The sequence below is a fragment of the Hypanus sabinus genome, chromosome 8, assembly GCF_030144855.1.
Source record: "Hypanus sabinus isolate sHypSab1 chromosome 8, sHypSab1.hap1, whole genome shotgun sequence".
Taxonomy (NCBI): Eukaryota; Metazoa; Chordata; class Chondrichthyes; order Myliobatiformes; family Dasyatidae; genus Hypanus; species Hypanus sabinus.
The window spans coordinates 60,774,604-61,062,961 of record NC_082713.1 but is presented as its reverse complement, the minus strand read 5'-3'; positions in this window follow the sequence as shown (position 1 = coordinate 61,062,961).

Genomic DNA, 288,358 nt, shown 5'->3' with positions numbered 1-288,358 from the left:
TTAATTGTGGCAGGATTTACAGCCTCTTATCTGACATAGTATACATTGTTGTATACAGGTGGTCCAATTAAGTTACCCTGCCTCATATTCATTTTCGTAACCTCATTCTGAACATGGCTGGTCCAGTCACATTTCTAATCTGTCATTACCCCAAATTCTGTTATCTCATTCCTGGGTATTGACAGTGGGACAGTCCACTACACCAATCTCAGCATCTACATTATGTTAATTGCAATTCAATGAGATTTTGCTTTACTCTAGCTGGAGTAGTCAATTCATTTACAAAAAAAATCCCTTTAATCCAAAAATCAGTTTACTGAAACTTTACCACTAAAGCTAAACTTTCTGTAAAATAAGAAAACTGAATAGGTGTATAGTATTCCACATGCCTTCTTACTACCTGTATAATTGCCGTAACATTTCTTGGTAGCTAAAATCAGATAAGCTCTGAAAATTGACATTATATTGAACACTCTAATTACTCATTGCCTTATGCTTTTGATGTTGGAACTCTTCATGCTGTCCATAACTTTGCAAGATTGCTACCTGCAGCAAGGACATTAGCTGCATTGCATCAGTATGAATTGAATATCCCTCTTGGCAACTTAGCTTCATGAATTAAAATCAACTTTTACTTTGAGAGGAGATATATATTAGCTGCAGCGAATTCTCCAGTTGTACAATACATAATGTGGAACATTATAGAACCTATCTGTCCTGTTTAGTATCTTTCCAACAAGTGTTTTAGGACAGAAGAAGCTTCAGGACACGCGCTGTAATCTGAGAACAATGATCTGGAATATAAGAACAATGATCCTGGTGACCTGAGTAGAGTTTGCGAGTTCTTCTTCTGACCACTTGCCTTCCTTGATGTGCTCCCAAATTTCCTTCTATGTCTCACAAATGTGCTGGTTGCTAAGCTACAGCAAAATACACCTGGTGTAAATGGATGATAAGATTATCTGAGGCACCAGTGAGTACATGTGAGAGAGCAAGCGTGGGCAAAGCGATTTGATGTGATTGATGTTAACAAAACAGAATAACCTCAAAGTGCAGAATGATCTCCTGCTCTGTAAATATGTATGAGAGTATAATAGACATGATGTAGGGGGGGAGTAAGAAATAAATAGAGCCACAAAGCATTCAAAGACTCTGTAATGTGACCATGGAAATCAAGGCCAATGGTTAAGCCCGCAGGATCTGAAATGAGAATCTAAGAAATTTTAATGACTTTGCGTGAATGTTCAAGATCATTAAATACAATTCCAGCCTCAGAAAGTACACCTGGCATTATAGACTCACTGTGGACTCCACAATGAACTTTAATCAGGCAGTACACCAGGTATTCATAAGATTATCTCACCGTCATACAAATACTTTGTTGTACACTCTCAAATCAAAATTTCATAGTTTACACACATTCAGAAACACACAGAGCTAATTATTAAATAAGGTCATGGACTTCACCTAAAAAATTAGCAATGCACTCACTGTCAATTTTTTCTCTTTAGTACAGGATAATATCCACCACATTATTCTCTGTAAATTCCGCCACCTTCAATGGAACCTCACTACTAAAAACGTCTTCCCCTCCTCTCTGCACTTTCCACAGGGATCGCTGTCTCCTCAACTCTCTTGTCTGGTTGCCCTTTCCCACAAGTCTCCTTCCAGGCATTTACTCCTGCTACCATGGTAAGTGTTAGACCTGTCGCTATCTCTCCTCCCTCAAAGGAGAAAGGCAGCAGAAAACAAATCATAGATCAGCTAGCCTGATCTCAGTGGTTAGAAAGGTGGTAGAGTCAATTGTTAAGGATGAGGCAATGCACTACTTGGTGACACAGGACAAGATAGTACAAAGTCAGCATGGTTTCCTTCAGGGAAAATCCTGCTCGATAAACCTGTTGGAATTCTTTGAGAAGATTGCAAATAGGATAGATAAAGGTGATCCAGTGGTTGTTGTATATTTGGACTTCCAGAAGGCCTTTGACAAGGTGCCACACATAAGGCTGCTTATTCAGTTAAGAACCCATGGTTCTGCAGGAAAGTTACTAACATGGCTAGAGTATTGGCTGATTGGTAGAAGGCAGTGAGTGGGAATAAGAGGATCCTTTTCTGGTTGGTTGCCAGTGACTAGTAATGTTCCACAGAGATCGGTGTTAGGACCATTTCTTTTTATGCTATATATAAATGATTTAGATGATGGAATAGATGGCTTTTTTGCCAGATGGTACAAAGATAGGTGGAGGGGCAGGTAGTTTTAAAGAAGCAGGCAGGATGCAGAAAGAATTAGATAGATTAGGAGAATGGACAAGAAAGTGACAAATGAAATGCAATGTTGGAAAATGCATGGCCATGTACTTTAGTAGTAGAAATAAATGTGTGGACTATTTTCTAAATGGGCAGAAAATCCAAAAATCTGAGATGCAAAGGGACTTGGGAGTCCTTGTGCAGAACACTTTGAAGGTTAACTTGTAGGTTGAGAGGTCTAGAATACAAAAGCAGAGATGTGATGCTGAGCCTTTATAAGGCATTGGTGAGGCCTCACCTTGAGTATTGTGAACTTTTTTGGGCCTCTCATCTTAGGAGAGATATGCTGCCATTGGAGAGGGTCCAGAGGAGGTTCACAAGGATGATTCTGGAAATGAAAGGGTTATCAGACGAGGAATGTTTGATGGCTGTGGATCTGTACTCACTGGAATTCAGAAGGATGAGGAGGATCTTATTGAAACCTTTTGAACGTTGAAAGGCCTAGACAGAGTAGATGTGAAAAGGATGTTTTCCATGGCGAGAGAGTCTAGGACAAGAGGGCACAGCCTCAGGATAGAGGGGCGCCCTTTCAAAACTGAGATGTGGAGAAATGTCTTTAGCAAAAGGATGATGAATTTGTGGAATATGTTGCCACATGCAGCTATGGAGGCCAGGTCATTGGGGTGTACTTAAGGCAGAAATTAATAGGTTCTTGATTGGACATGCCATCAAAGGTTACGGGAAGAAGGTCGAGAACTGGGGTTGAGGAGGAGGATAAAAAGGATCAGCCATGATTGAATAGCAGAGCAGACATGATGGGCCAGATGGCCTAATTCTGCTCCTATGTCTTACAGTCTAATGATCATTCAGGGTCCTAACAGTCCTTCCAGGTGAGGTAGTGCTTCACATGGCAATCCATTGGTCCTGGTAAGTCCCCCTCTATGTTGGCGAAACTCAGCGCAAGTTGGGGGATCCCTTCACTGAACCCGTTCACTCTGTCTGCTGCAACTGACAGGATTCCCAGTGGACAACTATTTTAATTACACTACCCATTCCCATATTGATACACCTCTTCATGGTCTCTTCTACTGACATGTTGAAACCAGACTCATATTGAAAGAGTAACACCTCATTATCTTTATTGGTATTCTCCAACCTGATGGCATGAACATTGATTTCTCTAACTTCCAGTAACTACTTCACTCTGTTTTCCTTCTAACCCCTTTAATATCCCTTATCCCCATTTCCGTCTCACCTTTTCCCTTTCTTCTCCCACACTTTATGACCTATTCTTCATCCACACTTCCTTCCTTTGGTTCCCCTCCTCCTTCCCTTTATTCCATGGATTAGTGCCGTCTCTTCTCAGATTTCTTCTTCTTCAGAACTTTGCCTTCCCCATCTAGCAAATCCCAGATTCTCACATTGTTCACATCTCCCTCCCTCCACCCTTCACCCTCCTGTTTTCTGCCTATCACCTGAATTCACCTACCAGTTTCTGCTCCTTCCTCATTCCCTACATGTTTACTTTGGCTTCTGCTCCCCATCCTTTCCAGTTCTGAAACCTCAACAGTTATTGATGTTGCCTGATCTGTGGGGTTCTTCCAGCAATTCTGTGTTATTGATCCATATTTCCAGCATCTGCAATCTTTCTCTTGTGTCACCGTGATAAGATTTTGTGTAACTAGCAGCAACAGCAGCAGGAAACAGGTGGTGATAACAGCATGAATCTGTGACTTCAGCCTGGATTGCTAGTTGCAAAGGCCATTGCTTGCTGTAGGATTGAAACATGGAATAAGATGGTATCTTCACATCTGCTTGCCTCCCCATCTCATTCTGATTATCTAGGTACAAATATTTTAGAGGTTCCATACAGCTACTTCATTCATCCTTGCCGTTAGTCAGAGTCTACTGTGTATCCATCTACTGCTCTCTAGAGCATTTAATAACCTTAAAGGACAGCTGTGGAATAATAACAAATCCAAAAATTATTTGGCAGAAGCTAGCCTCAAAGTAATTGACGATATCTTTAAATAGTTCTTGCAGCTTGTTTATTCTTGCTGCTGAACACACAATTGGCTCTACAGGGTTAGGAAAGCCTGTTAAATTAAATGCTAGGTGGCAGAGTATCAGACTTGGCTTCAGTTTGGTGTTCCATGTTGATTGGTATCATGATAATCATATTTCTAATAAGAGTAATCTGAGTATATATTAATACTCTCGATAATAAGATTTTTGCTCAATTTCATCTCAAATGTGTAACAATGCAATGGGTGATATTTTGCAACAAATTCAGTGCCATAAATATGAAAGGATACATAACTGTAATGTATGGAGCGATTTCTTATAGAGCCAATGCCCCCCCCCCCACACACATTTAGCACTACATATTGCTCTGTTGTCTGTGTAAGCGGATTGTTCTCTCTCTCGCTCGCTGTAATGTCAATACACCAGTTAAGGCCTTCTCCCACGTGCATGCTTTTATTTAATGTATATGTAGTTGTGCACAGACACAATAAATTGGTGACAAATTGGATCCTGAATGTCAGGAAATATCACAAACTGCTCTGACAGTTATGGGACAAATTAGCAAGAGTTGAACAGCATGAGAACGCTGAAGGTCCCATGAGTTGCTGTGAAAGACATGGTGAATTTAAAATGAAAATAACATGGCAATGGCTTCTGGTGGGAAAGTTAATGAATTCAATCGTGCTTATGAAGGCTGGGAGTTGTATGTCAAGAGGGTTGGACTGTATTGTAACGCAAACAACATGGAGGAGCTAAAGGTAGCCCTTGCACCTCTTAGCTTAATCGGTGTGAAGATGTACAGTCTCTTATGTAACCTAGTAACCCTGAAAAGACAGCAAGCAAGATGTTTAAAGGAATTGTTACAGTTTTACAAAATCACTTGAACCCTAAACTGCTGGCAATAGCTGAGAAGTTTAGATTTTACTCAAGGGACCAGTCAAAAAATGAGAGCATTTCTGAATACATTGCAGAACTGCACAAACTTTCCCAGTACTGTGTCTTTAGAAATGGACTATCTGATGCATTAAGGGACAGACTTGAATGTGTCAAGCACAGTCAAAGCACTCAAAAGTGACTACTGCCTGAAAGAGACCTAACCTTAAAATGAGCATTGACCATTGCAATATTGTTAGAGACTGCTGCAGAACTATAGAAATGATTAGAATATCCCTGAATGGTGTAAAAGCCAAAAATGTTGTCAATGTGGCAAATCCTCCCATGATAGAAATGACTGTTGGTTCAAAGAAAAACTCTGCAGAAAGTGTCACAGACAAGCTCACATGGAGAGAGCATGCTTGGCAGACAAAAAGCACAACTGAGTGAAAAGTCTCAAACACAAAACTAGACAAATGTATAAAGATACCAAATAGAAAACAGAACCAGACAACATAAAGTCTGACAAGGGTGAATAGTCATGCCTAGAGCTGCATAGTATTATTAAAGCAGATTGCAATTTATTATGTATCACCATGGATGTGTCTGGTGTAACACTGAAAATGGAGCCGGATACATGGTCAGCTTTGTCCTTAATTCCAGAGGCTGATTATAACAGACTGCTTTCTACACCTATACAGGTGAAAATGTGTCCCTCAAAAAGTGTGAAATGCCCCCCCACAAGCACCATTACACCTGTGATCATCTTCACCATGGTAAAGAATACATACTGAATTTGCTGGGCCTTTCATGGACTCCACATTTATAAGTGCTGTGGATGCTCATTCAAAGTGACCGGAGGTTGTACCAATGATGTCAACCACTTCAGCCTAGACTGACCCCTTCCCAGCAATGAATTGGATAGCTGAAAAATTTATCCAAACCTTCAAGAAGTACATTAAAGCCATGGATCAGGAGCACTTGCTTTTTGTGTATCAGAACTCTGTTCATGCAGTGTGGTGAAGTACATATACCTGTCTGGACACGCCCCCACTGCTGACTGCTCCTGTGGCTCCTTCCACAGACCCTGGTATGAAGGCGATTGAGGCCTAAGCCCTGCCCTCAGTCTCCAGGATGTAGTATGGTGGTCAATTGCTGCTTGTTCTTTCTTCCAGCCAATAAAAGCCTATATCTCCCCTCACGTTTCGGAGAGTTATTGATGGTGCATCATGTGGTAACAAATCTGAGATTTCACATAGACTTCCAATAGCCAGACCTCTGGAGGGAAGTATAGAATAAACAGTTCAGCCAGTTGCCAAGTGAAGCAGCAAGGAGCTTCGAGATTGGACAGGAAGTCCTAGTGCTTGATTACCGAGAAGACAAGTGAACACCCAGTAGGATAGCTACAAGAACTAGACCACTGATGTTGGAAATTAGTCATGGAGACATTATGAGGACCAGATACTGGATGCTCAACCGAAGAACGCAACTGATTCAATTGCATCCAACAAGATGGACACATTACATGTCACTGGGTTTACTTCTCATTGATGATCATGTCACTGACAGCAACATGATATTGGAAACCAAGAACATTATTGTTGACAAGACACCTGCCGACCCCGATGCCACTCCATAGGTCCAGAGGCGCTATTCTGAAAGAAACAGAGCACCACCCAAAAAGACTGAATTTTTAGCATTGTGAAACTACTTTTAGACTTATGAAAGCATGTTTCTTTGGATTATGGGTTTATGAAAGGGACATTGAATGTTTTGTACACATACAGTTTTATGTTACATTAATCTAAAGGGGGAGGTAGTGTAATGTATGGACCTATTTCTTTTAAAGCAATGACCCCCTCCCCCAGCACTACATATTAATCTGTTGTCTTTGCATGCACATTGTTCTCTCTCGCTGTAAAGTGAATACATCAGTTAAAGCCATTTCCCACACGTGTGCTTTTACTTAAAGCTTTTACTTGTAGTTGTACGCAGAGACAACAATAGCTGAAATCATAATTTGTTGTAAATTAATATTTATCCTCAGTTTTCATGTATAATGCTCATATACCATTTGCCATCCTGAATGCATAGGACAATTGAGTCATAGTGTAATGTGGCATGCAATCAGGTCCTTTGATCCAATAAGACTATACTGACCATCAATCATCTGCTGGCATTAATCCTACATGATTATCAAAATATTCTCACTACATTTCCATCAGCCTCTTGAGATTGTATCATTTATCTACACACTTGAAATTATATACAGTGGTCAATTAACAGATTTCTTTGAAATGTGGGATGAAACTGGAACACCAAACATAGAACATAGAACACAGCTCAGGCCCTTCAACCCAAGATGTTTTGCCAACCTTAACTCTAAGAGCAATCTAACCTTCCCTCCAATTCTTCTTTCATCCACATGCCTATCTAAGAGTCCTTAATGTATCTGCTTCTACCACCACCTCAACAGTGCATTGGATACTCCTACCAGTCTTTGTGTAAAAAACCTTCCTCTGATATCCATTCGATACTTTCCTCCAATCACCTTAAAATTATACTCTCTTATATTATCCATTGTTGTCCTGGGGCAAAAACCCCCTGGCCGTCCAGTCTATCGAGGCCACTTATCATCTGTACATATCTATTCCAAGTCATCTTCATCTTCCTTCCCTCAAAGTCCTACCTCACTCAACTTATCCTCATAAGATATGCTGTCCAATCTAGACAGCATTCTGGTAAAACTCTTCTGCACCGTCTCTAACACTTCCACACCCTTCTATAATGAGATGACCAGAATTGAATTCAATACTCAGTGTGTGGTCTTGTCAGAGTTTTATAGAGCTAGCATATTACCACACAGTTGTTGAATTAAATACCCTCGCTAATGAAAGACAACACATTGTATGCCTGCTTAACCATCTTATCAACTTGTGTGGCAATTTTGAGTGATCTATGGATGTGGGGCTCAATATTCCCCTGTTCCTCCACACTGCTAAGAATCCTACTATTAACCCTATATTACTACTTCACACTTCTATGGATTGAACTCCATCTGCCACTTTTCGGCCCAGATCTGCATCCTAACAATGCCTTATTGTAACCCACAACAACCTTCTACACTACCCACAGCATCACCAATCTTTGTGTGATTTACAAACTTACTGATCCACCTTTACACTTACACACACCTCTGGTCACAGGCCTCTAGGCAGAATATGCTCCACTTTCTGCCTTCTGCCTGGTAGTAAGAGAGCAGCTCACTCAGACACAGTGGCCTCCCCATTTCCGACCTCACGCTCTGCATTTTTTCAATGATTTCAGGTTCCCTGGCCCCCAACATCTTATTTTTACTATGGATGTCCAGTCCCTATACATCTTCATCCCCCAACAGGAAGGCCTCAAACCTCTCCATTTCTTTCTAGACACCAGACCCAACCAATTCCCCTCCACCACCACTCTCCTCTACCTAGCGGAACTTGTCCTCACTCTCAATAATTTCTCCTTCGGCTCCTCCCGCTTCCTTCAAACGAAAGGTGAAGCCAGGGGCACTTGCATGGGTTCCAGCTATGCCGGCCTTTTTGTCAGCTATGTGGAACAATCTGTGTTGCAAGCCTACACTGGTGACCGTCCCGCACTTTTCCTGTGCTACGTTGACGACTGCATTGGTGCTGTTTCTTGCACCCATGCTGAAGTTGTCAACTTCATCCACATTGCCTTCAACTTCTACCCAGCTCTCAAATTTGCCTGGTCCATTTCTGACACCTCCATCCCGTTTCTTGAACTCTCTGTCTCTATCTCTGGAGACAACTTATCTGGTGATATCTATTACAAATGCAATGACTCTCATAGCTCCCATCCTGTTACCTGTAAAAATGCCACCCCTTCTCTTAATTTCTCCATCTCCACCGCCTCTGCTCTCAGGATGAGGCTTTCCATTCCAGAACAAAGGAGATATCCTCCTCCTTCAAAGCTTCAAAGAAAAGGGCTTACTTTCCTCCACCCTCCACACTACCCTCAACTATATCTCTTCCATTTCACACACGTCTGCTGTCACCCCATCCTCCAGCCTCCCTACATAATTCTCTGAAACTTCTGCCATCTCCAACAGGATTCCACCACCAAATACATCTTTCCCTTCCCTTCCCTCCCCGAACTTCTGCTGTCTGCAGTGGTCACTCCCTACTTGTCCATTCATCCCTCCCCACTGATCTCCCTCCTGGCATTTATCCTTGCAAGCAGAACAAGTGCTACACCTGCCCCTACACCTCCTCCATTTACTATCATTCAGGGCCCCAAACAGTTCTTGCAGATGATGCAACACTTCACCTGTGAGTCTGTTGGGGTCACATACTGTGTCCGGTGCTCTCGGTGTGGCCTCCTGTATATCGGTGAGACATGACGTAGACTGGGAGATACTTTGCCAGAAAACATGGGATTTCGCAATGGCCACCCATTTTAATTTCACTTCCCATTCCCATTCTCATATGTCTATCCATGGCCTCCTCCACTGTTGTGATGAGGCTACACTTAGGTTGGAGGAACAACACCTGGTTAGCCTCCAACCTGATGGCATAGACATCAATTCTTGAGCTTCTGGTAATAATCCTCCCCCCCCATCTTCACCATTCTCCATCCCATTTTCCCTCTCTCACTTTAACTCCTTGCCTGCCCATTTCCACCCTCTGGTACTCTTCCCTGTTTTTTCTTTCTTCCATGGCCTTATGTCCTCTTCTATCAGACTCCCACTCCTCCAGCTCTGTGTCACTTTCACTAATTATCTTCCCAGATCTTTACTTCATCCCTCCCCCTCCCGGTTTTAACTATCACCTGGTGTTTCTCTCTCCCCTCCCCCCAACTTTTAAATCTGCTCCTCAGTTTTTTTTCTCCAGTCCTGCCAAAGTGTCTCAGCACGAATGTTGATTGCACTCTTCCCCATAGATGCTGCCTGATCTGCTGAGTTCATCCACTAAGTTGTGAGCGTTGCTTGGATTTCTGGCACCTGCGGATTTTCTCTTGTTTGTGAAGGTGTTATCATCTTTTCAAAATGTCATTTTTACAATTGCAAGATACTGCAGGATGTTAAGACCTTCAAGTACTGCAGGGGTACCCCATCTGCAGAGCAGATGGAAGAGCTGGACTTGGTAAGGATCATGTTGCTGCCTACTACATGAAGATGCCCGAGTCAGTGCACTATATCTAATCTCAGAGTCAGTCTAATCACGACTGATTGTCTTGGATATTTTTCTTGTAACTTCAAGACCCTGTTGGACATTAGTAATTTAGAATACTACAACTTAGTCCACTGGTTTATTGGTGAGACCGATGGCAAGGGAGCTGTGTAGACTTGATTATACCACGGACTAGGCCTCATCCCATAGGGTCGCCTACTGCACTGGCCCAGGAGAGGAGACACTGAGAGTGGTGTGGTGCAGCATCTATGCTGAGTTGGGGCCTGGTCACTCCCATTGGTGCCAGTCTCCAGTGCTCACTCAGTGGAAGATATTTGAATTGCATTTGCCTGTGGAATATATGATATGGGGAGCAAGCTGAAGGCCAGGAGCTGGGCTTGGTTTTCAGAGCTTTATTTGAGAAACACACCATTGGGAGCAGTTAATAGGTAGTGGGAACTTATCTTCACTACCACCTCCAGCTATAACAACCCTAAGAAACCATATTTATTTAATGAAGCAAACAATTGTTCTGATTTTCCAAGCAGTAGGTTTCCTTTTTTCTGAGTTGTGACTTGAGCTGTTTGTGAATTTTAAATGCTTTCCTTGTCAGGACTTTCAAACATTATTTTTCAAATTTGGTCAAACCTTTGTAGTACCTTTCTTCCTACACCTGGACTTTACTCACTTGCCAAACACTTGCATATTGTGGGCAGTTAGATTTTTAATAGGTGCATATTCTAATTACATTTGTTTCATCAGAGTCTCTAACCCACATTTTTTTTTTCCAGAGCCACTCCATCTGCTAATGTTAGTTTTAATTTTAAAATGCAATCTATACAGCTAAATTACATGGAATGTGCTGGAAAAGGTGTCAACATACCTGCAAAACCCAGAGTTGGCTGATATCACACCTAAATTGGCAAGTCCTGAACCCACAATTATGAAAGGATTTTATTCTGATAAATTGAGCAGAGACTCAGAGGTACGTCTTTATTAGCTGTCTTTTTTTATTTATTGCGGCTCCAGATGGGGAATTGCTGGGATTTAAAATGAGAAAAGGCAGCTGCATTGAGCTTGAATTGATTTTTACTTACATAAAGTAATTTTAAGAGAATTAAATTCTGATTTCAGTGCCTTCAGTTGCATTCCAGTGTATTTCAGTGCTAAAGATATTTAGTCTTCAGGCTGGCTACTTATAGTACACTCCAGAAGCAGCCTATTTGGCCTAACTGCTCTAAACCAATATTTATGATTCCCAAAAGCTTCTTTTTACCTTACTTAATCTAACCCAATCAGCATAATCCTCTCTCTTCTGCTCACCAAGCTCTCCCTTAAATACCGTAACCAGCTGTGTGCTGTAAGTTTGCAAGCATTTTATTCAGCCTTTCTCATGCACTTGTGGTGGGGGTTCAGGTCCTCAAGGGGAAACATCCGAGTCAGAAGTACAAACAACTACAGGAAAGGAGGGAAGGATGCAGTAGTAGTATCGATCCAGCAAAATGGTAGCGAGCCAAGACTGAGGTCTTTCAGTTAGATCCACCTGATAACTACTCAAAATTCAACTCTCTGTGCTAATCCCTGCAGACGTCAATCATGTGTTGGATGTGTTTATCAATGATCGCTCTGTTGTTGTTTCTTAGATTCCCGTTTAGAAAAAAAATAATTCTGATTGGAAAGCCAGCAACCTCATACCCCTGGCAGTAAACATCACTTGGGGAAAAAAAAAACACACACTTCAAAGCACCATGTTACTGTTCACATTCTCTGGCTCTGAGTGTTCCCTCTGAGTGCACGATGGCTAAATTAGTTTCAGTATGTGACCTTAGCTCACATTTAGCTTATGTCAGGTTAAACATGTAGGCATAGAGTCATAGGAAAGTACAGCACAGAAACAAACCTTTCACCCATCTAGTCCATGCTGAACCATTTAAGCTGCCTACTCCCATCGACCTGCACCAGGACCATAGCCCTCCATACTCTTACCATCCATTACCTATCCAAATTTTTCTTAAATGTTGAAATTGAACTTGCATACACCACTTTTTCTGGCAAGCCATTCAACCCTCACGATCCTCTAAGTGAAGAAGTTTCCCCTCATGTTTCCCTTAAACTTTTCACCTTTTACCAGTTACCCAAGACCTTTAGTTGTAGTTCCACTCAACCTCTATCGAAAAAGCCTGCTTGCATTTATCCTATCTACACCCCTCATAATTTTGTATGCCTCTATCAAATCTCCCCTCAATCTTCTACATTCCTAAGAATAAAGTCAAGTCAAGTCTAGTCACTTTTATTGTCATTTTGACCATAACTGCTGGTGCAGTGCATAGTGAAAATGAGACAACATTTTTCAGGACCATGGTGTTACATGACACGGTACAAAAAACTAGACTGAACTACTTAATAAAAAAAAACAGAGAAAGCTACACTAGACTACAGACCTACACAGGACTGTAAAAAATGCACAATAACAGTGCAGGCATTACAATAAATAATAAGCAGGACAATAGGGCAAGGTGTCAGTCCAGGCTTCGGGTATTGAGGAGTCTGATAGCTTGGGGGAAGAAACTGTTACATAATCTGGTTGTGAGAGCCCGAGTGCTTCGGAGCCTTTTCCCAGATGGCAGGAGGGAGGAGAGATTGTATGAGGGGTGCATGGGGTCCTTCATAATGCTGTTTCCTTTGCAGATGCAGCGTGTAGTGTAAATGTCCGTGACGGTGGGAAGAGAGACCTCGATGATCTTCTCAGCTGACCTCACTATCTGCTGCAGGGTCTTGTGATCCGAGATGGTGCAATTTCCGAATCAGGTAGAGATGCAGCTGCTCAGGATGCTCTCAATACAACCCCTGTAGAATGTGATGAGGATGGGGGGTGGGAGATGGACTTTCCTCAGCCTTCGTAGAAAGTAGAGATGCTGCTGAGCTTTCTTTGCTATGGAGCTGGTGTTGAGGGACCAGGTGAGACTCTCTGTCAGGTGAACACTAAGAAATTTGGTGCTCTTTACGATCTCTACCGAGGAGCCGTCGATGTTCAGCGGGGTGTGGTCTATCCGTGCCCTCCTGAAGTCAACAACCATCTCTTTTGTTTCATTCACATTAACAGACAGGTTGTTGGCTCTGCACCAGTCCTTTAGCCACTGTACCTCCTCTCTGTAAGCTGACTCGTCATTCTTGCTTATAAGACCCACCACGGTCGTGTCATCGGCGAACTTGATGATGTGGTTCGAGCTGTGTGTTGCAGCACAGTCATGGGTCAGCAGAGTGAACAGCAGTGGACTAAGCACGCAACCCTGGGGAGCCCCCGTACTCAGTGTGATGGTGTTGGAGATGCTGCTCCCGATCCGGACTGACTGAGGTCTCCCAGTCAGGAAGTCTAGGATCCAGTTACAGAGGGAGGTGTTCAGGCCCAGTAGGTTCAGCTTTCCAATCAGTTTCTGAGGGATGATTGTGTTGAATGCTGAACTGAAGTCTATGAACAGCATCCAAACGTATGTGTCTTTTTTGTCCAGGTGGGTTAGGGCCAGGTGGAGGGTGATGGCAATGGCGTCATCTGTTGAGCGGTTGGGATGGGTCCAGTGAGGGGGGCAGCAGAGTCTTGATATGCCTCTTGACGAACCTCTTGAAACACTTCATGATGATGGATGTAAGTGCAACGGGATGGTAGCCATTGAGGCAGGACACTGAAGACTTCTTCGGCACGGGGACGATGGTAGCAGCCTTGAAGCACGTTGGAATGGTGGTGCTGCTCAGGGAGATGTTGAAGATGTCAGTGAGAACATCTGCTAGCTGGTCTGCACATCCTCTGAGCACTCTGCCAGGGATGTTGTCTGGTCCAGCAGCCTTCCATGGGTTGACCCTGCACAGGGTTCTTCTCATGTCCGCCATGGAGAGACACAGCACCTGGTCATTTGTAGGAGGGGTGGCTTTCCTCGCTTGCACTGTCAAGTGATGTTGTCCTGTAATGGGTGATGTCCTGGATGCCCTTCCACATGCACCGCATGTCGCCACTGTCCTGGAAGTGACTGTGGATTAGCTGGGCCTGTGCACGCTTTGCCCCTCTGATGGCTCGGGACAGTTTGACCCTTGCTGTTGTTAGAGCTGCCTTGTCGCCTGCTCTAAAGGCAGAGTCGCGGGACCTCAGCAGCTCACCTATTCAATCTTTCCTTATAACTGAGGTCCTCCAGACCCAGCAAGATCCTTATAAATTTTTTCTCTACTCTTTCAACCTTATTTACATCACTCCTGTAGTAACTGCACACAATACTCCAAATTAGGCCACACCAACAGCTTATACAACTTTACAATAACATCCCACCTCCTGTACTCAATACTTTGATTTATGAAGTCCAATTGTGATAAAAGCTATCTCCACGGCCCTCATTACCTGTGATGCCACTCTCAATGAATTATGAACCTGTATTTCCATGTCACTTTGTTCTATGGCACTCTTCAGTGCCCTACCGATTACTGTGTAAGACCTACCCTGGTTGGTCCTACCAATGTGCAACACCTCACATGTATCTGCATTAAATTCCATCTGCTGTTATTTAGCCTATTTTGCCAGCTGCTCCAGATCCCATTGCAAGCTCTGAAAGTCTTCTTCGCTGTCTACTACATTCTAATATGTCAATCCATGACCTCTTCTACTGTCAAGATGAAGCCACACTCAGGTTGGAGGAACAACACCTTATATACCGGCTGGGTAGCCTTCAACCTGATGGCATGAACATTGACTTCTCTAACTTCGTTAATGTCCCTCCTCCCCTTCTTACCCCATCCCTGACATATTTAGTTGTTTGTTTTTTTCTCTCTCTCTGCCCATCACTCTGCCTGTTCTCCATCTCCCTCTGGTGCTCCCCTCCCCCTTTCTTCCTCCCTAGGCTTCCCATCCCATGATCCTTTCTCTTCTCTAGCTCTGTATCACTTTCGCCAATCACCTTTCCAGCTCTTAGCTTCATCCCAACCCCGCCGGTCTTCTCCTATCATTTCACATTTCCCACTCCCCCTCCTACTTTCAAATCTCTTAGCATCTTTCCTTTCAGTTAGTCCTGACGAAGGGTCTTGGCCTGAAACGTCAACAATGCTTCTCCTTATAGATGCTGCCTGGCCTGCTGTGTTCCACCAGCATTTTGTGTGTGTCCTTTAAACTGACGTGGGCATAACACTTAATGTGGTCCAGTTACTGTGGCAATGTCAGTGTCAACGTTTTGACTTTCACACTTTGAGAGCAGAGTGCCATAACAGTCTGTTGCTGTTATTATTATCCACAAGGCTCCTGGCATTTCCATTCCAGAATTCTGCCTTATGTAGTGGAATTTACTTAAACATAGTTTTGTTTAAGTACATTAGCTGCTACACACCAGCACTTGTTTCACAGAGCAAGGTCATGATGCAGTAACAAGAGGGACCAAAATCATGACTGTACAAGTCTGTTGCATAAGAGGGCACATGCAGACATGACACATGACGTGTGCACACTCACAAGTACTCAGACACATATACATGGCATGTATGTGCTTAGTATCACCTGCTTCTCACCCAGATAACAGCTCCAGAATTCGGTGCATACCTAATCCCATTGCTCATCCTGGCTCTTCCAAGATCAGGATAGAGGGTAGATTTGCAGCCGGTGCTAATGGTCAGCAGTGTGTGTCGGATGTGCAACTTGCGTCAAGACTTGGGAACAAGGCAGGTGCATGGCCATGACAGGTGATCAGAGTTGTACACTAGTCTGAGACCAAAGACAACAGTGGATGCTTTTCAGATCCACAGTACTTCATTGTCTGCATTGGTTCTTGGGTGATTCTCAGAAAAGCCATAACAGAAATGTAATTTTTTTTACAGAAAGAAAAAGAAAATAAAGTCTGGATTGGAAGGAGCACCAACTTACTGCCCTATTGTCTTGTTTATTAGTTAATGTAATGCCTGCACTGTTTTGTGCACTTTATGCAGTCCTGGGTAGGTCTGTAGTCTAGTATAGTTTTCTTTCTGTGTTGTTTTTTACCTAGTTCAGTCTAGTTTTTGTACTGTTTCATGTAACACCATGGTCCTGAAAAACGTCTTGTTTTTACTGTGTACTGTACCAGCAGTTATGGTCGAAATGACAATAAAAAGTAACTTGGCTTGACTTGACTTTTAAGGTAGAATGAAAAAGTGTAGTAAACAATAACTAAACATGTAGGCTTAGAAATCTCCCAGCTGGTATGGCTTGGAGGAAGAAGATGATATGATCTGGAACACACCACTGCAGATTTCCATTGCACAGAGGGGTCTGTATCTTATGGACAAGATGCAAAGTCTTCCATACAGACTTTTATTCCACTTTCTCCACCATGGTAGATCAAGTCAGCTTGGCCATGGACTACAGTTCTCAGATGGCTGGGGGCCGTACTATACAGGATGGGGAAGGAGAGTTAGGGAGCCATACTTTGGGTTGAGGTGACTTGAATGGGTTTTTGAAGGTTCAGTCAGATATTTGTGGATCACTTGCAGTGCATTAGCAAGGTTGGTTTTGTGCTTACGTGGGGGGACAAAAACAGTTGAGCTAGCTGAGGGGCAGGATATAGGGTTCACAATTAGATATTGACAGGACCCTGAAAGAATGAAAATAAACATTGTTCTACATAAGTACATTTTTATGTTACAACACAAAAAAAAGTTTTCCCAGCAATTTATTACTGATAAGAATGAGACTTCAATTTAAATTATTTCCTTCTGACCCAGCGGGATTGATAGACACTGCAGGACTATAAAGCAAGCCATTTCAAAAGGTACAGATGTTGCTAAGAAGCAATTCTCACTATGCTGAGATGATTTGGTAAACAATACACAAATGAAGTAATTTCCTTCAAGTCACGGACATCTTAAGACAGATTGCCGTTTTTGCCGGGTTACCTGATGAACTGAACAAATTATTCATCTATTTATGGCAATGCAAAATTCCACCTCACAAGCTGCTGGACAATGTGTCCATGGGTAGCACTGACACTATTAAACACACAGCTATTTTGGCAGCAAAATCTGTGCTGACGATTTAAATGCTTAAATCAATATGCATTCAATCCAGCTAATCTTCCGTCTCTGTTTGGTCTTCCTTCTATCAGCACTCATAAAGCTCATCAGAAGAGTCTCAGTCAGCATCTGCTGCAAACTGCTCTTTTAAGTATTTACATTTTCCCTGACAATAAAAATGCTGGAACGTTAATCTCACCTGCAACTTAATTTGTCACAAGCTTGTATTCCACTGAATTTTTGGCATGACAGCTTGCTCCTTTTTCCTATTTCCAGATTGTTAGGTTTTGAAAATGTATCAGTCTGTCTTTTTTTTAATTTTCATCATGAGGGTCTTAACTAGCAAGGTCACTGTTTATTGGCCATCCTTTCCTGCCCTTAAGAATCGTAGTGAGCCACGTTCTTGAGACTATTTGGTAGTGAACTAATTTCCACAGCACTGCTGGGCGGTTAGTTCCAGATTTTAGATCTGGTTACAATGCTTTGCACATTGATGGTGGCTGGTGACTGAGAGCACCTCTTCCCCTCATCTTCCTCGGTGGGAGATACCACATAATTAGGAAGCTGCTGTGGACTAAACAGGTCAAGTCATTGCAGTACATTTTGTGACTGGTATAAACTATGGCGTTGGTGCACTATAGGCAGAGGGATTAAATGCATAAGGCACTGAATTGAGTTCCAAGAAAGTGGGCAACTTTTAGTCAGTGGCTGGGAGTTCTCTTCATTAACATGGAGTTTTGAAAGAGATAGAGATTTCAAAAACTCTCAACCAACATTTTTGGAATTGTTCCTGTGGATTGTAGCATAGCAAATATAAATTCCTTATTTAAAAAAAGGGCGAGCCTCAATATTATGGACAACACTGGAATCAATAATGAAGGAGAGAATAGCAGAAAACCTTGAAATGAATACTAAGGTTGAGCAGAATTAAAATGGATTGGTGAAAAGATCATCAGGTATGACATATCTAGCATAATCCTTTGAGGATATGACCAGTAGAATAGATTAGAATGAACTAATGGATATGGTTTATCTCACATGAGAATGGTCATCAAGGTTTAAGTGTAGAATTAGGCATAATACACTGACATGATTGAGAAATGATTATCAGGCAGAAATAAAGGACATAAACATATCTTTCTCAGGTAGTGTAGTGGTGGGCACAATGCTCTCCAGTACCACTGACAAGGTTCATTTCCCATCACTGTCTGTAAGGAGTTTGTATGTTCTCCCTGTGGCCACATGGGTTTCCTCCGGGTGCTTCAGTTTCCTTCCACAGTCCACAGACATTGGTCGTTTAATTGGTCATTGTAAATTGTCCCATGATTAGGCTCAGCTTAATTTGTGGGTTGCTCAGTGGCATGGCTTGAAGGGCCAGAATGGCCTATTCTGCACCGAATCTCAATAAATAAAAAAAGGGTTGGCAGGATTTGACAAATAATGTGTTACATAGATCATAGTTTGAGTCTCAACCATTCATCACATCTTTAATGGGATATAAAAAATGACTATGTGGTTAAGAATGTGGTAGATCCTGTAAAATGTGAAAATCAAAAACATCATTTACAGCAGGTGTACCCCTCTCGTGAGTTACCAGATAGCGTTGGAGCTAAACTTATCATGCACCATGTTGCAGCCTGCCTCAGCCACTCAGGCACTGCAGAATCTAACAAATGCTGGGAATGATTGACTTGGACCTTATTCCTGTGATTGGAAGACTCTGGACATTGATAATGTCGGCTTGTCATAGGAAAAGCATTTCATGGCTCTGGGACTGTATTCATTAGAATTCAGAACAATGAAGGGAGACCTCATTGAAACTAATATAGTGTTGAAAGGCCTTAATAGAGTGGATATGTAAAGGATGTTTCCTATGATAGGAGAATCTAAGACTAGAGGACACAACCTCAGAATAGAGGGGCGTCCTTTTAGAACAGAGATGAGGAGGAATTTCTTTAGCCAGAGAGTGATGAATCTATAGAATTTGTTGCCACAGGCAGCTTTGGAGGCTGTCTTTATGTATATTTAAGCAGAGGTTGATAGATCCTTATTTGGTCAGGGCATGAAGGCATATGGTGAGAAGGCAGGAGATTGGGGTTGAGAGGAAATTGGATCAGCCATGATGAAATGGTGGAGCAGACTTGGTAGGCCAAATGACCTGTTTCCGTTCCTATGTTTTATGCTCTAATACTGTAAGTCTAATTCACAAGTTCACTGGTGAGAATGACAACTGGGGAAATATGTTGCCTCACATGTTGCACGGAGTCACGTGTTGCGGTCAACGATGAAGGAGACACCAGAGCTGGTTGTGTGCTGCTGGATTTCAGACTGGGTTGGGTGCTTATCTAAAGTGATAGCACCTGGGAAGACAAGCTAGACTGCATTCATCTGTGGTGACAATTGCACAAAATGAGGAACTGTTGCTGCCTGTTCTTGCAGAAACATGGCTCCAAGTAAATACCTGTGTATCATCAATTTATAGGCTTTGACACTCAGGGACTTGGGCTACATTATTGATATTTTTATATATATTTTGAAACTACATTTTTCTGCTGACAATTGTATATACAGTATGCTAAATGTGCAGTGTTCCGTGTCTGACTGTTGGTACCATGCTTTGTACCTTGGCCCCAGATAAACGCTGTTTCATTTGGCTGCATTCCTGTGTATGGTTGAACAATAATTAGACTTGAACCTGAATTTGAACTTGAACTTGAAAATGTGAAATGATCCTCAAATAAAAAATACGAAGTGTTTTTAAGTGGCGAGATATTGGGCAAAACTATTGCTGAAAAGGAATAAGGGGTCCTTGCACATAAGTCACAGAATGATAATGTGCAGGTGTGGTATTAAGAATGGATTGGAACACAAGAGTGAAATCATCTTACTGCAATTATATGAGGCTTTGGTCTGAACACAAATGAGTATTTTGTACACTTTTGCTTTGCTTACCTCAATAAGAACATTCTTGCTAATGAGCAAGGATCCAATCAACTAATTACAGGAAATTTCATGTTTACTGTAGAGGAGGCATGGAATAAGAAAACACCCGTATTATCTAAATCTTAGAAGAAACAATGAGATCACATTGAGATAATGAGAACTGGGGTCACAGTCTTATAATATGGGATAGGCCACAAAGGTCAGAAATAAGGAGTATATTCTTCATGCAGAATCTTTGAAAATTCTTTGCTCTGCAGAGCAGTGCAGATTCAGTCATTAGTTAACTTAAAACAAAGTCTGATGAATTAAGAGATGTGAATTTATCGCTGATAAATACATCGAGCTGATTTTAGTGAATGGAGGAACAGGCTCATAAGGTCTAATGACCTTCTCTTCCTCCTAAACCAAATGAGTATCTTTGACTTGCTGTGGTTACTGGTTGGTTTGAAAAGAGACAGAGCTGTTGAGTGAAACATTGATATCATACACAATTCATTTCCAAAGAGCAACCTGACTTTAACTGTTAATGACTTCTGTTCTACCTGCAAAATATCTACAGACAACCTAGGAACAAGAATTAGCATCTGGTGTAAGACATTTGCCCCTTGAGCCTGAACTACATTCAGTAGGATCATGGTTGATCTGCTGTTGCCTCAAATATAATGTCCTGCTTGAAATCCATAACTTCTGAAGTTACTATAAATATCTCAGTTTTGCATATAATCGATGATTTAGTCTCCACAGCTTCCCAGGGTGGAAGATTATAGATCTCTCTGTCTTTCTGGGAGAAAGAAATGTTTCCCATTTCCATATTAAAAGTACAATGTATTATTCTAGAACTATAATTTCTCTAAATTGTTCATTTAAGGTTGTGAGTTTTAAATTGCCCACATGTGGAAACATTCTCCTAGAATCTAACCTATCAAACCCTCACTGATTCTCAAAAGAAATCTTGAAGAAAAGTCACTGACCTGAGAAGGCAACTAGTTTCTCTTTCCTCATGTATAGTTTAACTGGATGAATTATTGCAGCAGTTCTGTACTTTTTTCAAATGTTTATTTTTTATATACAAAAAAGATCTGTATTCTTTTTTCTGAGTTTCAAATTCAATTTCAAGTTTGTTATCATGGGCATACATGAGTGGTGGTTGTCCACTGTATCTGCATTGACAGGAGACTTGTGCAGGAGAGTTTTTAAAGTAGAAAACCATTGCACTGGGCCAGTTCTACTCTCTTGACCTTGGAAGTCTGGGTCATCAGAAATGGGTTTTCTTTGTATGCAGTGACTAAAGAGGACTTCTACTGGGGCTCATCATGCCCTTCACTCTCCACAAAGCACTGCAGAACAGCCTCCCTGGCCATTGAATCTCACTGTTGATTTCATTTGCCCGTTCCATCAGAGCTGAATTTGCACGCTGGGACAGGCATGTCCCTGCCTCACCGTGACGTGAAGACTTTTGGCTGCCAGTTGAAGCAGTGTACCAGTGTGTGGCAGCGGTCACATGAATGCAACTACTTGGAGCGATACGTGAGAACAGAGTGCCTGGTGGGGACAAAAGGTGTTTGATCTGCCCCAGAATGGACATGACAATCCTCTTCACCAGTGGTGCTACCACTCCCTGCTCCTACTATACACAGCTATGGGCATATATGCATAGGGTGTAAATGCTGGGCAAATTTGCTTATTCCAACAGCAGCACAGTACATTGCAAGCATGACAGACATAAATTATATAAACTTAAATTAACCTTAATTATACAGTACATAGCAATCATGACAAGATAAACAAAACTAAGCTAATGACATTTGTGTAAATTGAGAGAAATATAGTTTCTGACTAGTATATAGTTGAACTAGGGCTTTTCAGATCAGTTCAAGAACTTGAATTTGGTGGGTAAGAAGCTATTCTTGAACATTGCAGCATTAGTCTTCAAGCTCCTGTATTTCCTGCTTGATGACAGCAATGAGAAAAGAGTGTGGCCAGATAGTAGAGGTCCTTAAGGATGGATGTCATCTTTCTGAGACTTCAGTCTATTGTAGATGACCTCATTGGTGGGGAGAGCTGCCCTTGCAATGGAACTGTCGAAATCCACCATTCTCTTTAGTCTAAAGAGTTTCCATGCATTCAATTTTCATAAGAGCTAATGATGGTATCTGTCAGAATATTTTAATGTTTTCATGTTTGCAGTACACCAAGTTTGATTCCTGTACATGGGGATTCAAAGACACTTTGCAAATGAATGGAACATTTCTCTAATTCTATGTGCTCAGTCTGAAATTTTAGTGTGTCCAATCTTTTGTTATTTTCAGTAGTTATTTCAAAGTAGTCAACAGTGTGATCAGAAAATAATCTAGAAGTTTGAAATACTATTGTTGACCTTTGATGCTTTACACAGCATTTATCCCTAACCTCATGCATTCTTAAAGATATCTGAAAGAATATCAATCCCAGTGAACTAAATATTTTGAAAAAGTAATATTCATAGATCAAAGAACATAGAAGAGTAAGGTGCAGGAACAAGCCCCCGGCTCACAAGATTGTGCTGTACCTATTAAATGGGCAATTAAATGGCCTACTAAATTAGTCCTGTCTGCCCACAATGTCCATATCCCTCCATTTTCTTCACATTAATGTGCCAACCACTCCCTGGACAGCACATTCCAGGCATCCACCACTCTCTGTGTAAAAAAAAAACATGCCCCTACTCCTTTGAATTTACCAATCTCACTTTAAAAAACATGCCCTCTGACATTAGACATTTCAACCCTGGGAAAAAGAATCTGTCTGTCTACTCTATCAAAGCCTCTCATAATCCTACAAACCTCCGTCAGACCTCTCCTCAACCTCCCCTGCTCCAGAGAAAATAACAGAAGTCTGTCCACATCTTGCTGCAGCACATGGCGTCTAACTAAGGCAGTTCTGTTGCAATTCTTGTACTCATGAGCCTGCTTCATCACCATACTCTTTCTATAGAAACAACTCAATTGCCCTGAACATAAAGGTATGTTCTTTATTTTAATGAACAAAAACCCTAGAGTTTCAGAAGGTTTTCAGTCTGAAATGTCAACTGTACTCTTTTCCTAGATGCTGCCTGGCCTGCTGAGTTCCTCCAGCATTTTGTGTGTGTTTCTCGGATTTCTAGCATCTGCAGATTTTGTCCTGTTCGTGACCCTGGAGTTAGACTCAGTTATCACATGTACATTGAAATATGCAGTGAAATGTGTCATTTGCATTAATGACTAACAGAACCTAAGGAAGTGCAGGGAGCTGACCACAAGTGTCACCACAAATTTTGACGCCAACATAGCATGCCCACTATGTTCAGCCCAAGAAGCGAAAACAACAACAGAACAACGGAAAAAAAAAACAAAACAGCAAAACGAGCCCCTTTCCTCCCTCCCATCCACCCACACACATAGACAGTCCTCCAATCCAGGCAGACAGCGTCAGCAGCAGTTCTCCAACAAACACAGACAGGAGAAAGGCTCATTTTAAATGAAGTAAAGCACACACTTATGTTAAAATTAATAGAGCCTGTTTATCTTTGTATATATCTCTGACATTCTACTCATTTTGTCATTCTTAACATTTTTTTACCGTTGGTTCCACTTAAAAATGTCAAAAAAAAATCAAACTGCAGAGGCATAAAAGAATAAAAACAAGCTAAGTACAAGATAAAAGGTACAAGCCGCCAATTGATACATTTAAGACATTTAAACTTCAATAAAGAGCGGCTTTGAAGGATTTTTTTGTACTCAGCATGCATCAAATATGAAAAGTCAGATTTCTGTGGTTTGTATTGACTGATAATCTGAAGACTAAAGCCATAACACTTTCAATCCAAAATGCAGTGGCATCTAGAACATGATAGCCATTTCCACATCATTACCCCTATTCTAAAGTGCCTTTCATGGGGCATCAGAATGTCTAAACGTGTTTTAAAGTGTGGAGAAGGTTGATATGCAGGGGAGCTCAGCATTTCAACAGAAAGTTCCCACAAATGCTAAAGAGAGAATAAATAGATAGATTTTAGCGATAGAACAAAAAAATCTAAAGCACATTACAGGCCTTTTGGCCCACACTGTTGTGCCGACCATGTAATCTACTCTAGAAACTGCCTACCCTACTTTATCCGCCTCCACCACCATTGCCGACAGCACATTCCATGCACCCACTACTCTGTGAGAAAAACTTACCCCTGACATCCCCTCTGTACCTACTTCCAAGAATCTTAAAACTATGCCCCCTTGTGTTAACCATTTCAGCCCTGGGCAAAAAAAAGCTTCTGGCTATCCAAATGATCAATGCTTCTCATCACCTTAGACACCACTATCATCACCTCTCATCCTCCATTGCTCCAAGGAGAAAAGGCTGTGTTCAGTCAACCTATTCTCATAAGGAACACTGTCCAATCCAGGCAACATCCTTGTAAATCTCCTCTGTGCTCTCTCTCTAGTATCAACATCCTGTAGCGAGGTGACTAGAACTGAACAGTGCTCCAAGTGGGGTCTGATCGAGGTTTCATATAGCTGTAATATTACCTCATGGCTCTTGAAATCAGTCCCATGCTTGATGAAGGCCAACACACAATATATGCCTATTTAACAACACGGTCAACCTATGCAGCAGTTTTGGGTGTCCTATGGACACAGACCCCCAAGAACTCACTGATCATTCACATTGCCTTGAATACTATATTATGTTTTCAAATTTGACTTATCAAAATGAACCACCTCACACTTGTCCGGGTTGATCTCCATCTACCACTTCTCAACCCAGCTCTGCACCCTATTGAAGTCCCACTGTAACCTCTGACAACCCTCCAGACTATCCACAACACCCATAACCTTTGTGTGTTCAGCAAACTTACTTGATCTTCATCCAAGTTATTTATAAGCTTTGTTTAAAGAATAAATATTCAAAGAGAATATCAAATCATCAAAGAGAACACCCCATTTTTCTGAACAAGGTAGATGCAGGATATCAGATTTCTGAATATATAATGAAATCATGAGCACGATCTCAGCATTTTTAAATTCTCTTTTAGTGTTACTTATTTAATTTAATTTTCTTCTTTATATATACAGTACTAAATGTAATTTACAGTTTTTATTGCCACATTTGCATGGTAACACTGTCACAAAAACTCAGTTTTCAACATAATTTGCCAGTGATATTACATCTAATTGTGATTGTGATTCTGATGTTGATTGTGTTTCTCATAGATTTGACTGTCACGTGACAGGGATCATAGGGCCTCAAAATATGGATTGGCCTGTTAAGCATTATGATGAAAATCTTTTTTGTCACACCCCTGGGTAGTTAATCTTCAGAACTTTCCACTCAAAGAGGCAGTGGAGTCTTAGTTATGGAGTATATTCAAGAACTTTGGAAATAACGTTTAAAAGAAGTTGATATTAGTATAGGAAAAAGGCTGGGTGGAAGATCAGCCCTGATCTCATTTAATGGCAGGACATGCATAGAGGAACAAATGGCATGGTCCTGTTTTTATATTGTTATAGGCTTATTTTCTTTAAAACATACCTTGGGAGCTGATACAAGTATTAGTCAAGAAATAAGTTATGTTGGTCAAGAAGATAAATGTCATCACCAATAATATTGAGCATAAATTGACCTCCCTGAGGAGTGACAATCCCATTAGTTTATTAAAATAAAACCTGAGGTGGAGCAGTATACCATAGCAGCCAGAACTTCAAAAACTGAACTTCAAATAAATCTCAATGTCAACAGCATAACACAAATGTTATGAATAAAATCAGGACAAGAGTTGTTTAAAGCTGTGGGATTTGGGTCTTTTCAGAAATTAAGGAAAGAACACTATCAAGTTCTGCTATTCTTGTTTCCTTATGCAGAAGGATTCTTGATAGTCTTAGCTACAAATGAACAAAATAAAATCCAGCATTCCTACCTGTGCCGTGTTAAGTCAAATACAATTTTATTTTCAATTCATTGATGGACGCAGCATTTTTCTGCAAGGAAGCCACAATTGATTTTGGAGGAAAGTAAACTGGATGCTCTGGGACAACTGTTTGGGCCTTTGTGTTATTATTGAGTAATGGTTCCAAGCACAGTGAGGTAGATCAAAAAATATAAGGGAAATGCCAAGGCAAGTTTTTAACCTCACAGGGAAGTACAAAGAGAAGAGTGGAGAGAGAGAAAAAAAACAAGAAAATAATTAAATGGTAAATTGCCAATACAAAAAGCAGCTTCAAAAAAGTAAATCTAAAAGGTGACTATTTTCATCTTCATAAAACAGCAGCTCATTTGGAAGAGATTATTAAAAACATGCTGTTAAAATGCTGTATTTGATTATATGTGTCTCTGCCTTCACATTTAAGAATTAGTAGAACAAATATACTGCAGAACTATATTATTTTGACACAGGTGAAATGCATCATGTTGGAAATTTTGGATGCTAATGAACTAGCTTGTCATCCATTACTAATACATTTTGAACAAGAATGATAAGGTTCAGTTTCACACCCCTGTGAATCTGGCAATTCATTAAATATAACAAAGGTCTTTTTAGTAACGAGAATGGAGCTGTTTAATAAGAGCATTCTTATCCATACAAGGAAAGGAAACTGCAAGGTGCTGAGTTGAGATTTTGCAGCCAGATGTGAAAGCGTCTAGAAGGAGACATTTTACAGCTGCAGCACATGAGATTGTTCATGTGAGAGATGCATGACAGGAGAGCAGCAGTACTACACTTCAGCATGATGAGAAAATGCATCCAACTGCCATATTATCTATCTTAAACCATCAGATTGCATCTTTAACTTTTGACAGAACATGGAAAACACAAGAAAACATAAAAGACACAAGATCTGTTAATGTGATGTCAATATTTGACAGGAAGCTCTCAAAAGCTGTGAAGATCAAAGTAGAATGTAATTATTCAGATTATGGAAATATTTGCTTGAATAATAGAACAATAAAGAGATTTCTCAAGAGTTTCAAAAGAAAAATGATCTGCAACTACTGAAAATTTGATATGAAACATAATTGTATTTTTTTCATACTTGTTTCCTGACCTTTTAAGTATTTCCTTCATTTTGAGATTTCTGCGAAATTTCAGAGCTGACTAGCCTTATTGAAAGCTGCAGGGGGTGGCAGGGAGATGTCTCTGCCACTGGTCAACCACTAGGAGATGTTTCAGGGCTATGGGACCAAAGCATCAGTGTGCAGTGGTCCCTGGATGATGACCCTGCAGTTGACCTAAGGGCATGTTTGGAGGTGCAGCAGGTAGCAATGGCAAGCAGGATGCATCTTCCTATAAATCTCATTGGTATCTTGTCGTGCTGGTATATAAAACTGAGAGATATTTAACGGATTAGATTCAGCTGGCTCATGGTCAGAGGTTCAAAGGTGAAACTCAGAATGTTAGGCAGTTGCCTTTCAATCCTGAGATTCTGCACATGTACAGCCATAGGCTGAGGTCAAAGGTCAAATGCCTACCAGTCCTGATCCTTTACTGGTTCGCATCTGATTTTACCAAACACTTGCTGAATAGATGCCTGCAAGAACCTTGCATCCATCCCTCTGTTGTAAAGCACTGACAGTCAACATTAATTAAATGGGATTGTCATCCAATAGGATGACAAAAGGTAAATGTTTCATTTATTTTCTCTTATAACCTTTAATTATGTGGTGTAAGTTTAGCATGTTGGCATCTTAATTAAATACTTATTTTATTTTTTAATTAAAAGTGGGATTACCTTAAGCAGGTGCTTGAAGGTGGATGTGAAAGGGCAATGTTCATTCTGTATGTCTCTATGACTCTACAAATTATTTTTAATTATTTTTAAATCTATGTGAATGTTTTAAGGATATATACCAGTTCAAGAACTTTTGGCAGGCAGCAAGACTGGATGTGTGTTGGGGGAATGCCTTCAGGATCTACATCCCAGCTATCATTCACAATGGCTACCTACAAGACATTAAGCAGAGATTGCTTCAGAAACTAGACCGACAGTGTTTAAAGAGCAGTCTTGTCATTTGTATGCCTGTTGCCTCCTTCCCTGCTTGTTGATTGTGATTTAATCACATTCTTAATCTTCACTCCTCATTCTCTAAAAGCAAAAAACTAGCAGCGGCTATCTGTGGTTACTCTCTGGTCAGGGGCACCAGCAAGGTAACTGTTACATGCTTACAGGCAACAGTTCACACTTTGTGCCATGACAGCAGATTGTCAGAATCTTGACAACTAGTCTCTCAGACCCTCTCATTGATGTACAGAAGGAGCTGGTGTTGGCTCTATTTGTACGACTGAAAGGACCTCACCCCAGTAGCATCCCTTTCTGAGCTGTCCATTTGATCGATGGCCCAGTTCATTTGTATGCACTCCCCGTTCCAACTGGGGTGACTGCCTTCAGACACTGGGTGTAATTTCTTCTCTTTCTGGATCTGCCACACCGCTGAAGTTGTGTCTCTGCTGTAACTCAGATCCATCTATATTCCACAATATTTTCTATTCTGACCTCTACAACTAATCATCTACCTTCAGTGAACAGACTTCATTACAGAGTACAGTGATGGTTGTAATTTAACATGCAATTCATAACTTGCTGTCACACTTTCTCGGTGTCTTCTGCCTTTGTGTTTGCTGTGGGTCTACTTCCATCGCGCTTGATGCAGTCAGGTAATGTTCATCACTTGGGTTCTCTGCAATGACACTGTTACCAGGTACACGATCTCCCACTCTGTCTGTGTGGGCCTCCAGAAGGTCAGTCATATACCTGCGTTTTGTCTTTCCACTGACTACCTCACCAGCTCTGCAGACAAACATTCTGCCAGAGCACCACCGGTGGATCTACCTTCCTGGGAGTGAAACCTGTCTTTTCAGCCAGCTCCCTTTCTATGACTTGTTCACCTGGCTGTGGGAGGACAATCTTCTCTGCCTCTGGCTCTCTCTGATCCGCAATATGTTGCTGCCTCCTTGCTTGATCCCTCAAAGTGTGACTCTGCTTACTGTGGTCCATCCCGTCTCCATGTAATCTTACTAAACTGGCATTTATAGTTTTTTCCTGGACACTTGCAATCACTGTTCCTTCATGTTCTTCTGTTGCCCTGCTCACACTGATGCCTGCCCACTCACTCTTTTTCTGTTCTTTACTATCTGCCCTTTCTAAAGGTGAGCCTTTACTTTAATCACTCTGTGGTGAACTACATATACCTGTCTGGACACGCCCCCTGCTGACTGCTCCTGTGGCTCCTCCCACAGACCCCTGTATAAAGGCGATTGAGGCCTGAGCCCAGCCTCTCAGTCTCCAGGATGTAGTATGGTGGTCACTCACTGCTTGTTCCTTCTTCCAGTCAAAAAAAGCCGATATCTCACCTTTACGTCTCAGAGTGAGTTATTGATGGTGCATCACACTCTCTCCTCAGGCAGCTGCACTCCTTCTGACTGTGCTTGGCCCTATACTCTTGGGACCTCCTGATGTGATTCCCATACATTAACCTGTCTCTCCACCTGCTTGGGGCTGCTGTGTCTCTGCGGACTTTGTGGGTTGCATATGCTCACTGTCCCTGTATTGTCCATTTTATTGTTCCTTTTCCTGAGTCTGTGATTGCACCTGCATTATTCAGTGTGTCTATCCCCAGGATAGTACCTATATTGTTTGGGCACATCAAAAAATCTACAGGAAGCTGCTCTCCCTCAATCTCAAGTACCTGCAACTCATTTCTTTCTGCCCTTATTGTTTCACCTCCTAAACGGGTAATGTAAATCACCTCACCAGTCGTGGGGAAGGGTAGATCAGTTATTGATACTGACAGCTCCGTCCACTAACATTTCACATTTCCTGACCCTAATGAATCCCGTGTACATTCATGGATGACCATTAGAGGCTGCCGCCAGCCATTTAACTGACCTCACCAGTTCGAAAAACTGGTCAAGAGACAAATCAGAAAGACGGCACTGCTCTGAATGCTGCCTGCTTTGCTGAGAGACTCTTTAACCTTCCTCTCTTTTCAGGACACTGCTTCCTAACAATACCTGAGAGGCCACAGCTGTAACAAATCATCTGTTTTTCCAATCCCACCCCACATCTACTCCAACACTTCTTTACTAAGTGTGCTGGCTGCTGGCACACAGGGCAAGTCCACTGTGATGTCACAGCAACTGCTTTACGAATTCTCTTCCCCTCCTTTGGTGTAACTCACCAAGCCATGATACTGTACTATAATGGATACTATAATGTTACTACAATGATCCCACTGCTATCCTGAAATCTAAAGCTTCCTGGTGGACTGAGGTCAGGCCTTCTTTCAGCCTTTTCAGGAAGTCTGGGTCATCCCTTTCTGGATTATCCAGCCCTGAATATTCCTCATAAGTTTGATGTTTATGTTATGCATAATCCATGGCAGGCTCATCTGCTCTCAACTACTGATGTTAGCGTTCCCCAGTTTGTCCCACCACCCCCGCTTCACTGCTCTTAAAGAAGCAATATCTCTCTTCATTGCTAGCATTCCCTGTAGTTGCCCATGTGCATCTTTGTATGCCCTGGGCCATACTGTCCCACATATTCATCGTGTACTTTGCTTTTACCAACAAGTGTATATCTTCGGGGTGCATCTGATGAACTCAATCATTCCCTTGAGCTTGCCCCAGAATTCTGCATTCCCACAGGTGACTTTAAGTGAGGGCAGCTCTGACAAAATGCACTGCTTCTCCCAGAAGTGATGGACTTATGGGAGGTCATAATTAGGGTCAAGGGCTGGCTTGGGTCATCAGGGTTACTGACCTGATGTCGCCTGACCTCGAGGTGCCATCCCAACGGATATATCTGGATATAAACTCTCCCTCAGATATTTCTTCACAAATTCCCCCACTACTCAAAATATAAATAATGCATAAAAATTAAACAGTACATATTTAAACCACTGAGTATTTAATTTGCAATATGCCGCATATGTGCATCTCAACTCAAAATGCCTTTTTGTATTACTTCTCATTAAAAAACTGCTACATCAAGGTTACAGACTTATTCTTAAAATACACTTGAAGATGAGTCAGCTACTATACAGTTCCCAAATGATCAGTAACCACCTTTTGTAAGGCTCTCCGCCGTGTTTGTAATACATTATGATTCCCCTGTTCACCAAGTGTGAGTGTTAATCTTAAAAATGCTCATCCACTTTGATCGTTGAGATGACCCACCACACGATGGGATATGAACATATCTCAGACGAGCCCCCAGATGTTGTGAGTGTGAACAAGGTCACTGGAGAGCCACTGAAGCTGGTGGATATAGAAGTCTTTGTTCAGCAAAACAAGCAGCAGGCATCATACCAGAGACACTCTTGGAAGAAGAAGCCTGCCTGACCCAATTTTAAAGTTTTATATGCTAAAGATCAATGGTAACAGCAGGACAATTCTATAGCAGGAAATTCTAGGCAGTTTCTAGAGTAGGTTACCTGGTCGGCACAACATTGTGGGCTGAAGAGCCTGTAATGTGCTGTTAATTTCTATGTTCTACGCTACAATGTATCCACAATGCTTCCTTCGAATTACATATAATTTTCAAACACATCCATCTTCACACCAACACTCCAGACACCCAAGACGATTTAAATCCCTGTTAATTATGGGCCATATGCATGCATATGGAGGCTTCTCAAGTCAAATGGAGTGTTTCTTTGTATGCAATGGACCCTTGTCTGCAGCTCCAAGAGCTCCATTGTTCTGGGTGCATCTAAGTTCAATTGCAATCCATGTTCATGTCCAGTTTGATTGCTTTTGAAATTAGTATTTGCTATATACCATAACTGCAGAATATAATCTCCATGTTAAGTAAAACAAATACTTGGATTTTCTTGGTCTTTGTATCACTTGTTGTAAACCTTTTTCAGATATCAATGATGTTTCTATGCAATAGAACACATAAAGCAATTTCTGGATGTGACAATTTTGCTGTTGAGTCAACTGTGATTGTTTAGTTTTTCTTTCGATCTCTAGCATCCCAGTTTTGGATTTACACAGGGTGAATGGTGTTCTGAATGCTTTGAAGAATGATGCATTCCTTGTCATGATTTGTAAGTGATGAAATACTGCGATTGTGGATCTTGTTGTGTTGCTCTCTTCAAATGGCTGCATGTCATATGGCTGTAAAATTGTAGATATGTATTTCATGAATTTTCCTGCATTTGCTTTCATATTTTCTTCCTTGGCTTTTCACTTTTTCATAGTTGTTAATCATCTTTTTCATGAGGTATTTCTTAAAGTTATATGTGCATCCTTTGAGCAACAATGAATGTAGTTGTTTCAGTGTCCAACATGTTCAATCAAGAGTTCTTTGAGAACTTTGTCCAGATCCATCAGTGCCTGTGCCATATCATGGATGATACATAATATATTTTATTTTTTAGGACTAAATTACTGCCATACATAGTGCTGGAGCACCTTTTACTGTATTACAGTTTTCATTTTGCTTTTCAGTTACCTCCTGTATATTGAATTACCGGGAAGATGCTTTGTGACATTTTCTTTATGAGCTGCAGATTCGATTACTGACATGAGAACATGCAATAATTATTAAACCATATAACCATATAACAACTACAGCATGGAAAAAGGCCATTTTGACCCTTCTAGTCCGTGCCAAACATAAGTTTTAATGAAGTCAGTGACAACTGGTGTATTATTGTTACATGTACCAACATACAGAGAAAAGCTTACTTTGCACATTGCTCATATGGATTAGATCAATTCATTATGCAGAATAAGGTAAAACAGTAATAAAATGCAGAATAAAGTGTAATAGCTACAGAGAAAGTACAGTTCAAGACCATAGTAAGGTAGAGTGAGATCAATAATCCACTTTAACTTACTAGGAAGCCAAAACTTTTAGAACAGCAGTGTAAAATCTATGGTGAAAATCTATGGTGGGCTTGGTGATGTCTGGGAACTTGACTAGCTGATGAGTGAATTCACATGTAGTGATGCATGCACTAGACCAGGGCTGGCCAAACTTACTTAATGTAAGAGCCACATACAATTAACTTCAGATGTTTGAGAGCTGCAAGACATGAACAAAATTTACACACCCATTTTTATTGTTACATACACATTTTGTAACAAAAATATTATCTAAATGTTAAGAAATACATGCACTGAATATATTTATTCATGCATGTAGTTTTTTAAACTGTTATTTTGTATTAGTTTCAGTAATTATAATGTACATATATACCAAATGTTTTCAAAATCTTGACTGATGATTGTTTTAACTATATTGAGCATATTTAATACAGTAATGAACTACGGGAACATCTAAAAAGAATATGCAAATTTGCATTTCAGTAACATAAGATCAGACTGCTGAAAATAAAAATAAAAGGGAAAGAAACTGAGATATTTTTAATGATATTTATTTGTCTCAGTAGACTGACATTCATCAAGAGCTAAGATGAATGCAATGGAATTCTTTACATCATTTTGCATTTTGCCTACAACTTCAGCACTGCTCTGGGAGATACGCCTCTCTGTAGTGTGATGTGAAACTGGTGTTTGTGCTATTAGTCGCTGAAGTTTTGTATTATTTGGATCTAACACTGCAACAATTTCAGCTATATTCCTCTTAACAAATTTGCCATCAGTATATGGGTGTTTAGCATGAGCAATATTGCATGACATAACGAAAGCAGCTTCAATTGTTGTATTGGCTTCCTTACTGAACGTTGTCAACAGTGTTTGCTGGCTACTTAGAGATGATTTTAACACAGTTAATTTGTTTTTCCGTAATTCGGATTTACGTGGATAATCAGCCGAAAAGTTTTTGTGATTTGTTTCATAGTAGCATTTCAAATTACTGGCTTTGTGATGACTGAATGACACATTGCAGATAAGACACAAAGGTTTACATCCTTTAACGGTGAATACTAAATCTTCCTCCCACTGTGGCTTAAAATGTCTGTTTTCATCTTCATATTTTCATTTCTTACAATTTGATGTCACCATCTTCCTTCACAAAATTTTCACAGACACTTGTAAACAAAACTTGTATCTGCAGTGTACCAACTAAGTCTGCACAATTCAACGTCCTGTGTTACACTGTGTTAATGTACATGACGTGAGTGAGGTTAGGCCTAGACTCACTAACACTTTGAGGGCCAAACAACGTAGATCTACATTTGCGCTACTTTTGTCCTCAGCACCCAACAACATAGATCTCCATCGTGTATTTTGAAACTCACTCCTCTGTCTTCAAGCTGTCTTCAGCGCCCCGTAACGATTCTCTCCAACTCTTGAGCGACGGAATTAAGTCTCAATGGATTTCCCGCTGATCTATTTATCGCCAAAATACTTTCCCATTCATTTCTGCGCAATTGCAGCACATGGTAAAAAGGAGGTCAACTAACATATTTCCATGAGCCGCACATTGAATGCCAAAGAGCCGCATGTGGCTCACGAACCGCGGTTTGGCCACCCCTGCACTAGACAGTCATTGTGGAGAACTTACTGGAGGTACAAGGTAACAATCCAGTCCTTTGCAGCCACAGCTGGCAATTCTTAAAATCCATTAACTGTCCTTAAACACACAGGAAATCTGCTCTGAGCAAATTCTAGCAACTTTAGTCAAGACAAAATCCCACGTGCAGCTTCATCCACTGAAGCAACACCTCTATGACAGAGTTTGTGAATTATGTACAACAGTTTCTAATAAACACTCTGTATCATCTATCACCCATTATATTACCCTGCAAACCTACCTATGGCAATACTTTAGTTTTGCTATGTGGTTTGTGAGTGCACTTTTTTTGTTTGGTTGCACCTATACATGTCAGGTGACAATAAACTTTCACTTGAACTTAATCAGAAAGGTCAAGGAAATATTGGCCTTTATTGCATGAAGAAATGTTGATACATTTTTGGTGCATGTAGTGTTAGTCTTGATCAAGTCAAGTTAAGTCAAGTCAAGTCTAGTCAAGTCACATTTATTGTCATTTCGACCATAACTACTATGTAGAGTACATAGTAAAAATGAGACAATGTTTTACAGGGGACAATAAAAAATAGACTGAACTACGTAAAAAACAACACAGAGAGAAAAAAAAACAAATACACTAGACTACAGACCTACATAGGACTGCATAAAGTGCACAAAACAGTGCAGCATTACAATAAATAATAAACAGGGCAATAGGGCCAGGTGTCAGTCCAGGCTCTGAGTATTGAGGAGCCTGATAGCTTGGGGGAAGAAACTGCTACATAGTCTGGTCATGAGAGCCCGAGTGCTTTGTTGCCTTTTCCCAGATGACAAGAGGTAGAAGAGTTTGAATGAGGGGTGCATGGGGTCCTTCATAATGCCATTTGCTTTGCGGATGCCCAGTGTAGTGTAATGTCTGTGATAGCGGGAAGAGAGACCCCGATGATCTTCTCAGCTGACCTCACTATCCACTGCAGAGTCTTGCGATCCGAGATGGTGCAATTTCCGAATCAGGTAGAGATGCAGCTGCTTAGGATGCTCTCAATACAACCCCTGTAGAATGTGATGAGGGTGGGGGGTGGGAGATGGACTTTCCTCAGCCTTCGCAGAAAGTAGAGTTGCTGCTGGGCTTTCTTTGCTATGGAGCTGGTGTTGAGGGACCAGGTGAGATTCTCCGTCAGGTGAACACCAAGAAATTTGGTGCTTTTAACGATCTCTACCGAGGAGCCATCGATGTTCAGCGGGGAGTGGTCGTCCCTTGTCCTCTTGAAGTCAACAACCATCTCTTTTGTTTTGTTCACATTCAGAGACAGGTTGTTGGCTCTGCACCAGTCCTTTAGCTGCAGCATGTCCTCTCTGTAATCTGACTCGTTGTTCTTGCTGATGAGACCCTCTATGGTCGTGTCATTGGCGAACATGATGATATGGTTCAAGCTGTGTGTTGCAGCACAGTCGTGGGTCAGCAGAGTGAACATCAGTGGACTGACCACACAGCCCAGGGGGGCCACCATGCTCTGTGTAATTGTGTTGGAGATGCTTCTCCTGATCCGGACTGACTGAGGTCTCCCAGTCAGGAAGTCTAGGATCCAGTTGCAGAGGGGGGTGTTCAGGCCCAGTAGGCTCAGCTTTCCAATCAGTTTCTGAGGGATGATTGTGTTGAATGCTGAACTGAAGTCTATGAACAGCATTCGAACGTACGTGTCTTTTTTGTCCAGGTGGGTTAGGGCCAGGTGGAGGGTGATGGCAATGGCGTCGTCTGTTGAACGGTTGGGATGGGTCCAGTGAGGGGGGCAGCTGGGTCTTGATATGCCTCATGATGAGCCTCTTGAAACACTTCATAATGATGGATGTGAGTGCAACGGGATGGTAGTCATTTAGGCAGGACACTGAGGATTTCTTCAGCATCGGGACGATGGTAGCGGCCTTGAAGCATGTTGGAACGGTGGCACTGCTCAGAGAGATGTTACAGTTGGCTCACCTTATCCGTGAGGGATTGGTTCCGGGACCCCTCATGGATACCAAAAAACGTGGATGCTCAAGTCCCTTATTCAATCTGTCTCAATTCTGTGGACCTTAGGGCCCTGTGGAACCCCAGACCTTACTTAACCTGTCTCAGTGCGGTGGACATTAGGACCCGGCAGCAGAGCTCTGATTGTGCAGTGTTTCTGTTCACAAAAATAATCACGATCACAATTGAAAATAAGATGGAAATAATGAATCGATCGGAAAGAGTTGAAATGCCATCGGTTATTGGAAAAGCGTTAGGCTACGTCGGTCAACGATCAGAACAATATTAAAGGATAAATTGAGAAAGGCCCTGCCCTGATGAAAGCTACAATTATTACTAAGCGACGCAGTGGTTTTATTTTTGGGTCTTAGGATTTTGGGTTTTTGATCCTCCACATCAACCCAGCATGGTGGAGAGTGCATTCGATAGTGATCTGTCATTGGATCGAACTCGGAAACTTCCGTTCCCGAGCCCAGCACTGAAACATACCCTCTTAAGTGTTTTATATGCATAGAAAGGTAAAATACATACTATATACTAAGACAAACGATTGACTAACTGATGCTAAATAATACCAGATGTATCTGTTCTGGCTTACTTAGTAAGAGCACTTACAATTTTTTTTGACCCCGATCCACACACATCCTCCTGTATACTTTAAATCATCTCTAGATTACTTATAATACCTAATACAATGTAAACGCTATGTAAAATAGTTGTTATACTGCTTTGTTTAGGGAATAATGACAAGAAATTTGGGTTTTCTCGATTCGGAGTTGGTTGAGTTTGTGCAAGCGGACGGAACTCATGGATAAGGAGGGCCGACTGTATTTGAAGAATATGTGTAGATACGAATTGGTGAGAAGGTTCGCTGTTGATTCCTATGATAAATTAATTTGCTTAGGAAATTCATCTCTCTGAGCATCACTGTTTTAGAATTCTCTACCTATTCAGCAATGGAAATAGAGTCACTGAAATAGTGCATCTGTCATGATTAAATTGAATATGTTAGGCAACAAAGATTTTGCTTCCTGAACACTTTCAATTGTATCTTTTGGACTTCGGGCTATTAATCATGAAAATCACCATGAAATTTCCCAACCACACACCATTGTTTTGAAATCACCTATATTTGTTATTTCAATTCAAAATTCAAGACAATTAAAATCTTACCAACAATGAAAGCTGAAAAGTTTTTGTTTTATCTTGTCCAGGCATGCTAGGTAATTCTTTATTATTTATCAGCTCTGCAATAGTTGCAGGCAGACTAACTCTTAATTCTTGAAAGGAAAACCAATTTTAGGTAACTCTCCCCTCCAGAGCGCTCTTTCCTCCCTTTTCAACCTCATCCCCTTCCTTCTGATCCTCTTCTGGTCCTTCAGCAACACCATCCTCTCTCTTTCAGGCATCCATTGCCCATTTTCATCCTTTTCCCTTCCTGGTTCCATCCACCTACTGCATACAGTTCTTCAATGGGTACTCCTTTCCCCTTTATCGGGTTCAGGTTCCACCTGCCAGTTGCCTCTCCCCTAATAGTTTCCATTATTACCTCCTCTACTTAACAAATTCTGTGTTCCTGCCTATCTCCCTCCAGCGGCTATCTGCAACCATCATACTACCCTCATTAACTCTTGTTTATTTTCTTGATATATGCTGCTTGATCTGCCGAAGATTTGTTGATTTTTAGTTGCAGAAGGCCAATTATGAGCATGTGACTGCCTAAAATATAAATTATTCAATGTTGTGATATGCATTTGCAAATATTTTTTATTTTTCTAAAGAGAAATGCAATAAGGACTATTTCTGGACTGTTTTGTCTCATTCCTGTAACTGAAGCAAGAATTAGCCAGCTATATGACCCTGGTTAGAACATGGCAGCGATTGGGACAACTTATCCCATTGGCAACCAAGAAAGCACAAAGGCTGATATCTTCCTGATGTCAATAATGATTATCAACTTCAAGTTCAAATTCAAATTTTTGAACTAGAATGAGACAGGAGAATGGAGAAGCAGGTCACCGGGTGAGTATCAGGAGAAGGAAAGAGAATAGGCAGCTATTGCAGAGCATCCTTATGGTTGTTCTCCTCAATAATGGGTATTCCATGTTGTATACAGTTGGAGGGGGGTGGGGGGCGTGACCTAACAAGGAAATCACAGGAAGCGAGTTTCTGGCACCGATTCTTATTCTTTTGCTCAGAAGGGAAGAGGGGAAAGAGGAATTCAGTAGTGACAGGGGATTCTATCGTCAGAGAAGCAGACAAGAAATCCTCTGGACATGAAAAAAAAAACACCCAGATGATACTTTGCCTCCCAGTTGCTGGGACTAAGGATGTCTTGGACCAGGTTTACAGCCTTACACAGGGGTAGGAATGACATGGATAAGAAATGGGAGGAGATCCTGAAGAAAGACTAAAAGGAGTTAGGTAGAAAGTTGAAAAGCCAGACCTCCAGGGTAGTAAGCTCTGGATTGCTGCTTGTGCAATGCAACAGTGAGGACACGAATATGGTGATTTGGCAAATGACTGTGTGGCTGAGGAATTGGTGCATGGGGTAGGGATTCAGATTCTGGATCATTGGGATTTCTTCTGGGGATTGTATGACCTGTACAAAAAGGATGGTACAAAAAGGCACCTGAACCTAAAGGGAGTGGTCCAATATTCCTGCATGCAGGTTCACCAGAGCTGTTGGGGAGGGTTTAAACCAATTTGGCAGTGGGGTGTGAACTGGAATGATACTGCTGAAGATGGGGTACTGTTAAATAAATAGATTGAAGTTCAAATTTCAAAGTTAATTTATTATTGAAGGACATACATGTCACCAGATACAATCTTGAGATTCCTTTTTTTGTTGGTATACAGATTAAATCCAAGAAACATAACAGAATCAATGAAAGGTCACAACCAACAGGATGGAAAAAAAGACCAATGCGCAAATCTCAACAGACCACAAATTTTCAAAATAACACTAATAAATAAATAAGCAATAAATATTGAGAACATGAGATAAAGAGTTCTTGAAATTGAGTCCAGGGGGACGTCACGTGATGACGTAGGATCGAGACGCTGGAACCCAGCCCTCCCGTAAAAAAGTTAATAAATTAATGTTTAAATGAAGAAAAGTTAATTAATACTTTTTTTAAGGTTACTTATAAATTACTCTGGATTGTTTTAAGCTATGCCTCATAAACAGAGGATGAAGAAAATTACTACCGTGAAGACCGCTCAAGTTGGAACAAAATCAAGGCCTACTTCTACTGAAGAACCACGGACTCAGGTACAACACACCACCAGTGAAACAGAAAAGGAGACCGCGGCAGCATCGGCCATTTCTAAAGGGAAAGATCAACGAGAACTGCGCAAGCGTAAAGGAACGAGCATGCGCAAAAGAGAGCAACTAGAACTACAAAACCCAGCAATGACTGAAACCGACAGTGAAAGTGAGTCTGAGAGAGAGCCGGACTCTCTGGAAAAATCAGACGAAGATGGAGAAGAAGATGAAAGTTCCTCTGAAAATACAAAAAAGATTTTGAGGCAAATAATGCATAAATTAGAAAAATTAAATGCATTAAAAGTAATTAAAAGTAACCAAAAAGTAATTAAAGAAAAAATAACAAATATGGAGGCTATGTTTGATAAAATGACAAAGAAACAGGAAAAAATGGAAAAGAAAATTACAGATTTGGACGTCAACATGGAAGAAATGGATGGAAGAATGAAGAAGATGGAAGATGATAATGATGCCTGGACATCAGAAAGAAAACAACTCGTGGGAAAAATTGATAAGCGTGAAAATTTTAGTAGACGCAACAATATTAAAATTGTTGGACTTAAAGAAGGTACCGAAGGAGAAGACTCAATAATTTTTTTTCAAAAATGGATTCCTGAAAAATTGGAAATGGGAGAAGAAACTTTAATTGAGATTGAAAGGGTGCACAGAGCCTTAAGACCAAGATCTCAAGATGATCAAAATCCGTGATCAATTTTGATAAGATGTTTAAGATACCAGGATAAAGAAAAGATTTTGAGGGCGGCTGCCCAGGGTGCTAAAAGAAGAAAAGGTCCGTTGATGATAGCAGAGAGACCAATTATTTTTTATCCTGATATAAGTTATAACCTTTTGAAGAGAAAGAAAGAACTTAATCCAGCTAAAAATGTTTTATGGGGAAAAGGTTATAAGTTTTTAATGTGTCACCCAGCAACATTGATAATTTTTTGGAGGAGGGAAAAAGATTTTTTTCTGATTATCAAGATGCGGAGGTGTTCGCACAAAAACTTCCATCTCTTCGCTAATTAAACGTAGAGATTTCTAAATGTAATGGTTAAAGACGAAGACAGAGAAAGCAAATGGAACTGATGGACATTTAAGGATGATATAAGGGAGAAAAGTAAAATTTTAGAAATATTAATTGAGAATAGTATGTTTTTTTTATATATATATACTTTTTAAGTTGCGGGGGTGCTGGGGAGCTTTGAATCGGTTACTATGGGATTCACGTGTGTAATCATGGCGATTGCCATGACCCATACAATAGAGGGGGGTAATGTTGTGTTTTTTTTTTCTTTCACAACATTAGTAGGGGGGTATTTTGTTTTTTTTCTTTATTTTCGATTTTTCTTCTATTCTTTTGCCTGGATGATTGGTGGGGACACACATAGCAACATGGAGACTTCTAAAAAGATTTCCCAGGATACAATGAAAGTTGAAAGATTAGGTATTATTATAGATTGGAGTAACATAAATAAAAATAATGACTAATTTATTGAATTTTTTAAGTTTTAATGTTAATGGGCTTAATGGACCAATAAAAAGAAAAAGAATTTTAACGTAAATTTAAAAAATGAAAATAGATATAGCTTTCTTACAAGAAACTCATTTAACGGATATAGAACATCAGAAATTAAAAAGAGACTGGTTTGGAAATGTTATTGCAGCTTCATTTAACTCAAAGGCAAGAGGAGTTGCAATTTTGGATAATAAAAATTTACCAATTAAAATACAAAATGTATTAATTGATTTGGCAGGAAGATATTTAATTATACATTGTCAATTTTTTTCAGAACTATGGACTCTTATGAATATTTATGCACCAAATGAAAATGATGTAAAATTTATACAGGAGGTCTTTTTGAATTTGGCTAATGCACATGATAAAATATTAATAGGTGGAGATTTTAATTTTTGTTTAGATCCAGTTTTAGATAGATCAACAAAGGCTATTACAAAATCAAAAGTAGCAAAATTAACTATCATTGATGAAAGATTTAAATTTGATTGATATATGGAGAAGAATCAATCCAAAAGAAAGGGATTATTCATTTTATTCAAATAGACATAAAACATACTCAAGGATAGATTGAATTTATAAAAATTGCACTGGCAGTAGCCAAAAAAGCTATTGCAGTTACTTGGAAATCGGATGCATATTTAGAAAGAAATATTTAGAAGAAAGAAATCTATGGCTGTATTCCATTAGAAAAAATTACTTATAATTTAAGAGATAAATATGAAACATTTCTGAAAATTTGGAGCCCTTATTTACAAAAGACAGGATTAAATATATAGATGCTCTGAAGATGAAACAATTGGTTATTAGGGGAAAGGAATAAATATACATATTAAAGTTATTACAAATTCCATGGAGCATGTGGAGATCTTCCAACAACCAGGCATTCTTTCTTTCTTTCTTTTTTTTCTTTCTTTCTTTTTTTTTCTATAGGGCAGTTAGGGGGGAGGGGTTAAGGGGAGGGGGTAAGGGTTATATACATTTTTTTTCATACTTTACTTTGTAACTATTTAAAAATGCAATAAAAAAAGTTTTCAAAAAAAAAAAGAAATTGAGTCCATAGATTGTGGGAACAGTTCGGCTATGGGACAATGAAGTTGAGTGATGTTACCCCTTCTGGTTGAAGGGTTATAACTGTTCCTGAAGTTGGAGATGTGGATCCTAAGGATCCTGTAATTTCTCCTGATGGCAGCAAAAAGAGAGCATGGCCTGGATGGTGGGGCTTCTTGATGATGAATCCTTCTTTCCAGTGACAACCTTCCATGTAGATGTGCTCAGTGATGGGGAGGCATTTATCCATGATGGACTGGATTGTATCCATTACTTATGATAAGATTTTCCATTCAAAGGCATTGGTGTTTCCATACCAGATTGTGATACAGCCAGTCGATATACTCTCCACCAAGCATCTGTAGAAGTTTTTCAGCTTTTTAGATGTCATTCCGAGTCTTCCATGCATTCTTCCCAATGGCAATTTCCTCTGAAATGATAACATCGAGGAAGTTGCTAACCCTCTTCACCTCTAATCCCCCAATGAGAACTGGCTCATGGACCTCTGGTTTCCTCCTCCTGAAGTCAATGATCAGCTCGTCCATCTTGATCACCTTGAGTGAGATGCTGTTGTTCTGGGAACCACTCAGCCAAATTTTTTATCTCCTATATCCATATTCATCACCACATTTGATTTGGCCAACAAAAGTGGTGTTATTAGCAAACTTAAATAAGGCATCAGAGCTGTGCATAGGCTGATAGTCATAAATATAAAGTGAGTAGAACATGGGGCTAAACACACAGTCTTGTTGTTCCCCTGTGTTAAGGGAGATTGTGGAAGAGATGTTGTTATCAATCAAAACTGAATGGAGTCTGCAAGTGAGGAAATCAATGATTCAATTGCACAAGGAGATAATGAGGCCAAGGACTTGAAGCTTGCAATGTGTAATGAGACTGTAAGGAAGGACAGGCAGATGATAGGGCAAAATTGAATTCAGTGGGATCAGTTGAAGTGTAACATGGCATCAAAGTTGAAAAGGGTGATGAATGCAGGACTGAGGGCGTTTTATCTGAATGCCTACAGTATACAGAATAAGGTAGATGATCTTGGAGCACAATTAAAGATTAAAAAGTAAAACGCTGCAGGCATCACTGAGTCATGGCTGAAGGAAGATCATGAATGGACCCTTAACATCTAAGGATACACATTTTATCAGAAGGACAGTAAGGTAGCTAGAGGATGTGGGATGGCTCTGATGGTAAAAAATTAAATCACATCCTTAGAAAGAAGTGACATAGGACTGAAAGATGCAAAACCATTGTAGGCAGAGTTCAGAAACTTCACAGGTAAAAAGACCTTGGTGAGAGTTATATAAAGACCTCCAAATAGTAGCTAGGTACTATCTCCCATTGTGTAAAAAATCACTATGGGAGATAGAAAAGGCATGTAAAAAGGGCAAAGTTGTGATAGTAATGGGATTTCAGTATGTAGATAGATTGGGGAAATCAGATTGGTGCCTGATACCAAGAGAGTGAATTTGTAGATTGCTTATCAGATGGCTTTTTTGAACAGTTTATGGTTGAGCCCACTAGTAAAAAGTATTGTATATTGTGTACTAAACCAGATTTGATCAGAAAGCTTAAGTTAAAGAACTCTTATGAGGCAGTGATCATAATAAAATAGAATTCATCCTGCAGTTTGAGAAGAAGATAATGTCAGACGTATCAGAATCACAGAGGAGTAAAGGGAATTACAGAGGCATGAAAGATGAGCTGGCCAAAGTTGATTGGAAGGAGCCACTAACAGGGATGACTGCAGAACAGCATTGGCTGGAGTTTCTGGACAATTCAGAAGGCGCAGCATAGATACATCACAAAGATAAAGATGCATTGAAAAGGGCAATGAGGCAACTGTAACTGACAAGGGATACCAAAGATAACATGAAAGAAAAAAGAAAGGGCATATAATAGAGTAAAAATTAATGGGAAGTAGGAGGATTGGGGAACTTTTAAAAACCAACAGAAGGCAACTAGAAAGATATAAGGAAAGAAAAGATGAAATATGAAGGTAAGCTAATTAATTATATAAAAGAAGATGCAAACATTATTTTCCAGATATATAAGGTGTAAAAAGAGAAGTGAGAGTGAATATCGGACAGCTGGAAAATTATGATGGAAAGTTGGTTATTGGGGATAATGAAATGGCAAAATAATTTAATCAGTATTTTGTGTCAGTGTTCACTGTGGAAGACACCAGTAGTGTGTCAGGAATTTGAGAGTGTCAAGGAGCAGAAGTAAGTGTTGTTGCTATTACTAAGTTGCTTGGGAAGCTGAAACATCTGAAGGTAGAGAAGTCACCTGGACCAGATGTACTACATCCCAGGTTTCTGAAAAAGGTAGCTGAAGAGACTGTGTAGGCATTTGTGATGATTGTTCAAGAATCACTAGTTTTTGCTATGGTTCCAGAAAACTGGAAATTGCAAATGTCACTCCACTCTGTAAGAAGGGAGGGAGGCAGAAAAGGGAAATTAGCCAGTTATCCTCACTTCAGTGGTTGGGAAGATGTTTGAGTCCATTAGTGGATGATGCTTTGGAGTACTTGGAGGCACATGATAAAATAGGCCAGTCAGCACGATTTCCTTCCTTTCCCTGACAAATCTGTTGAAATTCTTTGAGGAAATAACAGGCAAAAAAAGACAAAGGTGTATTAATGGATATTGATTACTTGGATTTTCAGTAGGCCTTTGACAAGGTGCCACACATGTGGCCGTTTATCAAGATAAGAGTCCATGGGATTTCAGAAAATATATAGCATGGATAGGAAATTGGCTGACTGGGAGGAGGCAAAGAGTGGGAATAAAGAGGGCCATTTCTCGTTGTCTACTAATGACTAGCCATGTTCCGCAGGATTCAGTGTTGGGACTGCTTTTTTTCACAATGTACAGTATACAAATGATTTGGATGACAGTATTGATGTATTTGTGGCCAAGTTTGTGGATGTTACAAAGGTAGAAAAGTTGAAGGTAGAAAGGTAGAAAAGGGGAAAGTAGCATTGAGGAAGCAGGGAGTCTGCAGAAGGACATAGGTAAATTGGGAGAATGGGCAATGAAGTGGCTGATGGAATATAATAGAGGGAACTGTTTCATTATCCACCTTGGTAGAAGGAATAAAGACATAGTCTATTTTCTAAATGGGAATAAAATTTAAAAATTAGAGAAGTAAAGGGACTTGGGAGCCCTGATGCAAAGTTCCCTACAGCTTAAGTTGCAGTTTGAATCAGTGATAAGGAAGGCGAATGCAATGTTAGCATTCATTTCGTGAGGACTAGAATTTTAGAATAAGGATGTAATGGTGAGGCTTTATAAGGTGTTGGTCAGACTGCAATTGAAGTGTTATGTGCAGCTTTGAGCCCCTTGTCTAAGAAAAGATGTACCAGCTTTGGGAAGGGTCGACAGGAGGTTCACAAGTATGATTCCAGGAATGAAAAGGTTAAGATATGAGGAACATTTGAAGGCTCTGGGACTGTCCTCACTGGACTTTAGATGAATGTGGAGGGGAGGTACCTTATTGAAAGTTATCAAATGTTGAAAGGTCTAGATTTAGTGGATGTAGAGAGGATGTTTCCTAGTTTCCTATAGCAGGTAAGTCAAGGATCAGAGGGTATAGCTTCAGAGTAGAAGAATGCACATTTAGAACAGAGATGAGGTGGAGTTTCTTTATCCAAAGGGTAGTGAATCTGTGGAATTTATTGTCACAAGCTGCTGTGGAGGCTAAGAAAATTTTTAAAGTGGAGGTTGATAGATGGTTATGGAGAGAAGCCAGGAGAGTGAGGTTGAGTTGGATAATATATCAGTTACGATGGATTGACGAAGCAGACATTTCGGCCAAATGGCCTAATTCTGCTCCTATGTATTATAGTCTTTTACTCCTATGGTCTTATTGTCGTCATTATGTACAGATATCCAACTAAATGAATCATTGTTCCTCTGGATCACAGTGCACACACAAAACATATATCACACACTGCACATAAAAGAAAATAGTACCACAAAAAATTAATGAAGTATAATTCAAAGAGAAAATCGTGCACAGAACAGGTAAACAGTATCAACTCTCTGTCCTAGTGACGAGACCTAGGTGGTGGCATGGTAGTCATTAGTCTCACACAGTGAGGGAAGAAGCTGTTACCCAGTCTGGCAGTCCTATTCCTCATTCTCCTCAATAATCTTCCTGATGGTAGTGAGTCAAAGAGATTGTGGGATGGATGGCAGATATCCTCAACAATGCTTTGAGCCATTCATATACAGCACTCCCAGTAAAAGTCACAGATAGTGGGGACGGGGACACTGGTGATCCTCTCACCCGTTTTTACTCTAGGATTTTGCAGTCCAATATCTTGCAGCTTCTGTACCACACAAAGATGCAGCCAGACAGGACACTCTCAAAGGTGCTCCTGTAGAAAGTGAGTGGAATGGGGTTAGGAAACGTTGCACTCCTCAATCTCCTCAAAAGGTGTAACTTAATGAGGAGAAACTTTGGTTGTAGGTCAGATCATCCATTATGTACACATCAAGAAATTTGTGCTCTTCCCTGTCCAAATGGCTGAGCCACTGATGTGTAATGGAGACAGGTCGACCTGCGCCTTCCTGAAGTCCATAATCATCTTTTTGTCTTGTCCATGTTGGGACTCAGTTTATTGATCTCACATGACTTGACAAGCCTCTCTCCCTACTCTCTGTATGGAACTCATCATTGTTGCTGATGAGACCAACCACTGTTGTGATTGATGATGCAACTTGAGCAGGACGAGGCAGTACCATCAGAAGTCAGCAGTGTGAACAGCAGTGGGTGAGCACACATCTGGGGTGTCTCCAGTGCTCAGCATGATAGAGCTTGAGATATTGCTGCCGACGAACTGCCTGGGAGTCCATCAAGGAGTTCAAGATCTAGTTACAGATGGGAGTGCTGGATTCCAACAAGGACAGTTTACCCACTAGCCTCTGAGGGATGACCATGTTAAACACTGGCCAGAAGTTGATCAACAACAGCCTTGTGTATGAGGTACCATTTTCTAAGTTGGGCAGGATGGAGTGGAGAGCCGGGGCTATGGCATCATCAGTGCACCAGTTTGAGCGGTAGGCAAACTGAAAGGGTCCAGTGTAGCTGGAAGGTGGGGATTTATATAATCCATTACCAGCTGCTCAAAGCTTATCATGAATGTTGAGGTTAATGCTACAAAGTGATAATCGTTTAGGTCAGTTACTGTTGCTCTGTTGGCAATTGAATGACAGCCGCTGTTTTGAAGCCTGCAAGGACAGTGGACTGTTGCAAAGGGATATTAAACACGGCCATGAAGATCTCTGTTAGCTGGGCCTTACAATCCCTTGACACCCAACCAGGTATGTTGTTTGGCTCCACTGATTTGTATGGGTTTAGTCTGGTGAGGATCTTCTTCACTTCGGCTCCAGCCAGAGAGGGTGCCTGTTCCTCTGGAGAGAGGGGCTTTCCATAGCATCACACCACTTGTTACATCAAATTGTGCATAGAAGACTCTCAGCTAATCAGGAAGGGAGGTGTCAAGGTCATTGATGCACAGGGTGGAATAATAATCTACTATGGTTTGTATACTTCACATGTCTATGAAGTTTCTGTGAGTACTTTTGTTTTGCCTTCCTGATGGTGCACGAGAGTGTGGATTTTCCTGACCTTAGAGTCGTCTTGCCCTCCATCTGAATGCAGCGTCCTAATCCCTAAGCAGTGGACAAAACCCTGCAGTCAGCCATGGCTCCTGGTTTGCCCTAGCAGTGATAATCATGTTAACGTTCTCAGTGTCACAGATCCCACATACTCTTAATGAAGATGTGATGCTGAATATGCCCCAGTTTGCGCATTCGAAACAGTCCTGCAGCACAGAGCTGGCTGGTTCTTCACCTCCCTGTAAACTGGCTTGACTCTAACCAGTGGTTTGTATGCAAGAACTAGTAAAATAGATACGTGGTCTGAGTATCTGAGGTGAGAGCAGTGGGATGGGCAGCCTCGTAGTCTCCACAAACACTTGGTGTAGATCAGGTCTAATATATTCTCTCTTCTGTTTGCAAAGTTGACCTACTGGTAGAACTTTGGCAGAACTTTTTTCAAGTTGACATGATTGAGGTCACCAGCATTGAAGAAACAATCGGGGTGAGTGGCTTGAGGTTGCAGATGGTGCCCTAGAGCCCCTGCAGCACTACACTAACACCAGCACAGGGGAGGATGTACACAGCAACAATCACAATGGCAGTGAACTTCTGTAAGTGGAAGGTCCTACTCTTCACCATTAAAAACTTCATCTGCGGTGAATAATGGGTCTTTACTACTGAGGCATTCACTCACCAGTTCTTATTGATACAGACCTCTCCTGCGGACATCTTCTGAGGTTGCAGCATTTTTGTTTGCACAAAAGGAGATGAGACCTTCTAGTTGGATGGTCGAATCTGGAGTGGTGTCCTGCAGCCATGTTTCTGTCAAGATGAGTGTGTAGCAGTCCCTTATCTCCTGCTGGTTCTGACACAGGTGCAGCTAATCCAGCTTATTTTCTAGTAATTGGGCATTAGCACAGAGAATCATCTTGAGCACGGGCCTGCAACGATCCGGTTTAATACTTGTTCATATACCGGTGAGCTTACGGTGCTTCTGCATTCTCGTGCACCACTTGCAACATCCACATCCCCAAATAGTTGTTGTAGGCCATGGTGCAAAGCTCCCATTAGGCTGTCACTGAGCAGCAACTTCATTATCCTACTCATAATTAAGGTAGACATGTAGATTTCAAAGGTTTCAAAGGTACCTTTAATGTCAGGGGAATATATACATTATACATCCTGTAATGATTTTTCTTCGCATCCATCCACAAAAACAGAGGAGAGCCCCCAAAGAATGAATGAAAGTTAAATGTTAGAACCCCAAAGTCTTCCCCAGCTCCCCTCCCTCCCACGAGTAAATGACAGCAAGCAGCTATCCCCCTTCCCCCCCCGGCAAAAGAAAGCATCGGCACCCACCACCAAGCACTGAGGCATGAGCAAAGTTACAGCAAAGACACAGACTTGCAGTTACCCCAAAGACTTCGTGATTCACCCACTATTAGATATACCACAGGCTCTCTCTCTCTCTCTCCCTAATAAGGGAGAAAAAGGTATCTCCATTTCGCAGCGAGAGAGGAGACATAATAAACAACCCACTGGTTTACGATGTTTAAAGATAGTTACATTATTTTTTTTGTGTTCTGTGCCCAAAGATCTCGAGTCTCTGGGCACACAGCTGGAGATCTTCTGACTCCCCATAACACAAGCATTACCTGCCATGACACAGACATCTGTTCCACCCGTCTCCAGAGCCTCGCTATCTTAGGCCTCCAAAGGTGAGCCAAACTGTTAGGCCGAGCCCTTGGCGTGCTGAACAACGGCCAGTTATGAAACCCCGAAAGCAGGTCTCATTCCCGCAAACAAACGTAGTCATCATGTAACTCCAGGTCATGGTCTTCAAAAGAACCCTGAAAAGGAAAAATAGAGATATATTAGCTGGAAATAGAGCTGTTTCTGAAGACGCAAGCAAAGGAGTCTCTGTTAGTGCCATTATCACTTTGCTCTGCCTCTGCCTTGAATTTAGTGTTTTATTATGAACAACAGTGTTTTCGATCATGGAAAAGATGAACAGTGTCACAACTGTGGACACGGCCGTGAAATCCAGGTGCTCTCGCAGGCTGGCAGCAGGAAGAAGTCAACATTCACACACGTGAGAGTGCACGTTCCATCCAATTTGGGTTTCTTGGTAATTGTATTTAACTCCCTTCCTTTCGTTTCAGTTTCATCAATTTTTGACCAAAGCACAGTGATGGAAATGTTCCCTGCTTATCTTAGTCCACATTCTGGGGAAGAAGATGAATAATTTAGATAGATGCTGTGAAGGAGCAATGTTAATTTAGTTTTAAGTTTCTGCTTCCGAGCCACAATGATGATGTTAGTTTTAATTTGAAAGTTTTAGCTAGCGGCCCTGTTGGCCTAGCATTTACTATTTTTCAAGTTCTGAAGTTTTCAGTGAAACTTAGTGAACTGTTCATTCTGCTTCTCTGTCTCTTCCTCTGCACCTGGGCCATCACTGACCCCGGTGTCAAGCACGTCAGCAAATTTCACCATTTAATTAGAGTCATGGTGGCCACTGCGACTGGGCACACCACTATTTTGTGACATCATTATCCTGATCACAGCACAACCTTGCCCCATGCTCTAGCCTGGTCTGCCATTCTACTGTGCTACATTCTGAGGCACAACCCTTAGCCCCAATCCACTATCCTTCCCTCTTCCCTACCAATATTGCACCATCTCCTAAACCTGATCTTTCTCAGAATTGAGATAATGTGATAACACATTATATGCCAATTCAAAATAGTTGCCTCTGCTCTATCCATAATAGTGCACTAGTCTTTCTAGATAGATTTATGTTGATTTGGTAGTGTCTTATTACTTAATCCTGCAAATTACTATCAATTTATAATGGTTGTTTCCTGTTGCATCATCTGATAATGGAATGAGATGTGTAGCTACTGATTACCGAGGATTCTTTTCAATGAAGACTGATAAAGAGAATCCAGAATGTTTGCTCTCAGGATTATTGTCTTAAATTTTGCAAAACAAATGTACAACTATGCATCTACTGATTCACTCACTGGGAATAATAAATCATTTCTGTATAAGTGATTGCATTTCCCATTCATCTTGCTTAGGTGGATATAACATCACTTCAAATAATCCTTACTTAATGTGGATTATGTTTGAAATGAAATACCATTTACATCTTGAGTTATTGTTGCACCAAAGCCATTGAATATAAATAACAATGCAATTAACCTGATAAAGGAGAATTGTTTTTAACAACATCAACAGAAATTGCTTTGAAATAATGTTTTCAATCAAGGCAATTCGTAGAAATAGAAGGGACAAAGATGAAACTTTACAACGACGGTGCCTTCTAAAGTGTATTATACTTGAATGCTACCCGATAAAGCACCTAGTCAAAGCTGTGAGCTATAAAACGTTGGGAAGCTATTAATGGGAAGAGGCGGAAGATTTGGAAATTGAAAATGTTGGAGATGAATGTCTGCACCACTCTAGGCATGCAATAGAAGGAGGGTGGGGAGATAAAGTTCTTATAGATTTACTTACATAGATATGTTGTAATTTTCAAATGATGCATTTCAAATAATGGATAAAAGCATCAATTTTGCTAATTGAATGTTACTGTCTTTCTTTTATTGAAGTGCAGAAATGTTCAAAGTTATTTTATTATCAAGGTACTATATGTCATTATATACAACCCTGACATTCATTTTCTTTCAGTTAATTATAGTAACGCAAGAGAATCAAAGAAAGATTGCACCCAACAGGGCAGACAACAAAAAACGTGCGAGAAGAAACAAAGTGTGCAAATACAATAAGAAAGAGGAAAACAATAAATAAGCAATAAATATCAAGAATCTGATATGAAGAGTCCTTGAAATTGAGTCAGGTTTAGTGGGAACAATTCAGGATGGAGCGAGTGAAGTTGAGTGAAGTTATCCTCTCTGGTTCAAGAGCCTGAAGGTTGAGGAGTAATAAGTTTTCCTGAACAGTGTGATGCAAGTCCTGAGGCTTCTGTACCTTCTATCTGATGGCAGCAGCGAGAAGAGAGCATTACCTGGATGATGCAGGTCATTGATGATTAATGCTGCTTTTATGCGACAACACTCTGTGTAGGTATGTTCAATAGTAGGGAGGGCTATTACTTTTTGTAGGCTTTCCCATTCAAGGGCATTGCTGTTTCCATACCAGGCAGTGATGCAACCAGTCAATATATTCCCCACTATGCATTTACCAGAAGTTTGTCAAAGTTTTAGATGAAGTGCCAAATCTTCATAAACCTCTAAAAAGTAGAGACACTGCCAAGCTTTCTTCATAATGACATTCATGTACTGACCCAGGACAGATCTGTTGAAAGTATAACACTGAGGAATTTAAAGTGGTTGACCTCTGATCACCTGATGAAGACAGCCTCATGGACCTCCAGCTTCCTCCTCCTGAAGTTAATAATCATCTTCTTGGCCTTGCTGACATTGAGGTAGCTGTTGTTGTCCCACTGAGCCAGATTTTCAATCCTCCTCCTATATGCGGACTTGTCATTATTCTTGATTCAGCCAACACAGTGGTGTCATCATCAAACTTCTATATGGCGTTGGAGTTCTTAGCCTCACAGTCATAAGAATAAAATAAGCAGGGCAGGTTGACTAAGCAGATATTGTACATATATTCCAGTGAAGAGCCAATAAAAATGGCACCTGCTGTTGACCTGTTGTGACAATAGGAAAACTGGAGTGGATCCATGTTGCACCTCTTCAGGCAGGAGTTGATATGGTTCATCACCAACCTCTCAAATCACTTCATCACAGTAGGTGTAAGTGCTACTGGATGATAGTCATTGAGCCAAGTTACCATGTTCTTCTTAGGCACTGGTATAGCTGAAGTCTGCTTGAAGCAGCTAGTACCTCAGACTGCAGAAGCATGAGCTTAAAGATCTCAGTGAACACTCCAGACAGTTGATCAGCACAGCTCTTTAACACTCAGCAAGGTACCCCGTCTAGGCTGGATGCTTTCTGTTGGCTCACCCTCCTGAAGGATGCTGTCATATCGGGCTCAAAGTCTGATATCACAGGGTCATCAGGGGATGTGGGAATTTTGAAGTTACCTCCATGTTTTGATGATCAAAGCAAGCATAAAAGACATTGAGCTCATCTATGAGTGAAGACTCGCTGTCACCCTAGGGACTTAGATTCACTTTGTAGGAAATAGCAGCATTCAAACCCTGCTACAGCTTCCTTCAGTGATTTAGGTTTGGTATGGAATTGCCACTTCTCATGTGAGATGGTTTTCCAGTGATCATTCTTGGATCCCTTGTGCTTAATTGTGTCATCATGCCTGAATGCCACTGATCTGGCCCTCAGCAGATTGTGGATCTCATGGTTCATCCAGGATTCTGGTTAGGGAAGACTCTGAATGATCTTGTGGGGATACACTAGTCCATGACTGTATTTATAAAGTCAGTGACAGCCATAGTGCATTCATTCAAATCCACTGATGAGTCTTGCCCAGATTACCAACTTCATGCTCCTCAGCCTCCCGCAACCACCTCTTTGTTGGTTATCTCTGGAGTCTTGACCTTTAGCCTTTGCCTGAATGCAGGTAGGAGGACAGGTAAGTGCTCAGATTTCCGAAAATGTGGTCTAAGCATTCCTAAACATAGAGTGATCGAGTATGCTGTGGCCTCTGGTGCTGCAGGTAAATGTTAAAGATAATTGGGCAAAGTTTTCTTCAAACAAGTCTGATTCAAGACCCTGACAATGATTTGAAAGGCATCAGAGTAGGCTGCCTCATGTTTGCTAATTGTATCATTCAATATGTTGAGTCCTTGTTTAACATTTGCATCAAATGGTTGGCACAACCATCAGAAGGTCCATGCTGGGAGAACAAGAGTGGACAAGACTGCTGCATCTAAACACAACAAGGAGTTTATTCGGTCATGATAATGTACCCTAATCCACTTAATGGTGCCATACCAAGACTGCTGAGTCCTTTAGAAGATTGTGAAATCACTAGTTCATTCAAACAGTTCAAATACTTTCATATAGTCAAAAAAAACTTTGATTTCACTAATCTAATATCAGTCATGTAATTGTCAGTCAGAGAGATGACCATCTCACTCTGACTTCTCTCGCTCAGCCGATCTTTGATCCATTTGGCTACTTCACTCTGAGTACCAAGTGACTTACACTTTTCGACCAGCATTCAATGTGAAACTTTTTCCATGGCATTGTGAAAAGTTTGAAAGTTTAAGTCATTTGGCAATCAGGATGCATAAATGTTTTAAAAATACAATAAAGAAAGTAGGGTTGAAAAATAATCAAGCAGCATGAGGTTTTTAAAAATGAATCATCATTGCTCTATATTGCTTCCTTTTCCACCCTTACTGACTAACCTGCTGAGTATTTCTAGTACATGTGTTTTTCTTCTATTTCAGATTTCCATCACTTCCAACATTTTGTTTTTTATCTAATTATCTTTGCTTCATAATCTCCTCTTCAAATTATAGCAAAGTTTTCAAAATAGAACACAAGTTTTATTTTACACTACAGTTTCTCTACACTTAATTGCAATGGAGAAACAATGGAATAAGAATTCAATTTACATAGAGTCAGACGTCGTATTATAGGTAACACTTGGACATTACTTATGCTTTTATAGGCATAAGGAGTGCAGCATACAACATTGCCTATTGGGAATGATAAGATAGGTTTTAACACCTTGGTGGCGTGATCACGTCAGTGGCATTTGGTGGAAGCTGGAAGGTGTTTGGTGATGGTTAGAGTGAGAAATCTGCATGAGCACCCATGTGAGAACAAATAACTGAGGGATATTTTTTAAGCATTACTTAAATATCTCATGGAGTATAGTTGCTATTATTCAAAGAAGCAGAATGTAAAACACAGCCATTTTGCATTAAATAAACTGATAGTACTATCATATAATTCCTACAGAACTGTACCCCTGTTAAAGACCTGAGAGGTTTATATGGTTGCCCCACTGCACGATGTTCCTGCATGACTGAATACAGATAATTGTATTTCATTATATTCAATGTTATAAATGACAGACATGGTTGTGTGTACCAGCTGCTAACGGGCTTCTGCATTACTGAGAGGTCTTTTGCACATCCACTTGACTTGTTAGTGAACTAGAGAGAAAAAAATCAAAACTTCTTTGGGCATTTGCTGTAAACCACCATTGCTCTCAATTTCCAGATAAAAAATGTAGAATTTTCTACCTCCTGTTATTCATATGCATGCGTTGGGTATTTTAGGGGTAACTTTAATCCTCATACATAAATATTTTGTTTAGGCTGGGCTGTGTATATTTTAAAGGCATGAAATGAAAACATGATCCTGTTTGAACTTTGCTACTTCCAGTTACATGAGATAGAACTGAAGTTAAATCATTGGCACTGTGAAGTTAAATCATTGTTATTATTTTTTTTCTAAAGAAACAGAATGATTCCATTAATTTTTCCATTTATTTCTGTCTTTAACTCATCTTGTATAGGTATAGATAAAAAAAGGCCAGGATGCAAAGGCTTTTATGATGATGCCTGTGGCCAGAGAGAATATTTCCTCCAGACTTCTATTTTAGTTATTCACTTTACTTATTTTTTATTGTGCATGAAAAATTCAGGTGCTACTGGAAAATAACAAGTTATGCCCATCTCAAATTGCCTTTGAAAAGCTGGAGGTGAACTACCTATTTGAATAATCCCAGTGCTCAGATGCAGTTTTCCCACACTTCAGAGATTTTGACTCTAAAACAAATTGATAAATGGCAATAAGCTGCCATAACACCTTTATTCTTCTTGGAACAAAATGGTTTTGGAAATGTCAGAATAGCCCAAACAAGTAATGACAGCCAGTTTTGTAAATGGGATACACTGCAACCATAGTGTCCCAGAAGTCTACTGAATTAGTTCATAATGCATGACCATTTAAGGTAGTGAATCACAAACAGAAAGATCCAAATCAACACACACAAAGTGCTGGAGGAGGGTAGGCAGCATCAATGGAAAAGAGTTAACTGTTGACATTTCAGACTGAGGCCCTTCATCAAGACTGAAAATGAAGGAGGACTATACCACAATAAAAAGGTGGGGTATGGGAAAGAGGCTAGCTGGAAGGTGATAGGTGAAGCCATGTGGGTGGGAAAGATCAAGGGCTGGAGGAGAAACAAGCTAAAAGGAAAGGAAAGTGGACAACAGGAGAAAGGGAAGGAGCACTGGACCCAGGGAGAAGTAATGGGCAGGTGAGAAGAAGTAAGTCAAATGTAGTGGAGGAGATGCCAAGCAAGTAAATTTTCCAATACACTTGCTTTGTCCTGAAGATTGCCAAGCTTTGGAGGTGTCATTTGAATTGAGCTCATCCAGGTAAGCAGGGAGTGTTCCATCACACACATGATTTGAGCCATAGAGAATATTCACAATGAAGGAAATGTAGCCTCAGCCCCATTCCTACAGCCACAATGCTTATGTGGTTGATCCAATCAATTTTCAAATCAATGGTGACTCTGAAGACATTGATGCTGGTGGACACAGCAATGATTTTGCCAATGAATGCCAAGGGTAGTTGGTTCCTATTTAATACACATCATTATGATCCCATTTCTTTTTCATTATTTCAGCATCCAGAACATTTTTTTAAATCCATCAGTGAACAGCAGTAGTTCCTGTTCCTTCCAGCTTGAAGATTAATATTAGGATCAATTTTAAAGTGTCAAAGCTCCAGTATGTTAAAGATACTAATTCAGTAGATTGCAGAAGAATTATTATTAGATTGATGGCCCTACTAACCATACTGAACTGCTTCTGCTACTTTGGCTCATAACACCTAATGATTGATAACGCAGCCAGCCACACATAAATCCATTGTAGCCTGCAGGAATGTAAATGCAGCTAAATTGACAGGACTAGTAATTATACAGATTACCCTAACAGACATCACATTACATATCACTATAGGGGAAAGAAACACCTCAGAGAACCGTCATTTGTTCAGAGTTCTAGTGCTGACAAAGGTTTGGATGTTTGTCGTTTATTTTTAGGTTTTGCTGTATGAAAGATTTATTGTAGCTCATATTTAATGATGCAAGACCGGCTCTTGAGCATGGGTGTCAGACAAGTGCCATAAAAATGCCGGAGTGTTGTGATGGAACTATTGGGCTCTTGGTCTTTCACAATGCTCCAAAGAACAGTGGAAGAGTTTTACTTCTCCTGATGGCTTAGAAACAGGCCCATTAAGTAAGTCAATGTATGAAACCATGAAGGTGTGACTTTGTAGGATCTCAAAAATATTTAGCTTGCATTGGAGAACATCTGGTTATTGAATTAGAAATACAAAGGTTTGAACTAATAAGGTGAGTTCAAATGCTAATTTGAATTATTTTTTTTTAATGTGTGAATTTAAAAAAGACACAGGCAACTGTAAAAGTGAATTGTTATTAAAAACCCAAGTGATTCACTGAAGCTTCAAATTTCACAAGCATCATCTTAAAATAGTAGCTAAACTATATCCTCATCTTTGTTCATTTAGCCCCTGCCATGTAAGTGTCTTGCTTAAAGGCTATGCTCGGTTTAGCTCCTGTTGTGAAAGACTGAATTGTAATCTATTATATAACAACCATGTAACGTAGTGCCCGTCTACCATTTCTATCATAGTAAGTGCATTACTGATATTTCCAGCATGTGTTACTTATGTACAAGGTGACATAAAATGCCCCTTATAAAACTCAAGGTGTCACAGTGACATACAATATATACTATTTTATAGTTAGAGTACATTATGTTCAATATTACACTGTATGACCATTCTTAATTACTCACTTTTTTCACTGCATTTTTCTGTCAGATTTTATTAGTCTGCTGAAAGTCAAACTAACACAAATTAGGCACTAAAAATGCTTGGAACGAACAAATCAAAAGTAGCTGAAGAAGGATTAATGAGAACGTACACAAAACTTGTAGAGGGTAAAATTGTACGGCATAGGAAATGTTGCTGGGATCATACTGTGAGACTGATTGCCTTTCAAAGATAAGCACACAGGGCACAAGCCAAATGTGTGCTCCTAACTCTCTCATTATTTCAGCATTCCGATAGTGCTGGGCTCAATATTGCCAGCAAGCAATTAGGAAAGCAAATGGCATACTGGTCTTTATCGCATGGATGTTGGAGTACAAAGGCAAGGAAGACTTGCACTAAATGATCATTCTTAATTTCTCATGGTGGTGGGGAGCTGTATTCTTGAAACATTGCACTCAATATACATACTCTCACAGTAACTTAATGGAGCTCCATCATTTTGAAAGCACAACAATAAAGATGTAAGCCTTCAAGTACAGTGGTAGACCATTCCCCTTGCTGTCTAACAGATATGACTGAATAGCAAACCACATCTATTTCCTCCTATAAATACCTTTAATTAACAAAAGACTCAATAATAGATACTAAATTAATAATTGACCCAACCATTTTTACATGATGCAGTAATCTAAAACCCTTTGCATGTGGAAATGTTTTATAACTTTGGTCTAAAGCTGTCTAGCTTCAGATTTTGAATTCATTAGCCAGCAGATATAGTTTTCCTCTACCAAAACTGAAATATCCCTTTAATTTCTTTCAAATCTCAGTATAATCACCACTTAATGTTCTAAATTCCAAGGTGTACACTTAATTTGTAATAATTTCTTCTTTGAACTTTTGGGCAACCATACAAAAATTTGACCTTAGTCTCTTGGGCAGTCAGAACATACATTGAGACCTCCTCATTAAGCTGCACTATTGAAATATGACCCATTGACTTCTGGCTCCTTTGCTGGCAACTGTTATTGACTGAAGTCTGAATGGTACAACAGTTGCATCCTACTTAAAGCCAATGCCTGCTTATTGACCAGCTCTTAACTCACATGACCTCTCTCTGAACATGAGTTAGTCAGCTCAGGATTCATATCATTTAAATGGCATGATTATCATCACTGATTCTAGGAGAGAGAGTCCACCTGTGCTAACTTCTCCCTTCTTCTTTCTCTCATCACCTTCATGCCTGCATGATCACTGGAGCCTCCAGTACTGAGATTCTCACTGAGGTGTGCACCAGTAATCAGCTCAATAAAATTACAAATAGTCTATCTCAGATTGTGAGAATTCTGATCTTCTGGGCAGAGCACGCTCTGAAGACAGAACGCTTGGCATACAAAGGATGGCCAATATTCTCATAAGACTTCTTTGGTCTAGTCTGGATGTAAAAATTAGAAAGCACAAAGTCAAGACACTGCTTAAGATGCCTTGATGACCACTATGTTATTTTATATTTAATTGCAAACCATTTGAGCAATGAATTTTCATACATTTTTCTACATTCTGAGTTGAAGTTTTTAAGATATAGAAAGTACAGTTAATTTACTGAACACAATTGGAAGACCTACTATGGTGGCAGTCTTCTAGAAATGTAGTTCACAAATGGAAGGAAGATGATTTCACCTCTCCTGATGTCATTTCCTGTTCACTGCATAGAAGGTCTTGGAATTGACATCACAAATATCGCATTAACTTAAGCATCACAAACATCACCTTAATTTAAGTATCACAACCAAATTTGACAGGTCTGGAGTCAAATCAACATTACATGAGATTGGCATCAACAAGTAATTATACCGTGTACATGTCATATGTAAACAATCATCACACTGACCAACCTCCAACACCCCTTTATTCAAACTTAAAATGCAAGCTTGTAAGTTGTGAATCCTTTTGAAGGCTGATCAGCACCAGGAAGTGGTGTAATCAGCAAATTTTGCCAAATGTCTTGGATTATCGTGTAAACTCCAGGACGATAACATCACCCCTGGCCAATGCTCCAAATACTCGGGGAGAAAGACATTGACAGTGTCATCTGTGCTATATGATCATAGGCTATTTCACAACAATACCTCTGTTGTTTGCTCCAGATTTTTAAAATATAAATTTTACCACTTCTCTCTATGAGAATGACTTCATTCCTCATGTTTTAAACTAACTTGTAGAATATACCTTGTGGTGCTACTTGGACACGTCTTCAGTGATGAACCCAGGGTTGTAGGATGCTTTCGGTCTTTAATCATCAGCCACCTTTGCCTGGGTGACCCAGCCAGGGGTGATCAGCCACCAACTTGTGTCTAAGTGGTGCACTAATCCATGGATCCCCCGCCTCTGGATCCACAGCCATTGCGAGGCCTTTTCAGCAGCCTCCAGAATGTTCTTGGTGGCTGTACTACACTGTAGTCCTGTTACTCCAAGGAGTTTAAGAGTCTGCTGTAATGAATGGCCAGCAAAGTCCCGGCACCCAGCTTTGACTGTCTCATAGCGAGCTCTCCAGCCACTGCTCCAGCATCCTGCAACATGATCTGTGTATCCAGCCCTGTTGGGCTCATTGTCCTCTTCAATCCGGTCTTCCCAGGGGACAGTAAGTTCCAGCAGGACCACTTGGTTTGTAGACTCTGATATTTTTTTTTAAACTTTTTTTATTGCATTTTTAAATGATTACAAAGTATGAAAAAACAATGTATATAACCCATACCCCCTCCCCTTAACCCCTCCCCCCTAACTGCCCTATAGAAAAAAAAAGAAAGAAAGAAAGAATGCTACACCATGTCTGGGCGGAGCGGAGTAGCTGCGATGATCTCCTGGAACTTGAGCTGCCTCCCTAGGTCGACTTTAAGCTTGAAAGGTACTTGGAGAATTCTTAAACACCAAATTCAAGTAATCATTCACATTTACATTATGAAAGGGCTTTGTTTCTTTTCTCTGAGAAACAGCATGTCAAACATCTAGGGTAGGAAACAAAGGTGGAAATAAATTGCGAATGGTAGCTATTCAGCACAGATTTCATCATGTCATTGCAATTTGTTAAACAAAAATTTATCTCAGCAAGCTTATGACTGACAAAATTTGTTTTTCAAATAAATAAATTGAGTCTTTCAAACTTTTCAGTTAAGTAGAATGGGCTCATTATTTTCTTCTGCACTCTTTACAGCATGATGGAGCTTATGAATGTTAAGCACCTCTACCGTATATGGCTGCCAAATATAAAGTCATAATTCAGACAGGTTACCCATTTCAATTTACATCAGTCAATTATCACTCTGGGGTGGTGAAACTGTCACTCATTCCTATTGAATAAATGCAGAATAATGATAGCTGCCAGTGAGTTGCAAAACTGTAATTTAATGCTGCGTTTATGATGACTTTAGCTCGCCAGATTGTCAGCAGGATATCATGATTGAATTATACCCTTAAACTCCATGTCAGCTATTTATTATGTGTAATATATACTGCGGTTTATTAGAGTGAAAGGCACAATGGTCTAATTTTTTTTTTGCAGTTTTCTGATATTCTTAGTATGGAGTTGTGTGGAAGTGCCATTCTGACATATTAAAGAAGGATTGTAGAGCCATTCCTTAAATCTGAAACTTTTGCTGTTCTGTTCCTTCTACTAGGAAAGCTCCTTTCCAAAGTCAAGAAAGAATGTGAAAAGAATCTACTTACCATTTCTTTCAACAATTTTTTTGAGCAGGGTATGTGAAGCAGCCAAAAATAATTAATGCTTCTAAACTTCCCTCCTCTTGTGAACTGCCACTTGTTTATTGATTAGTATTACATTTACACACGGGTCAGTGGGACTAGGTGAGAGTAAGCGTTCGGCATGGACTAGAAGGGCCGAGATGGCCTGTTTTCATGCTCTAATTGTTATATGATCATATGATTATATACCTACAGGTGTGCATGCACACACACACACACATACACACACACACACACACACACACACACACATACTCCTTTGAGACACTGTAGGAACAGGCATCACAGAGGTCTTCAGTGCTACATGAAAGGGGTAATTATAATTTTATGGATTTGCCCTTTGGGTAAAGAGCTGAATCTTTCACCAGGGCACATCAGTAATCTGTATACATATCTACTGCTGTTTTTCAGCTTTTAAACTTAAATCATACAGACTTTTCTCTGTTAATTGATTCCAGAGATACACAGCATCCACTTGCTAATAATATCACACCTAATTATTCAGATCAAGGCAACATACCTTTATTATCATAGAAGCAGTATTTATAGATCATGTCTCTCCAGTGGAAGATTACCTGCAGACCTGCAAAGGCAACTATTAAAAGTCATGCTGCTGTTGGTGTTTCAGTATTGACCAGTCATTCTCCAGGACACAACACCAGGAAGTACTGAACTGCTCTTTGTTTTCTCTGATAGGTATTGCATAATGATCAACATGAACTTTTCTGAATGTCTCTATTGTCTTTTTGAGATACTTCTCAAAGAAATTGCCACTATTTCCCCAATATCCATCTTATCGTCAACCTACATGCATTAGTCAGGTTAAGACAGTGTCCCATTCCTGAGAATTGTTTGTAAAACAGTCAAAAATGAATGAAAACAGTGCATGGAACAGGACACAGAAACTTAGTAAGCAGGAGCGAGAAGAGGAACAGCCATCTGTGCTAATTGTTTCAGTGAGGGAACCAGTGAGTATCCTCAAAACTCAGAGTTATGCTTGATGACCCACCCCTCAATTATCACAGTACGGGGGTGGGAGTGGGGCATGGGTTGGAGAGAAGGGAGGTGGAAGTGATCTACTCTCACATGATAGAAGACACCTGCAGCCCAGCAGCCATGAAATCTAACTCCATTCATCATGCCAGATTCCCAAATATTCTTCTTATGTGAGCCGGGAAGGATCTATACAAAGAAATTTCTGACACAAACTTCAATTATAGGACTGAAACTCATCGTCTTGCTCCTTGTACAATGACATATATTCTTCTTGATCTAGCTTTCCTCCATTGTGCATTCCCAACTGGAATGAATGAGACTTAACCTCATTCAGAGTATCTACATTCCTGCCACATCCACAGATGCTGCAGGAACTCAGCAGGTCAGGCAATATCTATGGAGGGGAATAAGTAATCTTGACTGATCGACTGTAGGCTCAGACCCTTCATCAGGATTGGAAAGGAAAGGGGCAGAAGCCAGAACAAGATGGTGGTAGGAGGGGAAGGTGTACAAGCTGGTTGATGATAGGTGAGGGTAAGATGTTTGAGTGGGGGAGTGAAGTAACAAGCTGGAGGGGTAGATGGATGAGGTAAAGGGCTGAAGAAGGAATCTAACAGCAGAGGGCAGTAGACCATGGAAGTAAAGGCTTTCCTTTAGCGTTTAGAAGAAATACTCCAAATCTATGTTTAAATGTGATGTTTTATCAGTCATCTTGGCTTCTTAACACCTTTAACAATATGTGAGCTAACCTTCCAATTTCCTTGTTTGAGGCTGTGTGACGAAAAGTAAAACTTCTGCTGAATTATTTTAGCTGTAGCACCAGCACAGATCTGTTTCTCATGCCTCTCACTTTCATATGAGCTGGTTGAATGTTGAAGCTCTCAGTATTGTACCTGCCATTAATAGTCCCTTTGTATGTACTCCTGGTAGAATCTTCCTCTTATGTTTATCTGCTTCCATCTATCGTGTCTCCAAACTCCATCTCTGCCACTCCCTACTTGCTTGATCGGCCTATAATCCTTTTAACATCTTCCCACCACAATTCCACCTATCAGCTCTGGCTTCAGTAACACCACTCTTCTTCATATTGGCTCTCTTCCCTCTCCACTTGCAGTCCTGATGCAGGGTTTTGATCCTAAATATCAACAATTCCTTTCGCCCAACAAATGTTGCTCAATGTACTGAGTTCCTCTAGCAGATTAATCTTTAAATGCAAACTATGGTCGAGGATCATCGCGACATCATTGGACTCCACTGGTGCTCAAAAATCGGTAAACGGCAGAGACACGAAGGAACACAGAATAAAACTCTTGGAGGTCCAGCAGTATACTGAGTCCTCAAGTTTCTTTCACAATTTATTTTATGAAGACAAACATTGATGACTGTGATCTAATATTTTCATTGTTTATGAACAAGGTCCGCAGTGAATTATCCAGTATCAGTATCTATTGATACACCAGTGGTAAGAGTGATTGATGATTTGTACTGATCATTGTATGTCTGGCTTCACTGAATCGAAAGTACAAAGTGATAAAGAGCAGACATGTTTTTATCAACAATATGAACAAAGAGAATTTCTCCTTCATGCAGTCCAAATGTAATTTAGTTAATTTTTTGTGTTTTCTGTGAAGCAATTTAATTCTTTACTTTTCTAACTTTATCCATGTTTGTGCTGTGCTGAGAATAGACCTGACTTGTTCTTAAATGAAAATTGTTGCTGATCTTTAATGATTACTATGAAATAAATGGATTTGACTGCTTTATTCATAGTTGTTGCTAGAGCATAAAGTTTGCTTGGATTAAGTGGTCAATTTGTCTGCATCATGAGCATTTTGCAGGGTTTGATTGATGTTGATGTCATTGTTTCTGATGTATTGGGCAACAGGCTGACTTACTGAGTAATGATAATGTCCACCAACCCAGCTCCTGTGGTTGCATGCTAGAAGCTTTAAACAACGTAAATCTTGAAATGTAAACACTTAGGACACATGTTGTAACTTTGTGGAAAGACCTGACCGATGAGTTATGTCAGCAGCTTAAGTCCTAATAATAATATCAATCTTCTGGCACAATGTAATTTATATATCAGCCCAGAATCTTGACTGCTGTCTCCAATGACCTCTATAAAATGTGAGGACTTGCAGTATGTGGTTTTTCCCCTGAGGAAGCTTATGGTTGGGATATATGGTTGGAATCTTCAAGTTTAAAGCCTGTGTAAAAGCACTTTATACATAATGATAGAATTATATTGGTGAGAGGGAAGAATGGAGGAAACCCTTCTACCAAACAGCACAATTAACTTCAACTGTAGTTGTATCAGCCTCTCTGGTTTCACTAACACTGTCATTCAAATGGTTAATATTCAGAAACATTACGATTTGAATAGCCTTGTAATATTTATTAGATGTTTAAATTATTTTAAACAATGTAAAATATTAAAATTATAAAAACAGATTTCACATAAAACATAATTAAAATATTATGTATTTTTAATCAAGCAATTAAAAATAGGCTACATGAAGATGGAAGAATGAGCCAGGGTTTTGAAACACTGAAAGGAGAGGATAAGAAAATGCATTTTGGATGATGATGCTTAAGCAAAGCATCAGAACTAATGGAGGATGATAGACTAAATGCAGAAACTGTTGTGGTAAAAAGGAAAACAAATTTAAACATAATTTTGCTTCAGCTTTTGCTAATACTTTGCAGAAATTCTGAATTAATTGAATGTGTAACAAGATAGTAGTTTAATTATTTCTGATGATGTTATAACTACTGAATAGAAATTAAGAGCCTCATGGATGCAGTTAGCCATTATATAAATCAAATGGTTCTACATCCTGTTAGTTTTTTTTCCAATACCACATATACACTGACTGCTTTTAAAAATCTACAGCTTTGCAGTAATCATTTTGGGAAGGCTGCTCTGGGACATTTTAGTGCAAGAGAAATTGCTATGCCTAATTAATACAGAATAATATTGTAGCTCAAATTCATGATAGAAATAGCACCTAAATAAATGAGATACTTCAAGACTGGATACCTCTATCAGAAAATTCAATAGTGAACAACAGAAAATCTCTTAACTACTATCAAAGTTCTTTCTCCACATTTATATGAATACAATTCAGAACTGCGTTTTCCAAAGATTTTGAAGCACTGTTACTTTAGGCAGAGTAATTTTCAGATTTTATGATTATTGTTTGTTTCATTTCCAGTCATTTAGATACCATTGTAGTAGGCCTCAATCTTTTGTACCACATGCATCATTTATGGAGTCCTCATTAATAATGAAACAATATAAAGCATGATTTGTGTATCATAGCCTTTGCTAAAACATACTTATAACAATACATCAAAAATAAGTTTTAAAGTGTGCCTTGTGTTTTAAGAATTTTATAGTTCCAGTAGGAAATTGCAGGTGAAATGATACTAAGAATATGAATAGTTCTTTTTTTGTAATTTATTTTTATTGAAGTTCATCATCAAATGAACATTTCCATAAGATGTATTTCAGATATTGTACATATATATCATATAGTCGTATTTGCCACAAATCTCCACATAATATTTATTTGAGGTAAACACTTGTAGAAAAGAGCTGAAATAAAGAGCAAGCAAAAGGAGAAAACTATGTACAAGTAGGGAGTGATCTTTTTTTCACAACATGTTCATTGATTTGTGAGAATAAAATCAGGACTATGAGGCATTATGGAATTAAACCATTTTTCCCAGTATGACTCAAATTGTTCCAACTTATGATTAACAGATTCTGCTATCTTCTCCATTTTGTAAATGTCTATTGTAATTTCCATCCATGCATTTAAAGTTAGGCTCTCCTGTAATAACCATTTCCTGGTATGAGTCTTTTTTACCAGCCACAAGCAGTATATTCATTAAACGTTTATCTGTTTTCAACCATTCTCAACCAAAATATATGGTCTTACTTTCTAAGGGTGTTTCACATTTAAAGATGTCTTGTAGGGCATTGTGTATTCCACTCCAATAGTGTTTGATAGCGGGCGTTCCCAGAAAATATGATAATGGTTTGCATTTTGATTTCCACAATTTCTCCAGCAAACAGGGAGGTTACTATCATAATAGGATTTCTGAGAGGGTGTAATAAAATATCTCATCAAGTTTTTCCATCCAAGCTCCCTCCATTTCTGTGAACTGGTACACTTCCATTGATACCTCTATATTATTGTCCATTCTTCCTCAAATATAATTATCCCTCCTTCCTTCTCCCATTTTGTTTTTTAATGTATGAAGTAGAATGTGTGTTAAGATTTCACAAACTCTTATACACGCTTGAAATTATTCTACTACCGTTATCTGAATTATATGCTTTTCTAAATAGCTCTATCAAGCAAGTACTTGCCTTGGCTACATTTTTAATCCTCCTATTAACATACAGTCATATCTGTAAATACCGATAAGTCTTGTTTTTCTAATAAGTGTTTCTCTTTAAGCATTTCAAAACTGAACAGTATTACTTCTTTCATTATATTCCAAAGAAATATTATTCCTTTAGCTGTCCCATCCTTAAATCTAGCATCCAGTTTATAATGCGTAAATTCCAAATCATGCACCATTTGAGAATTGCAATATCTAGTTTATATTCTTTTATAATAGTTTTCAATATTTTCAGAGTCCATTTCACCCATGGGTTATCAATTGTATTTATGTACCTTTGTAGGTTGTTATCAGCCAAAATTGCTTGTATGGGGATGGGAAGTATCCCTCTTTAATGTTTTTCCATTGAGCATCATATGATGGGTTGCACCAACATATCACAGCTCTCAACTGTGCTGCAAAATAATCATCTCTAAGAGAAGGTAGGCCCCATCCCCCCTTTTCCTTGGCTAATTGCAAAGTTTTGAGACAAATTCTGGGCCTTTTACCCTGCCAAATATACCTTGATAGCATCTTGTTCCATTCATTGAATTGATTCTGATTAATCTCTATTGGTAGGATCTGAAAGAGATATAATATTCTGGGCAGCATATTCATTTTAATAGATTCAATCCTTGAACTGAGACTAAAAAAAGGAATAGGTTCCATCTTATTATATCTTCTTTATTTTTTTATACATAGGCTGATAATTGCATTCTGATAATTATGCCAAATCTTTTGGCATAGTGATACCCAAATATTTGAAAGACTCTGTTTGCCATGCCCAGGGATATCTTCTTTCAATTTCTATTGGTAGGCTATAGTTATATGAAAGAAATTGGGTTTTATCTATGTTGATCTTGTATGCTGATAACTGACCATATTGTTCAAAGGATTGCATCAGCTTAGGTAAAGAGTATGTTGTTTGCCTTAGATAGATCAAAATGTCATCTGTGTAATAGGCCAATTTATGCTCTGTTCCTTTAATAGTTATTCCCCTGTTATCATTTTGTCTGATGTAATCAGTTAATGGTTCCAGATATAGTGCGAAGAGTAGAGGTGACCATGCACAACCCTGTCTCATGCCCCTTTCTAAGGTAAAACTATTTGATAAATATCCACTGATTTTAATCCAAGCAGTAGGGTTGTCATACAGTGCCTGTATAGTTTTAATAATTGGGTCATGGAAACCAAATCTATGTAAAACTCTGTGAATGAAATTCCAATTAACCAAATCAAATGCCTTTTCAGCATCCATGCTTATCACTATTGTTTCGATTTTATTTTTTGTAAATGATCCTTAATGTAAAGTGTCCTTCGTATATTGTCTCGCGTTTGGCTTTGTTGTGTAAAACCTGTTTGATCCTTCTGTATCAGTATGGGTAGAAACACTTCTAATCGTTTGACCGTGATGGAAGTAAATAATCTATCATCTACATTAAGAATGGGTATTGGTCTAAATGACCCACGTTCCATTTTATCCTTGCCTTCTTTCGGTATAGCTGAGATTATCGCTTCCTTTCAGCTGGGTGGCATTTGTACCTTTTTAGAGCCCAGTTCAGTGTGGGGAATAAAACAAAAATTAACTCATTTTTAAATTTTTTGTACCACTCTGCCCTATGCCCATCTGATCCTGGTGACTTGCTTAACTTAGGCTTACTATCTGCAGCTTTTAGTTCAACTTCAGTTATGTCCACAGTTATTGTTCTATTTTGTTCTTCGCTAAAACTGGGTAACTCTAGAGAATTCAGGAAGGTGTCAATTTGGGTTATGCTTCCCCCTGGAACCTTAGAATATAGAGTTTTGTAAAACACTTCAAAAGCTTCTTGAATTTCACTTGGCTTATTTTTTTATAATTTTTGTTCTTGGATCCCTAATTCTATGAATTGTATTTTCTGTTTTTTTTTTCAGTTTCCAAGCCAGTATTTTCAGAGACTTAGACTTTCATAATGTCTCTGTTTCAGAAACATTAATTTTTTTCTGATTTCTTGCATAACCAAACAATTTCATTCCTAATTTTAAAAATGTCCTCTAATGTATCCTGTGCCAAATTCAATTTGTGTTTTTTTTCTAGTTCCTTCAGCCTATAGAATATGAATAGTTCTAATTTGCAATTTAACTTTTGATGTAGCTGTTGCAATCATCATAAAGCCAAATACTGTATTCAAACAAAAGTACAGTATTTTCATCTTTGAGTTTTAATCTGTAACATAATTGATCTGAAGAAATAGATCATGCTTTGTTCTCAAAACAAAAAAACAGACACTAGAATAGTAATTCTAGTGCAGATGCTTATTTTGTATGAGAATTACAGAACATCTTTACTGTATATCCAAATTGTCTCTTACTGAAACTATTCTTTAAATGATTTCAGAGATACCTTGAATAGCCTATATTACAGTGTTTATATTGACTGGATGAAGGGTTATGTGAAATATTTTCCAACATTATTTATGTCCATAATACCTAAATAATACACTGATACTTAAATAATGATTTATCATCTTTAAATTTTAAGCAAGTGCTGAAGAAAAAGTATTGTTATGAGAGTGTTCCTGTTTACTTCAGAATCTTTGCTCTGTTTCTCCTTCCCTTCTATTTGTCTTTTGATCTTAATGAAGTGATTTTGAATTTGTAATATCTTCATGTTGTCAAGAAATGTAAAGGAGGTTTGACCCAAGAGCAGAACAGTAGAGATGATTCAGCGATGAACAAAAACTTTAATAATAGACTGTAAAAATAACAAGCCCCAAGGTGCCACAAAAACAAGACACCCTAGTAGGCTTTAAGAGCCACTAGTTGATGCTGGCCAGTTCGATGGGTGACCAAGGACTAAGTCCTGGTTTAAATAGGCTGCAGGTGATGAATTGGAAATGAGTGGCCTATGACTGTTAGCAGGGTGGAGACTGGGAGTGCTTGACTGTGCAGGTCTGTTGGAAACTCTCCCACCCCCTATACCATCATCTATTGGCCCAGAATCCCCGAGAACTTCTTGATAAGCGATGGAACCAAGATGAAACTGGATGGCACCTAAAACCTCTCCACCGGACCATACCCTTCCCAATCAACCAGATACTGCATACCCCTTCCATGATACATGCAGCTATCAACCGGTGAACTATGTACACTGGACACCCTTCCACCATCCTAGGTTCCAGAGGTGCAAACTCTGCTGGGTTGAGTGGTTCGTGGACAATGGACTTGAGGGGAACTTGCAGAAGGTAGGTGTTGTTCTGAGCATTGGAAGCAACTGGAAATCATAAGTGACTGGACTGAGGCAATGAGTAATCTTAAAGCGACTAATGAACCAGGGTGAGAGCTTGTTGGAGTCAATGTGTGGAGCAGATCTTGGAGTAGGCTGGATCCCAGGCTGGTGTAGTCTGGCTGGGAACAGCCAGCAGTTGGCATGGTTGTCAGGTAAGTTGGCCAGAGCAGGCTAGTCTGATGGATCTGGTTCTCAAGCCCCCAGATGATTGAGACAAAGATTTGAGAGGATAGAATGATGGGCTGAGGGTTGATCTGGATTGAACTGTTGTGACAGGACTTAGTTGTTTTAGGAGGTTGGTTGGTAGGAGATGGTGCAGTTGAACTGCTTGAAGAAGAGCACCGGCTGGTTGAGTTAGTGATTCTGTTGTATGGATATGAGGTTCTGGTGGTCAGCTGAGATCAGGAAAGGCTCACAGTTTCTCATCAGCTATTATCTCCATTCCTCAAAAGACATTTAATGACAGGTACATCCCTGTCTGCTACTCCTCAATGGCACAGTGTAAAGTTGAACTTGCATGAGAAGAAGGCAGTTGTATGTGTCTTTACATCCAATCCTTGCTGGAAGAGGGTAGCCCCCGTGGCCATGTCAGATATATCTACCTCTGATGGAGAATGGGGGCAATGATAAAACATCTCTTAAGCTCCTCAAATGCATGGTCCGTGGCAGCAGATCATGGTATCTGTGAGGTAGGTGCTTTGGTGAGGGAGGTGAGAGGAGCAGTGAATTGACTGTATTTCCTCTTGATACGGTAATAGAGGTTGGAGAAGTCCGAGAAATACTGTAGTTGTTTGAGGGAGCGTGGTCGGGGCCATTCAGTATTGATGCAGATCTTCTCTAAATCCATATTTATGCCTTGGCATGAAAGGAATAAACCCAGTGAGGAGATGTTGGTTTTTGAGGACGCACTGAAAGACTGAACTGACATGACAAATGTTGTCTTTGGGGTCATTGGAGAAGATGAGGATGTCATTGGGGTAGAGGAAAACATATCTATCTCAGAGTATCTCATTATCGAAGGTTTGAAAAATGGCTGGACTTTTGAAAAGTCCAAAAGGCATCAGCAAGTATTTGTAGTGGCCAGTGGGTTTTAGAAATGCCATCTTCCATTCTTTCCCTAGTAGATGTGGATCAGGTTGTATACACTCCATAAATCTAGTTTGATGAAGATCTGGGCCCTGTGGAGTGTCTTGAATGCATTATCCATCAAGGGGAGAGGGCAGTGTTTTATAAAAGTAATTTTATTGAGTCCATGGTAATCGATGCAGGGTTGGTGAGCCACCCACCTTTCTTTTGGACAAAGAAGAATCCAGAATTGGTTGGGGACAGGGATGACAAACTGAAGCCATGCTGTAGCACTTCGGTGATGTGGTCGTTCATGGCGTGAGTCTCACAATGGGAAAGGAAGAACAGACAACCAGGAGGGGTGGTGCCTAGGGGAGATAGATGGCACAGTCATGTGGTTTGTGAGGTGGCAGGACAAAATTCTGTCTAATTTATAATGACCACTGTGCACAAAAATCTTGTGCCATGCAAATTATTTGCCCAGTGACAACAACATGTGCACACTGAATAATTTCATTCAATAAAATCATTATAAATAGGCTAGTTCTAAAATCTGCAGACAAATCATCGCAAACTCCATGTTGTCAACACTGTCCACATCGGAAACCGGAAAAGGAAGTGTGAATCTGTATGATTGTGAAATATACTTGCCATGCCAATGAGGTGGAGGGTGACAACCTTTTGTGCACAGTTTAAATCCCTTTGTGCGCCAGTAGCGGAAGATGTGTGTGATGCACCATCAATAATTCTTGGAGACGGGAGGCAAAAGATAGGCTTTTATTAGCTGCAAACGTGACCACAACATCTTGGAGACTGAGGGAGGAGCAGTGCCTCCAATCGCCTTTATATAGGGGTCTGTGGGAAGAGCTACAGGAGCAGTCAGCAGAGGGGCGTGTCCAGACAGGTATACACATAGTTTACCACAGTGTGCACGCTCACACACACACACAGACCTTAGAGGGAACATTGTGGCAGGGAGCTGGCTTCCCTTTTACTAAAGATGCTAGATAAGTCATGATATTCCTGTGGGTGTTTGGCGAGGTCAAACGCTTCCTCCATTGCCATGGATTTACAGGGTGATGACAGCTGAGAGTGCAAGCAAGCATGTCCCCAACTCAGCAATAAACTGGATGACCGGACAAAATGAGGGTTGTGAGTGGAGAGCCGATGGTAACTGAAGATGAGAGGTATGTTGGGTGAGTCAATAGGAAGAACTTGATGGACTTACGGTGCTCTCTGGTGATCAAGTGTACAGGCCTCTTGTGTGTTCTCATTACTCCATGGGATGTCTGTAAATGGCCATAATGTAGAAGAAGAGAGAGATTGGCTTGGTAGGAAGTCCAAGCGCACACATAGAGTCTGGTCCAGAAATTTACCTACTGTGCTGGAATCCACGACAGCATCATGTGCACGTAGAGCCATAAGAATGAGAAGGAGAGTGAATCAGGCTATGTGCTGGAATAAGAGGCCGAGCAGAGCTCACTTTAGAATGCCCTCCATCTCTATCTGGGGGTGCTCTTTCCTGAACACAGTGGACATTTGGCGCATGAGAGATCAACTGTTCCGGAGTCAGCGCACAAGTTGTTCTTCCACTAATGCTCATATCCTTAGGGAGAGTTTAAGGGAGCTGTCCTTAACTACATGGATTCTGGAGACGTTGCTGACAGCCTAAAGTGGTTCTGGGAACAGAACTGCGGTCCTGGCTGGTGATCTGGAGGGTCTTTCCACAAGACGTTTGTCAATGTGCAGGGCTAGAGTGATAAGGCTTTAAAGGGGAGTGGGCATCTACGAGATAGACAGCTTATCTTTCAAGTGCTCCAAGAGGTTGTCATGGTAACAGGCCAGCAGCACTTCCTCATTTCAGCTGTACTCCGCTGCAAAGGTGTCATAAGGTGGGCATTGAGAGCGGACCCAAATGCAAGACACAAACCCTGAAGTACTAGGAGCAGGATTAGGTGTGTCAAGAAAGCAAGGGAAGTGGGGAAGAAACGACGCTGGACAAGGCACAGGCCCTGGACGAGACTAGGATACAGGGCCTGGGCTAGGACTAGACTAGGAAAGCAGGGCCTGGACAAGGAACTAGGAACTTGCAAACTGGACAAGGACTCCGAGCCAGAGACTGGACAGGGACCAAGGACCTGGGTCTTGATTTGGGCTCGGAATCTGGATCTAGACGAGGACAAGATGTGGCAAGGCAACAGGAATGGACATGGGGGCAGGACGCGGGACCAGAACTGGATGAGGACATGAAGCTCAGACTTGGACTTGGGGATGCGGAACACAGAGCCTTGGTCTTGGGAGAAAGGAAATGGAACTCAGAGCTGGGACCCCTCCTTGGGGATAGGACGTAGGGCAGGGACTCATACATAGAAAGCTGAACATGACGAGAGAGTTCCCAACACTAGGTAGCAGCAAATGGCCAGACCCACCTAACGAAGGCGTGGACACAAAGAGACAGTTCCAAACAACGAAAGACAGTTCCTTATGACACAGCAAGGGTTCGGTCTTGCTCCAGCGGTAGAACTTGATAGTAAGAACAGGTGAGGATGCAGACAAGGCTTCAGGCAAGAAGGTAGCAGGCAAGGCTGCAGCTAAGGGCTCCAGATAGAAGGTGAATGGAACAGTCCTGCCTCAGGGTAACGGCAAAGACGGCCTGACTTACCCCACAGAGGCAAGGACAGGATACTGACAAGACGAACCAGCACCTACACTCGAATCCAGGGATACTTATATTCCTAGCCCCAAGATAAGCATCAGGTGGGGGTGGAGTTTCAAGATGGCGACGTAAGCATCTGCCTTTTAGGCGCTCTTTATTTTTTTTAACTATAATCACCCTTTAATTAGATCTTTTCGAACTTAATCATATGAGTTGCTACCTTTGATTGACCCTTTTTTCCTAAAATAATAGTTGATCTAATCTTGTCAAACTTAAAATGGCTACAAGTAAGAAATCGGCTAAGGATCCTGTATCCATCGACGCAATTTCTGGTCTTTTGGACATTAAACTGGATGTTAAATTTGCGGGTATGGAAGGTAAATTGGACAATAAACTGGATGCTAAATTTGCGGGTCTGGAAGGCAGACTAGAAGGTAAATTGGACAGTAAACTGTTAAGTTTGGAAAGGAGGATTACTTCGAAAATATCCGATCTTGATGGAGTTGTTAAATCGCTTGAAACTAAGTTTCAGTCGCAGGCGTTAGAGGTTCAACAGCATGGAAATAAGATCACGACTCTTGAACAATCAATTTGTGAAAAAGCACGTACAATTGAAGTGTTAGAGAAGAAGATAGAGTCGACTGCTAAAACTTTAGATCAGTACAAGTTTAAAATTACTGATCTTGAAAATCGTTCTCGCAGACAGAATTTGCGCATCATCGGAATTCCCGAAAAAGTTGAGTCCGGTGATTTAACTGAATTTTTCTCTAAATTACTGTGGGAAATTTTCGGTGGTGAAGGTTTGAAAAATGAACCTGTTATTGACCGTGCTCATAGAGTTGCGAGGCTTTCGTCTGTGCCTGATAAACCACGAGCGGTGATTGTTCGCCTTCATTATCCTCGTGAGAAAGAGCTTCTAATTCGATTAGCTCGTAAAAAAGGTATGATCTCCTACAGAAATTACTCATTTCGAATAGTTGAGGACTATTCGTATGAAGTAATGAAAGCCAGGATCGCTTTTAAACCAGTGATGGCAGAGATTCATTCGATTGGATTTAAACAAGCTTTAATGTATCCAACGAAGCTTAGAATGGTGCTGCCCGACAACAGTCTACACTTTTTTAACACTCCTGAAGAAGCGAAGAAATTTGTTGAAGAATATCGATCCTCTAGTGCAACTTGAACTATGAGTTACATTGAAGATTTTTTTTTTTGGAGAGAGGATGTCATGTCATTTTAAGTTTTAACCCTGGAAGTTGGGTTATAACTTTTTATTTTGAACTATGGGTCTGGGTCTTTTTTTTACTACTATTATTATTGCTTATAGATGCTGTTTTAATTTTTATAATATCCTTTTTTATACACGTTTGTATTTTGTAATAATGAATTATTTTTTCAAAATGTCGTTTCTTCTTCCCATAAGTCTTTACTTTTTATAAGCGTTTATTTGCTTGCCTGTATTTAGAAATGGAACAAAGGTTTTGAATTCTTTTTTTTTAGTTTTTTTTTTATATATGTTGTAGTGTCTATTAAATCTTTTTTTTAAAAATTCTATTTTGATAACTTTTTTACTAAATTTTCTTATTAGATTGCTGAATTTATATTCATATTTTGTAATATGGCTTTCTCAAAATGTCGTTTCTTCTTCCCATAAGTCTTGGCTTGTGAAACGTCATCTTTGTATCTGAATATGGAATTTCTTTTTTAAAGATGTATTACATTTTTAAACTTTAATGTTCATTTTTTTTTATTAATGATTTTTCTGGTTTTACTATTTTAGTTTTTTTTTGATTTGTCTGATATGTGTGTGTATGTGTATGTGTATATATATATATATATATGTAGGTATATATATATATATTTTTTTTTTGCAACTCTATATTTTAATTAGGGTGTTATATAGTTTTTTCTTAAAAAATTTTCTTATGGAGCTGCCATCTTGAAATGGGGGTAATATTAGTATTAGTTTATGCGCCTGCTGCTTGGCTTTCTTTCAAAGGGTGGGGGGAGGGGGGAGGGATCTTTTTTCATGCTTTTGCTTTTTATTTTTTTGCTTTTAGTTTATGGGCTGACTTTAAATTGTTAATATTGTTGAGGTGTCAGGATCTCCGTTTGCTCCTGAATCAATTTTCCTTCTTCCTAAATTGTGGGTTATGTGTCTTTTTAACCTTTTATGATACACACAATTAATATTGGTATGATGGATAAATCTATTAACTTTATCTCGTGGAATACTAATGGTTTAAATCATCCGATTAAACGTAAAAAAATATTTAAAGTATTCCATAGATTGAACGCTAATATTATTTTTGCACAGGAGACCCATATTAGGAGGGAGGATAATCAACGTTTTTTTAGGTTCTGGAAAGGTCAACAATTTCACTCAAATTGTACCGCTAAAATTAGGGGTGTGTCTATTTTTATAGACGCCTCAATTTCGTTTACACATTATGAAATTATTTCTGATCCACAGGGTAGATTTTTGTTGATAACTGGTTCACTTTTTAATCGGAAAGTTGTTTTAGTTAATATTTATGCTCCAAACTTTGATTGTCCTGAATTTTTTAAACGTTTATTTACTTCTCTTCCTAATTTGAATGAATATATGTTGATTATGGGTGGAGACTTTAATTGTTGTTTGAATCCTTCGATGGATAGATCTAAACCTATTCGAACTCTTCCGAATAGATCAGCTTTACTTATTAATTCTTTTATGGTTGATTCTGGAATTACTGAAATATGGCGGTTTTTGAACCCTAAAGATAAAGAATTTTCATTTTTTTCACATGTATATCATAGTTATTCTGGAATTGATTACTTTCTTATTGATCATCGTTTATTAACAGATGTTATTGATTGTAAATACGATTCTATTGCTATTTCGGATCATGCGCCTTTGAAGTTATCTATCAAGATTTCGGACTCTTCTATCAATACTAGATCCTGGAGACTTAATGCTACTTTACTTCAAGATCCAGAATTTATTACCTTCATTAAGCAACAAATTGACTTATTTTTTTCAACAAACTATAATGAAGAGATTGATAAAGGAATACTTTGGGACTCTTTCAAGGCTTTTATTCGTGGACAAATTATTTCATATTCCGCTGGTAAAAGAAAACAAAGATATTCAGATATAGCTTTATTGGTGGATAAAATTAAAGAAATTGATAAGATTTATTCCGTTACTCCTACCAAAGAACTTTATAAGAAGAGAGTTGAGCTTCAAATGGAACATAGTTTATTATTATCTTCTTCAATTGAGAATCAATTAATTAAGACTAGGGCTCAATTTTATATTCATAGTGATTGAACTGGTAAATTGTTAGCTAATCAATTAAAAGCTATTTCGACTAAGCGACAAATTATTAAAATTCGTAAACAAGACGGTAATTTAACTACTGATTATAAAGAAATCAATAACACTTTTCAAGATTTTTATAAATCTTTATATCAATCAGAATTTGACGGTGACCGGTTTACGATGGATAATTTTTTTAATAATTTGAATATTCCTAAACTGATAGATGAAGATTGTAGCTTGCTTGATGCTCCTATTTCTATGGATGAAATAAGAGAGGCTATCTCATCAATGAATTCAGGGAAAGCTCCTGGTCCTGATGGTTTTATTGTAGAATTTTTTAAAACTTTTTCTTTATTGCTTTCTCCTTGGCTATGTGAAATCTTTAATGATGCGTTTGTTAAGAAGAGACTACCTCAATCGTTTTATGAAGCTACTATCTCTTTAATTCTTAAAAAAGATAAAGATCCTACTTTATGTGCATCTTATCGCCCTATATCATTATTAAATGTAGACTCTAAGATTCTTACAAAAATTTTAGCCATTAGATTAGAAAAGGTATTACCACAGATTATTTCAGAAGATCAAACTGGTTTTATTAGGAATTGATATTCCTTTTTTAATATTAGAAAATTGATTAACATAATTTATACTTCATCACCTACAACCCCAGAATGTGTTATCTCATTAGATGCTGAAAAAGCCTTTGATAGAGTTGAATGGACATATTTATTTAATGCATTGAGAAACTTTAATTTTAGTCCTAATTTTATATCATGGATTAAATTAATATATTATAAACCTGTTGCTTCTGTTCTTACAAATAATTATAGATCCTCTTTTTTTCAATTATCTCGTGGTACGAGACAAGGTTGTCCTTTAAGTCCTTTATTATTTAATATTGCATTAGAACCTTTAGCTATTGCTATTCGTGAGTCTCCTAATATTTTTGGTATTACCCGTAATGAGAAGTTATACAAATTATCGCTTTATGCTGATGATTTGTTGTTATATATTTCTAATCCTAGTAGGTCTATTCCTGCTATTTTATCCTTGTTGGCTCAATTTGGTAGCTTTTCTGGTTATAAGTTAAACTTAGATAAGAGTGAGTTATTCCCTTTAAACGCGCAAACTTTATTGAGTGATAGGATGCCATTTAAAGTTGTTACTGATAACTTTATCTATTTAGGTATAAAAATCACCAAGAAATATAAAGATTTATTTGGACTGAATTTTTTACCTATGCTTCATCAAATTCAGCAACTTACTACTAGATGGTCTCCCTTATTTTTATCATTAGTTGGTCGGATTAATGCTATTAAAATGATGATTTTACCGAAATTTTTATATTTATTCCAAGCTTTACCAATTTTTATTCCTAAATCTTTTTTTGATAATATTGATTCAAAAATTTCCTCATTTGTGTGGCAAAATAAAAATCCTAGGTTAAGCAAAAGGCAATTACAAAAGTCTAAAAAAGATGGTGGTCTAGCTTTACCTAACTTTAGATTTTATTATTGGGCGAATAATATTCGTAACCTAATGTACTGGAAACTAGATTTGGATTCACCTGTGTGCCCACAGTGGGTAAATTTAGAATGTAGTGAGGTTAAGGGATATTCTATATTTTCCGTTCTTGGTTCTTTTCTTCCTATTGATTTAGCCAAATTCAATAAACAGATATCTAACCCTGTTGTTAAACATACACTATGAATTTGGTTTCAATTTCGCAAATTCTTTAATCTGAAAAACTTTGCTCTGGACAGCCCTATTTTATGTAATTTTTTTTTTAAACCTTCATTGACAGATCAAGCTTTTAGTATATGGAAAAGGAAAGGTATAAAATGTTTTCGTGATCTTTTTTTTGAAGGTACTTTGATGTCTTTTGATCAACTATCCAACAAATTTGAATTACCTAAATCTAATTTTTTTAGATACTTACAAATTAGAAATTTCTTACATAAAATTCTTCCATCTTTTCCTAACTCAACTCCATCGGATTTTTCAGATTTGATTTTTACTTTTAATCCTTGTCAGAAGGGATTAGTAGCTTTTATTTATAACATGATTATGAAGATACAGCCAGAAATATCGGATAGAATTAGACAAGAATGGGAAAAAGAACTTCGATGTAATATATCAATAGATAAATGGGAAAAAATTTTACAAATGGTTAATTCCTCCTCTATTTGTGCTAAACATGCTTTAATACAATTTAAAATTGTACATAGAGCTTATATGTCTAAAGATAAGCTTGCCCGATTTTATTCGCATATTAATCCTCAATGTGACAGATGTCACTTAGAAGTGGCTTCATTGACTCACATGTTTTGGACATGTCCCACTTTACATAACTATTGGAAGGACATTTTTGATGTCATTTCCTCAGTATGGAATATCGATTTACAACCCCATTTTATTACTGCAATTTTCGGTATACCAAATGATGATGGCAATCAGCTTTCCCCTTCAATCAGACGAATGATTGCCTTTGTAACATTAATTGCCAGAAGGTCTATATTACAAAACTGGAAAGAAGTAAATCCTCCTACTACATTTCAGTGGTTCTCCCAAACTATTTCTTATTTGAGTTTGGAAAAAATCAGAAGCACTATCTTTGATTCTTCAATTAAATTTGAAGAAACCTGGGGACCATTTATTCGACACTTTCATATGAATTAATTTGGCCTATTTCAGATCCTTTTCTCTACTTATACTTGTTCAGGTATGGAGTTCCGGAGTTCTTTTCTTGACACCTTTATATATTTATAAAGTGCTATTATTGCCCATGTTGGTTTTAGTTTAGTATTTTTTTCAATATATATTTTTTCTCATATATAATTTCAATTTTTTTTTCTTCTTTTTTCGACGATTATTTTTGTTTTTTTTTCATACATATTTATATAGACTTGATTGATTTATGTACCTTTTGTTGATGGATGTTTTAATAGGATATTATTATCCTATTACTAATGTAATCTCAAGTTTATTGAATCTGTAATCTATTCATTATTATGTGCTGTTTTTTTTTATATATGAAATTTAATAAAAAGATTGAAAAAGAAAGAAAGATAAGCATCAGGTGCCTACAATTAAGCACAAATGAAACAAACGACAGCTGGAAGACCCAGAGTCTGGAGTCCATGGACCGTACCGTGAACCGGAACGTGGACCTCATGGACCGGATCATGACAAAAGGTCCTGAATTCCATGGTGTAATCCAGCACCAAGCAGAATCTTGATGCATATGAAGTGTCCAATCAGCTGCCTCCTTTCCACTTCCTGAATGGTTGAAAACATGGCACGTCTCAGTGGTGAATTCTTCATATTTATTGCAAATGGTGGTTTTATTGTCCCAATTAGTGATAGCCCAGGGCAGAGCTTGCCCAGTACGACGACAATCTTTGCTCAGTCTGTAGAGAACATAGATGGCTGGAGCAAGACATTGGTTGGGGATACATCGAAGCGTTCAGACACTGGAGTCCAGGGCTCAGAGGGAGGAGGTTGACTGATGTTAACTGTATCGAGACAGCGAGTGGCGAGCAGATGGTCAACGTTTCCTTGCTGTTTCTGGATTATGCACTTGTGTTTACAGATGACTTACTCCAGTTTAACTAACTTTGCTGGGTCAATTGCTGATCACCCATGCTGTCAGGGAATATACAGGAGGCTTGACCCAAAAACAAGAGCAATGGAGACAATTCTGTGATAAACAATAACTTTAATAATACATTCCAAAAAATAACAAGCCACAAGGGGCCACCAAACGAGTGAGAACAGATACTACATACACAGGCAAAATTGTAACTGAAGGCTAGGGGTAACTGGTTAAAGCTGGCAGGTTCGATAGGTGAAGAAGGACTCTGGATGAAAGATGAGTTTAAATAGGTTGCAGGTGATGAGTTGGAAATGAAAGGTAGCTAACTCCTGTTAGCTGGGTGGAGACTAGGAGGTGCCTGTCTGTGCTGACCTGACAAATGACTATTAAAATATAAGTTTCAATTACTATTGCTTCCACATTTTAATCTATGCTATTTGTAATGTATGAAATGCATGAAAAAGGATGTCAATACAAGATGTTAAGTAAAATACAGAACATATGTTGGTTTCTCTAATACTGTTTTGACAGTAATTCTAATTTTAAAGTATAAATTTTGGCAGTTGGCAAAATACATATTTTCTTTGCAAGCCTTATGCAGAGATGTGATGACACAAATTTAGTTTTCAGTTTGTGCATTTTTTACCCAGAGCGAATATTACTTAAGAGGGAAATTGAGAATTTTTCTAGTGTAGGTGAAAATCTGGAAATTAAGAATTTTCACATTGGAGACAAATGAATCAGGATATGTGTATCACACAAAAAATAAAATCAAAGCTAAATTCTATGAGGATTCAAAGATTGTTAACAAAAAGCAAAGGACATTAACTGTAGCTGCAGCTAACACAGATATATAAAACATTAAAAAATAGGAACTGAGTAGAATGAGCCTGTTCTCTTCATTCAAATAAGGCTGTAGATGATCGGCCTTATTTTCAAACTCTGGCTTATTCCCCTAAGTCTTATCACCCCATAAGTGAGTTAGTAATGATTCAGTCTCTATAACTCTCTGGGTTAGACAATTCAAAGTGTTCATAACCACCTGAGAGAAGAAATTCCTTATCATATCTGTCTTCAGTGAGCGATCCTCTATTCTGAAACTATTTCCCCTTGCTTTAAATTCATTCACAAGGAGAGAAGTCCCCAGTATCTAGCCTTCCAAGCCCAATAAAATTTTTATACACTTCAGTGAATATGCCCCAACCTGTTCAGGCTTATTTCATCAGTCAACACCTTCATCCCAGGAATGAAACTGGTAGACTTTTTTTTTGAGCATCCTCTAATTAAGGTATAGCCTTTCTTAAATAAGGAGAATAGAGCTGCAATATTTGAAGATGTGGTCTTAGCAAGTGCAATTGTACAAAGGCGCCCTAAACTTACATTACATCCACTGCAATAAAGTGACAGATTTCAAATGAACCAATGAGATAAAGACTAGCATTTGATGCAGTAAAATAACGGTTGTTTAGTTACACTTGAAAATTTTGCTTCTTTTTCAGCATTTCCCCAAATTAACCTACTCTTCTGAGAAGACAAGTAGAATGTCTACAGTAAAGGTTTTGATAATAGAGATCAGATCTGATGATAAAATTTACAATATTGAGCAGAGGATAATGTGGAGGGAAGTCAAGAGGTAAAGCTGGTCTCACCATCAGGCAAAGCGTCCCAGTAATGATGTGGACCAAAGGTAAACAGTTAATGTTAAGATATTGAAGAAATAAAGCCCCAATCAATACTTTCTGCCTGGTTCATCATTCAAAAGTTCAGCATAATGTTCCTGCTTCTTTATTATCTGTATGGTCACAAGTTAAAACTTACAACTCACCACCACAAACAAACGTTCCGAACTATACCATGGTACCAAAGAAAGACAACTAATATCAGGAATATTAGGATCATAGTTTAATAATAATATCACTGATATTTAAATGAGAAGCTGATATTCTTTGAGACAATTATTAATGATGACTCAGGAAATAAAGAGCTAGCATTAGTCTGCTCTCCTTTCCTCTGATTATGCTCTCCATCTTTCAGTTCTCATGCAATGGCTGTGGACTAATGATAACTTGCTGCTTTTACTTTCAGGGCATACCTGCCCTTCACAATGCCCAGTTGATGGTTTCACCCTGCTGAATTTCTGTGGAAGAGACTGCAGTTGAACTTCAAGAAGAATCTAAAGCAGGTACTGGCTTAGAAAGCTGCAAAACTGGGCACTAGAGGATACAACAAAGATTAGTCCCTAATATGCAAAAGGAGCTGGTCTCCAATCCCATAATTAAAAGTAGACATCTGCAGCCAATCCTTAAACTAGGCTCCAGGATATTTAACACTTGCCATCTAAATGGCGTTCCAATGGTATGATCATTTCATTCTGCATTCAGGAAAATTGTCATCCAGGTACCTACAGCCAATCTCACTTGAAACCCTGCTGTCTAATATTCTGGCACCTCGAGCCTTCTTGCTCCCCACACTACAAGGTGATGCCACACCACATGCAGAATGTAATTCTAAATTGCACACTGTCTCCATGCTGAGCTGCTGACTGTGTGAGTGTAAATTAAATAATAGTGTGACTCCTTCAGCAATGGTTGCCCACCAATTTGCAATTCTTGCATGTTCAAAACGCACAGTGCAAGGCTTGTGTGAAGTGAGGATGGGGGAAAAATGCAAATAAAAAAATTGGTGGGCTGAAGTGGGCAAGACATATGAAATAAAGGATTAGCTTTGAACACAGTATCCAGCATCCCAATTTACCACTGATTGTTATCTCTGAAAGACTATTCCAACAATATCCACTGCTGGGAGTGGACTGACATGAGTTTATACATCTAGCATGAAAGTGTGTAGATGTCATGCAATCTAGTTGGGTGAGATGCAAGGTGAAAGCTTCATACCAGTGAGTGAGGATGCAGTGGAACTGAAGAATTTAAGTTATGGATGTTACCTGTAAGTAAATATTCTTGGACATTTTTTATTTATTGAGATACAGCGAGGTGGGGGAATAGGCCCCTCTGGACCTTTGAGCCATGGCTCCCAGTAATCCCCCAATTTAAGCTTAGCCTAATCATGGAAAAATTTACAGTGATGAACGCTAAGTCTTTGGAATGTGAGGGGAAACCGGAGCACAGAGAGGAAACTCACGTGGTCACCGGGAAAATGTATAGCCAGCAGTGGGAATTGAACCCAGGCCACCAATACTGTCAAGTCTTGTGCTAACTACTATGCCACTGTGCCACCCCCGTTTTTTTGTGGATAAAGATGGAAGTGTAGTGAAGTAAATAATGCCCGAGTGTATAATGAAGTGTATGATGTCAGCTGTTAGTTGAAAATTACATTGCAGCATACATTCACTGACCTTGATCGCTGAGCTACCTGCATTATTGCATCCAGGTTTGATGAATCTTGATGCCTGACATTGAGCTCCATAGCTTCTAATCATAAGTATTGAGTCCTGACTCCTGTGGGTAGTTTATCTTCCATATTGTGCATCCATCGCTGAAGCCATCATGTAATGTCTACAAAACGTTAATCCATTCTCCCCTATTGGTCATTATTTCCAGATTACATTATCTTTCTACGTACTCTTTTCCAACCTAAAGACACACCTTCAAGTTGAACATATAGGCTTCAAGTGGAGCAGATAAGCTTTAGCAAGCATTAGCTGAAAGAAACTGCAGATGCTGGAATCTGGAGCAACAAACACTCTTCAGGAAGAAACAAAAGAACCAGGGTGTCTAAACTCCAGAGGCTGGTGAGGTCGGGTGTGTACAGTAACGCATGCGTCAATGAAATGTCCCTAAGACAATGTTCAAGGCTGCTCCATTTCTGATGGTAGTTCCAGAAACATCACCAGAACTAATGTTAGATTTACAGGTTAGATTGACATGAGTAATTCCACAACTTAAAAACATATATGTGCATACCAGCAGATACGTTGGTCAGAACGGGGGAGGGGAGGAGCTTCTTGATCCACCGCATAAACTGGTCTGCAAATTCAAAGAAGGCAAATGGTGGGGGCTTGTGTTTTATGATAAACACTCTTGCAGCTTGAATGTAATGGCCTTATTGTAATAATGATTAAGTGTCGAGAGTTCTCCTCCATGATCCTGACCATAGTTTACATTCGGCCAAAAGTTGATGTTAAGCAAGCACTCAATGCATTGAGTTCTGTGATTAGCAAACAAGAAACAACCGACCTTGATGCCTTTCAGATTGTTGCCGGGGATTTCAATCACGGATGCATGAAGAAATCAGGGTGGCAGGTGGAGGTATAAGGTGCTCCTTCCCTCTGGTAGCCTGCATGTCACGCTCAGGCAAGGTGTAACACCTGCTTTGCCCCCCAACAGGGTTAAGTGAAGCCATGGGTGCAGGTGGTGGATGGTTGTATGAGCAGCTGGTTATGACATAGTCACAAGTCCTGGTTATGTGACACCAGGCAGACAATCTCTGAAGAGCGGATGAGCTTAGAGCATGGATGAATACTTGGAGCAATGATGTTATGGCCATTACAGAGACCTGGATGGCTCAGGGACAGTAATGGCTAGTTAGAGTGCCAGGCTTTAGATGTTTTATGAAAGGAGAGGGAGGTGGGTGCAGAAGTGGTGGGGGCGTGGCACTGCTGATCAGAGATAGTGTCAGGGCTGCAGAAAAGGAGGAATTCACAGAGGGATTATCTACTTAGTCTCTGTGGGTAGAAGTTAGAAACAGGAAGGGGTCAATAATTCTACTGGGTGTATTTATAGACCATGCAATAGTAACAGGGACATCGAGGAGCAGATAGGGAGACAGATTCTGGAAAGGTGTAATAACAGGATTGTCGTGGTAGGAGATTTTAATTTCTCAAATATTGACTGGCATCTCCTTTGAGCAAGGGGTTTAGATGGGGTGAGTTTGTTAGGTGTGTTCAGGAAGGTTTCTTTACACAATATGTAGGTAAGTCTACAAGAGAAGAAGCTGTACTTGATCTGGTATTGGGAAATTAACCTGATCAAGTGTCAGCTCTCTCAGTGGGAGAGCATTTTGCAGATAGTGATCACAATCCTATCTCCTTTACCATAGCATTGTAGAAGGAGAGCAACAGACAAGTTAGGAAAGGGTTTTATTGGATTAAGGGGAAATATCAAGCTATCAGGCAGGAACTTGGAAACGAATGTTCTCAGGGAAACGTGGCAAACGTTCAGGTGATACTTGCATGGCTTTCTAAATAGATACGTTCCAATGAAGCAGGGAAAAAATGGTAGAGTACAAGAACCGTGGTGTACAAAGGTTGTTGAAAATCTAATCAAGAAGAAAAGAAAAGCTTGCAAAAGTTCCAAAAAACTAGGTAATGATAGTGATCCAGAAGATTATAAGGCTAGCAGGAAGGAGTTTAAGAATGAAATTAGGAGAGCCAGAAGGAGCCATGAGAAGTCATTGGCGAGCAGGATTAAAGAAAACCCTAAGGCGTTCTACAAGTATGTGAAGAGCAGGAGGATAAGACATGAGAGAATAGGGCCAATTAAATGTGACAGTTGAAAAGTGTATACAGAACTGGAGGAGACAGCAGAGATTCTTGATGAATACGTTGTTTCAGTATTCACTACGGAAAAGGATCTTAAACAGATTGAAAAGCTTGAGCATATAGACATTAGGAAAAAGGATGTGCTGGAACTTTTGGAAAGCATCAAGTTGGATAAATCACCAGGACTGGATGAGATGTACCCCAGGCTACTGCAGGAGGTGAGGGAGGAGATTGCTCAGCGTCTGGCAATGATCTTTGCATCATCAATGGGGATGTGAGAGGTTCCAGACAATTGGAGGGTTTCAGATTTGTTCCATTTTTCAAGAAAGGGAATAGGGATAGCCCAGGAAATTATAGACCAGTGAGTCTTACTTCAGTGCATTGTAAATTGATGGAAAAGATCCTGAGAGGTCCTGAACATTTGAAGAGGCATAATATGATTAAGAATATTCAGCATGACTTTGTCAAAGGTATGTCGTGCTTTAGGAACCTGACTGAATTTTTTGAGGGTGTGACTAAACACGTTGATGAAGAAAAAGCAGTGGATGGAGTGTATATGGATTTTAGCAAAGAATTTGATAAGGTAGCCCATGCAAGGCTTATTGAGAAAGTAAGGAGGCATGGGATCCAAGGGGACCTTGCTTTGTCGATCCAGAATTGACTTGCTGACAGAGTCAGAGTGGTTGTAGATGGGTCATATTCTGTATGGAGGTCAGTCACCAGTGGGGTGCCTCAGGGATCTGTTCTGGGGCCTTTACTCTTTGTGATTTTTATAAATGATCTGGATGAGCAAGTGGAGGGATGGGTTAATAAATTTGTTGATGACACAAAGGATGGGGGTGTTGTGGATAGTGTGGAGGGCTGTCAGAGGTTACAGCAGGACATTGATAGGATACAAAACTGGACTGAGAAATGGCAGATGGAGTTCAACCCAGATAACTGTGAGGTGTTTCATTTTGGTAGGTCAAATATGATGGCAGAACATAGTATTAATGGTAAGACTTAGCAGTGTGGAGGATCAGAGGGATCTTGGGGTCCGAATCCTTAGGACAGTCAAATCTGCTACACAGGTTGACTGTGTGGTTAAGAAGGTATTTGCTGCATTGTCCTTCATCAACTGTGGGATTGAGTTCAAGAGCCAAGAGATAATGCTACAGCTAGTCTGGTCAGACCCCACTTGGAGTACTAGGCCAGTTCTAGTCACCTCTCTACAAGAAGGATGTGGCAACTATAGAAAGGGTGCAGAGGAGATTTACAAGGATGTTATCTGGATTGGAGAGCATGCCTTATGAGAATAGATTGAGTGAACTTGGCTTTTTCTCCTTGGAGCGGCGGAGGATGAGAGGTGACCTGACAGAGGTGTATAAGATATGAGAGGCATTGATCATGTGGATAGTCAAAGGCTTTTTTCCCAGAGCTGAAATGGCTAACGCAAGAGGACACAGTTTTAAAATGCTTGGAAGTAGGTATAGAGGACATGTCAGGGGTAGGATTTTTACGCAGAAAGTGGTTTCTGTGTGGAATGGGCTGCTGGCACCAGTGGTGGAGGCAGATATGATAGGGTCTTTTAAGAGACTCCTGGATAGGTGCAGGGAGCTTAGAAAAATAGAGGGCTATGGGTAATTCCAGGTAATTTCTAAAGTAAGTATATGTTTGGCACAGCATTGTGGGCCAAAGGGCCTGTATAGTGCTGTAAGCTTTCTATGTTTCTATGCTACTAGTATTGAAAATGCCTGGGGTCACCAGTCTTATAAAGGCACCGCCCAGAAGAAGGCAATAGTAAATCACTTCTGTAAGACGATGTGCCATAAACAATCATGGTCAAAGAGCATGATCACTCACGTTTTTTGACACAGCATATAATGATGACAATGATTAGATAATCTCTGTCTAATTATCTTCAACATATCACCATGGGTTCCATCACACTTGACCACTGCTACATTACCACAACTTTGACAAGCTTCTATAGATGCACAGTAGAGAGTATACTGACTGGTTGCATCACAGCCTGGTATGGAAACACCAACACCCTTGAATAGAAAAGCTACAAAATGTAGTGGATACAGCTCTGTCCATTACGGGAAAAGCCCTCCCCACCATCAAACACATCTACAAACAGCATCCATCATCAGGACCCCAGCTATCCAGGCCATGCTTTCTTCTCAATGCTGTCATCAGGAAGGAAGTACAGATGCCTCAGATGCCACACCACTAGATTTAGGAACAGTTATTACCCCCCCCCCCCAACCATCAGGCATTTGAACCAGAGGGGATAACTTCACTCAACTGCACTCAACCCATTATTGAACTGTTCCCATATCCTGTAGACTCACCTTCAAGAGTTCTTCACCTCATATTCTCAACATCTGTTGCTTATTTATTGATCTCTTTTTTGTCTTTTAGAATTTTCTATTTGCACCATTTGTCATCTTCTGCACATTGCTTGTTTGTCCATCTTGTATACTGTTTCTCCATTGTGTTTCTCCTATGTATTTACTGTGAATTTCCACAAGAAATTAAATCTCAGGGTAGTATACAGTGACATATATACGTATGTATTCAAATAATAAATTTATTTTGAACTTTGAATTTTTTACTCTTAAACTTAGAAAAATTTGGCAAGTTATGACCAAAGCTTTGGCATTTCATTCGCTATTTATTTTAAAAGCCTGGAGTGGAAAGCAGGGGAATTTTCTAAATGAAATTGTATCCACTCAGCTCCATGACTTATCTTAGCTTCCTCATGCCTGAAGAAGGGTCTCAGCCGGAAACTTCAACCGTTTATTCATTTCCACAGGGGCTGCCTGACCTGCTGCATTCCTCCAGTATTTTGTGTGTGTGTTGCACTGGATTTCCAGCATCTGCAGAATCTCTTGTGTTCATGCCTGCAGTATTTTGTTCTCTTTCTCCATTGTTAAAACAGAAATAGAATATTAATTAGGAAAATGTCTGTAATTTTCTTAATATAAAAGCAGAGCAATGTAGATGCTAGGAAGGTGAAATACAAGCAGTAAAATTTATCCGCACGTATCCTTACTGCTTTGCTTATTTCTGCCTTTGAAATGCAGAGTTTTCTCTGACGTTTTAACAGGTTTTTGGAGTGTTGCTTTGCTATCAATTTTTCACCCATTTTTAGGATTTGTAATGCTTTTGTAGCTATTTATAATCTCTGGAGTTGCAGCATCTTTTGGATGACTATGAATTCTTTAGCATGGTGGCTGGAAAATATAGCATATGCAGAAATATTTAGTGAGAACAATTTATGTTGAAGTTGGAGTTTTCATGAATGATCTGAAGAGGTCAGATTGTAATGTGCAGTTTAAACTTCTCCTGTTGTTTTCAATGTTAACCTGCTTGGTTAATGACGTAGTTGAGACATCTCCCCGAAGAATCTCAGAGTCTTATGAAATGTAGTACTTATTACATCAATTGTTTCAAATAGGCATTTTATGTGACTTAAGGTGGGAAATCATCAGGTCAAGAAAGTTAGAAACTGGGTGAGAAAAATACATCCTTCTAGAACAGGTGTGTTCCTTGAAGCCCCTCAAGAAATATCAGTTTCTCCTCCTCTGAAATCCATCTTCACCTTTCCCTGTCCCATTCCCAACACCCTCAAAGTTAGAAACATGCAAACATAGAAAACCTACAGCACAATACAGGCCCTTCGGCCCACAAAGTTGTGCTGAACATAACCCTACCTTAGAAATTACTAGGGTTACCCATAGCCCTCTGTTTTTCTAAGCTCCATGTACCTATCCAAAGACTTTTAAAAGATCCTATTGTATCTGCCTCCACCACCATTGCTGGCAGCCCATTCCATGCACTCACCAGTCTCTGTGCAAAAACTTACCCCTGACATCTGCTCTGTACCTACTCCCAAGCACCTTAAACCTGTGTCCTCTTGTGACAGTCATTTCAGCCCTGGCAAAAAGCCTCTGACTATCCACACGATCAATGCCCCTAATCATCTTAAACACCTCAATTAGGTCACCTCTTAACCTCCCTTGCTCCAAGGAGAAAAGGCTGAGTTCACTCAACCTATCCTCATAAGGCATGCTCCCCAATCCAGGCAACATCCTTGTAAATCTCTTCATGCACCCTTTCTATGGCTTCCACATTCATCCTGTAGTGAGATGACCAAAACTGAGCACAGTACTCCAAGTGGGGTCTGAACAGGGTCCTATATAGCTGCAACATTACCTCTCGGCTCCTAAATTCAATTCCATGATTGATGAAGGCCAATAAACTGTATGCCTTCTTAACCACAGAGTCAACATGCACAGCTGCTTTGAGCATCCTATGGACTCAGACCCCAAGACCTCTCTGATCCTCCACACTGCCAAGAGTCTTACCATTAATACTATATTCTGCCATCATATTTGACCTACCAAAATGAACCATTTAACTGGGTTGAACTCCATCTTCCATATCTCAGCCCAGTTTTGCATCCTGTCAATGTCCCACTGTAAGCTCTGACAGCCCTTCACATATCCACATCACACCCAACCTTTGTGTCATCTGCAAACTTACTAACCCATCCCTCCACTTCCTCATCCAGGTTACTTATAAAAATCACGAAGAGTAAAGGTCCCAGAACAGATCCCTGAGGCACACCACTGGTCACCAACCCCCATGCAGAATATGACACATCTACAACTACACTTTGCCTTTTGTTGGCAAGCCAGTTCTGGATCCACAAGGCAATGTCTGCTTGGATCTCATGCCTCCTTACTTTCTCAATAAGTCTTGCATGGGATACCTTATCAAATGCCTTGCTGAAATCCATATACACTACTTCTACTGCTCGTCCTTCATCAATGTTCTTCTAGAACTTCTCAAATGACCATTTACATGAATGGGACCAAACTTTTATCCATTCTTGCATCATTCCATTTAAGTCAGGACAGGCAGTTCAACATATGGAGAATTAACTCACCGGAAACTGTTGTTCACTGAAATACCGATCAAAGTGGAATTCCACCTACTGCCTTTCCCTACCTGATCTTTAGTAAAATTATACACCTGTTCTTTGTAAGAATCCTTAAGATTTTACAACACAAAGAATGCAGAAACTAATTTTCTCCTGCTTCTGCAGTTACTAATAATTCAGAGACACAATTTTGAGTCTTGTCATGATAGCTGTAGGGTTTAAATTCTGTTAATTAACTGTGTTGGATTATTGTAAGAACTTCTCAGGTTCACTAAATCCTTGAGGGAAAGAAGTCTACTTCCCTGGTTTGACCTTTAAGTGACTCTCAACTTACAGCAATATGGTTGACTGAACTGCATTTCATTACACTAGTAAACCACAAAACTCATGGATAATTAGCAGTAGACAATGAATGCCCGCATTGGTAGCAAAGTTTGCATGTTGTCAGTGAATAAGGATGTACAAGAAACTCAGGAGATAAGTTATTCCAAAACCTTTCACTTGCAGTGCATTTAGGATCCATATTTTAACCTGGATGGATGTCATTTTTAAATATCTCCTTGCAAAATAAGGCTACCACATTCCCAAGTAAACTCAACAAGTGCATTTCTCCTTAAAAGGACAAAATTAAGCACCAGGTAAGTGGAATTGTCAGCAGTAAGGTCTTCAGGGAAACAATGTGATACGTTTTAATGGGACAAGTCTCTTCTCTTACCATTGACGATAGCAAAAGATGGAGCAGAATCTAAAATAGGAAAAGGGAATTGCATGATAAATATAAGTATTCATCTTACCTTTCTGCACTTTCAAATATGTACTGTTGGCAGATTATTTGACACAAAATGATTTTGGCTTTTGGTATATATAAAATTGCTGTCCTCTGTGAACTGAAATGGCCCAGCAAACATAATAACATACTGCTATTTTTAAATTTGAAATTAAATTAGTACCCAGTCACAGAAAAATTGTTTTAATAATTCTCTATCACTGCTCTTGCGAAAAACTGAGACAAAACACTTCGGCAAATTTGTTCCCTGGAGTATGAAGGCTTATGTAGCTTCCTTTCATATTATAATTGTTCCTGGTACATAGCAAAGTGCGAGACAAAGGAAGGCTATCTGAAAAAGAGATCAGCTGGATATTAAAAAATTTAAATTTCATATCAGGAAGAGGGAAAATTGAATCTTTACACCAATTTACAAGGAATATGTCAAGCATTCCCAAAGTTCATGTAAAGCCACTCCTAGCTCCCCACGGGTCATTATAGAGACTCCATATATCCCAGCCAAGACCATGGAGTGAAACAGGGACCTATACTGGTTGTTATTTCAGAGTTTCATTCCTATCTATAGACCAACTTGTAAGTCTGAAACATCCATTTTCTATAGTGGCACATATCATAATGCTTTACAAACATTCTCCTATAACTACCTCAGTTCATATTGCTTTATGAACATCAGTTCTTTCATTCCATCAAATATTCACACTAACACCATCCATTATATATACTGTATCCAGTCATTAATGAAAATACAAAGTATCTGATTATCACTATGACTTTCTTTATTATTTTTATTAATGTTTTAAAAATATACTGGAGAATTTGCTTAAAGTCGGTTTTGTGTAAGTTAGGTCATCCCAAATCTGGGGACCTCCTGCCATTCCTAGATCTATAAATTTCTGTCAAGCTTCACATATGGATGCCATGTATAATACATTCAATGTCTTCATATTTTTCATTTTATCTCACAACACAGAAGGCCCTTCAGAGTAATCCTAAACCCACAATTTATTTCTATGTAGCCCAGTCTCTCTCATATCCCTGTTGTGGCTGCGATCAAAGTTACTGGAGAGACAATGAAGCTGATGATAAAGTATAAAGATTTATTTGCAAGCTGGCTTCATTCTGGAGGTATTCTTGGTAGAGGTTCACTTTTATCTGTGGGTCTATTCCAACTGGGTGTGGTCAGATGTGATACAGTAGGCTGATATTAATCTCTTAGATTTTCTGTAATGACGCTGTTAAATGGTGGACTGGATCCCTTGTTCTGTCTGAAGGGGACAGGAAAGTGAGTATTATGGTTTTAACTTGAGACCAGTGTTTCCACTGGCTGCCTTGCCATGTCTGTGCTCAAACACAAGTATCATTTGTCAGAAGCAGCACTTGTGATTCCATTCACCTGGGAGAGAAACCTGTCTTTTCAACCAGTTTCCTTACCCATGACTTGGTCTCCCAGCTGAAGGAGGATTGTTTTCTCTCTTTCTGGCTGTCTCTGATCAACAATGTTTTACTGTTGTTTTGCTCAGGCATTCAGCACTTTAAGATGGTTACTGAGGTCCTTTACAGATAGGGTTACTTTATAAGTTCCAGATACACCAGAACACATAATTGCGCCATAAGGAACTCCCAGTGCTTGCCCCTTCAGTAATTCATAGGGCCTAAATCCCAGCTTGGGGCTTGGGGTTGCTCTCAATCATAGCAGGATTCCTGGCAATATATCAACCCATGCCTTTTCCATCTCTGTTATATTGTAGCTTCAGATATTGTAGTTTTGATTATTAGGTTTATCCTTTCTACCATTCCTGAGCTCTGAGGGTTGTAGGGTACGCTGAATCATTGTCAAATCCCAACAGCTTATCACTTTCCCTGTGAAATGTGCTCCCTGATCCAAGTCCACCTGGGCTGCGGTTCCCCACATGGGGAGGATTTCTTGAGCTAAAATCTGTGCTGCTATGCTGGTGGTACACTCTCTCATTGGGAAAGCTTCTACCCACTGGGTGAAGTGATACATGATCACTTTCTTTTCCCTTTGGATTTTGGCAGGGGTCCCATGAAGTCTATTTGGATTTTCCCCAAGGCTCCTTGAGCTGTAGCCACTGCTAGCCACACCTTTATTCCTCCATCAGGGTTACATTGGGTACAAATGATAAATGTCTGACAAAATTTCTCATCTCTGCCCATCCCTTGTCATCTCCAAGACAGCTGGAGGGGCATGATCATATTGTACCTTTTCCTGATGCATCATCCCATGATATACAGTAACTTTAGCAATATCTGCCTAACATATGCTAGGACTACAACTACTCCTTCACCCTGTGTCCAACTACCATCTGGCCCCTCCTTTGCTCCTCCACATCTCCACTTATTCTCCACTGTCTCAATATAGTTTCACTAGATTGACTTCATTCGGTTTTCCTTCTCTGCTGGCAATTTCTGTTGGCCTGTGTTCTACTGCTCTTGTTGCCCTGAGGTCTTCGTGTTCATTTCTTCCCTTCATGCTCCTTACTTTCCCATCTCTGTTGTGCCTTTACTTTAATCATTGCTACCTCTGCAATCAGCTTAACTGTGTCTTGCAGGTCTTGTATTCAGTGTCCATGCTCAATACCTGCCACCATTGAGGTAATGAACCCCAGGTAATCATGCACCACCCCAAACGCATATCTAATGTCTGTGTAGATGTTTATTTTCCTCCCTGGCTGTAGTGTAGTACTCGCATTAAAACCACAAGTTCTACCACCTGAGCTGAGCTTCCTCCTGGCAGTGCCCTGAATCTAATGCCTCATCAGTCACGGTCACCGTAGCCCATCCAGTCCATAGCTTCCCATTCATGTTCCTTCAGGACCCATCTATAAAATTCTTCTCTACCTCCCCTTCCAGCAGTATTTCCTTTACACCAGTATCATCTTCCTTCTCTATTTCCAGTTGGCACTCATGTACTCTATGCCCTCTGTTAGGTTGGTGCTTGTGAGATTATCGCCAGTGTCATTCACTGTTGCTACTGATTTGTCTTTAGGCATGAGAACTTCCTCCCAAACTGTCCTCTGGTGTGTGAAGTGTGTCGTAGGAAAGCAGCATCCAGCATCAGAGATCCCCACCACCCAGACCATGCTCTTTTATTGCTGTTGTCATCAGACAGAAGATACAAGAGCTTTAGGACTCGCACTACCAGGTCCAAGATCAGTTACTACCCCTCAACCATCAGGCTCTTGAACAAAAGGAGAGAGCTACAGTCACTTGTCCATCCATTGGAACGTTCTCACAACCAATGATCTTAAGGACTTCTTATCTTGTTATTTCATGTTCTCATTTTTATTGCTATTTATTTATATTTGCATTTGCACAGTTTGTTGTCTTCTGCACTCAACTTGATCTTTCATTGATCCTGTTATAGTTACTATTCTATAGATTTGCTGAGTTTGCCAACAGGAAAATGAATTTGGTGACATGCAGTATATGTGCTCTGATAGTGGATTTACTTTGAACTTTAGTGTCGCCTCCGGGCCACTTCTACAGGCTTAGAAATTTGCACAGTCCAAGGATGTAACACACTTGGGAAATCTGGCTACTACATGAGTCTGTTTTGTTGAATAGTATGCTACTGGTCTTTTTGTGTACCCATGGTCCTGTGCTAATGCTGCATTGTAATACTCTCCTTCATTGCTGCAGTGAAGGTAAAAGGGATGAGTCACATCTGGTAATCCTAAAGTAGATGCAGAAACTAGAGATTTCTTAACATTCAGAGGCTTGTCTTTTACAAACCTCCCACTCTACATCCTCCAAAAGAGGCTTCACTCCTTTGACAAAAGCCTGTACTGGGGCTACGAGTGCTGCAAGTCCTGATATGAAATTGCGGCAATAATTTAACAGTCCCTTTACCTTCCTCAACCCCCTCGCATTGACTGGACAGGGTATGGAACTAACTGCTGTCCTTCAGTCAACTTTCTGTACCATTCATGACTCCTGAGATGGTGAAGAAGTTCATACCTAAATGCAGCAGGACCTGGACAATATCCAAGCTTGAGCTGACAATTGGCAAGTAACATTCGAGCCACGCAAGTGTCGGGCAATGACTACCTCTGACAAGAGAGACTCTAACCATCATCCCTTGACATTCGGTAGCATCACCATCACTGAATCCCCAACTATCAACATCCTGAGAGTTACCATTGACAGGAAACTGAACTGGTCTAGCCATATAAACACTGTGGCTACCAGAGCAGGTCAAAGGCTAGGAACCCTGTGGCGTTTAACTCACCTCTTGACTCCCCAAAGCCTGTCCACCATTTACAAGGCTCAGATCAGGAGTGTAATGGAATACTCACCACTTGCCTGGATGAGTGCAGCTCCATCAACACTCAAGAAACTTGACACCATCCAGTACAAGACACCCCATTTGATTGGTACCCCTTCGACAAGCATCCAATCCCTCCACCATCGATGAACAGTTACAGCAGTGTGTACTATCTACATGATACATTTCAACAACACACGACAAATCCTAAGGCAGCACCTTCCAGACCCATGACCACTACCATCTAGAAGGATGAAAATAGCAGATACCTGGAACACCACCACTTGGAAATCCCTCTCCAAGTCATTCACTTTCCTCACTTGGAACATTTTGCCGTTCCTTCATTGTCACTGGATCAAAATCATAGAATTCCCTCCCTAACAGCACTGTGTGTGTACCTACACGTCAGGGACTGCAGTGGTTCAAGAAAGCAGCTCATCACCGCCTTCTCAAGGGCAACTAAGGATGGGCAACAAATGCTGGCTGAGCTGGCGATATGCACATCCAGAAAATGAATAAATAAAATTAAGAAGTCATCTGACATGCCCTTTCTGTCCTGTGAGATAATATGTCCCAGGTGTTGCACTGTCTGTTTTCCTATTTGGGCATTGTGTGGCCTGGATTTAAATCTCTGATGCTGTAATACTTCCAAAACACTTGCTATTGTTCCAGAATGTCCTACTTCATCATCTGAAGAGATTAACAAATCATTTATATACTGCAGAATTGCACTATGGTATATCAAGTCAAGCTTGCCCAAGGTTGGTAACATGACTTCGTAGGAGATGGCAGGGCTATATAGAAACCCTGAGGTACGCAAGTCCATGTATACTGTTGTCCCTCTAAGGTGAAGGCAAATCAATCCTGAAACTTGGGGACTAATGACCACCCCCCAGAATCCATTAGTAATATGTAGGACTGTGAATATTCTATATGCTGGGAAAATGGATCTACATTCTACATAACTCCAGAGTGCTCCCTAACAATCCCCATCACCTCTACTTCATTTTCTCAGCCAAGTAACACAATAGCCAGTGTGTGTCTTTGGACATGGGAAGAAACTGCAGCACCTGAGCAAACTTTTCAGACAGAGCCACAGATCAGGATCAAACCCAGTTCCCTGGAGATACGAGGCATCAACACTTCTTGCTGAGACATTTCTCCAGCGTTATATGACTACAGGCTAAAAATAGTCCTTACCAACATTGTTCCCTAAATGAGATACTACCACAGCCACAAGGAGAGTGATAATATCTTGCTTAATATCTCCAAAACAGTGTCCAGAGATGCAAGTTCCCATGGCAAAGGTTTACATCTTAGCCAAACAACTGACGAGGTATCCTGTAAATACATATTTTCAAATTCCATTTTGGGAGTCACCACACAAAATTTTGGTACTTGGGTATTTAATAATGGAACTATATTTAGGTGGTTTTCATCAACTGTACTACTGTGACAACTAAGCCTTCAAAATCATCTCATGTGTAAATGTGATCTTAATCAATAAATTAAGCATTTAGTTGACATTGAAATTGGCTACATTAAACATATGTTAAAACATCAGTCAAAATGATCAAATAAGAGAAGTCAAATTCTCAACGAAGAATGAATTGTCAACAAAGAGCAAACAAGTCAAAGACCTCCTGTTTTAGGAATCTACATGCCAGAATGCCTTGTGTTTTCTTAGGGTGTTTTGCGTTCGGTCTTGGTTATGAAGTATAATTTTCTGCATAGCTTTGTAGAGTCAATATCTCCACCCACTCGTGAGAGGACAAAATATTCTGGAGGTTTGAATTCCAGAGTTGACATACTTCATAATTGTGCTTTGGGGATGTGAAGAGCATTTTTGTCCTTGACTCATAAAGAAGTTTAAAAAAATTTGAACTAACGTTGAATGAAACAAATATTAAGGCATTATGGGCCTCATTTGTGAGAACTGTATACAAAAGATCAGGTCTGTACTGCAGAGTTGAAGCAAACAATAACTAACAATATTTTATTGTTTAACTGTGAGATATTCTTTTACAATGATTCAGTAGCTCTCAATTTATTTCTGCTCTTCTTGCTTATGACTGCATGCAGCTTTTTCATGATTGTTCACAATAGCTTCCAAGTAAAGGCATTTATCAGCAAATGTTTTGCGGAATGTGTATCAAGCAGAATTTGGGTGTTTCCAATCCAGAAACGATGGATGAATCAGGCAATTTACTTCCTTCTGAAATATAGGATGCAGTATTCAAACAGGTGACCTTGATCTTTATAAGAAATCAAAATATGACCCCTGTAAAACTATCAAAGATGCTAAAAGACAATACCAGTCCGTCATCGAATCCCAGACCAGTCATCAGTCATAGAAGGGCTTGTATGCTGTAACAGACTAAAAAATTGAGTTGGCAACATCACTGATAACATGAGTTCCCAATGAGCTCACAGTATTCTACCAGTGTTTTGAACAGAAGGGGATGGGTCTGCAATGACCTATTCCAAAAGCTTCCAGTGCCACTGAATCCACAGCCACCATTGCAAATGTAAAATCAGTGTTCTGAGAATGAATCTCAGGAAAACATTTGACCCAAATAATGTCCCTGGACACGTATTTGCATCTTGTGTGGGTCAGCTGGTGGGAATATCCCTTTGACCACACAGGCACCTAATGGTAGCCCATAACTAAGTCAACTTTAGAAAAAATGAACTTTCAGGCTATTCATGCTGAGAAATGTTGGATGTGTGGGTTTGGATAATGATTGGGGGATGGTGACTTTGTTAAAGTTTTGGAAATCACCACAAGGGAAGTGACCACCATCAGATTTAGGGACCACGTGGAGGGGTAAAGCCTAGGGGCTGTTCGACCTGCATACATTCCTAAACCTGTCCATGTTGGCAAACTCAGCCTTCACAGTTGCCAGCTTTTCTAGGTCCAGTTTAAATGTGTAGACATGGATCAGTGAGCCAGTTGTGGAAATGTCATGCTTGACACCACATTTTGTGACTATAGTTGATAATGTCAGCTTAGTGAAGTTTGGGAATTTGCCTAGCAGTCGAGTGAACTCCCATACAGTGGTGCATGTGCCTGACAGAGTCACTGTGGGGAACTTACTGGGGGAGAAGAGTAACGACCCAAAGTTCTTGACATCGACAAGCCGGCAGTTCTTAAATTTGACTAACAGTCTTTGGGTGCACAGGAAATCTGCACTGAGCAGAGGTCTGTGTAGGCCTCCGTTAGTCTCGATAGACCATAGATTTGCACCTTGGAAAGTTTCCAGGACACAAGCCTGGTCAAGGTTTTATATGGAAGACTGGCAGTTGCCTAAGCTGTAAGTCTCCCCTCTCCACGCCACCAATGTTGTCCAAGGAAAGGGCACTAGAGGCCTATCCACTTCAGACAGGACAAAGCCCCATGTGTAACATTGTCCTTTCAAGTAGAGCAACACTTGTTGTGTCCTGTAGTCTGGGTCCTGCTGCCATTGGCACCCTTAAAGAGGTTTTGTCACTCTTTGCTTTCTGATTGCAGCGTAAAACTTGAGCACCTGTGTCACATGGAAAGCATTGCTCTGAAAGAGTATCCATAATGAACTGTAGACCACCATGGGAGCTGGAACCCATGATGTTCACGGACCTCTGATGTCCCAGTGTGCTGGTACTGTTGAAGCTATAAGATGGTTGACATTTCCTGTTGTTTGTATCAAAACAAGCATGGTAAAAATACAGACATGGTGTTTTTCTGTTTTGCAGCCTCAGTGGTTCATGTGTTGGAAGCCTTTGTGATTGAACTTATTGAGGCAGGGAAAGGAGGAGAAATTATGCACTTCTGCTTGGTTGAGTGTAGACTACCAGCCATTTTAGCAAGCTCCCTATAGTTTCTTACAGGTGCATTAGTGGGGGCAATGCAAACTTGATCAGGCATTTTCTGCATGAAGAATCCTTTAAAAATAAAACAAGGATGGTAATTTTCCAGGAGAGACAGCATGTGGTCCATTAGCCCTGAAGGCCCAGGGTCTCCCAGGCCGGCATGGAGAACACCTGTTTGGTGCGTTCAGACTCCGATAGTCCAAAAATTGTAATAGGGAAGTTTTCAGTGTGCCATATTTATCTCATTTAGACAGGTAGTCAAGCAGACTCACCTCTCTCGCTTCCACAGAACTACTGAGTGACGCTATTATGTAGTGATATCTGGTATCATCCACACAGATTTCTCACTGCACAAATTGGGCCTTGGCTTGACCAAACCAAGAGATACCATTTTGCTCCCAAACTTCAGGCAGTTTCAAAGTAACTGTACTGGCCAACATGCTGAATAATTCTGGAATTGTCCTAGAGCATCAGGGTCACCATTGCAGGTTTCGTAAATAAAACGGCACAGGCGTTTTAAGTTTAAGAAAAACTACAACAGCTCCTTTATTGTCAATCAAACACAGAATATGAGGTGCAGTAAAAACTCCATGTTATTATGTCATCATGTCCAACCAGCCTTTTAAAGTGAACCCCAATTCAATGTTGGTATTTGTGAATTATGCATGTGTTTCCACCCATTACATTACCCTACAGTATCATGAAAACAACCTTTCTCTCAATGTCATCAAAACAATAGGGCTGGTCGTTGGCTTCAGGCAAGGGGGTTAGTGCCAATGCTCTTGACTACACCAATGGTGTTGAGGCTAAGGGAGTTGAGTTGCTGGGAGAGAACATTATCCATAGCCTATGCTGGTTCAACCACAGTGGATGGCATGGTCAAGACAGGTCACCGACACCTCTATAAAGTGATAAGAGACATAGCTTGAGTGGACAGCCAGCACATTTTTGCCAGGCAGCCAGTGGCTAATACAAGAGTGCATATTGTTAGGGTGATTGCAGGGAAGTAAAGAGGAGAATGTCAGAGGTAGATTTTTTTTTATCTACAGAGAGTGGTCTGTGCTGGGGTGATGTTAGTGGCAGATATAATGGGTACATTTAAGAGACTCTTAGCTGGGCAGAAGGGTGAACAAAATATGAAGGACTATGTGGGAAAGAAGGGTTATATTGATCTTGGAGTGGGTTAAAAGGTCAGCAGAACATCAAGCAACAAATGGTCTGTACTGTGTTGCATAGTTCTAAATTCTATGTACTTCATTAGGAGGCTAAAGAAAATTGGCATGTCCCCATCAACCCTTACTAATTTTTATCAGTGCATAATGGAAAGCATCAGAAAGTTTCAGTACTTATACCAGAAAACAAGATCAATAAAATTGCCACATTGTAAAGACATTTGGTTCATTCATGTACTTCCAGGAATGTAACCTGCTACCTTTATATAATCCAAGAAGGATAGAATTCTAGGGTGACTGGATATGGTTAGATCCTGATGCTCTCTGAAGCTATGCAGTTTTTAAACAATTTTTTGTTACTGGTTTGTAATAAAGTGGCTTGTTTATGTACTATTACTGAATCAAATTATTAACAATAACTGATATATTAGCCATGAGAAAACAAAGACTATATACATCCAATTGACCATTGGAATCTACCCTGTTAAAAATGGGGACAAATACCACATTGATATAGCTATTCCATCCATCATCAAAAACTCTCCTGGAAGCTCTATTTATTAATTGATCGATTTTCTACATTCTTTCCTCACTCAGTGTGCTTTGTCCCACCAATAGGACAGGTCCACCAGTCATGAGGTGGTGTTCCTGCTGACTCTATTTTCCAGATCCAGGAGCTATAACTTAGAAATTGTAACCTGAAGAAATTGTGGCTACGTACAGCATAAATTATTTAACAAAATGTATGTGTACATTTCAGAGTGCCTTGAAATTTAGTCCCAGAAGATACTTACTTTGAAGATGCCATGGGATCCTTGACAAAGGATGTATTATATTAACAGATTGTGTGAAACAATGAAACGTTACTCCAAATGGCACTAATGTTCCATCAGAATGTCTCACTGTGTACATAACTTGAAAGTGATGGATGATTATAAGGCATAACCCCCCTGCAGTTTTAATGATGAATGCACCAATAAAGCCCTGAAAGCATTTGCCACCAAAAAATCAATATCGTCACATGTTGTTTGTTATAGCTCTGCATTCTTTTGAAGTCCTTGTCTCACCCTTTTTATTATTGTTGTCTAATTGTTGTTTCAGAATCTTATGAAAATTGCTGAATAAATATTGCCAGATGCTATTAAACTTCCCTCTCTAGGCATTTCTGAGAATTTTTCCCTACAGCTTCCAGTGTAAGTAAAAATAGACATTTTTACTGAATGCCAATAACCTTGCTACCAACCACAATACTGTTTTCTTCATGAAACTGCAAAGTATGTTTTCATCATTAGTGTCCAAAAATAAACTTAGGAGCAGGTAACAAAAAAAGGAAATAATTGAATTAATATCTGTAATTTACATAATATTAAAGATAATTTAACCCATATTTTTTGCTTTCATTATCTAGTTTGCAAGAGAATATATCCCAGTTTCTGTATGCCTACTGCTGCTGTATCTGAAAGGTATTACATTAGAAATACCTAACATACTTCCTACATCTACCCAAGTTAAATGGCAGCTGGAACTATCATTTAGATAAATAACCTGAATCCAGGTCTTATTTAACTCAATCAAATTATTCAACATTGTTGAGGTAGAATGACTGCTCTTGTGGTTTTGTCCTGAGTGATGCACACAAGGAGCTCATTTGCCTGATCTGAAAGGAACACCCAATCTCAGCAGGACTATTTTTTAGATGTATTTTTCCAATCACTTCAACAATGGTAAAATACTTCTGACATAAGCTCTCTGATTTCTATCTATATATACTCTCTACCAATGTAAAATCTTAAAAACATTCATTTTACTTTGCAATTGAGAAATCTAAGTTTGGTCTGCATTGAACAGTTTGTGAGAGCAGGATGTGGTATCCACTGGAAGTTAAAGCTAAAAAGTGCCTCTAGTGGCATAGTGATACAAAGCAATTACCAAACCAAATTGCTTTCCTGGACTTCAAGCCTTCAACAGGCAGAACAGATCAGTAAGGTTAAATTTCTCATCAACATTTTTATTGCCATTCATTCTTTTGAATTTGTCTTTATTTTATATCCTTGTGCCTCTCTTTCATGAGTCCAAACATTGTCCATAATGGCTGCCATAAAAGTGGAGTGGAAATAAAGACATGCAAAAATGCATGCAGCTTCATTTTGACTGAAATGCTACATTGATGGGTTCTTCCATGTTCACTAATACAAACTTTTTTTTTGCACACCAAGTAAACACTTTGCTCCTGAGGTAAGTGAACCATTGACTTGGTGCTAACAATAGTAATGCTTGATTTGTATTGTGATTTCTTGAGTTGCCTTACACATGACCTCTATCTTTTTCTTTACATGCACCTGATGGATCCTTAATTATTTGCTGCTGTATTTTATTTGTTTATGTTTTTGTGCTCTGTGCAGTGTGAAAATAACAGGAACTGAGATGATTTAAACAGTGTACCCATGCAAGAATTTCAAATGCTGAAAGCTTTCATGCAGATTTGTCATGCTGTGCACAGTGAGAAAAGCCAACATCTAACATTAAGCTTTCATTTAATGATACTGTTAGTTGAGTTTTCTTTATTGCATCTTTTCTCAAGTTGGAATTTTTTTCCTGGTACTTTCTTAGAAATACTGTCCTTGAATTGATAGGCTCAATTTAAATTAGAATACTATACAATTCAGAGATCTATGACTTTGCATATTAATTGTTGTCCCTTTTGTGGTCATGAGCTTCATACACCTCCCCACAAAATATGGTTGGCTGAATGTGTAGGTTTTTATTCCAATTGCATATAGAGATAAACAATAATAATATTAATAAGTAACTGTTAAAACACATTCAGTTGCTTATTCCACTCTCTCTAAATGCAGTCATTGAAAACCCTCCATACATACCATTGCTTTCTCCTTTCCCAAAAGATTCATTCACTCATTTTCAATATCACAATATTAACCTCTCCACAGATTTGTTGACTTATTTTGATTTTGTCAAAGAATTTTCATCTTTTACTTTGTGTTTATTTCTTGTCCTGAGAAGTCAGTAGAATTTGGTATCATTTTTTCCTCAGCCTCCACTTAATTCTGGCAATATATTCATGAAAACATACCCCCTCAATAATCTCTTGTATATTTCATAATATGATTAAATGATTGATGTTTACACTTAAGATCTTATCTCCTCCTTTCACAAAGTATTATCTGTGAATTGCATGCTCCATCTGTCATTCTAATATTCTGTTTGTAAATGTCAGATTTTTGCCTTGGTGTAAAAATACTAGTTTATTCTTGTTGTTTAAATTTACTGTTCCTGAGTCAAGGTTTTGTTTCTGCCTCAAATGCTTCTCCTTCGCTGAGCTTACTTAAATTCCATTTCATTTGAGCTTGTTTTCTCATCTAATTTCTTGATGCATATGGCATTGCTGAGGCTTGTAATATGTTGTTTTTGCATGTGGCTGCATATGTAAATGGGAACTATGATCTATGATTCTCGTGTATTTAACCTGGAACTTTTCTGCTTACTTTATCAATAGTTTAGTCAGCATCCAATTTTGAAGCAAGTATGCTGATCATTTCACTCCAATCTAGCTTCAGTTCTCTGAAACAACCATTGTCCTTCAAGATTAGTGACTTGGCTAACTATTGTGACTGATTAATCATTTCACCTGGTCTCAGGTCTTTAATACTTTGTCTGAATTATTATCAAGAATGTTATGTTCTTCATTAGTGGAACATATGTAGCTGGATTTATTCAGGAATTAGTTACTTCTATGATTATCCAATCTGCTGTTGTGTTGAGCAACCAACACTTAATATACCTTCGCTTTTAAATCATCCTGATTTCCAACATTTCTGCTGGCGACGTAACTGCTACAAAAGTAAACCCCCATTATTCTCTCTGGTTTCAGTTTTATATGCATGTGCTCTGTTGCTCTTCACAATGAAAACTTTGTGAAGAAGTCACATCATTGGAATTCTTTTGCTTACCTTTGTGTTAGACAAAGTCATCAGGGATATATGGCCTTTTTTGATATACTGAATTGGCATAAATATGATGGATGGCTCCTGTTATATCTATAATAGTAATCCATGCCTCTTTCACCCATGTGCTTTGTACTTTCTTCCACACACTAGCACTTTCACAGTAAATTGCATTTATGTTTGTACCTTGCACTGGATAAAATCCTTTATCAATCCATGATGCAATTTTCAGGAATGGAGTGATTTTTATGTAAAATCAAAGGTGAGATTCTGTATGTAAGTTTTTGTTAAGTAAACCGCAATTATAACATTTCATACAGTGCAGAGTATATAAATATGCCAGGACTGTAGAGTGGAACTACTATAATGCAATGGCCTCCCTGACAGCCGCAGATAACTTTTAGTTCCAAGATCCATATTCATTGCTCTCCATAATTGCTCAAGGATTTGGATTAAAATGATCTCATAGCATACAGTACTGAAAAAGTGTTAACATAGGTACGTGGAGGATTTGGATTAAAATAATCCTATATCTTGTGCACTACCTTACTAAATAAACATTAACATAGGTAGGTAGATGCATTCTCATCCTTACCATCAGTCACTATTTCTATGTATATGCAGAATGTCTCAAGCACCGGATCGTACAAAAGAAGGCTGCAATCTAACAATTTCTTGTCAGGGCAGCCATTTAGTAATTTATTTTTAGATGGTGTCACACCCTGAGAGGGTGAGATTTCCAAACATTTCCCAAAGTCAGTCATGGAGGCAAGCAATGGAATTAGTCCCTTTCCCTCACTGATTCTGTGATAACAATCAAGCACCCAGATACACTAAACCTACACTAGTTCTGCTTCTTCTCACATTCCCATTAACTCTCATAGAATAGATTAAAATAGAATATTATTATCATTACTCAAGACAATAAGATTGTGATTGCAATGCTACTCCAGTCCATGCAAAATGGCTTAACTAAAAAAAAAATATTTCTGTATATACATGCAAGAAGTGACTTTGATAGTTCATATCACTCAAAGGTCATTGGCAAGCTGGGATGTAGCATTGTTCAGCTGCACAACAGCCCTCGGGACGATGCTGTTTTTCAGTCTAACCGTCTTGGCCAGATGGCAGGAAATTGAATAGACAGTGTCCAGGATGGGATGGGTATTTAATGATGTTACCAGCATACCGTAGGCATCGACAGTTGTAGATTGACTCCAGGCCCGTAGTTAGTTCTTTGCCAACTTAAAGGCTGTACATCCTGATCTGTTAGATTAATTGAAATGCCTTTATTAATGCAATTCATGCTCTGCTAGATCTGTCAGCACAAACACACACACTGACACACAGTGTTTGCACACATACACATGCAAAACTTACATTGCCTGCACGTACACACATGCATACATGGAATTTTGTTTGCCATTTTCTACTGTGCCCAACACTGATAGCACTCACTAAGGATTAACTGATACCATGTCCAGAAATATTGATGGCACTGTAGTCTCCAATGCAGTAGGCTTTCATACAATTGTGCTTTCCTGCCTCAAGTTTGTTTTCTTTTCACGAACTTTCCAATAATTTTACTTCACAAGTTCCATTCTTTCCATTCTCATTGCCAGATTTTTAATGTGAGCTCTTATTCAGACAAAATACAGTGCCAGGAATACAATGAGGCACAATGTTGTCTCCTTGTTTTCTGTCATAAATATTTGTTTTGTCCCTATGCTATTTAAGCTTTTCTTTTGACTTTTGAATCATCTTCAGACCCTCACAATATGGAATTCAGCTTTGTAGAGGCTATTTCTCTTCTATGTGCTGAACTTATATTTCAATTAAACAATACAAATAAGTGCAAACCAGCTAGATTGACATTTGCAGTAGTAAAATACATTCCATCCTTAATAAAGTGCTAATAGGCCACTTGGAAATTGATTGCAGGGTTGAGCAGAGTCAACATGAATTGAAAAATAAATCCTTCAGAAATTTTTGTTGCTTATCTGAATATATAAATAAGGATAAACTTGTTGATGTGGTGTATTTGGACCCTCAGAAGGCTTTTAAAAATGCCAAACAAGAGATCATTAAACAAAATAAGAGTGCAAGTTGTTGAGGGAACATCATGTCCATGTTCACATACACTGAGTGTTGGCATGCAGGAGTAGAGAGCAATTAGAAACAGCATACACTGCAAGCGGATTTTAGTACAAAGGAACAAACATCTTCCTCCAAATCTTAAGACCCTCTATCTGCATTAATGAGCGGAGACTTGGATTCTTATCTACAAAAGAATATATTGTAATTGAGGAAGTGAAGCAAAGATTCTTCAGATTGATTCTGTGGATAATAAGTTTGTCAGATGAAAAAAGATTAAGGAAAATGTGCCACTACTCTTGAATTTAGAAGAGCGCTAGGTGACCTGAATAAAATATACAGAAGAGGCCAGTATCTGTAGATTTTCTCTTGTTAGAGATGCTAAGCCTGTTTTTTCCCCTGCAGACAAGCGGGGATTGTGGTATATACAGTTCTGATAGGTAGTAGGCAACCGTCAATCTCAGGGGATCACGGGTTTGCACCTCTGGTGGACTGTGTCCTCCTCTGGGTACAATACTGTTGGGAGGATTTGCAGCGGGTTCCTCCTCTCCACGTCACTGATGTAGTCCAAGGGAAGGGCAAGTGCCGATACAGCTTGGCACCAGTGTCGTCATAGAGGTTGCCAGAGTGAAGCTGTCAACATCAAACTGACTTAGGGACCTCGGCTCCAGATTTCTTTCTCAGGGTTTACTCCTGAAGCCTTTCTTACGAGTGGGTGTGGCCGCAAGGCAGCAGCGGTTTAAAATCAGTTTTCCTTCTCCTAGGCGAGCTGCTGTCCAAAGCTGAGGAGCCCTACCTGTCTGATGGGTATGGAAATCTGCAGGAGCCTGCTCCCCATATCAGAGATAGATTAATCTAGAGATCATAGTTTTAGGGTAAGAGGTAAGCAACTTAGATGTGATATGAGGGTGGGGAGAACTTGGATTACACTGCCTGAGAGAGTGGTGGGAGCAGGTTTGCTGACAGATTTCCAAAGTGTTTGTATGAACATTTGAACTGCTCAGGCATAGAAGACAATGGGCAAGTGCTGGACAATGTGTTTAATACAGATGGGTGTCCACTGGACATCCTGGATGTGAAGGGCTAAATGGCCTGTTTCCAGGTTGTATAACTACGAGTTCATTACATTAGTGTACTTCACTTATTTTCTGAAAGATAGATCATGTCTTTGTTTTGACAACATTTACCATCTGCAAATTCTCCTTCATTTTCACAATATATCTTCTTTTGCAGATCGGTCTGGTTGTAAGTTTTTGTTTATGTATCTTATTTTGGAAAATTCTGCTGTATTTCCTCGCTTTTCCTGTAGATGCAACAAAATGAATCTCAAGGTAATATGTGGTCACATAAACAGCCTGTACTTTGATAATAAATTAATTCTGAACATAACATATCATTGTCTAATGGTGAGTTTCATTCAACTAACTGAAATAAAACCCTGATCTGGTGGAAATGTAAACCATTATCAGTAATCCTATTTTGATATTGTTAAAGGCTGTTTAAGCTATCTAACAGATTGTATGAAAAAAAATAAATTAAATATAATTTTGTAATTAAATATATTTAGAAAATCACATTTTATGAAAATTCTGTGCTATAGTTTGCATAATCTACAATACCAGGGCTGGTAATAGACTAGTACTATGATTGGTGGAAGCTAAAATTGTTCAAAAAGACGATCCCATGCAAGTCCATTACATGATGTCCCTTTTGCCATTAATAGCATCCGTCAGGTTTGATTGACTGGCAGTCAAAACATACAATACTGGCAGAGCAAAAAAATTAATGAGTGAATGTTCCTTTTTTGAGAGAGAACTCCAGTCCGTGATTGTTGAATCTGCTGACAAAGCTGCAGGACAACACATCAGAAATCTTTTTGAAGACAAATTTCTGATCGAAGTCAAATGTTCAAAGACCTGTCAATGCTGATGTCTGAATCCATAACACCACCAGTGTGAATTCACTGATGAACTCATATTTTAGCATTAAACTAAAAGCTGTAGATGCTGGAAGTGTGAATTAATAGCAGAAAATGCTAAAATTCCTTGAGATGTTGTCCCCTTTTTCTCACTGGAGCTGCTGTCTAATCCATTGAGTATTTACAGTATTCTCTCATCAGAACAATAGCAGATGGGACACAATCTTGACAAGAGTGAGGAGATGTGCTTTGAGAGGATAAAGAAGGCCAGTATACATAAAAAAAGTGATGATGAACAGAGGGACCATGGGATATTTCTGAAATATCCCAAAAATCCATATAGCCATATAACCATATAACAATTACAGCACAGAAACAAACCATCTCGGCCCTTCTAGTCCATGCCGAACGCTTACTCTCACCTAGTCCCGCCGACCTGCACTCAGCCCATAACCCTCCATTCCTTTCCTGTCCATATACCTATCCAATTTTACTTTAAATGACAATATCAAACCTGCCTCTACCACTTCTACTTGAATCTCATTCCACACAGCTACCACTTTCTGAGGAAAGAAGTTCCCCCTCATGTTATCCCTAAACTTTTGCCCCCTAACTCTCAACTCATGTCCTCTTGTTTGAATCTCCCCTACTCTTAATGGAAAAAGCCTATCCATGTCAACTCTACCAATCCCCCTCATAATTTTAAATACCTCTATCAAGTCTGCCCTCAACCTTCTACGTTCCAAAGAATAAAGACCTAACTTGTTCAACCTTTCTCTGTAACTTAGGTGCTGAAACCCTGGTAACATTCTGGTAAATCTTCTCTGTACTCTTTCTATTTTGTTGCCATCTTTCCAATAATTCTGTGACCAGAACAGTACACAATACTCCAAACTTGGCCTTACCAATGTTGTGTACAATTTTAACATTACCCCACAACTCCTATACTCAATGCTCTGGTTTATAAAGGCCAGCATACCAAAAGCTTTCTTCACCACCCTATCCTCAAGAAATTCCACCTTCAGGTAACTGTGCACCATTATTCCTAGATCACTCTGCTCTACTGCATTCTTCAAGGCCCTACTATTTACCATGTATGTCCTATTTTGATTAGCCCTACCAAAATGTAGCACCTCACACTTAAAATCCATCTGCCATCTTTCAGACTATTCTTCTAACTGGCCTAAATCTCTCTGCAAGCTTTGAAAATCTACTTTATTATCCACAACACCACCTATCTTAGTATCATCGATATACTTACTAAACCAATTTACCACCCCATCATCCAGATCATTAATGTATATGACAAACAACACTGGACCCAGTACAGATCCCTGAGGCACACCACTAGTCACCGGTCTCCAACCTGACAAACAGTTATCCACCACTACTCTCTGGCATCTTCCATCCAGCCACTGTTGAATCCATTTTAATACTTCAATATTATTACCTAAAGATTGAACCTTCTTAACTAACCTTCTGTGTGGAACCTTGTCAAAGGCCTTACTGAGGTCCATATAGACAACATCCACTACTTTCCCTCATCAACTTTCCTCGTAATCTCTTCAAAAAATTTAATAAAGTTTGTCAAACATGACCTTCCACGCAGAAATCCATGTTGACTTCCTAATCAGACCCTATCTATCCAGATAATTATATATATAATCTCTAAGAATACTTTCCATTAATTTACCCACCACTGATGTCAAACTGACAGGCCTATAATTGCTAGGTTTACTCTTAGAACCCTTTTTTAAACAATGGAACAACATGAGAAATACGCCAATCCTCCAGCATCATTGCCGTTTCTAATGACATTTGATATATTTCTGTCAGATCCCCTGCTATTTCTACTCTAACTTCACACAGGGTCCTAGGGAATATCCTATCAGGATCTGGAGATTTATCCACTTTTATATTCCTTAAAAATGCCAGTACTTCCTCCTCTTTAATCATCATAGATTCCATAACTTCCCTAATTGTTTCCCTTACCTTACACAATTCAATATCCTTCTCCTTAGTGAATACCGAATAAAAGAAATTGTTCAAAATCTCCCCCATCTCTTTTGGCTCCACACATAGCTGTCCACTCTAAGGGACCAATTTTATCCCTCACTATCCTTTTGCTATTAATATAACTGTAGTAACCTTTTGGATTTATTTTCACCTTACTTGCCAAAGCAACCTCAATACTTCTTCTAGCTTTTCTAATTTCTTTCTTAAGATTCTTTTTATATTCTTTATATTCCTTGAGCACCTCATTTACTCCATGCTGCCTACATATATTGTAGACATCTCTCTTTTTCCGAACCAAGTTTCCAATATCCCTTGAAGACCATGGCTCTCTCAAACTTTTAACCTTTCCTTTCAATTTTAACAGGAACATAAAGATTCTGTATCCTCAAAATTTCACCTTTAAATGACCCCCATTTCTCTATTACATCCTTTCTATAAAACAAATTGATCCAATCCACTCCTTGTAAATCCTTCCGCATCTCACAAAGTTAGGCTTTCTCCAATCAAAAATTTCAACCCTGAGTCCAGTCCTGTCCTTCGCCATAATTATATTGAAACTAATGGCATTGTGATCACTGGACCTGACGTGCACCCCAACACATACCTCCGTCACCTGACCTGTCTCATTCCCTAACAGGAGATCCAACACTGCCCCTTCTCCAGTTGGTACCTCTATGTATTGTTGCAAAAAAAAAAACTATGCTGCACACATTTTACAAACTCCAAACCATCCAATCCTTTTACAGTATAGGTTTCCCAGTCTATGTGTGGAAAATTAAAATCTCCCTCAATTACAACCCTGTGCTTACTACAAATATCTGCTATCTTCATACAAATTTGCTTCTCCAATTCTTGCTCCCCATTAAGTGGTCTATAATACACCCTTGTAAGTGTTACTACACCTTCCCCATTCCTCAATTCCACCCAAATAGTCTCCCTAGACAAGCCCTCTAATCTATCCTGCCGAAGAACCGCTGTAATATTTTCTCTGACAAGCAATGCATCACCTCCCCCTCCTGCCCCTCCAATTCTGTCACACCTGAAGTAATGAAATTCAGGAATAATGCCTCCTGCAACCATTTTTCACTAATAGCTACAACATCATATTTCCAGGTATCAATCCATGCTCTAAGCTCGTCCACCTTTCTTACAATGCTCCTAGCAGTAAAATGAATGCATTTAAGAAATTCTCCACCTCTTCCTCTCTGTTTATCTCTAACAGTACAAAGAACTTTCCTTGTCTTTCAGTTCTTCCTTCTCCCATACATCTGTTCCTACACTCTGGTTCTCCTCCCCCCTCATATCTAGTTTAAATCCACTGAAGCCTCTCTAGCAAACCTACCTGTAACAATATTTGTCCTCCTCTAGTTCAGATGTAAACCATCCCGCCGGAACAGGTCCCACCTTCCCTGGAAAACTGCCTAACTATCTATAAATCTGAAGCCCTCTTTCCTGCACCATGTCCTCAGCCACTTGTTGATCTGCGCCATTTTACTATTTCTAAACCCGCCTGCATGTGGCACTGGTAGTAATCCTGAAATTGCTATCCTGGAGGTCCTGTCCTTTAACTTGGTGTCTGACTCCTTAAGCTCACCTTTCAGGACCTCCTCACTCTTCCTACCCACTTCATTGGTCCCTACATGGACAACGACATCTGGCTGCTCACCCTCCCTCTTGAGAATACTGAGAACTCGATCCAGGATATTGCGGACCCTGGTACCAGGGAGGCAACAGACCATCTGGGATTCTCGATCTCTTCCACAGAACCTCTTATCTATCCCCCTAACTATCGAATCCCCTATCAGTACTGCTCTCCTCTTTTCCCTCCTTCCCTTCTGAGTTGAGGGTCCAGTCTCAGTGCCAGAGACGCAACTACTGCAACTTGTCCCTCGTACGTCATCCCCATCAACAGTATCCAAAACGGTATACTTATTATTGATGGTAACGGCCACAGGGGTGCTCTGCTCATTCCCTCTTCTGATAGTCACTGAGCTACCTGTCTCCTGACTCTTAGAGGTGACTACCTCCCTGTAACTCCTGTTTATTTCTGCCTCTTCCTCCCGAATGATCCAAAGTTCATCCATCTCCAGCTCCAGTTCTCTAAAACGGTTTGTCAGGAGCTGCAGTTGGATGCACCTTTTACAGGTGTAGTCATCAGGGACAATTGTGTTCGCCCTGACTTCCCACATACTGCAAAAGGAACACTCAACTGCCCTAACTGCTACCTCCATTACCTACTCCTAAGGCTTACCTAATTCAATATGGCTTCTTCACAGGAGAGTGATGAAGAAGGAAATGGGGTGTTTGCCTTCTTTAGTTGTGTCATAGAATATATGACACAATATATGATGTCATGTTACAATATTATTTAACATTTGTTAGGCCACACTTGGAATGTTGTGTGCATTCTAACAATAATTACATTACAAAAGCCAGAGAGGTCATTCACCAGGATAGTAACTAGATTGGAACATTTTAGTTAAAGGAGGGACTAGTTTGTTTTTGTGAACTGAAGGATACTGAAAGGTTCCCATATAAATGTAAAACATTATGAGAGAGATTGATAGACTAGATAATAAGTACCTTCTTCCAATGATGGGAGTACCTAAAACAATAGTTTTGAGGCATGATGTTTAGAGGAAACTGAAAGGAATGCTTTCTCACAATAACTCTCCTGGTTTCTAAGTTAAATAAAGTCTATTTGAGCTGGTTCAATTTGTGAGCCTGGTCAATTTGATATTATACCACCTCGTCTGAAAAGAAGGAGAATGTATCAAATTTAAGCAACCATCCATTTAATGGATAGGAACAGCTATTAAAGGAAAGAAATGCATTTCTGATAATGTACATTTTCTTTCCAGTGTAAATGGACAATATATTGCTCCAAAGATGTTATAGACTGTTCATTATTTTCTTTCATAGTGCAAATAGTTTTAGTTATCTGTTCTTCAGCTGCTCCAGATCCAAATCCTTCTGAATGATCTCATGAACGGCTATTGACCTGAAACCTTAAATGTTGCTCTTTATAATGCTACTTTATTTATGATGTATTTCCAGCATTTATGTTTTTATCTCTGGTTTCTGGCATTAGCAACACTGCAAAATTTGCATTTTTGAATGTTACTATTGCCATTTATTATTTGTCCGGAGTTCTTGAAATCATAAAAAATTGTACTATTTTGACAAATGTGTCCACTTTCTTACAATTTATCAGAAGTATTAAATTGTATTATGACAATTTATCATCTTACAAATAGATTATATTTCAATTTCATTCAGTTTTAGTTTCATTGCCTTACTTGGCTTTGTCCCATTCAATAAGATTCCTTCTGTGATGTTTCTTGAAATTGTCTACAGTTTTCAATTCTGATACTTTTCAAAGTAAACTGAATTACACATCAAATAAGTTTTTCTAAAACTTTTCTTTGTTCAGTCTAATTCACATTGTGCCCTTGACTTTTTCTGTATGTTTCTCCCTTATGGTGCTCTCCATTGTGGTTTCTCAGGAACAAGCACTGATTCTTGGTAATGATATCTTTTACAGTCCCTGTTACATTGTCGTAAGGAAATTCTCCTAACCTAAAAACAGGATGGGTAGGTTAAGTCCAAATCTAAGTTCAAGTTTATTATAGTATGATTAATTCCTGCCATATATATTTTTGCAAATTGCCCACTTATAAATTCACAGTGATCTCAGTTTTGCTCTTCAACATTAACCCTAATTTGTGAAAAGCAACCTATTTTTCATTGGCTGACATTTCCATTCCCTGCATTTGCAAACCACTTCCTGTGGAACTAAAAATAAGAGACAGTTTTGCTAAGGAATAGACAGAGATGAATTAGATAATTTTCCACTAATGAGCCACCAGTGTTTGCACCCAATGGAGCATATTTCTGAAAATATTTCTTTTGTATGTGAAATAAACTAGTCTAACTTCAACCTAATGCTTGGAGGCTTTATAAAGTGGGCATTTCTTCCAATAGAGGTATAGATATTATTCTAATCTTGTCTCCTAATGACCTTGTCAGTGGACTATTATAACATCGACATTACAAATACAATATATTGTCATTGCTAAAAATAAGAGTGACTCACCTCCATGTTTCACTTGTGTTATTAAATGACCACCAATAAAGAGATTTTTTTATCATTCATCTCTGTCTGATATAGATGTCAAAATTGTATGATTGCAACTTCTATAAATGAAAAATAGTTGACCTGATCTTTCCAAATACTAGGTTCATGCAATAAAAGTAATGTTTGCCTAAAATTTACGTTACTGAGTCACTCTTAAAAAGACTTCTACAATACAAATATTCCATACACACTCTTTGGTGAGTGCAGATCTATTCATACTAATTGCACTCGATTAATGATGTTTTAATTATTTTGGATTGAAGTACAGAACATGGGAAATAGTTGCAAGCCACATATTTTGTGAAGCCTGTTCCACTATTCAGTTAATTACTAATCCTTTATCTCATCCACTTTCCTACTCAGTCACCAAACTCCTTTGATTTCCACTGTGTGCACTGTAATATGATCATTAAAGAAAATATAGTGTGTTTTGTGTGTGAGTGAGTGTGTGTGTGTGTGTGTGTGTGTGTGTGTGTTTGTGTATGTGTGTGTGTAACATGGATTCCGGTTAATTGGGCTATCGGATAATCAGGGCAGCTATTTATTTGGGACAACTTAAAGAGCAAAAGCAAATTGAGAAAATAGCTGAGATTCCTTTCTCAAACATGAGAAAATCTGTAGATGCTGGAAATCCGAGAAACACACACAAAATGCTGGAAGAACTCAGCAGGCCAGGTAGCATCTAAGAAAAGAGCACTGTCGATATTTCTGGCTGACACCATTCAGCAGGACTGGAGAAAAAAGCTGAGAAGTTGATTTAAAAGTTGAGGAGAGCAGAGAGAGAAACAGAAGTTATTAGGTGAAACCTTGAGATTCCCTTCATTTATTTGGGGCACTATGCTGCATAAATGGGACAGGAGACTGAGGTCAAAGTTTATAACAAGCATATGTCACATGCACTGTGGAGCTGTTGAAAATACACTTTGCTTACAGCAACTAACTTTTAAATATCATTGTCATGTGTATTTGTGTTAAAAAGCAGTGATTCGTGTCCTTAATAGCTGGTTAGAAATAAGCAGTAAGGCAAATCAGAACTGTTCCCTGTTCAAGCATTCAGGTTCAGAGATTCTGGGGAGATTATGGAAGTGGCCGGAATGAAAATTAAATGATTTCACTACTTCAAAAAGTTAGGAATATGGAACATTTGAAGGTATCGACAATCATCTTGAAAGTTACAATGAAAATGAAGATTTGGAGGATGCAGTCATCAAAAGCAGTGTATAAAGGCCGTCAATTATCTGCACTAGGTATCCGCACTGATTTTGTTCATTTACAGTCAATCAAAAGAACATAACAGCATGCACTGGATGAATTCCTCTGTCGATAACTATTAGGTTCAAAGGTTCAGTTTATTGAAAAAATTGTGCATGTACAATACAACTCTCATATTCATCTTCTCCAGATCGCTATGAAATACAGAAAAACAATGGGAGTTGTTGAAAATCTGTCATTCTCCCACCTCAACATGAAGAAAAACACAAAAGTCGCAAAACCCCAAAGCCCCTACCCCCACACAAAAAAACTAACAGACTTTTCACACCCCCAAAATCACAACTCCCCAACCTGCTCCCTCACAAAATAATAGCGACAATAACATTAAATCCCCAGCCCCACCCTCATAGAAAATAAAGTGACAATAGAATCAAAATCCAAAATTCCCAACTTCTCTCCTGCACAAAAAGTAACATGTTATCTACCTGTCAATGAGCAACAAGAAAGATAAACACCGAAAATTGAACGAGAGCAATAGAACATACAGTCTAATAATCACATAAATCTCAGAATATTGAAAACATCCTTCCATCAGCTATTGAGGACAGTAGCTGCACGCAGTCCTTCCATGAAGGGCAACTGCCACCTGGGTCCAATCAAGAATGCTGCTGACCTGGGTCCTGCTCCCATGGCCTCCACTGACAGCGACCACTGACCTCCTCCACATTCACATCGATGCTTCAATTTTCCCTCAGCACTTTGAAATGGAGTCATTCATGGCCCCATGCCTCATCTCTGGTCTTTTCCATGAGCCTGCTCATGTTCTCTATCCTCTTCAGGTCTCTGCCTCTGATCTTATTTTTATGAGGCAGCTCTCTGGACGCAGCTGAGCACTAGATCATTCAAACGCATTCCAAACTGCATGTCACAGGCTCCAACTGTTTTCATAACATAATCAAGACAAAAAGAACAAGCAGAAGATAGAGAGAAAGTGAAATAATTGAAAAAATTGGCTACCTAAAAGATCAAACACGAGGAAATTTGCAGATGCTGGAAATTCAAACAACACACACAAAATGCTGGTGGAACACAGCAGACCAGGCAGCTCCTGACGAAGGGTCTCGGCCCAAAACATTGACAGTACTTCTCCCTATAGATGCTGCCTGGCCTGCTGCGTTCCACCGCATTTTGTGTGTGTTGCTACCTAAAAGATGTCGCCTGAGGAATCATTGTTCATTGGCACCATCTTGACTAGGAACAAATACTCAGTTTTAAGATACTGCAGTGGTATTGGCATTTTTTCAATTTGTTCTGTATTTCATTTAAATACACAATTTGATACTCAATTAAATGATAGCTTGTCTTAATACCATTTAAATATTTCCAAAAAACTTTGGCTAATTGCAACAGCCACTTAATTAGGCCAAAATTTACTGGGACTGATGGGTCCCAATTAACCAGAATGCACTGTGTGTATATATATATATATTTATATATACACGCGTATTCAGTACATAAATGCAATTTTGTCAGCTACAATAACATTACTTGTATTCCTTAAATTATCACTGATGCTTTGAACGTATGCCAGATTACTTTTATGCATGCTCACTATTTCTTTCTTTCTAAATCTTTTTATTAATATTAGTAATATGGACAGAATACAAATGATATATTGATAAAGAAATTACCAACATATAAATTCCATTACATGTGAAAAAAAACATACATAATAGTTACAATATAAATGAGTTTACCAAGACATAAGCCATAAAATATATGTATGAACATAGTAAGTCTAAATATTTCATAATATATGATATAAAGAAAACAGAAAAAAGAAAGAAAAAAAACAAAAAAATATATATAATGCAAAATTAGCTAATCTAATCTAATAACTAATAACTAATATAGAAGAAAAAAGAAGCAAAAAAAAGAGAGAAAAAAAAGGGGGCTGTTTATAATATCTCACAAAAATAAGTATTCATCAATGCCGTCACTTCTGGTCCTCTCAAAATACATAAGCTAAAAGCTGGGAAATCAAATGAACTTGGCACAGGGTCATATTACATCATATGAAAATGTTGAATAAATGGTCTCCATAACTTTTCAAATTTAATAGAAGTCTCAAAAGTACCACTTTTATTTTATTCTAAATTTAAACATAGCATAGTTTGAGAGAACCAATTAAATACAGTGGGAGGATTAATTTCTTTCCAATTCAACAATATAGATCTTCTAGCCATCAGAGTTAGATTTTTTCTAAGTTACTGGCATCTAGATTGGAGAAGGTATTACCCAAAATTATTTCAGATGATCAAACTGGTTTTATTAAAAATTGTTATTCTTTTTTTAACATTAAGAGATTGTTGAATATTGTTTATACTCCCTCACATGACACTTCAGAATGTGTGATTTCATTAGATGCGGAGAAAGCATTGGATAGAGTTGAATGGCCTTACTTATTTAATGTGTTGGAGAAGTTTAATTTTAGTCCGATATTTATATCATGGATTAAATTGATTTATCATACTCCAGTAGCCTCAGTGTTTACCATGCTCACTATTTGATAGCAATGAAGCATTTTTCTTCATTGTAAAATGTAAATAGAGACTCTTCACGGATTTCAAGGCTCATGGGCAATTCAGGAATGAACTGTATAGGCACTGCCAATGATGGCCATATCCTATGAAGAAATGAATTAGTTAAGTTCCTACAACAAAAATAGTGGCAGCATACGCCTTCCTGAATATGGTACAATATATACCTGGCAATAATTCTGCTTAAGTAACCTTAGTAAGACTGTGCTATAAAACTAATTTGTTTACTAACCTTTCTTGTTGTAGTTGCTATATTAATATAGAAATATATGTTACACTGATTACATGCTTGAAAATAACAAGCCCCCTGAGACCTTTTCATAACACCAATTAATCTTCTGCAAACAGCATAGTTTATTTCAGTACAATTTACTTGTGCATATGCTGTACAAGGTTTTATTTAATTTGAAACCATTTCTAAAAAATATAAAGATCCCTAGTTCAAACTGAACTAGATTTTGAACAATTCCAGTAACTTAACATATGTGCTCTGATCATTTTCTACAAATAACTTTTTCAATGATGATTTACAGGCTGGTTTAATCATTAACTTATTGAAAAGAAAATTAAATAACATTTACACTTGCTTATTAATTCCACTATCTGAGAAGTATGATATGATGTAATTGAGCAGTTGTACCCCAGTCCCCATTACTTTTCTCTTGCATATGTGCAGAATGATCCTTAAGGAAGAGACTGTTGTTCAGACTCAGCTAAGGTAAAACAGGAGACATAAGAGATTGCAGATGCTGAATATCTGAAGAAATGCACAAAGGATCTGGAGGATCTCAATGTGTTCAACATTGACTCTCTATTCCCCCCCCCCCCCATAACTGCTGACTAACAAGATAAAATAGTAAAATAGGACCATGAGGATCTGCAGATGCTGGAAATCTTGAGCAGAACACAAAAATCCCGGAGGAACTCAGCAAGACAGGCAGCATCTATAGAAAGAAATAAACAGTCAGTGTTTCAGGCCAAGGCCCTGCATCAAGACTGGAAGGGAAAGGGGAATAATATTTTGTTGCAATTAATCTTTGAAGACTTTTGAGAAAGCATGATTTTCTTTGACTTCTCACAACCAATATGAGTTCTACTGGCTTTGCTCCAACTCACAAATACAAAGCTAATGATAATGCAATTTGCTTATCACATCATTAATAACTCAAAGCAAATATCTTAAATTGTGGCTAGACCGCATATACATGGGGACTATAAAAAACTAATGCAGGTCAAAGAGCATTTATAACATGTATTACACTCTTCTACGCCTGCATGTTGTGGGAGAAATTCACCTTACGCCATTAATTAGTATGATTGAGAAAACATCTTCCAATAGTTCTATTGATTTTTATTTATTCTTTTTTTAATCAATGGAACCAAATGTCAAATGTCAAAATAAACCAGATGACAAATAAAACCATTTAACATTGAAAAATGTCTCCTCTGATTTTTCTGGTTTTCTGAACCAGCTTCAGTCTTCAATGCAGAATTTTGGTCATCTACCTTTATCAGTTTTATTTTTGTGATAAACTCTGAAACGTAACATGCTCTATTTTGTTTCCACCTGAGTCAATAATAAGATTGTCATAAACTCAGAAGGCCAGGCAGCATCTGTGGAAAGAGAGGCAGCCAAGAGACCACGTCTTAATAAGGACAGAAATGTAATTAGAGAGGGATCACTGGAAATAAAGATGAGGGAGCAGCCTTGGAACTTGTAAGGTGGAGCGGCATTCCAGCCATCTATAGTATTGAACGTTCACATGAAATGCATATAAAAGAGTGTTGTAGAATAATTTCAACATGTTCAAAACACTTTGTAATAATTCAGCTACTTGTTCATAGTTCAAAACAACTCACAGTGTCGTTCAGTCTGCATTACACAGATAAGCTCTGACTGCACTATAAAGACATTGACTTGAAATTACAGTGGTTTCCTCTTTGATACACCGCATAAGTGAATTAAATGGATGGAACCTTAATGCTATATTTCAGAGAAAGTATTTACATCAAACCATCTAATCCTATGTGTTTGGAAGAAATGTTCATTAGTAAAACATCAGAAGCATCAGCCATCCTATTCAAATGAAACTGGAGAGATGACCCAGAAACAGGAAAGGCTTAGTCAACCATTTGAATGTGGAGCCAATAATTTCTGAGCCACCTTGTGACTCCTTCAGAGTCTCACTGTTCTACAATTTCTGAAAAGCACTGAGCCATAGTGTTAGCCACTTTTTTTTTCTCTTACTAACATATAAGGTGGCAGAAGCAGCAGATGAGATCCAAAATACATTTTTTTTCGCAGTCTTCTAAATGCACTCTAATGATGTTTTGACATCATTTATAATTAACCAAATAAAGGTACCAGAAAACTAATACTGAAATTGATATAGATAGCTGAATACCAATGTCGACAATGTATTTGATGCACTAATCAGAATCAGAAACAGGTTTATTATCACCGGCGTGTGATGTGAAATTTGTTCACTTAGCAACAGCAATTCAATGCAATACATAATATAGAAGAGAAATAAAATAAAATAAAAATAAGAATAATAATAAATAAATAAATACATCTATTACAGTGTACATATATATAGATTAAAACACGCAAAAAAGCAGAAAATACTGCATATTAAAAAAAGTGAGGTAGTGTCCAAGGGTTCAATATCCCTTTAGGAATTGGATGGCAAAGGGGAAGAAGCTGTTCCTGAATCACTGAGAGTGTGCCTTCAGGCTTCTGTGCCTCCTACCTGATGGTAACAGTGGGAAAAGGGCATGCCCTGCATGCTGGAGGTCCTAAATAATGGGGCACTGCCTTTCTGAGACACCACTTCCTGATGATGTCCTGGGTACATAGTAGGCTAGTGCCCAAGATGCAGCTGACTAGATTTACAGCCCTCTGCAGCTTCTTTCAGTCCTGTGCAATAGTGCCCCCCCCCGCCCCTCCATACCAGACAGTGATGCAGCCTGTCAGAATGCTCTCCGTGGTACATCTATAGAAGTTTTTGAGTGTATTTTTTGACACGCCAAATCTCTTCAAACTCCTAATGAAGTATAGCCACTGTCTTGCCTTCTTTATAACTACATCAATTTGTTGGGACCAGATTAGATCCTTAGAGATCTTGACACCCAGAAACTTGAAATTGCTCACTCTCTCCACTTCTGATCACTCCACTAATTGGCATATCTTACTCTTGTACTCCCTCTCATCACCACCTGAGATTCTACCAATGATGGTTGTATCGTCAGCAAATTTATAGATTTTATTTGAGCTATGCCTAGGCAGACAGTCATGTGCATATAGACAATAGATCAGTGGGCTAAGCATACACCCCTGAGGTGCGTCAGTGTTGATCGTCAAAGAGGAGGATATGTTGTCACCAATCTGCACAGATTGTGCTCTTCCAATTAGGAAGTTGAGGATCCAATTGAAGAGGGAGGTATAGAGGCCCAGGGTCTTCAACTTCTCAATCAGGATTGTAGGAATTATGGTATTAAATGCTGGGCTTTCATCCATGAACAGTATCCTGACATAGGTACTTGTGTTGTCCAGGTGGTCTAAAGCCGTGTGGAATCACTGGGAAAGTTTGAACAGTAATGCTTATCTAAAGACACCAATGCACCTTGACTTAACATGGAATTAAAGTCTAAAATAACATTGTGAATTTTCATAAATTCTTTAAATATTCACAAATCCGCTGAATATTATATCTGTTCTCATTTCTGATGCAGTTTGATTGCCAAAAAGCTGGGAAAATAACTTGGTTGAATGCACCCTACTGCAGACTCTGGAATTGATGGAATTTGTTCATGTCGATGCCTGAGTGTATTTATTGGTGCTTATAAAACTCTGCATTGTAACAGTAATAAAATCACATTGAATATATTACAAAAGTCAAAGGTTACAATGGAAAATTAATACCATATATAAAAGTTTGGACTTAATTAAAGGCTAAATGGTTGAGGTGCTCCAATATTTTTAAGAAAATGTTCTGATTTGCTTCCAAGATCAATTTTTGAAAATGGGATTTTTAGTTGTCATGGCTTGCATAACTTTGCAAACTGAGTAATATGGTAGCACTAATGTTTGAATGTATACCTGAGATGTGCAGAATAAACTGCTGATGACATAATTATTCAGGCCTGCTAGATTGGATAAAGATAATTCAGTTTTTAATACGTCACTTTATGCTCCAAAGCTGTATTTATACCTCCATTATTGGCCGAATCGAAGGTGGTGCCCTCTCGTCATACAGGAGGAAGATAGAAAATTTGTTCGAATAGTGCTACAACAACAACCTCCCACTCAATGTCAACAAAACTAAAGAGCTGATTATTGATTAAAGGATGAGGAAACTGGAGGTCCATGAGCCAGTGCTTATTAGAGGATTGGAGGTGGAGTGGGTCAGTAACTTTAAATTCCTTGGTTTTATCATTTCAGAGAATATTTTTTAGGAACTGTATTTAATTGTCATTACAACGAAGGCACAGCAGCACTCTTAGGAGTCTGTAAATTTCGGCATGCCACCTAAAACTTTGACAACCTTCCATAGGTGCACAATGGAGTGTATCATGACTGGTTGTATTATGGCCTGGTATTAATACACCGATATCCAACAATGGAAAAGCCCACATGAAGTAATGGATACAGCCCAGTCCATAATAGGAAAAGCCCTTGCTACCATTGAGCACATCTACAAGAAAGCAGCACCCATTATCAAAGATCCCACCATCCAGGCCATGCTCTCTTCTCACTGCCGCCATCAGGAAGGAGGTACAGAGGTACTAGTTCCTATACTACCAGGTTTTAAGTACAGTTATTAACTTTGAACCATCAGGCTCCTGAATCAGCATGGATAATGTCACTCACCTCAATACTGAACTGAGTCCTTAACCTATTGATTCACTCTATGGTCTCTACACCTCATGTTCTCAGTGTTATTTATTCCCAAAGTTCAAAGTTCAAAGTAAATTTACTCCCAAAGTACAACAGTGAGATTCATTTTCTTGTGAGCATACTCATTAAATCGATAAGGAGTGTTCAACCATTGTGCAAAGGACAACAAACTGTTCAAATACAAGACGAAAGAAATAATAATAATAAATAAATTAGCTATAACATCGAGAACATGAAATAAAGAGTCCTTGAAAGTGAGCTCATAAGTTGTGGGAACAGTTCAATGATGGAGCAAATGAAGTTGAGTGAAGATGAACCCTTTGGTTCAAGGTTTACTGTTTATTTATTGTTGTTATTGCTTTGTTTTTGTTGCATGGTTTGTCTTCTTTTGCACATTGGGTTGTTTGCTAGTTTTGCTTGTGTATAATTTTTCATTGATCTTATTGTATTTCTTTGTTCTACTGTGAATGCCCACAAGAAAATGAATCTGAGGGTACTAAATAATGAAATTTCCATACTTTGATAATAAATTGATGATGAACTTTGATCTCGGAGCATGACATATAACTGCAGCATCAATTGATCACCCACACTATCCATACCTCCATCTGTGCTATATAAAGTCATCCTGATTGAATTCCTAATGTTTATTGGTGATTGAATATGAGGTAAAAATATTCATTAAAACGCTGCTGAGAGAAGTGCTTGAAGACATACAATGAGCTGCAGCTGTAACTGCAGCTCATGTAGCATCTTCTCTCTTCAAATAAATGATGCTTGATCCACTGAGTTCGTCCAGCAGATTATTTGTCGCTCTAAAACCTCCAGTGACCCAACTGTTCCATACAAGATGCTTAGAGTGACATTTCTGCTGGGCTGATTAATGCGAACTGAGAAAATTTGAAAGTCAGAGAAAGGGGTGGGGAAAGAAAAGGAGAACGATGAGGAGATTGTGTCCTGTCATACACTCATTTCAGAACACATGTAGGTGATATTTACCAGATTCTGGTTCTGATTCATCTCCCAGAACCAGCTTACACAGAATCCAGATCTGCAAGTAATTAGATTCAGATTCATTGATATATAACAGGTGTAAAAAAATCCTACAGTGAAATGCATCATTTGCTTTAACAACCAATACAAGGATGTGCTGGGGCAGCTGAAAGTGTTGCCATGCATTCATGTGCACAATATTCAGCAGAACAATACAAGCAACAATAACAAAAAGTACAACAGCAAAACAAAGCAAAAAAACAAGGATGGGAGGGGTTTTACCATGTTGCACAGGCAATGCTTAATGAGCTCTAAATGTCACAGCTGTCTTGTTCAGTTACTTTTCTTTATTTTTGCCTCTTCTAGGAGCCAGACTATTGATGATGGGAAGGCAAATTCACTTCTTCTCAGAAGGTATTATGTGTGCAGACTTCTCTGATATTGCAAGCATTCCCCATAGTCTTTGAATTGATATTACCTTGAGGGGTCCAGCATAAAATGTGGAGATCTGCTGGCTTTCATCACATTCTTAGTTTGTGCCTTATAAACAGTGTCAAAAGGTGAATTACTTGCTGCAGGATATCAAATTTGTGTATTTCTTCTGTAGCCATGGTGCTCTGGAGGCTAGTCCAGTTGAGTTTGTATACATGGTGAATCCAAGGACATTACTGGTAGACTGATACAGTCAGAGATTCCCACCTGTTTCAAAGGGAAATAATCATACCTGCGCCCAAGAAGAGCAGGGTGAGCGGTCTCAATGACTATCACTCAGTTGCACTCACATATACTGTGATGAAGTGCATTGAGAGATGGGTCATGGCTAGCAGCAACTTCTGTCCAAGCAAGGACCTGGACACACTGCTATTTGCTAATTGCCAAAATATGTCTACTGTGAATGCAATACAGTTGACATTTTCGGCCGAAACCCTTCAGCAGGATACAGGGTTTCAGCCTGAAACATTGACATTACTCTTTCCCATAGATGCTGCTTGGCCTGCTGAGTTCCTCTAGCATTTTGTGTGTGTTGCTTGGATTTCCAGCACCTACAGGTTTTCTTTTGTTTCTGTTTGTTGATTGCAGCTCAGCATTCAACACACTCAAATTCTCAGCACGATCAGCAAGCTCAAAATCCTGGACCTCTATACCTCTCTCTGCAACTGGATTCTTGACTTCCTCATTGGGAGTTCACTATCAGTGGAGATCTAGAAATAATATCTCCTTCTCGCTGACAATAAACACCAACACACCTCAAGGATGTCTGCTTATCCATTGTTCTGCTATCTCTACAATCTGTGAAGATCTATCTTGGGACCAACATATTGAAGCAATTACAAAGACATGATAGTGCCAATATTTCATGAGGAGTTTGAGAGGATTAGGTATGTCAGCAAATTTCTACAGATGTGTCATAGACAGCATTCTGACTGCTTGCCTCACTGTTTGTTGTAGAGTGATAACTGCACAGGATTGGGCAAAGCTGAAAAATGTTACAAATTCCACCATGGGCACGAGCCTCCCCAACATCAAGGTCATCTTCAAAAGGCAATGTCAGAAAAGGTGACATTCATTATTAAGGATCCCCATCAGGCAGAAAATGTCCTCTTCTCATTACTACCTTCAAGGAGGAGGTAAGGAAGCATGAAGACATACACCCTGCATTTTAGGAACAATTTCTTTCCCTCCACCATCAGACTTATGAACGGACACTGAACACACGTGCTGATGTGTACCCCACTATTTGGACTCTCATTTTGCTTTAATTATTTCATTTAATTTACATAGATTTCTTATAAAATGTTTAGCTTTTTTAAGTTATTTATTGCACTGTACTGCTGCTGCAAAGCAACAAATTTCATGACATATATTAGTAATATTAAACCTGATTCTGATTCTGGGTGCCATACGTGGTTCCATTCTTTTGTTGAAGATGGTCATTGTCTTGTAAATCAGTGATACAACTAGTATTTACCCTTTCCTCAAAGTCATTTAAGGTTTGTTGCATGCAGGCATTACTGCTTTGAAAACGGAATTAACTATTATATAAGCATCAGTAAACATCCCCACTTCTGAATGCAAAATGGGGCAAAGGTCCTTGTTGAACCAACCATAAGTGTACTGGTGCTGCCAACATCGCAGCCTCTCTTCTAGGTGAGCTCAATTGCTTTCACGCTCAGTTCGATGACGCTAACTCTGAGCCTCCGAGGAAAGCCCCTGCTACAACCTGCAAGCTGGTCATCTCTGAGGTTGAGGTACGCAGATGTTTCCAATGACTGGACAGTCGCAAGGCTGCGGGACCAGAGGACATCCCAGGGCAAGTTCTCAGGATGAGTGCGCTGACATTTTTAACCTCTCCCTCTTCCTGTGTAGAGTGCCCTCCTGCTTCAGATTATCCACCATTGTCCATCTACCTAGAAAGACCAAGGTAACATGCTTGAACAACTGGCGTCCTGTCACACACACCTCAATAATAAGCAAATGCTTTGAGAGGCTTGTTAAGGATCACATTTACAGCTTGCTACCACCCAAAATGGACCCTCTACAATTTGCTGACCAACATAACTGATTGACAGACAATGCAATACATTGTGTCTACAGACTGCTGTACATATTGTGCCCTTAGTCATCTGGAGAAGGAGGATGCTTATGTGAGAATGCTATCCTTGGACTACAGTTCAGCATTCAACACCATAGTTCCAGCCAGGCTCGACAGGAAGCTCAGAGACTTTGGCCTTGACCCTGCCTTGTACAACTGGATCTTGGACTTCCTGTCAGATCGCCGGCTGGTAGTAAGAGTGGGCTCCCTCATCTCCACCGGGCCTGTGCACTAAGTCCCCTCCTTTACTCTCTCTGTTGCCACCCACAGCTTCAATCTACTAATTATGTTTGCTGATGACACTACATTGATTGGCCTAGTCTCAAATAATAATGAGGCAGCCTACAGAGAGGAAGTTGTCACCCTGACACAGTGGGGTCAAGAAAACAACCTCTCCCTCAACATCGCAAAAACAAAGGAACAAAGGAACAAAGCTTATGGACTACAGGAGGAATGGAGACAGGCTAACCCCTATAGACATCAATGGACCTGGGGTTGAGAAGGTGAAAAGCTTTAAGTTCCTCAGCATAAACATCACCGAGAATCTCACATGGTCTGTACATACCAGCTGTGTGGTGAAAAAGGCAAAACAGCCCATCTCTCACCTCAGATGGTTGAAGAAGTTTGGTATGGCCCCCCAAATTCTAAGAACTTTCTATAGGGGCAAGATTGACTATCATGGTGCCTTCTGGCTATATGCCTCAGGAACTGGGCTTCACTCTCCTTGGAATGTTCCCAATCGTTCCCAGGTTCCACTAACTACAAACACCTGCTTTCCATCAACAAATGCAGTACAAAAACCCTGTGACCACAACAAGGAGCTGCCAGTTCGTTGGTCGACTTCAGTGTGAGTAACCTTGTTTCATGGTTCTTAGGACTACCAGTTCAAGGTCTAGCATCGCTCCTAGATACCGACTCCATGCTCGCTACGTAAATAACGCCTCCTGACTCTGCCTCCACGTCCATGTTCTGCACTTGGGTTTGTCCATTGCCATGCTCATGTAACACAGAGAGCATCCTGAATGGCTGCATAACTGCCGGGAATGGGAACTGTACTCCTCTCAATCACAGGACTCTGCAGAGAGTGGTGTGGACAGCCCAATGCATCTGTAGATGTGAACTTCCCACTATTCAGGACACTTACAAAGAGAGGTGTGTAAAAAGGGCCCGAAGTATCATTGAAGACCTGAGTTACCTCACCCATAAACTGTTCCAGCTGCTACTATCTGGGAAATGATACCACAGCATAAAAGCCAGGACCAACAGTGTCGGGATAGCTTCAGATTGCTTAATTCATGCTGACACAACTGTATTTCTATGTTATATTGACTGTCTGGCTGTACACAATATTTATTATGAATTACTATAACTGCACATTGCACATTTGGAGACGTAACGTAAAGATTTTTACTCCATGTATTTGAAGGATGTAAGTAATAAAGTCAATTCAATTCAATTTGGATTGCCACAGGGTACTGGCACTGGCTCCTTAAATCCTTTCTCCATCCAGACTGTCACCCAGTTTGCTGTGTCCTGCACCTTGGTGTAACTACCTCTCTGTATTTCCTATCTATCACCCCTTCAGCCTCCAGAATGATCCAGAGTTCATCCAGTTGCAGCTCCAACTCCTCTGGATGCGCTTCTCACAGTTGTAGTTGTCAGGGACACTAGAGGTCTCCCTGCCTTCCCACATCCTGCAAGAGAAGCATTCCACTATCCTCCCTGTCATCTCAACTGTCCCAGCTGAGCAGATATAATGAAGAAAAGGCAAAAACTTGATCTTTTCTTTCCTTTGCTTTCTCTATGCTGAAGCCTTGAAAGCCTTAAGATCACAAATCTGACGATGTTCACTCAGATGAAAGCCACTGCAATGATGGCATTCCTCTAACTTGCTCTAACAAATTCATCCCAGATGCCAGTTGACCACTGGTCAAAGCTCTGTTACTCTATCGCGAACTGTTCCTGCCTTTTATACTCTGGCGGTGGACCTAATTGAAGTTTCCCCCTCTCCAAACTTACAATGTCCAGATTGCCCACTGGTCAAAAGTCTGTGAGACAGGCCTTCGTGAGTAAAGCTGGGATGTTGTCTAGTTCCACAGGCTTTACTTACTCCAGCATCTCAACCAGTTTTTCATCATCCTTGAAGGCATTGAATTGATTGATTTCTGTGATGATAGAAAACTTGGGAGGGAACTGAAACTGCTTGTCCATTGGATACTTCTGGCTTAGCATATTTACAAACGTTTAAGCCCTGTCTTTCACGGTGACTTGCCGGATCTTTGCTATTGCTGGAGTCAGAGAACAATTTCCTACAGCGAGCTGTTGAATTGTCCACCACCATTCATGACCATGTGATAGATTTGCAAGGCTTTGATTGGATCCATTGGCTGTGACATGACTTGTTTCTATGAATTGCACACCCTCACTTCTGTTTAACATGTTTGTTAAACTTTGTTACAACTTTTTGTTTACACATCTTTGTTACAACTTCTTCAAATTTGGCAATGTCACACAGATCCTTAAAAAAATGCATAACTTGAAACAAAATGATTTATACCGGTGTTTTATGCCAGGTTTTGGAGAAGGAAGTCGGAGGATCAGAACGGGAGTGCAGCTACGCCAGGCAGTGAAGTGGGGAAGATTTAAAAAGGACATAGCCTTATACAGCGGGCAGTGTCATAGTGCAGGCTGTGGAGGGGGCCGGGAGCAGAGTGAGGGCTTAAGGGCTTGGGCTCAATGGGCTTAGGCAGAAGTGGGCAAGTCAAAGTAGGTTTAGGTTTCAGTTTTTCCTGTTATTTGAGGAAAGGGGGAATTATGAGTGTGAGGGCAGCTTGTGGTTCTCGGTGTCGGATGTGGGAGGTCCTGGAGTCTCCTAGCCTCCCGGAAGTCCATATCTGCGCCAGGTGCGCCAATCTGCAGCTCCTAAAGTTCCATATTAGGGAACTGCAGCTGCAGCTCAATAACCTTCATCTGATCAGAGTGAGGAGTTGATAGAGAGGAGTTACAGGCAGGTGGTCACGCCGGGGCAATGGGAGGCAGGCAGGTGGGTCACGGTTAGGAGGGGGAAGGGGAAGAGTCTGGTACTAGAGAGTACCCCAGTGGCTGTACCCCTTTACAATAAGTACTCCTGTTTGAGTACTGTTGGGGAGGACAGCCTACCTGGGGGAAGCAACAGTGGCCGTGCCTCCGGCACAGAGTCCAGCCCTGTAGCTCGGAACGGTAGGGAAAGGAAGAGGAGGGCAGTAGTAATAGGGGACTCGATAGTTAGGGAGTCAGATAGGTGATTCTGTGGACGCGATCAGGAGACCCGGATGGCAGTTTGCCTCCCTGGTGCCAGAACTCAGGATGTTTCTGATCACGTCCAAGATATCCTGAAGTGGGAGGGTGAGGAGCCAGAGGTCGTGGTACATATAGGTGCCAATGACATAGGTAGGAAAAGGGAAGAGGTCCAGAAAGGAGAATATGGGGAGTTAGGAAGGGGAGAAGAAGAACCACAAAGGTAGTAATCTCGAAATTACTGCCTGTGCCACGTGACAGTGAGAGCAGGAATAGAATGAGGTGGAGGATAAATGCATGGCTGAGGGATTGGAGCAGGGGGCAAGGATACAAGTTTCTGGATCATTGGGACCTCTTTTGGGGCAGGTGTGACCTGTACAAAAAGGACGAGTTACACTTGAATCCTAGGGGGACCAATATCCTGGCGGGGAGATTTGCTAAGGCTACTGGGGAGACTTTAAACTAGAATGGTTGGGGGGTGGGAATCAATTTGAAGAGACTAGGGGAGAGGAGGTTAGTTCACAAATAGAGAAAGCTTGTAGACAGTGTGTGAGGGAGGATAGGCAGGTAATAGAGAAGAGGAGTGCTCAGACCGAAGATGTAGGGGAGAATGAAGAAAAAGAAGATAGTAAAGTTGTTTACACCATTAGGGATAAACAGAGAGGAAGAGGTGGAAAGTTTCTTAACTGCATCTACTTTAATGCTAGGAGCATTGTAAGAAAGGTGGATGAGCTTAGAGCATGGATTGATACCTGGAAAAATGATGATGTAGCTATTAGTGAAATATGGTTGTGGGAGGGGTGTGATTGGCAACTAAATATTCCTAGATTTTGTTGCTTCAGGTGTGATAGAATTGGAGGGGCAAGAGGAGGAGGTGTTGCATTGCTTGTCCGAGAAAATATTACAGCAGTACTTTGACAGGATAGATTAGAAGGTTCATCTACGGAGACTATTTGGATAGAATTGAGAAATGGGAAAGGTGTAGTAACACTTACACGGGTGTATTATAGACTACCTAATGGGGAACGAGAATTGGAAGAGCAAATTTGTATAAAGATAGCAGATATTTGTAGTAAGTACAAGGTTGTGATTGTGGGAGATTTTATTTTCTCACACATAGACTGGGAAGCCCATTCTGTAAAAGGGCTGGATGGTTTAGAGTTTGTAAAATGTGTTCAGAATAGTTTTTTGCAGCAATGCATAGAGGTACAGACTAGTGAAGGGGCAGTGTCAGATCTCCTGTTAGGGAATGAGATAGGTCAGGTGACGGACGTATGTGTTGGGGAGCACTTCGGGTCCAGTGATCACAATACCATTAGTTTCAATATAATTATGGAGAAGGATTAGACTGGACCCAGGGTTGAGATTTTTGATTGTAGAAAGGTTAACTTTGAGGAGATGCGAATGGACTTAGAAGGAGTGGATTGGGACAATTTGTTTTATGGGAAGGATGTAATAGAGAAATGGAGGTCATTTAAAGGTGAAATTTTGAGGGTACAGAATATTTATGTTCCTGTGAGGTTGAAAGGGAAGGCTAAAAGTTTGAGAGTGCCATGGTTTTCAAAGGATATTGGAAACTTGGTTTGGAAAAACAGGGAGATCTATAATAAACAAAGGCAGCATGGAGTAAATGAGGTGCTCCAGGAATATAAAGAATGTAAAAAGAATCTTAAAGAAATTAGAAAAGCTAAAAGAAGATATGAGGTTGCTTTGGCAAGTAAAGTGAAAATAAATCTGAAGGGTTTTTACAGTTATATTAATAGCAAAAGTATAGTGAGGGATAAAATTGGTCCCTTACTGAATCAGAGTGGACAGCTATGTGTGCAGCCGAAAGAGAGGGAGGAGATTTTGAACAATTTCTTTTCTTCGGTATTCACTAAGGAGAAGGATATTGAATTAAGGTAAGGGAAACAAGTAGGGAAGTTATGGAAACTATGACAATTAAAGAGAAGGAAGTACTGGTGCTTTTAAGGAATATAAAAGTGGATAAATCTCCAGATCCTGACAGGATATTCCCTAGGACCTTGAGGGAAGTTGGTGTAGAAATAGCAGGGGCTCTGACAGAAATATTTCAAATGTCATTAGAAACAGGGATGGTGCCGGAGGATTGGCATATTGCTCATGTGGTTCCATTGCTTAAAAAAGGGTTCTAAGAGTAAACCTAGCAATTATAGGCCTGTCAGTTTGACATCAGTGGTGGGTAAATTAATGGAAAGTATTCTTAGAGATGGTATATATAATTATCTGGATAGACAGTGTCTGATTAGGAATACTCAGCATGGATTTGTGCGTTGAAGGTCATGTTTGACAAACTTTATTGAATTTTTTGAAGAGGTTATGAGGAAAGTTGATGAGGGTAAAGCAGTGGATGTTGTCTATATGGACTTCAGTAAGGCCTTTGACAAGGTTCCACACGGAAGGTTAGTTAGGAAGGTTCAATCGTTAGGTTTTAATATTGAAGTAGTAAAATGGATTCAACAGTGGCTGGATGGGAGATGCCAGAGAGTAGTGGTGGATAACTGTTTGTCAGGTTGGAGGCCGGTGACTAGTGGTGTGCCTCAGGGATCTGTATTGGGTCCAATATTGTTTGTCATATACATTATTGATCTGGATGATGGTGTAGTAAATTGGATTAGTAAGTATGCACATGAAACTAAGGTAGGTGGCGTTGTGGATAATAAAGTAGGTTTTCAAAACTTGCAGAGAGATTTAGGCCAGTTAGAAGAGTGGGCTGAACGATGGCAGATGGAGTTTAAAGCTGATAAGTGTGAGGTGCTACATTTTGATAGGAATAATCCAAATAGGACATATTTGGTAAATGGTAGGGCATTAAAGAATGCAGTAGAACAGAGTGATCTAGGAATAATGGTGCATAGTTCCCTGAAGGTGAAATCTCATGTGGATAGGGTGGTGAAGAAAGCTTTTGGTATGCTGGCCTTTATAAATCAGAGCATTGAGTATAGGAGTTGGGATGTAATGTTAAAATTGTACAAGGCATTGTTAATTTGGAGTATTGTGCAAACACGAGGAAATCTGCAGATGCTGGAAATTCAAACAACAACACACACAAAATGTTGGTGGAACACAGCAGGCCAGGCAGCATCTATAGGGAGAAGCGCTGTCGACGTTTCATGCTGAGATCCTTCGTCAGGACTATCCAAAAGGAAAGATGGGATGGGAGGCCTCAGGAGAAAGAAAGGAAGGGGGGAAGCACCAGAGGGAGATGGAGAACAGACAAACAACTAAATATATCAGGGATGGGGTAAGAAGGGGAGGAGGGGCATTAACGGAAGTTAGAGAAGTCAATGTTCATGTCATCAGGTTGGAGGCTACCCAGCCAGTATATAAGCTGTTGTTCCTCCAACCTGAGTTTGGATTCAATCTATCCATGGCCTCCTCTATTGTCAAAAACTATTCATAGCCTCCTCTATTGCCAAAATGAATCCAAACTCAGGTTGGAGGAACAACACCTTATATACCGGTTGGGTAGCCTCCAACCTGATGGCATGAATATTGACTTCTCTAACTTCCGTTAATGCCCCTCCTCCCCTTCTTACCCCATCCCTGACATATTTAGTTGTTTACCTGTTCTCCATCTCCCTCTGGTGCTCCCCCTCCCCCCCCCTTTCTTTCTCCTGAGGCCTCCTGTCCCATGATCCTTTCCCTTCTCCAGCTCTGTATCACTTTCGCCAATCACCTTTCCAGCTCTTAGCTTCATCCCACCCTCTCCGGTCTTCTCCTATCATTTCACATTTCCCCCTCCCCCCACTACTTTCAAATCTCTTACTATCTTTCCTTTTGGTTAGTCCTGACGGAGGGTCTCAGCCCGAAACGTCAACAGTGCTTCTCCCTATAGATGCTGCCTGGCCTGCTGTGTTCCACCAGCATTTTGTGTTTGGAGTATTGTGTACAGAGAGAGTACAGAGAAGATTTACCAGAACGTTACCTGGGTTTCAGCACCTAAGTTACAGTGAAAGGCTGAACAAGTTAGGTCTTTATTCTTTGGAGCATAGAAGGTTGAGGGGGAACTTGATCGAAGTATTTAAAATAATAAGGGGGCTAAATCAAGTTGACGTGGATGGGATTTTCCATTGAGAGTGGGGGAAATTCAAACAAGCGGACATGATTTGAGAGTTAGGGGGCAAAAGTTTAAGGGTAACATGAGGGGGAACTTTTTTACTCAGAGGGTGGTAGCTGTGTGGAATGTGCTTCCAGTAGCAGTGGTAGAGGCAGGTTCAGTATTATCATTTAAAGTAAAATTGGTTAGGTACATGGACAGGAAAGGAATGAAGGGTTATGGGCTGAGTGCGGGCCAGTGGGACTAGGTGAGTGTAAGCGTCAGCATGGACTAGAAGGGCCGAGATGGCCTGTTTCTGTGCTGTAATTGTTATATGGTTATATGTTAATAGACACCTCAAGATACCACCTTAATAGGAGATATATTTCCCCATTAACAAATCTAATTTGTCTTTAACACCTATTCTTGTGATAACTTCAAAAATGTGACTTACAGTGTTCAATGATTATGAGTAATTTAATCATGTAACTAATTATTATTGCAGGAAGTGAAAGCAGGCATTTTTTGGGCAGAATTATAATTTGGAATTGTATACTATCTCCAATTTTTTCACATGGCCCAGAGTATATCACTGGATTAAAATGAAACAAAAAACTTTGTCATTGAGCCATGTAAAATCATCTTAGTGAAGTTATCTGAAAGCTCTATAAAAATTTAGAAATATTTTAAAAGGAATGTGTCAATATTCAGGGAGGGAATTCTAGATTGAACTCCCTTCTGTTTCCTCCCCTACCTTCTTGTTTTCCCTCCGGTCCCAGTACCCCTTCTCTTTCTCTTTCCCCACCATCATCTACGTACACTTTCTTTGCACTGGTTTGCACCTCCTTCCTCGGATTCCATTGTCTGCTGCCCTCTTTAATGGATGTCATCTGCTTCAGTCTTTTAACCCCTAGCTTCACACATCATTTCTACTTCACCCCTCCCCCACTCGCCTGGATTTACCTATCACCCAGCAGATGATGCTCCTCCCCTTCCCTCAACACTTTTATTCTATCTTATTGCCTATTTCTTTCCAGTCTTGATTAAGTCTTGGCCCGAAACATAGACTATTTTGCTCCGTAGATACTGCCTGACTTGCTGAGTTCCTCCATCACTTGTGTGTGTTGTTCCAGATTTCCAGTATCTGCATAGAAATGTGAAATATATACTATATACTAAGAAAAACGTTTTACTAACTGACGCTAAATAATACCGTATGTACCTGTTCTGACTTCAAATCCGACTTAAAGACGGACTCAGGAACAGAACTCATTCATAACCCGGGGTCTGCCTGTACTTTTAAATCACTTTCACCATGAGGAGGTATCTGGTATCCCTATACCAGTCACTTCCACAAGTCCATGATTCTCTCTCCATCGCCTGTAATGGACCTGTATGATTCTTTATCCTCCACCGGATCCATGCTTTCATTCTCCTGTTCCTTGACTTTCTCACATCCTGCAAGGATTGGAAGATCATCTACCTACAGACCACAGAACCTGCTGACTCCAACTTGGGCAGGTCTGGATGTCTCCAGAATGCAATCCCTGCTGCCAAGCTCAACGGCTCTAACAATCCAGAGCAGACTGAAACCCGGACTCCACCGCCATCAATGCAGGTTCTAGTGACCTCGGATACCTTCAAAGTGCTGATTGCATAACCTCCCAATCCAACTCTGGCCTTGAACTCCAGGCCAGGTCTTCAAGCACCGCTGCTGGAATCTCCGTCTCCCCTTCCCCCACTGCCACTCAACAATTCTGTCTCTCTCAGGGCCCAACACCAGCTTTGAGGCCCTCGGAGATTCCATCTTCCTCTCACCCCACCATCCCTGAACACCCCAAACCTCCCTTCCCCTCAGACACTACCAAACATCTTCCCTCCTCCAATATAAGCTCTCATCCGTGCCGATTTACTCCCATTCCCCCGACCTTCCCCTCTCTGAGGCAGAACATTCCATCCTCAGTAAGGGTCTCAATTCTGTCCCCCTGCACCCACACCTCTATGAGATCCACACCCACCATGACCCTGATCCCTTCTTCTGCCACCTCTGTCTCTGAGCCTATTTCTTTAGAAAGGAGTCCTCACCCTGACCATTGATCATTTCTCCCTCCCATCTTCAAACCTCCTCCTCTTCCTGGACACCCAGCTCTGGTCTTCTTCATGCTCTGGATCTTTTAGTTGATAACGGCCAACTGGACATCAGCTAAATGGTCATTAATGCTCCTTTCTCCTATTCTAACCTCACTTGAGTCCTGCAGAAGGGCTTCAGTCTGAAATGCTGACTGTACTTTTTCCATAGATGCTGCCTGGCCTGTTGAGTTCCTCCAGCATTTTGTGTGTGTTGCTCAGATTTCCAGCATCTGCAGATTCTCTCTTGTTTGTGTCTTGGTTATCAGAGCCTATTTGAGATGCATGTCATTGGAAGCAATTAATAGATAGTGGGAGCTTACCACCCCTCAACTAGAACAGTCTTAAGGAACCTATAAAAAATAAAGCTCTTAGTAAATTCTGTTCTTATAATAAATTAGATTTTTGGGAAAGAAAAGTACCCTGAGTGTTTTAAAAACTTTACAAAAGAATGTTTCATTTCACTTAATTTTGAATAATTTGTGCTTTACCTGAAATAAAATGACTAGTTAATAGTTGTTATATATGACTGGTTGTTATATATACAACAATAGTTGTATAACAATATTGTATAATAGTTGTTACATATGACTGGTTGTTATATATACAACAATATACAGTACTGTATTAGTATCAGCAGTATCAGTATTAAATGAAATAATTTTAAGGAGCAACCCAACAGGGCAAATTATTAAAACTGCTATGCTACAAAATACAGGGCTAAGAAGGAAGTGAAACCAGGCACAAATATGAGATTTTCTTGGGCCTGCTAATAGATAAGCCCAAGCAGAAGCATTGGTATAGTTATTGACATTGGCATAGTCTTCTCCTATCAAAATGATAGAATGAAACATATCTCTAGCTCCAATTGAACCCGATGTTTGCACAGTGCAGTGCAGTGTGTGTGTGTATTTCCTCTTCTGGCTCTCATGGATCATTGTAATTTTTAAGTTTATTTTAAATTTTGTTACAAAAGTTTTATATGCTTGCAAAACCCTTTTGGTTAACAAAACCATTCCAGGATTGTAGCCAACACTTGCACTGGGAGAAGTCCTCTGCTGGAATAGACAATCCAATAATAGGTAACAGCCAAATCCAAAATTGTTGAACATCATTTTATCAAACAATAACATATTGCAGAAAACAGTGAAAGAAAAACCCCTAACATAGGGAAATCAAAATATATCTGCAGATTTTGAAAATCTGAAATAAAATCCACTGTAAGCCTTCAGTAGCCCAGACAGCATCTGTGAAAAAGAAAAAAATATATACCATTCAGGTCAAAGACTCTTTGTTAAAACTTAGGACAGAGAAGTCAACACATAATTTATGAATTGAAAAGAGGAATATGGACTATACACAGGCAAATTGGACTTGGTTAAATGGGAACCTTGGGCCAGAAGACCAGTTTCCCTGCTTTATGTCTCCTTAACTATTATTTATAAGCAAGGTTGTACCAAATTCTGGAATTGTCCCTCAGTTAGTGGAACCCCTGATCATCAGCACCACAAAGCCCTTTTGTCACTCCTTCAGAAACTCACACTTTGTCTCATCAATACATTCTTGTTCTGATATTGTCAAATTTATGATGCGGGCTTTCTTAACTCAGTAGAATTTCGATAAACAAGAGTCAGAAGATTGGTTGCATGCAGTCACCTCAGATACTTTATGATATGAAATTTACTCCAATTGTAAGTCCCTTATCTACTGAAGTTGTAACTATAAAGCTGACACAAGATATCAGACTGATAAAGAGGACAGAGTGAAATTAGGTTCAATGGTTCAATGGCTCAATAGCTCCATGGCTCCATTTAATATGGAGCCAATGGATATAGTATTTAAAACTGAAATTCTTACTCTTCCATGAAAACAGAAAAGAATCCCCAAAGAATGAATGACAAAAAAAAGCTTTAGAACCCCAAAGACTCCTCTCCCCCGCCCATGCACAAGTAGCAGCAGAGCATCGACCCTTCCCCTCTTATTTCAGAAGGAAGCATCAGCACCAACCGCCACCAAGGAAGCAATAACAAAGCCCCCAAAGAGAGACCATGATGTGTGGTCCAACAAAAACCACCCCCAATTGTTCATCTGACAATTCAATGTGCCACAGGCTCTCACTCTCACTAACAAGGGACAGAGAGGTGTCACCACACCTAGAGGGGAGACTAACAAAAACAGTCCTGTTACGATGTTACAGTCTGCTAAGCCACTTTTATTCCAAGTTTTTCCGACTCGAGGATCAACAGCAGGCCCTCTCCTACCAATGAGAGAAATTAGAGAGAATGTGATTGCCCGAGCACAGAGGCCTCTTACTGCTGATCCACTGTTCGCAATGTTCTGTTTCTCCTGTGAGCTTGTGAGGCCTACTGACGCGGAATTGGCCCATCCACAGGTCTGCAAGACCTCACCCTGAAGGCATGTATCTTCCAGACCACCTCCTTGGGATATTATAAAATTGTGGATTGAAGAGCTCCAGGAGTGGAAACCACTGCTGTAAAGAGCTGCAGTTTGAGTGCAGCTGTAGATCACAGACTCCAACAGAGCCCCATCCACTTTGAAAAGGGTAAAAGAGAGACATTAGAAGAGAACAAATTAAAGTCATTTCACAGATGAAATCAAAGAAGCCACCCTCTGGTGTTATCTTAGTTTCAAAGGAGTTCAGGCTGGATTCCTGTATGTTGAAACTGTAATTGCAGCTGATAAAAACTAGTAGGCTTTTACTGTAAAAAAAAACACCTTTCAATTTAGTGTGAGGTGAAGTCAGGGAGGAATGGGTGACTTCATCAGTCCCCATAGTCATCCAGTCTTCTCTAGATTGATATCCATGTGGTTTCCTCATAACAGATTGATTAAGTGGAAAGCTTTTGTAGAGTCAGTTGCTATATCAGGGCTATTATAATATTCTCAAGAAACTTACATCACCAAGGAATGTTTACATCACCAAGCAAGGGTTGTTGGGCTATTGTAACTCTTCAAATCTTTGGTTTAGTCTCATGCACAATCAACAAGGGTTCATTCCCAACCTATTGTAAATGTGGATATCTGGAGGGAGCCCTTATCCCATAGAAATAAATTAATAAAATGAGGCTGGGAATAAAATTGCTTTCAAGAAGGAGCTGGATAGATATCTGATGGATAGGGGAATCAAGGGATATGGGGACAAGGCAGGGACTGGGTATTGATAGTGAATGATCAGCCATGATCTCAGAATGGCGGTGCAGACTCGAGGGGCCGAATGGTCTACTTTTGCACCTATTGTCTATTGTCTATTGTCTATTGTCTAAAACATTTTCCTTGAGGCTACATTCTGTTCCAAGTTGCAAAGAAGACTTTCGGCAATTTTTCTCCTTGGCAGCCAGGACTAACAAAATCAGAAAATTTGGAAACATTCAGCAGGTCATGCAGTATACATGGTGGGAGGAATAACTCATATCTTGGTTTTGGGAGTTATAACTTTTTGTTTTGCATTTCTAGCATCTGACAGTTGTTTGCTTTTCTTTTATTGATAAAAGATCTGTGGAAACAAAGTTCCTTGACTATCCAGTAAACTATCCAAAACTTTTGTAGAATAAGACTTGAACCAATACTGCTATAAACAAAATATTGCAGATGGTGTAAATGTGGAATTAAAGCAACTTATAATGGAAACCTCTCCTTTACTTAACCTAAACAAGATGCATTCATATAAAGTGCCTTATTGATATTTCATGGAAGATCAGTCTGTTGGCAATGCTAAGGAATAGTTGTTATATTCCAAAGCCTTATTTTTTCAGGTTACAATAAATTTCAAAAGTACTTCTGTTTCAGTCTATGTAGTTCTTCCAGGATATCACACGCTTCTCTGGATTTTTGTTATTTAAATATTTATCCCACTAAGAGAAAACTTCATTTTCTTGGACAGTTTCTTTTTTAGTATTAATTTTTTTTTTGAGTTTCAACAATACAACAACTAAAAAAATCAACAAAATGGAGATTTATATAGTGCAAAACAAATGTGTCTAATATATAATTCATAACAATAAGGAATAAAGCACCCAAAATAAAATCATATAAAGTTATTGTCCTCCCCATTCTCCCACTACAAAACTCCAGGCCAACCATTTTAAAGTGTAAAAAAAAAATTAATCAGAGCGTTCAACCCCACAGAGCTGTAAATATATATAAAAAAGAAAATATAATACCTACTACCAAAACTATAATGTAATTCACATCAAAAAAAAATATAAAACTTACAGGAAAAAAAGCTGAAAGTAAATGATTAAAGGAAAATCTTAATCTAAAGAGGAGTTATGAAAGTATTCAAGAAAAGGTTCCCACACCTTATGAAACTTTATGTCCATGTTGAGAAGTGAATAATGAATATTTTCAAGGTCTAAGCAAGGCATTATATCACTAAGCCATTGAGTGGGTGGGGCAGCATTTCTCTTCCTAACTAACCGTCTAGCCAAAAGAGAGGCAAAAGATAATGTTCAATGTTTAGTCGGACTCCAATGCATGTCTACTTCACCCAAGGCGCCAAAAAGAGCAATCAGAGGGTGAGGTTCTAACTGGCAATTAAGAATATGGGTTAAAATTAAAAAAAGTCTCCCCAGAATTTCTCTAGACTAGGACAAGCCCAGTGCATATGAATAAGAGAAGCCTCGCCCCCTTTACACTTGTCACAAATGGGACTAATGTCAGGATAAAACTGAGGTAATTTAGTTTTAGACATATGAGCCCAATGTACAACCTTAAACTGCAAAAGGCAATGGCAAACACATAAAGAGGCTGAGTTCACTGACATAAGAATTGAATCCCAAACCGCATCAGATAAAGAAATATTTAAAACATGCTCCCAGGCAGTTCTAATTTTAACGAAGGGGGCATGCCTCAAGATCACTAACTTATCACAAATAGTAGATATTAAACCTTTAACCAATGGAAAGAAAATGGAAATGAAACGTCTATTTTGAAGATAGCTAAAGAAATGAGTATTAGATAGGTTAAGATTTATAGACAGTTCTTGAAAAGTTTCAAAACGATTATCTATGAAAAGATCTTCAAAGCACCTAATGCCCTTTCTGTACCAATCATGAAATGCTGAGTCTTGCATAGAAGGTAGGAAAAGATAATTGTGTAAAATGGGACTAGAGAGAGAGAGAAGCTATGAAGGCCACTGTATTTTCTGAACTGAGTCCATATTCTCAGAGTATGTCTAATAAGAGGATTAACAATTAGTCTAAGCAAGTGACAAAGAAGTGCGGATGCAAGAAGTGCAGAAATGGAGAGATCCTTACAAGAGTTCAACTCCATTGCCATCCATTTTGGGCAGTCATACTGATTATGAAAGAAAGGCCAAAAAGTCAGACAATGAATATCGGCTGCCCAATAATATAAATGAAAACCACCTTCCTTTTTAGATTTTTGAAGGTGAGCTTTATTAATTCGGGAACATTTGCCCTTCCATAGATCAGATGAATTAACAGAGCCTAACGGATCAAAAAAAGCTTTAGAAATAAAAATTGGTGAAGATTGAAATAAGTATAAAAATTTAGGAAAGGTATACATTTTAATAACATAAATTTGACCTACCAGAGACAAGCACAAGGGTAACCACTGTATCAAACTCTGTTTTTTAGAATTTAAAAGGTTAGCAAAATTTTCTTGAAAAAGATTCTTTACGTTCCTTGTTACTGTAATAGCAAGGTTGTGGCGACCCATTTCCTGGCACATCCGATCCGACTCACAATTAGATAGCCTACGGGGGTTTGCGAGCACAGAGCTTTGGAGCCTCTGCGCCACGGGGGGCAGGTTGAGGGAGGCTTAAAAGTGAGGCTGAAGATTTCGAATAAAGTTTTTTCCTTCGACTGCAGTTACCGACTCCGTATCGTAATTTTAGCGCTGCATGTAGCACACCGCTACAATTGGTGACCCCGACGGTCCAAACGATTTTTGGACCAGAAATGACCGACGCCGCCTCTGTTCATGCGGTTTCGTTGAAACTGCCGGGTTTCTGGACACAGCGCCCGAACCTATGGTTCCAGCAAGCCGAAGCCCAATTCCACGTTCGCCGGATCACCTCAGAAGACACCCGCTACTACTACGTGGTGAGCTCCCTCGACCAGGACACAGCGGCCCAGGTCGCGGAGTTCGTACAGTCGCCCCTGGCAGACGGCAAGTACACGGAATTCAAAGCCCTGCTCCTCAGGACTTTCGGACTCTCACGGCGCGAGTGGGCTGCCCGTTTACTGCACCTGGATGGCTTGGGCGACAGACCTCCTTCGGCTTTAATGAATGAGATGTTGTCTCTGGCCGATGGACACACATGCCTCATGTTTGAGCAAGCATTCCTGGAGCAGCTGCCCGAGGACATACGCCTGCTGCTGTCCGACGCGGATTTCAGCGACCCCCGGAAGGTGGCAGCCCGGGCGGACTTGCTGTGGAACGCCAAAAAGGTGAGCGGGGCGTCCATCGCACAGATCTCCCAGCCACGCTCCCGGCAGCAAACCAGTCCAGGCCCGGCCGCAGAGCCCGCCAACCCCTGGCCCAATAAACACTGGTGCTTCTACCACCAGCGGTGGGGCACAGAAGCCCGCCGGTGTCACCCGCCCCGCAAGTTGCCGGGAAACGCCAGGGCCAGCCGCCGCTGATGGCTACGGCGGCTGGCCATCGGGATAGCCTCCTGTATGTGTGGGATAGAAGGTCGGGACGCCGGTTTTTTGTCGATACTGGGGCTGAGATCAGCGTTTTACCTCCGACGAGTTATGACACCCGCAGCAGGGCACCGGGTCCCCCCCGAGGGCCGTGAATGGCAGCACAGTAAGGACCTATGGCACCCATCAGGTGCAGCTACAGTTCGGCTCCAGCCAGTTCACGTGGGACTTCACACTAGCCGCAGTAGCCCAACCGCTTCTGGGTGCGGATTTTTTGCGGGCTCACAGCCTACTGGTCGACCTGCCCAGGAAGAGACTGGTCCACGCCGAGACCTTTCAGACGTTCTCCCTGGGTGCAGCCCAGTTGCCAGCCCCTCACCTCGGCTCCATCATGCTGTCTGACAACGACTTCACCAGGGTCCTGGCGGATTTCCCATCGGTTCTGGTATCGCAGTTCACAGCGGCCATGCCCAGGCACGGTGTACAGCACCACATCCCGACCCAGGGACCACCCCTCCACGCCCGCGCTCGGCGGCTTCCCCCGGACAAGCTCCGACTGGCGAAGGAGGAGTTCCAGAGGATGGAGGAATTGGGGATCATCCGGCGGTCCGACAGCCCATGGGCCTCCCCCCTGCACATGGTGCCCAAAGCGACGGGGGGGCTGGAGACCGTGCGGCGACTATCGCAGGCTGAACGAGGCTACCACCGGACCGCTACCCTGTGCCGCACATTCAGGACTTTGCAGCAAACCTGCACGGCGCACGGATCTTCTCCAAGGTAGACCTCGTCCGAGGGTACCATCAAATCCCAATGCATCCTGACGACGTCCCCAAAATGGCTCTCATCACCCCGTTTGGCCTTTTCGAGTTCCTCCGCATGCCATTCGGCCTGAAGAATGCCGCACAGACGTTCCAGCGGTTAATGGACGCGGTGGGACGGGACCTGGACTTCGCGTTCATCTATTTGGATGATATCCTCATAGCCAGCAGCAGTCATCAGGAGCATCTGTCCCACCTCCGTCAACTCTGCGCCCGACTGAGTGAGTACGGTCTTACAATCAACCCCGCCAAATGCCAGTTCGGACTCGATACCATTGACTTCCTGGGCCACAGGATTACTAAAGACGGGGCAACCCCTCTGCCCGCTAAGGTAGATGCGGTCCGCCTCTTTCCCCGACCCACCACGATCAAAGGCCTTCAGGAATTCGTAGGTATGGTCAATTTCTACCGCCGCTTCCTCCCTTCAGCTGCCCGGATCATGTGCCCCCTGTTCGCCCTGATGTCAGGTCCGAGCAAGGACATTACCTGAGACGAGGAGTCCGCCGCCGCTTTCGTTCAAATGAAGGAAGCTTTGGCGAATGCCGCAATGCTAGTACATCCCAGAATGGACGCCCCTACCGCCCTCACAGTGGACGCATCCAACACGGCAGTCGGTGGGGTGCTGGAGCAACTCATCGCAGGTCGCTGGCAACCCCTGGCGTTTTTCAGCAAACACCTGCGACCACCCGAGCTCAAATACAGTGCTTTCGACCGGGAACTGTTGGTGCTCTACCTGGCAATCCGGCATTTCAGGTACTTCCTAGAAGGTCGACCCTTCACCGCGTTCACGGACCACAAACCGCTTACCTTTGCATTTACGAAAGCGTCCGACCCCTGGTCGTCCCGCCAGCAACGCCACCTGTCCTACATCTCTGAATACACGACGGATGTCCGGCACGTCTCGGGTAAGGACAATGTCGTGGCGGATGCGTTCTCTCGCCCTACCGTTCATGCCCTTTCCCAAGGGGTAGACTTTGAGGCACTGGCAGAGGCGCAGCAGGCGGATGAGGAGATTCCGAGTTACAGAACCGCAGTCTCCGGTTTGCAGCTCCAGGACCTCCCCGTGGGCCCGGGTGAGAGGACCCTACTCTGTGACGTCGCCACCGGCCAGCCCCGTCCCGTCGTCCCGACAGCCTGGCGGCGCCGCGTTTTCGACTCCATTCATAACTTGGTGCATCCCTCCATCCGGACAACTGTCCGGATGGTTTCCAGCAGGTTCGTTTGGCACGGACTCTGCAAACAGGTCAGTGAATGGGCCAAAACGTGCATGCACTGCCAGACGGCCAAGGTGCAGCGGCACACCAAAGCCCCACCGCAGCAGTTCCATCCCGCCCACCGGCGTTTCGACCACATTCATGTGGATATCGTGGGCCCCCTGCCAGTGTCGCGTGGAGCGCGGCACCTCCTGACTATTGTGGACCGGTTCACAAGATGGCCAGAGGCGGTCCCGCTCACTGACACCACCTCCGAATCTTGTGCCCGAGCCCTGATCGCCACCTGGATATCTCGCTTTGGTGTACCAGCCCACATTACCTCTGACAGAGGCGCCCAGTTCACCTCCAGCCTGTGGTCAGCTATGGCCAGCCTTTTGGGGACTCATCTGCACCACACCACTGCCTACCACCCACAGTCGAACGGGCTAGTGGAGCGTTTCCACCGTCACCTGAAGTCGGCCCTCATGGCCCGCCTGCGAGGAGCCAACTGGGCGGACGAGCTTCCCTGGGTCCTACTCGGCATCTGCACAGCGCCCAAAGACGACCTGCATGCCTCATCGGCCGAGTTGGTATACGGCGCGCCCCTGGTCATCCCCGGGGAGTTCCTACCAGCCCCAAGGGGGCAAGAGGAAGATCCCGCAGCAGTCCTGGGCAGACTACGCGAGAAGCTCGGTAACCTGGCCCCCATACCCACTTCACAGCATGGGCGGCACCCGACCTGCGTACCCAAAGACCTACAGAACTGTAAGTTTGTGTTTGTACGAAGGGGCGAGCATCGGCCATCGCTGCAGCGGCCATACGAGGGGCCGTTTATGGTGCTCCGGAACAACGGGTCCACGTTCGTGCTGGACGTTGGGGGGAAAGAGGAGGTTTTCACGGTGGACCGCCTCAAACCGGCCCATGTGGACCTGGCGCAACCGGCCGAGTTTCTGGCACCTCGGCGCAGAGGCCGACCTCCCAAGCAGGTTCTGGCTCAGACTGTGGACATTGGGGGGTGTATTGCCGGTTCTGGGGGGGGGGGGTTATGTGGCGACCCATTTCCTGGCACATCTGAACCGACTCACAATTAGATAGCCTATGGGTGTTTGCGAGCACAGAGCTTAGGAGCCTCTGCGCCATGGGGGGCAGGTTGAGGGAGGCTTAAAAGTGAGGCTGAAGATTTCGAATAAAGTTTTTTCCTTCGACTGCAGTTACTGACTGCGTGTTGTAATTTTAGCGCTGCGTGTAGCACACCGCTACAAGGTAAGTGTATTGATTATTAACTACTTTGAAAGGGAGGTCATGAAATACTAATGCTTGTGCTTCTCTATTTTTTGGAAAGAGTTCAATCTTGCATAAATTAAGTTTGTAACCAGAAAGTGGACTAAATTTATTAAGAAGTAAAAACATCGGGGGTAAGGAAGTAGTCAGATTTGATATAAAAAAGTAAAAGATCATGGGCATAAAGAGAGAGTTTATGCTCAACAGCTCCCCTCCAAATCTCCAAAAATTCAGCACAGCTACAAAACGCAATTGATAGTGGCTCTATGGTCAAATCAAAAAGTAAGGGACTTAAAGGGCATCCTTGTTGGGTGCCATGTTTAAGGCTAAAAGACTGTGATTGCTGACAGTTGGTCAAAACAGAAGCAGTGGGACACGAATATAACAATTTAATACCTGCAATAAAACTTTGACCAAAATCAAATTTTTCTAAAACCACTCCACACAATCGAACGCTTTCTCCATATCAAGAGAAATGACACATTCAGGAGTCCCAATTCAGTGTGAATATAAGGTATTAAATAAATACCATATATTAAAAAAGGGAAGGTGATTTTTAATAAAACCAGTTTAATATTCAGAAATAATAGAAGGTACAATGTTCTCCAGTCTATGAGCCAAAATTTATCCAAAATTTTAACATTGAGATTTAACAAAGAAATCAGCCTATACGAAAACACTCTGTTGGATCTTTACCCTTTTTGGCTAAAAGAATGATACATGCCTCATTAAATGATGCAGGCAATTTACCATGTTTAAATGAATCAGATAGAACTAAGAATAATTGAGACGAAAGCAGTGAGAAAAATGATTTATAAAATTCTGCAGAAAACTCATCAGGTCCAGCAGATTTACCCAACTGCAGTGCAGAAATGGCAGAGGATATTTCCACTAGTGATAATGGCTCATTAAGTTTTGCTTTAAGATTGGAAGAAAGCGAAGGAATATTTAAACTGTTTAAAAAATACTCAACAGAGATAAGATCCAGAGGTATAAAGTCGAGCATAATAAATCTTAAATATGTCATTAATTTCAGAATGATTCAAAGTAATCTTCCCATGTCCCATTCGAATTTTTGTAATTTGTTGTTTAGCTTTAGAGTGTCTTAGTTGTTTGACTAAACACTTGCCGGATTTATCACCATGTATATAAGATCGGCTCTTACTTTCAAGAAGTTGCCGTTCAACTGGTTGAGTGGAAATAAGTCAAATTTAGTTTGAAGTTCTACTTGCTTATTGTACAGTTCTGGATTTTTGGTCTGGGCATATAGTTGATCTGTTGTTTTAATTTGACTAATTAAATCTAATCGCTCTAACTAGGGCTTTCTTTACAGATTCGCAGTTTATGAAATTTTTTGACCACCTCAGAGATGCTTTCATGTCATCCCAGACAACCTGGAATGAGATTTCAGATGACATGTTAGTGTTTAAAAAAAAAGTTATCTGGTCCTTCATAATTTTTACAAAATCATTATCTGACAACAAGGTCGGGTTAAAATGCCAATGTTCATTCATTTGAGGGAAACCCGGAAAATTTATAGACAGGGTAACACGGGCATGATCCAAAGTCAATGTACTCTGATAATCACAAGAGCGAACAAATGGAATCAGCTGCTTATCCATTAAAAATAATCGATTCTAGTACAAGTATGACGGACATGTGAAAAAAAGGAATAATATCTCTCAGTAGGATGGAAAAAAATGCCACATATCATAGATACCATAATCAAAAAGAAAAGAGTGGATAGATAAAGCAGATATACTAGGTAGTCTAGGAACAGAGGAAAATTGATCCAAAACTGGATCTAATCAACAATTAAAATCAGGCAATAAAGAGAAAAAACAATCAAAAAATTCCACATCATACGAATTGGGAGCATAAAGGTTAGCCAAGACTATCCTAGTATTGTACAATTTCCCAGAGACAATAATAAAACAAGTATCAGATACTTTTTTGTGAAGCTCAAAGGGAGCATCTTGATTAACAAGGATTGAAACCCCCCCTGGCTTTAGCCAGGAAGGTAGAATGAAAGTGCTGTCCTACCCACCTTGATATAACATGAGAGTTATCAAAACTACGAATATGTGTTTCTTGCAAAACAGCAATGTCAGCTTTGAGCTGTTTAAGATGTAAAAACACCTTCCTTCTTTTAACAGGGTGGTTCAGCCCCCTTAACATTCCAGCTTATAAGATTCAATGGGCTAACCATTGTCATTTAAAATAACATAAAGGATAGTAGGCATAAACAAGATCAAACATTCAAATAATAGCTCTGGGGCAAAAGTATAAAACAAGAAAATCAGGACAAAAAAGTGTCCTGAGTAACAAAGAATAACTGAAGGTTCTATAAATGGTGTTGGCACTGGAGAGCCCTCCCCCCCCCAAAATCTCAGAACAAGAAAGCTACCAAAAAACAGCAGCAAGCTCTTCAGAAAAATAATCACCCTAAAAACCAACTTCCAATTTCTTAACATCATTGTAAGCTCCGTTTAATTAACAATTCAAAAACCAGAGAATTTATACAAATTAAAATTATACATAAAGAAAAGAGAAACAGCTTCCACCAAAAAATACTAAACTTAACTCAAAGCAATAATCCAGAGTATCCTACCCACAAGAAAATATGAAAAAAAATCAGTAATTTAAAAAGAAAACAGGAAAAAAACAGAGAGAAATAATAAGTATTTATTGGCTATTTTAAATAATCAGACTGAGGCTGAAGGAGTCGAAATGGTAGGGAGACTTCTGAAAAATTTCTGAGCTTCTGTAACAGAGTTAAGCCATCTTTTATCCCCAGTACGAAGAGTTATTCGGAGATGAGCTGGATAACGCAGAGAAGGCCTGAATCCACGATTGTAAAACTCTTTCATAATTTCATTATCCTTGTCGTACAGCCTCAAAACTTGAGGAGCATAATCCTCAACAATACGGATAGAATGACCAATTTACCTCTCCGATGTGCTTCCATGAATCAAAAGATTTTTCACCTGATATCGATGAAAGCAAAGTATAAGTGACATCTACTCCGGACTAGAGCCCAAATCTGGCTTGGTCAGAAATGTATGGTGAGCTCTATCTAACTCGGGTGGAGTTGGAAGAATACCCTTCCCAAAAATCTCACAGAGTAAAGAAGAAAAAAATTCAACAGGAGATCCACTTTCGATTGCCTCTGGCAGATCGAAGATTCGTAGATTATGACGTCTACTCCGGCCTTCGAGATCAGTTATTTTGGATGTTAACTTGGTGTTATGCTCTCTCAAATTGGAACAAATGGCTTCCAGCTGCTGAACACAACATTTTAAATCTTCAGTCGCTGACTCAAGATGAAAGAGACATACGGCATGATCCTCCACTTCGGAATTAATTTGATCCAATTTTGACTCCAATGAACTGAAAGAAGATTATATTCAGATTTAAGTTCAGATATAATCTGGTATGTATAAACCTCCTAATCTTGTTCAGTACAGGAGATAGATATTGATACAACTTACCTGGAAGTTCTGCAGAGGTAGCATGGTATTTTGCTTTCTGTAGGTGTCCATGTCTGCAAAACAAATAGAAGAAGGAAGTAATTTCATTGATTGTTTTTCTTTGCATTTAGTTGAAAGTAACTTTGTTTCCACTGTATGTCTGCTATTTTTTTTAAACTTGGAAATAAAAGCCATGAAAGATTTGTCAAAAAGATTTGAATTCTTTTGTCAGGCTTGCAAATTACATTAATGAGAACATATTGGATAAATCTGGGAGTCAATCAGACTACCAGCAAAATAATAATGGGTGACATCACATGGCTGGAAAAGTTTTGAAAAGGCCAGAGATATAATATGTGAGTGAACAGTTCAGATATACAGTACCTACATTAATGTCTTATTATACTGCCTAATTCTCATTTAATTCTCTGGAAATAACTTCAAAATTTCAAAATTTACATCTAACTGAAAACAAACCATTTACATTGAAACATTGAAAACATCATAAACTTCTTCATTTTCATCTTCTTCATTTTCTTCTTCTCATGCTATGTGATTAAGCAAAAATCTCAGACATGAATACTGATATCTTGTCTAATAATCCTTTCTTAAGTTATCAGAAATTTTGGAACATAAACAGAATGCCGTGCCACTGGATCTTTTGGACCATCCGTATGGATATATAAGAAGCAATAATATCTGCCTTGCATATAGTATTGAATTGAATTGATTTTATTTCTTACATCCTTCACATACATGGGGAGTAAAAGTCTTTACATTACATCTCCATCTAAATGTGCAATTTGTAATAAACAGTATGTACAACTGGACAGTTAATATAGTACAGAAATACAATTATATCATTGTATCAGTGTGAACTAATCAGTCTGATAGCCTGTCGGAAGAAGCTGTCCCGGAGCCTGTGGCCCTGGCTTTTACGTTGTGGTAATGTTTCCCGGATGGTAGCAACTGGAACAGTTTGTGGTTGGGGTGACACTGGATCTCCAATGATCCTTCAGGCCCTTTTTACACACCTGTCTCTGTAAACGTCCTGAATAGTGGGAAGTTCACACCTACAGGTGTGCTGGCCTGTCCGCACTACATCCAGTGAGGACGCTCTCAAATTTGCCCCTGTAGAAAACCCTTAGGATGCGGGGACTCATACCAAACTTCGACAACTGTCTAAGGTGAAAGAGGCACTGGTGTGCTTTTTGCAGAACAAAACCGGTATGTACAAACTACATGAAATCCTCGGTGATGTTTATACTGAAGAACTTAAAGTTGTTCATCCTCTCAAGCCTAGATCCATTGAAGTCAATAGGGCCTAACTTGTCTCCATTCCTCCTGTAGTCTAGAGCCAGCTCCTTTGATTTTGCAACTTTGAGGGAGAGGTTGTTTTCTTAACACCACTGTGTCAGGGTGATGACTTCTATGTTGGCTGCCTCATTATTATTTGAGGTAAAGCCCATCAGTGTAGTACTGTCAGCAAATTTAATTAACAGATTGTAGCTGTGGGTGGCAACTGTCTTGGGTGTACACAGCCCTGAGTAGCACCTCTGTTGAGAGTCAGAGGGGCAGAGTTGAGGGAGCCCACTCTTACCATCTGCCAGTGATCTGATAGGATATTACCTGTGTCACTGATATACAATCAAGTTTCATCTTGATCTTTTCTTTAAGGCCTAAATTAACCACAGGCAATGGGAAAGATCATAGAGAAGTTACAGAAAGGGGTACACTGGGACCACATTAAACAACCCAAGAGCTTGTGCACATTCATTTCTCATCCACTCAAAACTGAAGAGCTTATGAATGTAGTGCTCCCAACACTCAATTAAAGTTCTTAATATTGGATGACTGATATTATTTTCTCTTACATTAACCCTATAAATCAATGCTAACTGTAACCTGAGAAGGTGTAGGGGTACTTCATCCATTTCTAACATTAATGCCAAAGCTGGGATGATTTAATAGCACCTCAACATAATCTCAGTGCTTGAGCTTGAACTTTATCTAGTGGTTTTATGACCGTTGGTGAGGCTCACCCATAAGCAACACATCCATAATCAAACTGATTAAAGGAATATACATTTGTTTAAGCAACCTCCTGCCTGCACCCCAATTACACACAACTAAGCACCTGAGCACATTAGGGGCTTTTTAAACTCCTCTCTAGAATTTTATTCACATGCACCTTCCATATTAGTCTTGAGTCCATCCACGCACCTAGAAACTTTACCACTGATTCTTGTTTAAGAAAATTACTATGTGACTTGACATCAATGGTGGGTGTAATGTTCTGTTTAGAAAAACAAGCAAGTTGAGTCTTTAAAATGGAAAATTTAACCACCTCCCCCCAACCACCAATGTCCTAATTCTTCTACTTCATTAATAGCTGCCTGAATTTTCCTAACAGTATAATTCATATTGTTGCCTCTCTTCCACACTACACCATCATAAATGATAGTCTCCTTTAAAAGCTTGACTTATACACACAGGGTTGTTGATGCTTGGTTACCATCGAGACTGGCCTTTAAGGACAGTCAACCCTATGTAATTACTATTTGATAAATTGGTAGCAGCTATTTTAATTGTCTTGAATAATTAATGGCAATTTAAATCTCCTGGAGAATGACCCCTCTGTTACTGGAGGCTATACCAATTCTCCTTGGCTTTCTGCTGCAGGATCACTCTCTCACCTTCATGATCATTTGTAAGCAGTGACTAGAAACTAACCTGAGGTTGTGCAGGCGTTTTATGGTGTGAGTAGGCACTACCTTGCTGAGAAGTTAAGGTGTTTGTCTTAAGGGATTCCAGCAGTGCTGTTGTGGTGAATGCAGGATTGATTCAATTCAGTGATACTCACAAATACATGAAAATAGTCTGTATTTGCATGGCAAACTGAACTTGATCAGCAAGTCAGAGTTAACCTGCACCACTCAATTGCAGCGGGGGTGGGGGTCTTGGCCTTTGCTGCCACAGGTGCAGTAGTCTGTCAGATCTGATGATCTGTAATTAAGTCACAGAGTGATAAAACAATACAACACTAGAACAGGCCCTTCAGCCCATTTAGTTCCTGCCAAACTATTATTCTGCCCAGTCCCAATGACCTGCAACTGGACCATAGCACTCCATACCCCTTCCATTCATGCAGTTATCCAAGCTTCTCTAATGTTTACATTGAACCTTCATCCACTACTTACGCTTTTAGCTCATTTCACACTCTCACCACCCTCTGAGTGAAAAAGTTCCTCCTCATGTTTCTCTTAAATATTCCAGTTTTCATCCTTAACTCATGAGCTTTAATTCCAGTCTCACCCAACCTCAGTGGAAAAGACTCTTTATATTTACCCTGTCGGTACCCCTCATCATTGTGTATACCTCTATCAAATCACTGCATTCTCCCATGCACTAGGGGATAAAGTATTACCTATTCAACTTTTCCCGATAACTCTGGTCCTCAAGTCCTGGCAACATCCTTGTAAATTTTCACTACACTTTTTCAAGTTAATTGATATACTTCTGGTAGATAGGTAACCAGAACACCATACAATACTCCAATTTAGGCCTCACCAACATCTTATCCAACTTCAATATAACATCACAATTCCTGCACTCAATAATTTGATTAATGAAAGTCAAAGTGCCAAATATCTCTTTAGAACATAGAACATATGTAACCCCCTGGGTCGCCTCAGGCTGGCTCAGCTCGTTTCGTCTAGGGGAGCAGCCTTCGGCCCCACCAAACTGGGTAATCAGCTGGTGTGGATGCTGTGTGATGTCCCCGCCTCGCCCACAAACAGACAGTACACCATATGCGATTAAATGAGTACAATTTATAAAGGTTACTATAACTAAGCGATTAATAATGATACAGTATATATGAAGAGAAAATTAAAGAAAAGGCGCCAAACTTATCAAAGTCCAAACCACTTCGTGCACAGCCGTTGGAGCTCAATTACTGAAGTCTTCTGGCCACCATTCGATCCCCTCTGAACTCCTCGACTCGCAGCTCAGGACCCTCAGAACTCCTCGACTCTCCAAACAGCTCAGGACCCTCCGAACTCCTCGACTCGCAGCTCAGGACCCTCCGAACTCCTCGACTCTCCAAACAGCTCAGGACCCTCCGAGTGGTCAACCAAGCACATCTAGCTACATTCCCCCCCCCAGAGAATCTCCCGGCCTCGGACCCCCCCTTTGGGGTCCGATCCTCGCCCAGCTTAGAGCATTGCGTCCTCTCTCTCGACCCCCTCGCGCCTATCTCCCCAAAAGCCCGTCAACAAAAGCTTACAGACTCAGAAGAAAGAACATTAATCTCCATTTGTTTTACAAAGGAATACCATTCTCGTTATCAGTAAATTAGCATTCCTGCTAGTTAACAAAAGGAAACCCTTTCCCAACAGTAACAAAGAAAAAAAAGAAACCCCCTTTACACACTTCCTCAACCAAATAAAAGTCATGTCCTCATGACTACTAAATAACTCGCCACCTTTCCTGCCAACACACCGTAACCCAAGCACAAACAGTGACATCTCCTCCCCACACAGTAACCCTCACGCCCTGTTCCTCAGGCGCTACTTAGGCCAACTATCTGGGAGTTCCCTAACCCTTCTGAGGCCTCCGTACCCCCTCACCTAAACCCTTCAGGCTCGGACACAACTGGGGATACCTTGGGCCCGCTACCAACTCCTCTCTCAACCTCTCACTCATGCCCCACACTGCACACAGCTAACCCTCCCTGCTACACCTGACTCAATGGGAGAAGGGCCAAAGGTCTCTTCCTCAATCGAGGGAAAGTCAGCAAAAGGCAGCATGTACCACACATTCAGCACGTCATCCATCGAATCTGTATTCTTCCTCATTTCTGTGTTCGGTAGCTGCTGTTTGATCTTCTCCAAACGGAAACACATGGCCTGCACTGCTCCCGCAGTCTCTTCAGCCTCCTGTTCAGTATTCACTGAACTTCTCTCCAGCTTTTTCTTCCTCATGACTTCTTCCAGATCAACTTTCAGGTTTTGCACTTCATTTGAACTGTCGATGGTCATCTTCAGGTTCCCTTCAAGCTTCCGCTTCTCTCTTCTGAGATTCGTCTGTAATTTCTTCACCTCCGCAAACTCCCCTCTCCGGGTTCTCAGTTTGCTATTACCCTCAGTCAGACAACTTTCTTCATTCTCTCCAACTTGTAAGTCTTCCGACTGGTTCCAGATCGCTTTCTCCAGTCTCTCCGTCTTCATTTCAAACTTGATTCCGTAGAGACAGTCACTCACGAGCTGCGACCTTCGCCAGCCCTGGCACGTGTCCAGAAAACACTTTAACTCGGTAGTTCTCAGCTGCTCCTGCAACGACCTCACTTCATATTCTCCTGAGGCAAATCCAAATACCAAGAGATCATCCACATACACCAAAACTCCAAACGCCTCCATATCCCCTATGGTCTTCCACCTGCCCCGCAGGAAGGTTGCAAGGGCTCCAGATATGCCCTGTTGTATCTTTTCAAACCCGAAGACTCCTAGGGAATTTATAACGGCCATCTTGTCCTTGTCGGCCCCACTCATCGGGATCTGGCAACATCCACTCCTCAGATCGAGCACCTTAAACCATATCGCACCATTCAGAAAGGCCATCGCCTCTCCGGCCCTCAGGGCCATATTCTGGTCACTGACAGTGCGCCTCTTCAACGCAATACAATCCACACACACGCTGCCTACATCTTCCACGGCTTCAGGGGCCAGTCGTTGCAACCTCTCTCTCTCCGAGGTGTCTTCAGCAGTCAACTCCCCTCTCTCGTGGTATTTCGCAGCGTCCACTAAGAGGGTCTCACCCTCAGATACTTCCCCCAGGCCGTACCACCACTGGCTCTTGTTTGAATTCGGTATCAGCCCAATGCTGCTACACACGTCCGCACAAGCAGCTCGAAACTCTGGGTGCATCAACAATGCCTCCAAACAACGCTCACCCGCCTCCTCCGGGCAGGCCCCCAAGCGCACCAGCAGGATATTGGTTCTCTCTAGAACAGAAACGCTGCCCGTCTCAACAGGGTCTGGACACATCAGCATTAACGATTCATGAACCTCAGTCTCCTCCACATTTGCCTCTAAGAACTCCATTTTCACTGACCAACAACCGTTGTCTGGATAATCACCGGCACTGGTACCCCAAATCTCCAGTGTCCTCCATGCCGTCAAGGGTAAATGCTTCCAATAACGGTTATGAAACAAACTGTACAGCAACTTAACCGGCGCCCCGGTGCCGAGGATGGCTTTAACTTGACTTCCATCCATCCGTAACAACACCTGTGCGCGTGGCCCCTCTAAGCCTTCAGGAATAGAGTCTGTTCCTTTCGGGAGTTCCTTGGTACATTGCTGGGAATGTGCTCCCCCAGAGACCCCAAGCCGTTCCCCCACTGGGCCTCCTCTAAGTTTCCCGACACCTCTCGAATCAACGGAACAACTGATCCCCTTGACAGATCCCCTTGGCACCACAAGCAATTTATCTGCCCCCCTAGGCAAAAAGGGATACCCTAAAAACTTCCCACCAATCTCCTGCCACGGATATGATAAGCCCCCCAGCTGCGGCATTTGACTTCCAGTCGAACCACACGCATTTTCCCACACTTTCCCAGAACTGGCAGCGGTCACTTCGAGGTAATTGTGCCCGACAGTTCTAACAAAGTCACCAGCCCGCCTACTCAAACTTTCAACCCGTCCCTGTCGCTTTTCCTCAGCCAAGTACTGCCACTCACCCAATAACTGAGGGGTCCGCTCCGCCCACGCATCCGCCCCTTTAGGGCTGGACGTTATTCCAACAACCGGGCGGAGCCCACCACTGCTGAAACATCCCAACCTGTCACTCCTCACTCTCCAAACAGTACGGACAGCCCATGGTCCCACCACCATTTCGTCAGCACTAGTCGGAATTCGAACAACGACCTCCAGGCTACCAACAGCAACCACCCCACCCAACACACACACAGCAATAACCAGCAATCGCACACCCACAAAGGCACACCAGCTCTAAGCCGCAGACACAATTTAAAGAGGGTGATCACACAGCTTCCACAGAAATCAACCCCGGACGAGCACCCCACAATGTTACCCCTTGGGTCGCCTCAGGCTGGCTCAGCTCGTTTCGTCTAGGGGAGCAGCCTTCGGCCCCGCCAAACTGGGTAATCAGCTGGTGTGGATGCTGTGTGATGTCCCCGCCTCGCCCACAAACAGACAGTACACCATATGCGATTAAATGAGTACAATTTATAAAGGTTACTATACCTAAGTGATTAATAACGATACAATATATATGAAGAGAAAATTAAAGAAAAGGCGCCAAACTTATCAAAGTCCAAACCACTTCGTGCACAGCCGTTGGAGCTCAATTACTGAAGTCTTCTGGCCACTATTCGATCCCCTCCGAACTCCTCAACTCTCCAAACAGCTCAGGAACCTCCGAGTGGTCAACCAAGCACATCTAGCTTCATCCCCCCCCCCCCCGCCCGGAGAATCTCCCGGCTTCGGACCCCCCTTTGGGGTCCGATCCTCGCCCAGCTTAGAGCATTGCGTCCTCTCTCTCGACCCCCTAGCGCCGATCTCCCCAAAAGCCCGTCAACAAAAGCTTACAGACTCAGAAAAAAGAACATTAATCCCCATTTGGTTTACAAAGGAATACCATTCTCGTTATCAGTAAATTAGCATTCCTGCTAGTTAACAAAAGGAAACCCTTTCCCAACAGTAACAAAGAAAAAAAAGAAACCCCCTTTACACATAGAACAACACAGCACCATACAGGCCCTTTGACCCATAATGTTGTACCAACCCTTAAACCCTGCCTCTCATGTAACCCTCCACTCTCTGAGTAAAAAATCTTCCTCTAATATCCCCCTTGAACTTTCCACCTCTTACCTTAAAGCCATGTCCTCTTGTATTGAGCAGTGGTGTCTTGGGGAAGAGGAGCTGGCTGTCCACTCTATCTATTCCTCTTAACATCTTGTATACCTCTATCATGTCTCCTCTCATCCTCCTTCTCTCCAGAGCGTAAAGCCCTAGCTCCTAGGATTTACAACCCTATCAACATGTGAATTTACTTCAAAGAATATACAGCTGCATTCCCAGATCTTTCTTTTCTACCACACTCTTTAATGCCTTGCTGTTCATTGTGTAAGCCTAACCTGAGATTGTCCTTCCAAAGTGCAACACTTCATACTTGTCTGTATGAAATTATATCTGCCATTTTCAGCCTATTTTTCCAACTGATCCAGATCCCACTGCAGGCTTTGATAACCTTCTTTGTTGTCCAATACCACCCCACCCCCAATCCTGGTGTCATCCACAAACTTGCTGATCCATTTTATCACATTATCATCCAGATTATTGGTATAGATGGCAAGCAACACAGACCTAGTACTGAATCCTGTGGCACATCACTAGTGTCACACCTCCATTCACAGAGACAACCATCCATTTTCTGTCTTCTCCTCTGAAGCTGATGTTGAATCCAACTTACTACCTCATCTTGAATGTTATGTGAATGAACCTTCTTGACTAGCTTGCCATGCTGAACTTCGTCAAAGGCCTTGCTAAAGTCCACGTAGACAACATCCACTGCTATTTCTTCATTAACTTTCCTTGCAGCCTCCTCACAAAGCTCTCTAAGTCTGGTTAGACATGATCTTCCATGCACAAAGTCATGCTGACAATCCCTAATCAATCCCTGTCTTTTCACATTACTAGGTACACTAGTATACTTGCTTGTCAATGCTAATATCTAAGCAATCAGTCATGTGGAAGCAACTCAGTGCATAAAATATGCAAACATAATTAACAGTTATTGTTCAGTTATTGTTCAGCTCAAACATAAGAATGAAGAATAAATATGATGTAAATTAATTTGACTGTGGAATGATTGTTGGTGCCAGATGCAATGGTTTCAGGATCTCAGAAACTGCTGATCTGGGATTTTCACACATAAACAAACTCTAGATTTAGAGAATGCTGCATTAAATGCTGAAATATGGAGTGAATGGCAGTTCTGTGGGTGAAAATATGTTGTTAATGAGAGGTTAGATGAGAGTGGCCAAACTTCAAGCTGCTGGAATAGCCGACTATAATATCTACACTAGTCTCCTACAAGGTCCAAAGAAGCAGCTTGTTAGTCTTTGCCTGCTACTTTACATATTATATGTTAATGAATCAGATGCTGGAATTGATAGCTATGTGGCCAAGTGGTGGTGTTTGTTCATTCAATGTTCAATGTACATTTATTATCAAAGTATAAATACTATATACAACCTTGAAATTCGTCTCCTTACAGACAGGCACAAAACAAAGAAACTCAATAAAATCCATTAGAAAAAGACAATAGTCAAACACCCAATGTATCAGAAAAAAAGACAAATTGTGCAAACAATAAAAGTAAGCAAATTCTGAACTGAAGCTCATGAAAGTGAAACCACAACCACGTAGACTGTCATCGCTGCAGCATTATAGCAGGCCGCATTCTAAGTTCTGCGCAGAGATGAGTAAACATTGTGGAGCAGTAAACTGAACACTGGCCTGTCCCTTGCCTTCAGTCCTGTCACTCCGAACTTTTCAATCTGGCCCAGCACATGACTTGTCAAAATCATTCCTCACTCTGAGACCTATTCCCAGGCCCTGTTGCCTCACCTTGGTTCAAGTCTGCTGCAGCAATGGCAAAATATTGGCTCATTTCTTGTTCTCAGGCCCAGGCCCTGATGCTTCGATTTGGCCAGTACCAGCCACACCGCAACCACCCTGTACCATTGAGACTTCAGTTCACACTGCAAAAATATCAAGTCATAAAGTTGTTTCAAAAGTTCAACTTTGAAAGGCAAGTTATTGAATGGGGAGAGTGGGTTTAGATGGAAAATATTTCAGCCATGGTCGAATGGCCGAGGAGACTTGATGGACCAAATGGCGTAATCCTGCCAATGAATGCAGTGATCATATCAGAGAAAAAACGTGATAGTTTAGTTGTTTTCTTCGTTTTGCTTGATATCAACAATTTTTTGCTGTGCTTCACCAGTGCCATCTTAAACCAGAAAGATAGGTATACAAAGATAGGTGGAGGGGCAAGTAATGTTGAGAAAGCAAAGAGTCTGTAGAAAGACTTGGATAGCTTGGGCGAAGAGGCAGATGAAATATAGCATAGGGAAGGGTCATGCACTTTGGTAGAAGGAATAAAGGCAGAGACCATTTTCTAAGCAGGGAACAAATTTGGAAATTGGAGGTGCAAAATTATTTGGGATAGCACAGAATTCCATAAATGTTAACCTGCAGCATGGGTCATATGTAAGGAAGGCAAATGCAATGTTAGCATTCATTTTGAGAGGACTAGAATATAAAGCAGGGATGTAATGCTGAGGCTTTACAATGCATTGGTCAGACTGCATTTGGAGTATTGGTGAGCAGTTTTCAGCTCCACTTCTAAGAAAGCTTTGGAGAGGATCAAGAGGAATTTTATGATAAGAATCCTGGGAATTAAGGAGTTAACATATGAAGAGCATTTGACGGTGCTGGGCCTTACTGGAGCTTAGAAGATTGAGGGGAGATCTCATTGAATCATACAAATATTGAAGGGCCTAGATAGAATAACTTGGAGAACATGTTTCCAGTAGTGGGACCAGTGGGTACAGCCTCATTAGTAGGATGACCCTTTAGAACAGATATAAGCAGGAATTTCTATAGCCAAAGTGTGGTAAATTTGTGGAATTTATTCCCACACTTTGCTGTCATTGGGCATTCTTAAAGAGGAGGTTGCTTGTAGTTGCTGGGTAGTTTCTGGCTTAGTAAGGGTGTCAAAAGTTATGGAGAGAATGGGTTTAAATGGAAACTATTTCAGCCATGATTGAATGGCAGAGCAGACTTTATGGGCCAAATGGCCGAATCCTGCTCCTGTAACTGATGAGTTTTTACACAGACACATTTTATTGAAGCTTTATTGTGAGTAAATTTTAATTGTTATTAGTCATGATTTGTTGAAATCATCTGCATATATTGATGCCATTGTATGTGCAAGATTGTGGATTCTCAGCTTTTCATCCAATATTTCAATAAGTGGGACTTCACACACTACAACAAAAATGGAATACACTATTTAAAAACTAAACTTACACAAAGGTGCAAATGTTTCCAGATGTCCATGTCTACTGCTGTTGAGAATTTAATGCAGCTGCATAGAAAGTTTATTTACTGTGACAAAGATATAAATCATTTAATTGAGTAAATTCTCTATTAAAATTGTGGAGAGGAATTTCATGGCAACGTCACGCTTGCAATCTATATATTGCCATGAGCAGAAAAGCTTGTCAAGGTGTTGAAAGTTGCATTATGCTTGGGTCATTCTGGAAATATTTGCACAGAACACATTTCTGTAAATCATTATCCAGTCAGAAATATCAATACTAATTTGTTCTATTGTAATTGCTTGATTCAAGCAGTTTAAATTAGTAATTGAAAATATTCTCGCAATACTTAGGTGCTTATTTCACTTAATGTGTTTGTATGCTGTTTAGAAAATTATGTTTGGATGGTGAAGGTAGTTATTTTCCTAACATTCAAGTATCTGAATTTAAAACTTGAATGGCTACGGCAGCAGAGGAAATGCAGTAAAATGAATTAGCAGGGATGGGCACTTAACAGTCAACATGAAAGTTGAAGGGCCTGGTTCTGTGCTATCTGACTCCATGATTCTAAATCTACAGAGTGCTGTGACTTATACACTTTGAATTATTATAAAATTGCTACTTCATTAATAAGGAAGACAGTATAAACAGTTTATTACATTTCCATTATTTTACAGTGCTATGTAGCTCCTCTGTTACTGCCAGATAATGGTACAACATAACCAAGTGAATAACTTGTGACCACATCTCTTGCTTTGAATGTGCAGTGAACTGCAATGCTGGATATTTTCATAAAGTATGATATATGCACTTTAAGGAATCATCTTGAATGCAATGAAATTTGCACCAGGAAAAACTGACAGATTTAAAAGGTCAATAAAATGAATAATTCTAAATTTTTCAATGACAGCGAATATTTAAAGTACTTTCTAGAAGTGTAGTTGCACAAAAAGAGAAACTTGATTGAAAAAAAATGTGAAATTTGGAAATAGAAATAAAAACTGCAAATATAGCTCTATTATAATATATTCCATCAATCAATGAGTGGTTAAAGTTTTTGATGGAAACCTTTCACCAGCGGTGTAAGTAAGAAAATGCAAATACTTTGCATGAATGCTATTTTGGCTACCAAAGTTTCATTTATTCTTTATTATAACACCTCCCAAAAGTAAGGGCTTATTATACCTAAGGCATTCAAAGTTTTGTGAAAGTTAGTTTCAAAGTTGCAAAATAGTTACCCTTATTACACTGGCAAGATTCATTTCTCCAAAATATGCCTTTTACTTGGTGACACTAAAATGAAATAAACACGTTACCTCCCAGATTTCCCTGGATGTCTTTTTTGCTCTTACTATTGATACAGAGTTGTTAATTAGATAAGGAGATATGAAATAGGAGCAGGAGTAGGCCATCCAGCCGTCATGCCGGCTCCACCATTCGATAAAATCATGGCTGATCTGGCAATGGACTCATCTCCACATACCTACCTTTTCCCCATAGCCCTTAATTCCCCTACTACAAAAATCTATTCAACCTTGTCTCAAATATATTAACTTATCAACCCTTTTCATAATTTTATATGTTTCCCTAAGATCTCTTCACATTCTTCTGAATTCCAGTGAGTACAGTCCCAAGCGACTCAATCTCTCGTCATAGCCTAAACCCCTCATCTCAGGAATCAACCTGGTGAACCTACTCTGCACCACCTCCAAGGCCAGTATATCCTTCCTCAAGACAGGAGAGCAGAACAGCCCGCATGCTCTAGATGTGTCCTCAACAGTACCCTGTATAGTTTCATCATAACCTCCTGTAACGTTCTCCTTCGAGTGTAACGATAACGTCGAATTTAACGTCGAGATAAACCACAGTCAATGAAACCAGGTCGCAGTAAGATTAACCACTTACTGTTCACTCTTCACATTAACATATGGTGAAAACTGTTGATAAAACAATACAAGATTGATACAGTATTTGTTCCTTCCTTAATATCACATTTCAAGTGTAAATACTTGCAAAGGTGACTATAACTACATTACACTAAGGTGCAGTATACAGGGAGAGTTTACCTGCTCCATTGACTACTTTAAATACACTTCCATGCAAACTATCCGCGACTCTTTAACTAACGAAAGCATAAACATTATCTACCGTCGTTACTTCTAACAGGATCGGCATTAACATCTTAGTTCAATATATCGATTATCTATTAACTTACAGCGTTGCTCTCACTGTGATTTCTCATGCCTGCAAACAACTTCTGCTCTGGTGAGCCTCGTGGAAAGCCCCCACCCTCGCGCTAATTTCAAACCGGTGTTTTCCCACAAGACGCGGCGAAACTGGATGTGACGTCATCGCATGCCGATATATTTTACATGCAATGAATATACTTTAAACACTTCTAATTCTAACTAGAAAATACTATTGAATGAATTACTAAGCGAAAATATTATAAACTAAATAACTGTCGTAAAGACAGCACACCTCCCTACTCTTAAATTCGATCCCTCTAGCAATGAAGGCCAACATTCCATTTGGCTTCATGATGGCCTGCAGCACCTACAAACCAATCTTTTATGATTCATGCACAAGCACTCCCAAATCCAGTTGCACAGCTGCATGCTGCAATTTTTTACCATTTAAATAATAATCTTCTCTTTCATTTTTCCTTCCAAACTGGATGACCTCACATTCACCAACATTGTATTCCACCTCCCAGACCTTTGCCCACTCACTTAACCTATCTATATCTGTCTGCCGACTCTCTGGATCTTCTGCACAATTAGCTTTTCCACTCAAATTAGTATCATCAGCAAACTAAAAAAAATGCAACTTGTATGAATTATTCCAATTGTTAACATATCTGTAACTATTGATCCTCAATCAAAAAGCACCAAGATCTACCTCTAAGGTGGGATTTAGCAAGATTGTGAGAGTTGGTACATTATGGTGTGAAAGACTATTTCCCTCAGTAGGTAACCCCTCTCAAATTTCTTTGCGCAGAATTTTTTTTAAATTGCTTCTTTTTTTTAGCAAAAAACTGGTCATTGCATGATGGAAGAATGAAGGAAGGATGTTTAGACACCCTAATCCAAGTTGCTGCTGCTGCTGATGATGGCATCCCTCTATCTCGAAGGATAATGGAGTAAATTTTTGCAAGTCTGGGTGAAAAAATTGAGATTCTGGCATGCTCAGTTGTCAGATCCACTTCTGGTGAGTGTAGGAAAGCCTAGCAATGTGTTTGTCGGCAGATCGGTGGCAGGAACTGCCAGCAGGATGTTCAGTGATGATCTGCTGCCATAGGGGCTCCACTCCAGCTTTTCTGTCTGGGTTTACTCCCAAAGGCTTAGTCTCTCCCAAGGCTGCCCATAGTAGGCTCTTTGCCCATAGTAGGCTCTTTACCCATAGCTGGGGATCTGGAATCTAACCTAGGCCATTAACAATTCATAGGATTTACACCGATTTTAAGTAATATATTTCAGTGAACATGGTCTCCAAAGAACCCGACTACATAAATTAAAAAAAATGTTTTGGATATGATTGGACTGAACTATGCAGACACATTCTCATGTTTGTTAATGACATCAAGCTTGAAAAGTTGCAAATAAATGTTTCAGGAAGGCAGAGAAAACTTAGTGTAATTGGGAAATATGCAACAGATAGCATTTAAGATAATGAAATTTTCACTATTTCACCTGGTAGGAAAAACGAGAAGAGAAAAAAATAAACTGAGAGATGCAGGAACAGAACAACCAGCAAATCCTCAAAGGGGAAGAAATGATGAGAAAAGTGTCAAGGGCCATTTGTGACATTATAAGTAGAAACACAATGCCTAAAAGCAAATAAGTTAAACCTTTCGAACAGATTGACTAGACCCCAGCTGGAACGTTGCATCTTATTCTATCAGCACAAAAGCCTTGGAGAATGTACCATCTTGATTGAATAGAATGTTACCCTGGATGAAGCCATCAGTTGCATTCAATTAAATTAAAATTACTCTCCTTGGAGCAGAGAAGCTTAAGGGCAGAATTTAAAAGAAACATTTAAATTGGAGGATGGTTTTGAATGAGTAAATAATAGATTGTTTTTAGTGGCAGTGGAATTGGTAATTAGAGCAGGCGAATTTAAGATAACAGGCAAATGAACCGGGGGCAACAATGAGGTAAAATATACTCTTCAAACGATTTTAATATGGTATATTCTGCCTGATTGGGTAGGGGAATTTTAATGTGTAAGGAGCTGAAATAATTTTCAAAGGTATTTGGCAAAATCAAGGAGGAGAAGAGGGAATGGGGCAAATTGAGAGACAGAATTACAATGTACACTTTGGATCAGTTGTAAAGACAAAAATTGTTCAGACATAATTGACACAGCTTTATCAAAGGCAGATCTTGTCTGACCAATCTAACTTTCTTGAGGAAGTAGCAAAGTTTATTGATAAGGGCAGCGTGATAGATACGGTTAAATATGAACTTCAGCCAGGCTTTCGTCAATATTCACATGGGAGACAGGTTCAAAAAGTTGCAGCTTATAGGAACTGGAGCAAATTGAATCCAGAATTGTCATGACAATTGGAGATAGAGGGTAATAATAGGGTGTGTTTTTGTGATTGGATGCCTGTGATTAGTGGTCTTCCACAGATCTGTGCTGGGAATCCTTGCCATTCGTGATTTATATGAATAATTTGGATGTGCATGTGGAGGTATGACTCGTTTTCAGATGGTATGAAGGCTGATGGTGTTTCATAGTCTGGAAGGTAGTTTCAACTGATGTAGACTGATATTGGTGAAAAGGCCTGAGAAATGGCAGATGGAGTTTAATCCTGATACATATGATATGAAAGGTTTTGGGATACTCATGATGCTAGAATGAAAGAATGGTGTTACAGCGTATTGAGAAATTGATGGATCTTGGTAGGAAAGTCTGAAAATTCTTTAAGGTGGTAGATAAGAAAGCACATACTAGTAGTAAAGGGAAAAGAGTTATATACTTTTAAGGGATGTTTAGAAAGGCACGTGAATGTGAAAAAACTGGAAGGCGTTATATAGGTAGAAGAGATTGGTTTAGTTGGCCATTTGATCAATTTAATTGTTTTGGCATTATATTGTGGACCAAAAGTCCTGTTCCTGTGCTGTACTGTTCTCTGTTCTACAAAGCTGGCCTTCAATACTTGTCTCCGAATACAGATCAAGGAAGCAGCACTCCAACTTTAGAAAACTTTGGTCTAGAGTACTGTTTGTAAAGCAGGTCATCATACAGAAGGAAAGATGTGATAGTGCTGGAAAGTTTGTAGAAGACATTCACCAGAATGTTGTTTGAGATGGAGAAATTCAGATCAGAAAAGACTTGAGTAGCTACAGTTGAAGTCAGAAGTTTACATTCACTTAGGTTGAAGTCATTAAAACTCATTGTTTAACCACTCCACAGATTTAATATTAGCAAATTATAGTTTTGGCAAGACGTTGAGGACATCTACTTTGTGCATGACATGAGTAATTTTTCCAACAATTGTTTACAGACAGATTATTTCACCTTTAATTCACTATCACAATTCCAGTGGAACCGAAGTTTACAAACAAAATCAAAAGAAACCAGCCAAGACCCCAGAAGAAAAAATTGTGGACTTCCACAAGTCTGGTTCATCCTTGGGAGTAATTTCCAAATGCCTGAAAGTAACACATTCATCTGTACAAACAATAGAACACAAGTATTAACACCATTGGACCATACAGCCATCATACTGCTCAGGAAGGAGACACATTCTGTCTCCTAGTGATGAATGTACTTTGGCGGGAGATGTACAAATTAATCCCAGAACAACAGCAAAGGACCTTCTGAAGATGCTGGAGGAAACAGGTAGACAAGTATCTATATCCACAGTAAAACAACTCCTATATCGACATAACCTGAAAGGCTGCTCATCAAGGAAGAAGCCACTGCTCCAAAACCACCATAAAAAAAAACAGACTACAGTTTGTAAGTGCACATGGGGACAAAGATCTTACGTTTTAGAGAAATATCCTCTGGTCTGATGAAATAAAAGTTGAACTGATTGGCCATAATGACCATCGTCATGTTTGGAGGAAAATAGATGGGCTTGCAAGCCCAAGAACACCATCCCAACTGTGAAGCATGGGGGTGGCAGCAACATGTTGTGGGGGTGCTTTGCTGCAGGAGGGACTGGTACACTTCACAAAATAGATGGCATCATGAGGAAGGAAAATTATGTGGATATATTGAAGCCACATCTCAAGACATCAGCTAGGAAGTTAAAGCTTGGTCTCAAATGGGTCTTCTGAATGTACAATGACCCCAAGCATACCTCCAAAGTTGTGGCAAAATTGCTTAAGGACAACAAAGTCAAGGTATTGGAGTGGCCATCACAAAGCCCTGACCTCAATCCGATAGAAAATCTGTGGGCAGAACTGAAAAAGCGTGTGCGAGCAAGGAGGCCTAGAAACCCGACTCAGTTACACCAGTTCTATCTGGAGGAATGGGACAAACTTGCAGCAACTTATTGTGAGAAGCTTGTGGAACACTACCCAAAATGTTTGACCCAAGTTAAACAATTTAAAGGCAATGATACCAAATATTAACAAAGTATATGTAAACTTCTAACCCACTGGGAATGTGATGAAAAAAATAAAAGCTGAAATAAATCATTCTCTCTACTATTATTCTGACATTTCACATTCTTAAAATAAAATTGTGATCCTAACTGACCTAAGACAGGGAATGCTGTCTAGGATTAAGCATCAGCAATTGTGAAAAACTAAGTTTAAATGTATTTGGCTAAGGTGTATGTAAACTTCTGACTTCAACTGTATATCTGTTTTGCTGAGAGTGGTGAAAGGACATAATCAAAGTAAATAAAAATGAGGGTTATATTTCAGGATAGATTGCAAGAATCAGTTTTTCGCTTTTATCAGAGGTGAATAAAACCAGAGGACATGCAATTGCAGCAACGGGAACAATGGGGAGGGGGCCGATCTTTTCCACTTGGAGAGTGATAAATAACTGGAATGCACTGATGGGGAGTGTGGTGAAAGCAGAGATGTTGACAAAATTTAAGACTTGCCTAAATAAGAACTTGAATTATGTAGGGATCAAAAGTTGCATGACAAGCACCAATGAGATCAATACCAATGGGTGCCAACTATTGTCGTGGATGTGGTGGGGCAAATGGCTTGATTTTATGCTATATGATAATAGATGCAAGAGACTGCAGATGCTGGAAACTGGTGCAAGAAACAACCTGCTGGAGGACCTCAACAGGTCAAGCAGCATCTGTGGGAGTCTGAAAGGAATTATCGATGTTTCAGATCAAACTGATGCACTGGACAGGTTCTCAAATTGGGTTTTGATGCAAAATGTTAACCATTTCTCCCCCATATGGCCCATTCAACCTGGTGAAACTGACTGTTCGTGCCACTTTATCTACCATTTGACATTACTGAGTCTAATTAGTAGTTACAGAGAACAATTGTGTATTTGTTTGCTGTCTGTGCAACATTCTTATAAATAAAACACCAAGTGTGTGTGGTTACAAAATAACATCTGTAGTATTTTAGTTATGAACTACTTTCAAATAATACTAAGAGGTATTGTGACACAACATGCTAATAATTCTTCAGATGTACCACCCCTTTTTGCTTTTTTCCAACAAATGAACACTTTTGGACAAATGTCATTGTGAAATAATTTCATAGGCTCTCCTTTTTTACCTCCCTAATGAGAACAAACCAATCTGCAAATACATTTGATAACACCCTTAAGCTATTATTTTGCTTTTTTGATTTCCAGGAATAAATAGTAGTTAGTCTCTAAGGTCATAAGACATAGGAACAGAATCAGGCCATTCATCTCATTGTATCTGCGCTGTCATACCATCAATGCTGATCCCGGATGCCACTCAACCCCATACACCTGCCTTCTCACCATATCCTTTGATGCCCTTACCAATCAGGAAACTATCAACTTCCACTTTAAGTATACCCAGAGACGTGGCCTCCCGCCGTAGTCTGTGACAGAGCATTCCACAGATTCATTACTGTCTGGCTAAAAAAGTTCCTCCTTACCTCTGTTCTAAAAGGTCGCCCCTCAGTTTTGAGGCTGTGCCCGCTAGTTCTGGATACCCCCACCATAGGAAACATCCTCTCCACATCCACCCTATCTAGCCGTTTCAACATTCACCAGGTTTCAATGAGATTCCCATGTATACTTCTAAATTTCAGTGAGTAGAAACCCAAAGCTGCCAAATGCTCCTCATATTTTAAACCCTTCATTCTGGGAGTCATCTTCGTGAACCTCCTCTGGACTCTCTCCAATGACAACACATCACCAAATCAACATAGCACCAAATTACATGGTGTTCACCTGGCAGAGAATCTCACCTGGTCCCTCAACACCAGCTCCATAGCAAAAAAAGCTCAGTAGTGTCTCTACTTTCTGCGAAGGCTGAAGGAAGTCCATCTCCCACCCCACAAACTCATCACATTCTACAAGGGTTGTATTGAGAGTATCCTGAGCAGCTGCATCACTGCCTGGTTTGGAAATTGCACCATCTCGGATTGCAAGACCCTGCAGCGGATAGTGAGGTCAGCTGGGAAGATCATCGGGGTCTCTCTTCTCGCCATTACGTACATGTACACTACACGCTGCATCCGCAAAGCAAATAGCATTATGAAGGACCCCGCACACTCCTTATACAAACTCTTCTCCCTCCTGCCATCTGGGAAAAGGCACCAAGGCATTCGGGGTCTCACGACCAGACTATGTAACAGTTTCTTTCCCCAAGCTATCAGACTCCTCAATACCCAGAGCCTGGACTGACACCTTACTGCCCTATTGTCCTGTTTATTATTCATTGGAATGCCTGCACTGTTTTGTGCACTTTATGCAGTCCTGGGTAGGTCTGTAGTCTAGTGTAGTATTTTCTCTGTGTCGTTTTTTACGTAGTTCAGTCTAGTTTTTGTACTGTGTCATGTAACACCATGGTCCTGAAAAAAATGTTCTGATTTTTACTACGTATTGTACCAGCAGTTATGGTCGAAATGACAATAAAAGTGATTTGACTGGACTTGATCCTTAGATATATAGGGCCCAAAACTGTTGACAATACTCCAAGTGCAGCCAGACTAGTGTCTTTTAAAAGTTCAGCATTATCTCCTTGCTTTTATCAGCTATTCCACTTGAAATAAATGTCAACATTGCATTTGCTTTTTTTTTAACCACAGACTCAACCTGTAACTTAACCTTCTGGCTCCCTTTTAAAATTTCCCCCTATACCTTTCAATCAATATTCTCTAGTTTTAGAGTACTCCTATCCTGAGGACAAAGAAATGTGACTATCAACTCCCGTCATGAATTTATATCCTTCAGGAAGTTTCCACCCAACATCTCCAACAAGGAATAAAGTCCAGGTCTATTGAGATTTTCTTTCAAATTCAATCTGTTCAATCCTGGTAATATTCATAAGACCATAAGATATAGGAGTAGAAATAAGCCATTTGGCCTATTGAGTTTGCTCCACCATTCAATCACGGGCTGATACATTTCTTCCAGTCATCCCCACTCTCCTGCCTTCTCCATCAAGTCCAGGAGACTTATCCAACCTCAGACCATTAAGCTTCCTGAGCACCTTCTCAGTCGTAAATTTCACTACACATACTTCACTCTTGAATGTCCAGTATACTGCAGAAGTCTTCCACCATGAAGACTGATGCAAACTACACATTCAGTTCCTCTTCTATCTCTGCATCTCTCATTACAATATCTCCAGTGTCATTTTCTATTGGTCCTAGATCTACTCTCAACTCTCTTTTACCCTTTATGTACTTAAAAATGCTTTTAGCATCTTCTTTGATATTAGTCATCAACTTCCTTTCATAATTCATCTTATCCTTGCTAATGATCTTCTTAGTTCCCTTCTGCAAGTTTTTAAAAGCTTCCCAATCCTCTATCTCTCCACTGGCTTTAGTGTCCTTACATGCACTCTCTTTTGTTTTTCCTTTGGCTCTGACTTCACTTGTCAGCCACAGTAGTGTTCTTCTTCCATTTGAAAATTTCTTCTTATTTGGAATATATCTGTCTTGCACTTCACTCATTTTTCACAGAAACTCCATCCATTGCTGCTCTGCTGTCCTTCCTGCTAGTGTCCCTTTCTAGTCAATCTTGACCACACATTGCAAGGGTGGTGTGCAGAAAAATGTATTTGAATGCATAACATGTCAGACCTTGAAGTGGATGGGCTAAAGCTACAGAAGACTACAAACACACACATAGTAGTCACTTTATTAGGTATAGGAGGTACCTATATCTAAAGCAGCCTCTGAGTGCACGTTCTAAGTAAATCTGTATTTTGGATTAGGCTTTACTAATTTCTTATAGTACTACTGTATGTTGCATAACATTCAAACCCAGACGCACAAAGTGGTTATGCATGATACTCAAACACTATATCAGATTGCACAAACAATGGAAGTTTGCATTTCTGATCTGACTAAAACAGGCACTTTAAATTGGCAAATCGTACGGGCAGTGCTGCATCAACCAGTGGGTTTCATATTGAATAATTGATCTAGTAATGATAGGTTAGAGATAGGAGCAGGGCCCCATATTCCTCTATGGGACTGGACAATGTGACAGATTTCCAAAAAGCTGATCAGGTATTTTATACATGAACAAATCTTCAATTTCCTTCTAAGGACCAGTCTAGTGTTAGAGATACAGACGGCTTTTTCACTCTGTAACAAAGCTTACAGTTCACAGTAATCTTGCCAGACAAGAATTTCACACTGATTGACTGATGTCCTTGCTGTACACCCTGTGGCCTTCATGCATGGATGTGTCAAGTGCTTGGAGACCAGTGATTCAAATTAACATTGCTATTCAAGTGTGGAACTGCTGAGCCCATTTTTCTTTTGCTACTAGTTTTGCAGGAAATAAATTCCATCATAGAGAAAACAGGACACTTCTATATTATTGAATTTCTAGTTTATTGTCCTTGATGTAGAAATTGTCCATGAGTATACCATTAGCTAAATACAGAATATAATATGCAAATTAAAAGGAACTGATTTTCGGAAGAAGAGAGAAGTCCATAAATCAAAGACATGAGATTTGGTAGAGGCTGGAAGCCCTGAGCAACCCATACAAAATGCTGGAGCAACTCAGCAGATTATGCAGCATCTATGGAGGGAAATGAAAAGTTGATGGTTCAAGCTGAGATTCGTCATCAGAACCAGAAATGAGTGGAGCAGATGTCAGAATTAGAAAGTGGAGGCAAGGGTAAGCATACAAGCAGGCAGATGATAATGAAACCAGCTGAGTGGATGAGGGAAGACAATGATATGAGAAGCTGGGAGGTGTTAGGTGGAACAGATAAAGAGCAGATGAAGAAGGAATCTAAGGAATCCGATAGAGAGGACAGTAGACCATGGAATAAAGGGAAAGAGGTGGGGAACCAAAGGGATGTGATGAGTATGTGATAAGGGTAGGAGTGGGGAAGAGAAGTGTGAAATGATGACCAGAATAAGAGGAAATAAAAAGGGTGTGGGGGAGAAAACAGAGGGGATGATTACTGGAAGATAGGGAAATCAATGTTCATGTCATCAGGATGTAATGTTGCTCCTATTATCCACTCATCCCTCCACACAAATCTCCCTCCTGTCACCTACCCCTGTGACACCGGCCTCTACACCAGTTCCTTTCTACCATTCAGGGCCCTACACAGCCCTTCCAGGTGAAGTGGTGCCTTGCCTCTTAGAATTTTGGAGTCATTTGTTGTATCCCCTGATCCAGATGCATTGGTGAGACTCAATACATATTAAGGGCTTCTTTAGTGAGCACCTCTGCTCTGTCTATCACAGCAGCCAGGATCTCCCTGTGGTTACCCATTTTAGTTCTATTCCTCTCTTATACACCAGCACTTCGGTACACAGGCTCCTTTACTCTCATGAGGAGACCAAATGCAGGTTGGTGGGGAACCAGAGGAAGATGATGGGCAGACGGTGACAAACTACCTCACCACCACACTCTAGTGCTCCAGCTCCTTCCCTTTATTGCATGGTCCACTGTCCTCTCCAGTCAGATTCTTCCTTCAGTCTTTTACCTCGTTCACCTATTACCTCCCAGCTTCCCACCTTGTCCCCCTCTTCCATCCACTTACATTTGCCCTCCCCTGTCCAGCTTGTACTCCTCCCTCTCCCCTACCTTCTTATTGTGGCTTCTGCCTCTTCCTTTCAGTCCTGATAAAGGGTATTAGCTTGAAACGTTGACTGTTGTTTTCCTTCCATCGATGGAGCCTTACCTGTTGAGTTCCTCAAGCAGATTTTATGTGTTGCTTAAACCAGCAAATGCTACATTGAATATAAACAGATGATGAAAGATGCATTTCTTTCTTAATCTAAGTGCTTTAAATTTCTGTCAAAATAAGTTCTAATTCTACCATCATATAAAATTCAATAGAGTTTTGTTTGTGATGTTAGAAAGCAACAACAGCTGGGTGTCCTCTTGAATATAAAGCAGATAATTTGCCCAATTTTATAGGCTGCGTTTCTCTGGAGTAGGGAGTCAGCAACAGAGAACACCTTCTCCAACACTTCTCTCGAAGATATCTAATAATAGGGATCACTTCTTGCATGAGCGAACTGTTTCTGAATTAAAACATGAAGTGGGCTTTTACCAGACTGAACAATGCAATTTATGCATCTTCCACAGAATGTATTATTTTACATTCAAGCATATCCTAGAGTGGTTCAACACACTTTGAATCATATCACCATGTCAACTTTTAATCAATACCTGGATTGCTGAAGAATCAGCACAACAAAACATTAGCATTGCATTAAAATTATCAACATACTGTTAAGTCACTGTTAGAGTGATTGAGTTACTCCACTGGTGCAGATTAGCAACATTTAAAATTTAGTTTGTAAGCTCTTTCTTCAGAGTTACTTTATCATTATCTTGTATCTTAAACCAATAAAGTGCTGAAAATTTTTAAAGAATTATTCATGCACAACCATAGTTACTTGATGTAACCACACAATATTCTGGACTGCACAATTTTGGAGGCTGCTGTCAATGACAGTTCACTCTTTCACAATATTCCTGGTTTGTTCTTCATTGTTTTTCCACAGAAGGAAGCTTCAGTGAAGAATAAAACAAAGGGGTAAAGTTTTAGGGTTCAAATCTGATGAAAAGCCTTTGACCCTGAACATTATCTATCATGCACTTTCCACAGATGTTTCCTCACTTGAATGTTCCTAGCATTTTCTTTTTGTATTTTAGATATCCAACATTTGGCGTTGTAAGTTGCACTTGCATTGTGTAGCACCTTATCACCAATTAAAACATTACATTGTTCAAATGAGTCCTTACTTCAGTTAATTTTATTATTTTCCACCTTTTACAGAAGAAGATGTTCCATATGTACCATAAGTCACAGGAGCAGAATTAGGCTACTTGACTCATTGAATCTGCTCTGCTGTTTGATCATGGTTGATTTTATTTTTCCCTCTTAATCCCATTCAACTGCCTTCACTCCATAACTTTGAATGCCTTACTATTCAGGAATCTGTAGCGGTGTGCTACACGCAGCGCTAAAATTACGACACGGAGTCGGTAACTGCAGTCAAAGGAAAAAACTTTATTCGAAAACTTCAGCCTCACTTTTAAGCCTCCCTCAACCAGCCCCCCATGGCGCAGAGGCTCCAAAGCTCTGTGCTCGCAAACCCCCGTAGGCTATCTAATTGTGAGTCGGTTCGGATGCGCCAGGAAATGGGTCGCCACATAACCCCCCCCCCAGAACCGGCGATACACCCCCCAATGTCCACAGTCTGGGCCAGAACCTGCTTGGGAGGTCGACCTCTGCGCCGAGGCGCTGGAAACTCGGCCGGTTGCGCTAGGTCCACATGGGCCGGTTTGAGGCGGTCCACCGTGAAAACCTCCTCTTTCCCCCCAACGTCCAGCACGAACGTGGACCCGTTGTTCCGGAGCACCATAAACGGCCCCTCGTATGGCCACTGTAGCGGCGGCCGATGCCCGCCCCTTCGTACAAACACAAACTTACAGTTCTGTAGGTCTTTGGGTACGCAGGTCGGGTGCCGCCCGTGCTGTGAAGTGGGTATGGGGGCCAGGTTACCGAGCTTCTCGCGTAGTCTGCCCAGGACTGCTGCGGGTTCTTCCTCTTGCCCCCTTGGGGCTGGTAGGAACTCCCCGGGGACGACCAGGGGCGCGCCGTATACCAACTCGGCCGACGAGGCATGCAGGTCGTCCTTGGGCGCTGTGCGGATGCCGAGTAGGACCCAGGGAAGCTCGTCCGCCCAGTTGGCTCCTCGCAGGCGGGCCATGAGGGCCGACTTCAGGTGACGGTGGAAACGCTCCACTAGCCCGTTCGACTGTGGGTGGTAGGCAGTTGTGTGGTGCAGCTGAGTCCCCAAAAGGCTGGCCATAGCTGACCACAGGCTGGAGGTGAACTGGGCGCCTCTGTCAGAGGTAATGTGGGCTGGTACACCAAAGCGAGATATCCAGGTGGCGATCAGGGCTCGGGCGCAAGATTCGGAGGTGGTGTCGGTGAGCGGGACCGCCTCTGGCCATCTTGTGAACCAGTCCACGATAGTCAGGAGGTACCGCGCTCCGCGTGACACTGGCAGGGGGCCCACGATATCCACATGAATGTGGTCGAAACGCCGGTGGGCGGGATGGAACTGCTGCGGTGGGGCTTTGGTGTGCCGCTGCACCTTGGCCGTCTGGCAGTGCATGCACGTTTTGGCCCATTCACTGACCTGTTTGCAGAGTCCGTGCCAAACGAACCTGCTGGAAACCATCCGGACAGTTGTCCGGATGGAGGGATGTGCCAAGTTATGAATGGAGTCGAAAACGCGGCGCCGCCATGCTGTCTGGACGGGGCTGGCCGGTGGCGACGTCACAGAATAGGGTCCTCTCACCTGGGCCTACGGGGAGGTCCTGGAGCTGCAAACCGGAGACTGCGGTTCTGTAACTCGGAATCTCCTCATCCGCCTGCTGCGCCTCTGCCAGTGCCTCAAAGTCTACCCCTTGGGAAAGGGCATGAACGGTAGGGCGAGAGAGCGCATCCACCACGACATTGTCCTTACCCGAGACGTGCCGGACATCCGTCGTGTATTCAGAGATGTAGGACAGGTGGCGTTGCTGGCGGGACGACCAGGGGTCAGACGCTTTCGTAAACGCAAAGGTAAGCGGTTTGTGGTCCGTGAACGCGGTGAAGGGCCGACCTTCTAGGAAGTACCTGAAATGCCGGATTGCCAGGTAGAGCGCCAACAGTTCCTGGTCAAAAGCACTGCACTTGAGCTCGGGTGGCCGCAGGTGTTTGCTGAAAAACGCCAGGGGTTGCCAGTGACCTGCGATGAGTTGCTCCAGCACCCCACCGACTGCCGTGTTTGATACATCCACTGTGAGGGCGGTAGGGGCGTCCATTCTGGGATGTACTAGCATTGCGGCGTCCGCCAAAGCTTCCTTCATTTGAACGAAAGCGGCGGCGGACTCCTCGTCCCAGTTAATGTCCTTGCTCGGACTCGACATCAGGGCAAACAGGGGGCGTATGATCCGGGCAGCTGAAGGGAGGAAGCGGCGGTAGAAATTGACCATACCTACGAATTCCTGAAGGCCTTTGATCGTGGTGGGTCGGGGAAAGAGGCGGACCGCATCTACCTTAGCGGGCAGAGGGGTTGCCCCGTCTTTAGTAATCCTGTGGCCCAGGAAGTCAATGGTATCGAGTCCGAACTGGCATTTGGCGGGGTTGATTGTAAGACCGTACTCACTCAGTCGGGCGCAGAGTTGATGGAGGTGGGACAGATGCTCCTGACGACTGCCGCTGGCTATGAGGATGTCATCCAAATAGATGAACGCGAAGTCCAGGTCCCGTCCCACCGTGTCCATTAACCGCTGGAACGTCTGTGCGGCATTCTTCAGGCCGAACGGCATGCGGAGGAACTCGAAAAGGCCGAAAGGGGTGATGAGAGCCGTTTTGGGGACGTCGTCAGGATGCATCGGGATTTGATGGTACCCTCGGACGAGGTCTACCTTGGAGAAGATCCGTGCGCCGTGCAGGTTTGCTGCAAAGTCCTGAATGTGCGGCACAGGGTAGCGGTCCGGTGTGGTAGCCTCGTTCAGCCTGCGGTAGTCGCCGCACGGTCTCCAGCCCCCTGTCGCTTTGGGCACCATGTGCAGGGGGGAGGCCCATGGGCTGTCGGACCGCCGGATGATCCCCAATTCCTCCATCCTCTGGAACTCCTCCTTCGCCAGTCGGAGCTTGTCCGGGGGAAGCCGCCGAGCGCGGGCATGGAGAAATGGTCCCTGGGTCGGGATGTGGTGCTGTACGCCATGCCTGGGCATTGCCGCTGTGAACTGCGGTGCCAGAACCGATGGGAACTCCGCCAAGACCCTGGTGAAATCGTTGTCGGACAGCGTGATGGAGCCGAGGTGAGGGGCTGGCAACTGGGCTGCACCCAGGGAGAACGTCTGAAAGGTCTTGGTGTGTACCAGTCTCTTCCTGGGCAGGTCGACCAGTAGGCTGTGAGCCCGCAAAAAATCCGCACCCAGAAGCGGTTGGGCTACGGCGGCCAGTGTGAAGTCCCACGTGAACTGGCTGGAGCCGAACTGTAGCTGCACCTGACGGGTGCCATAGGTCCTTACTGTGCTGCCATTCACGGCCCTCAGGGGGGGACCCGGTGCCCTGCTGCGGGTGTCGTAACTCGTCGGAGGTAAATCGCTGATCTCAGCCCCAGTATCGACCAAAAACCGGCGTCCCGACCTTCTATCCCACACATACAGGAGGCTATCCCGATGGCCAGCCGCCGTAGCCATCAGTGGCGGCTGGCCCTGGCGTTTCCCGGGAACTTGCAGGGCGGGCAACAATGGTGGGCTTCTGCGCCCCACCGCTGGTGGTAGAAGCACCAGTGTTCATTGGGCCGGGGGTTGGCGGGCTCTGCGGCCGGGCCTGGACTGGTTTGCTGCCGGGAGCGTGGCTGGGAGATCTGTGCGATGGACGCCCCGCTCACCTTTTTGGCGTTCCACAGCAAGTCCGCCCGGGCTGCCACCTTCCGGGGGTCACTGAAATCCGCGTCGGATAGCAGCAGGCGTATGTCCTCGGGCAGCTGCTCCAGGAATGCCTGCTCAAACATGAGGCATGTGTGTCCGTCGGCCAGGGACAACATCTCATTCATTAAAGCCGATGGAGGTCTGTCACCCAAGCCATCCAGGTGCAGTAAACGGGCAGCTCGCTCGCGCCGTGAGAGTCCGAAAGTCCTGAGGAGCAGGGCTTTGAATTCCATGTACTTGCCGTCTGCCGGGGGCGACTGTACGAACTCCACGACCTGGGCCGTTGTGTCCTGGTCGAGGGAGCTCACCACGTAGTAGTAGCTGGTGTCTTCTGAGGTGATCTGGCGAACGTGGAATTGGGCTTCGGCTTGCTGGAACCATAGGTCTGGGCGCTGTGTCCAGAAACCCGGCAGTTTCAACGAAACCGCATGAACAGAGGCTGCGTCGGTCATTTCTGGTCCAAAAATCATTTGGACCGTCGGGGTCACCAATTGTAGCGGTGTGCTACATGCAGCGCTAAAATTACGACACGGAGTCGGTAACTGCAGTCGAAGGAAAAAACTTTATTCGAAAACTTCAGCCTCACTTTCAAGCCTCCCTCAACCGGCCCCCCCATGGCGCAGAGGCTCCAAAGCTCTGTGCTCGCAAACCCCCGTAGGCTATCTAATTGTGAGTCGGTTCGGATGCGCCAGGAAATGGGTCGCCACAAATCTATCAATCTCCACTTTAAGTATACACAATGACTTGGTATGGCTTCCACAGCCATCTGTGGTGATGAATTCCACACATTGGGGAAATGTGGAATCACAAACATCACCCCACTCTTTAAGAAGGGAGGGAAACTAAATATGGGAAATTATCAGCTGGTTAACCTGAATTCAGTGGTTGGTAAGATTTTATAGTCTATTATTAAGAATAAAGTTTTAAGGTACTTGGTAGCCTAAGCGGGCATTTTCATAAAGGAATCGTGCTTGACAGATCTGTTGAATTCCTTGAAGAAATAACAAGCATGATGGACAAGGGTAAGCCACTGTATATTGTTTACGTGGATTTTCTGAACACCATTGACTAGATACCACCCACAAGGCTACTAAACAATATGGGAACCCATGGCTTTAAAGGAAAGGTACTGTAGTAGCATGGATAGAAGATTTGCTGACTGGCAAAAGGCAAAGGTGAGGGTTGGTGGAATAAAGAAACCTTTCCTAGTTGGCTGCCACTGACTTGTGGTATTCTGAAGGGTCAATGTTAAATCAACCGTTTTTACATTATACTTTGTGATCTGGATGATGAAATTGATGGCATTGTCGCAAAGTTTGCAGACAATACAAAGATAGGTGGAGGGACAAATAGTTTTGAGAAAGCAAAGGGTCTGCAGAAGGGTGTAGACAGGTTGGGAAAATTGTCCAAGAAGTGGCAGATAGAATAGAACGTAAATAAGTGTATGGTCATGTACTTCATAGAAAGAATAAAGGAGCAAACTATTTTCTAAATGGGGAAAGAAATCAGAAATGGAAAGTGCAAGTGGACATGGAAATCCTAGTGCAGAATGCACTAAAAGCTTTCTTATCGGTTGAGTGGGTGGTCAATAAGGCAGATACAATGTTAGCATTCATTTTGAGTGCACTCTAATATAAAGAGAAAGATGTAATCCTGAGTTGATTGGACAGCATTTGGAATATTGTGAGTAGTTTTGGGCCCATTATCTAGGAAAGGATATGCTGACATTGTAAAGGTTCAAGCAGAGTTTTACAAGAATGATCCCAGGGATTAAAAGATTAATGTATGAATAGTGTTTGATAGCTTCAGGCCTGTAGTCACTGGAGTTTAGAAAGAATCATTTTGGTGGTGGGAGCGGGGGCAGGAAGAATCCAACTGAAATTTACGGAATATTGAAAGATTTGGACAAGTGGAAATGGAGAAGTTTCTTCCAGTAGTGTGGGGTGTCGGATCAGGGGGTGCAGCCTGAGGATATACGGATGTCCCATTAGAACAGAGATGAGGCATAAATTCTTCAGCCAGAGGGTGGAAAATCTGTGGAATTTATTGCCACAGATGGCTGTGGAGGTCAAGTTATTGGATACATTTTAGAGTAGTACAACACTTTGGGTTTTCTTGCAAAGTTTTCAACCATGCCTGTCTGATTCTCAACCAAAGCAGCTTTCCCAGGGTGTAAAATAAACATCATTTTTAATGCCGAAGACTCCACCGAATGTTATTTGTAGTGCCCTGCACAGTATACTTACAGTCATAGGCAGAGTGCTGCACAAACAAGCCTCAATTATTCTGGCTCAGACTGGGATCCCAGTCATGCTGCCCCCTCACAGTTCTTGCAATCAAGCTGAGATCCTGATCTTGGGTTTCATTTGTGCAGAGCTTCCATGCTCTTCCTGTGACTAAGTGTGTTTCCACAAGGAGCTTTGGTTCACTTGCACGCCTCAAAGTTGCTAGTAGAATATTGTCTACTTTATCTTAACCCTTGGTGTATGCTTTGTCTCAACAGCCTCTTCAGATCCAGCAAATGGTGCAAATGTTTGTGGTAAACACTCTCATGATCTCAAGACCCCGTTCGGCATCTGTAATACAAAATACTGCAAGTCCGGTTCATCGGTTCATTGGAAAAAGCAGCAGTGAGCAAGCTGCATGGCCTCGGGTTATTGCTCAGACCAGGCCCTCAAGCCACTTCATCGCTTGATGCAGCCACCGAGGGAGGGGGCACCAGACGCAGTGTGGGAAAGAACAAAGGTATGGTGTGGGTGCTGGAGTCCATGCTGGGTTAGGAGCTGGTCCCTGCAGACCAGCTGTCCCGTCAGTGCTGCTTTCCTGTGTTCACTTCCTGGAAAACAAGCTGGATTGCCTTCATCTGAGGCTGACCCAGCATGAGATGAGGAACTGCTGAGTGTCTGTTCTTGCAGCAACATGCATCCAGGACAATATCACCTGCACCATGAATCATCAGGCCACGCCATTCAGGGACCTGTGCAAATATTATTTTGTGACTGTATGCACTATCATAACTATATGTGATGAGTGTGATTGTATGTGCTGTGTTTTGTACCTTATCCCCAGAAGAACAATGTTTCATTTAGCTGTATAGATGTGTATGGATGAATGACAATTAAGCTTGAAATTGAAAATGGAATTGATGACATGTAAAAGAAAATACATTTCCCAGTATCTAAGAGGGAAGAAAGGAATTGTCACCGACAGGACTCAATGGGCTAATCGGCTTTCTTCTGTCCATAGTATATATGTAACTTCCAAATTTTTTTCAGTAGTTTCTCCAAAAAAAAATAGTGACTACACATAAACACAAGAGGTTCTGCAGATGGTGGAAATCCAGAGTGGTACACTGGAAGCAGGTCAGGCAGTATCTATAGAGATGAATAAAGAGTTAACATTTCAGGCCGAGACCCTTAATCTAGTCTACATGTGCTTAAAAAAAATCCCATATTTATCAGATCATAAATTAATGGAAAATCTTACAGAAGGAATGCCTGCCAGAGGGGTGTCTGGAAGGTCATCAATGCTCTTTACGAAAACAGGTGCTGCTGGCAGTGCTGAAATGCAGTCAAATCTCCTTCAGGGTATAAGTGCAAATGTCATATTTATCAAAATATAGAAGGCCCTCCACTTAACAAGCAGTTTTTTTTTCTCTCTTGCATTTCCACAGTTCAGTGGTGAGTAGTAATTGTTAGATGTGGTATGTTGCAGCCGAGACAGCTTCCAGATCCTGAGGCATAGCTTCTGAGATTCTGAGTATTGTTTTGAGCAGTGTCCCCTTTTGTGTTTGCTTGCTACTGAAGATTTATCTCGAAAACAAATATGCACATTGTTGCAGTGGTCACTTCTTCCAATACTCTGCTAGGTACTGTATGTTTGTGAAGGCAAGGGACAGTGGTGACTACCTTTACGAATTTGGTCTGTCCAATCAGTAGTGATAACAACAATCAGCTTATGATGAAAGATATTGCCATTCTTCAACCAATTTATCCTTATTACTCTTAGCTCGTGCCAGCTGGGGGCATAGTGGCATCAGCGCTGGACTTTGGGGCGGAAGGTCCCGAGTTCAAATCCAGCAAGCTCCTGTGCACACTTTCCATCTGTGCTGAGTTGAGTGCCAAGCTAGCAACTCAACCTCGTAAAAATGAAATTGCCTGCTACAGAAACATCAACAGCAAAGAAGTTGATGGCCTATGCTCTCTTGTGATTTGAAAGGCAATTTCTCTCTCTTTTCTCTCTCACTCTTAGCTCTCCTTAGCCATGGTAACCTTGGCAAGGGGGATACAGATTTGGCAAGAAATTTTTGTTAATGATTGATGTAGAAATTTGAAATTTCACAATTATCCATATTTCTTTGAAAAGCCAGGTTTATGTTTGGACACCCCAAGAGTTTCATGATTATCATTAATGATCCTACTTTACTTTCAGTTTAAAATAATATATTTAATTTGCCCACCAGCCAAGGATGGATTTGAACTCATATCTCAGAATCAATTGTCTTGCCTCTAGGTTGCAATACAGTAACTGGTATGCTACTGTATGACTGTTCTAATTCACAACTGATGCTGCATGGAAAGCTGTGAGATCAATCATCAGTAATGTATTTTGTGTGATGGATCTGACCACCACTCACCATAAGACTATAAGACATAGGTGCAGAATTAAGCCATTCGACCTACCATCCTGCCATGACTGATTTATTATCTTTCTCAACTCTATTTTCCTGTTTTCTCCCCATATCCGCTGACACTCTTACTAATTAAGAACATAGCAATCTCAAATTTAAATATACCCAATAACTCAGCTTTCACAGCCATCTGTAGCAATAAATCCTACAGATTCACCAGCATTTGGCTAAAAAAAACTCCTCATCTCTGTTCTAAAGGGAAATCTTTCTATTCTGAGGCTGTGCTCTCTAGTCCAAGACTCTCCTGCTATAGAAAACATCCTCACCACATCTACTTTAGATTAGCCCTTCAATATTTTATTGGTTTCAAAGAGGTTCCTCTCATCTTTTAAAACTTCAGTATTTGTTGGTCCAGAGTCAACAAATGTTAACCCTTTCTGTTCTGGGATAATTCTTATGAAATCCCAGGTGGAGTCTGACTGATGCCTTATAAAGCCGCAGCATTACGTCCTTGCTATTATATTCTAGACCCTTGAAATATATCCTACCTAATATGCATTTGCCGTCCTTACCACTGATTCAGCCTGGAAGTTAATCTTCAGGAAATCCTGCATGAGAGTTTCCATCTCCGTTTGCACAACTAATTTCATAATTTTCTCCCTTTTTAGAAAATGCTATACGCCTTTATTCCTTCTCCCAAAGTGCATGAACATAGGATTCACTAAACTCTATTCCACCTGCCACTTCTTTGCCTATTTTACTAATCTGTCCAACCCCTTCTACAGGTTCCCTTCATCTTCATCACTACCTGCCCTTGCACCTATTGTTGTATTGTCCACAAACTTATCCACAAAGCTATCAATACTATCATCCAAATCATTGACGTACAGTATAATGTGAAAAGAAGAGGTCCCAGCATCGACCTCTGCAGAACACCAATAGTCACCAGCACCTAATCAGAAAAGGCTTCCTTTACTCCCAGTCTTTGCCTCCTGCCCGTCTACCAATCTTCCTATTTATGGTAGTATCCCCTGTAAGACAATGGGCTGTTATCTTGTTTAGCAGTCTCATATACTATGTCTTGTTAAATGCCTTCTAAGAATCCACTGATGTTCCTTCATCAAGTCTGCCTGTTATTTCTTCAAAAAGATTCCAACAGATATGGCAGGCCAGATTTCTCCTTAAGGAAACCATACAGACATTGGCCTATTTGCCTCCTATTTGCTCATGTGCCTCTAGTATCCTAAAACCCCAACCTTAATAATAGACTCTAGTATTTTACTAACCACTGAAATCAAACTAAATAGCATATAATTTCCATTTTTTGCCTCCCTCGCTTTTTAAAGAATGGAGTGAAATATGCAATTTTCTAGTATTCCAGAATCTAATAATTCTTGAAAAATCTCTACTACTGCCTCCATAATCTCTTCAGCTACCTATTTAAGAACCCTGTGGCAGTTGCTGTGTTCAGAATGTGTGTTTAGTAAACAGCTGAGAAACAAGCCCAGGAAGAGAATATCCATCACATTTCCACAATGAAAACTAACACAAAAATACTCATCAAGTTTGTCAACCATTTCTTTGTCCACTATTACTAACTCACCAGTGTAATTTTTCGGCCGTCCACTATCCAGTCACACATCTCCTTTAGCCTTTATATTTATGAAAAATCTTCTGGTAACCTCTTTTATATTGTTGGAAAACTTAGCTACCTATTTTATCTTTTCTCTTTTTATTGCTTTTTTATTTGCCTTCTGTTGTTTTTTTTAAAATGCATCCCAATCCTCTAGTTTCCCATTAGTTTACACTACATTGGCTACCACCTCTTCTTCTTTTTTGAGATATATCTAACCTGCATCTTTCAAGTTTCTCCCAGAAACTCCAGCCACTGCTGTCTTGCTATCATCCCTGCTAGTGTACCCTGCTAATCAACTCTGTCCAGCTCCTCTCTCCTGCTTATATAATTCCATTTACTCTACTCTTGTATGATAATTCTGCCTTTAGCTTCTCCCTCTCAAACTGCAAAGTGAACTCAATCATATTATGATCACTGATTCCTATATAAGAAACACAGTGTGTAGAATCCATTCCTCTGGCTTTGGCTTATGTGACAGATGATTCATTCATCTGCATTGTTGGAATGTTGTTTTAGCTTATAGGAACCTGTGTTTTGGAAATCCTTTGTGTTTTAGAAATAGTCTGTTTTTAGATATAGTTTATGATTTGGAAAGGTATAAGATAAAAATTCTCTAGTCATCTTAGCTGCTATGCTAACTATGGCATCCTTTATCATTATTGCACTCCTCTTCTTTCCTATTTTCTTCTAAGCCACAGATCTAGACTCAATGCCAGAAATCTAGTCACAATGGCTTTTCCTCACTTTGCAAAATAGGCAGTTCAAAATCTTTGTAAAGTCCTGTGATGTGTTGATGTCAGATTACTTCATGATATTGAAGCATGCTATCATACTTCCTTACATACAAAACATTTTATTTTGTACAACAATTTAACCTTTTTTGTAGCCTATCCTATCAAACTCCTCACTGTAGAGTTCTAGTAATGAGACTACATTGGTAAAGATTGTTCATAAATACTTACGAGATTGAGGTGAAATTGGTAGCTTATAGTATTTAAAGATGTAGCTAGCAAATTTCTAGAGCAGAATTTTCAATCATTTTATCCTCTGATGATCTAAAATCTGTGCTCACTTGACATTCATTCCAGCAATTGCTTGTGTGCATTTCCCATTTCTGCAGTTGCCTTTAGGTTAATGTAGTATCAGTATCTAACCAGATAGGTTTCAGTGTAACAGCAATGACTATTGTGTTCATTATCCCTGTGTTTTGTTCTTTTAATGATTAACTAGGTTCTGTTTTGAAATAAGGAGAATTATGCACGAGTGTCATCTTTCTGAGCCCCTACTGTTCTGCCACTTGCCACAGCCTTGACAACTATCCCTCTAATTATGATCTGCAGCATCACGGTGCAGCCTGTAGCATGAAGAGGGGCCATTCCTTTTGACTTAACTGCTGTCAACTTAGACCACGTTCTACCTCTAATGATATTGAGAAGAATACAAACTATGAGATGCAAGATGCATTTCCTAATCTTGACTAAATACCACTAACCATTTCTTGAAAATGGATCAAAATCTTTTGAATATGAATTCTAACTATATTCCCACTCCTTTCCATGTGTGTATCTGTAGCTCTCTTTGTCCTAGAAGTATAGGATGGTTCCGTTTCCTTGCACTTTCTCTGCAAAGGGATTTGGGATAGCATTTACAATGAATTCTCCACCTATCTTCTCAATGTTATATCATTCTTTAGTATGTTTCAATTAGTTTCACTTCCATTATAATGGCCACCAGCTGCTCAACTTTGAATTAGAAAGGAAGTCTTGTTTCAATAAGACTCCTGATAAGGAGTATTCTGGAATTATGTGAATGTAGAAGATATTAATTCCAGCAAGAACCAGTCTTCAGTTCTTATTGTAAGTGTATGGTAAGTATGTTCAGGAATCTTGAAATTAACTTTCATTTTTTTGTAAATTGCAAACAGTAACTTGAAGTTAAAGCACAGGCTATTACACAGACTAAGAGATTGCATATACAATAGCCAAATGTTAAGACAATGGTAGTGTTAAATGGCTTGGATCAAACCACGCAGCAGGACTAAGTTATTTGCATCATTGTGACTGAGTTCAAGTTGGTAGACCAGACAGATGTTGTCACTTAGCAAATCAAACATGTTCACAGATATAGACAATCAATAGTTTTTGTGTATTTACATTTTGGTACTCATAGACAGGCATGACAACTTTAATTTTGAGTGTCCAGTATTTCTGCCCCCAGTAGCTTTTAGACTACTTGTGACAAAGGTGCTCGAACATTCAGAAGCATTTGATACTCTAGATAAGTAATACAAAGGAAGCATTGCAGTGTCAACTGAAAATATTGAGGAAATGAATCCATTATACATATTGAATATCTATAGTATCAGGTATTGCTACCTTTGTACTTAAGCTTGTAAAAATATGACGTAACTTTATGTTTGCGAACCTCAATCAAGAGTGTCTCCAGAACGATGCCTGCTTGTTGTGATTAACAAAGACTTCTATATCACCAGCTTCAGTGTCTCTCCAGTGACTTTCATTGTGATCACAACACTTGGGGCGTTGTTCTGCATAGGTTCATGAACTACTGTGTGGCCAGTGACTTTAGCAACCCAAGGGAGTGAGTAGTAGCACTCACACCTAGATTTTTTCAGGTAAATGACCAGGTGACCATGAAGTATTATCAAACATGGTGGAAAGCTGTAATCTTAGATTTTAAATGTGTGCCATGTGTGTTTGTGTGTAAAGAACCAGCTTCAAAATAGTTTTGCGTAGCTTGGTGAGACAGGGCCACCAGTTGAAAAATGAGTTTACTGACAATTTGGGACACCAGAGGGGTGAGTGTATAATTGTTCAGTGGTACAGTATAGTAATATGCTTGTGAGTGTATTTTGTGAATGTTTACGTGTTTTAGAATAAGTTTGAAACCTTGAGTTTTAAATGTAATAGGTATCACATGTTCAGTGGCACATGTGGAGGATTGCAGAGAATTACTGTGCCATTTTAAGTGGATACTGTTTAATTTTTGTCCATCCTTTATATTTTGCTTAGTATGAGAATTAGTGTAGAGATATTTAAGGGATAGGTGAAGGAAGCATTATCAATCCACAATATTGAAGGGAGCAATGTATTAACTAATGCAATTATATTGTATCAGAAATTGTTATCTTTGGTCTTAAGGATACATGATGTGATGTTCTTTTGGGTTTGTAAACGTCTACTGAGAGTTTCTTTAGAATGACACTGCTCATTGTGATGAATGAATACTTCTATGTTACCAGTTTTACAGCCTTTCTGGTGACTTCCATCACACTCATAATAGCCTCTAAACTGGCATTAGCAATTTAACCATTCACAGGCCTCCTGGCTCAAATATCGAACCAACAATCAATCCACCAGATGCTAACATCATTGAAATCTGAGTGTAACACAAATTGGCGTGGTTAAGCATTCCAAAATTTTATTTAATTGCAGCCTATCATTTTTGTGACCATGTTTGGGAACAATCAAACTTGACACAGATATATTCAATTAGTGGAGTGTGTCATTTATTCAAGCTAAGAACAAATTTATCTGGTGAATGAGTTGCCGTCGAATTATTGTAACTGGTGGAGTAGTTGTACACCAAATGCAGTATGATTCAATATCCTTTAAAACAGTATTTTAAAATAAAGAGTTTGTTTTCTACGATGATGTATTTCTTGCATTAGTTGTCTCTTCAGAGCACAAAGCATTGATGACATTACTTGTTATGGATGGATACATTTTATCTAAAAAGAAATTAATCATCTTCTTGTGACACCAAAAAATGTCACTTGATTAATTAATAAGTGTTTTTAAAATATTGGACTTCTCTGTAGTGAAATTTAAGAATTGATGTAATTAAATATCTAGTATTTATTTTAATCTACCTTGTGCAATTGAATCATAATCTTCATTGTACTGTTTATTAATTTAAGCAATCAAATTAAAATTTATTATGCAACTAAATATTACTGGCTGGTTTACTTTGAAAGATAAACAAATAAGTGATACTTCACCACTGATCTGAGCTTATTTCTTTAAAATTTAATGTAATTTTAGCACCTAACTGTAGCTTGATTATCCCTGCCATTTTGCCTCTGCAATTCCTCTTCATTGCTTTTATCAGTTTATTGCTAACTGATCAAATTAATTTCTTTTCACAAATTTGAATCTTTGTCCATCAGTTTTACATTACTGTCTTTGATGGCTTGCCCGATGCTGGCCCCCTAGGCCTGAGTAGATGTAGTAGTAATAGTAGTGGTCTTTGATGATGTCATATCTCAAAGTAGCAGAGTGTCTATCCAAAATGGCACAATGTTTCTGAGAATGAGATTTAGCAGTGAACCAACTCCAATGAGCAGGTAGAAGTCCTAATCGTCATATAACTGTAATCTCTCTTGAATTTATAGTCCAAGGACTAGTATAACTGAGTGAGTCTCAGTGAGAATTTGGTTGAAAAGCAGAAGGCGAGCAGTGAGAGAGAAACACACAAAACTCCTGTTGAAGAGAGAAAGAAGAATTTTTCAATGAGAGCATACATTGAAATGTTATAACCGGGAAGTAAACATTATAACTGCAGTTTATATGATGGTTAACGTATAAAACTTCTCTATATGGGAAAGACCTTGGTTGCTTCATAAGGATTAAATTAATATATGTTTCTCAAATTGGAGAACATCAGAGGCATCCTGCTCCAGTTTTGATATGATCCACTTACATGTTATCAATTGATGATATGAATTAATATATGAATGTGAACTAGTCGATCAGCAATTTTACTGAATTCCTTGGGATGTCCTCCGGAATTGTTCTGACAGAGCACCTAGTCAATTCAAATAAGACCAACTTCAAAAAGTTGTTTACATGTAACTTTCCTGCAGTAATCAGACACCATCCTGTAAGGGTGCTTGCTGCTAGTTTCCTTGTGGAAGGCCACTTAAGAATTTTGTAGCGGTCAGCAGGAGATGCTCATGGAGTGAGCATTGTTTCAGATTCGCTCCATAACCTTTACTTTTTTTAACCTATGATCACCCTTATTTAACTTACTTTTACCTACACCAAAAGAATCTTGCTACTTTTATGGACTTATCTTTAAGAGTTTATTGTGAATTTTGAAGAAATGAATACAGAAATGGCTCTTAGATCTAAAGGGCGAGAACCTGGGAAAGATCCTAATGGGAACGGGAAGAAGAAAAAGACTGATCCTAAGTGCACTGAATTGACTTATGAAATATTATTGGAGGTTTTAAATGAAAAATTTGAAGAACAACGACAAATTTTCAAACAAGATATAAAGGCTTTTCAAGATTATATGGATAAGACGGATTCAGTAGTTAACCAGCTGCAAGTTCTAATCGCAACTTTGCAAGGGACCGCTCAGAAGCGAGACTTGATAATCGAAAAACTGGAGCAGAAATTACTTTTGATGATTAAACAGGTGGAAACACTTAAAGCCAAGAGTGTCGACTTTGAGAATCGGTCCAGAAGACAGAACTTACGCATACCTGGTCTCCAGGAAGGTATTGAACAAGGGGACCCCTCGAAGTACTTTGCTCAACTTTTAAAGGATGCGTTCCCTTCTGTATTCCTAGACAGTCCTCCGTTACTCGATCGCGCTCACAGAATTATGCTTCGATCACCAAGTGCTTCAGATAAACCACCGGTTGTAATTGTCCGATTTCATTATGTGCATGTTAAAGTGCAACTTATTTGTGTGGCTCGGCGTGTAGGGATGGTCAAATTTCAAGCATTCAATTTTCGATTAGTGGAAGATTTTAGTCCAGAAGTAATTAAGGCAAGGATTCTTTTTAAACCTCTGATGTCTGAATGTTATGAGAAAAATCTCAGAAAAAGCTCAGGATATCGCCTCCCAATGCATCACGGCGTGTTTTCTTTTCTCTATCTGAAGCGAGAAGCTTTTTGAATGAGAACTTCCCTACTGCTACGGATTCTCATCTCTAATAAATGAGTGATTTTGATCGTTGCAAGATGGTTTTTGTTTCCAAAACCAGATTTTGTTTCTGGCTGTTGGTGTAGGTTTACTCTATATTTTATACTCTAGTTAAAGTTTTTTTTTGATGTGCTTATCTTTTTATTTTACTTACTTCAATCACTGTACTTTAGATTTGGTCATTTTTATTAATCCTTCGAAGGTGAATTTTTTTTACTAAGATGGCGGTTTCTTTTCCAAAATATTTTTGGCTTTTTTTTTGATTTTGCCATTTTTTTTTTCTCTCGTCTTCTTCCTAAAATGCATTTCTTATCACAGTTTAAAATTTTTTTGGGTTGTTTGGGTTTTAACCCGATTTAAAAGTTACTAGTGATTATATTCTTTTTGTTTTTTTTTGCTACCAATTATATTAAGAAGTTTGGTTTTAGTATAGTGATTATTATTTCTTTAGAGTTTGGGTGGATCTTTTTTATCCTTTATATACGGAATTGTCTTCTGCTGATATGGAGGTAGATTTAGTTTCATTTCTCCTTTTTCCCAGCCTTTTTCTGGCTGGGGAGTTCTTTTCTTCGCTTGGATGTTCTTTACACCAGTTTTTTTTTTAGTTTCTTCATTTGGGCTGATTTTAAACTACTAAGATGTCTGCGATGTCATCACTTCCGGGTCCGCCCCTTATTTTTGTTTTTCCTTTTCCGGGTGCATGAGTTCATAATTTGGTTAACCCTTTATATACCAAAGGGTTGATTTCAGAAATATGGCTCAGACCATTAATTTTGTCTCTTGGAATACTAATGGATTAAACCATCCGATTAAATGGAAAAAGATTTTCAAAGTATTCCAAAGACTCAATGCACACATTATTTTTGTACAAGAAACTCATGTGAGGAAAGAGGATAATTATCGCTTTTTTTCGATTTTGGAGGGGTCAACAGTACCATTCGAATTTGAATGCTAAAGTAAAGGGAGTTTCAATTTTTATTGACTCCTCTATTGCATTTGTCCAACATAATATCTTTTCGGATCCGAATGGTAGATTTTTGTTAATTACTGGCTTACTTTTTAACAAAAAGTTTGCTATGGTTAATGTTTATGCTCCAAATGTGGATTATCCCGATTTTTTAAAGTCCTTATTTACTTCTCTACCTAATCTAAATGAATATAAGTTAATAATGGGTGGTGACTTTAATTGTTGTTTAAATCCTTTGTTGGACAAATCTATATCTACTCAGACTTTACCTAATAAGTTGGCAACTTATATTAACTCTTTTTTGACTGATAATGGAATTTTTGATATTTGGAGAGTTCGGCATTCTAAGGACAAAGAGTTTTCATTTTTCTCACATGTTTATCATTCCTACTCGAGAATTGATTATTTTTTTTTATTGATTCTTGTTTTATTCCATCGGTAATTGGTTGTAATTATTATATTATAGCCATCTCTGACCATGCTCCATTAAAACTTTCTATTAAATTTACGGATACAGCTTCTAGTGCTAGACAATCGCAAGTTGATTCTACCTTACTGCAAGATCCAGATTTTATTAAATTTATGAAGGAACAGATTGATTTCTTCTTTTCAACTAATTCCATTGATGATATTTCTTGCGGAACACTTTGGGACACTTTTAAAGCATATATACGTGGACAGATTATCTCTTACTCTGTCGGTCTGAGAAAATGCATTAAGAATGAAATTTGGTTGATAAACTTAAAGAGATTGACAAGAAATATTTGACTACTCCTAGTAAGGAGCTTTACAAACAAAGGGTTGAACTTCAAATGGAACATAGTTTATTACTTACATCTTCGATTGAACATCAATTAATGAAAACCAGATCTGATTTTTATATACATAATGATAAATTGGGTAGTCAATTGAAGAATGCTTTGGTTAAACGTCAAATTACTAAGATTTGTCAGCAGAATGGGGATCTGACAGTTAACCATGATGAGATAAATAAATCATTTCAAGATTTTTATACCTCCCTGTATCATTCTGAATTCCCTCATGATTATAATACCATGTGTGATTTTCTTGGGAAATTGAATTTTCCAAAATTATCATCAGATGATCTTTCAATATTAGAAACTCTTATTATGGATGCAGAAATTAAAGGGGTTATTTCCTCTATGAATTCTGGGAAAGTGCCAGGTCCAGATGGGTATGCAGTAGAATTTTTAAAAAGTTTTTCCATTACTCTTTCTCCTTGGTTATGCAGGGATTTTGAAGAAGCAATTAGATTGGGTAATCTGCCACAATCTTTTTATAGAGCTTCCATTTCTTTAATATTGAAGAAAGATAAAGACCCTACTGACTGTGCATCCTATAGACCAATATCCTTATTGAATGTAGATTCCAAGATCTTTTCCAAGTTACTGGCATCCAGGCTGGAGAAGCTATTACCCCAAATTATTTCGGAAGATCAAACTGGTTTTATTAAAAATAGCTATTCTTTTTTCATTGTTATGAGATTATTGAATATTGTTTTTACTCTTTCACATAGCACTTCAGAATGTGTCATTTCACTAGATGCGGAGAAAGCATTTGATAAAGTTGAATGGCCATACTTATTTACTGTGCTTGAGAAGTTTAATTTTAGTCCGACATTCATTTCCTGGATTAAACTGATATATCATACTCCAGTAGCCTCGGTGCTTACTAACAATTAAAGATCTTTTTTTTTCATTTATTTCGGGTTACTAGACAAGGCTGTCCTCTTAGTCCATTATTATTTGACATTGCTTTAGAACCCTTGGCAATTGCTATCAGAGAGTCACAGAAAATTTTTGGCATTAATCGTGGGACTCACATACATAAGCTATCATTGTATGCAGGTGATTTATTATTATTTATTTCTGATCCTGAGAAATCCATTCCAGCAGTTATATCATTGTTGGCTCAATTTAGTAATTTTTCCACGTATAAATTAAATCTTAATAAGAGTGAATTGTTTCCTTTAAATAGACAGGTTCCAATTTATGGAAATTTACCTTTTAAATTTGTTAATGAGTCTTTTATTTACTTAGGGATTAAAATCACAAAAAACTATAAGGACTTATTTAAGGTTACTTTTTTTTACCCCTAATTGATCAGATTAAATGTTTGTTTACTAAATGGTCACCAGTATTTTTATCTCTGATAGGTCGGATTAATACTATTAAGATGGTTATTTTACCAAAGTTTTATATATATATATTTCAAGTGTACCAATTTTTATTCCGAAATCTTTTTTTGCTAATGTTGATTCAAAAATTTCCTCATATATATGGCAAAATAAAAATCCTAGATTAAGTAAAAAATATTTACAGAAGGCAAGGAAGGAAGGTGGATTGGCATTGCCTAATTTTAGATTTTATTATTGGGCAGATAATATCCGATATTTGATATGTTGGTTAAAGGATTGGGATTTATCTTTTAGCCCTCATTGGGTGAACCTGGAAATTAAATCTGTACATGGATTTTCATTGGGTTCTATTTTAGGGTCTTCTCTTCCCTTTGCTCTTTCTAAATTGCTGAAACAAATTGACAATTCGATAGTTAAACATACTTTACGTATATGGTTTCAATTTTGGAAATTTTTTGGGTTGTCTCAGTTTGTTTTAATTATTCCTATTGTATCCAATTGCTTTTTTTATCCTTCTATTATAGACCAAGCTTATTCAGCTTGGAAGACTAAAGGATTACTACGATTTTCTGATTTATTTTTGGATAATTGTTTTATGTCTTTTGAACAATTATCTAATAAATATAATTTGCCTAGATTTCATTTTTTTAGATATTTACAGATTAGGAATTTCTTAAATACTTTTCCAAATTTTGTGTCTTCAGGTATTTTGGAGAATTTGTTTGAACTAAATCCTTCTCAGAAAGGGCTAATATCAAAATTTTACAATATAATTATGAAAATACATTCAGAGCCCTATAAGATTAAAAATGATTGGGAAAGAGAACTTAACCTTACTATCCCTATTGAGAATTGGGATAAAATTCTTCAATTAGTTAATACATCATCTATATGTGCTAAACATTCATTAATACAGTTTAAGGTTGTGCATATGTCCAAGGATAAATTGACTCATTTTTATTCCTATATAAATCTTATTTGTGACAGATGTCATTCTGAGATAGCGTCTTTAACTCATATGTTCTGGTCGTGTCCACTTTTGAAAAAATATTGGAAAGACATTTGTGATATTATTTCTACGGTATTGAACACTGATTTACAAACTCATCCTATTACTGCAATTTTTGGTTTACCAATGATGGACTCACTCCATTTATCCTCTTCTGCTTGTCGAATGATTACATTTCTTACATTAATGGCTAGAAGATCTATTTTGTTGAATTGGAAAGAAATTAATCCTCCTACCATATTTCATTGGTTTTCTCAAACTATGTTATGTCTAAATTTAGAAAAAAATACAAGTGTTGTATTTGATACTTCTATTAAATTTGAAAAGATATGGAGACCATTTATTCAATATTTTCATATGATGTAATATGACCCTGTTCCAAGCCTATTTGTTTTTCCAGTTTTGATTTTATATATGTTGAGAGGATGAGAGTTGACGACACTGATGATTTTGTATTTTTGTGAGATATTATAAACAGCCCTTTTTTCATTTTTCTTTTTCTCTTTTTTCTTTTTTTGTTTTTTTCCTTATTAGTTATTAGATTATTAGATTAGTTTGTTTTTGCATATTTTTTTCTTATTCTTTTTTCTGCTTTTTAAATATATATTATGATATACCTAGGTTTGCCTTGTTTATTTGTTATTGTATCGTCTATGATTTGGGAATACTCATTTATACTGTAACCATTGCTTATGTATTCTTTCATGTTCAGCTGAAATGTGTATGTTTGTAATCCCATTACCTATGTATCAATTTTATTTTGTTGATATTAATAATAATAATAAAAAGATTGAAAAAGAAAGAAAATAAGAATTTTGTATTAGAAACTGACATGGCAAGCTCTTCTATTGGTACTTGTATAATGATTCTTTATCAAAATCGTTCATGAAGCAAGGGAAGCAAGGGACATTCTGATTCTGCAGCATTGAAACCATACCAGAGAAGATAATAAATTTTCATGTTAATCAACTCTCAGTGAAACACAATAATGATATTAGGGAAGGCATTAAATGGCAATCTATCGTATTAACATATTGGATGCTGACAGTTGTAGCAGGGCTTGAATGCTATCACCTGTTGTGAACTAATATCAAATGACACAGGTAACAACAGAGCTTCATTGCCAGATGAACTCAAAGCCTTCTATACTCATTTGACCATAAAAACATGAAGAATCACTACAAATTCCCATGGCCCCAGATGCTCATGTGACTTCAGTGTCTGAGGTTGACACGTGAGTATCTTGCAGGAGGGTGAAGCTAGGGAAAGCATCCAGTCCAGATAGGTTACCCAGCCAACTATTAAAAACCTGTTCTGATCAACTGGCTGGAGAGTTTATTGAGATCTTTAACCTTTTGCTTTGGCAGTCTGAGATACCTACCTGCTTCAAGAAGGTTTCAATTGTTCTGTTACTTAAGAAGAACATGGTAACCTGCCTCAATGACTATTGTCCAGCAGCACTTACATCGACAGTGATGAAGTGTTTTGAGAGGTTGGTGATGAAACATATCTGAGAAGTGGCTTGGAGCCACTCCAATTTGCCTACCAGAGCAAGAAGTCCACTGCACATGCCATCTTATTGGCTCTTCACTCAACCCTGGAACATCCAGACAGCAAAAATGCATACATCAGAATATTCTTCATTGACTACAGCTCGGCATTTAATACTATCATCCCCTCAAAAGTAATTAATAAGCTTCAAGCCCCTGACCTCAGTAACTTGTTGTGCAATCCGATCCTTGATTTCCTCAGCCTGATGCAGGCCATTAGCAAACCTGATTATGGCATTGAAGCTGTGTTTGAGTCAGTCATGAGTAGAGCAAAGGGTTAATCAGCTTTGCCATCAGATTTCTAAATGGTCTATGAACAATATCTCTATCAATTTCCTTCTGCACTATTTATTTTTGTACTTCTTTAATAATTTTATATTTTTTTGCATTGTATTGTTGCTGTAAAACAACAAATTTCATGTCATAAGTCACTGATAATAAATCTGATTCTGACAATGACTTTGCGATTCTAGTTGTTGATCTGATCAAAGTAGCAAGTGAAAGGAGAAGGTTTATATTTTTTTCCACCTTTTTCGCTGCTATATCCAGGAGTGGGACACCCTCAATGTTTTATAGGAACAGTTTCTGCATCATATTTCTGAATGGACAATGAATCCATCTACATTACCTCAGTATCTTTTGCTCTCCTTTATTGTACTATTTTTTTATTGTACTACTTATTTAATTTGATTTTTATATGTTTTTCTTAATGTAATTTATAGATTTTATTATGTATTGCACTGTATTATTGCACAAAACAACAAATTTTATGACATACGATTTTAAAACAGATTCTGATTCTGAGTGGAGGATACTTCCAGCCTATATAGCTGCTTATCCTTGCTTGCAACTTATTTTGATGTTCATCCTGGTTTTACCCTATCAGGAAGGTGTCCTTCCCTCACTCATTGTGCCACTTAATAGATTTCTTTTGTTTCCTTAGCAGTTCTGATGAACATTCTTCAAAATGAAACATTAACTCCTTCTTTTCTCATAGAGGTCACCTAACTTTTTGTGCATTTCCAGAATTCTGCGTTCTTATTTTAGGATCCCTGCATCTACAGTTTCATTTTTGATTTTGATGTTTGGTATTTTAGTATTTCATTAGCTTTATAGGGAGAGTAACAAACCATACCTAAAAGCCTTCACATTACTCCTGAGCAAATATATTAAAAACGTTACAAGTATTTTGCAACTTACCCAGATATGAAATTGACCAATCCCATTTTTTTTTAGCACAGTCTGGAGCCAAAAGAATTCTTTGACATATGTTTAACAGAGCCAGACCTATGAGCAGGTGATTGTAATTTGAAGGATTACATCTTCAGAGATCAAATTATTTGTTGAAACAAGAAATTCAATAAAATGGAACTGCTACTCCATAAGACAATTTTCTGAGTAAAATCTTTCAGAAAGACAAATGTAAGGTTTAATCCCCAGCCACGACAGTTATGTTGGATTTCCAATAGCAGCAAATGAAGAGTGAACAAAAGACATTGAAGGAAAGGACAACAGATGTTGCTTAGCTGTTGCAAATACAGTGGTTAGTGGATTGGTTACAAAAGTAAACCTTGCACCTGGGAAGAAGTATGCAATAAATAGAATGAGATGTCTTTCATGCGATAAGTCAAACAGAATGTTGTAAATCCACACTCTAGATAAGATGCAATAAATAATTTGCTAGATGAACCCAACATGTCAAGCATCAACTGCAGAGTGGATGGGATGTTACAAGAATTATTGACATTCCAGATCAACCTTTCCTCGGAACCAACTGATCTTAGATCCTGGAATATGGAGCAACAAATAATCTCTTGTGTCTCCAGTAGGTGAGCTGAGCTGGGCAAGCATAGAGATGGGATCAGATTAAGGGTACCAGTTGATCACATACATATTTAGTATCAAATCCGTTCAATTTGAAAAAAATCTCATCAACTGTATCTATGCCTAGATGCTGAAGCAAGAAACCTGGTGGCATTTCATCGTGACTATGGAGAAACATGCAATATCCTCCTGAAGCAAATCATCAATTCTGATGCTGTAGCTGTGAAGTGAGTCACTAGAGATATTGAAGCTGGAAGATATAATGATCTTTATTCATCAAAGCAAGGAGGCATCATCTTACAGGTTTTCCTCAGTAGAATCTCCCTCAGTCTTATATTCCTGAAGACAGAAATAACAGTAAACTCAATACAATTTCAATAGCATCAAAAACATTATTTACTTTGATAGTTTGTAAGACCATACGATCATAAGACATAGGAGCAGCACACACAAAATGCTGGAGGAACTCAGCAGGCCAGGAAGCATCTCTGGAAAAATGCATTGTCAACGTCTTGGGCTGAAACCTTTCGGCAGGACTGTAGAAAAAAAGCTGAGCAGTAGATTTGGAAAGTGGGGGAAGGGGAATGAGAAACGTCAGGTGACAGCTGAAACTTGGAGGGGGAAGGATGAAACAAAGAGCTAAAAAGTTGATTGGTGAAAGAAACACAAGGACATGGAAGAAGGAGAAAAAGGGGGACGGAAAGGTGCATAAGAGGGAAACAATAGGCAGGAAAGGAGATAACATGAAAGAGAGACAAGGGGATGGGAAATGGTGAAGAGGTAGGGATAGGAAGGAATTACTGGAAGTTTCAGAAATCGATGTTCATGCCATCAGGGTGGAGGCTACCCAAATGGAATATAATTTGTTGTTCCTCCAACCTAAGTGTGGCCGTAACCCAACAGTGGAGAAGGCCATGGATGGACGTATCAGAATGTGAATGGGAAGTGAAATTAAAATGGATAGCCACTGGGAGATCACATTTGTTCTGATGGATGGAGCATTGATGCTTGGCGAAGTGGTCTCCCAATCTATGCTGGGTTTCACCGATTTACAAGAAGCCACTCTGAGAGCACTGAACACAGTATATGACCCCAACAGACACACAGGTAAAGTGTTGACTCACCTGGAAGAACAGTTTGGTGCCCTGAATGATGGTGAGGGAGGAGGTGTAGGGGCAGTTGTAGCACTTGTTCCGCTTGCAATGTCAGGACAGAGATTAATGGGAAGGGATGAATGGACAAGGGAGTCAAGTAGGGAGAGATCCTTGCGGAAAGCAGAAAGTGGGGGGGAAAGGGAAAGATGTGTTTGGTGGTGGGATCCAACTGAAGGTAACAGAAGCTTCGGAAAATTATGTGCTGGAATTGGAGGCTGTTGGGTTGTAGGTGAGGACAAAAGGAACCCTATCCTTGGTAGCATGCTGAGAGGATGGGGTAAGAGCAGATGTACGTGAAATGGAAGAGATGCAGTTGAGAGCAGCATTATTGGTGGAGGAAGGGAAGCTCCTTCATTCTAGAATGAAAAGCCTCATGACAGCATTTGCGGTGGAGACGGAGGAATTGAGAGGAGAGGATAACGTTTTTACAAGGAGTAGGATGGGACGAGGTATAGTCCAGGTATCCACAGGTATTGTTACTTACATGACTCCCTTTTCTATTCATCCCTTCGTACTCATCTCCCTCCTGGCACTTATCCTTAAAGCAGAACAAGTGCTACACCTGCCCCTACACCTCCTCCCTCACCACCATTCAGGGCCCCAAACAGTCCTCCCAGGTGAGGCAACACTTCACCTGTGGGTCCGTTGGGGTCATATACTGTGCTCAGTGCTTTTGGTGTGGCCTCCTGTATATCGATGAGACCCAATGTATATTGGGAGACCGCTTAGCCGAGGATCTCTGCTCCATTCGCCAGAACCAGTGGGATCTCCTAGTGACCACCCATTTTATTTCCACTTCCCATTCCCATTCTGATATGTCCAACCCCATGGCCTCTTTCACTGTCAGGATAAGGTGACACTTAGGTTGAAGGAACAACATCTTATATTCTGTTTGGGTAGCCTTCAACCTGATGCCATGAACATTGATTTCTCAGACTTACAGTAATGCCTTCCCACCACCCCCGCTTCACCATTTCCCATCCCCTTGTCCCTCTCTGATGTTAGCTTCTTGCCTGCCCTTCACCCCCATCTGGTACTACTCCTCTTCTCCCATTTTTTTTTCTTTCCATGGATTTCTGTCTCTTTCACCAATCAACTTTCTAGCTCTTTGCTTCGTCCCTTCTCCTCCAAGTTTCAGCTATCACCTGACATTCCTCTCTCTACTGTACCCACCTTTCAAACCTACTTTTGGCCTGAAATGTCGACTGCTCCTTTTTCCATAAATGTTTCCTGACCTGCTGAGTTCCTCCAGCGTTTTGTTTGTGGTGCTCGGATTTCCATTATCTGTAGATATTTTCTTGCTTGAGACATAGGGCAGAATTAGGTCATTAGGCCTATTACGTCTGCTCTACCATTACATCATGGTTGATTTATTATCCCTCTCTAATCCTCTCTCCTGCCACTCCCTAACCTTTGACACCCTTATGAATCAAAAACTTATCAACCTCCACGTTAAATATACCCAATGACTTGATCACCATAGCTGCCCGTGGCAGTGAATTCCATAGAGTCACCAAGCTCTGGCTAAGGAAATTCCTCCTCATTCCTGTTCCAAAAGGACTTTCCTCTATTCTGAGGCTGCGTCCTCTGGTCCTAGGCTCCCCCACTGTAGGAAACATTCTTGCCACATGCACTGATCTAGGTCTTTCAATATTCAGAAGATTTCAATGAGATCATCCTCATTCTTCTAAACTCCAGTGACCACAGGCACAGAGCCATAAAATTATTTTCATGTATTAACTCTTTAATTCTGGAATCATTCTCGTGAAACTCCTCTGGACCCTCTCCCAATGCCAGCTAACTTTTTCTTTGATAAGGGACCCAAATGTACTCACATTACTTCAACTGACCAATGCCTTATAAAGCCTTAGTATTACATATTTGCTCTTATATTCTGCTCCTTTCAAAATGGATGCTAATATTGCATTTGCCTTCCTTAGAACTGACTGAACCTATAAATTAAGTTTTAGGGAATCCTGCGCAAGGACTACCATGGCCCTTTGAACCTCTGATTTCAGAATTTTCTCTCCTTCTAGAAAATTGTCTGTGCCTGTATTCCTTTAACAAAGTGCATGACCATACACTTCCCAGGATTATATTCCATCTTCTACTTCTTTGTCTATTCTCCCTATCTGACTAAGCGCTTCTGCAGACTTCCTGCTTCCTCAAAACTACCTGTACCTCCAGCTATTGTCTGCAAACTTGGCCACAGAACCATCAATTCAGTGATAGATAGCATGAAAAGTAGCAGTCCAAATATCAACCCCTGCAAAACACCACTGGTCATCAGCAGCAAACCAGAAAAGGACCGTTTAACTCCACTCTTTGCCTCCTGTCAGAGTACTATCCATGTTAGCATCTTTTCTATAATACTGTGCGCTTTTTGTTCTTGATTAGCAGCTTCATGTGTGGCATCTTGTCACAGGCTTTCTGAAAATCCAAGTAAACTGACCCTCCTCTGTCCTTGTTATTTCCTCAAATAGATTTGGCGGGCAAGATTCACCCTTAAGGAGACTATGCTGACTTTAACATATTTTATCGAGTGCCTCCAAGTACTCTGAAACCTTATCCTTAACAATGACCTCCAACATCTTCTCAACCATTGAGGTCAGACTAACTGGCCTATAATTTCCTTTCTTTTGTTACAGTCACTCCTCCCCATTGATAACCTCAAATTTCTGGCATACTACTGGTGTCTTCCACAGTGAAGGCAGACACAAAATACGTCTTTAGTTCATCAGCCATTTCCTTGACCCTTCATCACATCTTTAGCACCATTTTTCAGTGGTCCAATATCAACTGTTGTATCTCTTGTACTCTTTGTATATCTGAAAAATCTTTTGTTGTCCACTTTAATATTCCTAGGTAGCTTACCTTCACATTTCACCTTTTCTTTCCTTATTGCTTTTTAGTTGCTTTCTGCTAGTTTTTAAAAGTTTCAATCTCCTAACTTTCCACTAATTTTTACTATATTGTACTCTATCTACATAACCCCCTCTTTTGCTTTTATGTTGTCATTAACATCCCTTGTCAACCACTTTTCCCTCATCCTTTCCTTAGAATACTTCTTCATCTTTGGGAGTGTCTACTGTCCACCTTCTGAATTGCTCCCAGAAGCTCCAGCCATAGCTGTTCTACCATCACCCCTGCTAGTGTCTCCTTCCAATCAACTCTGGCCAGCTCTTCTTTCATTCTCTTTTCTCCATTGTAATACTGAAACATCTGATTTTAAACATCTAATTTTTTGCTCCTCAAACAGCAGGGTAAGTTCTCTCATATTATAATTACTGTCTCCTAAGAGTTCCTTTACTTTAAGTTCTGTAATCAAACCTGCTGCATTTTGTGTCTTGCAAATAGTTTCACAAAATTACATATCTGCAATACGAGTAAACAGCAAATAATAGGATATACTTGGATGTCAAATCCTTTGCTGGACGAAGTAATTCTATGGATGTTCTAATAGTTTATGAGGATAGGGAAGCCAGCCACCCAAAACTAGCTTAGTAACAACAGATCCTGGGTACACAAGTATTGCACTCATCAGAGAAAATATGCCTATGATCATGTTTGATGTACTAAGTGATAACTTGTTGCTGGCTAATTTTATAGACTAATTATCATATCTTTGATTGATGCATTCAAGAATGTCTCATGACATTCAATTCAATATACAAACCATATCTTGAGCAGTCTCCTGCTATGGCCAGTGCATTGTAGAAAATACTGTGTGTTTACAAAGTTGCTCTCTTAATTTCAAACTGATTACTACTGCAATTTACATTAGTACAGATTTTCCTGAGACTAATTCTCATTTGAATGAATGACAGATATAACAACATAACTCCTGAATCCCTAACATATGAGGCAGTATAGTTAAAAGCTGTATGATATGTCCTGTCAATGTACAATAAGACACCAAAGAGAACAGTGGAGAGATGCTCTCTCAAGGTGATGATACCAAATAATCAAGAAAGCTCCTTTGTGAATTTCTTCATGAAATGCTAGCAAGATGGCACATTAAAAGGAGCAGAGAACTTGGAAGTTGCTTTGTTTCACAAACAAAACTGTCAAAGGGACAATGTCACATATCATGGTTTCTGTTTTTTTCCTAGTGCAAACAATAATTTCAGCTGTATAATTTTTTTTAAAAAGCAAATGCTTATCATGGAATTGGGAATCTAAGGGGAAAGTACCATATATTTCAGACAAAAGGGATTAACTTAATAATCACACCAAAATCTGATCCAATCTGTCTGAACGAAAAATATAACAGCAGATTTGGAGAATCAGGTTAAGGCAGCAATATCAGGCCTAGAAAATATATTTATATACTGGGTACTTTTAAGAGATGCTCTTCTTTAGTATTGCCCAGGTAATTAGATTACTATTTGAAGGTGCACCTGTTATTGTAAATTGGTGGAATAGTCACATTTAAATAGAGGTTTTATGTGTGAAGTCATGACTTGGGACTGAGAACCCCACAAATGTATGTTCCCTTTCTTAACTATCAACACAAAAGGAGAGCTTCACAGGCAATTTCATCATGTCGTATTTGTCAGATGGGAAAATCATAATTTTGGTCCAAGTGAGATTCACAAATGTAAGCGCCTAATCGGATTTCCATGGTGTCACAATTCAACTAGGAAATTACCATTTTAGAAACATAGAAAACCTACAGCACAATACAGGCCTTCAGCCCACAAAGTTGTGCTGAACCTGTCCCTATCTTAGCAATTACTAGGCTTACCCTTAGCCCTCTATTTTCTAAGCTCCATGTACACATCCAAAAGTCTCCTAAAAGGCCCTATCACATCCACCTCCACCAACATTGCTGGCAGCCTATTCCATGCACTCACCAGTATCTGAATAAAAAACTTACCCTTGACATCTCCTCTGTACCTACTCCCCAGCAGCTTAAACCTGTGTCCTCTTGTGCCAACCATTTCAGCCCTGGGAAAAAGCCTCTGACTATCCACACAATCAATGCCTCTCATCATCTTATACACCTCTATCAGGTCACCTCTCATCTTCCATCGCTCCAAGGCTGTTTTCACTCAACCTGTTTTCATAAGCCATGCTCCACAGTCCAGGCAATATCCTTGCAAATCTCCTCTGCACTCTTTCTATGGTTTCCACATCCATCCTGTAGTGGGGCGACCAGAACTGAGCACAGTACTCCAAGTGGGGTCTGACCAGGGTCCTATATAGCTGCAACATTATCTCTCGGCTCCTAAATTCAATACCACGATTAATGAAGGCCAATACACTGTATGCCTTCTTAACCACAGAGTCAACCTGCGCAGCTGCTTTGAGAGTCCTATGGACTTGGACCCCAAGATCCCTCTGATCCTCCACACTGCTAAGAATCTTACCACTAATGCTATATTCTGCCATCATATTTGACCTACCAGAATAAATCACCTCACACTTATCTGGGTTGAACTCCATCTGCTACTTCTCAGCCCAGTTTTGCATCCTATCAATGTCCCGCTGTAACCTCTGACAGCCTTCCACACTATCCACAACACCTCCAACCTTTGCGTCATCAGCAAACTTACTCACCCCTCCCTCCACTTCCATATCCAGGTCATTTATAAAAATCACGAAGAGTAAGGGTCCCAGAACAGACCCCTGATGCACACCACTGGTCACCGACCTCGATGCAGAATATGACCCATCAACAACCACTCTTTGCCTTCTGTGGGCAAGCCAGTTCTGGATCCACAAAGCATTGTCCCCTTGGATCCCATGCCTCTTTACTTTCTCAATAAGCCTCACATGGGGTACCTTAACAAATGCCTTGCTGAAATCTATGTATACTGATGGCTCTTCCTTCATCAATGTGTTTAGTCCCATCCTCAAAAAATTCAATCAGGCTCGTAAGGCATGACCTGTCCTTGACAAAGCCATGCTGACTATTACTAATCATATTATACCTCTCCAAATGTTCATAAATACTGCCTCTCAGGATTTCTCCTTCAACTTTCCAACTACTGAAGTAAGACTCACTTGTCTATAATTTCCTGGGCTATAATATTCAATAAGTACCTCTGCTGTTTCCTTCGGTTCCATGCACACTTTCCCACTGTCACACTTGATAGGTCCTGTTCTTTCACGTCTTGTCCTATTGCTCTTCACATTCTTTTCTCAGTACCTTCCAAATTCACTCTGTAAAAGAGATGATAATTAAAACACTGATTTTCCCATTTGAGCTACCTTACATCCTACTCAATAATCTCACTGCAGTTAGCCTGGACTTACAGGATGTATATCCAATCCTGGCCTTTCCCTGCCCAATTTCCTGATCAATCCCAAACGAAGTAATTCTTCCAACATCCCAAATCACAAACATTACAAGTTTTCTCAGGGAAGAAGTCATGTCCTCTCCCACTCCCAAAATAACTGTCTGCCTATGATAGAAGTTACTGCTCAAGCCATAAACATTGAGTAAAGCCTTTGTGCACTCCATCCCTTGACACTTGCCCTATATCTTGTTTGCATTCCCTGTCTGAGAAGAAATGAGGTAACATGTAACATCAATTGACTTTTATCTTCTCTGGAGATCAAATACATATAATGGTTTCAAAACTTTTGAACATCAGTTGATTAATTCACGGTTAAATTTGCAAAGAAGTATATGTTCATGAGATATCCAAAGCCTGTCCATAGATGTAAGTTTCAGGTTAGATCACTAATATTTACATGTTCCTAATATTTTATCTATTTGGCAATAACAAGTACTAATTGTGCTCAATGCCTTATAATAAGTGGCTGATATTTTCCATTAGAACTTAAGATCATCAGATATAGGAGCAGAAGTAGGCCATTCAGCACATTGAGTCTGCTCTGCCATTCAATTATGGGCTGATAAAATTCTTCCAGTCATCCCCAACACCTGCCTTCTTCCCATACCCTTTGATGCCCTGGCTAATCAAGAAAATATCTATCTCTGCCTTAAATATACCCAATGGCTTGGCCTCCACAGCCGCTTGTGGCAACAAATTCCAGCGATTTACCACACACTGACTGAAGTAATTTCCCTGCATCTCTGTCTAAGTGGACATCCTTCAGCCCTGAGGTCATATCTTCTTGTCCAAGACTCCCCTATCATGGGAAATAACTTTGCCATATCTAATCTGTTCAGTACTTTTAACATTCGGAATGTTTCTATGAGATCCCCCCTCATTCTCCTGAACGCCAGGCAATACAGCCCAAGGGCTGCCAGACGTTACTCATACTTCATAGGCTTTTATACCTGGAATAATTCTCGTGAATCTCCTCTTAACCCTCTCCAATGTCAGTATATCCTTTCTAAAATAAGGAACCCAAAACTGCACACAATACTCCAAGTGTGGTGCCACGAGTGCCTTATTGAGGCTGAACATCACATCCCTGCTCTTATATTCTATACCTCTAGAAATGAATGCCAACATTGCATTCACCTTCTTCACCACTGACTCAACCTGGAGGTTAACCTTTAGGTTATCCTGCACAAGGACTCCCAAGTCCCTTTGAATTGCTGTATTTTGAGTTTTCTCCCCATCTAAATAATAGTCTTCTGATTTATTTCTTCTACCAAAATGGATGACCATAAACTCTCCAAAAGTGCTTTTCATTTGCCACATCTTTGCCCATTCCTGTACATGATCTATGCTCCACCCATGGTACTAACTCCCCTGTAATTCCATGTGCTCTTACCTTGCTAAGCAGCCTCATGTGTGGCTCCTTGTCAAAGGCCTTCTGAAAATCCAAGTATACCACGTCTTCTGCATCTCCTTTGTCTACTCTGCTTGTAATTTCCTCAAAGAATTCCAGTAGGTTAGTAGGTTAGTAGGTTAGAATTTTCCTTTCAGGAAGCCATGACTTATTTTGCAATGTGCCTCCAGGTACCCATAAACTCATCCCTAACAATTGATTCCAACAACTTCCCAAACACTGATGTCAGGATAACAGGTTCATAACTTCCTTTCTGCTGCCTCCCACCCTTCTTAAACACCATTCTTAAATGTTTGAATTTCCAGCATCTGCAGATTTCCTCGTGTTTGCTCTTTAAATAGCAGAGTAACATTTTCAATTTTCTAGTCATTCGGTACAATGCCAGAATCTATCAATTGTTGAAAGATCATTGTTAATGCCTCAGCAATCTCTCCAGCTACTTCTTTCAGAACCCGAGGGTGCATTCCATCAGGTCCAGGAAATGTATCCCCCCCCTCCGCCCCCCCCCCAGACCATTTAGCTTCCTGAGCAGATTTGCAGTGGTAATTTTTACTGGACATACTTCACTTCCCTAACACTCCTGAATGTCAGGTATACTGCAGATGTTTTCAACTGTGAAGCCCGATGCAAAATACACATTCAGTTCCTCTGCCATCTCTACACCTCTCATTATAATATCTCGAGTGTCATTTTCTATTGGTCCTACATCTACCCTCAACTGTCTTTTTCTATATACTTCATAAAGCTTTTAGTATCGTCTTTGATATTAGTCACCAACGTTCTTTCATAATTCATCTTTTCCTTCCTAATGACCTTCTGCAAGTCTTTAAAAGCATCCCGATCCTTTATCTTCCCACTAGCTTTGGCTTCCTTGTATGATCTTTCTTTTGCTTCTACTTTGGCTCTGACTTGTCTGCCACAGTTGTGTCCTTCTTCCCTTCAAAATTTCTTCTTATTTGGAATATATCTGTCTTGAAACCTCCCTCATTTTTCGCAGCAACTCCTGTCTTTGCTGCTCTGCTATCCTTCTTGCTCGTGTCCTTTTCCAGTCAACTTTGTCCGGTTCCCCTCTCATGTTATTGTAATTTCCTTCATTCCACTGAAATTCCACATTGGATTTTAGTTACTGCTTCTCAAATTTCAAAGTGAACTTGATCATATTGTGATCACTATTGCCTCAAGGCTAAAAAGCCGTCACTTAGATGCTCTGAATTATCTCTCTTGTTATGTTTAACTTTCATGTTAAAATCTCCAAAGATCATCATGACATTGCACTTCTGACATGCCTTTTCAATCTCCTGCTGTAATTTGTAAGCCACTTCCTGGTTGCTGTTTGGAGGCCTTTAATACAACTGCCATTAGGGTCATTTGCCCTTGCCATTTCTTAACAACCCATAGAGATTCTACACCTTCTGACCCTATGTCATCCCTTTCTAATGATTTAATATTTTTTCTTATACACAGGGAAACACCACCCCCTCTGCCTATTATACTATCTTTCAGATACACCGTATAACCATCCTCTAGCCAAGTTTCAGAGATGGCCACAACGTCATATTTGCCAATCTGTAGCTGAATTTCATGATTGTCCATTTTATTTCTTATGCTATGTGCATTCAAATATAACACTTTCAGTCCAGTATTTGTTGCTTTCTGTTTTAACTGCACTATGCCTCTATTACCCTATAACTCATGCCACTGGCTGTGATGATGCCTCATCTCCTGCCTGTCGTTTCTATCATCTCTGTTGCACACTATCTTTGATTTATTTCTGTTTTCCCCTTCCTCAGCCCTATTACTCTGGATCTCAACCCCCTGCCAATTTAGTTTAAACCCTCGCTTTTTACAGAGATAGAAGCAATTATCTTTTGCTTATCAAATATACTTCAGCAACTTATTTCTCAAAATAAATAGGGGTTAATTAAATGCTGTCTGGTCATGACACAAATATATAATTTATTGTAACATATGTTTCTGTTTTACTGTAAAATATTTTGAAAGAATCAGCCACTACTTTAAGACTTCGAGCCTAATGTTTCTGTGCACGAGAGCAATGAATCACAGAATACGTGATGTTTCGATGTGTGAATGCAATGAAGCAGGAGGATGGGTCACACTCAGCTGCAATTGAAAGATTTTTAAAATTTCAAATGTTATCCAAAAATAGTAGTGCGCAAATGATTTATTTGGCATACTAGAGGGTGCAAAAATCATCAGATTTTTGAATACATACAGAAAATCTACCAACACCTTTATGACACCAGGGACCTGTGGCAAGGTATACAAAACTTAACAGATTACATAACAGATTCCAAGTCCACCCTGCACATCAATGATGGCAACCCCTCCCTTTCTGATAATCTGAATACTTTCTATGCATGACCAATTGAATAATGGAACATCGAGGAAAGTTACTCATCATCCTGAGGAACAGGTACCCTGTCTGGCTGCATTTGAGGTAAGAAGGACCCTAGTCAGAATAAGCCAATACAAAGCTGTCGGGCTGGACAACATATCTGGTCAGGTGCTGAAGGACTGTGTGTGGCCCATTTTTAATAGCTCTCTGAAATAATCCACTGTCCTCGCAGGCTTCAAGACAGCCATCGTCATTCCAGTGCCCCAAAGAGAAATGATAACAGGTCTAAATTATTACTGCCCAGTGACATTGACTTTAAAATCATGAAATGGCTGGTTTTGGATCATATTAAATCCCACCTTACACCTACAGTGACTCCTTGCCAGTTCACCTACCGCTCAAACCAGTCCATTGTTGATCCTGTAGCCTGGGCCTTCCACTTCATCTTGTCCCACCTAGAAAAAGATGCATCTTACACCAGGATGTTGTTCATTGACTTCAACTCGGCATTTACAATGATCATCCTCCAAAGATTGGTGGGTAATCTGTCCCTGTTGGGACTCAACACCACCCTCTGTAACTGGATCTTTGATTTTATGATGGAAAGACATCTGTCAATCCGAGTTAGCAGCAACATCTTAAGTGCCACCACACTGAGCACTGGATCCTCTCCCCTCCACCACCCCAACACCGCAACACCCCCCCCCCCCCCCCGCCACCGGGCTGTGCGCCCAGTTCGCCACTGCCCAAGTTGCTGACTCACAATTTCACTGCCAGATTCAGGTCAAATCGCATCATCAGATTCACTGATGATGCTACAATGGTTGGCCTCATCAACAACAACGATGAGTCGGCATACAGCAAGGACGTAGAGAGGGTGGTAAAATGGTGTGAGAACAACAAACCGAGTTTCAATGTGGACAAGTCAGAAGAGAAGATTATGGATTTCAGGAAGGCACAGGTCGGCCACTCTCCATTGCATATCAATGGCTCTCCCATGATAAGAATAAAAAGCACAAAGTTGCAGGGCATCTGACTGCAATACCATACAGAGGACAGTAAAACCCACCGAGCGTACCATCAGAGTTTCTCTCCCCCTCTTTCTGACATTTACTGGGAGCGTCGAGATGAGGGGACAAAGAATTGTTGAGAGTCCCTACCATCCATTCCAAAACCTCTTTGACTCACTACCATAAGGAAGCAAATTTAGGAGCATCAAGATTAGGACTACCACTCTGGGTAACAGCTTCATCCCTCAGGCTGTGAGACTAATTAATACCTTACCACCATCTCGAGACTAGGACAATGAGCTGCTTAATGCACCATTTTCTGTTTACCTGTGCGGCATGTTACTACATGCATTTTGAATTATATTTTAACTTATTTGTAGTATAATATTTTATGCTATTTATGGGCTGTGTGTGATATATGTATATTGTATGGGTGCACTATGGTCTTGAGGAATGTTTCGTCTGGTTGTGTATGCATACAATCAGGTAAAATAAATAAACTTTATTTACAAGAACTTTATGTAATGGTTTATGCTGTCCACAAGTTGAGTGAATTGCACATAACTAAATAGTGAAAATTGTCCACCTATATATGTATAAGGGTTCTTATCTTATTGCAGATTCTAGATTAATTTGTTCTTTTGAACAGACTGGAAAGACTCCCTCTGGGCAGCATTTAGAGACCTTTACAGACCCTGAGCAGATCTGATGACATCATTAGAGGACTAGAATGTGGAACCAGTGCAGATCCATCACTTTTGCTACTAAATAGAAAAAAGGTCAGGACCAAGAGCTGGGTCAAAAGGTCAGTGTTTATCATTTTGTTCATACTTGATAGAATAAGAAAAAGCAGAGACATGCTTCTGAGACTCAGAAATTACAATGCACAGTCCAGATCATAAGCCACCTTAATCTACATAAACCACCTTAGATTACCTGTGAAGGTTCTTCTCATCAGCACCATCCAGTACGGTGGTCTCTTCAGCTTGCACTTCTTTCTGGTTTCTGATAGAAGAATGGCTGTATTGGTTCCTTTGTAAATAAGGCCAGGGATAGTTTCTAATTTGTATTGAATTCACAGCACAGCCTACAACAAGCATAAAGCTAGTCCTACTCTTCTTGATGAATATAAGACAGTTTCACAGAGATGAAAACACTTCTTGAAATCAATACTGTGTGTTTGATATCACATGAGCAATTTTTAGTCTATTTTCAATGAATGCTGCTCCTAGTTGTAAAGTCATAGGAGATACAACATGAGAAGGGGCCTTTCAGCTTATGAACTATGCACTGACTAATAAATGACCTCTCCTTATACTAACTGTACCATAATCACTTTTATACTCTTTATGTACCCATCCATCCCCTGGTCTACTCAAGATACTTTCACACTAGCGTAAATTTACATTGGCCATTTAAAGTGTCTACTCACACATTTTTGTGAAGTGGAAGGATAGCAGAGAACCTAGAAGAAACATAGATAGTTAAATATGGTGTATACAGACTCCGCACAGACAGCACCACAGGTCAGGATTGAACCCTGTTCAGAGGATCTGTGAAGCAGCAGCTTTCCCTGCAGCACCACTGCGTGTCCACTAAAATTTTGAATTGTACTGAAAAAATAATCACAGGGATGTACTGCTGTTTGTGCTTGATACAGGCCCTTCGGCCCACAATGCTATGCCAAACATGTACTTAATTTAGAAATTACCTAAGCTTGCCCATAGCCCTTTATTTTTCTAAGCTCCATGCACCTATCCAGTAGTGTCTTAAAAGACCCTATTGTATCTGCCTCCACCACCGTCGCCGGCAGCCCATTCCATGCACTCACCACTCTCTGCGTAAAAAACTTACTCCTGACTTCCCCTCTGTACCTACTTCCAAGCACCATAAAACTGCATCCCATCATGTTGGCCATTTCAGCCCTGGGAAAAAGCCTCTGACTATTCACATGATCAATGTCTCTCATCATCTTATACACCTCTCATCCACTGTCGCTCCAAGAAGAAAAAGCTAAATTCACTCAATCTATTATAATAAGGCATGCTCCCTAATCCAGGCAACAGTCTTGTATATCTCCTCTGCACCCTTTTTTATAGTTTTCACATCCTTCCTGTTGTGAAGTTACCAGAACTGAGCACAGTACTCCAAGTGGGGTCTGACCAGGGTCCTATATAGTTGCAACATTACCTCTTGGCTCTTAAACTCAATCCCATGGTTGATGATGGCCAATGAACCATATGTCTTCTAAACCACATATTCCACCTGTGCAGCAGCTTTGAATGTCTTAAGGACTCAGACACTAGATCCCTCTGATCCTCCACACTGCCAATATTCTTCCCATTAATACTATATTCTGCCATCATATTTGACCTACCAAAATGAACCGCTTCACACTTATCTGGGTTGAACTCCATCTGCTAATTCTCAGCCCTGTTTTCCATCCTCTGATAGCCCTTCACACTATCCAAAACACCCCAGCCTTTGTGTCATCAGCAAATTTACTAACCCATCCTTCCAGTTCCTCCTCCAGGTCACTTATAAAAATCACAAAGAGAAGGGGTCCCAGAACAGATCCCTGAGGCACTCCACTGGTGACCGACCTCCATGCAGAATATGAACTGTCAACAACCACTCTTTGACTTCTGTGGACAAGTCAGTTCTGGATCCACAAAGCAATGTCCCCTTGGATCCCATACCTCCTTACTTTCTCAATAAGCTTTGCATGGATTACCTTATCAAATGCCTTGCTGAAATCCATATACACTCCATCCACTGTTCTACCTTCATCAATGTGTTTAATCACATCCTCAAAAAATTCAGTTAGGCCTGTAAGGCATGACCTGCCTTTGCCAAAGCCATGCTGACTATTTCTAATCATATTATGCCTCTCCAAATGTTCATAAATCCTGCCTCTCAGGATCTTTTCCATCAACTTACCAACCATTGAAGTAAGACTCACTGGTCTATAATTTCCTGGGCTATCTCTACTCCCTTTCTTGAATTAGGGAACAACATCTGTAACCCACCAATCGTCCAAACCTCTGCTGCCCCATTGATGATGCAAAGATCATTGCCAGAGGCTCAGCAATCTCCTTCCTTGCCTCCTACAGTAGCCTGGGGTACATCTCTTCCAGTCCTGGAGACGTATACAACTTGATGCTTTCCAAAAGGTCAAGCACATCAGCTTTCTTAATGTCTATATGCTCAAGCTTTTCAGTCCACTGTAAGTCATCCCTACAATCACCAAGATCCTTTTCTGCAGTGAATACTGAAGCAAGGTATTCATTAAGTACCTCTGCTATCTCCTCTGGTTCCATCCACAGTTTTCCACTGCCACACTTGATAGGTCCTATTCTCGCACATTTTATCTTATTGTTTTTGACATACTTGTAGAATGTCTTGGGGTTTTCCTTAATCCTGCTTGCTTCTCATGGGGCCTTCTCATGGCCCCTTCTGGCTCTCCTAATTTCATCCTTAAGCTCTTTCCTGCTAGCCTTATAATTGTCTAGATCTCTATCATTACATAGTTCTTTGAACCTCTTGTAAGCATTTTTTCCTTCTTGACTAGATTTTCAACAGCCTTTGTACACCACGGTTCTTTCCCTGTCTCATTGGAACATACTTATGCAAAATGTCATGCAAATATCCCCTGAACATTTGGACATTTCTGCCACGCATTTCCCTGAGAACATCTGTTTCCAGTTCATGCTTCCAAGTTCCTGCTTGATAGCTTCATATTTCCCCTTACTCCAATTAAACTCTTTCCTAACTTGTCTGTTCCTATCCCTCTCTAATGTTCTGGTAATAGAGAAAGAATTGTGATCACAATCTCCAAAATACTCTCCCACTGACAGACCTGACACCTGACCAGGTTCATTTCCCAATACCAGATCATGTAAAGCCACTCCTCTTGTAGGCTTATCTACATATTGTGTCAGGAAACCTTCCTGAACACACCTAACAAACTCCATCCCATCGAAACCCCTTGCTCTAGGGAGATACCAATCAATACTTGGAAAATTAGAATCTCCCACCACATTATTACACCCATAATGGGTTATTATTACACCCATCCAGAATCTGTCTCCCTATCTGCTCCTTGATGTCTCTGTTACTATTGCATGGACTATAAAAAACACCCAGTAGAGTTATTGACCCCTTCCTGTTTCTAACTTCCACACATAGAGACTCAGTAGACAATCTCTCCATGACTTCTTCCTTTTCTGCAGCCGTAACTCTATCTCTGATCAGCAGTGCCATGCCCCCACCTCTTTTATCTCCCTCCCTGTCCTTTCTGAAACACCTAAAGCCTGGCAGTCTCAGTAACTATACCAGCCTCTGAGCTATCCAAGTCCCTGTAATGGCAACAACATCATAGCTCCAACTACTGATCCACTCTCTGGCTCATCTGTTTTGTTCATGATGCTTCTTACTTTAAAGTAGACACATCTCAAACCATTGGTCTGAGTGCATCCCTTCTCTTTCACCTGACTATCCTCCCTCTCACACTGTCTCCTTCTCTATTTGTAAGCCAACCACCCCATCCTCCATCTCTTCAGTTCAGTTCCCCCCCCCCCCCAAGTAATTCTAGTTTAAACTCTCCCCAGTAGCCTTAGCAAACCTCCATGCCATGTTTCATTAAGCTGCTTGTCACTGAAGTTGCTTAGTGTTGGGGATATTGAACAGCACATGCTATCTATTGCTGCTACTTCAGAACACCAATTCTGAGCTCATAATCTAGTGTTAGGGCAGGGGCAAGATGTTCAACAGGTATTTGATTAAAATGCATGCTGTGTACTAAAAGAGAAGCTGCTCACATATTGAGGAGAATTCTCTCCAAGCCTTGTGTTCTTGAGCCTTTAATGGAACAATGCCACATGACCTCCATCACTTAATAGTCTTAAGCCGCATTATGTTGAGTTTATCTATATGGAGGGAAAGCAGATTTATATCTAATTAGAACAACTGACGCATGATTTAAGGTCATTTTGGCAGTATATACAATTTCAATCACTGTAACACAACAGTAATTGTTTAATTGGGCAGAGAGATATAATAAATTGTGTGGGTAGCAGCAGATTACAGTGGGATGTTAGTGGCAATTTTGGGGTGAAATGGCATAATAAACAACAACAGCAGCATTTTAACAATAGCAGTTATTTGTGTAAAAACAGAGTAGCATTCCTTATGCTGGATGCCATTTTTGCTTTGGAGAGGAGCGATTAAAAGCAATGTTGTACTAAGTAGCAAAAATCTTGGGGTGTGATTCAGTGCTTAGTGGTCCAAAATACATTAATTTGTAGCATTGTTCATGTGTAGCCAAATAACACAGGATACATAACTTACCATATTGTTAAGGGAGCCTTTTTGCCATCGGATATGTCCATTTGTGCAATAGTATTTTGTCTGACTAAAACACTTTCTCACTAAATATTGAAGAAATTAAGTGTTTGTCAAAGAATCAGCCAAGGAATCCAAAGTGAAAAACCAAAATATAACATATGATGGGTTGAAAATAAAACTGGGAAAACCTGGAAATATTCAGTAGGCTAGACAACATCTGTGGAGAGAGAAAAAAGTGGTCAGAGAAAAAAAAAATGAAGTTAATTTTTCAGATTGTTGTAAGGTCATTATCCTGAAGCATCATTAGCTTCTCTTTTTACAGAGGAAGACTGACAAACAAATTTGTTTTATTGTGTTGTATCAATGGCCAAGAGGAATACTGCCTGATGCTAGTACTTAAATTGATGGACACATCCAAACACCACCAATTTCATACAGAAATGCTGTACAGAAATGAGCTCATCAGCCCAGAGTCTGTGCCAACCATCAACCACTCATTTACCCCAATGCTAGATTAATCCAAATATATATATATATGTAAAATTATTTTTCTCTGCATTTTCTTATCAACTCCTCAACCCAATTCCACATACTAGAAGCAGGTTTACAGCACAAATTAACCTACCAATCCTGTACACCTTTGAGAGTATGCTAAGAAATCCTACATTGTCACAGGGAAAATGTGCATACCCTTCACAGACAGCACCCAAGTTTAGGATTGTACCCAGGTCTTGGGTGCTGTGAGGCAGACTTCACTAACTACACTAGTTTATTACTTATTTTCTCTATCCCTGTACCAGGGATTGATTATATCCTGAAGATCAATATCTACTGGTCCATTTCCGAAGGAGGTGCCAAAATAGTGATATTTGCTGCCTTTAGATCTGTGTCAAGTTTCAGCCGATATATCACAGATAAGTAATTATATTGTTGGACTAACAGCATAGTGTTTAGACCCTGTTGTTACAATTAGAAAAATTCAATAGAATGGAACTTAGCATCCATTCATGTTGATAACTACTGTAAGTGCAGCTGCAGTTTAATGTCCTTACAGAAAGTAAAAAAAAAATCCATTAAATGTGGCAAATAATGGTTACCTGACAAGTAAAAATGACTGAAGAAACTGCCAGACTGATGCGTTACTCAGATAATTCAGGGGAGCTTTAGGAGATGTTGGTGAAGTTAAATGATCTTAACGGTACACAAATGTGGAAGATGAATGGTGAAAGAAGCATTTACATGAAAGTCAAGAGTTTCTGAAACCAGCTGTCATTGTGAACATTTTTCAATGATCGAGCTCCAAAGGTGAATGGTGGAATAGGAGAACAGAATTCAGGTGGTTCTGAGGATCAGTGAGCTCAAAAGGCTCAGAGCTGAAACATCCCTGATATTGAATTCAGAAAAAGGAGCTGGACACAACTTATAGAGGAAGATCAAAATAATTTGATCATCCTTAAAAGTTCTCAGAAAATAAATGCCAAATGATATAACAGATAACCATTCCAAGTTCACAGATTTGTGATATTATGGGAAGAAAACACTTATAATGACCTTAATGTAAGTCCAATGATAAGTGAACATAGAACACAGAGACATAAACAAGCCATTCATCCCACGATGTCTGTACCAAACATGATGCGGAATTCAAAAAAGAAGTCTCAACTGCCTATGCACAATCCATTTCCCTCCATTCCCTGCAAATTTGTGTGTCTATTTTATAGCCTTTCAGATGCCACTATTATTTCTCCTTCCACTAATACCCAAGGCCATCCATTTCAGACACCTACTGCTCTCTGTAACAGCTTGCCCTGCACATGTCCTTTAAACTTTACCCTTCTCACCTTAGATATAAAGTCCTCTGGCACTTTGTATTTCCAATCTGTGAGAAATATTTTGACAATCTATTCTGTCTATGACACTCATAATTTTATAAACATCTTTAAGGTCACTCATCAGCTCTGACACTTTAGAGAAAACAACCCAAATTTGTCCATTATCTTTTTATAGTTCATACTCCTCAAGTGACCTCCTGATAAAATTCTTCTGTAACTTTAACAGAACCTCCACATTCCTCTTGTAATGAGGTGATCATAATTGCACGTGTGATTGAATGTTTATTGACTTATGGAAAATGAATCAACAGTGATGCAGTCAGAACACTTTGGACACAAAGTGAGAGTATAAGTTAAGTTTAACCATGATTAACTTGGACAAAATTAAGTTTAACATGATTAACTGAGTCTAAGTTAAGTTTAACATGATTAACTGTGCCCTGTGTTTTCACTGGGATCTTACTTGTGTCTTTTTGTTTGCCTCAACATGCAAAGCACCTGGGTAAAACACATGTAAAGGACATTAGTTGAAACATCAGTGTAAGAGCAACAGTATGGGTCTCAATCAGCCTTAATTCTAGGTAGCTGATACCTTTGTTAAATTATTGACATTTGACCTTTAACACCAGGTGCTTTTCCATGGGGCACATATTTAGATGAGTTTCTGACATACAATCTTTGACAGTATTTCAGTACATACCTTCTGAATTGTTGTAGTTGGCTTCTAATCTTCAGCAGGCTTATTAGTAAGTTTGTACCACCCTCATTATCATCATACTTCTGGCCTAGTTTCTGTGTAAATGGTGTAGAATTGTCACATCTGGAATCCTCCCTTGGTTTGCCATCTAATGTGATTGTTGTGTCAGTTGTAAGAATCAGATGGTGTAGGTCCTGTAACTTTTGCTTCCTATAACATTGGTAGAGATGCATACAAAGTTCAAAGTTACTTTATTATCAAAGTACATATATGTCACCATATTCAGCCCCAAGATTCATTTTCTAAAGCTGAAATGAAAGAGAAATACATACTAGTATGAAAGGGGAGGAGAAGTAAATGCAGAGTTTAGTTATAAAACAATATAGTATGTCACATATTGTAAACACCATGAGTTAAAAGTAAGAAAATCAATAATAGGCATTGATATTCTCTAGTATCTCTTCCTAGCCATTGTTATTCTTCTTTTGCCCAGAGATTGCAGTGTGCAAAAAGTTGAAATTAATATGTAGAAAAAACTTAGCTCACAGAGTGACAACTTCAATTACCTCACCAGAGTTGTCAAGATGTGAAACACCTTTCTTTACCTGAACTACTTTGCCTTTCCACTTCCAACATTTGCAGATTCACAATTCATAATACTCAGAACCTCTATTTTCCATGATTTCTTCCACAGGGAGAGAGAATATAATATATTTAATCGGTTCACCATTATCTTTTGCCACATGTTCAATACTAACTTCTCCAGCTCAAAGGCATGTTAATGCTCGTACTTGATCAATGCGTAAAATATTCTTTCCAGTGCTGAACAAATTTCATTATCGCTTATGATGTGAGGAAGAGTAAATGAGGGTTGAAATACTGACAAGAATAGAATGTGAAGAGCATGTAAAATATAAGGAATAAAGTATTTAGCAATGACTGTAGAAGAATAAATTAAGTGGATGTTCTGAATATTGTGAATAGTGAATCTTAATACACAGAATGTTACATATAGTGAATATATGAGAAGAGATTCTTATTTTGACTCTGATGAGAGCATTGTAGACTTTCACCTTAAAAATTGTACTAAGTACATAAGTATACTACTTCAAACTTTGCGTAAAAGATAAAAACATTAAGTCAATCTCTCCCATTTCACACACATCTGCTCTCACCCCATTCTCCCACCACCCCACTAGGGATAGGGTTCCTCTTGTACTCACCTACCACCCCACCCACCTCCATGTCCAACATATAATTCTCCGTAACATTCGCCATCTCCAATGAGACCCAACCACCAAGCACATCTTTCCCTTCCCCCCCCCAACTTTCTGTTTTCTGCAGGGATCGCTCCCTATGCGACTCCCTTGTCCATTCGTCCCCTCCATCCCATCCCACTGATCTCCCTCCTGGCACTCATCCTTGTAAGCGGAACACATGCTACACCTGCCTTTACACATCCTCCCTTACCACCATTCAGGGCCCCAGACAGTCCTATCAGGTGGGGCGACACTTCTCCTGTGAATGCTGGTGTGATATACTGTGACCAGTGCTCACGGTGTGGCCTTCTTTATATTGATGAGATCCAATGCTGACTGGGAGACCGTTTCGCTGACCACCTACGCTCTGTCCCCCAAAGGAAGCAGGACCTCCCAGTGGCCACACATTTTAATTCCACATCCCATTCCCATTCTGATATCTCGATCCATGGCCTCCTCTACTGTTGCGATGGAGCCACACTCAGGTTGGAGGACCAACACCTTATATTCCATTTGGGCAGCCTCCAATCTGATGGCATGAACATTGATTTCTCTAACTTCCATTAATGCCCCTCCTTCTCTTCTTACCCCATCCCTATTTTTTCCTCTCTCTTTCCCTCTCACAATAACTCATTGCCTATTCTCCATCTTCCTCTGGTGCTCCCCTCCCCCTTTCTTTCTTCCAAGGTCTTCCGTCCTATGATACTCCCCCTTCTCCAGCCTTGTATCCTTTTTGCCAATCAACTTCCCAGCTCTTAGCTTCATTCCTCCCCTTCCTGTCTTCTCCTATCATTTTGGGTCTCCCCCTCTCCCTCCCACTTTCAAATCTTTTAATACCTCTTTTTTCTGTTAGTCCTGATGAAGGGTCTCAACCTGAAACGTCGACTGTACTTCTCCCTATAGATGGTGCCTGGCCTACTGCGCTCCACCAGCATTTTGTGTGTGTTGCTAAAACTAAGTAAATGCAATTTTTGATGCAAAAATTCTAATGCTGTCATTGTTTAAGCAAAACTAAATTAGCTGCTTTCTAACTTTTTATATTTTTAAATAAATATAAAATCAAAACTTTTATAATATTATTAAACAATTTGAAATGACCATCCAGTTTCAGAATATCAAGATTATTCTTCATTCTTGACCTTACCGTTGCATCACTCTGTTAGAAAGAAAAGAAAGATTTGTGTTTAAATAGCCTTATACTTTAGTCTATGGTAAATAAAATATAAAATTATAATCAGAGATGTTACATAGAAATCTTACCTGCAAAATCACACACAAGTTCCAACCAATGGCGATGTGATAATGATCAGATATTCTGTTTTAATTGTGTCAATTGAATAAAGTCTGTCATTAATAGGTGTTAACATTTCTCTCCTTAAGATTATTCAATTTAATTATCATGTGTTCACATCCACCTAGCTGGCAGTTGCTGAGAATTCATTGTGAACAGAATTGGATTCAGTTCTGGCCACAAATCAAAGAAAGGATGTCGAGAGTTTGAAGAGGGTGCAGAAGTGGTTTACTGAAATACTGTCTGGATTGGAGCACATTTGCTTTAAGGAATGGTAAGGTAAATGACCAGGGGGCAAAGGGACTGTTATTTTGTGGTTCTGTCTTCTGTAAATCGGTGTCCAGGGAAAGCTAGCATCTCCGGTGAAGAAGCTTGATGTGTCCATTCTGGGATAGCTCACTCACTTTTACAGTCCCTCCGGACACAAACTCTCACCTGCAGCTCCTGGTAGCTGTATGCATGCGACCGCGGCCACACCCCGGTGCACTTCTTTGACAGGAAGGCTTAACCAGGTGAGGAGCTAGCTGGCCTTATCCCCCAATGAGATATGGACAAAGTCTGTGAAGTCAGTTCTAGTGGACAGGTTAGATGAGATCAACATTGAAATCCAATGGACAGGAAGACAATACTGCAATGCTTTGTGAAGAGCAAAAGGCATGTCAGCCCAGCGAGATCCAATGGCCAGGAAGGCAATTCTGGAATGCTGTCGTGGCCATTTACTGCAACCAAGGAAGACCCCAGTTTGAGATAACTACCTGTACCACTGGATCCAGTTTTCCGAGGTCGAGAGAATGGAACTGCTCTAGTGCAATGGCCTTTCTACTTCAAAAACTTTCTTGCATAGGTCTCCTGTTATTGCTAGATATGACTGGCAACCGCCAAGAAATAGGCCAAGATCCCAGGTAAAAGCAAATTATAATTTAGTTTGTATCATCTTGTGAATTATGGGTGATGAAATTAGAACAATAATCTTTACACAAGTAATAGAATATTGTTTTACAAGAATAGATACTCTCATTTGATGTTGTCATATGTTTCTGGTGCTTTATACTTAATTGTTTATTTTCTGAGGAAGATAAATCTATAGTCATTTCAGAACATAAGCCTGAAAAGGATATGTAGTGAGCATGCTCATTGAAATCCCCTGCAGTGCTTTGGTGAGGAATTGAGTGCATAGTAATCAATATCATAAAAGCAAGGTTTCTGTAAGGGCAGAAGAGTAAGCGTATTGTTACTGGTTCAGTGAAGGATGAGTTCCAATTTTCATTGGCTGAAGTATTACAAGAACAAATAAACTTCCAGTTCTTCCCTTAAATTATTGTTATGTTTATTGAAGAATTATTTATTAGTAGGTTTACAAACAAACTAAGCATTTTTCAAATATTTATTACTCAATTGGAATAATTGTTTTACCAAAACCACTTGTATTAATGCATTTTATTCAAATCTTCAATGTCTGAAGTACTCATTAACTTTATTTAAATGAATCACATTTTGCTTTCTCTAATGCTTCTGTTAACTTTAAAGCTGCTAACATGATAGTTCTCCATCACTTTCAGCATTGCTAATCTCTGAGTAGGTCATATAGTGATACTTTACCTTGGATTTATCATCATCAGCTACACTGATGTGTTGGTGCAATTAAATACTGCTGATTGGATGAGCTTAATTGCTTTTTATAGTGAATAAACTTTATGGAAAAGAACTTAATAATACACGGTTGGTTAGTGGCACAAAGGGAGAGTTCTGATGATTGTACACAAATTGTTTTTATGCTTTATTTCCAAAACATCACAAATCAATTTTGAAGCAATCACATTTTAAGCAATCTTGTTGATTTAATCTTTTTAACTTCTTTAAAATCAATTAATCACAAAGCTGTAAGTTTTTGGCCTTTGCAGCAGTCCTGTTTCAAGCCATACCAAAATAAATCAATGACAAAATTATTCAAGTAAAATAGCTGCGGTAAATTAAATATTTTTTCTGGTAAATGGCATTTGTTGGATAAGAAAGGACAACACTGGATTATGTGTATGGTTTATATGTGCAAATACGTTTTGTTTGAATAACATTATTTTTTTTGTTTGAAACTTGTTCCATCAATTTTAATTCTAATTCAAAGTCGAGACCTTAGGACAATTATTGGAGCCTTTCAACCCTGGTATTAGTGGTGTAAAGAAAATAGAAAATGTGTGCAGAAGGATGAAAGAATAGGTAGCTCTGGAGTAAGGCAATGAGTTTGCAAATAGGAGGGATCACACAAGAGGAAAATTATGATGCAGTCTAAGTTGAATTCGATTTTGATTCCAACTAACTCTTGAGTGTGGTAAACAAGTTGGTGAACTGCAATGACATGCTGTCTCTGGAAAAAGGTTCAAAGTAAATTTATTATCAAAGTAAATATATGTTACCATATACAAACTTGAGATTCCTTTCCTTGTGGGCAAATTCAATAAATCCTTAATAGAGTAGAATAATATAAGAATGATAATGGATGTTGGTGTCATACAAATAAGAGTTTGTGTCCAGGGATGACAGAATACTATCAGCATATCTAATTCTCTTTCTCATCTTCATCCAATAGTTATTACTCATCTAGAAGTCAAACGTGCTATTGACCCAAATACCTCACCTTTCCATAATGCTAACTTTGAGGCTTTCTCCTTCCTGAAAACTGGGGGATGGAGATTAATGAAGAAGGCAGTCTATTAAGGGTGCATGAATTAGGGATACAGTCTGATGATGTGTACTTTTCTCCCAAATAAATACCTTTGAGTAGTTGTGGTGGTTCCAAAGTAGAAAAAGAAACATAAAATATGGCAAAGAATACATACACAATGCTGGAAGAACCTAGCAGGTCAGACAGCATCCATGAGAAAAGAGTAGCCAATGTTTCGGGCTGAGACTCATCATCAGGAATGGGGGGGGGGGGAAGAGAGGACCGAAGCCCAGTAATAGAGATAGGGGAGGGGGGGCCTAGAGGCGCCAGGTGGAAAACCAATCGGAGGAAAGATAAAGGGAGGAGACAGAGGGGATAAGCATGAAAGAAGTGTAGAGATAAAGAAGCAGAAAGTTGAAAGGGGAGAGAGGCAGAGAGGGACCTGGGATAGGGGAAGGGGGAGGGGGAGGGAATTACCGGAAATTGGAGAATTCAATGTTCATACCACCAGGCTGGAGGCTACCCAGATGGTATATGAGGTGTTGCTCCTCCAACCTGAGTTTGGCCTCATCATGGCAGTAGAGAAGACCATGTATGGACATATCCAGATGGGAATGAGAGGCAGAGTTGAAGTGGGTGGCAACCGGGAGGTCCTGCCTATTGTGACGGACGGAGCGTAGGTGCTCGGCGAAGCGGTCCCCCAATCTGTGTTGGGTCGTCCATCCCCCATCAAGAAGGCCTCAAAGCCCTCCGCTACTTTTTGGATAACAGACCCCACCAGATCCCCAGCACCATCACACTTCTCCGGTTGGCGGAGCTTGTTCTAACTCTCAATAACTTCTCCTTTGGTTCTTCCAACTTTCTTCAGATCAAAGATGTAGCCATGAGCACTCGCATGGGCCCCAGCTATGCCTGCCTCTTTGTGGGTTATGTGGAACAGTCTATGCTCCAAGTCTATACAGGCACCACTCCTCAACTTTTCCCCCGCTACATTGACGACTACATTGGTGCTGCTTCCTGCACCCATGCTGAGCTCGTCAATTTCATCAACTTTGCCTCTAACTTTCACCCAACCCTTAAATACACTTGGTCCATCTCGGACATTTCTCTCCCCTTTCTTGATTTCTCAGTCTCCATCTCTGGAGACAGACTATCCACTGACATCTTCTACAAACCCTCCGACTCCCATAGCTATCTTGAGTATACCTCTTCCCACCCTGCCCAATGCAAAAATGCCATTCCCTATTCCCAGTTGCTCCATCTCCGCCGCATCTGCTCCCAGAATGAGGCTTTCCATTCCAGAACTTCTCAAATGTCCTCTTTCTTTCAGGATCGTGGTTTCACTTCTGGCATCATCAAAGATGCCCTCACCCACATCTCCTCCACTTCCGGCACTTCAGCCCTTAACCCATCCTACTGTCACCACACAGGGACAGGGTTCCCCTTGTCCTCACCTACCACCCCACCAGACTCCGGATCCAGCATATTATCCTCCACAACTTCTGCCACCTTCAACAGGACCCCACCACCAAGCACATCTTTCCCTCCCTACGCCTCAGCTTTTCGCAGGGATCGTTCCCTCCACAACTACCTGGTCCACACATCCCTCCCCACAGAACTCCCATCTGGCACTTATCCCTGCAAGCTCAAATGCTACACCTGTCCCCACACCTCCCCCCTTACCACCATTCTGGGCCCCAGACAGTCCTTCCAGGTGAGGCAACACTTCACCTGAGAGTCTGCTGGAGTCGTCTATTACATCCGGTGCTCCCAGTGCGGCCTCCTCTACATCAGCAAGACCCAATGCAGATTGGGGGATCGCTTCGTCGAGCACCTACACTCCGTCCGTCACAATAGACAGGACCTCCCGGTTGCCACCCACTTCAACTCTGCTTCTCATTCCCATCTAGATATGTCCATACATAGCCTCCTCTACTGCCATGATGAGGCCAAACTCAGGTTGGAGGAGCAACACCTCATCTACCGTCTGGGTAGCCTCCAGCCTGGTGGTATGAACATTGAATTCTTCAATTTCTGGTAATTCCCTCCCCCTCCCTTCTCCTATCCCAGGTCCCTCTCTGCTTCTCTCCCCTTTCAACTTTCTGCTTCTTTATTTCTACAGTTCTTTCATGCTTATCTCCTCCCCCTCCCCTCTTTATCTTTCCTCTGATTGGTTTTCTACCTTGCCTCTCTAAGCTCTACCCCCTCCCCTATCTCTATTACTCGGCTTTGGCCCTCTCTTCCCCCCCGTTCCTGATGAAGGGTCTCGGCCCGAAATGTTGGCTACTCTTTTCTCACGGATGCTGCCTGACCTGCTGAGTTCTTCCAGCGTTGTGTATGTATTCTTTGATCCACAGCATCTGCAGTTGTATTTTTGTGATAAAATATGGCAAGATGTTTGAGTCAGAAGTGTTCCCCACTTCTGAGTTATTGAATCTCTAATATTACCTGCACATAGTCATTGCCAAGCTTCAGATTAGGAATAAAATATTTTGCACTTTCTGAACATCCTGGAATTCTTATCTAACCCTTGAGCTGATGTAGGTGGGTCCAAGCTTTCCCCTGTAATGCTGCCTACTCTTCCTCCACTACATAAATTACTGCATTGGCGCTGCTTCATGCACTCATGCTGAGCTTGTTAATTTCATTAAAATTGCTGTTAACTTGCACCCTGACCTTACAGTTACTCGGTTCATTTCTGACACTTCCCTCTCCTTTTTTGATCTCTCTGTTTCCAACTCTGGAGAAAAACTGTTAACAGACATATTTTATAAACCCACTGATTCCCATGGTTATATTGACTATACTTCATCCAACCCTCTCTCCTGTAAAAATGCTATTCCCTTTTCTCAGATCTTTAATTAGCACCATGTCTATTTCCAGGATGAGGCTATCATTTTCAGGACATCAGAGATCACTTCCTTCTTCAAAGAAAGGGGTTTCTCTTCCTCCACCATTGATGCAATCCTCATCTGCATTACCTGCATTTTCCAAACAGTCCTTCTAGGTGGGTTATTTCACCTGTGAATCTGCTGGGGTCATCCACTGTGGTCGGTTCTCCTGATGCAGCCTCCTCTACATTGATGAAACCTATTGTAAACTGAGGTACTGCTTTGTCAGGCATTTCTGCTCAATCTGCTTAAAGCAGAACTTTCTGGTAGCTAAACACTTTAATTTCATTTCCCATACCTGTACTGATATGCTAGTCCATGCTTCCTCTTATGCAGTGTCTTGTGGCCACATGCAGAGTAGTCACCTTACTGTACTGCTATGCATCCAGATAGAACACTTTCTATGGTGCATTGCTAAACATTGGTAACAGTTGATGGAAACATGTTGAATTTCTTTAGCTTCCTGAAAAACTAGAGGCACCAGTGAGCCTTCTCAGAGGTAGCATCAATGTGAAAGAACCAGAACAGGGTATTGGTGATGTTTGCACCTCGGAACTTAAAGCCTTCAACCCTCTCAAACTCAACATGATTGAGGAAGTCAGGAACATGTGAACCAACCCCATTCTGAAGTCAATTACTAGCTTCTTTTCTTTGCAACCCACACAAAATGCTGGTGGGACGCAGCATCTATAGCAAGAAATACAGTCGATGCTTCGGGCCGAGACCCTTTATCAGGACTAACTGAAAGAAAAGTTAGTAAGAGATTTGAAAGTAGGAGGGGGAGGGGGAAATGTGAAATGTTTGGAGAAGATAGGATGGGGAGGGATGAAGCTAAGAGCTGAAAAGTTGATTGGCAAAAGGGAGACACAGCTGGAGAAGGGAAAGGATCATGGGATGGGAAGCCTAGAGAGAAAGAAAGAAGGAGGGGAGGACCAGAGGGAGATAGAGAACAGACAAGGAGTGATTGTGAGAGGGGCAGAGAGAGAAAAAGAAAGGAGAGAAAAAAAGGGTGGAAATAATTAATAGATAGGTAGACAGATGGATAGATAGATTGATTGATAAGGGATGGGGTAAGAAGGGGAGGAGGGGCATTAACGGAAGTTAGAAAAATCATTGCTTATGCCATCAGGTTGGAGGCTACCCAGGCAGAATATCAGGTGTTGTTCCTCCAACATGAGTGTGGCTTCATCTTGACAGTAGAGGAGGCCATGGATTGACATATCAGAATGGGAATGTGGCATGGAATTAAAATGTGTGGCCACTGGGAGATCCTACTTTCTCTGACGGACCAAGCGTAGGTGGTCAGCGAAATGGTCTCCCAGTCTGTGTCAGGTCTCACATTTCTCAGTGTTGCTGTGACACCATTATCATGAATCACTCTGTCTCCTTCCTGTACTCCGACTCATTGTTATTTGAGGTGCAGAGTACTAACATTAATTCTCATCTAAATGAATATAGTTGAGATTTTTTTTTACAAAAGGAGATCAGTTACTCAAAATAAAGTCAGGTAACTATTTACTTTAAAAGACAAGCATTTTGCAGATTGCATTATTTGCTTCTCTTTTAGGAATACAGCCAAGGATGCATGTGAATTATCTAATTAAAACAAAAACCTTTAGTGATTATTACAAAGCACTTATTTAATGAAGTTGTCAATGTGTTTACAGCTTCACTTTCATAGAACAGTACAGGCACCTTGGCCTATTATGCCATGCCAATCTTTTAACCTACTAGAAGATCAATTTAATACTTCTCTTCTGCATAACACTCAATGTTTCTTTCATCCCTGTGCCTATCCAAGAGTCTTTCAAATGTCCCTAATGTACCTGGCTTTATCACCACCCCTAGCAGCATAACTGGTTTCTCTTTTAAGGACAACACACAGTATCAGCTCGAAAAGGAGAGTGGGTGGTGATGATCCAACAAATCACTGGTTGTCAAAGGTAATTATTCTCAATAATCAACAATCAGCCCTACCACTGAGCACAGTTACTCATACCAGGGCTTATGCAATAAATCTTCCCAAATAACCAGTTACAGTGGAGACACTGTAACAGTAATCTTCAGCGTTTGCAGTTTCATGCTTATAATTTATTAATTTTAATTGATATGAATCAAAATTAAGTTCTTTAAGACCATAAACAGCAGAATTAGGCTCCTTGGCTGTTGAGTCTGCTCCGCCATTCAATCATGGTTGATACATTATCCCTCTCAATCCCATTCTCCTGCTTTTCCTCTGTAATCTTTGATACTCTGACTCATCAAGAACCTATCAACCTTCTCTTTAAATATACTCAATGACTTGGTCACTACAACTGTCTATGCCCATTAATTCCACAGATCCAGTACCCTCTGGCTGAAGAAATTCCTCCCCTTCTCTGTTCTAAATGGACATCTCTCTATTCTGAGGCTGGGCCCACTGGTCTCAGACTTTTCCTCCATTGGAAACATCCTCTCCACTCTATCAAGGCTTTTCACCATTCAGTAGGTATCAATGAGGTCCTCCTTCATTCTTTTAAACTCCACTGAATACAGGCCCAGATGCATTAAACACTCCCCATATATTAACCCTATCATTCCCAGAATCATTCTCATGAACCTCCTCTGAACTCTCTCTAAAGGTCAGCACATATTATCTTAGATAACGGGTCCAAAACTGCTCACAATTCTCCAAGTGCTGTTTGTCCAATGCCTTACAAAGCCATAGCATTACATATTTGCTCTTATATTCTAGTCCTCTCAAAATGATCATTGTTTTTGATGTCCTTACCACCAACTCAGTCTGCAAGTAATCCATTTGGAAATCCCACACAAGGACTCCCAAGTCACTTTGCTCCCCTTCATTTTGAATTTTCTCCACTTTAAAAAAATAGTCTGTGCTTTTATTCCTTCTATCAAAGAGCATGACCATACACTTCCCTACACTATATTCCATCTGCCAGTTCTTCGCTCATTCTCCCAATCTATCTAGGTCCTCTACAGACTCCCTATTCCCTCAACATTACAAATCCCTCCACCAATATTGTACCATCCACAGACTTTGTTCCATTATCCAAATCATTGATGTATGAAGTGAAAAGGAGTGGTCACAATGCCAATTCCTACGGAACACCATGGGTCACTGGCATCCAATCAGAAAAGTCCCCCTTATTCCTACTCTTTATCTCCTGTCTATCTTCTATCCATACAAGTATTGTTCCTGTAATACCATGGGTTCTTATCTTGTTAACCAGCCTCTTGCACCTTCTCAAAGACCTTCTGAAAATCCAAATTAACAACATTAAATTTCTCTCCTGTATCTATCCTGCTTTTGTTTCCTCAAAGTATTCTAAGCAAATTTGTCAGGCAAGATTTTGTCCTAAGGAAACCATGCTGACCCTGGCCTATTTTATCATATGACTCCAACTACCTCAGATACAGGAGGCTAAAATCACACTTTCAGTAATTCAGGAACAGCTTCTTCCTCTCTGCCATCCAACTTCTAAATGGACATTGAACCCATGAACACTACCTCACTACTTCTCTTTAATTGGCCTCACTTCAGCTATGAATCTACCGTAGCCTCCTGTATATCAGGGAGACCTGACACAAATTGGGAGACCGCTTTGCTGAGCATCTATGCTCTGCCACCAGAAAAAGCGGAATCTTCCAGTAGCCACACATTTTCCACCTCCCATTCGCATTCTGACATGTTGATCTATGGCCTCCTCTACTATTACGATGAGGCCACCTTCAATAAGGAGGAGCGACATCTTATAATATGTCTGGGTAGACTCCAACCTGATGGCATGAAAATCGATTTCTCAAACTTCTGGTAATGCCAGGCCCCTTCACCATTCCACATTTCCACATCCCTCTCTCAACTTATCTCCTTACCTGCCTAACACCTTCCTCTGTTGCTCCTCCCCTTTTCTTTCTTCTGTGGCCTTCTGTCCTCCCCTATCAGATTTCCCCCTTCTCCAGCCTGTATATCCCTCACTTATCCACTTCCCAGCTCTTAACATCACCCCACCACCCACGCCGCCTGGTTTCACCTATCAGTGGTTTTCCCTTTCCTCTCCCCAATTTCTTTCTCTGACTCCTTAACTTTTGTTCCAGTCTTGATGAAGGTTTTCAGGCCAAACTGTGGACTGTGTACTCATTTCCATAGATCTTTTCCATCACGTGATTCTTGAAAGGTCATTAATAATGCCTCCACAATTTCTTCAGCTACAACTTTCAGAACCCTGGGATGTAGTCCATCTGGTCCATGTAACTGATCTACCTTCAACCAGCCCCTCACAGGCAAAACCCTCTCCATAATGACCACATCTCCAAGGAGTGCTGCCACAAGAAAACTGCATCTATCATCAAGGATCCCCATCCAGGCCATGGTGTCTTCTCTCTGCTGCCATCGGAAAGGAAGTATTGGCACCTCATGTCCACACCACCAGGTTAAATTTCCCTTCAAACAGCAGGTTCCTGAACCATCATGGTTAACATCACTCACCTCAAATGTAAAATAATTCCACAACCTATGGACTCAATTTCAAAGATTCTACGACTCATATTCTCATTGTTTTTTTATTTATTTACTTATTCATTCTTTATCTACAGTGTGCACAGCTTGTCTTCTTTTGCACATTGTTTGCCAGCCTTTGTTTGTGTGTAGTTTTTCATTGATTCTACTGTATTTCTCTGTTCTATGGAGAATGCCTGCAAGAAAATGAATTTCTGGGTAGTATAGGGTGACATATACATACTTTGATCAGAAATTGTATTTGAAATTTGAACTTTGAATAAACTGAGCCATACAGAAGCTGTCAATGGGAGCTAACAACATTTGAACAACAGAACAGATCGTCTACGGAGAATTTATTTTTCATTTCCTCATACTACTTTATGCATTTTAAAAGCAAAAACAATGGTAATCTATTAACCACAATTTCAATAGCTATAATTATCTACTTAACCTTGTAATTTTGAATGTAGACAGGTAACTTTCCAGAATTACAAATTTACAATGGGAACACATCCTAACTAGCCAAACCTCTTTCAATATTCAGCATTAGTAGTGGTCCAAAAGATTCTGACAACAAACTCCAGTCATTCAAAATGTATGTCCTGTGTTACAGTGTTGAGAGATGGCTCCAGGAGTGTACAATGAGCCTGAATATCAAGTGGCAAAACAAATATGCTTTGAACTATGCATTAACAGGCAGTGATATACCTTTAACAATGTGTTACTGTAGGATGTGGCCACTATATGACCTCTTCCTGACCTCATCCTGAAACTTTTCAATGACAACCACATCCCATGAGCAATCAGCTATTGCTTTCTACTGTGCAGTTTCAGTGGGACAGAGTCAGAATATCTCACACCCAGTGATTGGTTTCAAGGGCCTCAAAGTATCATTTGAAGTTAAATAGTGAATGAACTTTATTTCCTAAAAACCTCACCTTACTTATAATGGGCTTTCCATAATTTCTTAACTCCAGAATGATCTCCAACATCTCTCTCCAAACAACATCATTGTTTTCTATATTCTTAATAATTCATCAATCCCAAAATTCTACAATATCTCCAATTTATTGGTTTCTTTCACTCTTATCTAGAGATTGATACATAATTTTTGAATCAAAATGGAGAATTCATGAATTCCATAATTCTGGCAAAAGCACTTGCCATTTCCTTATATTTTTTCCTTTAAAATAGGGACGTTGAAACCCAGGGATTTGTCATTCTTTAGTGCTATCATTTTTTTTCTATTTTTGGTTGTGTTCAATTTATCTGATATTATCCCCTAATTCAACCAAAGAGTTTCAGCCTGAAATGTTGACTGTACTCTTTTCCTGGATGCTGCGTGGCCTGCTGAGTTCCTTCAGCATTTTGTGTGTGTTGCTCAGATTTCCCACACTTGCAGATTTCTCTTGCTTGTTATTATGCTATTTTTCTGCTTTTCCACTGTAAAGACTAAAACAAATCAACACATCTTCATTGCCTTTTTTTCATTTGCAATTATAGTCCATCTGATTTAAGGCAAAAACTAGCCAGCCCCCTGAAAAGCTATCCTAATTATAATACAATTACAAAAACTTTGATTTAAAATAAATGTCTATCGCAAATGGATTTCCCTATTCTGCTTTTATAGTGCTTATGATCTTTTCCCTTTTCCATTCTTTAGATATTATTAATTGTTCTGGCTGAATATAACATCCTATTTGCTATATTTGCTTGCTATGTCTCCTCTCCTAATCCATTATCATGCTCTTTTATTTAATCTATATCTGTTTTTCTATAATTGTATTAAACTAACATTTTGATTGCCTTGAAGCATTCAGTTTGTTTACATCCTATATCGATTTCTGCAATGGCAGAATTCTTCTTGGAGACTAAGCATACAAGGTCTATGAATGTGTGGGCAGCCACAGCTCAAACACTAATCTTCCACTGTTGTTGGAAGAATCTCCGATGGAAATAAGGGGGCATAAATGAGTAAGGTAGATCAGCTGGTTGACTGGTGTCACCACAACAGCCTTGCATTTGCAACAACCTTGCACAGCTGTTTCAGCAAGACCAAGGAATTGATTGCAGACTTCAGTAAGGGGTAGTCAGGAGAACACAGACCAGCCTTTATTGAGGGCTCAGTGGTGAAAAAGGTGAATAACTTCAAGTTTCTGGGCATCAAGGAACAGGATCTAAGAGGATCTATCCATGGCCCAACACTGTGAAGCAATGATAAAGGAAGCAAACCAGCAGCTTAATTCATTGAGGAGATTTGAAATCTCACCAAAAATTTAGGTTGTCATTTTCTGGACCACAGTTCAAAAATAAGTCATTTTGATTGCATCGGGGGGAAGACAAGTTAAAAGAAATGAGATAGGGCAGTCAGCATACTTTGAGTTTAGACATTTCCTAAGGAGAGATTGGATTGTGTTGAGGGGAAGAGAGTTTTAAAAATAGTAAGCAAGAGCAGTCTGCACATTTTGTGTGACTCAATTCCCAAGGAGGGATTGGAGTGCACAGAGGCAGAGAACGTTTAAATGAAGCAAGTTGGGGCAGTCAGCACATTTTGCATGGCACATTTCCCCAGAAGACATTGGATTATGTAGCGAGAGACTTAAAAGAAGTGAGCATAATCATTCAGCACATTTTGAGTGCCACAGTTCCGGAAGAGACATTGGATTATGTAAAAAGAGAGAGTTTGAAGGAAGCAAACAGGCATGTTTTGTGTGCCACAGATCCAGACGAGACATTGGATTATGTAGAGAGAGAGAGAGAGTTTGAAAGAAGCAAATAGGAACAGTCAACACGTTTAGTGTGCCACAGTTCCTGAGGAGACATTGGATTGTATGAAAGGAGACAAAGTTTAAAAGAAGCCAATGGGGGCAGTTGGCACATTTTGCACAACACATTTCTTGAGGAGCCATTGGCTTACGTAGAGGGAGAGGCAGTTTACAAGAACCAAATAGGGAAGTGGGGGCCACAGTTCTCAAGAAGATATTGGATACCATCATTCCTACAATCCTAACTGAAAAGTTTCAGAACTTCGGCCTCTGTACCTCCCTCTGCAATTGGATCCTCAGCTGCCTAAACAGAAGACCACAATCTGTTCAGATTGGTGATAACATATCCTTCCCACTGACGATCAACACTGGTGCATCTCAGTGGTGTGTGCTTAGCCCACTGCTCTACTCTATTTACCCATGAAGGTATGGCAAGGCATTGCTCAAATACCATCTATAAATTTGCTGATAATACAACGTTGGGAGAATCTCAGGTGGTGATGAGAGAGTGTACAGGAGTGAGCTATGCCAACTAGTGGAGTGGTGCCGCAACAACAACCTGGCACTCAACGTCGGTAAGACAAAAGAGCTGATTGTGGACTTCCAGAAGGGTAAGACAAAGGAAGAAATACCAATCCTAATAGAGGGATCAGAAGTGGAGAGAGTGAATATTTTTAAGTTCCTGGGTGTCAAAATCTCTGAGGATCTAACCTGGTCCCAACATATTGATACAATTATAAAGAAGGCAAGACACTGGTTATACTTCATTAGGAGTCTGAAGAGATTTGGTATATTAACAAATACACTCAAAAACTTCTACAGATGTATAATGGAGAGCATTCTGACAGGCTGCATCACTGTCTGGTATGGGGGAGGGTAGTTGCTACTGCAAAGGACTGAAAGAAGCTGCAGAAGGTTGTAAATCTAGTCAGCTCTATCTTGGGTACTAGCCTACAATGTACCCAGGACATCTTCAAGGAGCGGTGTCTCAGAAAGGTAGTGTCCATTATTAAGGACCTTCAGCACCTAGCACATATCCTTTTCTCATGTTACCATCTGGTAGAAGGTAAGGAATCCTGAAGGCACACACTCAGCAATTCCAGAACAGCTAGTTCCCCTTCACCATTCAATTCCAAAATGGACATCAAACCTTTGGACACTACCTCACTTTTTAATATATATTATTTCTATTTTTGCACGATTTTTAATCTATTCAATATACATATACCTGTAATTAATTAATTAACATTTTTTTCTCTCTCTCTTCAATATTATGTATTGCATTGAACTGCTGCTATTGTTAAAAAATTTCACGACATATGCCGGTGATAATAAACCTGATTCTGATTCTGATTGGGCATCATTAGGCACTTGGCAAGATTCAATAAAAAGAAGTAAGGTTTAAGCAGAGTGGCCATTGTGGGATCAGCATATTGTGATTTTTTTTCGCTACCTGCCATCAGAGGAAAGTGCAGGAGCCTTGGGATCTATATTGCGAGGATTGATCGATGAGGCTGCGGCTTCATTTTGGGGGTCTTTAAGGATGATGTTGCATGTGTTTCTAGATTTTGGTTACTCCTTCTGTTTGTTATCGTTGAGCAGTTTGATCGGGCGATCAATGCGGACAGGAATGCCTTGGTGAAGGTTGACTCTGTGGCCTGTGGGTTAACAGCATGGTGCTGAGCTGAACTAAACTGAATACTAGTGGACTCCTGGTTTGATGTTTGATATTCTATATGCTGTTTACTCACTTTTTCCCATTTGTTCTTTTTTCATATGTTGGGTTTTTGACATTTTCTTGAATGAGTTTCATGGTGTGTGTTTCGTGACTCCCCGTGAGAGAACAAATCTCAGAGTTGTATTCTTTGAACTTTGTGAGTGGGCCGGTGTTAAAGTGGGAAGTTGAGGTTTTAGAAATATAGAAGTATAGAAAAACTACAGCACCATACAGGCCCTTTGAGCCATCATGCTATTCTGAACTTATACTTACTTTAGAAATTACCTAGAGTTACCCACAGTCCTCTATTTTTCTAAGATCCATGCACCTATCCAGGAGTCCCTAAAAAGACCTTATTGTATCTGCTTCCACCACCATCGTCGGCAGCCCATTCCACGCACTCAGCACTCTGCGTGAAAAACTTACCCTGACATCTGCTCTGTACCTACTCCCCAGCACCTTAAACCTGTTTCCTTTTGTGGCAACTATTTCAGCCCTGGGAAAAAGCCTCTGACTATCCACATGATCAATGCCCCTAATCATCTTATACACCTCTATCATGTCACCTCTTATCCTCCGCCACTCCAAGGAGAAAAGACTGAGTTCACTCAACCTATTCTCATAAAGCATGCTCCCCAATCCAGGCAAGATCCTTGTAAATCTCCTCTGCACCCTTTCTATAGTTTCCACATCATTCCTGAGGTGACCAGAACTGAGCACAGTTCTCCAAGTGGGTTCTGACCAGGATCCTCAAGGCTTTCCAGAGGAAAGGTGTAGACCGTCAGTGCTATTTTGTTATTTATTCTTTCAGTATTTCTTATTGAACACTTAGAGCACTGGGGATGACAGAAAACATAGTGAATGTGGGAAGTCAGGGAGACCTCCAGTGTCCCTGACGATGACTCGTGAAGGAAGTGCTTCCAGCTGCAGCTTCTAACAGACTGTGTTAAGGAGTTGATGCTGGACCTGGAACTGGATGAACTGCAGATCATTCAGGAGGCTGAGGGATTGATAGATGGGAAATACTGGAAGATAGTTACACCCAAGTTGCAGGACACTGGTAACTTGGTTACCATCAGGAGGGAAAGGAGATAAGCAGCCATTGCGGAGTACCCTCGTAGCCGTTCCCCTCAACAACATGTATAACACTTTGGATACTGCTGTGGGGGATGATCCAGCAGAGGAAAGCCACAGCGGTCAGCTCTCTGGTGCTGAGTCTGTCTCTGTGGCTCAAAAGGGAAGGGGACTGAATAGGTGAACTATAGTGATAGGGGACTTGTTGGTTCAGGGAATAGTAAGAAGAATGTTGACGAGGGTAAGGCAGTGGATGTAGTCTATATGGACTTCAGCAAAGCCTTTGACAAAGTTCCACATGGAAGGTTAGTTAAGAAGGTTCAGTTGTTAGGTATTAATGCTGGAGTAATAAAATGGATTCAACAGTGGCTAGATGGGAGATGCCAGAGAGTAGTGGTGGATAATTGTTTATCGGGATGGAGGCCGGTGACTAGCGGGGTGCCTCAGGGATCAGTTTTGGGCCCAATGTTGTTTGTAATATACATAAATGATCTGGATGATGGGGTGGTAAATTGGATTAGTAAGTATGCCGATGATACTAAGGTAGGAGGTGTTGTGGATAATGAGGTGGGTTTTCAAAGCTTGCAGGGAGATTTATGCCGGTTAGAAGAATGGGCTGAACGTTGGCAGATGGAGTTTAATGCTGAGAAGTGTGAGGTTCTACATTTTGGCAGGAATAATCTAAATAGAACATACAGGGTAAATGGTAGGGCATTGAGGAATGCAGTGGAATAGAGAGATCTAGGAATAACAGTGCATAGTTCCCTGAAGGTGGAGTCTCAATTAGATAGGGTGGTGAAGAAGGCTTTTGGAACCCTGGCCTTTATAAATCAGAGCATTGAGTACAGAAGTTGGGATGTAATGTTAAAATTGTACAAGGCATTGGTAAGGCCAAATTTAGAATATTGTGTGCAGTTCTGGTCACCAAATTATAGGAAAGATATCAATAAATTAGAGAGAGTGCAGAGGCGATTTACTAGGATGTTACCTGGGTTTCAGCACTTAAGTTACAGGGAATGGTTGAACAAGTTAGGTCTCTATTCATTGGAGCATAGAAGGTTGAGGGGGGATTTGATTGAGGTATTTAAAATTTTGAGAGGGGTAGATAGAGTTGACGTGAATAGGCTGTTTCCATTGAGGGTAGGGGAGATTCAAACGAGAGGACATGATTTGAGAGTTAGGGGGCAGAAGTTTAAGGGAAACACGAGGGGGTATTTCTTTACTCAGAGAGTGATAGCTGTGTGGAATGAGCTTCCTGTAGAAGTAGTAGAGGCCAGTTCAGTTGTGTCATTTAAGGTAAAATTGGATAGGTATATGGACAGGAAAGGAGTGGAGGGTTATGGGCTGAGTGCGGGTAGGTGGGTCTAGTTGAGATTAAGAGTTCGGCATGGACTAGGAGGGCCGAGATAGCCTGTTTCCGTGCTGTGATTGTTATATCAGAACGAGATTTCTGAATGGCATGTTGCCTTCCAAGTACCAGAATCAGGGACATCTTGGATTGAGTCCATCATATTCTTAAGTGGGATGGTGAGCAGCAAGAGGGTGTGGTTCGTGTTGGTACCAATGACATGGGTAGGATGGGTGAGTTCAGCGAGGTAGATGCTGAGTTAAACGATAGGAGTTGTGATCTCACGATTGCTACACGAGCCATGTGCTAGTGAGGTGAGAAACAGGAAGATCATTTATTTTAACACATGGCTAGGGAGATGTTGCAGCAGGGAGGGCTTCAGGTTGTTGGATCATTGGGCTTTCATCCAGGGAAAGTGGGACCTGTCCAGAAGGGGCAGCTTGTGTCTGAACTGGAGTAGTATTAATATTCTACTGATATCCTAGTGGGAAGGTTTACAAGTGATGCATGGTGGTGGGAGAAGAGTTTAAACTAGAGTTGATGGGTGTTGGGAACCAAAATGCTAGAACATAGAAAGGATTAATTATGAAGAAAGTCATTGTGAAGCTTGCTTACAAAATCAGGAATCAAAAAGTTGAGCATATTGGACTAATGTTCTGAACTATATATATTTCAATGTTGTAAGAAAAGCCAATAAACATGTGGAATTATTGTAGCCATTAGTGAGACTTAGTTGCAGGAGGGGCAGGACTGGCAGCTCAGTGTTCTGGGATTACATTGTTTTGGATGTGATAGAGCTGGAAGCATTAAAGGAAAAGGTATGGCATTATTAATCAGGGAAAATGTCATGGCAGTGCTCAGTCATGATTGACTGGAGAACTCATCTGCTGAGGCTTTATGGTAGAACTGAGGGATATGATAGGTTTGACTATGTTAATAGGATCTTATTGTAGATAGCACAACAGTCCGTGGGATTTAGAGGAACACATCTTTAGAGAGAGATTGCAGACTATTGCGAGAAACATATGGTTGCAATAGTAGATGATAAGATTCCACATATTGACTGCGATTCTCATACTGTAAAGGGCTGAATGGGAAAGAGTATGTTAAATGTACTTAGGAAAGTTTCCTTAATCAGTGTATAGAATTCCCAACTGGAGTAAATGTGTTACTAGATCTCCTGTTATTGAATGAGACAAGGCAGATGACAGAAGTTTGACTTGGATAACACTTTGCATCTAGTAATTATAATACCATTAGATTCAAGGTTCAATTATTGAAAAGGATATGTCTGGTCCTTAGGTTGGGATTCTAAATTGGAGAAAAGCCAAGTTTAACAGTATCAGAAAGGATCTGACAAGTGTGGATTAGGACAGGTTGCTTTCTGGCAAAGGTGTGCTTGGTAAGTGGGAGGCCTGCAAAGTGAAATATTGAGAGTGCTGAGTTTGTATGTTCCTATCAAATTCAAAGGCAAAGATAACAGCTTTAGTTTTTGAAAGACGTTGAAGCATTGGTTAAGAAAAGGAAGGAGGTGCATAACAGGTCTAGGCAGGCATTGAAGAGTATAGGAAATGCAAGAGAACTCATAAGAATTAAATCAGGAAGGCTAAAAGAAGGAGAATGCTAAGGGCTAGAGATACATTAAGAGCAAAAAGATAACAAAAATGGTCCTCTGGAGGAGCACAGTGGTAATCTATACATTGAGCCAAGTGAGATGGGGGAAATCTGAAATAGATTTTTTGCATCTGTATGTACCTAGGAGATGGACATAGAGTCCATAGAAATGAGGCAAAGTAGCAGTGAGGTCATGGACACTATACAGATTACAGAGCAGGAAGTGTTTGCTGTCCTGAGGCAAATTACAGTGGATAAGCCCCTATGACCTGACACGGTGTTTCCTTGGACTATGCGCAAGGCTAATGCAGAATTTGTAGGATCCCTAGCAGAGATATTTAAAACATTCTTAGCCAAGGGCGACATGCCAGAGGATTGGAGGAGAACTAATGTTGTTTTGTTTTTTAAGAAAATCGTTAAGAATAAGCCTGACATCAGTAGTGGAAAAGTTATTGGAGGCTATTCTAAATGACTAGATATATAAGTTTTTGGATAGAAAGGGACAGACAGGGATTACAAATAGTCAACATGGCTTTGTGCATGGTAGGTCATGTCTAACCAATCTTATAGAAACTTTTTTAACGAAGTTGCTAGGAACTTTGATGAAGGTAAGGCAGTGGATGTAGCCCACAGGGACTTTTGCAAGGCCTTTGACAGGGTCATGCATGGGAGCTTGGTCAAGGAAGTTCGGTTGCTTGCTATTCAAGATGAAGTAGTAAATTGGATTAGACATTGGCTTTGTTGGAAAAGCCAGCAGGTTGTAGTAGAAGGTTGCCTCTCTGATCGGAGGCCTGTAACTTTTGGAGTACCGCAGGAATTGGTGCTGTCCATTGCATCTATATCAATGGTCCGGATGAAAATGTGGTAAACTGGATCGGCAAGTTTGCAGGTGCCATGAAAATTGGGGGTGAAGTGCACAGCGAAGAAGCAAATCAATGCTTGCAGCAGGATCTGGACCATTTGAAAAACTGGCCTGGAAGTTGACTGATGGAAATTAATGCAGACACACACGAGGTGTTGCACTTCGGGAGCACCAGCCAGGGTAGGTTTTTCATGAGATGCTTTAAGGCACTGAGCAGTGCAAGTGAACAGAGATCTCTTGGAATATAGATCCATAATTCTTTGAAAGTGGTGTCACAAGTAAATAGGATCCTTTCGGCATATTATTATTCATAAATTAATGTATAGAGTACAGGACTTGGGATGTTATATTGAAATTGTATAAGACTTTGGTGAGGCCTAATATGGACTATTGTGTGTAATTTTGGTCACCTCTCTACAGGAATAATGTAAATACTGTAAGATTGAATGAGTATAGGGAAAATTTACAAAGAAGTTGCTGAGACTTGAAGACCCGAGGTACTTTGCCTGTTAACTTCACCCCCTTGGAAGCTTTCATGCTATATTGCTTCACATACTTGAATCACACTGGCTTCTTTAATTTGGCTTTTTTGATCAACAGAAACTGACTCTTTCATATCAAAGTGAAAGCAGATCTCTACAAAGTGATTTAAATTAATTACAGATATGAAACACAAAATCATTGATTGTGTAAGTGTTCGTCCCTCTTTAATATGACATGCCAAATCATCACTGGTGCAGCCAATTGGTTTCAAAAGTCAGATAATTAGTTAAATGGAAATATGTTTCTGGAAAATTGTATGTATTCGTTTCAATTGATTGTAGTAAAAATACACCTGTATTTGGAAGGTCCACTGCTGGCAACAACTACACTATGAAGACAAGAGGATGCTCTAAGCTACGTTGTGAAAAGGTTATTGAAAAACACAAGTCCGAAAATGGATACAAGACAATTTCCAACTCACTGCATATCCCTTCAAGTACAGTTAAGACAATCATCAAGAAATAGAAAGAATATGATACAGCTGTAAATGTGCCTAGAGCAGGCCATCCTCAAAAATGGAGTGACCATGCAAGAAGGGGACTAGTGATGTAGGCCTCCAAGAGATCTATGACAACTATAGAGGAGTTACAATCTTCAGTGGCTGAAATGGGAGAGATTGAGCATACAACAACTGTTGTCTGGGTGTTTCACCAGTCAGAGCTTTATGGGAGAGTCACTGATCAAAGAGAAAGCCACTGATCAAAAAAAAAACAAACATGAAATTGGCAAGAATTTGTCAGAAGGCATGTGGGAGACTCTGAAATCAACTGGAAGGAGGTTCTATAGTTTGAGGAAAACAAAATTGAACTTATTGGACATCAGATTAAATGCAATTTTTGGCATAAGCTAAACAGCACACCTCATCAAAAACACACCATCCCTACCGTGAAGCATGGTGGTGGCTGCATCACGCTGTGGGGACACTTCACCCCCCGCAGCAGGCCCTGGAAGGCTTGTGAAAGCAGAGGGTAAAATGAATGCAGCAAAATCCTGGAGGAAACCTGATGCAGTCTGCAAGAGAACTGCGATTTGGGAGATTTGTTTTCCAGCAAGGCAATGACTCCAAGCATAAAGCCAAAGCTATGCAGTAATGGCTTAAAAACAATACAGTTAATGTCCTGGAGTGACCAATTCAGAATTCAGATCTCAATCCAATTGAGAATTTCCAGCTGGACTTGAAAAGGGCTGTTCTCTCACAGTCCATATTCAATCTCACAGAGATTGAGCAGTTTTGTAAAGAAGAATGGGGAAAAATTGTAGTGTGCAGATGAGAAAAGCTGATAGAGACCTATCCACTCAGACTCAAGGTTGTAATTGCTGCCAAAGGTGCATCTACTAAATACTGACTTGAAGAATGTGAATACTTACACAATCAATTATTTTGTGCTTTATTTTTGTGATGAATTTAAATTACTTCAAAGAGATTTGTTTTTTTGACCTTGACACAAAAGAGTCTTTTTCTGTTGATCAGTGTCAAAAAGAAAGTCAATTTAAATTCACTGTGATTCAATTTTGCAAAACAATAGAACATGAAAACTTCTGGGGAAGGGTGGGAGTGGTTTGAATGCTTTTTATAGGCACTGTATAGGGAAAAGTTGAGTAGGTTTGGACTTTATTTCCTAGAATGTTGAAGATTTCAGACAGATTTGATAGAGTTATACAAAAATGTGCGGGTTATAGACAGGGTAAATACAAGCAGGGTTTCAGGGTTTTTCCACAGAAATTGGATGAGACTACAACTAGAGGTCATGCATTAAGGGTGAAAAGTGAAATGTACGAAATGAGGGGGAGCTTCTTCACTCAGAAAGCGGTGACAGTATGGAATGACCTGCCAGTGCAAGTGTTGGATATGGGTTTGACCTCAACACTTAAGAGAAATTTGGATAGGTACATGGATGGGAGTGGTGTGGTGGACTACAGACTGGGTGCAGATTGAAAGGACTAGGTAGATTAATAATCCAGCACTGTCTAGATGAGCTGAGGAGACTGTTTCTGTGCTTTCGTGTTCTATGACTCTCTGATGCTAAAGACTCCAGTATACCTCTACAGAAGTATGGTGGACTGCATTCCGACTGGTTGCAGCATAGCCTGACATGAAGAGTCCGATGGATATTATCAGAAGAAATTGTAGTGGGCTGTAGACACAGTTCCTTTATGAACATAACTTTTCCTGCCATCGTGGATGTCTTCAAAAGCCGGTGCCTCAAGGAGACGGCATCCATCATTTAAGTCCCTCACTGTCCAGGATATGCCTTCTTTGTGTTATTACTATTCACGATGAGGTAGAGGAGTCCAAAGACCCATATTCAATGTTTCAAAAACAGTTTCTTTCCCTCCACCATCGGGTACCTGAACAGTTTGTGAATTCATGAACATGACCTCTTTTACTGTCTTTTGCACCATTTATTTATATATGTAATTTATAGCAATTTTATGTCTTGCACTGTACCGCTGTCACAAAACAACACATTTCATGACATATTTTAATGATAATAAACCTGATTTGGATTGTGGTTTTCTTGTCTAGAAATTAATAGGATGATTGCTGATCTCCTTGAAGTATATACAATTCTTTCACAGATGGTTTGATAGATGAAAAGTTACTGTTTCCCTTGGCTGGATTATCTAGAACCTGTGATCACAATCTCATAAATAAGAGGTCAGATATTTAAAAGTAGAAGTGAGAAGAAATATCTTCACAAGAAGATGGTGGAGAAACAGCGACTGAATAAATTCAAGATAGAGTGTTCGTTTTTTATATATATCATGAGATTTTGGCTTTGTTCCGGAAAGTAATACAATATTTGAAATGATGTATCAGGCATGAGGGAAATACTGGAGCATACCTTCCTAGAAAACTATTTAGAATATCATCAAGAAATTAATTTCATTTCTGCTGCTGTTTACAATCAATAAGAAAATCAAAATCTCATAAGGAAAATACTTGTTTGAGGTATATCTCTCTTTAACTGTTGAATTAACATATTTTGCTATCCCATTCTGTTGTCAATTGGCCTTTAGTTAACTTCTTTAATGTTTTAAATATTCTCAGAATGCACAGAATGCAAAGGATTATAACTAATCTGAACCTATATTTTTTTTCTTTACAATGCGATTATAGTTTCTTACCTAGTTAGGCCTGTACCTTTACTTCCAGGATCCCTTTCCTTCCTGAAGACTTAGAATATGGAATATTTATTTTGAACTTGGATCATTTTGCATGCATGTCGCATCGAAGGATGCCTTCTTCATTCCTCTTAAATAAGTGTGTAACAAATGCTTATTTGTACAGATGTTTTGTACAGATGTTTAAAACTACCTTCATCAAGAATTTTTCCTTTCATAATTGAAGTATTCCCTTTATCTGGCTTACCAATCTAATAATTTATGATCTAGCTTTGCTCTTATCCTCCCTATATCTTTTTTTTTAATTTGTGTTTCTGGTTGAGTATGCTATATCATTTATTATTTTCAACATTTTTATTGCTCTTCTTGTCAGAATTTTGGTCCAAGCCCTATATAGTTGCAGCCATTCTGTTGTACTGTTCCCTTCAGTTGTGTTTTTGTGCCAGTCCCCATTAAATGGAAATCCTCCCGTATACTTCGCTCCACTAGTCAGAAAAACACACAGAAGTCCATTACTAAGATGATATTCCATATCCTTGTTTGTAGGGAACATAACTATAGAATTTTAAAAGCAAGATATTTATCATTGAATCCAATTAAGAAATGGGGCAAATGTCCTTAATCCTAAGAATAATTACAATGTAAGACTTGCTACTACCTGAAGAAGGTGAAGTGAGTAATACCTTGTTAATTGAATTTCCATGTTATTCCAGACTGCAATGCTTTATAGTTCCCACTCTGTGCAAAGGACAGTCATTGAGTAGGAAATCAATGCAATTAAATGATTTTTGAATGCTTTTGAAAGGAGGCAATTGAGCTTTTCCTTTGGGAGTTTGCCATATTTTTCCAATTGTTCTCTTATATTCAACCTGTTTCAACACATGGGAGTTCTTTAAAACGTTAATTGTCATGTTCAAATTGTAAAAACTATGTGGGAGCAAGATGATTTTAGGAAGAGGCACGAAGTAGTCAACTTGCTGTAAACTTCTCACAGTTACTTCTTCACTATTGCTGTTAAATTATGATGTATTTCTGACTGTCATAGGATGTCAGGTTACCAGCTTTGATGCAGTGTAAATATGTTTGCTAAATCAACTCCCTTCCTATATATAAAATAATTATTTATGACACCAATAGAATTAAATTCTTTGGAGCAGGGTCAATGTGAAGTCAGTGAAGTTTGTTTTTCTGCTGGTGACAATCACTCATGGAAGAGTGAAGTCACTCTGATCCATTGGTTCTCCGACAAATGTAATAAATCACTGTAGACCTGTTGATGTGCAATTATCTTGAACAATTTTGCATGTGAACATGTGAAAAATGTAATTAGAGAAAAATCTAGTGGACAATATAGTAGCATTTGATACAACAATGACCTTCACTGCTGTAGCCCACTTCAATTCCCTACAATGTTTATTGATGGACCAAAGACCCCAGTTTGGGACTCTTACTGCGAGGATTCCCAGAAGATTCACAAGTTGTACATGGGGTCTTAATCTCACTTTATAGGGGTATCAGGTTGTTCTCATATTTCAGTTTAGAACTTTTCATAGTCTAAGTTGGAGTGGAAAAATTGGACAATGTGCTTCAAGTATTACATTTCCTGAACAACACAGCATCCTGCCAGTGCAATTTTGTTACAATACAGTTTGCAGCCACAATTCCAGAAGTAGACCAAAAGTTTTGTATGCCAGTGTGATTTGAGAGAACTGAGAACTATGCGAAATGTACAGGAAGTGAAGCTACATAATGAAGACAATAAGGGGGAAAGATGTGGATCTCTGTCTGGACTCTGAAGAAGCTTATTCTAGCTGCAGGTCTGTGAGTAATGGCGTTCCACAGGGATCTGTACTGGGACTTCTGCTGTTTGTCATGACCTGGATGAAAACAGATGGCGGGGGGCAGGGTTAGTAAATGTGCAGATTGTATGAAGGTTGTTGGTGTTGTGGATAGTGTAGAAGACTGGTACTGGGATGTAGATCACTTGCAGATATGGACAGAGAAATGGCAGATGGATTTTAACCCAGACAAATCTGAAGTCTTACACCTTGGTGGGTTGAATGCAAACAGATGATGTTGAGGCTTTGCACAGGGTGCAGAAACTGTTTACCAGAGTATTGGCTGGATTACAGGGCATATGCTATACCAAGAGGTTGGACATGCATGGGTAGTTTTCTTTGAAGCTGTGGATGGTGAAAGGAAATCTGATAGAACTTGATTAGATTATGAGAGCATAGATATAGTAGACAGGAGGTATCTTTTTCCAGGGGTTGAAATGTCTAATACCAGAGGGCAGGCATTTAAGGTGACAGGCGGTAATTTCAAAAAAGATGAGAAGGAAAAAATCTTACTCAGAGCTTGGTGGGTGACTGAAATGTGGTGGTAGTGGCAGAAACATGTTAAGAGATGTTTAGGTAGGCACATGAATGTGAGGAAAATGAAACAATATGGACATTGTGTAGGCAAAAGAGATTAGTTTAAATAGTGATTTAATTACTAATTTAATTAGTTCGGCATGACATTGTGAGCTGAAGAATCTGTCCCTGTGCTGTACTGTTCTATGTTCTATTTAAGGTCCTTTTATATAATCTAGTCATTGCGAATTTACCAGCTGTTGGGACCAATTTCACACCTAAAAAGATATTGATTAATGTAAGCTGTTGTAACTGCTAAAATTGTATTTACTCACCTGGGATTTTATAACTTTGTAAAGTTAAAAATTGTACTGAACAGCTGTCACAAAAAGTCCACTGGAGGGTGAAAGGCAGCTAAACTATTTCTTGTTCAGGTGAAGAAGATAAGGCCAATGTGAAGTTTATTTTATTTACTTATTTATTTTGTGACACAGTGCGGAGTTGGCCTGTTGAGCCACACCACCCCAGCAACTCCACAACCTGATTAATCATGGTCGTCAACCTCACCGGTTCATCTTTAGACTGTGGGAAGAAACAGGAGAACCCACACATTCCACAGGGAGTGTGTACAGAGACTCCTAATGGAACTGCTCCAGAATTGAACCCCAAACTCTGGAACTCTTTGAGCTGTAATAGCATCACGCTAAGCATTACACTACCATGGCTTATGTAAGAGAAAAGCAAAATATACAGTTTCTAAAGTTTATAATAACTAAGCTTTTCCTTAGAAACTCCTTACCTCCTTTTTCCTTAACTCATAGCCACAAAGTGATTGCAATTAGATAAAGGATAAACTGGGCAGTCACCAGCAAATGTTAAAAGGCACAAAGGTGTCATTGCAAAGAAGGCAATGCAGCGTGTTTACTTTCTTAGAAGTTTGTGGATATTTGGCATGACATTTGAAACTTTGACAAACTTCTAAGATGTACAGTGGGTAGTATCCTGACTGGTTTCATCATGAAAATTTCAGTGCCCTGGAATGGAACTGAAATGATGGACAAAGCGCAATACATCAAAGGCAAAATCCTCCTCACCACTGAGCACATCTACAAGGTGTACTGCCACAGGAAAGCAGAGTCTATTATCAAAAACCACCACCAGTCAGGCCATGCTCTTTTCTCACTGCTGCCATCAGTGAGAAGGTACCAGATCGTATGTCCCAGGCTTCCAGAATCAAGAACAGTTATTGCCGTTTAACCATCAGGTTCATGAACCAGAGTGGATAAATTCACTCACCTAAACACTGAACTGATTTCACAACCTATTGACTCATTTTCAAGGAATATACAACTCATGTTTTCAATATTATTTATTACTTACTTATTTATTAATATTATAAATAAGTAAAATTATGACTGAGAAGGTGCTCAGGAAACATAGTGGTCTAAGGTTGGATAAATCCCCTGGACCTGATGGAATGCACACTTGGGTTCTGAAGGAAGTAGCTGGAGAGATTGGAAAGGCATTAACAATGATCTTGCAAGAAGTGATAGATTCTGGCATTGTACCAGATGATTAGAATATTTGCAGATGTTCCTCCACTATTTAAGAAGGATGAGAGGCCGCAGAAAGAAAACTATAGACCTGTTAGCTTGACATCAGTGGTTGGTAAGTTTTTGGAATCGATTGTTTGGGATGAGATTACGAAATACCTGAAGGCACATAAGATAGGCCAAAGCCAGCATGGTTTCCTGAAAGGAAAATCCAGCCTGACTAACCTATTGCAATATCTTGAGGAAATTACGAGCAAGGTAGACAAAGGAGATGCAATAGATATGCTGTACTTGAATTTTTAGAAGGCCTTTGACAAGATGCTGTACATGAGGGTGCTTAGCAAGATAAGAGCCCATGGAATTACAGGGGAGTTACTAGCATGGGTAGAACATTGGCTGATCAGCAGAAAACAAAGTGTTGGAATAAAGGGCTCCTAAATTATTCCAGGAATGAGTAGGTATGAGGTATAAGGAACTTCTGGCAGCTTTTGGGCTATATTCCTTGGATTTCAGGAGAATGAGGGGGGATCTCATAGAAACATTCCAAATGTAAAAAGGTCTAAACAGATTAGATATAGGAGAGTTATTTCCCATGGTAGGGCAGTCTAGGACAAGGCAGCACAACATCAGGATTGAAAAACATCCATTTAGAACAGAGATATAGAGAAATTACATTAGTTAGAGGGTGGTAAGTCTGTGGAATTTGGTGCCACGAGCAGCTTTGGAGGCCAAGTGATTAAGTCAGAGATAGATATGTTCTTGATTAGCCAGGGCATCAAAAAGGGTATGGTGAGAAGGCAGGAGAATGGGGATGACCGGAAGAATTGGATCAGCCCATGATTGAATGGCAGAGCAGACTCGATGGGCTAAATGGCTTACTTCTGCTCCTATATCTTATATCTTATTTTATAATTTGTTTTTCTTTCGGTGAGGTGTGCTGCCTTTTGTATTTTAGTTGTTTGTCCATCTTTGTGCATAAATTTTTCATTGACTTTATTGTTTCTTTCAATGTACTGTGAATGTCTGCAATAAAATGAATCTCAGGGTAGTATATGGAGACACCACTAGAAAAAGTAATGGATATGACCCAGACCATCATGGGTAAAGTCTTCCCCACCACTGAGCTCATCTACCCAGAGTGCTGTTGCAGAAAAGCAGCTTCCATCATCAAGAACCCCCCACACAGGCTATACTTTCTCTAAGCTCACACCACCATGTTCAGGAACAGTTATTACCTCTCATACATCAGGATCTTGAACCAGAGGGGATAAGTTCATTTGCCACATCACTGAACTGTTTCCACAACCTAAGAACTTGCTTTCAGGGACTCTTCATCTCATATTCTCAATATTTATTGCTTATTTCATTATTTATTGTCTCTTTTGTATTTGCACTACTTTTTTTGTCTTTTGCAAATTAGTTGTTTGTCTATCCTATTTGGAGTGGTCTTTCATTGATGATATTGTGATTCTATTTTGAACGTTGAATAGGTGACACACAGAAAGGGGCTAGACATTTACTGGGAGTCTTCATCTTGGCATTATCAGTGGATTGACCAATGGGATAATAGTCAGATGGCAAAAGAAGGGGTGAACAGAAGTGAAGAACATCTTCATGTCAGCTGCTGCACTAAGATCACTGTAATCTTCTAAACTTAAATAAAAGTATTTCATTGCAGAATAAGGATATTCTTTGTCATTTGCTAACAGTCATACTTTGAGACTTTTACCCATTTCTTGTGAATTCAGTTACTGGTCTTTTATGAACGTGGCATGTGAGTCTCTGTGTCAAAGTAAGGCCAAGGTTAGATCAAGATTGGTGGCAGTGGATGATGTGGATTTGTTGATGGTTACTGAGCAGAGAATTAAGATAAGTGTTAGGTCTACAATAAGCGATGGAAAGCAATAGGAATATCATCAAGCATAATTGGAGAACTTTAACCATGCCTGAGGTTAATCACAAATTAATGGTTGAGTTGTGTGGAGGAGCCAGACAAAAAATCATTGCCCTCTGCAATGTACATTGTCCCAGTTTTCAGTTCCCGATCACTCTTCATTGAAAATGAATTATTTAGTCGATGAATACATGACAACATCTGATCTAATTTTGTGACAGTAATGTCTCAAAGATTAAACTTAAGTTTCCACTCATATTCCTGATACTGAATTTGTCTCATGTACCTCTGAATTTTCAGTGCTCTAAATTTTAGCTCATCTTTGTAGTAATTGGAACTTAATTACTTACTGCCCATTACAGCACTGGCATTTAGGGCAGCAATGAAGGCCTTATACCTCAGACGGAGTTCAGGGCTTCCGTCATCACGTCAGCAGCTTCCTATCAGTTTTCACCACTGTGAGTCATGCAAGTTGCGGGTGTAGACTCAGATGTGGAAGGATACTTCTTTGCTGTTCCATAACAAGTTTGTTTGACCAGTCAGGGTTGTTAGCCCTGAGCTGAACCACTGAAGCCAGAAGACCGGTGATCCATTTTCAGTCTGGCTTCTACCCTTTGACCTTTTTGGCATGGATGATCCTGTCAGGAGCCAAAGCATAACGTCCTGACTCCAACCAACGTAGCATAGGGTTATTGAGGCATGCAAACCTTCAAACCACAGCAAGTTTGTGGACCTCTTGGAGGAGTGATTGAAAGAACATAGCTAAAATATGCTATAGTTAAGGATAGCTATCGTCAAAAAGAAATACAGTCAAACATTTCAATATTAAGGAGAACAAACAGCTGAGAGCTTCTCTTGAGTTTGTCATGTTTTTTTTTGTCCTGAGCAACCTTGTCCCAGTCTTATATATAACAACTTTAATATTATTAATGCTAATGATTGTCCATGCCAATAGCTATAAAGAACATCCCTAAAGTGTGTGGAGTGAAATATGGGAGCAATGGGGAAAGGACATCCCAGCAGCCTTTGTCCTACAGTTTTGAAAAAGAGAGTATATAAAATATGGATTAGAGTATTTGCTTTATCATTTTGTTTTATCCCATAAACCCACATAAATGAACAAGCTGAACTTCTTTTCAAGCTATATCATCTGGAATTATCTGTTAACTGAAGCTTCCAGTTTATTTGAACTTGTTACCATACTCATTCTTTCTACTGCAATTTTTTTCACATCCATTTTCTTTTTCTACTATTTTCATTTCTTGAACTAAAAATGTAAACTTCAAAAGCAAAAGCCCTGGCATTACATGAAAAAATAGGTTATACCCATATACTCAAAAAGAATCTTCCTCTGTGAGCTCTATCACTACAGTGCAAACAAAGGAAATCACAAAGGCTACAGATTGCGAAAAAGGAGCCACAGTCAACAGAAGTCTTGGAGAGGGAATAATGAGTGAAGGAAGATATTAAAAGGTTGGATCAAAAGGTAACACAATGTTTTTGATAATCTTGAAAATTAAGTACCAAGGAATTCTACCAAAGTTCTCAGGGCAAACTACTTGAGTTTGACAAACAATGCATACAATTCCTATAATTATCCAGAAAGATGAATACCACTGCAGGACAGAATATCTAGACAAACAAAAATACAGAATGGAATTTAGTCTTACTATGGGTATGAATTTCTAGACTGTAGATGAATTCCACCTTGTCATGGTGTACTCGATTAGTCAGTCTTCATCACAACAGAACTACTACATTGGTAAAACATTGCAAATGTGTTGAACCACAGTCACGTATTAAGACAACAAGCTATTTTTGAGACTGACATTGTTCCAAAGACTCGACGCATCGGCTGTGCACACATTTCCTACAAAAAGAAAGAAGTGCATCAGCCAGTCTGCTGACTTTGCACAATGTCATTTTGAGCATCACCCACATTAATGCCAAGAACCTGGCAGTTGGTGTACTTCTTTCATCCTGCAGCAGCCCAATGCTCAAGATTTATTCCACGCAGACAGCAAGTTAGCTGAATAGATCCTCTGGGAATCCTTTTTATTCTCTTCTATCTTTCTCAGCGACCTTAGCAATCATTTCAAAGTTAAAGAGTATCATGCAGGGGCCAATTTAATGCAAATAATAGAGGGAGCTGTATTCAAAGTCTTAAGACAACTATTCTCTTGCTTGTCTCATAAAGAAAGGATCTTTCATTATGATAGGATTGTGCATTCTTTAAGGCCGTGGACAATGAAAACAGGGAAATTTTGATGCAACCTTATAATACACTAGGTGGAACCACGACTCAGACTGATGCATGCAATTTAGCTTAATTCTTAAGGAAGGATGTGCATTGAAAGCAATAGAGATGGAAGTTAATTAGCCTTTTCCTATGATGAAGGGAATTTAAGCAAGTTGGGGCAAAACTCATTGGATTAGAAGAATTAGAGGTGATCTTACTGAAACTTGTAAAACCCGGAGGGAGATTAATAATGTGGATACTGAGAGGACATTTCTTCTAGTTTCAGAATAAGGGGGTCAACTACTTTAAGATGAGGATGAGGAGGAACTTTCTTCATCGTAGAAAGCAATGGAAGTGGAATATTTTGAAAGTGAAGGTTAGCAGACATTGGAACTATGAAGGAGTCAAGGTATGTTGGGATAAAATGGTATTAAGACCAAGATTAGAACAGCAAAGATCTTAATAAATGATGGAGCAGGCTCTAGGGCTTGGCAAGGAACAGAGGGATATCCACAGTTCAGTTAGAGTATTCTCACCCAAATCTATCAGAAGGCAATTGCCTATCTGGCCTAAAGCAGTGAGCTAAAGGAGCCCAACAAACCAAAATGGGATTTAACAAGTTCAACTGAAATAGGTTCTATTTGTACTCAATAATTTTAATTTTATCAGAAATAACTAATTACTTAAACAGCTGATGCTCTTATGTGTGATTTTTCTCAAATTCATCCTTAACATCTTTCATTTAAATTTAGTGCGGTTAAAAGAAATATCAGGAAGCCACAGATTTTGATAATGAGTGGAAAATAAATCGGATTAATATGAGAATAAAAATCATTTTTGCTAGAGTGACAGTTTTAGTATAGAATGTGGCACTTTTTCATCTTGCAGTTGACCAAATGATGACTGGAAAAATTGCCTTCAATGTTCTGGGTATGTTAACTTGCATTATTTAATTGGTTTGAAAGATAGCAGTATCAGCTCAGACAGGAACAGTTTAATCTCCCTCCAAGTGGGGAATCACCCTCTGTGATTTGGGATTTTTATGTAGAAACCTATCATAAAATGCAAGACAATTGAATTAGTTAATGATCCAGCACAAAATTAAATTTTCAAATGAAGACATTGCCCCATTACCTCACTGTCAAATAGCCCAATCATAGTTTCTGCAGTTTGGCTGCATTTAATCATTTTTCATCAGTTTTGGAATAATATACATATCTGTTCTACTCCTTAATTCTGTCTCTCCGGATAGGAGCCTTTACTGTTGGATCAATTTTTCTTTAATGTCCTTATTAATTTATACCATGACCTTAGGTATTTTGTGTACGAATGCTCCCAGACACTTTGAGCCTCTACCTTATTTTTTTCTCTTTCATTTTCTCTGCCTCTGTTCTCAGCTGAATTGTCGCACCTCACCTTCATGTGTGTTGAAATTAATTTGTCATATATTGGCCATTCTGCACATCTGTTACTGTCTTCCAGTAATTTGTTGCTGCCTATCTCAGTTTCAGCATTTGTTCCAGGTTCTAGCATCTGCAGTCTCTTTTATCTTCAGCGTTTGCCTTTTCATATCCACCCACTTCATCACTCATCTTTAATGAGCATCAGCATAATCTCTGTGCCTTTCACAATTTAAAAACTACTCTAAATTCTAAGGTCTATGATGGGTGTTGAAGCAGTTAGTTAATTTCTTTGTACTCATTATTACTCTGGAGGATTGTTAGTCAGGTAACATGATTCTGAAACATTTCTTGTGTATTAACAATCTTTAGTTCATTGAGTGAACTGACTTGCATTTTATATTAAACAATCACCATAATCATATACATAAACATCTTCCCTTACTCCAAATCACACTAAAGAAATGCCCCTCTAATTCCCTTTCCTAGTTGATGCCACTCCATTGATCATTTCCAAAACAATGACTATTCTATCTATTGTCTCCACTGTGTTTCTCTTTCTATATATACCGTCATTCACCACACTTCCGTAATTCAGCCTTTAGCGCACCTCATCAACAATCTCCATTCTTCAGTAGAATAAGGCCTATTCTATCGTGCAAGGAATATGACACTCTTAACAAGTGATTACTTAAGTCTGAATTTCTCACACAGCATGAACATGAACCCACATACCCATTGCAAATATAATTTAGTGCACATTACACTTTCTGGTGCACCATATTTCTCAGTATATTTAAAATCTGAGAATTAGTAAAAGCAGAAAGGCAAACCAGAGATACTAATGAGTAATTATAAGCAGGCCGTTAGGTCCACTGCACCAATGCCCATCTATATTATTCCCACTTGCCTGAATGAATTCCATATCCTTCTATATCTTATTCATTCATTTAACTGCTCAGATGCCATTTAAATATCATTACTGTCCCTACCTCCACCAACTTCTCATACAGCTCATTCCAACAACTATTTTTATGAAGTATGTAATCCTCAGATCCCCTTCAAACTTTCTTCCTCTCTAGTTTAAGGTGCTCCAACTAAGGGAAGCAGACAGTGGCCAGCTACCATATGTATGCCTCCCATAATTTTATATACCTGTAACATTTGACCATAAGACATAGAAGCAAAATTAGGCCATTCAGCCCATCAAGTCTGTAGATATTAGAGTCATAGTGTCATGTAGTTATTCAGCATAGAAACAGATAATTTTCCCATCACATTTATGCTGGCAAACATTCCTATCTATACTAATTACACTTGCCTGAATTATTACCATCTCCTTCTATGTGTTATTCATTGATGCTTTTTAAATACTGTCTTATCCCTGCCTTCACTAACTTCTCTAGCAACTCATTCCAAATACCAACTACTTTTTGTATGAAATTTTTACCCCTCAGATTCCATTTGAACCTCTTCTCTTTCATCTCAGTTGGTGAAAGGAATGAGAGGACTGAAGCAAAGAATGTATGAAAGTACAAATAATAAAGTGCATCAGAGGGCTGGGAAGTATATAACAGAAGGAAAAAATTGAGAACTTCAAAAAAACATACAGGAAGAAATTTGTGTATTAATACAAAGTTACACAATTTGGAAGTAAAATGATATCAGGGGTAATTTTGGACCTTGAAAAAGCAGATCAGATAATCTTGCAAATGAATGTAAGGAAATGACAAACTTGTTGAATAATTACTTTGAGGTCATCTTTACAGCAGAGGAGGAGAATGATAGTCTTGGCATTTTGATATGAAAATAAGGTTAGTATTCTGGGAAAGTAATGCTGAATCATGGTCTGGAACCCAAGAAGGCCAGGGAATGCAGCGACACAGAATTAAGTAAAAAAAAAACAGATTGTGAAAAATTCATGACTACCAATACATGACAGTTTCTACCCTAGGGTTTGAAAGGAGATTATTGGAAAAATCAGAGATACTTTTGTCATAACTGTCCAAGGACACTTCAGGTGCATCTTCATTTCTTTAAAAAGGTTTGAAAATGGAACACAAACATATAGTCCTTTCAGCCTAATGTCCATTGCGAGACAGTTAAAAGAGTCTATAATTAAAGTTATGGAGGCCAAGTGTTTAGAGAAGCCTGATATTATTAGAAAGCACCAACATGGATTTATAATAGGTTCATTATTTTGAATGATACCATTTTATTTTTCTGAGTAAATAATCAGTCAGAAAGGAAATATGAATGAGTAGTTTATATGAGATTTTTGAAGTCATTCAAAAAATTCCACAGAAATGACTATCAGCTATATTTATAGAGCATGGAATCTGACTGTAATTATTGAGCTACTGGAAGGAATAAAGGGCTTGAGGAGAAAGAAAGTAGCTATTGGTGATATAATTGAACTGAATTGACTTTATTTCTTATATTGTTCACATATATGAAGAGTAAAAATCTTTACATTACATCTACGTCTAAATGTGCAATGTGCAATTTATAGTAATTTATAATAAATAGTACATACAACAGGACAGTCAATATAACGTAGAAATATAGTTGTGTCAGCATGAATTAAACAGTCTGATGGCCTGGTGGAAGAAGCTGTCTGGAAGCCTGTTGGTCCTGGCTTTTATGCTGCAGTACTGTTTCCCATATTGTAGCAGCTGGAACAGTTTGTGGTTGAGGTGACATGGGACTCCAATGAACCTTTGGGCCCTTTTTACACACCTGTCTTTGTAAACGTCCTGAATAGTGGGAAGTTCACCTCGACAGATGTGCTGACCTGTCCGCACCACTCTCTGTAGAGCCCTGCGATTGAGGGAAGTACAGTTCTCATACCAGTCAGTGATGCAGCCAATCAGGATGTTCTCAATTGTGCCCCTGTAGAATGTTCTTAGGATTTTGAAGCCCATACCAAACTTCCTCAACCGTCTGAGTTGAAAGAGGCATTGGTGTGCCTTTTTCACCATACAGCCAGTATGAACAGACCACGTGAGATCCTCAGTGATTTCACATGGTCACCCTCTCAGCCACAGATCCATTTATGTCAATAGGGGCAAGCCTGTCTCCATTCCTCTTATAGTTCACAACCAACTCTTTAGTTTTTGCAACATTGAGGGAGAGGTTGCTTTCTTGACCCCACTGTGTCAGGGTGATGACTTCTTCTCTGTAGGCTGCCTCATCATCATATGAGATAAGGCCAATCAGAGTAGTGTCATCAGCAAATTTAATTAGCAGATTAGAGCTGAGGGTGACGACACAGTCATGGGTATACAGAAAGCAAAGGAGGGGGCTTAGTACGCAGCCCTGAGGAGCTCCTGTGTTGAGGGTCGGAGGGGCAGAGGTGATGGAACCCACTCTCACCACCTGCCAGCGATCTGACAGGAATTCCAGGATCCAGCTGCACAAGGCAGGGTCAAGGCCGAGGTCTCTGAGCTTCTTGTCAAGCCTGGAGGGAATTATGGTGTTGACTGCTGAACTGTAGTCCAAGAACAGCTTTCTCACATAAGTGTCTTTCTTCTCCAGGTGTGTAATATGGTATGTAGAACTGTGGATTTTGCATCATCTGTGGATCAGGTGCGGTGGTGGGTAAATGGTAGTGGGTCCAGTGTGGGTGGCAGAACGCTGCAGATGTAGTCCTTGACCAGCCTCTCAAAGCATTTGCTTATTATTGACTGGAGTGTGACAGGATGCCAGTTGTTCAGACACGTTATCTTGGTCATTTTAGTTATCGGAACAATGGTGGATGTTTTGAAGCAGGAGTGCACTCTGTGTTGGGAGAGGGAGAAATTAAATGGATCATCATGGACTGTAAGCTATTTTCCAACTCTAATAATAACTGCTAATGCAATAAAGTACCATGCTTCAAATCAGAGAGATTTTTAAATTCTGATCAGAAAAGGGGTCAGTCTCTGAGTACACCAGAATCAAAGCATTTCTGAAATATATCAGAATCAAGATCATTCTGCATTGAGCATTTTCTGTTGAAAGTAAATGTTACTTGAGTTTGGCAGCAGATTATTATTTAAAATGTTTGTTATTCCATCTCTTTGTCATCTAGAGTACTTAAAGTGAAGGTCTGTTTGGAATGCTTCCCTCACATATAATACAAAAGAGGTGGCATTCTGATGGCTTCTAAATGCCTGTAGCAATATGTTTTCTCCTACAAATTGATTTTATTTTTCCCTGTTCACTTGTTTCAATCTCTATCAGCTGCTGTACTTCAGTAGTATGATGCTCAGTACAGCCTATTAAAAACAAAACTAATTTCTCCCTATTGTCAGATCCTTTGGTGCATTGCAGGATGGAAAGGTTTTTGAGTCGCAGTTAGTTGCCAACCTTGCTGTGAATTCTGTGACGCTATCCACGCACAATGTACACTGTACATTGAATTCCACAGCCCACATATTTACCAGACATCAATGTGATTGGGTCAGTAACTCTGCAGCAAAAGGAACAATTGATCTTCATGTCCTGTCATGCACACAACTGTATCTCTGCCTTCTTATGTAAAGCATGTAATGCTGATTGAACAATCATTGGGATGGCCCTAGGGAAATACAAATCCCCTAATGCAGCCAGTCAGCAGAAAGGCTGACTACTTCAAAAGCTGTGAAACATGGTCTTCAGTGCATAGCAGTGCTTTGGGCAAAATCGCTACAGGAAAGTTAACTGAAAGAGAAAACAGCAGGAGGTTCTTTAAGAAATAACTTACACATTCAAATCTATAAACAAGAACTTCAAAAGTAGCATCTTATCTGTGAGAAATACCATTTTACCTGAATGGCTAATTCTAGTTGAATAATAATGCATTTTACAAACCTGTAATCAGAAATGAATGAATTTAGTACTCAATATTTAATTGCAGTAGATTTTAATCGTACAATATTCTTTTAATTTGGATAAAGAGAAAAATTTTATCAGAACAAGAATTGCTCATAACTTTTGAAAGAAAATGATTCTAATTTTCTCTACACCTACTCCAAAAGCCTAAAAGAATGTATCACCAGGTTCAAGGACAGTTTCTATCCCACTATTACCAGACTCTTGAATGGGCTGCTTATATGATAAAATGGAGTCCTATCCTCACAATCTATCTTGCTATGATCTGGCTCTTTATTGTTTACCTGCAATGCCCTTTCTCTGTAACTTTACACTTTATTCTGCATTATTATTGTTTTACCTTGATCTACCTCAATGCTCTGCATAGTGACCTGATATGTATGAACTGTCCTATTGCAGATCTTGTCTGTTTGTATTATTAACCAGGATATCAACATTATTTTTAAATTTTTTGAGGTACTGCATATAGTTGGAAGTTTGGGAGGGAGAAGCAAAGAGAGACAGGTACACAATTTGAATAAAATCACAGCTTTTATCTGCACTTGTTTTAAAATAGAAAAAAATCATTAAATATTAACATATTGACATCTGTATTGGATCTCCTTCGTGTAATGATGTCAATTGTGCAATGCAGTTAATCTACATGATCGTTAAAGACCAAATATCACTGTGAAATACATTGCATGAATATCATTTTATAGCAATTAAAAGTTTTTTTGGAAAATTAACTTTTAAAATTTCATAGCTCAAGGTTTCCATGATACATCAATGAGGATGTATAAATGTTGCAATGGGAATTACAGGACCTTAATATTACAATAGAATGAAGTGCAGGCTGGAAGACAGCTTCACTGCCTTTATGACAAATATATAACTTTTTTAGTTCAGAAGTCTAAAAGTGCATACAATTCTTCATGTACTATCATGCTGAGCCCCCAGAAATATGCATTGGCTCCTGAGTCCAGTTACAGACTGGCCCAGTTCCCAGTCCTCAACTGAGCAAAATTGATGGTGTGCAGCCAATGCCACAGTCCTGAAATGGGAACACCAATGCCTACAAGGGAAAATCCTACAAAAGGTAATAGATTTGGCCCAGTATGTCATTGGTAAAGCCCTTTCAACCATTGAGCACATCTACATGAAATGTTGCCATAGAAAAGCAACATCTATCATCAAAGATCCTCACCACCCAGGCCATGCACTTTTCTCGCTGCTGTCGTCAGGTAGATGGTGCAAGTGCCTCTGGACTTGCACCACCGGGTTCAAGAACAGTTACTACCCATCAGGCTTTTGAAAACAGAGAATAACTACATCCATATTATTTGTGCTGTTCCCACAAGTCTATTTATTTAAGAACTATTTATTTTGTTATTTCATGCTCTCATTATTTATCGCTATTTACTAATGTTTACATTTGCACAGTGTGTTGTTCATTGATTCTGTATACATTTATTGAGTATGACCATAGGAAAAAAGAATCTCAGGGTTGTATGTAGTATGGACTCTGACAATAAATTTTGCTTTGATCTTTAAAAACTGAAAGAGAGGGGAGAGTGGATATTAGCCTGCTGGAAAATGAAGCTGTAGAGGTATTAATGGGGGAATGAAGAAATGGTGGATGAACCAAATAAGTATTTTGTGTCAGTTTTCCCTGTGGTGGACATGAGTAGTGTGCCAAATATCCTAGAGTGACGAGCGGGCAAAAGGTGTTTGGGATGCTCTAAGGTTGAATGTAAATGAGTCACTTGCACCAGATGGACTACACATTAGGCTTCTGAAAGGGAAGCTGATGAGATTGCGGAGCCATTAGTCATGATCTTTCAAGAATCTATAAATTCTGAAATAGTTCTGGAGGACTGCAAAGTTGCAAATGTTACTCCACTGTTTAAGAAAGGAGTAAGACAGAAGAAAGAAAATTATAGGCCATTTAGTCTCACTTCAGTGGTTGGGAAGATGCTCAAATCCATTATTAAGGATGATATTTTAGGGTACTTGGAGGCACATGATAAAGTAGGTCAATGTCAACATGTTTTCCTTAAGGGGAAATCTTGCTTGATAAGCTTGTTGGAATCCTTTGAGGAAATTACAGACAGGATAGACAAAGGGGAGTCACTGGGTGTTATTTACTTGGATTTTCAGAAGGCCTTTGACAAGGATCTGCACATGAAACTGCTTAACATGGTAAGAACCCATGGTATTACAGGAAACATACCAGCCTGTATAAAAGATTAGCTGATTAACAGGCAACAAAGAGTCAGAATAGTGAGGACCTATTCTGGTTGACTGTTGGTACCAAGAGCTGTTCTGCAGGGGTCAGTAATGGGACATAATCTTTTTGTGTTATATGTCAATAAGTTCTACGTTTGAAATTGATGACTTTGTGGCTAAGTTTGCAGATGATAGAAAGATAAGTGGAGGTGCAGGTGCAAAGGAACTTGGGAGTCTTAATTTAGGATTCCATAAAGGTTAACTTGCAACTTGAGTCAGTCAGTGGTAAGAAAGACAAATGCAACACTAGCAGTTATTTTGAGAGGACTAGAGCAACTATGTAATGCTAAAGATTTATAAGACATTGCTCAGGCAGCATTTGGAGTATTATGAAGAGTTTTGGGCCCTTTATTGAAGTAGAGATGTGCTGGCATTGGAGAGGTTCCAGAGGAGATTCAAGCGAATGATTTCAGGAATGAAAGGGTTAATGTCTGATGAGTGATGGCTCTGGACCAGTACTCGCTGGAGTTTAGAAGAATGAGGGAGGATCTCACTGAAACCTTTTAAATGTTGAAGGGCAGAGACAGAGAGGATGTTTCCTATAGTGGGTGAGTCCAGGACCAGGGCATAAAACTTAAGAATAGAGGGATGACCATTTAGAACAGGGTGGTGAATATGTGGAGTTCATTGCTATGTACAGCTATGGAGGCCAGTTAACTGAGTATATTTAAAGCAGAGGTTTATAGGCTCTTTGTTAGTCAGGGTATCAAAGGTCACAGGGAGAAGGTAGGAAAATGTCATTGAGAGGGACAATAAATCAGCCATGATGGAGTGGTGGAGCAGAGTTGAAGGGCTGAGTGGCCTAACTCTACTCCTATGTCTTTTGGTCTTCTGGTGAATCACAACATCAGGACTCTTTAAATATCAACAGTCCTCAAAGTTTCACCATGTGAAAAATAATCTGTTTTATTCTGCATTGTGCACGAAAGTGGATAACTTTGTATTATTTCAGTCCACACTGTTATCCCTATTATGTTAGCATGGACTCTCCCCTTGACTCAGCGGCAGACCTCAGTTTAATATGAAGGGCCATGTATCTATTTGTGCAAATCCTGCCCAGTGCTGCATTGCAGACAAGCTCACATCTCATGCTTTAATCCTTTTACTGGAGTTTGAAAGACAGAAAAGAAAATGAAGCAGCACTTCTGAGTTCAGAATTATCAGCATGAAGTAATATTCTCCATTCCAAAAAGTATCACCAAATCCAAGTATGTTTCCTCTTTGAGCAAACTTAATGCTCTGTGCCCAAAATTAGATCAGTTAGCATTTGTTTTTTCAAGCACAAATCAAGTTTCAAAACATAATTTCCTTGTGCATCTTCTGCAATTAGATCACACATATTTGTATGCCTTAGTGTTGTTGATATTTTACCACCTTGAGATGGTGCCACTATATGCACAATGCTTCTTGTATGTCTATTTGCTTAAAATGAAGCTCCTGCTGTATATACAACTGCATCACATGAACACAATACCACTAGGAGAATATAGTGCTACTTTGTTTAAAGGATCGCCTGCTGACATTGGGAAATCTGATAAGCCTATTTTAGAAATCAATTACAGGCTGCTGAAACAGCTTTCAGTGTTCTACTACTAATGGTGGGGGGTTTACCAAGCATGAGGCTGCTGACATACTTGTTCAATGACTGCATAGTAGGCCTGCATTAATGGACGTGCCCTTTTGGCTAAGAAAATGAATCTCAGGGTGACATAAGCGTACTTTGATAATAAATGCGCTTTGAATTTTAATGATTGATCCTGTCAGGTGAATCATGGATGTGGAATAGGGAGCAAAGACTGTAAAAAAATTATTTATCAAGGCAAGGTGTCTATCTCTGATAAATCTGTGTGAACAATGTGTTTACAGGTGCAGGTTTTTCTCCCTAAGATGTGTGACATTCTTTCGGAAATCTCAGTCATATCCTGCCAAAGGGTTTCGGCCTGAAATGTCATCTGTACTCTTTTCCTAGATGCTGTCGGGCCTGCCAAGTTCCTCCAGCATTTTGTGCGTGTTGCTCAGTCATATTCTTGTCCCTGCACTGGACTTTCTGTGGAGTTTAAGACAATTTGACTCCTGACTTTCTCACGATAGAATTTTTCCAAGTAGTTGCAGCAGACCTCTGCAAAGTGTCACCACATCATGAAAGAGATCACCCAAGCACAATATTTACAAGGAAATTATTTTATATACCTCAATTTCGGTGAAGTCAGATGAAACATTGAGTTTTGGATTTGCCAGTATTACAAGCTTTCTATAGGTGCACAGAAACTTTGACTGCACTCAAATTCCCAGATTCAGAAGAAGATCATTGGCATATTTTCAGAAAGTACACCTGATGATGTGTTGGCTCGTAGCCAAGTGGTTAAGGTGTTGGTCTAGTGATCTGAAGGTCACTAGTTCGAGCCTTAGCTAAGGCGACGTGTTGTGTCCTTGAGCAAGGCACTTAACCACACATTGCTCTGCAATGACACCGGGGCCAAGCTGTATCGGCCTTTGCCCTTCCCTTGGACAACATCGATAGTGTGGAGAGGGGAGACTTGCATTACCGGCAACTGTCGGTCTCCCATACAACCCTGCCCAGCCCTGCACCCTAGAAACTTCCCAAGGCGCAAATCCATGGTCTCTCGAGACTGAGGTACTTCCTGTTTCCTGGTAGGCAATGTCTTAACAGACAAATTATTGGTGTTGACACCAGTGTCTTCTTCAACCTCCTCATAAGATGGCCACTGAGTGTACATTCACGCTCTTCTGTTGCTGTAGCCCACCCACTTCAGTGTTTGATACATTCAGAGATGTTCTTCTGCACATTAGTATTGTAACACAGTTATTTAGGATGCTGACACCTTCCTGTTAGTTTGAACTAGTCTGGCTATTCTCCTCTGACCTCTCTCATTAACAATATATTTTCACACAGAGAACTGCAGTTCCCTATATAGTTTTACCCATTCTGATGTTTATTCTGAACAACAGCTGAACCACTTGACCATGTCTGCATGTTTTTATGCATTGGCTTGCTGCCACATGATTGGCTGATGAGATATATTATTAACATGCAGGTGTATCGGTGTACCTAATAAAGTATCTCTGAGTGTACATGGCAAAAGCTACAAAATTCCAGTAACAAGAATCAAGTCAGATTTATTATCACTGATATTTATCATGAAATTTGGTGTTTTGCAGCAGCAGCAGGACAGTGCAAGACATAAAAATTATTACAAGTTACATAAATGTAATGGTGCGGGGGCTCTGAGCACAATTGCAACAGAGATAAGGCTTCAAGAGAAAATCTGGCAATCAGACCGGAAAAGAAAGGGGATGTTTCCATAGGCTAGATCCCAAGTAAGCTTTTCTCAGTACCAACACAGGTCAGTAATGTTACAGAGAATGGCTAACTCAAGCAATTGAATCTAAGCGTATCAAGAGCAAGCAATTGGTGGATGCAACCACCAGTATTAAAGACCTCTCAATCAGTCTCAGGTGTGTCTCATAATCCAATTGAGATTCTTCCCAGTGATTAGGTGTGAGGATCTCCACCCAGACAGATGACATCATTGATCTTGGAGGTGCTGTGCACTTCAGGTGTTACACAGACATAAATAAATAAATATATAAACAAACAGACAATCTGTTCTTTGAATTGTAAATGTGTGTCTTTGGACTCCTGCACCTCCTGCCTGATGGTAGTAATGAGAAGAGGCCACGTTCCATATGGTAAGTCTCCTTTATGATCAATGCTGGTTGCTTAAGTCATCACCACTGGCTGAGTCTACAAATCTCTACTGCCTTTAGTGATCTTATGTATTGGAGGACCATATCAGGCCATGATGTAAACTGTCAGAATGCTTGCTACCGTAAATCTGTACAAGTTTGCAAGAATCTCTGGTGACATACCAAATCTCCTCAAAGTCCTAGTGAAGTAGAGCAGCTGGCATGGAACAATGCGATGAGCCCAGGATCAATCCCCAAGTAATTGTGGGGAATCCCAATGAATGACTCAAAATGTGATTTTATTTTCTGAATAATATGCCAGAGACAAGGAGTGCTGCAAGATGGAGGGTCAAATCAGAAAAAGGCCAAAGCTGGAATGGAAGTAACATCTGCTATGAGACCCCATGTCCCCTGGGCAGTATGCTTAAGAGCAGTAGGTGGAGAAGAAGGATAATCCAGGGAAGTCTCTGAAGAACAATTACAGCCTCATCTTTGAGAGGAGGCAGGATTTGAATTACTTATATCCATTAGGGAATTCTTCATAGCCAACCAGCAAAATCATAGTCTCCAGAATCGATGAAATGATATACTCTAGATTACAATTTTTCTAGCCAACACGGTTTGCCAATATTCAGCCAAGAGAGCCCAAATGACACATAATAATCTCTTACAGTCTCCTTTGGAGGCCACCTGCACTAATCATAACACATCAGTGAGCAAATCCCTGATCTAATTACTGAAGTAGTTCACCACATCTGTTTTCACTGGTGTGTAGCTCATCCTGACATATCTTGAAAGGACACCAAATTTATTTCTGCATTGCTTGAATGAGTGGGGATTTTCAGACCTGCAGGAAACAGCTGGAACCCTTTTCAAATTGGTGAGCTGCAAATGTTCAGCAGTTGCATTCAGTTGAATGGGGTGGAAACAAAACACCTGAAGGTGAGGGCTCAACTTGATATCTAAAGAATAAATGCTGGTCGGTAAAAGTACAGAAAATTGCTGATTAGTTTAGTGTGCACAGTTCCTTCAAAACTATCATGTTGATCTATTCCTCAAAAATCATAGTCATAGAGTTGTAGATGGGCCCTTTGGCCCACCTGGACTGGGCGTAATTATTACTTTGTCTAGTCCCATCAACCTGGACCATAAGTCTCCTTAACCCACCAAACATGTACTTATCTAATTTTCTCTTAAATGCTGAAATCAAACCCAAACTCACAACCTCTGCTGGTAGCTCATTCCACACTACCACCATCCTCTGAGAGAGGAACATCTCCCCTCAGCTTCCTCTTAAATATTTCACCCTTAAGCTGTGACCTCTAGTTCTAGTCTTACCCAACGTTGGTGGAAAAAGTCTGCTTGCACTTATCCGAACTTTACCCCTCATAATTTTGTATACTTTAATGTTAGATCTCCAGTTCCTTAAGTTTGTGAAGGCTGGGTTGGGGGATTTGAGGAAGGTAGCTCCCACTTACCTATTAAATGCTCCCAATGGCATGCATCTCACAGCCAGCTCCAGCTCCTGGCTTTTATGTGTGACTTAGCTACTAAGCCCAGTGGAATTGTTCCTACTGACAGGAGGAGGAGCTGAGGCAGTTTGCTGGTTCATTAAAACCGGTCACTTCAGGCAGGTGGGCCTCATCAGCTGTGGTCGGTTGCTCATCTGGGAGAAGGTTTGGAGCTAGGATTAGGTTTGCTCTCATCTCAAACCTCCTATGCTTTCTGGATGTGCCCATATATGGTAAAGGCCTTAGGAGTAAACCCTGAGGAAAATTCTGGAGCTGGACTCTCGAAGGCAGTCCTATGCTGAATTCAATGCTGACTGGCAATTCCTGTGATGCTGCTGGCACTAAACCGTACTGGGGTGTGCTCTTCCTTTGGATTTGTCAGCTGTGTGGAAATAAAGAGCTTGCTACATGGGCAGCAGCTTGCTCTCCCTATTATATTGCCCTAACTTGCATACTGGCTTGCATATGACATGCATATGATTCAACATTTATGGTTGACCCCAACCAGTGGATATCATCCTCCTATCAATCTCCCCTCATTGAGAATTAGGTTGAGTGACCTAGGGTTTTTCTCTTTGACAAGAAGGGGTATGAAAAGTGACTCAAAAAAGCTGATGAGGCATAGATAGAGTGTGCTGAAATTTTTTTTCCAGGGCAGATATGGTTAACACAAGGAGACATAACTTTAAAGTTTTTGGAGGGAAGTATGGGAGGTTGGGAAGACAGAGGTAGTTATTTTTACACAGGGTTGCCAGGTGTGGTGCTTGGCGGAGGGGGAAATACACTGCCTGGGGATGTGGTCGAGGCAGATACATTAGGTACATTAAAAAGACTCTTAGATGGACACATAGATTCATTGTGGAGTAGGTTAATAGGTCTGGAGAACATCATGGTTAAATGTGCTGTGCTGTTCTATATTCCATGATATACAATGCATGACAACTCAATGGGAAATACAGAGAGTAGTATGGCATCACAAAACTCTGACTTTGCCAAACATAAGGCTCTGTGGAACATCCTCCTTTGATCTGGCTGTCTTCAGAAGTCCTTCTTCCTCCTTCATCTGCTGCATGATGACGTATAGTCTGTGATCTTAACGAATCAGTGTACTTCAGAAGAATCTCAATAGCAGTCCTGTTGAAGGGTCAGACCAACACATTGACTGTTTATTCTTCTCCACAGATGCTGCTTGACTTGTTGAGTTCCTCCAGCATTCTCAATTACAGGGCCATGTTCAGTTAGCCTACATCACCACCTCAACACACTTTTCAAAGCTTCCTCAATGTGACATTACACATCACCTTCCACAAATTTTTCACTCAAGTGTAGCTAATCTACAGTGATAATGGAAAGCTGTTTATGGACCCTTTATGCAGCATCTGTAAAGCAAAGACTACCTTCCAGCCTTTGACATTAAAGATCTGCCATGTAGACTATTGCCCAAATTTTGGGTGCCATCTTCTAGTAGTGAGAGATGGAACTAAATTAAGTTCCCCCAACTTCCTTAATGTGTCACCAGTCTTTGGCCAGCTGAGTCGAGGACAAGAGTGTGTGAAGATCAGAACTTCAAAATCAGCACAAAACGGGCAGTAGAAACTCCTGCCCTCTTGTAAGTTTCAGAGATACTGAAGAGGTATTACCAAGCTTGTCTCTGCAATATCATTCAAATCCATTTGCAATCATCCTCTGACTGAATCCACAGAATTAGAGGCATCTTCAGTTGAGAAAGAGTAATAGTCTTTCTGGACACCAAACCATTCTGATTTTATGATTTTTCTGGTTGTAAACCAACTAGAGCTATTGAAAATGTCTTTTTTCAGAAATACTCTACCTGTGGACCATATTGGGCATCTGCTTATTACATTTAGAAAGGAAACAACCTAACTTCTGGGCACTAATCTGCATTAGCTATCATAGCACTAACTGACCTATATTATACTTCAATCCCTTCCAACCATATCATTTAATGCACATCAGATAAAGATCTATTAACCTGCTGCAGATGCCAAATTCTATTTGGAGTCTTAGTGCTGTCTGCCTTGCTGTTGCCATTTGTTAAGTAAACAACAGTTTAGTTGCAAGGTTTGATTTATAAGGATAGGTTTGGATAGGTAGGATTTTTGGAGGACAGGAGGCTGAGGGTTGACCCGAGATGTTCATAAGATCATAAGGAGGCATAGTTAATCTGAACAGTGATAGCTTTTTCTCCAGGATAGGGTAGTCAGTAGGAAGTCTACAGTGAGAAGGGAAAGATTTAAAAGAGATCCGAGGGGCAACTTTTTCACACAGTGGGTAGTGCATATATACAGCAAGCCCAAAGAATGTGGTGGAGGTTAGCAAAATGTTGATACTTAAAAGTAATTTGGGCAGGTACGTGTATAGAAATGATTCAGAAGGATGTGGCTAAATGCAGGCACTAGCTGAAAAAACAGGCCATGAATGCCTCAAGTGGCCCAATTGTCACAACTATTTGGATAATGAGGTGGATTTTCAAAGCTTGCAGGGAGATTTATGCTGGTTAGAAGAATGGGCTGAATGTTGGCAGATGGAATTTAATGCTGAGAAGTGTGAGGTTCTACATTTTGGCAGGAATAATCCAAATAGAACATACAGAGTAAATGGTAGGGCATTGAGGAATGCAGAGGAACAGAGAGATCGAGGAATAACTGTGCATAGTTCCCTGAAAGTGGAGTCTCATGTAGATAGGGTGGTGAAGAGGGCTTTTGGAACGCTGGCCTTTATAAATCAAAGCATTGAGTACAGAAGTTGGGATGTAATGCTAAAGTTGTACAAGGCATTGGTAAGGCCAAATTTGGAATTTTGTGTGCAGTTCTGGTCACCGAATTATAGGAAAGATATCAATAAATTAGAGAGAGTGCAGAGACGATTTACTAGGATGTTACCTGGGTTTCAGCAATTAAGTTACAGAGAAAGGTTGAACAAGTTAGGTCTCTATTCATTGGAGCGGAGAAGGTTGAGGGGGGATTTGATCGAGGTATTTAAAATTTTGAGAGGGATAGATAGAGTTGACGTGAACAGGCTGTTTCCATTGAGAGTAGGGGAGATTCAAACTAGAGGACATGACTTGAGAGTTAGGGGGCAGAACTTTAAGGGAAACACAAGGGGGTATTTCTTTACTCAAAGAGTGATAGCTGTGTGGAATGAGCTTCCTGTAGAAGTAGTAGAGGCCAGTTCAGTTGTGTCATTTAAGGTAAAATTGGATAGGTATATGGACAGGAAAGGAGTGGAGGGTTATGGGCTGAGTGCGGGTAGGTGGGACTAGGTGAGATTAAGGGTTCAGCACGGACTAGGAGGGCCAAGATGGCCTGTTTCCGTGCTGTGATTATTATATGGTTATATAACTTATAGTAATTTTTGATCAAAGGAAACAAAATCTCTCACTGTTGTAAATGGAGTGGATCACATCAAACTTGAGTTATGACTCAAATTCGTATCTGTGCCATCCTAGTAGTCTAATAGTTGTGGGTAACCCTCAGCCTCCTATGCTCTGGGGAGAATAATCCTACCCTATCCAGCCCCCCCCCCCCTATAACTGAAATCCTCCAATTAAATCCTGGTGACTGGTTTCACCAGTGTCAGTGTATTTCCCAGGCAGAGTGGAACAAGAAAGGCACTTCACTTACAGTTAGCTCTGCCCACAAACCATCCTGAAGTCTTTCTGATTCTATTGGAAGGATTTTTCAACCTTTGCAAATGCCTCTTATTTTTACTCTGAATTAGTAACAATTCTGATTTCTTATCTGAAATGTTGCCAGAGCATCCAGCAAAAGTGAAGACTAATGTGTGAATCACCAATTATAAATGCTAAACTCTTGCCATGGTAAGTTCCCAGTGAGAACCTATGTTTCTTATAGCAGACTGATTTGGGGCAGATTTTCTCCTTTGAAGTATGTGAGTGAAGAGAATGTGCACAATGAGATTTAAACAATGAGTGAAAAATTGTGCCACCTGTGGTGGGCAGCCAAGGGGCTCTTTTCTCAGGAATCAGTGCACCACTCCCTCTCCAAATAAGAGAAAGGATTTAGTCATCAGACTGAAAGCACGGAGCCAGAGGAAAATTCAGTGTTAGTTAGTCCAGGCAGTGTCGTGCACTTCAGCCTTCATTGGAGCAAGATTTATACCTTCACTTTGGGTCTCTTGTAGGTTTCAAGACCTCACCTTTACTTTAAGTGTTGTGAATGCTACAACAACATTTAACTTCAAGGCTTTGGTGTATACTCCAAAGAGTTTAATGTATAAGCACACCATGTACCTGGAGAGCTCATCTAACGTTCCACTATGGGCCATGCACATACTGAGTTACTGATTACTTTCAACAGTCAGTTTACAAGTAAAAGGGAAATTATCACAAAGCAGATAAAATATTGCATTAAAATAGGATTTTACTCCAGATTAGGAGCATTGTCAGTTCAATAATGGGCTTAATGATGCACTGAGAGGTAATTTAATTTGTGAAATCTTAGAAGAAATCTTCCAAAAATGACTCATAGCTGTAGCACAACTTACATTTAAAAGAACAATTGAAATAGCTGTATCAATAGAACAAGCAAATGGAGATGCATGTGAATTGCATTCAGGAATGAAAGTGAACATGAACAAAACTGAAAGGTCACAACAGAAACCAGCCTGGCTGAGCAAGTTGTGTGGCCATTGTGGCAGGGGCTGGCAAACACCAGACCTATGCAGGTTTAAAAAGTGAGGCTTCTAGAACTTTCTGCGAAGGCTGAGAAAAGTCCACCTCCCACCTCCCATCCTCACCACATTCTACAAAGGATGTAGCGAGAGCATCCTGAGCAGCTGTGTCATTGCCTGGTTCAGGAATTGCACTGACTTGGATCGCAAGACCCTGTAGCAGATACTGAGGTCAGCTGAGAAGATCATCGGGGTCTCTCTTCCCGCCATTACAGACCTTTACAGCATACACTGCACCCGCATAGCTAACAGCATTGTGAAGGACCCCAGGCACCCCTAACATAAACTCTTCTCCCTCCTGCCATCTGGCAAAAGGCTCCGAAGCATTCAGACTCTCACGACCAGACTGTGCAACAGTTTCTTCCCCCAAGCCATCAGACTCATCAATACTCAGAGTCTAGACTGACATTGTAATTTGTACTCTACTGTGCCTATTGTCTTGTTTACTAATTATTGTACTGCCCTGCACTGTTTTGCACACTTTATGTAGTCCTGTGCAGGTCTGTAGCCTAGTGCAGCCTTGTGCTGTCTCACATAGTCTAGTGTAGTTTTGTTGTTTCATGTAGCACCAGGGACCCGGAGGAATGTTGTTTCATTTTTACTGTGCACTGTACCAACAGTTTATGGTTGAAATGACAATAAAAGCAACTTGAACTTGAACTTTATAAAGTAGATCACATGAAAAGAACATGTTGGGCAGACAAAAATAAATGGAGAGAATCAAAAACAGAATCAGGTTTATTATCCCCGCATGTAACGTGAAATTCAATAACTTAGTAGCAGCAGTTCAATGCAATACATAATACGTCAAGATTTTTGTGATTTTATGAAAAAAACAGATCAAATTTTTTTTGGATACAAACTCATATTCAATTGATGATATATTTATATGATGGGAAGCAATTAAAGCATATTTGAGGGGTCAGATAATAAGTTATACTTCTAAAATTAAGAAGGAATATATGGTAGAAATAGACCAATTAGAAAAAGAGATTGCAAAATTAGAAAAAGAATCCCAAAGAAATGTGACAGAAGAAAAATGAAGATAACTTATTAATAAGAAGCTACAATATAATACACTCCAGACATATCGAACAGAAAAAGTAATTATGAGAACTAAACAGAGATATTACAAATTAAGTGTAAGATCACACAAGATTCTTGCTTGGCAGTTGAAAACAGAGCAGGTTTCCAAAACAATAAATGCAATTAGAACAAGTGCAAATAAAATTACTTATAAACCTTTAGAAATTAATGAAACTTTAAAAATTTTTTACTCTGAATTATATTAATCAGAATCACAAAATGAGATTGCTGAGATAGAAACATTTTTATCACAAATAACTCTTTCAAAATTGAATTCGGAAGAACAAAAAGGATTAGATATGCCCTTTACATTAAAAGAGGTTGAAGAAGCTTTAGGATCACTTCAGAGTAATAAATCTCCAGGAGACGATCGTTTTCTGCCTGAATTTTATAAAAAATTTAAAGATTTATTAATCCCTCCCTTTATGGAGTTAATATATCAAGTGGAAAGAATGCACAAACTTCCACAATCTTTTTCAACAGCGATCCTAATAGTATTGCCAAAAAAAGATAGAGATCCTTTAAAACCAACATCATATAGGCCTATTTCTTTGTTGAATACAGATTATAAAATATTAGCAAAAATTTTATCTAATAGATTATCTAAATATTTAGCAAAATTAATACATATGGATCAAACAGGCTTTGTTAAAAATAGATAATTGGAGGATAATGTAACTCGGTTGCTTAGCATAATTCATCTGGCACAAAAGAAGGAGGAAATGAGTGTGGCAGTTGCTTTGGATGCAGAAAAAGCATTTGATAGATTGGAATGGGACTTTTTATTTAAGGTATTGGAAAAATATGGGTTAGGAAAATCTTTTATAAAATGGATTAAAACCTTAAATACCAGTCCCAAAGCTAAAGTAGTGACAAATGGTCAAATTTCAACATCATTCCAGCTAACAAGGTCAACTAGACAAGGCTGTCCATTATCACCTGTCCTATTTGTATTGGCAATAGAACCATTAGCTGAATTAGTTAGAATGGATCCAGACATTGTGGGCATCAAAGTTAACCAGGAGGAATATAAGATTAATTTATTTGCTGATGATGTTCTGATTTACTTAATAAACCTATTACATTTGTTGCATAAATTATCTTTCAGATTGGAAGAATATGGGAAAATATCAGGGTATAAAGTAAACTGGGATAAAAGTGAAATTTTACCCCTTACTAAAGGAGATTATATTCAATGTCGATTAGTAACTCAATTTAGATGGCCAACAAATGATATAAAATATTTAGCTATAAGAGTTGATAATGATATAAAGAATTTATATAAATTAAATTATTTGCCATTATTGAAAAAATACAAGAAGATCTTGATAAATGGATGATGTTACCAATAACATTAATAGGTAGAGTCAATGCTGTAGAAATTAATATATTTCCCAGATTACAATATTTATTTCAAACATTACCAATACAACTGCCCCAGAAGTTTTTTCAAGAGTTGAATAAATGTGTGAGGAAGTTTCTTTGGAAAGGTAAGATGTCAAGAATATCGTTGGAAAAATTGACATGTAAGTTTGACCTAGGAGGGTTACAACTCCCAAATTTTAAGAATTATTATAAAGCAAATCAACTTAGATTTATTGCATCTTTTTTTGATGAAGAAAAACTGGCATGGACTAGAATAGAGTTAGATAAGATAGGAGAAAATATAATATAATTCCCATTTAATATATAAGTGGGAATCCAGATGGATACGGAAAAGGAAGAATCTCTTATATTAAAACATTTGACCGATTTATGGAATAAGGTAAATGTGGATGATGAGATAAAGAAATCTTTATTAGCAAAGAGAACCCTAATTCAAAATAGACTTATTCCTTTTACAATGGATAATCAACTTTTATATAACTGGTTTCAAAAAGGGATCAGATATATAGGTGACTGTTCTGAAGGAGGTATATTGATGTTGTTTGATCAATTAAAGAATAAATATAAAATATCAAATAACACTCTGTTATTTTCAATTAAAGGCCTATTTAAGACATAAACTGGGTCAAAAAATGTTAATGCCAAAACCTAATGAAGTAGAAACTTTAATTCAAAAAGGAAAAATTAAAAAATATATGTCTTGTATGTATAATTTGATTCAAGAACAGACAATTAAACCAGGAATTCAGGTCAAGACAAAAATGGGAAACTGATTTGAATATTAAAATTGATGAAAACAATTGGTCAACACTATGTCTTGATAGTATGACAAATACAATAAATGTTCAACTTAGATTAGTACAATACAATTTTTTACATCAATTATATATTACACCACAAAAAATAAATAGATTAAACCCAAATTTATCTGACCAATGTTTCCGATGTAATCAAGAAATCGGTACTTTTTTTTTACACTCTACTTGGGCTTGTTTTAAAATTCAACTTTTTTGGATAAATCTAAGACTTTTACTGGAACCAATTGTTGGAATACAACTTCCACATAGCCCAACATTATTTTTATTAGGCGATATTGAAGGGATAATACTGAAACCTAAATTGAATAAATACCAGAAAAAAATTATAAAAATTGCATTGGCAGTAGCCAAAAAAACTATTGCAGTTACTTGGAAATCAGACTCATATTTAACTATGGACCATTGGAATAATGAAATATATATCTGCTATCCACTTGAAAAAATTACTTATAATTTAAGATATGAATATGATATATTTTTAAAAATTTGGCACCCCTATCTACAAAAGATAGGATTAAATATATAGGTCCTTTGAAGATAAAATTATTAGTTATTTGGGGTAAAAATAAAGATATATATTAAAGTTATTTTGAACTCCATGGTGCATGTCAGGATCCTTCGATATCCAGGCAATTCTTCTTTCTTTTTTTTTTCTTTTTTCTTTTTTTTTTGACAGGGGGAAGGGTTAATGGCAAAGGGTTAAGGGGAGGGCTAATATTAATTTTCATTACTTTATTAATTATTATTACGTTATTAATTACATTGTATGTAATTCTCAAAAATGTAATAAAATATATTAAAAATGCAATACATAATATAGAAAAACACAAAATAAAATAATATAAATAAATATATAAGTAAATTAATTACAGTATATGTATATTGAATAGATTAAAAATTGTACAAAAAACAAATAATATATATTAGAAAAGTGAGGTAGTGTCCAAGGGTTCAATGTCCATTTCAGAATCGGATGGCAGAAGGGAAGAAGCTATTCCTGAATCACTGAGTGTGTGCCCTCAGGCTTCTGTACCTCCTACCTGATGGTAACAGTGAGAAAAGGGTATGCCCTGGGTGCAGGAGGTCCTTCATAACAGAATCTGCCTTTCTGAGACGCCGCTCCTTGAAGATGTCCTGGGTACTTTGTAGGCTAGTACCTAAGATGGAGCTGACTAAATTTACAAACTTCTGCACCTTCTATCAGTCCTGTGCAGTATCCTCCTCCCCATACCATACAGTGATGCAGCCTGTCAGAATGCTCTCCACGGTACATCTATAGAAGTTTTGGAGTGTATTTGTTGACATACGAAATCTCTTCAAATTCAAATAAAGTATAGCCTCTGTCCTGCCAGATTAGATTCTCAGTGATATTTTCACCAAGTAACTTGAAACTGCTCACTCTCACCACTTTGATCCCTCTATGAGGATTGGTATATGTTCCTTTGTCTTGCCCTTCTGGAAGTCCACAGTCAGCTCTTCTGTCTTACTGACATTGAGTGCAAAGTTGTTGCTGCTGCACCACTCCACTAGTTGACATATCTCACTCCTGTACGTCTTCTCATCACCACCTGAGATTCTACCAACAATAGTTGTATCAGCAGCAAATTTATAGATGGCATTTGAGCAATGCCTAGCCACACATTCATGGGTATATAGAGAGCAGAACATTGAGCTAAGCACACACCCCTGAGGTGCACCAGTGTTGATCATCAGCGAGGAGGAGACATTATCACCAATCCACACTGATTGAGGTCCCCCAGTTAGGAAGTCAAGGATCCAGTTGCAGAGGGAGGTTCAGAGGCCCAGGTTCTGAAACCACTCAGTCACGATCTTTGGAATGATGGTATTATATGCTGAGCTATAATCAATGAACGGCATCCTGACAGAGGTGTTTGTGTTGTTCAGATGGTCTAAAGCCATGTGGAGAGCCATTGGGATTGTGTCTGCTATTGGCCTATTGTGGTGATAAGCAAATTGCAATGGGTCCAGGTTCTTGCTGATGCAGGAGTTCAGTCTAGTCATGACCAACCTTTCAAAGCACTGTAGATGTGAATGCTACCGAGTGATAGTTATTATGGCAGCTCACGTTATTCTTCTTTGGCACTGGTATTATTGTTGCCTTTTTGAAGCAACTTCCACCCAGAGCAGTGAGAAGCTGAAAGTGTCCTTGAATATTCCCACCAATTGGTTGGCACAGGTTTTCAGAGCCTTACCAGGTATTCCATCAGGATCTTCTGTCTTATGAGGGTTCACTCTCTTTACAGACAGCCTAACATCGGTCTCTGACACAGAGATCACAGGGTCATCAGGTGCTGCAGGGATCTTCACAGCTGTAGTTGTGTTCTCCCTTTTAAACTGGGCATAGAAGGTGATGAGTTCATCTGGTAGTGAAGCACCGTTGCCATTCATACGATGCTTTGTAGGGTTTTGCTTTGTAGGAAGTAATGTCTTGCAAACTCTGCCACAGTTGTTGTGCATCCAATGTCGCCTACAACCGCATTCAAAATGATCTCTTCACCCTTGAAATAGCCCTCTGCAAATCATACCTGGTTCTCTGGTACAGGCCTGGGTCGCCAGACTTGAATGCCACTGATGCAGCCTTTAGCAGACGATGTACCTCCTGGTTCATCCACACCTTTTTGTTTGGGAATGTACAGTAAGTCTGTGTAGGCACACACTCATCCACACAAGTTTTAATGAAGTCAGTAACAACTGCAGCATACTCACTCCGGTTCAAAGATGAGTCCCTGAATACAGTCCAGTCCACCGATTCAAAGCAGTCCTGTAGGCACTCTTGTGCTTCCCTTGTTCATACCTCCTTGGTCATCTCTACTGGTGTAGCATTCTTCAGTCTCTGCCTATACTTAGGGAATAGAAGTATAGCTCAGTGATCAGACTTCCTGAAGTGAGGGCGTGCAATATCATGGTAGGCATTATTGATGGTGGTGTAGCAATGGTCCAAAGTGTTGTTTCCTCTAGTATTGCAGGTGATCTGTTGATGATAAATGTTTCATGATCTTTTTTTTCAGACTGGCCTGGTTAAAATCCCCCAAAACGATAGTGAAAGCTTAGGGTGCGCTGTTTCTTGCATGTTGATCCCATTGCTCAGGTCATCTAAAGCTTGATTGACATTGACCTGAGGAGGAATGAATAGTGCCATGAAAATGACCCTGGAGAACTCCCGCAGTAGGTAAAAATGACAGCATTTAACTGCAAGATATTCCAGCTTTATTGAGTAGAATTGGGACAGCCCTGATATATACGTGAACTAAGAAGAGTTGATCATGAGGCATACTCGTCTACCTCTGCTTTTTAGAGACTCTATAGATCAATCCTGACAGTGTTGAGTAAACCTGTCAATCTGAATCGCTGCATCCGGTATGGAAGGGGTTAGCCAGGATTCTGTGAAACAAAGGACACACAGAGAAAGGAAAAAGCTGAAAAGTCAAGTGTCAGTTTCAAAAGAGTGTTCATCTGATAATGGTGACAGTATCATGGAGCTGGCTAGCCTTGAGATTTACAATATGAAAACAAACAATAGACAAGGAATATAACTTGCGCTAAAAGTGAATGGCAAATTAATTAAAATGAAATTAGGCACTTACTCGGCTGTTTCAGTCTTTCTACCAAATGATCTTGACCAGAATTTCAAAGATACTAAATTGAAACCTGCAGATATCCAACTAACAACTTATACTGGAGAAAAGATAACTCCTGCAGGAACGAAATGCATAACAGCAACCATCAAACTGCATGGAGCTTCTATGTGATAAAACCAGGAGGGTCATTATTGTGGTGATGTGATTGATTAAGACAGTGTCAACTTGATTGGAGATCCATCCACCATTTGCATGTACATCCATTGCAACAGAGTCAACTGCAAGCAAATCAAGAAGGTACTAGATGATGTCACAACTGTCTCCATGCTATACATAACAAACATTGGATAAAAGAAGACAAACAGGCATTGGTGCCAACCTCTCTACCTCTGGCTGGAAAATATACTGAACCAAGGAAGGATTATCCAGCTTAGAGGAATCATGAAAGTGACAAAAGCAGTGGCCTGACTATGACAGTTTTTGTAGGCAACAAACATATCTGAGAAATTGTCTGATATGTTAATCAGGCAGTTACTTGTGGTATGTTATTTGGTTTTAAGTTGGAAGAGAGTTCCAGGAGCTTCACGGAAGTGACAAGCATTTGGCTTTTGTGAGTATAAAGAACCAGAATCTACCCTACATACATTAAGGTTATTGCATGAACTTCAATTGGGACACACAAAGCTGCTTGCAGAAGTAGATGTAAAGACCAAAGCCCAGCTGGATGAATGAAAGGCCAAAAAGAAAGGAGTCAATGGAGATACAAAAATAGAGGATTCATTGGATGATGTTGTAGATGAGGAATCCAAGAGGAGAGATCAGATCATAAAGGGAACAATAAAAAAATTAATAAGAGAATACTCCAGTGAACTAAATGCACTTTCCAAAGATCAAGATGCAGTAGAAGAAAAAACGAGGGGAAGAAAGGTGTGCAGACCTGTCAGAACCACTTCCTACAGTCTCAGAATCAACCCCTGCAACCATCTTTGAGGAGGCTCCAGAACCTGAGATGATTCTGATAGTCACATGTCTTACCTGCCATGTAAAGTGACCTCTATTGTCAGTAAAGACATTATCTCACAAGATTAAGAAATCCTCCACAGTGATTAAATCTTTTGGCCTGAATACGACAATTTAAAATTGACTATGCTGTGGATGTCTGTCTATTAGCTGTAATATATTGTATACTGTGGATATAGTTGATTTGCATTCTATATTGAGTTGGAGTTTATAGTAAGCAGGGAGGAGTGTAGCGTATTTAATATTTTAGTAATATTGAAAATATGTAGTTGATTAAGCATTCTATACATGCTAAAATAATCCATTATAGGTTTTATATATTTAAAGAATACATGAATTCCATATGTTATGACCCTACCACATGGTACATGTGGAGCTCCCTTAAAGTAAAACTAAGTCAGACTCACATTTCTGACTTCAGTCTTATCCTTTTAATTAGTTTTGAAGTTCCAAAACATAACAATAGTAGTTGTGAAAATATTGCTACATTGATGAATAGGATCAGCCAGTTCATATATCCAAATTAATGTGACATATACAGATTGGCCTGAAAACTCAGGATCTATTGTATAATGTTTCAACATTCTTTGTGATAGAGCTTTGTCAGTAAATTGATCAATAAATGACTATGATGACTTAGTATACCACTTCCAGGTTCCTGTCTTGCCTCTGGATGAGGCTACTCCTCACTCTAGAAAAAGGAATAGTTGTTGAGTATGGTAACTATTAATTTAAGGATTTCACTTCTCTAAGGAATGGGGAACATGGTTAACTTTTCTCTGGCTGCAACAATAGTTCCAGAAGTATTTTTGAATAAACTACAAATATGCAGAGCAGACATATAGTCGAGCATATCTAAAAAGGAAATTGGCTGTCACAAAGACAGTGATATGTGAAATTCAAAGAAGAAGAAAAATATGCAGAAGTTTAATGACACAGACACGTGGCTATTAACGACCACCAAACAAATCAAGTTCCAATCCTTAACCCAAAACTCATTCACTGAAACTGATGTGGAAAAAGAGACAAAAAATTTCTCTGATGCAGGCTATTGGTGAATGTGTGACAGAATGTCACGCGGAGTTCATATCAACTATCAACCACCCATTAAAACTAAACTTTTATACTACTCTGTTTTTATTCTTCCAAAATCCTCATCAACCTCCCCATTTTCTACTATTTATCTCCCTACAAGGGGCAAGTTACAAATGCCAATTAATCTGCTCAGCATAGTTTTGGATGCAGGAGAAAACTAGAGTACCCAGAGGAAAATTACGGTATGTGATTACAAGAAGATCACCATGTGTTTTATGCTATTAATCTCCCCTTGGGTCCATCTCATCTTCCTAACCAAATCTGTCACTAAATTATCTCCTTGATTATTTTCCCTAGCCACCTACCATTTCGTTTTTCCTTCTTGATCTGCTCATAGCATCAACCCAAACACCTACTTCAAAGTTTTTGCATTCATTGTGCTTATTTCTCCCTGTTACCCCTAAATTAATTACCCTTCCTATTTTGTCACTGAGTTCTAATCTCTGTAAAGGTGGAAGCTCAGGGTCAAAGGGTCGTTGTGCAAGAATATCAGAGCAATTTTTGCTTTGTCATGTAGAGTTGTCTTAAGCTTTGTATCCAATGGAATAAAACTACAAGAGACCTTGAGCATAAGTGGTTATGGGCTCATCCGTGCAGTGGCTCCAATGTCTTTCTCACTAACTAATTATCTTATAATTTATACAGCCTTATTATGTGTAAATTCACTGTTATGTTTTCTCTTAATCCTACATTATAACATTTCATAGGCACAACTACCTTTAAAACTGAATTGTTCTACATTTAAATCACCCATAACTAAGATAGCTGCATGTACTTCTTGTCCATCCACTGTTTCCCTTATATCCAGCTGCCTCAACTATTTGCATCTAACCCTCATAAAACAGAATTTTTAATCATCACCAACAGAATATGACAGATTTTATTTGCCTTCAATGCCACCAGAAATCTCACCTACACTGCAAGTATTCTTATTAGTTTAGTCGGCTTGACATATAGTAGATTCTGACCAGTCATCGTAGCAGTAGGAAACAAGCAAAGAGATAATTATTATGATCAAATACATGCATGGTGCCATTAAATTCCAACAACACCAACTAGACAAAAGATGTGTTGATGTACATCTAACCAAATAATTATTTTTTGGGGAATAATTACTGTTATTTTGTTGGTAAAAGGAAAAAGCAGGTTAATTATTCATTCATCACAATGCCATTTTGTGCACAAGTGGCTTTGTGATGAATGAATAATTAACTTGCTTTTGATTGCAATGTTTGAGGGAGGGAATATGACATCAGGGGAACTCTAGTCTTGTGATATTTTGTTTCATGTAAATAGTCTATTCTTTCCTCTGAAGTGTCTTGGAATATTTTACAATGTAGTTGCATGTTATATATTAATCATTTGTGCTGAGAAAGGTATTCCTTTGATACACATGTATACACAATAAATTTTCAGAATGAGTTTTATGGTCACTGACATATGTCTTGAAATTTGTTGTTTTGCAAAAGCAGTATAAAGCAGGATGTTAAAATAAGACAAATTTGAGCTATAAGGAAGGGAAGTATTATGGGATGTGGCCAAAGATGAAATCTGCCAATATCTTATTGAACAACTGAGCAGGCTGATGGCTCTAGGTGTTCTACTCTGTTTTTTGCAATAGAATATGTTAGTAAAGGTGTAGAGACAGTGGTGAGTCGAAGAGAGCATTAGAAAATATAAAATAGTAATAATCTTGACATGATTTAAATATTTATACAGAATTGTTCTTGTACTTACCTGAAGTAATCAAGGTCCTTATAGCATCCAGTTGATGTCACAAAGCTGTTGCAAAGAATGAGGCGAACCCAAACGCAGGACACAGGCACAGAGATTGAGTTAGGATACAGATGTGGGTGTGAGCGTTGAATGACAAATAGGATGGGGTGCAGGAAAGCAGGAGGCAGGCAGAACTTATCTTGACATGGAGTGTGGAAAGGGAAGCAGGAGACAAAACTTTTCTTAGCATGGAGAGACAGAGTTTCACAGGTAAACCTCAGAACTGGAGTTGAACTTAGAAAACTTATCTTGACTCAGAGAGACTGAGTTGCACAGGTAAATCTCGGTACTGAAGCAAAACTTAGAACACTCAATCCTAAGTGGCCAGGAAACGTTAATTACCACACTGGCAAAACCAACAATCTGGCAACTAGTGTGTGCAAAGCCAGGGTTCTTATACTGCAGTCTTTTGATGAAATTTAGGTGTGCTGTCATCAAAGGAAATTAGGAGAAAATGGGGAATTAATGGTCGGGACAGTGACTAAAACAGTGTTTATCTGATGAAGATTATGCCATGTTAATACAGATAATGTACCTTTTATCATAGGTTCTCCACATTATTATATTTTAATAAGAATGTAATCCTTTTTTCTCATGTTCTTCATCTATGCATCAGTTAAGCATCAATTTTTGAAATACATTATGATTATTTTTGGAATGTTTGAAAATTATATAACTAGCTTTAATTAGTATTCATGCATTCATATCAGACAACAGCAATACTGTAAAACTACCTTTGAGATTGAAGTTCGTGATTAAGTATAGATTATTTTACAAGAATGCAGAAAGTACTGAAGACATCAATGTCTTTCAACTGATTAATCAAGAACACTTCATTTTCTGCTAGTTCTCTCGTCTTTGCTGAACACAGAGGTACAGGCTCAAACTGTATCTTTGATATTAATCCACATTTATGTCAGTAAATATATTTTTGTTCCAAGCATGTTTTCTCCCCTTTGAAAGTTAGCATCTGATCCTGAGAGTTTGTGGAAAAAATGTTATCTGGTTTTCAGCCAAGTAAAAATGGTGATGCGCACTGCAATAAACCTAATGTGTCATATATTACAGCAGACAGCAAGCAACCATTTCTCAACAGATCAGAATGTAATATATTTGCAGTAACAGTAGATAGCATTCAGATGAAGATAACTTTTATATCAACACAATCCACACCTTCCTCATAAGTTTGCTTCAAAAAATGACCAATATTAAATCAAAAGACAGATGAAAAGGCTGGAAAGTTGAACTGATGACAGAAAATGCTGGACAAGCACATCTGTGGAGACAAAAAGACATATATTCCCTTCCACCATTCATTTCTTGCTATCAGAATTGACAGAACTTTCAACTGCATTCATTCCAGTTCTTATAGGTCTCCTGTCACCCTCTCTCCTCTCAAAAATATCCATTTCCATTCTCAGAGCTTTTGATTATGCAACAGCAAGAGCTGTAGCAAATGCCTTTTTCCTCCATCACATTCCTAGTTCTACTGAAAGGTTTCTACAAATGCTGCCTGACCTGCTGAATATTTCTTGGATTTTCTGTTTTTTTATTTTATATCAGAAGATAATCTGTCAGCATTAGAAAGTCCTAAATCTACAGTGCTTTGAATGCCAGTAATTCTATTGCAATTATAATTCATAACCAGATTGCTATGCATGCCATAAAGTTTTTAAATACATATATATAAAATTGTTAAATGAACTACCTGCAAACGTTTTGAGAGTGAATATAGCTGTAATTTTCTCAGACAGATAATCTATGACTCTTAATTACAGTCCAAAAATCTATCAGTAGCCTTGAACCTACTCAGGCAAAGTATCTGCAGTTTTAAAGAATTGCATAGATTCTTTTCAGAATAAAAATATAGACATTCCTTTTCATCTCAGTCTCAGTATGACCATTGTCTTGTTATCTTTCTCCAGTAAGATTGATGAATATTTTTACCCAGTTCCTCAAAATATATTTATCTGTTGTTATTTAAATTTACATTTCCTTCTCCACCAACTTTTGAGTAAGTTTTGTTTCTGACATGAGTTATGCTTTGTCTTTACAAGCTTCTTTTTTAAGACTGAATGATTGATCCTGCCTGAATTTTAACTTCTGGCCATGCTTACCTTTGGGTGAGATTGGCTGCAGGCAAATGAGGTTTTCCATGGCATGTTTCTGCAGGCAGTTTGCCCAATCAGGGGAAACAATCACTGACCATCTATTTTCACAATCCTATACATAAATGAGAACACCTCTCATTCTTCTAAACACTGAATATGGCAAGCTTTGATCAACTTCTCAACATAAAATAAGACCTATAATCTCAAAAATCAATTGAGTGACACATACAAAGCAAATATGTATAATTGTGTTTTTTATGATTGTAAGACTACACTGGACTCCCAAGAACTACAGGTACAGCAGGTCTACCACATCAATGAACTGGTTGTTTGAAATAGCTGGCTGGGGTGCCATAGGGACTGGCAGTTGGGTCAGATTAGAAGTCAGCTGGTGGGTTGGAGAATCCAAATTGAGTATGGAGGAGTTGAACTGGGTGCAGACTGTGTTGCTGCCTGTTACTCAAAAATATCAGAGTTGATATTCAAGAGCGGTGTGCAGTGTAACCATGAGTGACTATCTTTGATGTTTCTCTTGTGAACACAAGACCCTGTTGGACATTGATAATGTAGCATGCTGCAGGCTTGTTTGGTGGCAAGGCAGATGACAAAGGCAGTAGCAAGGTCTTAGTTGTAGTGAGGACGTGGCCTCAAGCTGTGGGCTTGCCTGCTGTTGCAGTCCGGGTGAGAAATGCCGGAGGCGGTGTAGATTGGGATCCGTGCTCATTTTTGGGACGGCCCGCTACCATCATTGCTGCTCTCCAGTGTTCCATCAATGGAATGGCAAGGTGGGTTGTCAGGAACTGTACTATCAGTCTGTAGCACATATTGCTTGAGATCTTGGAATATATCTGTGTTTTCATGCATGACTATGTTTTGTTTTGCTATTTTGAATGTGCTGTGTATGTGGAACACTGTCTCATTCGGCAGTACCCATGTATGGTTGAATGATAACTAAACTTGGTTTGATTTGATTTGATGTTTTCCGCTACCTATGGAGATCAAACTGCACACATAATTCAAATGTGGTCTCACCACAACTGTGTGAAACCTGTACAATTCCAGAAATGTTTTCTATTATTTAAATATCCAGTCTCCTACCAATAAAGGTTGGCATATACTATTGTTTTCCCTAATTGCTAGCTGTACCTGTGTGTATACTTACTGCATTTCATAAACCAGTATTTCCAGGGTCCCCTGTGTATCATTTGCTCATTTGTCAACATTTGAAATGCTCATTTCTTTCATAGAAATAATCACACAGATTTCTACATTATCTAACTAGTTGCCTAGTCCCTTAAACTGTCAGTTATATTCACAGCCACTTCATTCATTTCCGGCCTTGCTTTGTGTTAACACAAACATTTGATATATTACATACTGATGTTTTATCTAAGAAATTAATTGCAGATTAATTTTTTTCCCTGGATCATCAGAAAATGAGGGGAGATTTGATAGAGGTATACATAATTATGAGGAGTATAGATAGGATAAATACACAAAGGCTATTCCTACTGAGGGGTGAGACTAGAATGGAAGGTGGAATATTTAAGGGGAACCTGAGGGGTAACTCTTCAGTTAGAAGGTAATGTGAGTGGGAAATGAGCCGCCAGCGGAAGTGGGTTTGATTGCAACATTGATACGAAGTTTCAGTAAGTACATGGATGGGAGGATAGAGAGAGCTATGGTCCAAGTGCAGGCCAATGAGATTAAGCAGAATAACATTTCAGCATTGATTAGCTAGGCCGAAGGACTGCTTCTGTACTACAGTGCTCTATGACCCTATGACTCAATAGCTAAATCCCAAAGCATACTGTCGTATAATTTCAGCTGTGAAGTCTTTCCGTTGACTAGTCATCAACAGATTTAGGTTAGGAAATTCACTACGCAAATCTTAGTTAATAAAACCTCGCACTTTATTGTCTCTGCACAAATTACATCATAACTATGACAACTATAATAACTATAATAATTATGTTGTTGACCCCAGCCAACAACTTAAAACGTGAAATCTATTATTCCCTTTGTACCAATAGTCAGTTAGTTCATTTTTCCCATTTATGAAACCAAAATAGAAATCTCCTGCTGGCTAGAACCCTTTCTTCTCCCAACCCCTGGCATGGGGGCTAACTTCCTTTTGATAGTCTCCAGAGTTCTTGTCTTCTCGAAGAGGAACCACAACTTTGTCTTAGGGTTTGGAGCTTTGCGTGCCTCAATGACTCGGACAGCAATGTTGGTTGGAATCAGGGATTAATGTGTTTGCCCTTGTTTGGGTCACCCATGCCAACAGGTAAAAAGGTAAAGGCTAGATTAAAAGTGGTCCACCAGTCTTCCCATTTTGGGAGTTCAGTTCAGGGCTAACAACCCTGACTGGTGAAGCAAAACTGTGATGGAAACAGCAATGACGAATTCTTTTACATCTGAGTGTGACAGTATTCCTGAGTCCCCACTCAGGACTTGGAGTAGTGAAAACCGGGAGGAATCTACTGGCATGATGAAGGGAGCCCTGAAAGTTGCCAGACAGACAAAGATGGAGGACCTTCATTACTGCTCTAAATGCTAGTAGCATAATGGGCAGTAAGAAAGTAAGCATTCTTGCTGCCTTGTATTGGAAACCCCCAATCTTGTAGCCTTTCCTTATTAGTTCAAATGTTATACTTCAATCTTGTTGGCTCAAGGTCATCTGACTGATCTATGTCAGTTTCCCATTCGATATTATGCAAGGGCTACACATCTTCCTGTCTTGACTGACTTTGTTTCTGCTGTTTGACTCTGATTCATACTGGATCACCCAAACACTGGGCCAAGAAAATGAGGATACTCCTGCAAGCCTGTCATTGTACACCATAGATGCTGCCTGGCCTGCTGTGTTTCACCAGCATTTTATGTGTGTTATTGTACACAATAAACAGTTTATCTGAGAATGATCTCAGGTTTAGCAGATTAGTAGCAGAAACTCCTTGTTCAAATGCTCTGATTAAGTTATCCCAGAGCAAGAATCAGTTCATCAAGCATGCCAGAAATTGAAGGTTACAGAGCAGCTTCACAAAATAGCAGCCTCCATTCCTTCAAGCATATGGTAAGAAGAAAGAGATCGAGTTTGTCTACTTTCACTGTCCTTGACTCATTTGAGTTCAATGTTTTCCTCCATATTTTAATTTCTTCATGGCCAGCATTTTAGACGTGAGAACCTATGATGAATGATTGATTCTAAATACCTGTTTTTCATCCTTTCACCAATCCTCTGACCATCCAAAAACAGTGAGACAAGTTCTGGTGACTGTGGTGTGCAGCAATTCATAAATCCCAGACCCGTATGTATATTTTCTGATTTGTTGTCTTCTGATAGATACGTTGAGCCTAATCTGATATTCCAGACATGCTCTAGACTTGTTTAAGCCAGGAACAGTTCACTTGTGTTTGAGTGGCCGAGACCCCACTGGTTTAATGAGATGTTTTGGCTTGATGATATGAAGCCATGTAGGAAGTTGTTTGGTCTTCGATGATTTTGCTTTAGTTCCATATATGGAAGAATTTCTAAATTATCTTGTATGTCTATTTCAGTTGACTTTATTTAAGTCTGTAGAAATGCAACAATAATTTTAATACTACACTGGACTGATTGGTTCTAGTATCGTAATATTCTACTTATCAGCAAAGCACTTATAAGGAAGGTGCAGTGGCTCTATGAAGACAGAGTGTCATCAAAGTATAGAGTCTATTTGCAAAGCTGTTCTATAAAGGATATATTGTTAACTGTAAGTTGCTTTCAGTTCTTTTAAGAACTGAAGACTGACTTCCCTTTATGACCAGAAGTTAAACAAAGCAATATAGTTGAAAGTTTTCATACAACTATGTGTTGCCATTTAGAAAGCAAGCTCAGCAAACAAATATCTATCATAAATTGAGGTTCTTAGTACTTAGACAATGATAAGTGAAACAAATAATCCCTTTTTCATATTTTCTCAGTTACTGGTTCAATTTGTGATTTTCTATTTTTTGGTAATATTTAGTTTTACAATTAATTGAGTACACATGCAAAAAGATTTAATGACACTCAAGTAGCTTTAATGACATAACATTTATCTGTTGAACAATGATATCATAAAAACATTATCATTCAAGAGTGATTTCATTTTTATCTGTTGAATAGATATTAGCCTTTCTGGTAATTATGCCAATACACTTCTATTCATAGCATTCTTATTGCTAATTCTGCTTTCTTTTGATTATTATTTTATGACAGAATATCCTTAATGGATTTTGTATAATCAGCTGCATATTAAAATTCACTCAGTTCAAACATGTCCCCAAAAATATATTGCAAATATGTCTAGCAACAGGTTTACAAATAATATAATTTCTCTGTGTAGGTCTTCTCTCCAAGGTTCAAGTAAATTTTATTATTGGAGTTCATGTACAGTATGTCACCACATGCAACCCCAAGATTCTTTTTCCTGTGGGCATACTAAGCAAATC